The sequence below is a fragment of the Dipteris shenzhenensis genome, chromosome 29 (assembly GCF_047967505.1).
Source record: "Dipteris shenzhenensis isolate YYH24624 ecotype China chromosome 29, Dip_SZ_1.0, whole genome shotgun sequence".
In the NCBI taxonomy this organism is placed as follows: Eukaryota; Viridiplantae; Streptophyta; class Polypodiopsida; order Gleicheniales; family Dipteridaceae; genus Dipteris; species Dipteris shenzhenensis.
This window is the reverse complement of record NC_141624.1, coordinates 40,756,567-41,044,924: the sequence shown is the minus strand read 5'-3', so window position 1 is coordinate 41,044,924 and position 288,358 is coordinate 40,756,567. Positions and strand designations below refer to the sequence as shown.

General features: G+C 43.2%; 6 protein-coding genes across 9 annotated transcripts; 3 read left to right on the top strand and 3 right to left on the bottom strand.

The window, feature by feature from the left end:
• The first annotated feature begins 13,475 nt into the window (after window positions 1-13,475).
• On the top strand, window positions 13,476-14,028 carry LOC147882855 (uncharacterized). Its single transcript, XM_087400519.1, has 2 exons — window positions 13,476-13,827; window positions 13,973-14,028. Exons 1-2 carry the CDS (start codon window positions 13,476-13,478, stop codon window positions 14,026-14,028), a joined length of 408 nt encoding a protein of 135 aa, XP_087256645.1.
• A 1,796-nt stretch (window positions 14,029-15,824) lies between these two features.
• LOC147882854 (Peptidase C78, ubiquitin fold modifier-specific peptidase 1/ 2) lies at window positions 15,825-79,788 on the bottom strand. Its single transcript, XM_087400623.1, has 7 exons — window positions 79,580-79,788; window positions 79,412-79,502; window positions 71,702-71,797; window positions 28,530-29,575; window positions 28,242-28,356; window positions 16,464-16,559; window positions 15,825-16,328 (listed from the first exon to the last, which is right to left on the bottom strand). The coding sequence occupies exons 1-7, from the start codon at window positions 79,642-79,644 to the stop codon at window positions 16,245-16,247; spliced, it is 1,593 nt and encodes a 530-aa protein (XP_087256749.1). The 5' UTR covers window positions 79,645-79,788; the 3' UTR covers window positions 15,825-16,244.
• Window positions 79,789-108,679: 28,891 nt separating this feature from the next.
• LOC147882853 (lipid transporter) lies at window positions 108,680-151,742 on the top strand. 4 transcript variants are annotated; one of them, XM_087400397.1, is made up of 15 exons: window positions 108,680-108,707; window positions 108,857-108,921; window positions 109,047-109,126; window positions 110,415-110,506; window positions 110,814-110,974; window positions 114,663-114,814; window positions 130,011-130,159; window positions 130,288-130,448; window positions 130,618-130,701; window positions 130,829-130,900; window positions 136,165-136,302; window positions 149,316-149,471; window positions 150,236-150,288; window positions 150,582-150,766; window positions 151,204-151,738. In XM_087400397.1, the coding sequence occupies exons 2-15, from the start codon at window positions 108,861-108,863 to the stop codon at window positions 151,295-151,297; spliced, it is 1,638 nt and encodes a 545-aa protein (XP_087256523.1). In that variant the 5' UTR covers window positions 108,680-108,707; window positions 108,857-108,860; the 3' UTR covers window positions 151,298-151,738. The 4 variants fall into 4 exon arrangements, with proteins under 4 accessions (XP_087256523.1, XP_087256524.1, XP_087256525.1 ...); XM_087400400.1 differs by lacking the exon at window positions 108,680-108,707 and having other exon boundaries at window positions 108,815-108,921; window positions 109,055-109,126; window positions 151,204-151,737; XM_087400398.1 differs by lacking the exons at window positions 108,680-108,707; window positions 130,011-130,159 and having other exon boundaries at window positions 108,753-108,921; window positions 130,349-130,448.
• A 31,264-nt stretch (window positions 151,743-183,006) lies between these two features.
• LOC147882852 (E3 ubiquitin-protein ligase XB3-like) lies at window positions 183,007-187,829 on the top strand. The gene is made up of 8 exons (XM_087400371.1): window positions 183,007-184,265; window positions 184,377-184,436; window positions 184,520-184,591; window positions 184,707-184,828; window positions 185,007-185,156; window positions 185,278-185,388; window positions 186,210-186,468; window positions 186,804-187,829. Exons 1-8 carry the CDS (start codon window positions 184,086-184,088, stop codon window positions 187,281-187,283), a joined length of 1,434 nt encoding a protein of 477 aa, XP_087256497.1. The 5' UTR covers window positions 183,007-184,085; the 3' UTR covers window positions 187,284-187,829.
• A 4,562-nt stretch (window positions 187,830-192,391) lies between these two features.
• On the bottom strand, window positions 192,392-235,314 carry LOC147882851 (uncharacterized). The gene is made up of 9 exons (XM_087400403.1): window positions 234,334-235,314; window positions 217,256-217,385; window positions 207,675-208,126; window positions 207,396-207,476; window positions 207,179-207,277; window positions 202,354-202,515; window positions 202,139-202,225; window positions 193,679-193,750; window positions 192,392-193,320 (listed from the first exon to the last, which is right to left on the bottom strand). The coding sequence occupies exons 1-9, from the start codon at window positions 235,174-235,176 to the stop codon at window positions 193,018-193,020; spliced, it is 2,229 nt and encodes a 742-aa protein (XP_087256529.1). The 5' UTR covers window positions 235,177-235,314; the 3' UTR covers window positions 192,392-193,017.
• Window positions 235,315-256,415: 21,101 nt separating this feature from the next.
• LOC147882850 (uncharacterized) lies at window positions 256,416-258,074 on the bottom strand. Its single transcript, XM_087400673.1, has 2 exons — window positions 257,903-258,074; window positions 256,416-257,602 (listed from the first exon to the last, which is right to left on the bottom strand). Exons 1-2 carry the CDS (start codon window positions 258,005-258,007, stop codon window positions 256,727-256,729), a joined length of 981 nt encoding a protein of 326 aa, XP_087256799.1. The 5' UTR covers window positions 258,008-258,074; the 3' UTR covers window positions 256,416-256,726.
• Between the last annotated feature and the right edge of the window lie 30,284 nt (window positions 258,075-288,358).

Here is a 288,358-nt window from a genome sequence, read left to right as displayed (position 1 = left end):
ACCGTAGCATTCAATCTAGTCGGGGAGGGAGCCAGAGGGAAGGGGCTCGTCTTATCAAACAGTAGCTCCCAATCTCTAGCCTGGAGACCCTTACCACAGGACTTCTAGAGATTGGGACCCTAGAATTATATCTAGAGATTCTGAACTCTTACCCTCTACTCCTAGAGGTAACACTTGTGGCCTTGCAGCCCCAGAAAGGGGGTTTGATTAGAGTAGTGGGCTCCCAGACACACCTAGTTTGGAGATCCCAATTTGCATCCATAAGGTTGGAGAAGTGGTCCCCATTGGTGTTTGATGCTATTACAAAAAATTTCACACATGATGGACGAGGGGATGGGGCCACAAGGACCGAACCTTTGGCATGCCCATGGTGCGAAGGTGAATTTTGGCTGAGCTTCACATGAGAGAAGCCAATGTGTGGTCTGTCGATAGGAGTTATCAGATTGTCGCTTGAGGCAAAGATTGATCAAGCATACTACTGGCCACTCCATAAGTGTGCGGAGTTTTCTGGGGTGGAAGTCTTCTTCATGATGAAGTGGGCACAGAAGATTGGCATTGAGCCGGTGTCCACCTTAGTATGTCATTGCACAGACATAGACTACTTGCCCTCCAAACCCCGGCAAAGTCACATAAGACAGTCTTTCTAGAACCGGCACCCACTCATAGGAGAGCCTTATTTTCTACATCCCCGTCCTCATGAGTTGGACCATATCAAGTTGGAATGTGCACATGCTCCATGATCGAGCTCGTAGTCAACCGCAGGACCTAATCCTTTGGCAGCAGGAGTTACAGAGGGCAGTGCTAGGGCAGACACTGGACATCCTTTTGATTCAAGAGCATATGTTCTCTGAATCAAACATCAGACGGTGACACCACCTTCTCCCAGGGAGAGGTCCAGAGGTCTGGTCCCCTGCAGTAGGATGGAGCGGAGGGGTCTGCATCTCAATCTCACAAACCGTGGCTCCAAAGGTCTATGATCAGCACAAGCCGAGCAGTTTGGATGGGAGTTAGGATGGGAGAGTCCACGATTGGGATCCTGAACGTGTATGCCCCTGTATGCATACAGCACCATCCGGCCTTTTGGAGGAGGCTTTCAGAGTGTCTTCTGGATGTAGATTCTTGGATTGTTGAGAGGACTTCAACAACCTAGAGTTTGGGGAGGACAAATAGGCAGCACCTCCTCTCAAATGCCAGCAGACAACAAAGTGAAGCACCTAAGAGCAGTTCATTTTTCTAATCAGTGGTGGTGAGCCATATTTCAGTAGGATACCAAGCAACCTCCTCTTCTCTTTCAGACAAAGGAGACATGATGGACTTCTTAAGAGGCTAGACCACTTCTACGTTGGGGAGTGGGCACTACACAGAGGTGGCTCTATCGGGATTTTTGTAGCTACCACGATGTCAGACCATTCTCGAGAAGTACTTCACTTAAATTACCCCTGCAGAGGTCTTCCCTAAAAGGGGGTCCACATTCTAGAGGACCTCCTATAGGATGAGGAGATTCAATAGGTAGTAGTCAGAGATGACACCGTGCGAGGGTTGGGCTTCGAGGGTAGTCGATGCAATCCACAGGATCCGTGAGGAGTTACAGGCTCATGCCCTTAGGTGGAGTAGGACTCTTCAGGAGTGCAAGTAGGCACTGAGTAGAGACTTCGCCTCCATAGCACAACTCAGGGAGCAAGACAACTCATGGACTAAGGTTTGAGAGCGCTCGCCATGAGCTTCTCCTATCACTCTTCTCGAGCTCGGTGGGTATAGCAGGAGGACAGGATGATGAAGTAATTTTTTCAGACCATTGGGCCCCGATCGGCAGGCACGCAGATGCAACATCTCCGAGATCCGCAGGGCATCATGCACACTGACTCGCATGAGATTTTAGACCTAACCACAAGTTTTTATTAGCCAGCTTTTTCAGACAATGAGGATGACTTCAGCTGGTCTTGTGGGCCAGGAGGTAGTTTGGGATCACGTTCCAACAGTAGTCTCGTAAGATCTGTGCAGCAATCTAGAGGAGCTCTAGGAAGCCCTCAAGCCTCTCTCAACCCAAAAGTGTCCTGGCAAGAATGGCTTGACTCCAGCCTTCTTCCGGAACTTCTGGGAGATCATCTCCACCCCTTTCCAACTAGCTTGCTAAGAGATTTTTGACATAGACTCCCTCCCTCAGTCTCTGAGCAGGGAGTGGATTTTTTTCATCCCAAAAGGAGGAGACAGGTCAGATATTCGACAGTGGAGACCGATCACTTTCCTTGATACTGCATACAAGATCCTCGCCAAGGTATTGAGTTTGCGGTTATGGCCCCATCTTGCTGACATCATTCACAACACATAGACCGGGTTCATCGAGGAGCGTAGCATCCTGGACAACAACTTCACGTTCTGGGAGGTAGTGGATTGGTCCAATGAGGACTCATAGCCATTGGTTGTCCTCCTCTTGGATTTTGACAAGGCCTATGACAGGGTGCAGTGGTCCTTCCTCGAGAGTACTATGAGGATATTGGGTTGCTCAGACAGATGGGTTAGAGGAGTTTCTATGCTCTATGCGGGGAGTTCTAGCCAGATGCTTATTAAAGGACACACGGGTGAGGCCTTTCCTCTCTCTTGCTTGGTCCACCAGGGCTGCCCCCTCGCTCCCTTCCTCTTCTTGTTTGTGACGAAGGCTTTGGGCTACTACTTGAGATCACAGCTAGCGGGCAATAGGGTTGAGGCTCCCATTCAAGAAGGATGAGGAGCAGTTGGACTTTGAGTTTGCAGATGACACGGCCTTGTATGTAGAGGGCACCACAATGAGTTTGGAGAGAGTTAGGGGAGCCCTGGCTATCTACTGTGAGGCCTCAGGTGTGCAAATCAACTAGAAAAAGTCCATAGGTTTCTTCACAAGCTCTGAGGAGACACATGAGAAATGTGAGTGGGAGAGCAAATTTGGCTTCAGATGGATACCGCGGGGCCAGACGGCGACATAACTTGGATGTTAGGTTGGGTATCGACATTACAACAGAGCAACAGATCACCCCAGTCCTTGAGAGTGTTCGGCGTAAGCTTCTCTACTGGAGCTTGGCCAAACTCTCCCTAGGAGGTCGTGCTTTAGTGCCAAACCAGGTCCTTGCCAGGGCTTGGTATATCACCTCCTGCTGGTGTTTTCATAGAGGGTGCATTAGGTAGCTCCGACGGTTGGTTTGGAGCTTCCTTTGGGCATGTTCAGATAGCACGAAGAACTCTCTTGGCAGACGGTGATCAAGCCCAGGCACTGGGAGGCTTAGGTATCATCCATCCAAAGATGCAGAGCAGAGCCCTTTTGAGCAAGTTGGTTGTTCGCAGCTTACCCCAGGTGCAGAGCCTTGGAAGCTCCTCTTACAGTAGTGAGAGCTTCTCAGGAACACCCCACGCATTGGGGGGCAGTGGTAGTTTTCACGCAGATGGATCTTCTCAAAGGCCCCCCCTACATGGAAAGGTTCCCCCTTGATGAGGAGCCTCCATAGGGTCTGACAGAGATTAGCAAGAGGCCTCAACCCTGATGCGGAGAGGAGTCTGAGCATCAACCCCTTGTTTGGCACCCAGAGATCCAAGATCGGGAGGGACGTATGCTAGGACATCGGACTCACGTTGGTTGGGCATAGTGGGACAGTAGACCGGCTGGGTCCTTTGGTAGATGGAGTAGATTACTCATGGAGGCAGAGGTGAGCCTTGTCACCATAGCACATCTGCAAGGGGTAGGGCAGCAGATGAGAGAGATTGACCTAGCTATCCCTGAGTCCTGGTGGGAGGGACTTCGCGTGTGGATGGATAGCAGATGGTCAGACCTACTCCATGTAGGACCTAGAGGCCTACTCCAGGCACTCACTGAGAGAGACCCATACATGGATGGGAGTCGTGATGGCATACATCAGTAGATGATCAGATTGGTGGGATGTATGTGGAATGAGTGGCACATTGATCCTCCTAGTACCTCAAAATAGGATCCCCCCAGATGGTGCCTCTGTTTTTGGGAGGATAGGCCCTTGAGGGAAGTCTAGTGGGATCCAAGAGAATGGTTCTCGCCCTCTAACGACGGCCTTGCCGAGCAAGTGGATGACATGCCCTTCTTTTCCTAAACCACACGAATTGGCAAGAGGCTTTAGATGGACTCTTCGATTTGGACCCCTTCGAGGGAGAGGCATTGGGTGGCCCAGAGAGTGCTCCAGGAGGTCTGTTCTAGGTTTTGAATGTGGTTATGGTCCAGTTTGTGGCCAAGGAAGATCTCCTACTTCTTCTGGCTGGCTGCCCACAGAGGCTTGCCCATCAGCCTTTGGTTGGAGCCGATGCGGCTGGAGGGGCAATGTCATTGTTGCTCTACTAGTTTTCTAGAGATGATCCCTCATCACACTGCCTCTGGAGTTGTCATAGCACAATGAGGATTTGGATGGGAGCCTTCAAGATTATGATCTGTATGCAAAGCCTTCAAAAGAATACACATGGGGACTGGTGGCCTCGTTGACTGAGGGAGGACACGCGTTCTAGATTGATGAGGTCTCCCCAGCTTACCGGATATAGGGTCAGAGCATTCAGAGGATAGAGCTCCATGAGGAAGTCCCTCCTGATAGCCTCATTCCTCATTTTTCTCTTGAGGACAACGTATGGGAAGTAGTAGCCAGTATCACGGCATGGAACATTTGGGTTGCTCGTTGCAGTCTGGTGATGGTGGGTGAGCATCCAATTTCACCCTCAACTACCTTGGTCGCCATCTAGCAGGATATCATCTACACTACATAAGTTTTTTACATATTCACTTCACAAGGGATTTGTTGGTTGTATAGTCCCCCCACCTGGCTTTTAGCCGTAGTACCAGAGATCCCCTAGGCAATGAGCTAGGTTTCTCTTAAACAAGCCGATTTTTTCTTCTTTCAACCTTTTTCTAGTTTTTCCATACTCGGCACCTTCAGGGCTGCTGTCTTGTATGAAGTCTTTCAAGCATTAATAGAAGGTTTCTTTCTTTGCAAAAAAAAATAAGCGAAAGAAACAAAAGACCATGGCTGGTTTGATGCTGCCTGATGTGATCAATGAACAACCCAGGGTGAGGAAACTGAGTTATTCTAAGCTTGGGGTAAGGTTCGAGATCAAACAGCCCTTATTTTATTTGATCCTAGTGCAAAGGCCAACGTTATTTCTCCAAAGATAGCAACGAGATTGGACATTCGAGCGGAGGAGATGGGACCAAGCTGTGAAGCCAGTATGGCCAACCCGGAGTTCACCACTCCTACCACACCTATCATAGGAAATTTGCGCTTGAATATTCAATCTTTCATCGACAGCAAAGACTTTTATATCATGCACCTTGCAAGTTGTGGCGTTTTGTTGGGTATGCCATGGATGCATTGTTGGGATGCGGTGAGAGAAGCCAAGAAGAGAAAAATTACAATTTCACATAAGGGGAAGACTCATGTAATTGATGCAAAATTAAAAGGGGAGTCTAACCCAGTTGTAATGGCTTTTGCCATTAAATCTGTAATGAAAAGCCATATTTCTACGTACATGGTTTTTGTTAGAGAGATACCCCCTATAAATGAAGAGGATATTGTTTCCCGTTTGGAAAAGCAAAGGGTTGTTTTTCAAACTAAATTTTCAAATTGCTTTTCTAATGAGTTGCCTAGTGAGCTTCCACCAAAAAGGCTGGAGGACCATGGGATTGACATCATACCTAGTAGTAGTCCATCCAATAAACCACCTTACAGAGTTAGTGCGGCGTAATAGGAGGAGATCATGAGTCAGGTAAATGAAGTTTTGGAGAAGGGGATGATTCAGCCTAGTTCATCGCCTTATTGCTCTCCAGTTTTGTTGGTGCAAAAGAAGGACAGTTCTTGGCGTATGTGTATTGATTACCGCGCCTTGAATAAGATCACCATTAAGAATCGTTTCCCTACCCAGGATAGATGATATTCTGGATAGGTTGAAGGGGGGAGCTGTTTTCAGCCGCGTTGATTTGAAGAGTGGGTACCATCAAGTTCACATACGTCTAGAAGATGTGCATATGACAGCATTCAAGACTTATTTTGGGTTGTTTGGTTATGCCTTTCGGACTCACTTATGCCCGTGTCACCTTCAATTGCATGATGAATGGGATCTTTCAAGACCACAAAGCCTTCGTGTGGGTACATTCTTTGATGACATGATTCTGTTTTCAAAAGATGAGGAGGAGCATCTCGTGCTTGTGTCTACTGAGCTCAAGAAGCAGAGGTTATTCATCATAAACCCCAAAAAAGCTGAGTTTTTCATGGCTAAGATTCATTTTTTGGGGCATATTGTTTCCAAGGATGGGGTTCGTATGGATCCATCTAAAGTGGAAGCAATTTGAAGTTGGCGAAAACCAAAGAATTTGCACAAGGTTCGTAGCTTCTTGGGTTTGTGTTCCTACTACCGTTGTTTTATCTGTCACTTTGTAGAAATTGCAGCCCCTATGCATGCACTTTCCACGAAGGAAATGTTGAGATATCGAGCTCCACTCGCGATATGCCAGGGTGACCGTTGTGCATTTATGTCACCGACTTGTTACCTACAGATGCGGTTTGTACACCACCCACGAATAATAGCTAGATGACAGCTATCCTTATCTACTCTAGTTCGTGGCTCAGTTAGTATGCCACCTTAGTTAGTTGAGTTTGGTTTTGAGACCCACATATAGGGTTCTTCTATTTCTTTGTACTAGAGTTCTTTTGGCTTTCACAACTAAGAAGAGGAAAACTGTTTTCAACCTCCACCTTTGTGTGTATTCCCCCATTGTGTATGTGAGGAAGCCGCAAGTGAGACTCCTTCCCTCTCTCCCACTCTCTTCACATGGTATCAGAGCCTTGTTCATGGTAAGGAGCTCAAGAAAGCAAACCAAGTTCGTGGTGTCCTAGTAAGAGGACCAGTGTTGCTTTCCTATTTCGAGTTTGGGAGCAAATCTCTGTAGGTAGCACAGCCAGAAGTGCAAGAGTGCACTGTCTCAGATTGAGACACCCTTTGCGGTGTAGCGAGAGCGCAGTATATGCTGCGAAAATGGGCGAAGCCCTCGGTGACTTTATTTTTCTGATTCGAGGCCATTTCGGGGCCCGTTTTGAAGGCGAAAGTTCTTCACAGGCACTCAGAAAAAGGCCCTGTTTTTGCTGTGCGACCACTACTCGGCTAGTCGGTGAAAAGTTACCGCAGAAATTGCATCGTATGCCTGTGTACAGAGATATTGGGAGTTGCTAAATCATGCTTGTTGCCTGTTGATGCAAAATCGTCACTAGGAAGTGACTGTGTGGTCGAATACCACTTTTGTCAGTTTTGCAGATCTGCCCGTGTGAGGCAAAAGCTATGTTTTTTTGCAGTGATAGAATATTTTGCAGTGTTCTGTAATGGCATCTGATTCTCTTTCACAGATTGTCACAGAAAAGCTTGACAAGAACAACTTCCAGGCATGGAAGTTTAAAATGACAAATTTCCTTATGGGAAAAGGCTATTGGGAGTTCATTACAGGAAATGAAGAAGAACCTGTTCTTCCTAATGTTCCCAATCAACAGGAAATGCAGGCATTTAAAGGATGGCATGAGAGAGCTAGAAAAGTTATGTACTGGCTTTCTATCAGTATTTCGGACTCTATGATTGTGCATATTTAGGATGCAAGTACGCCAAAGGAGGAATGGGATACTTTGGCAAAAATGTACAGCACAAATACGCAAGCCAGGAAAATGCAGCTCAAACAAGAGTTGCACAATGTGCAGAGAGAAAATTTGAGCATAAATGACTACCACATGAAGGCGAAGAAAATTGCAGATGCACTTGCTTCCACCATTGGGTCGCCAGTGGAAGATGATGATCTAGTTTCTGTGACCTTGAATAGTCTAGGAAAGGATTATGCATAGTTCTGGACATCCATTGCCGTCCGTGAAAAATTTCCTGATTTTGAAGAGTTGTTTGCTCTTCTAATTTCTAAAGAGCAGAGAAATGGGGGTGCATCTTCTTCAAGCAGAACTTCAAAAGAAACTGTTTGCTACTCAAATGCTGGAAGAGGTAGAGGCAGAGGTAGAGGAGGCCGATCTGCAGGCCGTGGTAGAAATCAGAATATGCAGCAAACTCAAGAAAACCAGTCCTATGCAGGAAGACGTGGTAACTCTAGAGGCAGGGGGAGCCAAAGAGGCCATGGTGGATGGCAGAGAGGCCAAAATGCAAACAGCAATGTTGAATGCTACTACTGTGGTAAAATGGGACATATGGCTAAAGACTGCTACAAAAAGCAGAATGACATTATGAATGGAAAATTGCAGCAAGGCAATTATGCATCTTCTAGTAGACAGGGGGATGACAGAAATAAGCATCTATTTATGGTGCAACACATGACCAATTCTGTGACAAGTGCAGAAGATCGAAATGATGTGTGGTATGTTGACTCAGGTGCGTCAAACCACATGACAAGTCATGCAGAGTGGATGCAAGATGCAAGGAAAATGGAAAAACCAAGATTTGTGGACACAGGTGATGATACTACACATCCTATTGTGCAGATTGGTAAAACTCCTTTGTCTATGCAGGATGGGAAAAAGAAATACCTGTCTGATGTATTTCATGTCCCGAAAATCACCAAGAATCTGGTTTCTGTTGGTCAAATGGTTGAGCAGGGCTTGCAGGTCAGATTTAATCCTCATGGATGCTTTGTTGAGGATAGGAAAAATAACGGTCGCTTGATAGCAAAAGGAAAGAAGAAGGGCTGGATGTTTACATTGGATGTGGACATGCCTGAATTGAGTGTAGCAATGTTTGCACATGGGACCGGTGTTGTTGCAGATATTGATATCTGGCATAAACGCATTGGTCATGTTAATACACAGTGACTTAAATCAATGCAAGCCCAAAATATTGTTGCAGGATTGCCTAAATTCAAGGTTGCAGAAATGCATAAGGTTTGTGAAGCCTATCAATTTGGAAAACAGGCAAGGAAACCATTTCCTAAGCATGTTCAAGAGAGTAAAAAGCCATTGGAATGAATCCACTCTTATGTGTGGACTACTAAAGCTGCATCTATTGGAGGCTGTCACTATTTTGTCACATTTATTGATGACTTCAGTAGAAAACTTTGGGTGTATTTTATGAAAAAGAAAAGTGAAGTGTTTGGGCACTTCAAAGCTTTTAAAGCTATGGTTGAAAAAGAAACAGGCCTGCAAATAAAATGCCTAAGGTCAGATGGAGGGGGAGAGTACCTCTCAAATGAGTTTGCAAGGTTCTTGCAGGAGCATGGCATAAAGCAACAATATTCATGCAGTCATACCCCACAACAAAATGGAATTGCAGAAAGGAAAAACAGGCATATTGGAGAAGTATCTCGGGCCATGCTAAATGAAAAAGATCTACCAGATTATTATTGGGCTGAAGCAGTTGCTACAGCAGTTTACATAATGAACAGAACTCCCACTGCAGCAATACATGGCATGACGCCAGAGGAGATGTACACTGGTAGGAAACCAGACATTTCTCATTTGAAAATTTTTGGGTGCATTGCCTATGTCCATGTGCCAGATGAGTTGAGGTCCAAGTTGGATCCAAAAGCTGAGAAGTGCGTCTTTATTGGTTATTCTCTGTAGCAAAAAGGGTATAGATGCTATAACCCTTCTACTCGTAAGTTTACAATGAGCAGAGATGTTTTTGATGAGATGAGCAGCTGGTATAAACCAGTAAATGTGATGATTGATGTAGATGCACAAAATGGTAATGTTGCACAGAATTCACAGCAGCAATCACAAAATATCAGTGGACCTCCAGTGTCCTCTAGTAGTGGTGCACATACTTCGCCATGGACAGGCAGATTGAGATCAGGGGAATCTCCTCAAAGCAATGTAGATGGTGGTACGCAGGTATCACGAAAAGAAAAAGAGAAGGTAGATCAGCCCATGTTTGATGTGAATGCAGGTCACTCTTATGTGGATGGTGAATCCAGTGGCTCAGAACAGAGCATTGATGATGAGTTGGGTATTCCTTCTGTTGTTACACCTGGAGTAAGGAAGACCAGGGATGTTTTGAGAGCACCTGCAAGTGAGCCTATTTTGCGCAGGTCTACCAGGGTTAGGTATCCTGTGGATAGGCTGAAATATGATGGATTTACAGCCATTCACTATGCCTATATGGTCAAAGTGATACAAGAACTAGAACCCACTTCTTTTGAGCAAGCCATGGAAATGAAAAATGGGAGAAAGCCATGGATGAAGAAATGGATGCCTTGGAAGCAAATGCTACATGGGAATTGGTGCCTTTGCCTAAAGACAAGAATGCAATTGGCTGTAAGTCAGTTTATAAGATCAAGCACAATGCAGATGGATCTGTGAATAGATACAAGGCAAGATTAGTTGTCAAGGGGTATGCACAGACATATGGCATTGATTATGAAGAAACTTTCAGTCCGGTTGCAAGGATGGCAACTGTAAGAGCAGCCATTGCTATGGCTGCATCAAAGGGATGGTCTTTACATCAGATGGATGTAAAGAATGCCTTCTTGCATGGTGATTTGCAAGAAGAGGTCTTTATGGAGCAGCCACCAGGTTATGTTCATGCTCTTCATCCTGAGTTTGTTTGCAGGTTGAAGAAAGCCTTGTATGGCTTGAAGCAAGCACCTAGAGCATGGTCTGACAAGATAGGACAGTATCTTGTCACTATTGGCTTTCAGATTTCCAAGGCAGATTTCTCACTCTGTGAGAAAAACAGAGAAAGGGATTATGCTACTTGTCATTTATGTTGATGATTTGATCATCACAGGTGATAGTGATGAAGATATCCTTCATGTGAAAATGCTATTGAGGCAGAAGTTTGAGATGAAGGATTTGGGAGAGCTGCGTTATTTCTTGGGCATTGAGGTGATTCGATCACCAAGTGGGATACAGCTCTTGTAGAGGCAGTATGGATTGGACATGCTGTCCAAATATGGGATGACAGGCTATAAGCCTATTTCAGTTCCTTTGGAGCAAAATGTGAAGTTGAGCAAGGATGCAGGTGAGCTTCTGGAAGACCCTACTATGTACAGATGCATAGTAGGAAGTTTGATTTATATGACTATTACCAGGCCAGATTTAAGCTATGTTGTTGGATTGGTAAGTCAGTTTATGCAGGCTCCAAGGAAACCGCATTTGGATGCGGCTAGACGCATACTCAGGTGTGTGAAGTCCACATTGCAGTATGGACTATTTTATGAGGCTGGGGTTCAGATACAGTTGCATGGATACACTGATGCTGATTGGGCTGGTAGTATTTCTGATAGACGATCTACCAGTGGATATGTGTTCTCTTTTGGGAGTGCTGCAATCACTTGGAGCAGCAAGAAACAGCCTACAGTTGCCTTGTCGAGCACAGAGGCTGAGTACAGGGGTGCAGCAATGGCTGCATGTGAGGTAGCTTGGTTGCATAAGCTACTCTATGATATGCATCAGTCTATAGATGGGCCAGTTGTCATTTATTGTGACAACATGAGCAGTATACACTTGGCAAATAACCCAGTCTATCATGCTAGAACAAAGCACATTGAGGTGCATCATCACTATGTGCAGGAGAAGGTTTTACTAGGTCTTATTGATCTAGCTTATGTCAGCATAGAGGATCAGGTAGCTAACATATTCACGAAGGCATTGGGCGCAGAGAAGCTGTGCAAGTTCAGAGACTTGCTTGGTGTGCAAGAATTGAGATTGAGCTCGAGGGGGAGTGTTGAGATATCGAGCTCCACTCGCGATATGCCAGGGTGACCATTGTGCATTTATGTTACCGACTTGTTAGCTACAGATGCGGTTGGTACACCGCCCACGAATAATAGTTGGATGACAGCTATCCTTATCTACTCTAGTTCGTGGCTCAATTAGTATGCCACCTTAGTTAGTTGAGTTTGGTTTTGAGACCCACATATAGGGTTCTTCTATTTCTTTGTACTAGAGTTCTTTTGGCTTTCACAACTAAGAAGAGGAAAACTATTTTCAGCCTCCACCTTTGTATGTATTCCCCCATTGTGTATGTGAGAAAGCCGCAAGTGAGACTCCTTCCCTCTCTCCCACTCTCTTCACAGGAAATACCTTTCCAGTGGACACAACTAGAGAATGACACTTTTGAGGAGCTGAAGCACAAGCTTACAATAGATCCAATGCTTATTTTGCTTGACTTGAGGAAGTCTTTTCAGGTGCATGCTGATGCTTGTGGTAAAAATGGTATTGGAGCTGTCCTCACACAAGATGAGCATCCTGTAGCTTATGAGAATCACATTTTACAGCCAGCTGAGTTACATTTACAGATTTATGAGAAGGAGGAGATGGCTATACTTCACGCTTTATCCACTTGGAAACATTATCTATAGGGAGCTGATTTTACAGTACAGTCGGGTCATCAGTCTTTACGCTACTTTCCGACGCAATCTAAGCTATCCGAGAAGCACATCAGGTGGGCAAACTTCTTGTCAATGTTTCATTTTCAGATTGTACATGTTGAAGGCAAGAAGAATGTGGTTGCAGATGCTTTATCCAAGAAGCCACAAGTTTCAGCTCTGACAATTGCTTATCATAATGAGCTGGATGTAAAGAAGGATTACTATATGCGAAAGATGAGCAATTTGCTGAAATATATGACCAGCTTAATAATGGACAGAGGCACGAGCATTATGTGGTTAAGGATGGGTTTATGATGATGCATGGCAGGCTATGTGTAACTAAGCAGCTAAGGCAGAAAGTTGAGAGTGAGGGTCATGATCCACCGTATGCAGGACATCGAGGTATTGATGCTATGGTTAAGGCGGTGGAGCATTTCTTTTATTGGCCTACGCTGCATCGCGATGTTGAGGAGTATGTTTGCACATGCATAACCTGTCAGAAGGTGAAGTATGATCACAGGAAGACTCCTAGACTGTTATGTCTTTTGCCCATACCCAATGGACCATGGGAGAGCATAGCCATGGATTGTATTTTTTATTTGCCGAGGACACCTACAGGTAATGATGGAATATGGACGATCATTGATCGCTTCAGCAAGCAGGCCCACTTCATTCCTGTACGAAAGAAGATTGGGGCAGATCATTTGATGAAGTTATTTATGCAGAATATCTTCAAGTACAATGGTATGCCAAAGTCCATTATGAGTGATAGAGACCCATGCATGACCAGCTTGTTTTGGCGGGGGCTTTTTGAGAATATGGGCACTACTCTCCTATTTGCTTCTTCTTTTCATCCACAGAACAATGGGCAATTTGAGGAGGCTAATTCCACATCTCTAGATTTACTGAAATGCTATGTTTTGAAGCACCAGTCATAGTGGGAGAAGTTTTTACCATTAGTGGAGTATGCATACAATAACACGGTACATTTTTCCACAGGTAAAGCTCCATTTGAGATATTGAAAGGCTAACGTAAGATTCCACCCATTTTGTAGACGAAAGATAAATTTTTTAGGCTAATAAGTATGTGGAGAGCTTGGCCATAGTTTATCAGAAAGTGAAACAAGCATTGTAGAAGTCACAGGAGAAGCAAAAAATGGCAGCAGATAAGCATAGGCGTGATGTCATCAAGGAAGGTGATTATATCTTGCTGCGTTTTCAGAAAGCAAGGCTGAAAAGTACACGAGGTCGTACTCGGCTATTCCCTAAGTTGAGTATGAGGTATTATGGGCCTTTCAAGGTAACTCAGCAGATTAATGATGTAGCATTTCGCTTACAGTTACTTGACCATTGGAAGATTCACAATGCTTTCCATGTGAGTCTCCTTAAGCCTTTTCAAGGTGATGTGCCTACAGATCTACCTCCAGAGATCCAGCTAGAGGTGGAAGACATGGATGAGATCCTGGTACCCAAGCAGATTGTAGCACATAGGGAAAGGAGGATAAGAGGTAAAGTTGCAGGACGCTACTTAGTGAAATTTTGTAACTATTCATCATTGCATGCGAAGTGGATGGACGAGGACGAGTTAGCAAATACTCCTCAAGTGTTACAGCTTTACCTTGAGGCTTTCTACTTTGTGTGGCACTCATTCAGGTTCAGCAGAGCGCCAGGTCTCTGTAGCATTACTTGATGCACAAGGGGGGAGTTAGTCCTTTCATTCCTTTTGTACAGACCCACTCATGTATCTAGAGGACACTTGGTGTTGCATTTTGTTTTACCCAAGGTACTGGTTGGTGACAGTATCTTCGCCATTACGTCCTCTATGATTGATGTGGTAGCCACTTCGTTTTGACGCATATTTTGTGCAATGTATTTTGTATTTGTTACCATGGCTCTACAAATACATATTCATTGTTGGTTGACCTATTGGCAGCATTCGCATGTGACTAGCCACCTTGAATCTCTAGGGCACGAGGATCCGACCATGGGACAAGACTTGGAAAATTAAAACTCCCTAGTAGCCCCTTGGAAATTGTGAATGTGCGCCCAGTTATTACTAGGCAATTAATTCCTAGGACCAAAGTGCGCAACAAGGGGCCAAAAGAGTGGTGCAATTAAAAATTGATAATTTTAGCACAGGACTCTAAAAAGAACAAAGCGTCCTTTTTTTTTAGACCAAAGGCCAAAATCAATTCCAAGGGAGCCAGATCATCAGTTGCAAGCTGCCAGAGCCTACCAGTTGCTGCTAAAGCCAAATAGCCATCTGCCAAGATCTTCCAAAGCCTACTAAGGAAAATCACCATCAACCAAGGCCAGTTCCAATGCATCCAGAGCCTACCAGAAGAAATCGCACCTGATCCAAAAGCCTGTTGCAGATTGCGATTTCTGCCAAGGTATCTTCTTCATATCGCGATTTAATCTCTAGGTCTTCCCAACTGTTCGACGAGGCTGCAACTTGTTCCAAGGTTGTTCTAGGTGATTGCGACTTGTCTAGGCTGCTATTGGAGGTTGCGATTTGCTTTCCAAGCTGTCCAGACTCTACAAGAAACTTGTGTTTTGATTCTGGGGAGCTTCTGGGTGTTGCTGCTTATTTTGGTGACTTCCCAAGCATGGGTGCTCTCTTCTAAGCTGCTTTTGGGACTATGCCAAAGAAGAAGAATCTTTTCTCTGCAAGATCTAGGGTTTTCCATCCCCGATGACCTATCTTCTATGGATACTGGGTAGAAGAAGGCTTGCTTTTTACTTGCTTTTTGTGTACCCTGATTGGTTGCTTGCTAGTTATTGCGTTTGGGTTTCTTTCCTCACGAAGAAAGGTTGATTTATGCTGTTGGACAATGACCAGAGAGGCTATAGATTGAGGCAACCTATTTGGAAGTGCTTTGTTGATTAATTGTACCTTGTTCAATCGTGTCTGACTGGTTGGTCACTTGGTTGTGCAATTGCAGGTGTGGCAGACAGTGGATGCTTTTGTGGTCTCTATTGCATGCTTTGGTTGGCTGAAGACACAGAATTATCTAGTAACTAGATGCCATTTCACCATTTAGAGTTGAGCAAGGAATTACAGGGTGGGTTGGACGAGGAGTCTGCAGGCGTTGGTTTTCCTGTGGTGCAGCTTCCCAGAGACCCTTGCAATCAGCCGCTTGGCTAAATGAATGTTGAATAAATACCGCAAGGGGCACCAACGTTTGGGGCCAATCGGTGTCCTTGTACCTGAGTAGGAGCACTCTAGCTCCCTTTTGATTTAATCTTTTCAGGCAAAGGACCCTCTCATTCAAAATGCAACATTATATTAAACTAGTAATAACCCATGGGAAACACTTCTCCTTACTTGCACAAGCAATGATGTAGCAACAGCCATGTTCTTATGTGATGGGCTCGTTTGGTTTCAAGTCTTATAGTGCACCCCATAGCCTTGGCTAATGTTAGTTTTGCAGATTTAAACTGATCATCTGTTTTTTGGTGTGATTCTATTTACGTAATATATGTCTACATGTTCAACTGGTGCAAAACTAGAAGAATGTACTTTCAACAAGACAGAAGCAAGACAACAGCCATAGTGACCAGCTAAATTCAAATGATCACAATTGCAAGGAGTCAGCACATGTACATTGATTCAGCCTGAGCAGTGAAGACTTGCAACCTCAGCATGCAAGTATTAGCTCGTCTGGCACAGTGACATATTTTGCAGCAATTTCAAGTAGTATCTGTGTCATATCTCTGCATATGTGGTATACAATTGCTCACAAAAAGGCGCGCCACACGGACAGGCACAAGCGCAATCAATAGAAAAACTGTGCGCTGGTCAAGGCTTTTAGCTGCTCCTGCTCCTCTCCTTGTGCTATTCCTGGTTCAATATAGCAAACCTGCATATGTGGTATACAATTGCTCCCAAAAAGGCCCTACACACGGACAGGCACAAGTGCAATCAATAGGAAAACTGTGTGCTGGTCAAGGCTTTTAGTTGCTCCCGCTCCTCTCCTTGTGCTATTCCTGGTTCAATATAGCAAACCTGTTTAACCACATTCAAATATCAGCCTCTCTATACCGGATCAGAAAGAACGAATCTAGGGAAATGAAACAGTACATCATCAACAAGTTAACCGACTGTTATCGATCATAAATTTTTATAATAATAAAAAAGAACCTGGTATGATCGCTTCTTCAATGTATGCACACCGCGCTTTATTAATCTCTGCCACTTCCCCTTTTCTCTCAAGGCTCGTGCAAGCTCTTCAGTTTTCTGACAACAAGAGCAGTAATGTCAAGATACATGCTGCAGGCATGGGTCGGAAATAGGTCTCCATATGTTGCCTACAGTTAAGCAAAAATTTAAGAGGAATGCCTACACATGAGATAGCAGGCTGTGTGTCCTTCCATAATTTCTAGAACATGTTTTCTTTTTCGGTCTCCCTTTTGGACAGCTTTTGACTTGTCTTCATATTGTTCTTGCACTTGTCGACGATGTCTGTCCCCGTGGGAGACTATGTCTCATCTGTTTTGGCATTGCCCTGAATCTTATGATTTCTTTTTACTTCTACAGCAAAGGCTTCAAGCCGGGTTTCCTAGTGCTTGTTTTGACAAGCGTTTCTGGCTGTTTAATTTTCATCCACAAAGACAAGGATATGATCTTTTTTTAATTGGGTTTGTTATTGGGCACGGACTCTATGGAAGGATCGCAACCATCGAGTCTTTGGTGAACCATCTTTGGCTATATATCAGTTCTTCCAGGCATCTTTACAGCAATCGTGTTAAATTACACGACGCAGCGGAACCAAAACTGAACAAAGTATAGAGAGTACACAACAAACTGGAGAGGAGCAAAATTTTCCTTCAATACTGATGTAGTACAGATGATTGCTCCGTCCACCCATGCGCTCCCACAGTGGAGCTTAGATGGCGATCTAGACAGATACTAGGTGAAGAGCTACTAGCTGGAAGATCTGATCTGATCTAAACTGATCTGATACAATGGACTGGGGAGGTCGCCTCTTTATAGCTATCAGGCGGCAGTCGGATCAACGTAGTCGGTGGAACCGACCAATCAACCTAGTCGGTGGAGCCGACCACTCAACCTGGTCGATGGAACCGACTAGTCGTCCATGGAATATTCAGGGAATATTTCCTATACCGTCGCCTCGTGGGCTCCTGCCCCCGAACCACCACCAGGGGAGCCGCTGGCCCCCCTAGGACCCCTCAGTTGGAGGCCAGCTGGCCCCTAGGCCCCAGCAAGAATAAGGGACTCCCACACAATCACCTTTCTACCATCAACGGTCTCATTGATAGACCTCATCTGACATGCAAGTCAGGATCCATCTAGTGTCCCGAGCTCACACATGGCTTCTCCTCATATGGGGGCCTTACAACTTGAGCACCTTGGACCACTGGTGGTTACCAGGACGGTGGGGCATTGAGCATATCTAACAAATCACTTTATGATTGTCTACATGTGTGGGATTTAGATTACCATGTCATCTTGTATATAATGACACCTTCTAGTGCTTGTAACTGGATGTCCCTCTTTTAGGACTGCTTTTTGTGATATAGTGACAAATGGATATCACCCAAAACAAGTGTGCATGTGCGTGTGCGTGTGAACCAGCATGCACCTACATATACTAATCTAATGTGTTCCCATGCTTCAGACATTGGCTTGTCATGGCTGAAAATGAATCAGGGAACAAGCTCCTTACTCTACGCACTGACAGGGGGGGAGATCTCTAATTTTTTGGCAGCTCGGGGTATTATTCATTAATATATAGTGCCTTATACTCCACAGCAGAACGGGCTGGCAGAGAGGAAAAATCGGTGAGACATGGAAATGGGCAGGTGCATGCTCAAAGGAAAGTCTGTGCCAAATTAGTTTTGGTTGGATGCTGTCATGTGCTCCAACTATGTGCTCAATCAAGCACCACAAAGGCATTGAAGACTATCACACCTTGCGAGGCATGGCACGGTCGCAAACCTGAAATTTCTCATATGTGGGTGTTCGAGTCATTGGCTTATGCTCATGTGCCATCTCAGGTGAGCACAAGCTTGAAGACAAAGCTGCGAAATGCATATTCATTGGTTATAGCATAGAGAGCAAAGGATACAGGTTGTATCAGCCCAGCACAGGCGAGGTCATTGTCAGTAAGGATGTTGTATTCGCTGAAAATGTGCCTTTACCTTGGCTGGAATGTAAAGAACAGCCTACTGTTGATTCCTCAGATGTCTTTGATACATTGTTGCCTCTCTTTCAATCGCCCACAGATCCAAAGCAGCTAGTGCAGAGTGTTGTGCCATACACTTCTACCAGCGCACATCCTCCTCCAATAGTTTCTGCTCAGCCTGTTATGCCTTTAGTTGATAGTCATGCTATTGGGCAGGCATTTGCACAGAAAGTGATGTCATTAAACAGCAAAAATCAGTCCCGAGATGGCTTTTGGACACACTCAGGGACAGCAAACAAGCTGATCCTTTGCCAGCCCACACTAGAGGTGCACATAAACAAATGCATGGCAACTATTTGGCTGTAGCTTTGGTTGCTACTGCTTGCAATGAGGAGCCTTTATGTCAAAAGGATGCCTTTGACAGCAAGGAATGGATGGATGCCATTAAGGCTGAGCTTGAATCCATTCATGCCAACAACACTTGGGAGTTGTGTGACTTGCAAGCAAGCATGCCAAGGTGAAAAAGGGATATGCACAACAGCACGGCATTGACTTTGAGGAGACCTTTGCTCCCAGTTCACGCATTGCTACTATCAGGGGTGTTCTTGCTATGGCATCTCATCAGCATTGGGAGGTTCATCAGCTGGACATCAAGACTACCTTCCTTCATGGTGAGACAACTTAGCAGATCTTTTCACGAAATCTTTACCGCGGCCCAAGTTTGAGGCGTTTCAACATGCTTTACACTTGGCTCCTTTTGTTACGTGAGGGATCACTCTGTACATATCATAGGTTGCTATATCCCTCTAGGACCAATATGTGCAAATGGTGTAGTTTCCAGGTATTCCTGATATATTTCCAGGATACTTCAGCCATACCATGGAGGGGGGTTTGTTAGCACTTAGCCCTGGTATGAGCCTTGTAGGTCAGGTCAACTCTATGAGTTGACTTCTTTGGTCGACCATATGGTTGACTTGGGGGCCATATAGAACACCCTTTGTATTTTCCTCTTATCCATTTGAGCAATACTACGTTTTGCTCCAGCTTGTTGTTTGCTTCCTGCACCGTTCCATTGCTTCCTGCACCAAACAATTTCTACGTAGTCGACATAGAAGACACGAGAAGAAGCTACCCCGCCATACTAGGGCGACCTTGGCTGAGAAAGATGATGCAGTCAGCTACTGAAAAACTAGACATATGAGGAGTTCAACCTACTGCTACAGAACCAGAAGAGGAAGACATAGGAAGTGACATTGCCTCATCCTCGGTATCTGGGACAATGGAGGATTTAGACGGGAGGGAGGAGGCCTTTGAGGAAGAAATATACATGATGGAGGTATCCCCTACACCGCAACCTGTAGTGAAGGTAACGGACACTCCCCAATAGCTTGAATCCATGCTTTCTCCTGATCTTACTTCCAGTGAAAAGAATGGGTTCCTAGAGACGTTCAAAGATTTCCCTAACCTCTTTGCAACTAGCTACCACCATCTTCGCCATGTGACTACCCTAGAACATAAAATAGAGCTGATCCTAGGCATGTAGCTCAGAAGTGATCCAGGCCCTTCGAGCCAGAGCCCTTCTTGAGGAGACACTCCAGCGTCGCTCAGAGTTTTCCTATCACGCCTCTCTCTCCTTCTGGGCTCGGAAGGGTGACCGGATGTGCAGGGAGTTCTTCAGGACACATGGCCAGAGAGCTGCAGGTGATCAGCTTCGGAGTCTCAGGACAGCGGCGGGACACATCGTCACGGATCCGGGAGAGGTCTTGGGATTGGCCACTGACTTCTACAGGACCCTTTTTCAGCAGGAGCCGCTTGCTCCCCTCGCACTCGTCGTGCCCGTGAGGAGGTGTGGAGACACACTCCTTCCTTGGTCCAGCCTAGCATGCAGGCGACGCTGTTGGCACCGTTTACCACGGATGAGATGCTGGAGGCCTTGATGGCCATCGATGGACAGAAGTGCCCAGGTGAGGATGGGCTATCCCGGGCATTCTTCACCTCCTTCTGGGACTAGATCCATCAGCCCCTCTTAGCAGCTCTTCAGAGGATTTTCAGCAGCGGTTATATGCCAGAGAGCCTCTCCTCGGGACTGATTTGCCTCATCCCGAAGGGAGGAGATAGACAGGAGATCCGTCAGTGGCGCCCGATCACTCTCCTTACCACTCCCTACAAAATCCTAGCCAAGATGATCAGCGCCAGAGTTCGGCCTCTACTTCCAGACCTCATTCACGACACTCAGACAGGCTTTGTTCAGGATCGCAGTATCCTGAATAATGTCTTCACCTTTTCAGAGGCGGCGGAGTGGGCTCAGCACAGCAGATCACACCTTGCCATCCTACTTCTCGACTTTGAGAAGGCCTACGATCGGGTGGACTGGTCCTTTCTGGAGGGGACTCTGGAGCGGCTAGGTTTCCCAGCAGGTTGGATTCAGGGTATTTCAACTTTGTACAGGACAGCCTCTAGCAGAGTCATCATTGGAGGCAGGATGGGTGAGCGTTTTAGCTTGGAGAGATCAGTGCGTCAGGGCTGCCCCCTTGCCCCTTACCTGTTTCTCTTCTTCGCCGAGGCTATGACTCACTACCTCCGGGCGAGGTCTACAAGGATCAGGGGTGTTCGCCTTCCCCTCCGGGAGGACACGGAGCTCTTGGACTCGGAGTACGCGGATGACACAGCCCTGTATGTCCAGGACGGTGAGTTGATGTTGGAGAGGGTGAGGATGGCCCTGGAGGTATTCTGTTCGGCTGCTGGTGCGAAAATCAACTGGAACAAATCAGTTGGTTTCCTCACAGACCCTGGGGCGCGTTCTCAGTGGGGGAGGTTTTTGGGTTTCAACTGGATCCCGCGGGGACAGACAGCTAGATACTTTGGTTTTCAGGTCGGCCTGGACATCACGCCAGCTCAGCAGTTTCTCCCGGTGCTAGATTCCATCCGACGGAAGCTGGCTTTCTGGAGCACTGCTAAGCTTTCCCTTGCAGGTCGTGCCTTGGTAGTCAACCAAGTCCTCCTTGCCACGGCTTGGTATGTGGCTTCCTGTTGGTGTTTCTCGAGATCCAGTGTGGCACAGCTTAGGAGGCTGGTTCGGAACTTCCTTTGGTCCGGGGAGGATGGCCTCAGAGATACCAGAGCCAAGGTTGCTTGGCAGACAGTTATTCTTCCGCAGGCTGAGGGAGGCCTGGGAGTCATCGATCCAGAGCTGCAGAGTCAGGCCTTGTTAGGCAAGTTAGTCATCCGCGGTTTGACCCCGGGGGGGCAGACGTGGAAGATGCTACTTCAGCAGGGGGTCGGTTCTTGTGTCCCGTGACGAGGTGGAGAGTGGCTCCCGTCCCTCAGGTGGATCTTCACTTCCGCCCCGCTTACTCAGCCCCGTTCCCCACTCGTTCGTAGCCTCCTCATGGTTTGGAGGCGGCTCCGCCTCAGTCTCATTCAGTCCCCTCCCCGCTGTCAGGAGGAGATTGATCGCCAGCCGCTTATCTGGAACGATCAGGTCAGAGATGCCGAGGGCCTTCAGTTGGGGGAGAGATCACATATCAGGTGGGATGGTTGGATGAGGGGGCCAGCCCGGTCCCTTCGAGTTTGGAGGGACACGTACAGATATTTGGAGACCGCTGATCTCGCAGACGCAGCTGGAGGTGCTCGTGGAGCCCAGGCGAGACGCACGGAGATCGACGGCGCGATCCCAGCTGATTGGTTGGTTCCACCGGAGCCTCAGATCCTCATGCCCGGTGACGACCGTTGGCTGGGACAGTTCACCCCCCGTGGCATCCCACTGGTGGTCGCAGGACGTATGGTCGACTCCTCTATCTCTTTCTTCGCGGTTATGGGGGATGGACGACTCAGGAGAGAGGATGCACTCATCGACCCCCTACTCCCATGGCAGAGGGTTCGGATCGTAGGCCTTTTGGGGAAGGTCTGGCGTACCGACCCTAGCATTGAGCAGGATCAGCTGCAACTTTGGCGACTCTAGCTCTGGGAGGGGCGGGCCTTGTCAGAGCTTGAGTGAGACCCAGGAGAGTGGAGCTGGCCAGAGGTTGTGACAGGGCAGGGGCCGACCTCCTTCTTCGCCTACAGCACGACTTTGGGCAGGCGAGTTCTTGGGAGGATGCAGAGCCGCCCCCCCACCCAGCGGCCCAACTGGTATGCACAGGGTATTTCCAGATTCTTTTTGCAGGCCTTCTGGAAGGCCTTGTGGGAGAGCTGGCGGCCGCGGAAGATCTCCTACTTCCTGTGGCTTCTCGCCCACAAAGGTCTTCCGGTGGGGAGCTGGTTGAGACAGATAGGCCAGGACGGACGCTGTCAGATTTGCCATGAGGTTGAGGAGTCACCAAAGCACTGCCTGTGGAGCTGCGCTCGCGCCCAGGAAGTGTGGAGGTGGACTTTCGGGATTCTCACTCGCGCAGCACCAGAGCTAGGCTTGATCACGTGGGGCGCGTTCTGTTGGTGCAGCACCGCACCTGGTCTACATCACTTATTCGAGGCATGCCAGCAGGACCCCACTTTCCTTATCACGCAGGGTACATGGGGGCTGCTCGAGGGTATCCTGCAGCACCTAGCAGAGGCGGATACAGGAGTTCAGGAGAGGCAGCCCGTCTGGGAGATTATCAGCAGCATAGTAGGGTGGCACATTTGGACCTCGCGTTGCGCGCAGATCCTCGGTGGCACCTCCTTATCGACTGCCCAGGTCATGACTGATATTTGGTGCGAGATTATTCATACCCTCAGAGGCCAGTGGGACCAGATTCAGGGAGATTCCCGGTCCGGTCAAGAGAAGCGGAGACGCTTCCTTCGGACTTGGAACACTCAGGGCCTCTTCTTCGAGCAGACCTCGCAGGGCCTTCGGTGGTGCTACTCACCACCCCGATGGCTGTTCATTCACACTCGCCTTATCCCGACGTGAGAGTGATTTATTGTGTTACCTTTTAGGGCTGTGTCCGATTTGTGAACGCAGCCCGTCAGCTACAAGCTGACCTTTTGTATCTTGTTCTCGAAGTAATATAATTAGCACTGTTTTTTTGGCAAATGTAGCTCAGAAGTACCGGAGATTGGGACCAATTCAAAATCAATGCACTGCGTACAGAGGTGCAAAAATTGGTTGAAGCAGCGTTCATTGTTCCTGTCCACAGTACTGAATGGGTTTCACCAGTGGTTGTCACTTCCAAGAAGAAGAACAAGTAGCAGATTTGCATCGACTACAAGAAGCTCAATGCTGCCACAAAAAGAGATGATCGTCCTCTGCCTTTTCAAGACATCATTTTAGAGAAGGTGAGCAATCATGAGATGTACACTTTCTGTGATGGCTACTCTAGATTCTATCATATCAAAATTGCCGAGGAGGACGTGTATAAAACCACATTTGCTATCCCATAGGGGACTTTTGCTTTCAAGGTAATACCATTCAGTCTCACCAATGCTCTCGTCACATTCCAACGGTTCATGCAGATGGTGTTTACCCCTTATTTGGGGATTTTCTTAGAGGTGTTCTTAGATGTTTTTGCATATTCTCCACGCGAAATGAGCATGTCATGAAGGTCCACATGGCTTTTCAAAGGATTCATAAAGCAAATGGCAGCCTCAACCCTGAGAAATCCACTATTGGATTCTTAAGCTTCCCCCACCGACTACAAAGCGTCAGGTGAGCTCCTTTGTGAATTTGGCAGGAAACTATCGACGCTTTGACATGACCCATGAGTATGTTGTTGAAAGATGGTGTTGTTTTCTCTTGGAGGGAGAATTGTGATTAAGGGTTTGTGCAAATCAAGGATGCTCTTGCTTCTGAACCCATCCTACACAATCCTGATTGGTCCAAGACCTTCTACATCAACCCTGGGTTTGGAGAACACACTTTGGCAAGAATTCTTCTCTTATGAGGGGAGGACCGGTTCATGTATCCCATTCGGTTTGCTTCACAACAAATGCTTGAAACGGAGCAGCGCTATTCAAAGGCAGACAAGCATGCTCTATCTTTGGTGTTTTGCATTGAAAAGTTTAAGCACTATGTGGCAGGTAGACTTTTGTCATCGTTTCAAGCAATGGCCTTGCAAAGAAGGTTTTGTAGTAGCCAAATCCCCTAGCCCGGTTGGCTAAGTAATTGGCAATCCTTCAAGAATATGACTTTTCTTTCAAGATTATTAAAGGCGGTTGTTCAAATTTAAAGAGTACCTTGATTGATTTGGAGGAGTGTCATAATGTAAAACTCGTAGCAGCCATAGAAGTAAATGATCCATGGTATGCAGGCATCTTGTCACGGGGACGTGATGGCGAAGTGAATAAACTAACCATCATTGAATTTGGCCTAGGGGTGCCAGGCTAGGGGCATTAATTAATGTCCAAAGGGTACCTATGATTGAATGTGCAAAGGGTACCTATGATTGAATGTGCAACAAGTGCAACTCCTAGTACTATTAGCTTGGTCCTATTCTCTAGGGTCATTGGTTTTGTTCACTAGGGTCATGCTTTGAAATTGACCCACTAGAGGTCCTATATACTAGGGTCATTGGTTCTAAACACTAGCGTCATGACTTTAAAAGTGACCCCCTAGGGGCATTAAATTCCCACGTCCAATTTGCCATGTGTCCTAAGTGTGTGTATGTGTGGGCTCTTTGCTTGACTTGTGGCACCTGTCCCATCTCGAAGCACCTAGAAGGTCTTGGAGCCCTTCCCTATCCTACCCTGCTATTATGGGTCTTCTCCCCTACCAAAGGAGTCTTTTGAAGAAGATGGTGGATTTTTGCAGCTCTCTCTTGGCTGGCTGAAGACGTTTTTGAAGCTTTCTCCGCAACAGATCTTCTCCCCTTGGTGTTTCTTGCTGCTAGCATGCTGCCTGGGCCTAGGCGTCCCCTTTCTAGGCCTTTTCTGAAGCTTTTCTCGACATTCTTCGAGACAAACTGCCTCTTTTTCACTGTCTGAAGCCATATTCTTGGACGCCTCTCTCTTGGCTCTTGTCTGGTGCTAGGCGCACTGAGTTCTGAGGTTCCTGTGAGCTGGAATCTTCAGTTTGGTCGACAAATTCATAGCAGATTTGCTGCCGATTGCTGAACGCCCTCTCTTGTGACCTTTTATGGTGTTGGAAGGCGGTCAAGGACAGCTCCCTCCTGCCAGAGTCTGCTATCTGCTGTTTGACCATCTTCTGAGGCTGTTTCGAGCTGAAACACGCTCCATTTGTTGGCCGAATCATGAGTCATGATCATGAAATTTGTGGATCATGAATCATGATCATCTATGGCGTCTGGACATTGGATACTTTCAAGTTTCAAGTTTCAAGTTTCAAGTTTCAACTTGTGTGCTAAGTTTAAACTTTAAAGTACTTCAAACTTCTAAATTTCAGATTCTTGTAATGCCAAACTTGTTAGTCATGACTCATGATACATGTTGATTTCAGATTATTGAAGCATCATTCAAGAATTTAGAATCATAGAGGCATGAATGATGCATTGATGCTTGAAGGCTGAAGCTTCAAGTATAGATAATTGTAATTTGTATTATGTATGATTTGCACTCTGTTGATGATTATATTATGTATTAAAAATAAATTTTTATACATAAATTGTATCATATTGCCGTTTCTTCCGTTTCCGTTTCGACGGGGCCCGGAAACTCCGTTTCTTCCGTTTCCGTTCCGGCTGGTAACTATGGTAGGCGCTATACCCTCTTTGATGGGTGTTGTACCACCAAGACATGGATGGAGTATTAAGGAGATCTATTGATGCAGATGAAGTGTGTAAAGTGCGGAAGCAATACCATAATGGGTTTTGTGGTGGACACTATGCGACAGCCTATACCGCCAAAAAGATTTTACATGCCGGGTATTATTGGCTGACACTATGTGAGCCTTGCCAGTTTTTTGGTAGGAAGGATTTGCAGCCTGGGTAACACCACCCTGTGATGTGCATCCATCCATTTCAAAAGTGGGAGATAAACTTTGTGGAGCCTCCGCCTATGACAGCCCACAAGAAGAAGTGTCTTTTGGTGGCCACGCAGTATGTCACCAAGTCAGCTGAAGCCGTAGCTCTCACCACAGTGCTGGGTTTCGGTTTCTAAGTTTCCAGTTCCAGTTCTCAACCTGCTCCAAATAGCAGATAGCACATCTTTCTTCCTTTCTTTCTCTACAACAAATGGTAAGGTAGCCTCTGATTTCATCTTCGAGTGCATAGACACAAGGTTTGGAACACCCATGGAGATAGTGTCAGATCATCATAATGAAGCTCTGGAGTTACTCATGGATCGTATGGGTATCAATCACCGCACTTCTATCATCTATTATCCAGCATCCATGGGTCAAGTGGAGCGGACCAATGGCCTCCTGTGCAAGTCCATGGGCAAGATGGCAGCCGGACATCATAGTCAGTGGGACCAGAAGATTAATGAAGTGGTTACAACATCACTCACAAGACATCCACTGGACATAACCCTTTTGAATTAGTATATGGTACCAAGGCAGTTTTACCACTAGAGATAGAGATCCCTGCCTTGAGAGCAGAAGATGATTGAAGATGAACAGGTAGAAGCCAAGTTGATACACCTGGAAAAATTAGATGAAACCCGACGGCATGCATTGCACTATGCAGAGATTCAAAAGAATCAACAAAAGGCCCGCATGGATGCTAAGATCTGCAAGGAATGGGAGCGGCATTTTGTGGAAGGTGATATAGTGATGTGCTTTGATAGCAGATTGGACCACCAAATGGATAAAAAGTTTCTTCCGAGGTGGTCAGGACCATACAAGGTCATCAAAGAACACAGAAATGGATCAGTGGAAGTCCATGCATGAGTTTGCAGGAACCGCATGGAAAGAAGGTGTTCAGTAAGTGACATCTCAAGCCATTCTTTGTGCCTGATGGTCCCAGGCATGGGAATGCTACGCATTCCATGCCGGGGGGGGAACTATTATAGGCAAAAAGACCAAGGAAAATGGTATAAATAAATGTGTGTGTGTGTGTGTGGCACTAGTAGAATAAAATATAGTGTGCTAAGGGCTCAAGATTGAGGTGGCAGGGCAAGTACGTGTGCCACCCTTCCATGTAAGAGGACCCATAGGGGTGTGTTGTACGTAGTCCATGGCAAAAATAATATATTATGATGAGGTGGCACGGTTACCCGGTCCCATGCGGGCATTTAGTGAGATATGGCCCAAGGTCCATGGGAGAAATAGTTATAAAATAGGTGGAGGTGAATAAGAATCTTGGACCACCCCCTCCACTTAGGATAGACCCATGTGAGGTAGTTAGATAGTCCAAGGGATAGTAGTAAAATAAAGGGGACAAGGAGGATGAGGTGGTAAGCATCCATGTGCCAACCCTCCACTTGTCCTCCTAGGTGTTTGTGCATATTATAAAATAGAAAGGAGCCATGGAGTCTCGTAGACATTGGGATATGGGGATTTTCAAGGAACATTTGCAGAGTTCAAGAAAAGGATGGGATTTTTGAACAGGGAAGGTGCGGCAGTCTAGAGGAAAGCTGTAGTGCTCAAGGAAGGTGTCTTTTGCTCTAGTACCTAAGCTTCTGCCGGCAATAATGGGAACTTCGTCGTGTAACCCGAATAGCTTAAATGTCCCCTTCAGATCGTATCTAAAATCCCCATGAACTAATATATCATGAAGCCCATATTATCTGCCAAATCTCAGTCAAAGTAGCCCCTTACTCCTGTAAGACTGGACATGAATACCTGATCATATACAATGTACGCAAGACAAAATTCAAGATGTTGTAGCTTGACACAAATTTGGTGTGTAGAAAGATAGGATTCAAATAAGATAAAAACAATTTAGTTTCGTTTGACTTACAATTGATGGATCTAAAACAAGAAGGAAAACTTCCTCTCTTGCTGCAGTATGCTTCCTTCGCCGCTGCATTCCTACTATTGTTCGTGAATGACCTTGATGCTGAAAATAAAGTGGCCTGCAATATCAACATCCAAAAGCACTTAACATGCACCCTCTGCCTAATTCCTTCGACATAAAAAAGGCAAAAGAATATGCATAACATGGAGAAGCTAGCCGTTTGCTGCTGCAGCAATATCTATGTGCAGCATATCTATGCTTTTCATGATCCAAACCACAGATGTCACTTACGTGCACTCACTTGTGGCAATGTGACCTTGGAACCTGTCCATGCAAGCCCTCAAAGAAGAATCTTTGATGCCTCCTGTAAAGTAATTCCATACCCAGCTTACAAGGGACTCGTGATTGACATCTTCATCACCAGCCACTTCCTTTCCTTTGAAATGGTCATGGGGGATAGAAAATGTCTCTACCTTCTCATAATCATCAGGATTTTTTGTCCCAGAATATAGACAAGCAGAGCAGAGATCATAGTTTGTCTCTTTTCTGCTTTTGAATCGTGGTCCTATAATAGGATACTCACCACACAGATCACATTCTACATCATAATGGATCTCTGTATTTTTTAGCACTTCATATGTTTCTTTTCTTCGGGCCTGGATACTTTTTGAAGAGCACCCCAGCAACCATCTGTCGATTGAGGTTTGACCATCTTTCTGGAAGTTGCCCGCACTACTGAAGTCTACCATGCAAGCACGAAGCCCAAAGGATCGAAACAATGCAGCACACTCTGTTGTCCCAATCCACTCCTTAGAGCCATGAATTGCACAGTTATAAAATTCAGCTCCAGGCTCATCAAAGCCATTTGCCCAAGCAGATTCCAACCAGCGCTGAAGAGAAGGAATGTCAGGAACAAAACCCGCACCTCCGTATAGAGCTTCTTTTGCTCCCCAATTCTGTCTAAGTAAGTGGGAACTCAACATCTGAATATTACGCCAACCACACCCCCAACCAATATCTTCAGATGCAGAGCTTTCGAAATGGTCAATGTGACCTGAAATGACTGTACAAGAGAACCTATGATTCTCTGAGTTCAAACAATCCCTTAAAAGGTACATCAATCCCTTATCCACAAACTTAAAAGTCCCTTTCCTTTGAGTTGCCATTATGGACTCTGCATCCAATCTCTCAGTCAGACCTGTGTTAGTCCATGATGTACCCTTTTCACTTAGGGATGCCTGTACTTTTTGTTTTTTACAGTTTTCCCTTTCCATGTCCTCAGCTTTACACTCTGTACCATCCCTTTCATAGCCTTTTGAGTAGTTCTCTGCTTGTAGCTGAGTTCACAGATACAAACGGTATCAAACCATGAGAGCAAACATGAGATAAAACAATAGAGATTTGCTGAGTACAATTTCTCTCCCTTGTTTAACTCCATCCACCCGTCCTCTCTCTCTCTCTCTCTCTCTCTCTCTCTCACATGAAAGTACCTTCGCATTTATGGCAGACATTTCATGACACTCCATCTTCTCTCTCTCTCTCTCCTCTCTCTCTCCTCTCTCTCTCTCTCTCTCCCCCTCCAAAGACAGTGACATTGCTCCATAAAGTGTGGGCCCTACCCCAGTGGAGACTGCCGAGGCTGGCACTAGAGTCATCTAGACGACTAGCAGATAGCAAGGTCGGCAAAGAATGGTATGCACGTGCATCCACATGGTTTGCCAGGCATGGTAATCACATGGACCGGCTTACCCCCTTTCAACACATGCACCACCCGAGTGGATCCCATGAGATGAGATTAACCGTATCAAACGGTTAGATCTCCTCCAGCTCCATACGTCTCCAACTTGGGGGGGGGGGGGACCAGGAGTTCCCCACAAAGATCCAGTTTTATCATGACCACTTCTTGAGAGTATCGGAGGATGGACTCATAATTAGACCCCAATACCTCGAGGATAGAGGAGTCGCACATGCATTGAGGATGGCCATGGGACAGATGCGGGTCTCGTCGCACTGAGGATCGAGGCAGAGGCATAACTAGAGAGCATTGAATCTATAGGCTATGCACGCTGGGGGAGGTCGAAACAGAGGAACATTTCTTATGTGTCTCTCCAGTCTACTATGAGATCTATGGACGATAGCTTTGGTCCACTTTCATGGTTCACCCAGTTCCAGGACCAGGTCTACATTGGGCTCTATTTGATTGAGATGCGACACAAAGAGACAATATTGCAATAGATCACGGAGCAGTAGGAGGGGACCACATCACAGGAGGCCAAGGTACACCCAGCACAGCGACATGTCACAGACTTTTATGCAGTTGAGTGTGCTCTAGGACATAGCAGGGTGGAGCAAGAAGAGCTAGCTGACATGAGGGCAGAGGGATCAGAAGGAAGAGACAACGTGATGCTTCTGAGCAAGGGAGGTAGGGACTAACACGACATGAAGAGTGATCACAGCACACACGATCGAGGTCCGGTCCATCTCAGCCCTCCTTAGAGGAGACCACTAGAGACAAGGTGTCATTCTTTTTTTTGCAAAAAAGAGACTTCTATTAAGAAAGAAAGAAACTCGCTAGAGCAAGCTCTGAGCGGAAATACAACATCATGAAATCATGAGGATAAATAAAACCCCCTTAAAGTGAGGTGGAAAACAACCAAGGCTGAGGCTGAAAGTGCCACCTCAACCCTGTAGGAGTCTCAGAGAAAAAAGGAGAATCCTTCCATTCCCTGAAGAAAGAAGCCCTCCTAGCTGAGGCTGCACGGGAGTCTCCCTGTATACTCATCCATACGGCCATCAAAGTATGTACGGTGTCTGTCCAGATACTAGCCAAAGTGTGCGAGTAATGAACCTGAGATCCCTCCATAGCCTCTGTGCATCTAGCTCTCCAAATATGCCAGGATGCTATGCTCGCTAAAATCTTCCAAGAAGTATCCACAGAGGCATGTACATCTGTAAAAGGAAGGTGTGGTACCACATCCAACGAACAGGACTCAATCTGATGACGTTGAATCAAAATGGCCCAAGAGGAGTCAAGTCTCTCATTAAAACCCTAAGGCCCTGTAAGAGAAAGCCAAGCCACTGAGCCCCATGTCATAAAGAATGGGGAGTGGGCAAAGTGACTGAAAATCCTGGCTACCCCCATCCAAATCATCCTCGCCTGTCTGCAATCCCATAAACAATGCTGAATAGTCTCCGAAGCAGAGAGGCAACGAGAGCAAGTAGGGTCGGCTCCAAACTTGGATCTCCAAAGCTTCACTGCAATCCCACCATGGATAGAAAGCCAAAAGAAGAGAGTGATCTTTCTATTCCTGTGGGATTTCCAGAGTCTCCTCCAGAAGCACCTCTGCAGATCCGCAGTGATATCAAATGTCTCCCAATGAGGAACTCTGGAAGGTCTCCAACCTCTACTACTGAGCTGAAATCTCCTGGCATTACTGACTGTGTAATGAAAGAAGGGGATGCTCTTCTCTCGATGCCCTGCGTCAATCCACTCCCACTCTCCAGGATCCCACTGCAAGTACCTAATGGGAACTCCCCCGTAGAGCCAAAGCCTCCAAGACCCGATGGAGAGTAGCCAGGGGTCTGGGTCGAGGAACCACTCTGAATCTGGTCCCTGCACCAAAAGACCTACAACCCTGATAGGCTAAAAAGCAGACTCAAGCAAGATGTCCTCTACGGATCTGAGCAATCTGCCACCATCCTGCACAGTAAAAACTAAAGCATCCTCCTGTGCATCTCCAAAGGCCAAAACCTGAAGCAAAACACCGCCTCTCGTAAAAGTACCTGCCCAAGTGGAGCAAGTGAGTGGCATATCATCTGTGTCTACCCACTCCTCTAGAAGGGCTGCCTCAATCTGCAAGATCCTCCCTGCACTCCCTCTGAGATGTCCTGTCAACTTAGACTTGGTCTCCTCTGGAAGCCTCCGGAAAGCTTTCCAAGATCCCTAAGATGATGCAAGTCCCCTCTCCCACCTGGACCACTGCATGTAGAGTGAGGCACCAAGTGATCTGCCATGATCATCTAAAATACTGTCATTCCACATGATGGATTGCCTATCAATCTCTTCACGAGAGGAAGGAGGAATCCTCCAAAGAGTGCTCTTGAAACTGGCCCACGCTTTCAGAACGGCAACCATGAGAGGGGACGAAGGTGATCTGAGGTGTGCTGTGGTGAAGATCCACATCTTACTGCTCATCTAATCTCCTCCTGAAGAAGGTGTGCACCTCTGAATGTTGCTAATAAGAAAAGCCTTCCACGGTTCCTGCCCTGGCATAAGTCCCCGCACCACCATCTTGCATAGTAAAGCTCTGCACTGTAAATATGGATCAATAATATTGAGACCGCTTCCTGTGTAGGTAAGGCTGCATTTAGTTTCTCTGTCCAATCAGAACACTGTGGTTCTACTACTTTGGTGAGGATAATACATAATATTTTGTTGGTGGATTTGGCCTGTCCATTCCCTTAGGGTTAGTAGGGTGTGCTTTTTCTATGGATTACTATAAAGCTAGACAAGAGTTATTGGATAACCTCATTGACAAAATGCGTGGCTCTATCCGACATAATTTCAATGCGGCAACCAAATTGGGTGATCACATTCTCGTATAAGAATCTTGCTGTGCTTCTGGCATCTGCCTTTTGAATACTTTAGCTTCAGCCCACTTGGTAAAGTAATCAGTGGCCACAATGATGAAGCGTGCTTGTGTTCCCTTTGCTACTGGATGGATGGGACCCACATAATCAATCCCCCATTTTTCAAATGGTTTTTGTGCAATTACTGTTGTTAGGGGGTTAAAGTCCTTGTGTTGTGGTTTAGTTGTCCGTTGGCATACATCACAGCTTTTAACATGAATAGGCATTTGCTCAAAGTGTTAGTCACCAGTAGCCTACAAGGAGGACTTTTCTTGCTGTCGCTTCCCCTTGGAAGTGTCATCCTGCAATGCCTTCATGGACTTCACTAAGGATTGGCATGATCTTACGAGGCATTATACATCTTCTTAAAACCTGGTCCTTGCCTATCTTGTACATTTGTCCTACAATGAGTTGATATTGTACAACTTTTAAAATTAGTTTTTTGGCATCCACTTCTTTCATTTCAGAGGGTGGTCTTCCTGCCATTAAGTACCCAATGATATCTGCACACCAATCTAGAACAACATCTATCTGAAATAGTGTGGCATCTAGTAGGTCATCTCTATTCCAGTAGCTTCTTCTCCCGACTTAACACGAGACATGTGATTGGCAATGTAGTGTTGGGCACCTTTGCGGACCACTATTTTGAAGTTGAATTCTTGCAGCAAGAGGAGCCATTTGGTTATTCTTCTTGTTGCACATGGTCAGTTCACAAGATAAAGCAATGCTTGATGGTCGGTGTAGAAGACAAAATCATTTGTCAATAGATAGTGTCAAAATTTCTTAACACTATACACCATTGTGAGGGCTTCTCTTTCTATGGTGGTATAGTTGATCTCCACATCATTGAGTTGTTGATTGGCAAAGTAGAATGATAGTGATACGAACTTTCTACTTACTACAGCAGATCACGGGAGTAGCACCACAGAATATCCTCCCAGCCAAATCCTTGCTAGAGCGTGAGAGCTCTCAGAGAAATCGAAATCAAAATTTTCACATCAATGTCCATTCTCTTTTTCTCACTAACTCCAACAAGCCCCATCTCCCTAGATGGATCTAGATGCCACATGTCATCATCATATGGTCTATCCTAATGCACCTTTTCACCCCTCTCTTGGGATACTTTAATTTCCTTTGTCCCTAGGCACATTGCTTGCATTAGGCCCTTAGCCTTAGATCCACCTAGTCTGGTGCTATCAACCCTCACCTAGGACCTTGACATTCATTCCCTCCCGATTATTTACATGAAGCGCAAATAAATATATTACAAACGTAGATCCTTAAGGGAAATGTCGACTGATTCTTCCGAGGTCATGCTACCTCGGCTAGAGCGTAACAATCCTTCCCTCTTCAGACATCAGCGTCCTCGATGATAAAGTCTGGAAACACTCTCTGCAGCTGGTATACGAATTCCCAGGTAGCTTCTGATAGAGGCTGACCATGCCATGCAACCAACACCGTGGGTATCTTCCGATTGCGCACTTGCATTGTTCCTCGGTCCAGGATTCTTGTTGGTTTGCGCCTTGCATTATCCTCTATCTCCTGAAACAAAACTACAACTTCGATTAGTGAGTCACCAATATGCAAAAATTTCTTTAAACAAGAAACATGAAACACTGGGTGCACCTTGCAACCCTGTGGCAATTCTAATTTATAGGCTACCTTGCCTATTTTCTTTAGAATTAACCACGGCCCACAGTATCGGAGTGATAACTAAGCACACTCTCCTGAAGTTAACGACTTCGAGTGCGAAGGAACTCTGAGAAAAAAAATTTCTCCTTCCTTAAATTCTCTTATAGACCGGTTTTCATCCGCATAAGCCTTGGCTGTATCCATAGCCTGGCGGATATTAGCTCTCGCAAGTGCTAGCATCTCCCGCATCTGAACCACAAAGTTTGCGGCACTAGGCACTCTCTGAGGTACTCCAACTATAGTTGCATTTGGTGGTCTATAACCATAGATCAATTCAAACGGACTAAACTCCGTAGAGGAATGTTTTCTATCATTGTAGGCAAACTCTAACAATGGCAACCACTTGTCCCACATATGTTGCCTCAATGACACATATGCCCTCAGCATATCCTCTAAAATCTAGTTGACTCTCTCCGTCTGACCATCGGTTTCAGGATGATCCCCACTACTCATTCCCAACTCAGTCCTTAGTGTCTCAAATACCGCTGTCCAAAAATGACCGGTAAATCTGACATCTCTGTCTGACACTATGGATCTAGGCAATCCATGCAAACGAAATATATGTCTAATAAACAAATCTACCACTTGCGGGGCACTAACAGACTCTCTAGTCGGAATAAAGTGACACTATGGATTTGGCCTGTCCATTCCCTTGGGGGTAGTAGGGTGTGCTATTTCTATGGATTACTATAAAGCTAGACAAGAGTTATTGGATAACCTCATTGACAAAATGCGTGTCTCTATCCGACATAATTTCAATGCGGCAACCAAATCGGGTGATCACATTCTCGTATAAGAATCTTGCTGTGCTTCTGGCATCTGCCTTTTGAATACTTTAGCTTCAGCCCACTTGGTAAAGTAATCAGTGGCCACAATGATGTAGCGTGCTTGTGTTCCCTTTGCTACTGGATGGATGGGACCCACATAATCAATCCCCCATTTTTCAAATGGTTTTTAAGCAATGACTGTTGTTAGGGGGTTAAAGTCCTTGTGTTGTGGTTTAGTTGTCTGTTAGCATACATCACAGCTTTTAACATATTCATAGGCATTTGCCCAAAGTGTTAGTCACCAGTAGCCTACAAGGAGGACTTTTCTTGCTGTCGCTTCTCCTTGGAAGTGTCATCCTGCAATGCCTTCATGGACTTCACTAAGGATTGGCATGATCTTACGAGGCATTATACATCTTCTTAAAACCTGGTCCTTGCCTATCTTGTACATTTGTCCTACAATGAGTTGATATGGTACAACTTTTAAAATTAGTTTTTTGGCATCCACTTCTTTCATTTCAGGGGCTGGTCTTCCTGCCATTAAGTACCCAATGATATCTGCACACCAATCTAGAACAACATCTATCTGAAATAGTGTGGCATCTAGTAGGTCATCTCTATTCCAGTGGCTTCTTCTCCCGACTTAACACGAGACATGTGATTGGCAATGTAGTGTTGGGCACCTTTGTGGACCACTATTTTGAAGTTGAATTCTTGCAGCAAGAGGAGCCATTTGGTTATTGTTCTTGTTGCACATGGTCGGTTTACAAGATAAAGCAATGCTTGATGGTCGGTGTAGAAGACAAAATCATTTGTCAATAGATAGTGTCAAAATTTCTTAACACTATACACCATTATGAGGGCTTCTCTTTCTACGGTGGTATACTTAATCTCCGCATCATTGAGTTGTTGATTGGCAAAGTAGAATGATAGTGATACGAACTTCCTACTTACTACAGCAGATCACGGGAGTAGCACCACAGAATATCCTCCCATCCAAATCCTTGCTAGAGCGTGAGAGCTCTCAAAGAAATCGAAATCAAAATTTTCACATCAATGTCCATTCTCTTTCTCTCACTAACTCCAACAAGCCCCATCTCCCTAGATGGATCTAGATGCCACATGTCATCATCATAGGGTCTTTCCTAATGCACCTTTTCACCCCTCTCTTGGGATACTTTAATTTCCTTTGTCCCTAGGCACATTGCTTGCATTAGGCCCTAAGCCTTAGATCCACCTAGTTTGGTGCTATCAGCCCTCACCTAGGACCTTGACATTAATTCCCTCCCGATCATTTACATGAAGCGCAAATAAATATATTACAAACGTAGATCCTTAAGGGAAATGTCGACTGATTCTTCCGAGGTCATGCTACCTCGGCTAGAGCGAAACAATCCTTCCCTCTTCAGACATCAGCGTCCTCGATGATAAAGTCTGGGAACACTCTCCGCAGTTGGTATACAGATTCCCAGGTAGCTTCTGATAGAGGCTGACCATGCCATGCAACCAACACCGTGGGTATCTTCCGATTGCGCACTTGCATTGTTCCTCGGTCCAAGATTCTTGTTGGTTTGCGCCTTGCATTATCCTCTATCTCCTGAAACAAAACCACACCTTCGATTAGTGAGTCACCAGTATGCAAAAATTTCTTTAAACGAGAAACATGAAACACTGGGTGCACCTTGCAACCCTGTGGCAATTCTAATTTATAAGCTACCTTGCCTATTCTCTTTAGAATTAACCACGGCCCACAGTATCGAGGTGATAACTTAGCACACTCTCCTGAAGTTAACGACTTCAAGTGCGAAGTAACTCTGAGAAAAAAAATTTCTCCTTCCTTAAATTCTCTTATAGACCGGTTTTCATCCACATACACCTTGGCTGTATCCATAGCCTGGCGGATATTAGCTCTCGCAAGTGCTAGCATCTCCCGCATCTGAACCACAAAGTTCGCGGCACTAGGCACTCTCTGAGGTACTCCAACTATAGTTGGATTTGGTGGCCTATAACCATAGATCAATTCAAACGGACTAAACTCCGTAGAGGAATGTTTTCTATCATTGTAGGCAAACTCTAACAATGGCAACCACTTGTCCCACGTATGTTGCCTGAATGACACATATGCCCTCAGCATATCCTCTAAAATCTAGTTGACTCTCTCCGTCTGACCATCCGTTTCAGGATGATCCCCACTACTCATTCCCAACTCAGTCCTTAGTGTCTTAAATACCGCTGTCCAAAAATGACCGGTAAATTTGACATCTCTGTCTGACACTATGGATCTAGGCAATCCATGCAGACGAAATATATGTCTAATAAACAAATCCGCCACTTGCGGGGCACTAACAGACTCTCTAGTCGGAATAAAGTGAGCCATCTTGGTTAGACAATCAACCACCACAAGGAACATATCCACCTTGTGTCGTAGGCAGCCCCACAATAAAGTCCATGAAAATGCTCTCCCACTTACTTAGTGGTATCTCCAAGGGCTGTAAAAGTCCGGGTGGCTTCACCCGCTCGGCCTTGCTCACCTGACACGAAAAACACCGTGTCACATATTCATGAATATGCTTTTTCATCTTTGGCCAAAAGAAATCTCACTTCACGAGAACATATGTCTTCTCGACTCCTGGATGTTCCACACATGGGCTATCATGGCACTTTTGAATGACTCTCTGCCTGATATCATTCTGACTAGGTACTACAACCTTGCCATTTCTTTTCAGCATACCATCCCTTATGGTATATCTTGCATATGTTTGGCCTTTTCTGGATGCCAGGTCATCCTTTTCTTTTTCCCCGGGTCTAAACACATGAGCTTTAGGCCATAAGCTCTGGACAAACTCGTCCACCTTTTGAGTTTCTCTAATCTCAGTCATTAGAGCACTCTCTAATACCATAAAACTCATATTGTGCATAATGCAAGACAACGCATCAGCAACCTTATTATCCTTCTCTCTTCGGTACTGAATCGTCAAATTAAACTCCTGCATGAGCTCTGCCACCTAGCTTGGCAGCCCCTCAAGTCAGGCTGTTTACAAAAATGTTTCAGAGTATCATGATCAACATCCACATAAAACTCTGATCCATACAAATAATGTCGCCATGTTTTCAAAGCATGGACAACAGCATACAACTCTAATTCATGAGTTGGCCAATTTGTGAGAGGGAGAAAGCTTCTTGCTTTCAAAGGCTACTGGCCTTCCCTCTTGAAGGAGAACTGGTCCTACCGCAATGCCACTTGCATCGGTTTTCAAGAACAACGGTTTCTAGGGATCAACTATTTTTAACACCGGTCCTGTGACCACAGCTTGTTTTATGGTGTTAAAACTTTCTTGTTGATTCTGTGTCCATATAAAAGGTACTTTATCTGAGGTCAGATCAGTCAATGGCGATACTATTTCGGAATATCCTTTGATATGCCTTCTATAAAATTCGACAAATCCCAAGAATGATCGCAATGCGGTCAGACTCTGAGGGATTGGCCAAGTTAGTATCGCAGCCACTTTCTTTGGATCCATTTCTACCCCCTCTGAAGTAATTATGAATCCTAAATATTCAAGTCTAACCATACACAGTATAGTTTTCTTTTTATTTACATAAAGACTGGCTTTCCTCAAAGTACTGAACACTATTCTTAAGTGTTCGCGATGCTCAGTAATACTTTTACTGAATACCAGAATATCGTCAATAAAATGTACTACAAACTTTCCGATATACGGACGTAGTAAATCGTTCATAAGCATGACGAATGTAGCTGGAGCATTGGTAAGTCCAAAGGGCATTACCAAAAACTCATAATGACCAAACCTGCTTCTGAAAGCGGTTTTATGCACATCCTCGGCTCTAATCCGGATCTGATGGTAGCCACACTTAAGATCTATCTTGCTGAAAATCACGGCTCCATGTAATGCATCTAGCAAATCATCAATCCGAGCCATCGGATACCTGTGCTTAACAGTGATATTATTCAATGCTCTGTAATCTATACAGAGGCGAAACATATCATTCTTTTTCTTCTTTAATATCACTGGCGAAGCAAAGGGTGAGAAACTTGGTTGAATCTGCCCCAACTTGAGGTATTCTTCCAGTTGTCTACGCACCTCCGCCTCTTCAATAAAACTCATTCTATAGAGGTCTATTTACAGGTTCTGCCCTCGGGATCAGTTCAATCTTATGCTGAACATTCCGCTCTGGAGGTAACCCATAAGGTAGCTCATCCCTAAAACAGTCAGAGAACTCCTCTGCTATAAGATTAGCCAGCTTGGCCATCTCACCACTTTGCACGACATCAGTGCTAGCCGAAGAATCATCAACCAGCTCTACCGATGCTGTACAAAGGAATAAAAACTCTTCTTGAGCTTTTCAGATTTTCATCACGGAAACCAACGGTCCCTGAGGTATATCTTTCTCACCTCGTAAGACATATAGTATATCATTCATCTTGAATTGATATACGTGTTTTTTCCAATCAATGGCCGGATTCTTCCTAGAATGCCACGCCATACCCAGGGCTATATCTGCATGAGCAAGCTTAGTCATTTCAAAATCAAGCTTCTCAGCATAGTCCTGAATACGAAGCTCCAACTGGGTAACCCTTTGGTCCCATACTTCAATTGAACTTCCATTTGCCATCGTGACTGTATACGCATAGTCAGATGGGCTAGTCTTTCACTTCAGCCTCTTTCCGAGCTTGGAGTTAATTACATTGTGAGTTGACGCCGAGTCAAACAACACAATGACATCATGATTGGCCACTTGCCCTTTCATCTTAATTAACTCCGTATCATTAAAGCATGTATACCCTATTGCTGCGGGCTTAAATAGGATGTTATCACGTGCACTCGTTACTAGCTTAGCAACAGACACATATAACAAACAAGGTACTGACCTCTGAGAAGATCCCGCTAGCTGAATCTGCATCTGTTCCGCTCTAGGACTTCCCTCCATTTTCACGTCGCATTCTGAGACTACCATCTCAGCCATTTGACGATCCTTATTTCGTGGACAATCCTTCCACTGATGAGGCTCAAGGCAACCAAAACACAAGCCTTCTCTCCTCGCTTTTTCTCTTTGCTCTGGGTTTAAGGGAGACTTTGACCAAGCCCGGGCTGCCATTAGTGTTACTTTCCTCTTCACTCCAATGGTGGAACTTGATTTAGGAGTTTCAGCTGGTTTCGCCTGCTTGGCTTGACCACTCGGCTGAGAACCACTCCCTTTACTAATCCACTTCTTCTTAAACCTAGATTTCTTCTGGTACCCATACTGGGTTCCGACCTACGCAAACCCACTTGGCCTGCTACCCTTGGCATCTTCATAGTTTAGGGCTATGGCTATTGCATCATCCAACGTGTTCGCATACTTAGCCCGAACTTCCATTTTAATCCGATCATACAATCCAAATATGAAATCTTTCACTTGGATTGATTGAGGTAGGGGTTCATCAACCTTCATTACGCTCTCTCGAAATTTATCAGTGTATTCTGCCACTGACAAATTTCTCTAATGAAGGTTTCTATATTGATCCCAAGCTCGGGATGCTTCATCAGGAGGTAAAAAGTGTTTTCTAAATTCTCTTTTAAACCCCTCCCAGGTAGTGGATGCTATACCATCTTTCTGTTTCTTAATCCACCACCTATCCGCTGCCTCACTAAACATGTGGGTGGCCTCGCGGATTTTCTTGATATCATTTCTGATTTCACAAATGGCCAACGCCTCGTCCCATTTGTGTAACCAGGTCTCAATGACATCAGAACTACGATCATTCATCCGACCAGAATACTTTTCCGGCCTATAATTGGCAATATTAGGTACTTTAGCCTTCCTAGGCTCGACCGTATGGACACTAGACTCCGGTTCCATTGGAGCCTTTCCTTTCCCATCTCGAGAAGGTCTGGCAGACATACTGTGTATCACTCTTCTAAGTTCAGACTGCCCTGCATTTTTGCCTGTAACTGTTGCGTTGATAACTGCTGCAAGGCATTCTCAAGTAATGCAATCCTGCCAGATAAGGTGTGAACTACTGGGCGCAACACCTACTAGGTCGGCCGGACTTCTGACTCTACAGGGTCCATCCTAGAAGCTCTTTCTTCTGGTTCCATTCAGGTCAACGGATGGTTTTTTTTTTTTTATAAACACCACTAGAAACTGTAATTACAAACTGACAAAATTCTGACACAATTTCCTATACTAGGGAATACCTGCAATCCCGACAACTACACTGACCAGGCATAATCCAAAATTCAACTTTTCCCTGTGCTAGGGAAGTTCTTGCAATCCATTCTGACTCAAGCACAGAGGCATATACACAAGCATAATCTGACCCTGCTTTGAACAACAAGCCTACACACGGGCTGGCTATCCCTTCATGCAAGCTGAATACTCCACACAAGCTAAGTTCAGAAAAAAAAAAACAAATGACGAAAATAGGAGCAAATAATGTCGAAAGCCCTTTGGTCTGTTCGCTCCTGCCACCCAATTTGATACTGTGCCAGATCACGACGCCAGATATCAACACTCGCAATATCTGCTAATTTGTCACGGTCCCCTGTGTATACGATCTTCCTGCTACTGTTGAACCAGTAGATGGTCGTAGATCACGGGCAGCAACACCAGAAAATTTTATCGCGCAACTCTGATGGTGATCTCGTCAGCTGCATGCAGGTACATTCGAATCGCTATACAGTTACGTCCTTCGAATTATCTGCCTGCTGTCAACGATCTTTTACCTCGACTGCATCACGCTGTCCCGATCGTCAGCGAGATGGTCACAATACAGTGTTCTAGCAGGTATTTTACGTAGACCCGTCACACTCTGATCGATCGATCGTCACACCGCTCGACTCACACTGGCTTGCTCGTAGTCTTCAATCAACCGTCACCGAAATCTGCTGATGAAGAAGAACTGCTTCCCAAGCTCGCCTATCACGAATCTCTATGTCCAGTCACGCTGCAAAAATTCGCCCCTTGCACGTAAGCAGCACAGAGAATTCCTTTTTCTCTGATGCACCATCTCGTGACGACGGACTAGCTCTCGCTTCCACGACCTGCTCGCTACCGTATCTGATTCGGACTCCTCTTCAATTCAGCAAAACAATATTCTGTTCGTAGTTTCTTCACAACCCACGAACCCGTAGTCAACCACTGCACTTCACGTTTCGTTAGATCACACAGATCCCCTCTCTTACCTAGCCTTAGCTATGATATCAAATGATACGAACTTCCTACTTACTACAGCAGATCACGGGAGTAGCACCACAGAATATCCTCCCAGCCAAATCCTTGCTAGAGCGTGACAGCTCTCAGAGACATCGAAATCAAAATTTCACACGAATGTCCATTCTCTTTCTCTCACTAACTCCAACAAGCCCCATCTCCCTAGATGGATCTAGATGCCACATGTCATCATCATAGGGTCTTTCCTAATGCACCTTTTCACCCCTCTCTTGGGATACTTTAATTTCCTTTGCCCCTAGGCACATTGGTTGCATTAGGCCCTTAGCCTTAGATCCACCTAGTCTGGTGCTATCAGCCCTCACCTGGGACCTTGACATTAATTCCCTCCCGATCATTTACATGAAGCGCAAATAAATATATTACAAACGTAGATCCTTAAGGGAAATGTCCATTGATTCTTCCGAGGTCTGCTACCTCGGCTAGAGCATAACAGATAGTCTTTCTTATGTTCACCACGTTGGCAAAGCACACTCCCAATTGCATACTTGGATCCATCAATATTTATGAACATGAAAAGCAATATCCCAATTGGGAGATATAAGGATGGGTGTTGTGATGAGGTGCCACTTTAAAAGCTCAAAGGCTTAGTCGCAATCTTCTGTCGATAAGAATTGCACTAATAATTTGTAAAGTGGTTTGGCCATCATGGCATACCACAAGATAAATCTTCTATAATAGCTGGCATGTCCCATAAAGACCTGTACGCCTTTGGAATTTGTAGGAGGAGGCAATTCCATGATGATTTTGATGAGGGTCTCCCAAGCCACCCTGGCTAAGGTATCTGCTGTGCCATCAAGCCCACTCCAAAGAAAATTTTTGATCGGTCTCCTGAGCTGAGTGATGGAGTCCCTAGAATAGCACCAACAAGAACAAACAAACTAGGCCGTGGCCAAGAGGACATGGTTGACCACCACAACTCTAGAGGCAAGATCCAGCTTGGCTAAGCTCCAAAAAAGGAGCTTCCTCCTGATGCTCTCCAACACGGGAGCAAACTGCTGCATGGAAGAAATATCCAAGCCGACCTGGCAGCCCAAATACCTGACAGGCACACCCCTCTGAACCCAAGTGAATCCTAGACCCCAAACTAGAGTGTCCTCATCACTGATGGGGAGGTTCTAGCGTTGTTGATTACATCATGGGATCCCCTGCCTTTACATCTCGCATCACTGATTTTACTGTAGCACCTCTTCCTCTAGGGGCTGATCATACCTACCTATTCTTTAGCATTTCCACTCCCTGTTGCACAACACCTTCCACCCCACTGAGTTGTTACACCACCTATCATGATATATGCTTCGACCGCGACCACTCACCTATTTACTCTGGCCATCAATATATACTTCTCGCTTATATTGACTCCATACCCCTATTAGAGGATCGTGCTTCCTTGATCACCTGCTCACTATACAAGGTTGCCTTTCACGCTTTCCCTCATACCACTCGCTCCACCCGCCCACCACCTCCTGGGACCGTAGTTTGTAATAGTTGGTACAATGATGAGTGTAAGGCTTTACGCCGCCAGCACAGATTCGAAACCAAAAACAGTCTTCCGAGCAAACCAGAGACGCCACGCGAGTATCGTCGACTGGTACGTAGAAAGAAACAAGATTTCGTTCGCCAGAACAAAGAGGAACTACATAACATTTTGTTTAGTAACAACTCTAAGGACTTTTGGCGGAGATTTCTAGGAGGGACGGTCTCCCTCACCACTCACTGACACTCAAGTCTAGTGTAATTATGCACACACTATATGACATCCCAAATCAGCCAGTCCCTAACCTCTCACTATGCCACGCCCCACATCCTGCACCCTCTTCACTAAGGGGTGAGTGAAGGAAACCATATTGAAACTTCATAATGGCCAAGCGAAGGATCATGAGGTACTATACACTGAATTCATTGCATATGGGATTAACCTCCTAGCCCCGATCTTAGCAAAGCTCTTTGATGAAGCTATTTGTTTGGGGTTTCCACGCACATAGACTATTAACACTATTTCACCCATCCACAAAGCAAGGGATCCCATGAGCCGGGAGAATTATAGGACCATTATGATTGGACATGTCATGTCCAAGATTTATGCATCAGTGCTTGATTCCGAGGTCAGCAGATTTGCGGAGTGTCAAGGACTTGGAGCAACAGGACATGCTGGATTCTAGCGTGATCATGGAACCATGGATCACATTCTCACGCTCAAGTGTATCATCGAGGAGATGAGGGCACAGAAGCAGAGGGTTTACTATTGCTTTGTGGATTTCTGCAAGGCATTTGACAAGGTTCCGAGAGCCCACCTCATACAGCGCCTACAGGATTTGGGTTATGACCGGGAGATCATTTGGGCTGTCATGGCTCTTTACGAGAGTGTCTCAAGCAAAGTCCGGGCAATATCTGGGTGGACAGACGAGATCATGAGCACTATTGGAGCCAAGCAAGGGTGCCCTTTAGCACCTACCCTATTTGGCCTCTACATAGACAAGCTCGAGACAGTGATGCAGACATAGGGAGGGATTGGTTGCTCTCTTACTGGGACGCTGGTCTGGATATTGCTTTATGCAAATGACATGGCTCCTTTGTCTTCCTCAGTAGAGGGGCTCCAGAGACACCTTGACGCACTACAGTCCTTTTGTGAGTCTCATAATTATTCTTTTTCAAGAAAATTACTTCATTAAGTATGAATGAAAACTGCGAGAGCAAGCTCAAATGCTATGCATGAGAAAAAAAAATAACAGCTCAAAAGGAGCTAATAAAAAACCAAGGCAGAGGCTGAAAATGCCATTACCAGAGACTCAAAGAAGAAAGGAGATTCTCTCCTAACTCTGAAAAAAGTAACTCTCCTGGCAATGGCTACTCTGGAGGATCCCTGCATGCTCGCCGAGATGGCCATCAAAGTGTGTATTGTGTCGGTCCAAATACTGGCCATAGCCTGAGAGGGGTGAACCTGGGTACCCTCCATCGCCTCTGTACACCTGGCTCTCCAAATATGCCAAGCTGCAATACTAGCCAAAATCTCTCATGATGTGTCTACTGAGGCATGAGCAGCTCTAAAAGAAGTGAAGGGAACATCCAAGAGGAAACAAGACTCCACTGAGAGTCACCGTACAATGAAAGCTAGATCTGGATCATGTCCCTCGAAGAACACCTGAGGGCCACTAAGAGATGACCATGCTACTGAACCCCAGGTCATATAGAAAGGTGCTGTATGAAAGATGCTGAAAATCCTACCAACACCTTTTCAGATCGTCCTCGCCTGTCTGCACTCCCAAAGGCAATGTTGTACTGACTCAACTGCTATGTGGCAACGAGGACAAGTAGGGTCAGCCCCGAACCTAGATCTCCACAGGCTCATGCAATCCCTCCATGAATAGAAATCCAAAAGAAAGGAGTGATCTTTCTATTCCTGAGGGATTTCTAGAGCCTACGCCAAAAGTTTTTCTGCACAACTGCAGAATCTGAAAACTATCCCAATAAGGGGATATGGAGGGCCTCCAACCTCTACTGCTGAGCTGAAATCTCCGGGCATTTATGACTGTATAACGAAAGAAGGGGATGCTCTTCTCTCGGTGCCCCTCATCAATCCATTCCCACTCCCCTGGGTCCCACTGCAGGAACCTAATAGGAGAACCGCCGTATAACCAGAGTCTCCAAGACCCCAGCGCAAGGAGAAGAGGATTGGGGTCAAGATACCATTGTGAGTCCGTGCCCCACTCCATGAAACTTGCAATCCTGACAGGCTGAAAGGCAACCTCCAAAAGAATATCATCAGAAGCTCTGGTAAGTCTGCCTCCCGACTGAACATCAAAGACTATGTGCATCCCGCAGGGCAATAACCTGTAAAGGAATGCCCGTCCCTGATAATGCTCCCCACCTCTTTGATCGGCATGTCATCTATGTCTATCCACTCTGCTGGAACGGCTGCCTATCCTGACTGCACTCCCTCTGAGGTGGCAACTGCTAAGAGTCTCTGATCCTCTGGAAGTCTCCTAAAGGCCTGCCAGGCGCCTACTGTAGAAGCAGGTCCCTAGACCACTACATATAGTGTTATACTCCAAGTGGCCTGCCATGGTCATCCAATATCGAGTCATTCCACATGACTGGCTACCTGTGAATTTCTTCACGAGAGGAGGGTGGAACTCTGCGAAGAGTGTTTCTGAAGCTGCCCCAAGCTTTCAAAATAGCAGCCCTGAGAGGGGAAGGGGGAGATTTGAGATGGGCTGAAGTAAAGATCCATCTGATGCTGTCCATCCAATCTCCCCCATGAGATGGAGTACAAGATTGAATGCTGCGTGAGAACAAGCATCAATCCACATACTACGAACTTGCAGAGCAAGGCCATACACTGCAATGTTTGGGTCAATAATATTGATACCTCCTCCTATGGGGAGAATGAGGGTCTCCCAAGCCACCCTGGATACAACATCTGAGGTGCCATCTAAACCGCTCCATAGGAAGTTCCTGATAGATCACATGAACTGAGCAATACAACCTCTAGACCTGCACCAACAAGAGCAAACGAACCAGGCAGTGGCCAATAATACCTGGTTCACAACCACAACTCTGGATGCAAGGTCAAGTCTGGCAAAACTCCAAAAGATGAGTTTCCTCCTGATACTCTCCAACACGGGAGCAAACTGTTATGTTGGAGAGATGCCCACCTCAACCTGGCATCCCAGATCTTTGACGGAAACCCCTCTGAATCCAAGTGAGCCCTAAGTCATTCCCCCACTCTAGAGTGTCCTCATCACTGATCCAAAAGCCATTGGATTTGTTCCAACTAATGTGTGCACCTGCCGCAATGCAAAACAAATCCAACGCTGTCCTAAATGAGGTCAGTGTCTGTGGAGTGGCATCCAAAAAAACAGCCGTATCATCTGCCAACTCACTGTCTAAGAGCTCATCCTCCTACCTCAATGGAAGCCTAAGCCCTACAATATCAGCTTGAGCTCTAATATAATAGCTCATAGCTTCAGCCACAAATAAGAACAAAAAGGGGCCTAGAGGGCATCCCTGGCGGACTGATCTGGTAATCTCAAACCTGTCCCCCCTGACTCCACCAATAAGAACCTGGCTGTGGGCTGATCTGTAGAGGACTGACACCCCTCTGATCCATGCACCTAAGAAACCAAAGCGAGTAAGTGTGCCCTCAAAAAGCCCCAGTCTACCCTGTCATAAGCTTTCTCGAAGTTCAGGAGTAGAATGGCCAGCCTGTGGCCATTATGCATGGCCCAATCAAAAGCCTCCCAAAATGAGAAGATGTTGTCAAAGATGCTCCTGCCATGCACAAAGCCCGTTTGTGTATCATGGATAAGATCTGGCAAAAAGGGCTGCAGACGAAGGTTGATAGCTTTTGCTAAGATTTTATACAAAGTACCTAGCAAAGTAATCGGTCTCCATTGAGACACTAAATTCCTACAACCCCCTTTTAGAATCAAATGAATGAGGCTCTCCATAAGTGAGCCTGGCATCTCACCCGAGTCCCAAACACCCTGCAGGGCTGAAGTAATGTGATCCCCAATCTGATCCCAAAAAGTAATAAAAAATAACAGGGTAAGTCCATCTAAACCAGGACACTTGCCCTTGTGAAGGGCAGAGAGAGCAATCCTGAACTCTATGTTGGTGAAGGGCGCATCAACTGAGACAATCATATCCCCAGTCACAAACCCAAGTAAGTGCTGCCAAATAACCACTCTAGCATCATCTGTGGCCTGAGTGCCAAGATCTGCTGTAAGAAGGGAGGCATAGAAATCGGTGGCAACCTGCAAGATGGCATCCGGATGTGTCTGAAGAACTCCGCATCAGTCAACAAGCTGTGAGATGCTCTCCTTACTACGTCTGAGGCCATCAGTAGAGAAGAACTACTTGTTGACCCTACCTCCTGTCTAAGTCCAAAATGACTCTCTAGCATGAAAGGTATACTCTGCTCTCTGATCTAAAAGTGACTACTGCTGGGCCCTTGCTGCAGCAAGGCACTCCTGAATCCAAGCATCTGTAGGCCTCTTCTGCTCCTCCCTTTGGAGGGCAACCAATTGCTGTGACGGATACCTATCTCACGCCTGAGGATCTCACCCCTCCTGATACGAGCAACTGAAAGATAAAAGTCGCTAATATCAGAGAGGGTTGCAGCTAAGTCTAACGGAGAAAGCTGCCCATCATGCATATGAGATACCCAAGTCCTCAAGATTGTCTCTCTAAGGCCATCCTCTGTATAAAAGGCATCTAGAATCCTAACACTGGCAAAGCGGCCCCTCACATGAGGATCTGAAACCATCAGAATCACTGGAAAATAATCTGAAGTGGACACCCCAGCTACAATGCTAACTGTACCACCTTTGTCAAGAGCCCAATCATCCACATAATATATGTCAATCCATGCATAGATAGGCATCTGCAATCTCTTATTCGACCAAGAAAACTGGAGAGAATGTGACTGAATGTGAAAAGCATCATCGTGCCAAGCATCCCTACCACTGTACTGAAAAAGGAAGGCATCCCAAGCTGCTCTCTCTAGGGAGTGGATACCACCTTCCCTACCAGCCCTTTTGTCTGAGGGCATTTCAACCATGTTGAAATCGCCCCTATAATCCAAGCCTCTGCAATATGTGACCAAGAGAGCAGTTCCTTCCATAGGACACAATCCCCTCTAGAATTGGGTGCATAAAGGTTTAAAAGACCAACCTTATGCCCACCAATCAAAAGTATAATCCACCCCTTTTGTCTGAGGGCATTTCAACCATGCTGAAATCGCCCCTATAATCCAAGCTTCTGCAATATGTGACCAAGAGAGAAGTTCCTTCCATAGAACACGATCCCCTCTAGAATTGGGTGCATAAGGTTTAAAAGACCAACCTTATGCCCACCAATCAAAAGTATAATCCACTGAGCTATAGAAGGGACTATGATCCCGTGTCCAATCACCAAGGGGAGTATAGAAGAAGAAACAGAGATGCAAGTACCTCCCTTGGTGCCCAAGGCGAGTGACCAAAAAGTATGGCCTGAGAGAAGCTTACCCGACTTGGCACAAACCCTGACATCCAATTTGAGTTCCTGAATCATAAGAATATCAATGGGTACCCCAATAACACCTGGATGAAGTTAGTTATGAATCAGCTGCCTACGGCGGTGGTGAGGTACACCCCCGAGGCCCTGAATGTTCCAACTGACAATCCTCATCTACGAGAGAAAGAGGCCGGATGGAAGATCCTACCCGACCTAGTGGCGGAGAAAGCCCTCTCGTGAGAAAAGTTCCTCCTATCAAGAGAAAGGAAGTCAAGTGGGGATAGTACACCCACACCTGCTGAAGGGGAAACTCTGTCCACAGATGTCTAAAAGATGTGCTCCCCGAGTGGAGAGGGTACAAACTCCTCCTCTGCCTCAAACACAGCCAAGTCTGCCAAAACTGAAAATGAATTCCTACGAGGTACCTCTGGCGCAAGAGTGCGAAGGAGCCCTGCAGATAGAGGAGCAAAACCAATAACCCCCTTACCTCTGTCAGGTGTAGACAGAAGTGCACGAGAAGGAGGGTGGTGCTACATGACCTCAAACACGACTTTGGCATTATACTCAAGTAAGGCACAGGTCTCTGCCATAAGGATCTCCCTAGGTGAGCGCTCCTGCACATGAACACCTGAAGGGGCAAGGTCAGCCTCATCTTCACATGAAACCAAGAAAGGAATGTCTCCTGCCTGAAGAGATAGGTCCGCGGCGCCATTGGTGGTAACCTGATGTGAAACGAGCTCATCAACTCTGACAAGCACCCAACGGGGGACGACAGAAACAGGATGTGCAAACTGTCCTATCCGTGCTGAAGAAGTACCAGGACGAGAGGCTGATGGTCCTGGCTGCACTGAAGAAGTACCAGGACGAGGCTGACGGTCCTGGCTGTGAAGTTGAAGGTCTAACAGCACGGGAAGGTTAACCTGGATAAACCAAGGTTATGGTCTTCAATACATCTCGAGCCATCATGCACCAGAAGCAGTTCACATTTGATGGGTCACCTGTTGAGATAGTTTCATCATACACGTATCTTGGGGTTGTCTTCTCCGGACCTATCTTCACTGTGAGACCCGCGATGCAGGCACGCTTGAGCAAAGGATACGCTTCATTGCCCAGACTAGAGAGGCATTGCTTCCGCTCGCACTTTCAAGATCCACGGATCAAGGGGCTGCTTTTGGACTCCTTGGTCCGCCTAGAGGGGATGTATGGCAGCCCTTGCTTGGAGCCAGACTTGTCAAAGATAGAGTGGGCTCGTGTGGAGCGGCTATAGGTTCTCATGTTATCACAGATGATTTGCGGTAAGCCATCCGTTCCTCACCAGATCACTTAGGCTGAGTTTGGGTCATCCCCGTTATAGCTAGATGCTGCATTTCAAGTCATCATGTATTTGTACCGAGTCAGGGAGTATGGGGATTACACTTCTGGGTGCAACAGGCTACCATGGCTAGCATTGTCCTCCTCTATGGCACTTTCACCAGGAGGTGACCAAAGATGCTAGTATGCACGCACAGAGAGATGGTTTGAGCAACTGGAGCTCCACATGGACAGAGTCCCTCCCTTCCAGTACAGCATGGACGCTCCGTTTTCTCCCCTCTTGTCACACGAGGTCAACCAGGTAATCCGTGAGGATCTCTTAGCTTAGCTTCAAAAGAGATCACTGCTTACATTTCACAGAGGAGGGTTTCATTGACCCACCAGGATACATGCAGATCCACTTACCCCACTCAATGAGGATCTCTATTGAGGAATCTTCACATAGACTTCGTAACGAGAGCGGCAGAGCAAAGCGCTTACTCAGGGAGAGGCGCATATGCACATTATGAGGAGGTTGAGACAGAGGAGCACTTCATCTTCAGGTGTTCTGTTTACTATGAGATCCGAGGGCGTTTCTACTACCTCTTCAAAGATAGCTACGGGGTTTTGTCCCGATTCCTCTCCTATCCAAACTAGAGATGCTTGGCAAGCTTCATTCATAAGGTACTCAAGCACCGCGAGAGGATAATTCGATCACGGAGACATGAGCAGACTTCTTCCTTGGCAAATCCCTCTAAGAGCTCTATCACGGAGTTCTTTCAGCCAGATCACATGGACCCCCACGAGACGAGGCCTCGACATGGTCGTGACCCAAAGCCAATGACTCAACAACTCAGACAAAGGGTTGACACGCTAATTACACTTGGGGATATTCCCTCCCTGTTTAGAGTCAGGGAGCCCAACCAACAAGGGTTACTGTAGCCCTTGTTAGACGCTGAGCTATGACCAGGATACATCACAGGGCTGCACCCGTGAGTGGCTGATAGCACTCTATCGCAGATTTCATGCCTCCATTGCCTCATCCACCCTGATATCCTGATGATGATGATGATGAGGATGAGGATGATCATGATGAGATTGATATGTAGGTGACCACCAAAATGACTATGTTGTACTTAGTACTTAGTACTACCATTCTGCATTGGTGTGGATGCTCGTTTAGTAGCTCCACCCTCACAGCTCGTTTGTACCAAGATTTTCACAGTCTCATAGACCCATCGGTCTTCCAAAGACTTTAATAAACAAAAAACAAGCAGTAAACATTTGCAACATGCCTATATGTGGATGTGTGGAGGATATTTGGGGAAAACAAGTCTTGTAATCTACTTTTCAACACTCTAGTGAGGCCGACCGCCATGTATGCGGCACCTTTTTGGAGGTGTGATATTTCAACAGCAGAATGGAAGAGATTCGAGCGGCTACAAGTGATTATGGGCTCTAGAATGATTCGGAGTAAGCCCTCAATCCCCCATCAAATAGTACAGGCAGAGTTTGCCATGTCCCCTCTTTACGTTGATGCCATTTTTCAGACACTGACTTTCCTCCACAGAGTTTGGGACCTACCTCGCGAGAGACTTCCGAGGCTGGCACTAGAGTCCTCCATACGACTATTTGAGAGTGGGGCAGGTACAGCATGGTTTGCACGCATCACCGCATGGTTTGCCAGTCACGGCATTCAGATGGACCAACTTCCCCCGTTTCAGTATAGCATGGATGCATCGCCCGAGTCGATCCCACGAGATGAGATTAACCGCATCATATGGTTCGATCTCCTCCAGCTCCACACATCTCGCACTTGGGGAGGGGACTAGGAGTTCCCCACCAAGACCTAGCTCTACTATGACCACTTTCTGAGAGTATTGGAAGATGGGCTCATCATCAAACCTCAGTATCTCGAGGACAGGGGAGCCTCACACGCACTAAGGATTGCCATCCGACAGATGCGAGTCTCATCCCACCAGCTGAGGATCGAGACAGGGAGAGCTGCACGCATACCCAGAGAGCAGCAGACTTGCAAGTTGTGCACGATGGAGGCAGTCGAGACAGAGGAACACTTTCTATGTGTCTGCCCAGCCTACTACTATGAGATCTGAGGGCACTACCACTGCCCCTTTTTCAAAAGGGGTACGGCTTTGGCCCACTCTCACGACTGATCCACTTCCAGGACCAGGTCTGTATTGGGCTCTACCTGATGGAGATGCGACGACACAGGGAGATACTACTACGACATATCAGAGAGCAAGAGGATGGGACCACCACACCACAGGGTACCGAGGTAGACAGAGCGTAGAGACAGGTCACGGATTTCTATGCATTTGACTCAGCCCCACGGCACACTGGGATAGAGGAGGAGCTAGCCGATATAAGAGATATATGGATCAATGGAGGGAGCCAACACAGCACTGCCAGACGAGGGACACAGAGACCATACATGGCGCGACAGGCAACCAGAGCACACACGATCGAGGTTCGACCTATTTCAGCTCTCCTTAGGGGAGATCAACCGAGGCGAGGCATCACCCTTGACATAGCCCATCGGATCCAGAGATCGAGGAGACCAAGCCCTCCACCACCACGGGAGACATCCCGACAGATGCAGACACGTGAGCTCTTTGCATCTCATCAGAGAGCCATCATGGAGCCTGGACATGTGGAGCCGGATCATGCACTTGGGACTCTAGCTCTGAGTACTTGATATCTTCATGACACTCTCATGCTTTTTTGCTCCTTTTTTGCTAGTATAGCATTTTAGCACTCAGCAAGGGTCTTAGTGAGCCCTTTGCCTCGGCCCACAGTGGTCTGTATGAGTTACTTGATTTTGTACTTTGTCCCATAGGCCCGCGAGGCCTCCTACGGACGTTAATCTCTCTCTCTCTCTCTCTCTCTCTCTCTCTCTCTCTCTCTCTCTCTCTCTGGATGTACATATGAGATGGTTTGTAGACGCCGCAGGATCTTGTTACATAGGAGACGTACTCGCCGCTTCATCTCCAGACGATCCAGGATGATGGCAGCTTTTCGGAGGAGACTTACTCATGGAGATCTCGCCCCACCAGCCGCTCACCTCACCTTTGCTCAGATTTGTACTCTCATAGCAGGAGGCAGAGTCGATGGACAGGATTTCCAGTATTATTTTGGTTCTCAGACTCCGTGACACCTGGACTTGTATCTTTGCATTGGCATATTGTACTCATCCCCCCATTTTGCACCCAGGGGCGGTTTTCTTGCATCTAGTTTACTTTGTATTTAGGCTCAGATTTGACATTATGTACTTTCACTTGCATTGTTTTGCGTAGCACTTAGAGGATATTCGACGATGCCTCTTCTTTGTGGCACGTTGATTTTGTGCTATCTTGTATGCAGAGTTCTTGATGTCCCATGGGCCCATTTTGGCCTTTAGTGGACAATAATACACTTTCTTTCTTTCTTTCTCTCTCTCTCTCTCTCTCTCTCTCTCTCTCGCTCTCTCTCTCTCTCTCTCTCTCTCTCTCGCTCTCGCTCTCTCTCTCTCTCTCTCTCGCGGTGTGTCCTCCATGCCTAGCCCCACTACATGTCATATGTTCACTGCATAGAATGTACGAGCTGCCCTTCTCCGGCTTCATAACCGGAGATCACCAGATCATGAGGGACTATGCACTGAGCATTTTACACATGGGCAAGAGATCTTGATCCCGATTCTAGCACAACTATTCAACCATGCCATATGCCATGGCTTCCCATCTACTTGGAGCACCACCACCATAGTACCAATACACAAGGTAGGGGATCCCATGGACACTGGGAACTACTGCACTCTTATGATTGGCCACACTTTGGCTAAGATATATGGGTCGGTACTAGCGAGGGAGGTCAGCAAGCACACAGAGAGTCACCGGCAGCATGCACTTGGGCAGGCGGTCTTTCGGAGACAGCACTCCACCCTGGATCACATTTTCACCCTGAGGGCCATTATTGATGAGGCGAAGTCACAAGGCATCAGAAAGTCTACACTTGTTTCGTAGACTTTCGTAAGGCATTTGATATTGTCCCATGCTCTCCTGATCAAGAGCTTACACGAGTTGCAGCTCCCAAAGATCATGATTTGGGGGATCATGAGTCTATATGAGTCCGTCAGAGGGAGGATACGTGCCCCAAGAGGCCTGTCAGACAAGGTTGAGAGCACTATCAGAGTAAAACAAGGCTGCCCACCTATCACCTATCCTTTTCGGGCTCTATATTGATGAGATCACTTCTTTTGTCGATCACCTGGGTGGAGAGGGCTCCTTCTGGCTGACCTGATGGTGCAGATATGTATGCCGATGACATAAACGTCATATCTTCCTCAGCAGAGGGACTGCAGAAACATCTAGAGGCTCTGGAGATGTTCTGCAAAGAGAGAGACAGAGATTTGACTGTTAACCTTGGGAAAACCAAGGTTATGATCTTCAACATCTCGCGAGCAGTGTCCCGTCAACATAGCTTCACATACCATGATGAGCCTGTGGAGATAGTGCAATCTTACACATATTTGGGGTAGTGTTCAATGGGCCAGGTTTCACAATAATCCATGCAGGTACGCCACGACTCTCACGAGGACGGGGCGCTCTGGCCCGACTAGAGAGGCGATGCTTCCAAGCACACTTCCAAGACCCTCCAACGAAGGGTTGGCTTTTTGACAAGCTGGTGAGACCGACTGCCATGTGTGCAACACCCTTCTGGGGGAGTGATATTTCAGCGACAGAGTGGAGGAGATTTGAGAGGCTACAAGTGACTATGGGATCCAGGATGATTCGGAGTAAACCCCCAGTCCCCCACCAGATTATACAGACAAAGTTCGCCATGACCCCTCTCCAGGTTGATGCCATCTTTCAGACAGTAACGTTCCTCCATAGAGTTTGGACCTTATCCCAGTGGAGATTACCGAGGCTAGCATTAGAGTCCTCCAGGCGACTAGCAAAGAGCGGTGTTGATACGGCATGGTATGCACGAATATCCACGTGGTTTGGTAGTCACGCCATTCAGATGAACAGACTTCCCCCTTTCCAATATAGTCTGGATGCACCAAACTCGTTTTCTCGTATCATTTGGTATCAAAGCACAGATTTGGGATCTTGTCGAGTTTGGAAGGCTAACAATGAATTAAGGATTTCCAACGATTTCCAGACAGGATCAGAGAAAAAGACTACGGGTAGTTCATTGTTTTGATTGGAGAATAACAGAGACGTACCAGATACACGTATCATTTGGTATCGCGAGAGGTCTAGGATTAGCTGCGCAATCTTGTGGGAGATGCTGTCGCAGGATTTGGAACTCTGGCTTTTGATATCTATGTTACGTGGAGGTCCTTCAACGTTATCGATGTTGGGTGCGAGCGATCAAGTTGTTTCTGCTGTGGTTCAGCTACACGCCCGTTGGAGACCCATTTTGCACATGGGCGTATGACGACGGACAATACGGAGCCCAAGGTCTACATAGACCGTAATTTGGCAGTTCGTCAGTCTGGGTAACAATTCTGAAGTGAGCGAGAACTACTACCACCGAGATTAATATTTGACGAGAGCTACTGTTGTGGTCACAGAACTCGCTGTTGTGATATTTCGAGCATTGAGTGTTCACGGACATCATCGCCATTCAAAGAACCAAGGAAAACGGTGTTAACCTCCAAGCTCGAATAATTAATTCGTAGGATATCAGGGTGGCACACGTGCTGGTCACGGTTTGGTGCTCCTTGACATCGCGTGAGGAATTTGACAACCGTTGGGACGCTGGTATTGATAGGGGACACGTCATTTAAGGTCTTTGGACCTTGAAAAAAAAGAGAGAGAGAGAGAGAGAGAGAGCCACATCATCCATTCAGGACAAGTTATAAATGCAGATTTGGAGTGGCTTACAAGGACTGGTTGATCTCTTCATGCAGCAGAAATATAACCAGGGAGCTCTCTATGCCTTCTAAGCTTTGTTGGAGTATTTGCTTGTTTATTTGCCTCCGTGTTTGAGTCAATTTGGATTGCAGGAGTTTTCCCTAGTATAGGAAAAAATGGTTTTGGTTACAGTGTGATATATGTTTTGTTAGCTGTAAATTTGGAAGTTGGACTTTCGAATTGTAATTACAGTTTCAAGCGGTGTTTTATTTATTTATTTTTTTTTTAAAACACCCATTGACCTAAATGGAAGTAGAAGAAGAAGCTTCTAGGATGGATCCCGTAGAGTCGGGAGTCCGGCCGACCCCGCAGGTGTCGCGCCCAGCAGGTCATACACTATCTGGCAGAATTGCAATATTAAAGGATGCCTTACAACAGATTTTAGCACAGCAATTACAAGCAAATGTAGGGCAATCTGAGCTCAAGAAAATGGTGCATAGTATGTTTGCCATACCATCTCGTGAGAAGAAAGGTAAATCTCCGATGGAACCGGAGTCTAGTGTTCATACGGTCGAGCCTAGGAGGGCTAAGGTGCCTAATATTGCCAACTATAGGCCAAAAAAGTATTCTGGTCGGATGTCTGACCGTAGTTCCGATATCATTGAGACCTAGTTCCACAAATGGGACGAGGCCTTTGCCATTTGTGAAATCAAGAATGATATGAAGAAAATCTGCGAGGCCACCCATATGTTTAATGAGGCAACGGATAGGTGGTGGATAAAACATAAGAAAGATGGAGTAGCATCCACTACGTGGGAGGGGTTTAAAAAGGAATTTAGAAAACACTTCTTACCTCCTGACGAAGCATCCCGAGCTTGGGATCAGTATTGAAACCTTCGTCAGAGAAATTTATCAGTGGCAGAATACATTGATAAGTTCAGAGAAAGTGTAATGAAGGTTGATGAACCTCTACCTCAGTCAATCCAAGTCAAAGATTTTATCTTTGGATTGAATGATCAGATAAAGATGGAAGTCCGGGCTAAGTATGCAAACACGCTAGATGAAGCAATTGCCATAGCCCTGAACTATGACGATGCAAAAGGGAACAGACCAAGTGGGTTTGTACAGGTTGAGACTCAGTATGGGTACCCGAAGAAAACTGGGTTTAAGAAGAAGTGCATTAGCAAAGGGAGTGCCTCACAACCTAGTGGTCAAGCCAAGCAGGTGAAACCTGTTGAGACTCCTAAATCAAGTACCACCATTGGAATGAAGAGAAAAGTAACACCAATGGCAGCCCGGGCCTGGTCGAAGTCTTCTTTGAGCCCAGAGCAAAGGCAAAAAGCGAGGGGAGAAGGCTTGTGTTTTGGATGCCTTCAGCCTCATCAGTGAAAAGATTATCCACGAAACAAAGATCGCCGGATGGCTGAGATGGTGGTCTCAGAATGCGACGTGGAAATGGAGGGAAGTCCCAAAGCAGAACAGATGCAGATTAGCTAGTGGGATCTTCTCAAAGGTCAGTACCTGTTTTGTTATGTGTGTCTGTTGCTAAGTTAGTAACTAGTGCACTTGATAATATCCTGTCAAAGCCCGCAGTATACAACCTTTAATGATACGGAGTTAATTAAGATGAAAGGACAAGTAGCTAATCATGATGTCATTGTGTTGTTTGACTCAGCATCAACACACAATGTAATTAACTCCAAGCTTGTAAAGAGGCTGAAACTAAAGACTAGCCCATCTGACTATGCATATACAGTCAGGATGGCAGATGGAAGTTCAACTGAAGTATGGGACCAAAGGGTTACCTAGTTGGAGCTTCGAATTCAGGACTATGCTGAGAAGCTTGATTTTGAAATGACTAAGCTTGCTCATGCAGACATAGCCCTAGGTAAGGCTTGGCATTCTAGGAAGAATCCAGCCATAGATTGAAAAAAGCACATTTATGAATTCAAGATGAATGATGTGTTGTATGTCTTACGAGGTGAAAAAGATATACCTCAAGGACCGTTGGTTTCCGTAATGGCAATTCGAAAAGCTCAAGAAGAGTTTTTGTTTCTTTGTACAACATTGGTAGAGCCGATTGATGATTCTTCGGCTAGCACTGATGTTGCTCAAAATGGAGAGATGGCCAAGCTGGCTAATCAAATAGCAGAGGAGTTCTCTAATTGTTTTAGGGATGAACTACCTTATGGGTTACCTCCAGAGCGGAATGTTCAGCATAAGATTGAACTAATCCCGGGGGCAGAACCTGTAAATAGACCTCCCTATAGGGTGAGTTTTACTGAAGAGGCGGAGGTGCGAAGACAACTGGAAGAATACCTCAAGTTGGGACATATTCAACCAAGTTTCTCACCTTTTGCTTCGCCAGTGATATTAAAGAAGAAGAAAGACGATACTTTTCGCCTCTGTATAGATTACAGAGCATTGAATAATATCACTATTAAGCACAGGTATCCGATGGCTCGGATCGATGATTTGCTAGATGCATTACATAGGGCCGTAATTTTCAGTAAGATAGATCTTAAATGTGGCTACCATCAGATCTGTATTAGAGCCGAGGATGTGCATAAAACCGCTTTTAGAAGCAGGTTTGGACATTATGAGTTTTTGGTAATGCCCTTTTGACTTACCAATGCTCCAGCTACATTCGTCATGCTTATGAAAGATTTACTACGTCCGTATATCGAAAAGTTTGTAGTACACTTTATTGATGATATTCTGGTATTCAGTAAAAGTATTACTGAGCACATCATGAACACTTAAGAATAGTGTTCAGTACTTTGAGGAAAGCCAGTCTTTATGTAAATAAAAAGAAAACTATACTGTGTATGGTAAGACTTGAATATTTAAGATGAGGGAAGGATAATAAAGTTGTTGATGCGTTGTCACGCATTATGCATAATTTGAGTGTTATGGTACCCCGATATTGCTCCTGCGAGCCCTCCTTCCCTCGCCATAGCCTACCTCCCTACTCCCCTCGCCCGCCTCGCCTGCGGCCTCGCCTCGCCCGCCCTCGCCTCGCCTTGCGCCCTCCCCTCGCCTCGCCTCGCGCCCTCCCCTCACCTCGCCTGCGCCCTCGCTTCGGCCGCCTCACCCGCCTCGCCCGCCCTCGCCTCGCCTCGCCTGCCTCACCTCGCCCGCCTCACCGCCTCGCCTCGCCCGCCTCGCCCGCCTCACCTCGCCCTCACCTCGCCAGCCTCGCCACCGCCCCTTCCTTCACCTCGCCACGCCCTCGCCTCGGCCCTCCACTCTTTCCACGCCCTTGCCTCCGCACTCGCCTTCGCCCCTCACCCCCGCCTTCGCCTCGCCCTCGCATTCGCCTTCGCCCCCGCCTTCGCCCACGCCTCTCTTCGCCTTCGCCCTCGCCCTCGCCACGCTCTCGCCTCGCTCGCCGATTCCTCATCGACACCCAGGCTCCACCCTCGTCTAACTCCTTCCCCTTTTTGGTGGCAGCCTCTTCCTCATCGGAGTTCTCGCAGTTTGTCTTGGCGGTATGGCGGCTCCCTGCCCGAAACCGGAGGCCCAGCCGGACCCCCCCTCTCCAAAAGCCTACCGCGTGATCTTGACAGAGCAACAATCGTCCCAGGTACAACAGGTTGCCAATGACTTTGCCCACACTTCAGTCTATGGCAAAGTCATTGGACACTCCCCCTCCAGACCAGCCATTAGGGATTGGCTTTAATCCACGCTTATGCTAGAGGATAGCCACATCGAGGAGGTGGCCCTTATGGGAAGGGGCATCTTCTGGCTTAAACTCTCCACTGCGAAAGCTGCGAGCAACCTGATTGCTGGTTCCCCCACATCGGTGGATGGAAAGATCATCATGATAGTCCCTTGGTACCGAGGATTCAGCGCAGCGGACTTTGATGCTCGTTTCCGCATACCTCGCCATCCAGTGACGCTAGTATTTCCAGGCCTTGCTGCTGAGTTGCGGCCGATAGTCAGGGACCTGGGTTCCCACTTTGGCTGGGTGATGCACGACACTTTTGTCGACGCGGTCGCTGCGGCAGGAGCTCCCAGAGTCCGTGTGGCCGTGGCAGATCCTGCGTCCCTCCCTGCAGTGATTGAGATTGTGACAGATGCTGGCAGCATTACTCAGAGCATGGTAGTCACAGGTCAGCCTGGCCAGTGCCTGAGGTGTCATGGCTTTGGGCACTTGGCTGCTGCTTGTCCGCGCTTCTCCAGCCCCGCAACCCCCTCCCCCTCCCTCCAGGCAGCCACGTCAGGAAGAGCAGAGGTAGCCGGAGTCCGGTCCAGAGGTGGCTGGCGGCTGGACCGAGGTCAGAAGGAAAAGAGGAAAGAATAAGAAGCCTTCTGACAAAGGCAAGGAGGCAAAGGTTACCCAGCCGGCAACAGCGCCTCAGAGACCTGACAGGCAGCCGCCCCAGGGTCTAGGGAGAGCTTCTTCTTCGGCTGTAGCCCGCCCTCCGCAGCCTCAAGTCCCCCTCTCTCCCGATCCCCAGCTCCCCCCCACCCAGCCCCAACCCCTACCCCAACCACAGTCTCCTTCTTCCGACCCGCAGCATCAACCCCCGCCTCTTCCTCTTCAGCCCCCGCCTCTTCCTCTTCAGCCCCAGTCCCAGCCCCAGTCCCATCCCTCCTCCCCCGCCTCTCTCAGCTCTTCCGCAGTGTCAGCTTCACCGGTGGTTTCTCAGCCGCGTGAAGCCCCCACTCTCCCACCTCCGCCCCCCCCGCTAGTTGCTTCCGTGGAGTCGGTGTCGCCTACTCCACAGCCTCCTTCCCCTCCCTCACCCCAGGCAGGACACCCCGAGACTGCACCACCCCTGGAGCAGCCTTCCTTGTCAGCTAGCCCGGCCCCCTCAGTTGCACATTCTGGCGGGCCTCAGCTCCAGGAGAGAGAGCTTCCTCGCGACTTCTACAGATCCGGTCCCTGGGATTACTCGGACGTGGCCGACCTCGGGACCTTCCCAGCTTGCCTCGACATCAGTATCTTCCTGCTCCGTAAAGGGGCGGATGGGAAGATCGCAGCCTTGGCCCCGAGGGATGGCCCCAGCTTTGCCTTCACTTTTCTCAGCAACGGCACCGAGATTTGGACAGACGACTCGGTCTGGGAGGCTCTCAGAGAGCAGACGCACGCTCAGATCTGCTCCTGGATAGGCCCGATGGGTGGACAGCTTCTCAAGACTCAGTGGTCCGAGGGTGACGTGCGCCTGCGGTGGCGATGCGCCGCCAAGCGTTTCAGACTGATTGTGATCCTCAGGCCCCCCTCTATCGTGGCCCCTCCCCCAGGATGTCAGAGCATGGACACCACAGAAACTTCGCGCCTTTTACGGGATGACTACTTCAGAGATCTCGAGTTGGCTCGAGAAAGCGTTTGTCCATGGCACCAAAGGCCTCACGCCTTTATTAAAAGTTTTGAAGAACGGGCAGGATGACCCCGCCTCCCCCTCCAAACCCTCACAGAAGCGTCAGCGACTTTATTCCGAACTACCAGCCTCTTCCTCGACCTCGGCCGCGAGCAGACAGTTGTTCGCAGCCTACCAGTCCTCATCATAAGCTTACACCTTGTCTCCTGGAACGTGAACGGGTTTCATTCTTCTGGCACCCGTGGTCCTAGGAAGCTCATCTTGAGACAGGAACTTCAACCAGCAGTGATTGGTCGATTGGATATACTCCTGCTCCAGGAGCATAAGCTTTCAGTGGCCCATACCCGTAGCTGCGGGAAGATCCTCCCTGGACGCTCGCACACTTATTGGGAGCCCTCGATCGATGCACAGGGGAGGAGTGGCGGTGTTTGCACTTCCGTTTGGAGTCAGTTGCCCAAGTAGTTTTTGGCCATGGTACGTTGATCCCAGGCCGTGCACTTTCCGCCGATGGCACGGGAGCTTGGACTTCTCATGGGGCTTCTGCAGGGAAGGGGGCAGACTTCTGAAGAGATTGGACAAATTTTTTATCAGTGATTGGGCCATCAGCAGAGGTGGTCAGGTGGGTGTAGTGCCAGGGACGACGCTCTCCGACCACGCGCCAGTGCTCTTATCACTAGACTCGGCAGCTCAGTCCCTTCCTCCCCGTTCGTGCAGGATTCCTAACTCCATCTTCTCTAGGGAGGAGATGCGCAGTAGTATCAGTAGCCTTTGGGACAGAGATTGGGACGGGTGCGTGGATCTGGTAGAGTCGGTGGCGCAGGCTCTACAAGAGTCTAGCCAGATTTGCCACCTCGCAGCCCTTCAGGTTCGCCAGGAGTGGTGGGGCAGAGAGAGAGCTCTTCGTAGGGACCTCGCCTCCATTCAGTGGCTCCAGCAGGCAGCTCCGGGTTCGGAGGAGCTTCGGATCCAGGCCCTTTGAGCCAGAGCCCTTCTTGAGGAGACTCTCCAACGTCGCTCAGAGTTTTCTTATCATGCCTCTCTCTCCTACTGGGCTCGGAAGGGCGACCGGATGAGCAAAGAGTTCTTCAGGACGCATGGCCAGAGGGCAGCAGGTGACCAGCTCCGGAGTCTTAGGACAGCGGAGGGGCACATCATTACGGACCAGGAAGAGGTCTTGGGGCTGGCTTCAGCAGGAGCAGCTTGCCCCCCGCACTAGACGTTCCCGCGAGGAGGTGTGGAGGCACACTCCGACCCTTGTTCAGCCCAGCATGCAGGCGACGCTGATGGCACCTTTCACCACTGTCGAGATGCAGGAGGCCTTGATGGCCATCGACGGGCAGAAATGCCCTGGGGAGGATGGGCTTTCTAGACCTTTCTTCACATCTTTCTGGGATCAGATCCATCAGCCCCTCCTAGCAGCCCTCCAGAGGATTTTCAGCAGTGGTCATATGCCAGAGAGCCTCTCTTCGGGATTGATTTGCCTCATCCGGAAGGGAGGAGATCGACAGGAGGGATGGTCTCAGAGTTACCAGAGCCAGGGTAGCCTGGCAGACAATCATTCTTCCGCACGCTGAGGGTGGCTTGGGGGTCATTGATCCGGAGCTTCTGAGTCAGGCCCTGCTGGGCAAGTTAGTTATCCGCGGTTTGACCCCGGGGGGGCAAACGTGGAAGATGTTACTTCAGCAAGGGATCAGTTCTTGCGTCCCGCGCCGAGGTGGAGAGTGGCTACCGTCCCTCCGATGGATCTTCACCTCTGCACCGCTTACTCACCCCCACTCCCCGCTCATTCGTAGCCTTCTCACAGTTTGGAGGCGACTCCGTCTCAGTCTCCTCCAGTCCCCTCCTAGCAGTCAGGAGGAGATCGACCGCCAGCCGCTCATCTAGAACGATCAGGTCAGAGATACCTTGGGCCTTCAGCTGGGGGAGAGGTCTCATATCTCGTGGGACGGCTGGATGGGGGGGCCAGCCCGATCCCTTCGAGTTTGGAGGGACACTTACAGACATTTGGAGACCGTTGCTCTAGCAGCCGCAGCCGGAGGTGTCCGTGGAGCTCAGGCGAGACGCACAGAGATAGATGGAGCGATTCCTGCCGGTTGGTTGGTTCCACCCGAGACTCAGATCCTCATGCCTGGTGATGCCCGTTGGCTTGGACAGTTCACCCCCCGTGGCATCCCACTGGTGGTGGCAGGCCGGCTGGACGACACCTCTGTATCCTTCTTCGCGGTTTTGGGGGATGGCCGACTCAGGAGAGAGGGTGTGCTCATCGACCCCCTTCTCTCGTGGCAGAGGGTTCGTGTCGTAGGTCTCGTGGGAAAGGTTTGGCGGATCGATCCTAGTATAAAGCAGGATCAACTGCAGTTATGGCGCCTCTGGCTTTGGGAGGGGCGGGCCCTATCAAAGCTTGATTGGGACCCAGGTGAGTGGAGATGGCCAGAGGTTGTGGCAGGCCAGGGGCCGACCCCTTTCTTCGCTTACAGCATGAAACTGGGCAGGAGAGTTCTCGGGAGGATGCAGAGTCGACCGCCCACCCAGCGGCCCAGTTGGTATTCTCAAGGTATTTCCAGGCTATTTTTGCAGGCCTTGTGGGAGAGATGGCGGCCGCGGAAGATTTCCTACTTCCTTTGGCTACTCGCCCACAAGGGTCTTCCAGTGGGGAGTTGGTTGCGGCAGATTGGTCAGGATGGACTTTGTCAGATTTGTCATGAGGACGAGGGGTCACCAAAGCACTGCCTGTGGAGCTGCACTCGCGCCCAGGACATGTGGAGGTGGGCCTTCGGGATCCTTACTCGCGCTGCTCTGGAGTTAGGTTTGATCACCTGGGGCGCGTTCTGCTAGTGCAGCACCACACCTGGCTATCATCAATTGTTCGAGGCAAGTCCGCAGGACCCTATGTTCCTTATCACACAGGGGACTTGGGGGCCGCTTGAGGGCATCCTGCAGCACTTGGCAGAGGCAGACACAGGTTCTCAGGTGAGGCAGCCAGTCTGGGAGATTATTAGCAGCATCGTCGGATGGCACATTTGGACTTCGCGCTGCGCGCAGATCATCGGTGGTACCTCTCTTTCAACTGCCCAGGTCATGGCCGACATCTGGTGCGAGATTATCCACACGCTCAGAGGCCAGTGGGACCAGATCCAAGGGGATTCCCGGGCTGGCCGGGAGAAGCGGAGACACTTCCTCCGAGATTGGGATACGCAGGGCCTCTTCTTCGAGCATACTTCTCAGGGCCTTCAGTGGCGCTACTCACCGCCTCTCTGGCTGTTTATCCACACCTGCCTGATCCCTCCGTGAGAGAGAGCTTTTTGTTTCCACTTAGGGCTGCGTCCGATTTGTGAATGCAGCCCCGTCAGCTGCAAAACTGACTTTTATGTATCTTTTTTTCGAAGTAATATAATCAGCATTGTTTTTTCGGAAAAAAAAAATGCATAATTTGAGTTTCACGGTATTAGAGAAACTCAAAAGGTGGACGAGTTCGTCTAGAGCCTTTGGCCTAAGGCTCATGTGTTCAAACCCGGGAGAAAGGATGACCTGGCATCCAGAAAAGGCCAAACTTATGCAAGATATGCCATAAGGGATGGTATGCTGAAAAGAAATGGCAAGATAGTAGTACCTAATCAGAATGATCTCAGGCAGAGAGTCATTCAACAATGCCATGATAGCCCATGTGCAGGACATCCAGAAGTCGAGAAGACATATGATCTCGTGAGACGAGATTTCTTTTGGCCAAAGATGAAAAAGCATATTCATTTGCTTTCCACCTCACTCTGAGGGGGCTTTTTATTTATCCTCATGATTTCATGATGTATTCCGCTTTGAGCTTGCTCTCGCGGGTTTTTTCTCTTACTTAATAGAAGTCTCTTTCTTGGAAAAAAAAAAAAAAAGCATATTCATGAATATGTGACACGTTGTTTTTCATGTCAAGTAAGTAAGATAGAACGGGTGAAGCCACCCGGACTTTTACAGCCCTTGGAGATACCACTAGGTAGGTGGGAGAGCATTTCCATGGACTTTATTGTACGTCTGCCTACGACACAAGGTGGATATAATTCTATCCTTGTGGTGGTTGATCGTCTTACCAAGATGGCTCACTTCATTCCAACTAGAGAGTCTGTTAGTGCCCCGCAAGTGGCGGATTTGTTTATTAGACATATATTTCGTTTGCATGGATTACCCAAATCTATAGTGTCACACAGAGATGTCAAATTTACCGGTCATTTTTGGATTGCGGTATTTAAAACACTAAGGATTGAGTTGGGAATGAGTAGTGGGGATCATCCAGAAACCGATGGTCAAACGGAAAGAATCAACCAAATTTTAGAGGATATGCTTAGAGCATATGTGTCATTGAGGCAACATACATGGGACAAGTGATTGCCATTGTTAGAATTTGCCTACAATGATAGAAAACATTCCTCTACAGAGTTCAGTCCTTTTGAGCTGAACTATGGTTATAGACCAACGAATCCAACTATAGTTGGAATACCTCATAAAGTGCCTAGTGCCACGAACTTTGTGGTTCAGATGCGGGAGATGCTAGCACTTGCGAGAGCTAACATCCGCCAAGCTATGGATAGAGCTAAGGCGTATGCCGATGAAAACCGATCCGCTAGAGAATTTAAGGAAGGAGAAAAAGTTTTTCTCAAAGTTCCTTCGCACTCTTTGACTGCAGGAGAGTGTGTTAAATTATCACCTCCATATTGTGGGCCATGGTTAATTCTAAAAAGAATAGGCAAGGTAGCCTATAAATTAGAATTGCCACAGGGTTGTAAGGTGCACCCAGTGTTTCATGTTTCTCATTTAAAGAAATTTTTGCATACCGGTGACTCACTAATCGAGGGTGTTGTTTTATTTCAGGAGATAGAGGATAATGCAAGACGCAAACCAACAGGAATCCTGGACCGAGGAACAATGCAAGTACGCAATCGGAAGATACCCACGGTGTTGGTTGCATGGCATGGTCTACCTCTATCAAAAGATACCTGGGAATCCGTATACCAGTTATGGAGAGTGTTCCCAGACGTTATCATCGAGGATGCTGATGCCTGAAGAGGGAAGGAATGTTACGCTCAAGTCGAGGCAACATGATCTCGGAAGGGTCAGTCGACATATTCCTTTAAAGAATCAATGTTTGTATTATATTTGTTTGGGCTTCATGTAAATGATCAAAAAGGAATCAAGGTCAAGGTCCTTGGTGAGGGTGATATGGCACTAGACTAGGCGGATCTAAGGCTAAGGGTCCTAAATGCATGAAATGTGCCAAGGGGCAAATGGTTTTAATGATATCCCAAGAGAGGGGTAAATGATGCATTAAGGAGGGACCCTAGAATGAAGACATGTGGCATACTAGATCCATCTAGGGAATTTTGGGGCTTGGTGGAAATTTAGTAAGCAAGAGCTTCAACGTAAGAATTTTCAGATGAGAGAACTTACTACCACTGAGATCAGCTGGGAGGTGATTCTACGTGCCTGCACCCGTGATTCGACGTAAAGTCTAGGAGAAAACTCGTTTTCTTGTATCAAGCTAACCAAGTTAACTTCGGACATAACACCTAAAGGGACCTAGGGGGAGAAATGTGATGTTCTAGCCAAGAGGCCAGATAACCTTGGAAGAACCAATTGACGAAAGTATATAGAGAAGTCATAGCACATGATTTGTTGTAAGCCTATGTTGGTTTTATGGGTCAGTATGGATTTTGCATGTGAAGTCCTATGTTGGTCTTATGGGTCGGTATTTTCGAGATTAAATAATTACAACAATGGTCAAAGCTTATTTATTAAGGTTATGGACTTGGATGGAAGAAGACTAGACATTTGCAAGGTTGGTACATGCATTAACTATGCTAGGGACTATGGTTGTGGCCTATTCATATTGAACCAGGGTAATAATGAAAGAAACCATCTGTTGATCAAATGACGTGAAGGGTCAAGTGTGATAGTGCAGTGGAAACTCAACAGAAAAGAGAGAGCAAACCACACCACACAAACTGAAGGAGAGACTGCAAGGGATCTCAGGGAAAAGCCCTCTGATCTACTGGGCAAAACCTCCAATGATGTGATGATACAACATTGAGAGGGGGGGGCTATATCCCCTAGTTGATTGATATGACTAGCTGACCACCTGCCCTTAAAGGCCGACCTACCTGCTCCATGGGGCCAACCCCCTCCTACCATATGAGGGGCTGATAAGCAGCCATATAAGGGGCTGCAAAGCAGCCTAGGTGGCCGACCAGCAAGTCAGCCCACCTCTGCCAGCCACCCCACTCTGGGGCCTGGTAACCCAACCAGCAGGTCTGCTACCCCAAAGGGTGGCCACACAGGCCCCCCTATTCTGGCCTAACCAGGGCACCTCTAAAGGGGCTGCCACGCGGCACATTAACAGGATGCGGAGTCCAGAACGAGGCAGGTCAGATCTGCCTCAAATCCACCTAGGTACGCAGGCCCTCTAGTGTACTGGACCAGCCAAGATCTATGCCAACCAGGCCTGGCCTGATCTGCCCTGGACAGCAGCCCTCCTAGCCCATGCGTATGACCCTGATACGCCCTGCAAGCAAGCAGAATCTGCTTCTTTCTGCTCATTAGTCCTCTCACATTTCCTCTGGGAACACAGCCGCCAATAGTGACCTTTCTGGCACCAACGATTACAAGTACGTGAAGCATTTAGGGCTTCTCTTTTTGCATCTGTCAGCTTACTCCTTCCCTTCTGCTCAGCTGCCAAAGCCTCCGAGCGACTGTCCTGGGAAGGACTCAGAAATCCCTCCTCCTAGTCGAGGACCATGGGTACCAATTCCTCCCAGATCAATGTATTCATCCTTCCACTACTTATCAAGGACGAATAAAACACAGAGTACTGGGAGACAAGTGGGACAGCAATGTTATGGCCATGTCCTCAGATGATCTCTGCATCCCTGCATGGAAAATCTCTTGCTGAAGCTCCTATAACACGTATTGAGGTGCTCCCACATCGATGAAGACTTTGTGGGATCCAACAACCTCATCTGAACTTCCAAAGAGACCCTCTTCATGGGAGAGGTTCTCTTGTACAAGGATGCTAAACGCTCCCAGATACTTTTGGCCACCATCGCAGTTTAATTACATGATTAATTACTTGAGGAGTACAATTTAGAAAAATGAAAGACCCTGCCCTCACATTGACTCAGTCCCAAAGCTGAGACATGGTCTATGCCTCCTCCTGCAAGATCCCTAGACTTTTTGCAAGGGGATCAGGCTTGACAACCCCCACCAATATGAAGTCCGCTAAATCATATGACTGCAAGACGGACTCCATCATAACTCGCCACACACCGTAATTGAGTCCATCCAATTAACGGTCCAGTAATACGGGAATTTTCACCTTACTCTCCGCCATCTCAGCCAAGGTACCCATGTCGAAGTGAAGAGAGAGTTAAACTGAGAAGAGATGGTGGATGGGAAAGATAGTAGAGAAGGGGATTGACGGAGAAAGGCAGGAGAGGGCTGGAGAAGATAATGAAGAGGCTTGTGGCCTAGGTACCTTCACAACTTTGCTGTCCCGTCCCTCGAAAACACCTCCTTTCGAATCTGAAAACACCCTTCAAAGACTACGCACCTTCCTAGACACCTGAACAGTCCACACCTCCCCACACTCCACAACAAAGCACCTCCCAACAGCATCCCTAATACTCCACGCAGTTTGCTGGCCAGTGGCTCCAGGCTCCCTCCACGTCTCGGGTCCCTAGCCAACCTTAGGCTCTAATACGCATGTGCGAGTGCAGCGGGAACTGACCAAAAGGAGAGAGCAAACCATACCACACAAACTGAACTAGAAAATAAGGAGAGAGACTGCAAGGGATCTCAGGGAAAAGCCCTTTGATCTGACGGGCAAAACCTCCAATGATGATATATATAGAGAGAGAGGAATCCGGGAACATGCCCAAACTCATCCTCTAAAAATGCAAAACATAATGCAGTTTCAATCTCACGATAGTCATTCATATAATTGAGAGCCATAAACTCCACGCATAGCAGGGACTAGCTACAATGACATCCCCACTGATGTCATCAGCGCCCAACAGTAGGCGTAGACCATAGTATAAACACACGCTCTCACATATACAAATCGCACACCCACACATACTTGAGCATCCATGTATACAAAAGTCTTCATACTGAGTTTCTGTCAACACTCCAGATGTGAAGGGCAAACTCAGCCATGACAAAGGCTAGCACTAAAGGAGAAGGCTAATTGAAAAATTGTCCACATTCTCTTCATTCAAGCTACAACTGCTTGTGAAGACTATATGATTTCATTTCAGTCTCTCCCAAACGAGCATCCTAGCAATGCTTAAACCATCTAGCTGATAGAGCAATGCAGCAAGCCGCAACATGACAAAAACTTCACGAGGTGAAATTTGCATGTATGCTAATACGGCAGAAGCATATATCTAGATGCATCCAGGAACATGCCTAAACTCATCCTCTAAAAATACAGCACATAGTGCAGTTTCAATCTCACGATAGTCACTCATAAGATTGAAAACCATAAACTCCACGCATAGCAGGGACTAGCTACTATGACATCCCCACTGATGTCATCAGCGCCCAACAGTGAGGGGGAGGCCTATAAATAGCCTTTCCCCTCCCTTAGTTGGCTGACATGATGAGCCAACCACCTACCCTAAAAGGGCCGACCTACCTGCTCCATGGGGTCAACCCCCTCCTGCCATATGACGGGCTAACAAGCAGCCATATAAGGGGCTGCCAAGCAGCCTAGGTGACCTACCTGCTCCATGGGGCCGACCCCCTTCTACCATATGAGGGGCTGACAAGCAGCCATATAAGGGGCTGCCAAGCAGCCTAGGTGGCCGCCCGTCGGCCCATCTCTGCCAGCCACCCCATTGCTGGGGCCTGGTAACCCGACCAGCAGGTCCGGGTCTGCTGCCCCAAAGGGTGGCCACACAGGCCCCCCTATGCTAGCCTAACCAGGGCGCCTTTGAAGGGGCAGCCACGTGGCACATAAACAGGCTGCAAGAGCCCTGAAGTGCCCCAAACAATGCAGGTCAGATCCACCTAGGTATGCAGGCCTTCCAGGGCACCGGAACAGCCAGGGCCTATGCCAACCTGGCCTAGGTATGCACCCATCCCTATCCTATATTATCCTCACTAGGGGCGGGAACACCCACAAACAAGGGCCTCACTCTCTACCCTACCCATCAGGAGATGCTCAACTCTAACATGAAGATGGCTAAAGAAGCAACAAACAACTGTTTTGTGTGAAGCTCCCATGGTGGTAGGTGGCAAAAAAGGCATGGCAAATGGGATCCAAGGTCAAGAGTTTGTTTGGTTCTCTCAAGCTAAGAGAGCGATTCGTTGGTGAGGATTCCTTCAAGTATGTGAGTTGGTTGTTGTGTTGCTTTTGAAGAATTACGAAAAGGTAGCTTGAGCTAGAGAGGTAGCTGCTACCGTACAAAATCCATGCAACTTGAAGCAATAACATGGAAACAAATACCAACTACACATTTCTCTAGTTCTTCCCTCATCTTAGTTGGCTTATTCAATCTGCTCTCATTATTATCTCCAATAGGAAACAAAGATTACCAACTTTCTATCAAACTAACCTCAATTCACCAATCCTATAGCTATCTTATCGAGTTATTCCATAAATAAACCATGAATGATGAAGCAAAATAACCTACCTCATGCATCACACAATGACTAGCCCAATCTTCCAAGGGAACCTCGTTAGAACATTCTGTGCATGTGACAGTAGAGTGGTTCCATGTCTCAACCTCCTTCGGAACAAAAAGATGTTGTTAGTTTGAGGTTACAAAAATGTACTAGACTAAAATTTTCACACAATAGAGTCGATTTTATTTATAAGGATAGCATGCTAAATCCTAGCTATTGAATTTAATTTTTCACCTTTGAACAAGTAGCATCTTTGCACATAAAACGTTAGAGCCAGGAAAACAACAGCTTCTTAAAGAGGTGAAAGGCTGAAAGATGTAACTTCATAAGTTACAACATATCCGAGCAAATTAAATTAAAAATGAGGACGAGAATGCTGGACAACATGCATGCACATCCACAACGGCGCACATGCGTGTTCAAAACACCTTAAAGACTACCCCATGTATGAATTCTTTTTCTTAATGAAAAGACTTCTAATAAGTAGGAAAAAAGCCCCAAGAGCAAAAACTCATGGCAAGAGTACATCATGTATAGCATGAAAAACAAAACACCCTCAGTGGGTCATACAATCTGCTCATCAAGAAGAGCCAACAAAGCTCCAAGGTTGAGGCTGAAAACGCCACCTCAAACCTATCAAGGGCTCCGAGATCTGCACTCCTTGAGGAAAATAGTCCTCTTGGAAGAGGCTGTCCAGAAAGACCACTACATGCTCAACCAAATGGCCATCAAAGTGTAGGATCGTTAGATGATAGAGAGAGATCAAGGTGCAAAAGAGTTGATAGAGTCTGCCATCACATCAAAACTAGGATAATGGGAAAAGAAGAAGTACGAGGTACAAGTACCTAGACCTAGGACTAAGTGTCCTAGGTGTCACATAGGACTAAGTGTCCTACAAGCCTATATTTATGCCTACAAGGCACATACCATGGCCTATAGGGCATCACTAGAACCACCAGGAGATGGCCTACAAACCCCCCTCCATGGGATGGGCTGAAGTATTCTGGAAACGTCTCAAAATACCTGGTATTTTCTGGTCATGGTGGCACATGTTCATCCAAAAGGATATAGCCACCTATGAATGTACAAGGGATGTCAGATCATGTAACAAAGGGAACCAAGTGTAAAGCATGTCAAAAGACTTCAAACTTGGGACGAGGAAGTGCCTTTGTAAACATATCTGCTATGTTGTCCTCTGTGGGAAGATAGGACAACTCTATGTCTCCTGCTGACAACCGCTCCGGAACATAATGATAGTAAACTTCAATATGCTTGGTACGCGCATGAAACACTGGGTTACGCGCAATGGCCAAAGCACTCTGGCTGTCAATGTAGACAATAGTGGAGGATGTCTGGCGAATACCAAGATCTGTAAGTAACTGTCGAAGCCAACACACTCTACTGTAGCGGTGAAAGCTGCCCTGTACTCAACCTCACAGCTAGATGTGGCAACTGTTGGTTGCTTCTTGCTGAGCCAAGAGATACATGAATTGCCAAGCAAAAAACAATTGCCAGTATGTGACACTCTGGTGTCGGAACATCCTGCCCAGTCACTATCCGTGTAAGCATGCATGGTAAGTGAACCCTGATCACCATAGAAGAGGGCTAAATCCTGAGTGCCTCTGAGATATCTGAAGACTCTCTTCACTGCCTGCCAATGCTGTGAACTAGGCATGTGCATGAATCTGCTGAGCTGAGATACTGCATACTGCAAGTCAGGTCTGGTGTGACATAAATAAATAAGGCATCCAACAGCCTGCTGATAAAGAGTGATATCACATGGTGGGCTCCCATCATGAGCTGAGAATTTGAAGCCAGGGTCTACTGGAGTAAAGATTGGCTTGCAATCTTCGAACTGAAAACGATCAAGGAGCTGTCCAATATACTTGGACTGTGACATCATGATACCCCCCTCAACATGAGCAAACTGAATGCCCATATAATAATGGAGCTGTCCCATGTCTGACATGTCAAAAATCTGTTGCAAATCAGCCTTGAAAGCTGCAATTTGCTGAGTATCTGGGCCCGTGATGAGCATATCATCCACGTATAAAATCAACACTAAAAAATCAGATCCACTCCCACGGACATAAAGAGTGGGTTCTGTGGGACTATTCTGAAAACCAAGGGATAGTAAGTGTGCATGAATTTTGGCATACCATGCCCTGGGTGCCTGCTTCAAACCATAAAGGGCTTTTCGAAGCCGGCATACCTTATTTTCAGAATTAACAACCTCAAAGCCAGGAGGTTGTGTGACATATACTTCTTCCTGCAGATCCCCATGAAGAAAAGCAGTCTTGATGTCAAGTTAGTGCACTTGCCAATGATGATGGGCTGCAATAGCAATGACACATCTAATCGTAGTAATCCTGGATGTGGGAGCAAATGTCTCCTCAAAGTCAATGCCTTGTTGTTGGGCATACCCTTTTGCAACAAGAGGGGCTTTGTATCGATCTATGCTGCCATCAAATTTCCTTTTTAATTTGTAGACCCACCAGGTACCAATGGCATGCTTGCCGAGAGGGAGATCTACTAATTCCCATGTGTCATTTTTTGCAATGGATTGTAACTCAGCTCTCATTGCATCCATCCACTCTTTGCTGTCAAAAGCATCTTTATGGCACAAGGGCTCTTCATTGCAAGCTGTAGCAAGAAGTGCAAATTCAAGAAAGTGACCATGCGTCTATCTATTTCCTGATCTTGTCCAGGCAGCAAAAGGCTGATCTTGTTTGCTGTCCCTCAATGTATCAAGAAGCCATCTGGGAACTTGCCTTTGCTATCTATTGACAGCTCTTTCTTCAATGACTCCATCATGAATAGTGGGATCATTTTGTGCTGGAAGAGAAACCTGCAAATCAGCATGGAGTAGTGGCTGATTATTGCTTGGTGGAGGGCCTGCAGGAGGCTCATGTTGCTGGTCAAAGTCCTCTTCTAAGGATGGCAGAGGTAACCAAGATTCAAAGGCATCAAACATGTCAACATCTGGCTTAGCTTTGCAGTCCACAAGAGGAGAGGCTGAATGTTCAGCAAAGATTACATCTCTACTGACGATAATCTTCCCAGTATTTGGTTGATATAACCGATACCCTCTGCTCTCCTGGCTGTAACCAATAAATATGCATTTGATTGCCTTATCATCAAACTTATGTCTCAGCTGAGATGGCACATGAGCATATGCAAGAGACCCAAAAACTCTCATGTGTGAAAGTGAAGACTTCCTGCCTTTCCATGCTTCATAAGGTGTAACAGTCTTCAATGCCCGTGTAGGTGATCTATTCAGCACATAGTTGGCACACATCACTGCATCAAGCAAAAATTTATTGGGCAAGACTTGGCCTTAAGCATGCATCTGGCCATCTCCATTGTGGACCTGTTTTTCCTTTCAGAAACAGGATTCTGCTGAGTGTAAGGAGTAGTGCATGAGTGAATAATGCCCCGTGAAGACAAAAATGCATTAAACTCTTTAGACATATACTCTCCACCCCTATCTGTGTTGAGGGTGACAAGCTTGCATCGTGATTCATTCTCAACCATATTCAGCCACCTCTGAAAGCATAAGAAAACTTCAGATTTGGCTTTTAAAGGATATACCCAGCAATATCTTGTGAAATCATCAATGAGAGTCATAAAATATTTGTACCCCCCAATGGCATTTGTCCTCATTGGGCCACAAACATCACTGTGTACTAGCTGCAATTTCCTTTGTGAGAGTTTTGGACAATTCTTTTCAAAAGGAAACCGATGCATCTTACCCAAAAGACGACCCTCACACACATGTTTGGAAACTGTGTGAGTTTGAGGTACATCATTTGGCATCTGCTGTGAATGTAGCTTTGCAAGAGCTCTATAATTGAGATGACCCATTCTCTCATGCCAAAGATGAGTTTCAGCAAGCTGTGAATCTGAAATTGCAAATGCTTCAATAGAAAGTGCAGTTGAGTGATGATCAAGGTGATAAAGCCTCTTTTGTATCACTGCAAAAAAGCTAGCTATCCAAAAATGACAGCAAATATCTGCAAATTTCCGACCCAAATCAAAAGGGCAAATGCAGATCTGACCCAAATGTGACTAAGCAATGTTCACTGCAAAAACAGAAAATCTAGCAAAAGCCCCAAATTTAATGAGGGCAAATAGGCCAAAAAGAGGGCAAATGCAGAAAGCCCCAAATTTTGCTGAAATTTTTGCAAATGTGACCCAATGTATGCAAATCTGACTCAATGTCTTGCAGAAAAGACTCAATGTCTGAAAATCTGACTCAATGTCCTCAAGGAATAGGCTTTCCAAACTGTTGAAATAGTTTGATAACACCGCCTCTATAAGGCCCTCTTTTGCATACAAACAAGAATGAGGCTAAGAAACCATAGGAAAGTGATCCGAGGTGGAAACCCCTGGAGAAATGCAACTAGAGCCACCTCTATCTAATGCCCAACCATCAACATAAAATATGTCAATCCACAATAAAGTGGCACTGACGTCTTCTATTCAACCACTAGATCAGTAACCCGTTGTGCCCTCCTGGCCGCTACCCGACGTCTGACGAGCGCCACTGTAACCTCGGTCAACTGTACCCCAGGTGTCAGTAAGTGTGATCTGTATGCCTGTCCTTTGTCAGGTGTGCTGCGTCTCAGTCTCAGGTCTCTGCCTCTCCTGCTAACCGTGTCTGGGGCAGCAACCTGCTTTGCTTGGAAGAACTCTGTGATGGGCCACGCACAATCCCATGCTCCCGTCTCCTCAACCTGATGAGACGATCTTTATGCTAAACTACCGCGTGAACAAAAGTTGCCAGGCATCTCTGATCTAGGTATAGGAGTCTGGAGAGGCCCTCGAATCCGTCTCTGAAAAGGCCCTCGAATCCGTCCACAGTAGACAGGGCAACGGCAGAAAAAGTGCTCCTCTAACTCCACCTCATGGCGCTCACACAATGTGCAGATACAACTCTCCCTGGGTATCCCCTCTGCTCGCCCGCTCTCATTACACACACACACACACACAGAGATCTTGATGGAATAAGACAGCCTAGACAAAAAGCTAGAGAGATTGTTCAAGAGTACACAGATCGCTTTTGGACAACTCTTTTAAAGGTACAATTTCTCAATCTAGGAGTAGAGATGAGTATGCTCGTAAGTACTTTAATGGGTTGTTTAGAAGTATATAGGGTGAGTTGAGTGCATCAATGTAAAAGAACTCAAGGATCTCATTCCTTAGCTTTGAGGATTGAGAAAAAAAAAATTGGCACGAGGGGGGAAGATAGACCAAGTTTTGGATGAAGAGAGACAAATTCGAATAACATGGACACGGGTTATCTTCAGATCAAGGTTTAGGACAAAATCCTAACCAAGGAGGTCCTAAATCAAACCACCACAATACCTCAACTCCATTCCAAAAGACATCGATTATCAAACAATCCAAAAGTATAAGAAGGAAGTGTGGTTTGTGCATACAATGTGATGGAACCATAACTCCGCCAAGATAACCAGCAGCGGATGAGGGGACAGCTAAGGTCCAGATTGTGACGGAAGGTCAAGAAGAAGAGGATTCCCTTGAGAATTTGATCTTCAAATCTCAAGACATATTTGACACAAGACACCCTTGTTCTTGTTCCCTAATGGCTCATGCAACATTCTCTCTCTGAACCTCATGTCAGCATTATGTACAGTTCTATATCCTAATTGTGGAAGAAACCAACATGAGCTTTTCAAGATTCTTCACTTAAGGTACTTACACATGTGGGCAGCAAGCTGCGAGTTCATATCAAGGGGTACCACGACCACATAAAATTCCTAATTGGATAAATCGCAAACATGAATGTGCTCTCAGGGCAGCCGTGGCACTATTAGATGCAGTCCTCTTGCAACTACCGGCAAAGTACTATGCATTACGATCTATGTTCGGGAGAAGGATAAGAAGAAAAAGGAAAATAATATTCCTGCCAATAAGAGACAGTTCCTAAATGAGTTCAATTAGAGTTTCTTGCAAGACTTGCTTAAATCGTTGACACTGTGATACCAAAAGATCTCACCACAGACTTGGTACTCGTAGTTCATCACTGAATAGACCTCCCAATCCAGTGAGCAAACCACAACTAGATGAGACGTTGATAATCTATGATATGATATAGGTGTAGTCTTCATACCATTTCTAAGTCCACTTCATGCACCAGCTTGCAAATCCTGTCATTGAAAGTGGCTGGCTAAACACCACATCAAGTGGCAGCAAAGACCAATTAAAGAGCCATCAGTGTATAAAAGATGGCATAGTCTTTATGAAGGTGCCCTAGCCATATTAAAGATGGCATAACCAATGATAGAAACATAACACCTGGCAAGTGGTATGACCATACTGAAGATGGCATGCATGGTGTGATCAACCATAATAAGTGATATCACCTTGCTCAAGATGAATAACCGGCCTGTATGATCATGGGCATAGGTCTCTGGATAAAAAGAAGACGTAAATGGTATCTGCCAAAAGTTGATATTGAACTTGTTGTCTCGATCATAAACAATAGTCTTCGGAGTATCGTGATGAACAAAGATCAGCTTCAGAATCTTTTTGCAAGGAAGAAAGTGCACTTGCTTGCTAAATCTATCAAGGATTGTCTAGATCATATATGACCTTCAGGTGACTCTGGGAACCCTGTAACAAAATCCATAGCAAGTGTTCCCATGGTGCCTCTAGAATAAGTAAGGGCTGTAGTAACCCTTGCGATTTTGAATGGTTAACCTTTTCACAAATAGGAAACATCTTTGTGAATTTGAGGCCAATAAAAGTACCTCTTCAGCTGTCCTAATGGCAGAGGCATACCTTGATGCCTTGAAAAATGAAAATTATGACATTAGTCATCTTTTCTCTGTTAGTTAGGGACAGAGGGGCTTCTATGTGGGTGTGCCCACCCAGAGTGAGTAGTATTTGTGTCCTTTCTCAGTACATTTCTGCAGGTTAGGTGAAGGTCTAGCCCAGGCACAATGCCAGGGTTAGAGGCTGAACAGTTGGGCCTCATTGTGGCTGGGTTTACGGCTGATTTAGGCCTGGTAAGAGCCCACAGTTGGGGCCAACTACCAGGCTGGTTTGGGGACAGGAATGAGGGTCGGGTTAACCCAACCAGACCACGTCAGGTCAGCTAACCAGACTCTGAGAGAGAGACAGACAGACAGAAGAGAGAGAGAGAGAGAGAGAGAGAGTCAACAACAAAAGCAACAACAGATATCAAAGCAATAGATAGACTTAAGATCATATTGACATCAAAAAACGATTAACAAAAGCAAAGAAACTATTTGATGCTATGAAAGCATAAATAGCCCTTCTTGCTACGAGACTTCTCCTTTTTTTTGTAAACCGCAATTGCAAGTCCTTGAACAACCAATTTTCTACCAGTAACTAGCAAAACAAATATTTGGTCGCTTTTTAAACTATTTATTCTTACAATGTCAAGTGATTGAGATCCCACGTCTCGTCTCCTTGAAAATAAACATAGTAAATATCTCTCTGCCATAACCTTCCAAAACATAGTAAATATCTCTCTGCCATAACAAATCTAGCGATCATATTCCTTGAAGGTGCTTATGTCGTTGTGCAAATAGACAAAAATTTTGGTTCACCGGTTTAATAGTTCGACTTATTCAATAAAATGAGCTCCATTTCGTCCACACCCTTTGCATCGACAAACGCCTAGAAAATAGCGTTCAAAGCCCAGTCAATTGAGGGATATAAGCCAAAACCTGCGATGATGAATGAGATGTAGAGGCTATTTCGCAGGCAAGGGCATAATCCTTCGCACATTGGGCTTCGTCCAAATGAGTATTGACGTGTCTGCACCGAATCATATCATTCAAGTCAACTTATTCGATTTGTGATGCAATTTCCAATCGTGAAGGACAAACACTGACCTCTCAAGAGTTCCCACAGGAAGTCTAAGTTCACAGATGGGGCATTCGCAAAAGTCTTCAGCCATATCTCGAGCGACTTGGCAATCTATCAAAGAATTTGAACTTTCCTTACACACAAAGAGGACCGTTGCCACAATGTATCCATAAAACAAGGTGGATTTTATTCAATGGGCCTGTGTATGAGTAGGTAGAGACCCCCTCCCCTGGGTCTCAAGGTGGGATCTTAAAATGTGAAGAAATAAAATTTCAATTTGCATAACCCTTTGACTGCTTGCCTTTGCTCTATGCCCAATTTACTCAAGAAACTCAATTCAATTTATTAAAGCTCTATGTAGATTTGTTGTATCTTTTTGAATCCCATGTCTCTGCTCTATATACTCAACAAACACAATTTATTTTATTAGGGGATCTCTTTGTGGATCTATTGTATATTTTTGCATTGATGTGGAGGCTATTAAAATTTGTTTTGTATCATTGTGCTCTTTTGGACATCCCCTCGATGAGTATTTAGATATGTACATGTACATATGAACATATATGTACATGTACATATCCCCTCGATGAGTATTTAGATATGTACATGTACATATGAACATATATGTGCATATACGCACATATATACATATGCATGTAACAATGGTCCCCCCCCAACACACACACACACACACATATATATATATGCACACACACACACATACATGCATGCATGTGTGTGTGTGTGTGTGTGTGTGTGTGTGTGCCCTCTCTCTCCTCCCCCCTCTCTCTATCATCTCACTCTTTCTCCTCTAGTCTCTCGCTTGTCTCTCTCTCTCTATATTTCTTATTCTATATATTTATTTAGTTTTATATATATATATATATATATATATATAATAAGAAATATACACAGAGAGAGAGTAATAAATAATACAATATAATTTACTATATATGATATATAAAATATTATATATTATAGTATATTATATATTTTATATAAGAGTATATATATTATATAATATATATAAGAGTATAAATATTAAATAATATAATATGATATTATAATATATATTAAAAACTCTCTCTCTCTCTCTCTCTCTCTCTCTCTCTCTCTCTCCCCTATATATATTTGTATATATATATATATATATAATATATTATATTATATATTATCTATAATATATTATATATTATATATTTACATCATATTATATATTATATATAATATTATGTATGTATATACAACATACACACACACATGCACACCCACGTATACATATACATATACATATATATATAATATACCAACTTGTCGAACAAGGCTGTGCTCTGCATCTCCGGATCAATGATACCAAAGCCTCCCAATGCCTACGACATGATCACCGTCTGCCAATCGACTCAGGCTCTAGTATTCCTTGTGCCATCCGATCCTTTCCAAAGGAAGTTTCAAACAAACCGTCAGACCTGCCGAATGCACCCTCTGTGAAAACACCAGAAGGAGGCGATATACCAAGTTGTGGCAAGAAGGATTTGGTTTGCCACTAAGGCACGGCCCGCTAGGGAGAGTTTGGTCGAGCTTCAATAGAGAAGCTTGCGCTAAACACTCTCAAGGACCGAGGCGATCTACTGCTCTATTGTAATATCAATACCCACCTGGCATCCGAGGTATCTTATTGTCTGGCCCCGCAATATCCAATGGAAGCCAAAGTCGCTCCTCCACTCTCGAATCTTATGTGTCTCCTCAGAGCATGTGAAGAAGCCTATGGATTTTGTCCAGTTGATCCGCACACCCAAGGCCTCACAGTAGCTAGCCAGGGCTCCCTTGACTCTCTCCAAGCTTGCTACGGTGCCCTCTACGTACAAGGCCGTGTCATCTCCAAACTTAGAGTCTAGCAGCTCCTTCTGTTGTCTGATTGGGATCTTCAACCCTATGAGGCCCGCCACCTACGATCTCAAGTAGTAGCCCAAAGCCTCCGCCACAAACAAGAAGAAGAAGGGAGCGAGGGGACAACCCTAGCGGACCGAGTGAGAGAGAGGAAAGGCCTCGCCTATGTGTCCACCGATAAGCATCTGACTAGAGCTCCCCGCATAAAGCGTAGAAACTCCTCTGATCCATGTCTAAAAAACCCAATCTCCGCATAGTACCCTCCAAGAAAGACCACTCCACCCTATCATAAGCCTTCTCAAAATCCAAGAGAAGGATGGCCAACGGCTGTGACTCCTCCCTGGACCAATCCACTGCCTCCCAGAACGTGAAGATGTTGTCTAGGATGGTGTGCTCCTGAACGAACCCAGTCTATGTGTCATGGATGATGTCAGTAAGATGGGGCCATAACCGCAAACTCAAGACCTTGGTGAGGATCTTGTATGCAATATCAAGCACAGTGATCGGTCTGCACTACCAGATGTCTTACCTATCTCCCCCTTTCAAGAGCCCGTGTCAAAAATCTTGTGCAGGCTAGGCGGAAAGGGGTGGAGATGATCTCCTAGAAGTTTCGAAAGAAGGCCAAAGTCAAGCCATCCTCGCCAGGACACTTTTGGGTCAAGAGATCCTTGAGGGCTCTTGCAGATTCCTGCACAAATCCAACGAGACTATCGTCAGAACATGGTCCCAAACTAACTCAAGGGTCAAAAGACAAGCTAGAGTCATCCTCTCCATCTGAAAGAGCGGTTGTAGAAACCTCTAGTCAGGTGTGAAATCTCCTGTGGATCAGTGTGCATGATGCCTTGTGGATCCCCTAGACGTTGCAAGTGTGTGCCTGTCGATCGGGGCCCAGTAGTCTAAAAGAACTGCTTTGTCATCTTGTCCCCCTGCAGTACCCTCCGAGCCCTGGAGGAGTGATAGGATAACTCAGCCTGTCGAATCTCCATGTCCTTAAGCTAAAATCTGCCACTAAGCCATTGGGATCCTAGGTCCTTCTCCTTGAGCCTCTCTATGGAGGCAAGGTCTTTCTGCAGTGCCCGCTCGCACTCCTGAAGAGCCCTCCTCCATCTAAGGGCATGAGCTTGCAACACCTCACTGCTCTTTTGGATCACATCAGCCACCCACAAAGCCCAGCCCTCACAAGGTGCCATCTCTGACTACTGCCAAATCTCTACCATGACCTGTTGAATCTCCCCATCTTGCAAGAGGTCCTCTAGAACGCGGACCTCCTTTTAGGGAAGACCTCCGTGGGGCTGCTCTAAGTAGAGTACTGCTAGAGAGTGGTATGACATCGTGGTGCCTACCAAAATCTCAGTAGAGCCGCCTCTGTGTAGTGCCCAGTCCGTAACGTAGAATTGGTCTAGCCTCTCAAGCAATCCATCATGTCTCCTTTGTCCGAAAGAGGAGAGGAGGCTACCAGATATCCTACTGAACTCTAGCTCTTGCCACGGGTCTCTGCCCACTGATCATGAAGATGAATTGCTCCCAAGTGCTCCGTGTAGTGGGCATCTCAGAGAAAGAGGCACCACCTTGCTTATCCTCCCCAAACTCCAAGTTGTTGAAGTCTCCTCCAATGATCCAGGAGTCTACATCCGAAAGATACTTTGTCAACCTCCTCCAAAAGGCCGGACGCTAATGTATGCACGTTGAGGCAAATACGTTTAGGATCCCAATCATGGACTCTCCCATTCTAACTCCCATCCAAACTGCCCGTTCCTAACCATAAACCTTTGGAGCCACTGTCTGTGAGACCGAGATGCAGACCCCTCGCTCCGTCCTACTGTAGGGGGCCACACCTTTAGACCTCTCCTCGGGAGGAGGTGGTGTCGTTGTCTAATGTGTGATGTTGAGAACATATGCTTCTGAATCAAAAAGATTTCCATTGCCCGCCCTCCCACTGCCCTCTGCAGCTCTTGCCAAAGGATCATGTATTGTGGTTGACTATGAGCACGGTCATGGAGCCCGTGCACGTTCCAACTCACTATGGTCCAACTCATGAGGACGGGGTAACAAAATATGAAGAGGGGAGAGGAGAAGAGTGGAGATGAGGAGAGAGGGCACAGCTAGAGAGCACACCACAAATGACTAACTGTACACTACATTTAGTTGAAAAAATAGAATATATACAAACCGATCTAGGGTTAGGGTTAGGGGATCTAACCCTTTCCTTTATAGCACTCTATTGGGTTAGTGCTATGCACATATGATCACATGATGATGCTATGCACACGTGATCACATGATGTTGAGCGTGAACTATCAACACCTTCCCTCAAGATCAACATCATGAAGTAGGGCTTCCCTCAAGATGATGATTCTGGGGAATCGAAGAAGGACTGAGCATTACATTCCATCACATCCCTTTAATGGGAATGTCCTTCCTCTGCGTCAAACCAAGAGCTAGTCGATGTTTCTCGACGAATAGCTCTTTACCGAGTGGTTTGGTAAAGATGTTTGCAACATTCTCTTTGCTATCACAATGCTGTAGTGTGATGTCACCAAGTAACACTCTTTCTCTGATGAAGTGCTCGAAGAAGGACTGAGCATTACATTCCATCACACCCCTTTAATGGGAATGTCCTTCCTCTGCGTCAAACCAAGAGCTAGTCGGTGTTTCTCGAATAGCTCTTTACCGAGTGGTTTGGTAAAGATGTTTGCAACATTCTCTTTGCTATCACAATGCTGTAGTGTGATGTCACCAAGTAACACTCTTTCTCTGATGAAGTGCTCTCTGACATCAATGTGCTTTGTCCTGAAGTGATATACTAGATTCTTGGCCAATGCTTGAGCCAATTGATTATCACGGTATATTGTTGTTGGCTTTGACTTATCAAAGTAATCTGTTTTTGACAATAGTCTTCTGAGCCATATAGCCTCACATGCACTTGTAGTGAGTGCTCTATATTCTGCTTCAGTCAAAGACAAAGAAACAGTTGGTTGTTTGTTTGACAACCATGATATAGCACCTTGACCAAAGAAAAATGCATATCCTTGTGTCGATCTCCTAGTCTTATGATCTTCGACATAGTCACTGTCATAGTATCCATGCAAGTGTGGATGACTTCCTCTGTATTCTATCCCAAACTCTCTTGTACCTCTGATGTATCCTAAGACTCTTTTGGCTACATTCCAATGAGACTGTTTTAGATTTGCCACCATAAACTATGCTAGTGAGCTTACCGCATAACAAATATCTGGTCGTGTGATTGTCAGATATATAAGAGATCCGATGAGCGTAGTATCTGTCATTCACTATAGGCTTTTCTGAATCTTTAGTAAGCTTCAAACTCTGTTTCGTGGGAGTGGCTGCAATCTTGCAATCTGCCATATGAAACTTCTTCAGGAGACTGTCAACGTACTTGAGTTGACTCATGAATGTGCTATCTGAATCTCTCCAGAACTCAATTCCAAGACAATGGTACATAAGTCCAAGATCTTTCATGTCGAACTCTGCAGATAAGTCTTGTTTCAATTTTTTGATGAAGCTATCCTTGCTTCCAGTCATAATCAGATCATCTACATACAAAAGTGCAATAGTAATGTCTTCCTCTTGAATTTTGTGGTAGAGATTATGATCTGCATTGGATTTCATGTATCCCAGATTAGCAAAATACTTGTCAATTCTGCTATACCAACTTCTAGGTGCTTGCTTTAAGCCATAGAGACTTTTCTTGAGATGGCAAAGCTTATTCTCCTTTCCTGGTTCAACATAACCTGCTGGTTCTTGCATGTAGACTTCCTCGTCTAGATAACCATGGAAAAATGCATTCTTGACATCGAGTTGATACATATTCCATTTGCACAGTGTCGCTAGTAATATCAAGAACCATATGGAATCCATCTTTGCTACTGGAGCATAAGTTTCATCATAGTCCTGACCATATTGTTGTGCAAATCCTTTTGCAACTAGTCTGGCTTTGTATCTTTGAATACTGCCATCTAGATTGTACTTCACTTTGTATACCCATTTGTTTGCTATGGCTTTCTTTCCTAGTGGAAGGTTGCATAATTCCCAAGTATTATTCTTATACAAAGCATCCATTTCTTCATTCATAGCAGTTTGCCATTCTGGCTTGTCTACTGCATCTTCGAAGTACACTGGCTCTTCTGTAGCCATAATGGTTGTCATAAGAGCATAATTGGTGGTTTTAACCTGAATTGCTTTACCTTTCTGAGCATATGTCAATCTGGCTAAAGGTCTGCTTTCCCTAGTAGACCATCTGAGCTGTTGTGGCTCTGCTTAGGGTGTTGCTGGCAATTCTTGCTCTTCCTTATCAACCTGTTATGTAGATGACTGTGAAGTTGATGCTTCCATCTCCTGTGTAGGTGAGGTTTTCCATTATGATTCCTCATCAAAGATTACATCTCTGGAGATAATGACCTTGCGGTTGATGGGATCATACAATTTGTATGCTTTGCTTTCTTCATGGTAGCCAGCCATGATGCATTTGCATGACTTCGCATCCAATTTCCTGCGAGATGATCATCATGTATGTGGGCATATGCTATGCAACCAAATATGCAGAGATGCCCGATGCGTGGCTTGTGTCCAGTGAATGCTTCATAAGGAGTCATACCCTGTATCGGTTCGGTAGGAAGCCGATTAAGCAAATAGTTGGCAGTGGCTATTGCTTCTACCTAATATTGATTCGGAAGATGCTTTTCACAAAGCATTGCTCTAGCATTGTCTGCTAAAGTCCCATTCTTCCTTTCACTCTTGCATTCTACTGAGGAGTATCTGCACGTGAATTATCTTCGTATGCCATGATTTTTGCAAAAGTTCATGAATGCTAAAGACATGTATTCACCTCCTCTATCTGATCTCATGACCTTGATCTTTCTACCTGTCTGGTTTTCTACCATGGCTTTGAATTCTTAAAATCTGGAAAACACTTCAGATTTCTCTTTCAGAAAGTAGACCCAACAATATCTGTTGTAGTCATCGATGAAAGTCAAGTAGTAAAGGGAACCATTGATGCTGCGGGTCTGGGCATAACCCCATACATATGTATGTATCAAATCAAGAATACCTCATGCACGAGAGGTACTTCTACCAAAGTTGGTTCGTTGTTGTTTGCCGAAGCAGCATGCTTCGCAAACTTTTCCAAGAAACTGTAGCTTGGAAATCCCAATTGCCATATTCTGATTCTTGAGATCTAATAAGTACTTGAAGTTGACATGACCATATCTCTTGCGCCATTTTGCAGATAGTGGCAACTATTGCGGTTGAGCTGACATGGCATGCTTATTTGGTACTGTAGCTAGCATTCTGTATAAGTGTCCTTCCTTGATACCTTTTGCTACTAGTAGCTGACATCTTTTGGATTTGTCTCTGATAGTGCATTCATCACCGTCGAAGATCACTCAATAATTGTGTTCTGTCATTTGACCTACTGACAAGAGGTTCTTGTTGAGCTTCGCAACATAGAGCACATCTTTCACCAATCCTTTCATACCAGTGAAATTGTTCATAGGGATAACAGCTATCCCTTGAACCGGATTCAGTGTATTGTCTGCTGTGTAGATGATATTTTTCTTACCTTCTAATGGCTTCATTTCTATGAACCATTCCTGATGATTTGTCATGTGAGATGATGCACCGCTATCGATATACCAAGGATCCTGTTCCACTTGGTCGACTTGATAGCTGAAATCCTCTTTGGGATTGAAATCAACGTCTAGGTACACTGTATCAATTTGATGCATTTTCTCGCTTGCAAGAAACATATTCCCATGTTCATTTGCAAAATGACTGTGACTAGAATGTCCACCACGATGATTTCCTCTGCCTCAAAAATTCCCTCGATTACTATTGGATTGACCGCCTTGATCGTACTGCTTCTTGCGGCAATCGCTTTCATAGTGTCCACACTTGTGACAGTAGTTGCACTGAATGTTTGACACATTGGTGGATGCATTCCCTCGTCCTTGAAATCTTCCTCTGTTGGAATGATTTCCTCTTTGCTGATTCTGATGCTGCTGAGGATGATGCTGATGCTGATGTTGATGCTGACTTTGATTTTGTTGCTAATGATGACCACTTCTCTGGTATGATCTACCTCTGCCTCTGCTTCTGTCTGAAGCTATGAATGCATGATCATTAGAATGACCTTTACGTGCTTGAATTGTCTGAATCCTGAGTTCTTCACCAAGTAGAACTGACTGAAGTTCTTCCAGTGTCAGAATTTGCCGTTGGATGGCAATACTCTAGACTAGATTCTCATATCAATACTCTAGACTAGATTCTCATATCCCTCTCCTAGTCCATTCAGGATTACTTGAACCATTTTTGCAGGGTCCATAGTCTCTCCTACTGTTGCAAGTTGATTGTTGTAGTCTTTTATGCAGAGTACATAAGCATGACCAGTTTTGCTGCTGTTGCAGAAACTCTGATTCATCTGGTTTCTTAGTGTGAGAATCCTAGATGTGTTCTTGGACTCTAGAGAGCTGCGAACATATCCCATGCTTCTTTTGATGTCTTGACTGTGTTGAGCTGTCTTAGCATGACAAAACTAGAGGAGGGATTTTGGCAAGCTTACACATGCCAATCCACATTGTTGTTCAAAACTCGCTCATGTCCTCTAGTAACTTGTGCATGTGTTGCCCTTTCATGAAGATAGGTTGAGAGAGGTTTTTTAATGTCACCCCCTATTAAGTAAAAAGTTGTAAGAAGGATCATAAGGGAATTTTCATAGAGAAGTCTACTCTACATGTGGGTTTCTTCAAAATCCATCTCATTATGTTCTCACCATTCCCAAAGATTCACGTAAAGATTCATGTATAAAATAGGCATTGCTATAATACTTTCATATTTCTAAGTGAAACTATGTTTTCTTCCAATCCATTTTTGCCATATTTTTGCATAGTTGGAAGCTTTTTTTTTCCTTCGCTCGGACACTAGGAAGATTTCACTCGAAAAATGCTCGTCCCCTAGCATTCCCTACATGGTAGTTACTACATGTGGATGTTCATGTTATTCCATGCAATGGTACACTCATGATCTCACAAACACTAAGCACATGGCATCTTGCATCAATAGTTGATGTATAGATGAATCTTAAGTAGACAATCATAACTTGCAATTGCACCCCTCTTAGTGGACTTATCACATGATGCCATCTTCTCCAATTTCAATCTGGTAGCCCCTCTGGTCTTGTTAGCTTATCAATATGGTCAACAATGAGCTTGGAAACATGAGTACCTTGAAAAAGCTTCAGCGTAGCATCACACTTTAACGCATTAGGAGGCAAGGCTATGAGTCCTAGAGCTAGAGCTAAAGCTAGAGGTAGCCTTGTTGTGAGTGCTTCATTTGGCTTTTGTGAAGACGTGCGATTGAGATTCAAACCTCCTAGCAAGTGCACTTGTGCTTCACGTGTTGTGAGTGCAATAATACTCTCCAAGTGTGACCTTAAGTGTCCTTGACATTTCTAATGGATTTTGTGAGGCACATCCAAGTACTTGGAGCTCAACACTCCTTGCATCCATTACCAATGTCTTGGTGGAGATATTCTTTCAGTGCATTGGTGCACTCTCCTTGGATCTTACACATGTTCTTTCCATTATGTAGTCTGACACACAATGAGTGTACAAGTGGAGCTTCTTCAACCCCCAAAAGGTCGTGGATAGTGTGTGTGCTCCAGGACTCTCCATCATACTTCACTCCAATGCACAACCACCACTCCAATATCTCACTACTCACCTCAAAAAAGTACTCTAAGGGGTTCAAGCCTCCTCATGATGCTTCCCCCTTTCCAATGAAATCTAGAAGAGGCCAGGATTAGTTTCCATGCGTCATTATGCATGTAGGATAACATTAATTTTTCCAACAAGTTTAATATCAGGTATGGCAACTCGATTGTCATAACGCACTCCTTTGGTAATTTGGGTTCTCAAATACACAATTGAATCTAAAGCTTGATTAGTTATTTGCAATGTGCCAAAGTGTTGGTTTCAAATAGTGTGCTCCTATAGCAATCTCAATTGCGTGTTGGTTTTTTGAAGCTTATCTTTTATTGTTTTTATGTTTTGATTTGGTACATGCATGTAATACAAAAGTGCAATAGCTCACTTCTTTGCTGTTTGGGTATACATACGTGCATAACATTGAAGTTTGTCACCCCCACATATGGATAGAATTGCCATACTTTGGAGTCTCTTTGTCAATTAAGGTTATAAGAATTTATGAAGATGAACTCTTCATACTCAACCCACAAGAACTAGTCAAAGAAGCAATCACCCAAGTTGGCCAACTTCGAGATGAGTGGAGCATGGGATGAAATATGGCCACAAACCCAAGAATCCCATTGGTACCAAGCCTTGATGACGGCATCAAATAGATTGCTGCAGAGTGGATTATGGCAAAAGTGGCCAGAGTATTGATACATTACAAAATCAATAGCTATAAAAGGAATACTATTTGAGAATTGTTGATCAATGGCATCTTGAAAAATCCTACTACAACAATAGGTTCAAGGACATTTGCACCATCAATTTAGGCAATTCTCCTTCATTTCTTTGGCCTTTATGAGATATCAAATGCAATTTTTAAGGCCTTGAGTTACCTACCTATGACATTTAAGTCAAAATGTAACATAATGGTAGTGGGCAACCACTTCTAACCATGGAGGGACTTGAAGGGTGCCTTCATCCAATTGTTCTAGTTTGGAACTAGCAAATGAAAATCTCATGATGGAGTCTAACAAAATTGGGCAAAGACCTAATGGAAATGTTTATGAATTCTCCATAAGGATGGAGACACTGATAAGGCAACTCCTTGCACAACTCATCAAGATGGCAATAAGGCCATCATTGTTGATCAAGCAGTGATCTCAAATGACGTGTAAATAACCAAACCAACAAATACATATAATGGGTTGTCATAAAAAGTAGTTGCAATAGAGAAAATTTCAATGGTTAGATTGAGGAAAAATCATACAGAGAGGTTTATCAAAGAAGACAGTGAAAGTTAAATGCTAACACAATGGGAGAGTGTGAAGAAGAACTTAGCACAAAAGGTCATTCCAAGGGTGATAAAGGAACTAGGCATTAGAGGACTTGCCATTGGTAGTATTATGCTTTTTGAAGGTGAACACATAATGGTCTCATAGGTGATGCTTTCAAGTATACTTAGTAGTAGCCATTGTACCACTTGAAATGCAATTTTGACAATACATAAGCTTCTTTGCTATGTACTTTGAATTGGTAATCTCATAGGTGATGCTTTCGAGTACACTTAGTAGCGTATTTTTGTAGCCATTGTACCACTTGAAATGCAATTTTGACAATAGTTGAGATTCTTTTGCTATTACTTTGAATTGGTAATCTTATAGTATTAATTTTGTGGTGGTTGCTCCCAAGTCACTATTAAGTCAACTCGTAGTGGAGATTACAAGGCATACTTTACTTACGTGTTGGTTTTCCTCATAATTCAATGCATCCTTAATTGATGTAGCTCCATTTTGGAGCCTTGAATTTGGGTTCTTGCAAGCTTCTCTAAAAGTGTGCAAGTGTTGAAGGCTCACAGGATTTTTGGAACTATCTAAGGCTTGGGAGTTTCTAGAATTGGAAGTATCAAAGACTAGCAAGGCTTTTCGTAGAATGTTACCAATCTATAGTGTTGGAGACTTGCAAACTTTTACTACCAAGTCTGAGAATTGTGAGAGTATCTTAGACTCACAACCTCCTTGTCAATTTTTCCATAAGGATGAGATCTTGTGGATTTTTTTGCATGGTTTTAAAGGTTACTAAAGAGCTTGCTTGAGGAAGGAGTTTGAAAGTAAGATGGGCATAGGATATTAATGTTTGTGGAGAGTCTTGCAAAAGCCAGGGAAACCTATAGGGGATCAAGACAAAGGAATTTGGGAAGAAGCTAGAGTTTTGTGGGTTCACAAGCATGGGGGAGCAAGGAAGTGGAGGTGAGAGCTTCCTCTATGCTTGTGTAACAAATATGATTGCAAAAAGCTTAAGCTTTAACAAGGGAGGAAGGCAACAAGAGAATCTCATAGCTCACAGGGAGTCTAATGAGGGCTTTAAGAGTTTGAAGGATTGTGAGGACGAAATGAGAAACATAGAAGTTTTTTGTCTTAGAGAGTGGCTAGTCCCTATGTTAGTTAAGGGCAAGCATGGAAAATGGAAGTGAGGACATCTAGCTCAAGAAACTTGCAATCTTTTCATGCAAGTTTGTCTTGCAAATGTTCTAACTTGAGATACTCATAGAGTTTTTTTTGAGTTTGATCGATGTGTGGCGTGCAAGTCTCTGTTTTGCAAGTTTCACTTCCAAGTATTTCATAGAAAGTTGTCATGGAGACTTGCAAGTATTTTAGATAAAGTTGTCATGGAGACTTGCAAGACTTTGTGTCCCAAATGTTCTTGCACCAAGTTTGCAACTAAGAACAAGGAAGGTTCCTTGAAGTCTATAAAATGAGTCATCATGATACACCTGCAAGAATTCTTTGAGTTTCCCTTGTAGTGTCTTTTATAAGAATGCACAATTGGAATATTATGCTTGTTATCCAAAGATGGTGCCTCTATGGTTAGATTAATATATGATGATAGTTGCATAAATCTCTTGTGAATGTCCTAATGAGAACATATTTGTGTTGGAATTTTTCAAATTCCAACCTAGGAGACCCGTCTAATGCAGAATGACCTAAATCGTATAATTGAGATTTGGTGAGTGCATGTGTAATAACTAGGATTCAAATTGGTCTCTTTTTGTTTTGTATTTCTTCAATGTGTAGGTGTTCTACATCTACAACTTGTATTAGTGTATGACTACTTATATATGTTTTCTTGTGTTAGTATGTTACATCTACTACTTATATTAGTGTATGACTACCTAGTTCAATCAATTCAATGACTATATTTTTGTATAACTACCTAGCTCAATGACAATATACAACTACTATTGAAGGGTTATGTTTTAGAATTCTACCTTGCTAGAACTACCTAATGCATACTATGGTGTTTTGTTTATGATTACCTATATCAGTGTATTGTATGACTACCTAGCTTAATTAATTCACAGACTAACTACCAATGTATATTATTGTGTTTTTGGTTAGATTGTAACCTTTTCGATGGCAATTTCACTTTATAGTTTTCCATTTTTCAAAAGCACCTTTGAAAGTTGGAGAGAACTTTGATTGAACATTGCTGAGATATTTTATCGATTAATTCTATATGCACTTTTCTTGAGTGGGTTAAAGATCCCTCCATTGGAGTATTTTGGAGCTTTGGTAGTTGATCCCCCTAGAATTCCCTCAAAGAATCTCTGTATAGGTTTTTTTCATCTCAAGTTGTTATGGTTGGGCATTTGGGTAGCCCATCTCCATCCTTGAACCTTTACGTAAAGAAAATTGCCTTACAGAGGAGGATGTGAGCACATAGGCAAATTGGCTTTAGAGGACCAAAAGATGTGTGGAGGAACCTAGAATATGTAAGGAACTTGCCCTTTCAAGAAAGCTTGTGTCATAAGTATGATGTATGGTCCTTCCATTTTATTATACATAGGATGCAAAGTTAGATGCAAAACATGCCAACTACTTCTGCATTGTCCATTGAATTATCCACTCCTTCCTTGTGTTTTCATGAGCCCTTGGATCCGGCATCGTCAACGATGTCCTCATCTTTGCTTTCCATCCAAGGGGCAAGGATTATAGCAAGTCCCCCTATCCATGATGACATACAAGAATTGAAGGCATGATATGTGCATTATATAAAAGTATATCTTTCTCCAAGTTGCCCATAACAATTGCCTTTGTTTGTGATGACATACAACAATTGAAGGCATGATATGTGCATCATATAAAAGTATATCTTTCTCCAAGTTGTCCAACCCTTGTTCAAGATCTTGAATTTGGTGATCCTTTGGCTTCTCATTGCTTGTTCTTGAATTGTTATTATAATGATAGATTGATTGTGACAAGGTATGTCTACAAAGTTGGTGTGGTAATGTCTTTGTCATGAGCTACTAACACTGCCCTTCCATCTCTTAATGGGGTAGACCATCCTTCCACGTTTGTATCATCCAAAAAAGCTCATAAAGTGTAGGAGAAGACCATATCTTGGAACCATGACATGCAAATGGATGCCACTGCATAAACAAACTTGCCACAATGTCAAAACCATCATGTACGAGTGCACCGCACACTGATTTCCCAAGTCAACCTCATTTACCCTTGCTTCCATCCCAAATTTGTGAAAATGGGTTCAACAACCTGGCAAAATGTTAGAGAAGATCATATTGGCTAGTTACGGTGAGGATAGCCACAATCCTCTAAAAGGGTAGCCATAATCTACCAAATTACCCTTGCTTGGGATATGGACTCTCTTTATGTGGTCTAAAAGCATGGCAGCCTATGCCACCGTTTTTTACCAATATTCTTGTGGTGCTTGATGGTAACAATTCATGCTCCAAGGCATATTTTTTGGATTCTACTCAAATTCAAAGCTTTATCCCTTCTTGCTTTGGGATTGCAAAACCTTATTTACACATTTTGTAGGGTATTAAACTACCAAGTCCATAATCTCTTAGCATATGACCCCTCTTCTTTGAGTTAAAGCTCTTGGGCTTAGGTCCTAGTTTCATTCCTTTGCCCAAGCCTTGCTCTAATAGAGGCTTCAATGTAGAGTTCCATTCCCTTGGTAATTGCACAATGCTCATCGGTTAACACATCTTGTGGGAGTTTAATGAGTTGCCATGAGTTTTCCATTTGACTATAGAAGTTAGTTTGTGTTAGATTTGATTCTAGTGTATGATTTGGGTATGTTGCAGTCGTATACCCTAGTCTAAAAGTTTCTTCAGCAAACTATCCATATGTTTTGCCTAGTAGTGGTATATTGTTGCCTCATTGAATTGGAAAACATACTTAGTCATCAAGTTACCTTGTATACACTCCAAAATTTTTACATGGGATGCCGCATAGCCTCATACTAGTGTTGTCTTGTATTGTGCCTCAATTTGAGTAGTAGAAGATAAGAAGTATTTTGATCTCAAAGGCATTTGTAGTTTCTTTCTATTATGTGCTGGGGGATTCTTTATTTTTACATGGGATGCTTCATAGATTGCCTCATAGTCTTCAAAGACTTGCTCTTGTATTGTGCCTTCATTTGAGTAGTAGAAAATAAGAGGTATTTTGATCTCAATGGCATTTTTAGTTTCTTTCTATTGATGTGATGGGGGAATCTTTATGGGATATTAGTGCTATCATGATCTTTCCTTGCTCCAAGGAGTCTTGTTTAGCACCTGACTCTAGTGCAAGCTTCTATTTTTGGAACATGGATTAGCTGACCAAGCTATTTTAGGAAGCTGACTATGTAGTGACCAATCTTAGGGCCTTTGCACCTTTTGTATTTTTGAGATTTCCCTCAAAAGTGTAAACATGTGAGAGGAAATAAAATATTGTGCACCATTTAAATCTCCATTGAACTTTCTTGGAATGTTGTGTTATGATTTGGACCTGCGATACTGCTCACAAGCTCACAAGAACTGACATGCTTGCATACTAACCTTTCTTAGGGTGCAATACCAATCCCTTATACCATCCTCAATCCATAAACTTTATTTGAATAAATTTGGATATTATGTATTGGCATACTTGACAATCCTCTTTGCACATTGTAATAAATTTCAAAATAGCTCAATTGTGATACTTGATTAGGATTAGTTTCTTTAACTAAATTTTAATTTGCAAACCTTAAATACTAGCCAAGTGTATTTCTTTAAGTTTTGGCAATCTCCTCACAAACCTCTATGATTTGAGTATTTACCTCCAACACCTTTTTTTAATATCTACCCCCATTAAAAAAAGACATAAGAAAAGCAATTCAATCACTTTTTAATATTATCACTCAAAGAATTAATGTTGACACAAAGGCAAGAAAAATAGAGGTAGTTTTTTGGGGCAAGTAGTATAAATTCATGGTCAAGATTCTTTCCAACCAAAGATGTGAAGGTTTTCAAAAAAGGGGAAAAAAAGTAGTTCCTTGATGTTGTGATTGCAACCTTTAGTCAATGTGTGGCTAGCAATGTGTTGTAAATGCAAGACACCAGAGTGATACAATACTTAAAGGTACTAACAAGTTGCTTGCAAAATTATATGGATGTTGTATTAACTAGTTCTTGTTATTTTAAATAGATGAGAAGGGAATTGTATTACTCATTGGACTAGAACATGTTATATATGTGATAATTGAGAGACAGTATGAGAGTATAGATGTATTTATTAAGATAACCTAAGATTTGAATTTCATGTAACAGCTAGATATTTATCTAGAAGAGCAATTGTTATGATTAAGCAATAGAAATAAATGATATATATCTGCAAGATATATTGACTCTCATTAATTGTAATTTATCATAAGTTATCATAAATTGTTTATTGTTGCAACGAATGTAATGATGCCCATGCATTGTAATTTCTTATATAGATGAGATGATGAACATTTTTGAAAAAATATTAGTTTGTATTTCCAAGTATTTTCTCTTTCACTCCTCTTGCCTATTATATTCCTTTTTTGGGCCATTTTTATTGTTGTTTGCCTATTCCTTTGGGGTAAAATTTACACAACATACCCCACAATACATTGTATTTTTCAAAAAAAGAAAGTTTCTATTAATGCTTGAAAACCACCATACAACTCAGCTACCAAAAGGAGCTAACAAGTGTAAGTACAAGAGAAAGAACTGGCTGTTAAAAAATAAACAGCCTATTTCCTAGAGAACCCAACACACTGCCTAGGGAATGTCTAGAACAGGGGCTAACAACTAGGGTGGGGGTTTATACATCCAATGGATATCCCCAATGGAAAGGGTGTAGAAGACACCTATAGGCCAAGCCTTGCAAAATCACTCCCGTCTTTCAGTAGTGGCTCTTGATCCTAGAGTATTGCACTCCCAAATGGCATGGAAGTAAAGATAATGTCTTGCCAGATGGCAACAAGGATAGCAGATGGAGTAATCTACTAACCTTCCACCTAGCACTTGCACGATCCATATGTTTGAGGTGCTGATGCTGGATACCATCATCCAAATATTGTCCTCTGGTGAAGGCATCGAGCATACATAGGAAGGTGATGATGCATCATCGATCTCCATTTAGAAGGCCTGTTGGCCATGAACTTTGCATGCTATAGAGGCTGGTTAATCAAGAAGGTATGCCCTCCCTTCATGAACCATATGACCATCCCCCAAGCATTGTTGCCAATCAAAACAAAAATGGCAAAAATCCCAAAAACAGTCTTTGGCCTAAGCCAAAACAACAAAATGAGAAATGAAAATATAGTACAATTTGTGTGTAAAAATAAAATATTTAGTACATAATACAATTACGAATATAGTGCTTAAAGTGAAAAATTATGCTACTTAGCATCTGCCATTAAGTCATGACTCATGCAGCATGCATGATGCTTCAACATTTATGATTCTATGATCTATCATTCATGAAAGATGCACCGTGTAGATAAGATTAACAACTTTGACCAATACCTTCACCACATGCCACCAAGATTCATCCATGCTCATGCATGCAAATTTGATAAACTTTGCATGGCCTTTGTCATCCTAATCTTGAGACACAACCATGTGTAGCAAGCCCTAGCACACTCGCATGAGCCTATCCACCACTATGAACATGTAAGCAAACTTGTGATTGAAGGTTTCAATAGCTAGAGGTCACTATAGGCCCAATAGATGCTGAGGATTTTGGGTCTCTTCATGACAAACTTCATGATACTACAGGCCGTGGAGAAAATGGCACCAATCCAAGCTATCTTTCCTTGGTCCTCAATCAACAGTTTGTCTATCTACTTCTTCGAGTGGGGGCAAGTGAAGGATATATGTAGACTATTCTTTGGGGGTGAGTTGTGTATAGGTCATAGAGATGTTGTATAGGGAGGAAGTATGATAGATACAGCAATAGTGATACTTTTAAGGGTACTATGCAAAGCCCCTAGGGATAAAAGCTACCACCTTTGGGGATAGTGATAGAACTTTAGGCCATGTTAATAGCTGGCTACATTTTTATATGTAGGTCTCTTTTTATATCCTCGTAATACATATTGCAAGGACGTTGCCCCCTATTCATGGAGAGAAAAACATTTTCTTACTATGAAAAAGGTATAGTCTCTCTCCCTCCAACCAAAATTTCTTTGCTTTTTGTGATCTTGTCACATTGCCTCAGTGTATGCACTATTGTATAGTCAAATTCTTGCAAAAGGAGTATCCATTGTGCCAATCCCCAGTTGGTTGCGCCTTGTTCACCAAGTACACCAGTGCCTACTAATGTACATGAAAGATGATCTTGTTGCCTAGTATGGAACTTGCCTAGAGAATACATCATTCCAAGACCTTCTCTCTTCATAATTGAATAATTCCTTTTCGCACTAGTGAGTGTTCAACTTGCATAATACACTGGCTGATACCATCTCTTAACATCATTTTTGCATCAAGACTGCACCATGAGGTGGAAGCTATATCAAATGGATGTTGAAAATGTAGTTTTGAATGGTACACTCCATGAAGTTTATATGCATCAATTCGAGGAGTATACACACTAATACCCAATGCATGTGTGCAAATTGAAGAAAGCCTTGTATGGGGGCTGAAGCAAGCTCGAAGAGCTTGGTGTGAGAGAATAAGTAAAACCTTGTTGAATGTGCACTTCAAGAAATCCATGGCTGATAGCTCACTATATGTGAAGCAAGAGCATTCCAACATGCTGATTGTGATCATATACATGGATGATTTGATCATCACGGGGAGTCTTGATGTAGAAATTATAGCAAAAATAGGAAGAGATTGTTAAGGGATTTGACATGAAGGATCTTGGATAGCTAAGGTACTTTGCCTTGGACGTGCTTGAGGAGTATATGATGATGGCATACAAGCCAATTGATACCCCCTTGGATCAAAATTTGAAAATTATGGATGATGGAAACTATTAGCAAGATGTGACCATGTTTTGAAAGATGGTTGGAAGCTCAATATATCTAACCAATCACAAGACCGTACTTGAATTGAGCTTGAACTATGCTATAGGAGTGGTGAGTTACTTTATGCAAAAGCCCTTCAAGAGCCATCTAGATGCAGTGAGAAGGAGACTAAGATGTGTCAAGGCCACACTCAATTTTGTGATGCTCTATGCTAAAGGAGGAGACATATGCTTGCATGGCTATACATGGGTTGGTAGTGTTATGGATAGGAGATCTACCAATGGATATGCTTTTTCTTAGGAGTGGTATGGTAAGTTGGAATAATAAGAAGTAACCTACCATGGCTTTATCGAGTATAGAACCTGAATATCATGAAGCATCCATTGCATCCTATGAGGAGACATGGCTGAGATTATTGCTTAGTGAGTTGGGAATATGTATTGATAATAGTGTTGTGATATTTTGTGACAATGTGAATAGCATAATGCTAGCTAAGAATCTATGTACCATGCCCATACTAAGCATATAGAAGTCCACTATCAACTTTATTTGAGAGAAAGTGATTCATGAGGAGATAGACTTGGTCTTTGTGAAGACCAATGAACATATGGCTAATATCTTTACCGAGGCATCAGGCAAAGATAAGTCTTGTCTTTTTAGAGATGCTTTGGGTCTATGTGATGTACAAGCTCGTGCAGAGCTTGAGGGGGAGAATTGTTAATGTCTCAATGTTGCATTTATGTTTGGATATAGAGGAGCATAGATGAGATGACTTGGCATCTTAAAAGTATGGATGTAAACAAACTTAATGATAATCTTCTTGTATAGTGAATGTAGAGAAGAAGGATAATAGAGGTGTAATGAGCTATATGTCTCCCATAATGAAAGAGTATTGTTCATGAGCATCTTCTCCTTGCATGTGTGTGTACCTTCCCCCTTTCCATAGTGCATCCTCATATATCCATTGTAAGTCAATCTATCCACGGGGTGTCTCACCCTTTTCGATCTTTTTAAGGGTTGTGCACTTGCCATTTGCTTTCTAGCATGTGGTGGCCCATACTTTGAGGCATGCTTTGTCTCTTAAGCTTTAAGAAACTGTAAACCACTCCCTCCATCACTATTTTCATCCTGAACACTCTCTTCAACTTCAATGTTTTGCTTCCCTTTATCCAGATGCTTGCTCCCCTATAATCTACCACTCCATGGGCTCACACTATTAACACTTTCCTCATCTTGTAATGGCCTTAGCTGACATCACTTTACTTGAGGGTCCAGCTTGCTATAATTCTATATTTTTACCCCTTGGCATATACTCATCCGCAACAATAATTGGTGTGGGCTGATATTCATGCTTCATGCTCACTAAACTTTACATCCCAACTCTCATATACTTGTCTAGTGATGGGATCATAGCATTTATTTCCCTTTCTCTTAGATGGGTATCCAAAAAACACACATTTTCTAGCCCTTGGCTTTATCTTCTTCCTTACCTCATTTGGCACTTGCACATAGCAAATGCAGCCAAACACCTTCAAATATTCCAAGATTGGCTTATACCCATAAAGGTTCTCAAATGGTGTCATCCCATGTATGGCATCTGTGGGTATTCTATTTGTGATATGCATGGCTGTATGCACCGCTTCAACCCAATAAATCAATGGCATATTCATTTCATCCATCATGACTCTAGCCATGTCATCAATCACCCTATTATTCCTTTCTGCTACAATATGGAATTTTGTTGGGGAGTATATCTACAAGTGACCCATGTCTTAATGTCATGATGTTGAAAATCATCGAATACATAGGACATGTATTCTCCACCATTGTTCATATGAAAGCACTTTATGTAACACCCAAGCTCCTTCTCTATCATTCTCATAAATTGGCAAAACATTTGAAAGGCATCACTTGAAGAGAGAGGACACATGTGGAAGCATAGATGCAAACCTTAAAGAGGCTTGGATAAAGTATGGATGCATACTCTTATGTGATGGATGGTCGAGTGTACGCAAGAGGAGCATCTACAACATTTTGGTGTCTTCTTGCAAGGGACCATGTTCTTGAGAGCCATAGATGGCTTTGTCATACGTACAGTGATTACAAGATTGTACATTTGGAGCCACATGTGTGCAACCATCTTGGAGATAGGTGCGGAGAATGTGGTGCAAGTAGTGACAAATAATGGCATAGCGATTGTGTGGCTGTGGGTGAGATGTTGGAAGATGAGTTCCCAAAGATTGTCTGCACACCATGTGCTTAGAGAGTCGGATCCACTCCCCACATATCCATATATTCCCATGCAAATGCATCCTTATATTCTTGCAAGAACTTCACCAATTCCTGTCTGAATGTTCCAGTAGCAAATATGCTTACCTTAACCAATTTTGATTCTGCCTGTACTCCTAGATTGAACTCTTCTAAGTCATCTTCTTTCACCTTTGATGTTCTTCACATTTGATCCTCATACACCAATTCAACTTTTAAGATTAACTACTCTCCATATTTTTGGTATAGTGCGGTCTCCCCCTCATCTGGTTCGAGATCTGGTATGATCGGTTGGTCCTCCTCTACTTCAAATCCCCCATTAGGTGCCGGATCTTCCATCATAACTATGCACACTTCTGTGATAGGTGATTCCATGTCTATCTTGAACACTAGAACCACCGATGGATTGGCATCTAGGAATGGCTACTCCTCATCATCATCTAGCTCTATTCCCATACCCCTTAAGCCATTACCGATCGTTGTCTCTTATGTCAGGTGGTGTTGGAATCATCTGCATTTTTAGCTTCCCTTTTCCATTTTGTACTGTGATCATCAAAGATCCCCAATCCTATTTTACCTCAGCTACCTTGAAGCACGGCCTTCCCAGCAACATGGGGTAACAAACGTCCTCTTCCTCCATCTATGGGATTACAAAATTAATATAGAAAACCATACTTTGCATGCATATCAATTGATTTCATATTATTCCTATTGACTGAATTCTCCTTTGGTCCGCCATGCGAACCTAAAATGGGACAGATTCCAAGCCAAAAAGTCCCAACCGCTAGAACATGTATTGTGGTAGAATGTTGACCCCAGATCCCCCATCTAACAATACACCCATCAAATTCTAACCTTGGTATTGAACTTTTATTGCTAGGACCATATAATCCACATCCTCGCGTTCTTCCCAGCATATTATTGGTGCCTCCCTCTCTAATCGACTTGGTAGTATAAATTCCTGAGGTTGGAACTCTGGGTGGGGCCACATTAAAACTCCACTATAGGCTTTATCTTTGTCTCCTTCTCTAGCTTTGCAATAGGTGCAGGAGAAGAGGCTCAAGGTTCCCCTTCTAGTGTGATTTTCCACTTGTGGCTCTTCTGCTTACATTTTATCAATTTGTCTTAATGCCGTGATTTGGACCTCCTCCAAAACCAACTTATCCTCCATTATGATGCCTACACCAGGCCTATATTATGAAAACTTATCTTTCACTAATCCATTCCCTTACAAGGCCTTTTTGAGACACTAATTCTCCCCTAATGTCCAAAACAACATCCACCAGAAGGAAGACTTTGAAGGAAACAAAGAAGATCAACCTGTATGTTGTAACACAATCCAAGGGTTCAATGAGGGAACCAATAGAAGAAGCGTAAGGGTATTATTCTTGGAGATTTTCCACTCTACACATATTGGAAATGTGATGTATGAAAACCATCGCACAAGTACATTCCTATGGATCATCCACCCATGCTTTCTTTTGGTGAGCCTATCTATAATGATTGAAAATTATTTGGCCATTTTTTAAATATAATATAAGTTAGACTTGCTGATGCAAGACCATAATGCGAGACATGTGAGATGATAGATTTTGAGTACATTAAAATCTATAAAATAAAGTGATGGAACATAAGAATGATATAATTATTAGATTCTCATCATAAGATATTTATTGTATATAATAAATTAGACTTTCAAAAGAGTAAAACCGATTTAATAAATTTAGAGAGGTGAGTTGTCCATTGAGTGAAGTAAAAAATAAGACCGTAAATGTGAGAGACACATGAGATGATAGATTTTGAATCGGTTTAAATCTATGAAATAAAGTGATTGAAGACAATAATAATATAATTAGACTCCCTTCTTTCGTCCATCCTAGTCCTTCTATAAGCACATTCTTTGTTTATCACTCTTAATTTATCATCTCTCCAGCCACTATGGATGTCCTTGGCATCGTCGGAGACGTGGAGTCTAGAATCGACAGTCTCAAACAATGGGTTGCTCACCAAGGAGAGACGCAAGAATTCGACAACACTCACACAGATGGAGAGAGAGGAATTCGATGCACAGAGGGAGACAGAGAGGGAGGAGACTCAGAAGATAGCAGAGAGCGAAAGACTTTTACAATGTATTATAAAAGCACGACAAGATCTCTTGGACTTCTTAAGCAACCTACGTTATCGAAGCACTCGGTATGGCCGATTTGATCGGGATGCTGAAAGAACAATAAAGGCCTCCCAAAGAGGTTATAAAGAAACAATATGTGGCTGTTTGAATTTCTTCCTTCATTGTAATTATGTTGACGATACGGAAGTGCAGTCTGTGGAAGATTGGATTGTTGAGAAGATAAGAGATACTAATGATGAGATCTTCTGGTGTGATCTCGGCCTCTGTGGCCTGTCCAGTGCCTTGTTAATTCAAGAGGTCAAGAAATTAAAAGACTTTATGAATGGGCTATCTCAAAAAATACTAGCAATAATGGACAATAAATAGAAATAGGATATGCCAAATTTCACAGTATGGAACAAAAAGTAGGGAAGGAAATACTTGAACAAAAGGTGTATGTAGAGACAAAGCAAAAGTGGGTCTAGTAACTCCCAAAAACACAAGACATCATAAGCACTATTGAAGATCTAGTCAAAGCAAAATGAGCGAGCAAAAAGAGTAGGAGTAAAAAGGCCTCAACATTAGGATTGTGTGGGTGGAGGAGAGTGAGAATGAGGACACTGAAAAGGTCCCACGCATGTCTTCCAAAAGACCATGGATATATCTGCAGCAAAATGGCAAGATGCATTCACAGTGGGGAGAAAAAGAGAAAAACCAAGGTAAATAATACTTACAATTTAGGGTGCACAATCCTATTTCGAAGTACTAAATCATAAACATCATCTCAAGGGGCATTCTATATGGAAAAACAAAGATCTTACAGGGAACCAATATGTTCAAAAACTCAAGGAGCTTGAGCTCATGAGAAGTGCAAAAGGATAAGGACAAAATGCATACATGAAAGATGGGAAAGATTTCATTACAAAAAGAGCAGTAGGGGAGAGAAGCATAAATAGGAAGTCAAGACCCTCAAAATCACATCATGGAATATGAGAGGATGGACTTTGGCTTCACTCCATTCACATTTTGTATCTACTCTTATCAACTAATGAAGTAGTTTGACTGCTGCTTGGAATTTCTTAATGAAGCATTTGTAGAAGTTAGTAAAACATGAATGAGCACACTCTCTTAACATTGTTTGTCTCTTCAATCTTTTGTATGGCATCAATCTTAGATATCCCAGTCATGATGCCCGTGCCAAAGATTGTGCCATTGAGAACACACAAAATACACACTTGTGTGATTGAGGAAAATTCATGTCCTCCTACTTTTTGTTAGGCTTTCCAAGTGTACTTAATACATATTTGTACTCCCTGAGAGTACTTTGGCTTGCCTGAGGAATTTAAGTTCCTTGTGGACCAACTTTGGTGCTTCACGTGATCCACGTTGGTTTCTCTCATTACCTGACCTTCGATGATTCATACACGATGCTTACTTGGTTGATTTGGTTTGTTGGTTGTTTATTGACTTCTACTTTTCCTTGGTGAAGCCTTTTGGAAAATCCATGTGCAGTTGTTTAGCTTCCGTTAGCATTTTAGTTGCCACCTACTTTGCATCAATTGATGTGATGGGCCCAATGTGAGGGCAAGTAGCTTTCTATCAATGTTTGAGGTGTAGGCCTCTTTCACATCTAGACATTTGTCCTTGCAATTCTTCTAGATTATGCTCTTAACCATGGGTATCTACACGTCCTTTCCATTTTGGGTGATTGTGAGGGTCTCTCCTCCCCTATCAAGAAGAACCTTGGCACCCTTCAACCATGGTCATCCCAAATGCATGAAGTACTTGGCTTTGGTTTCCATCTTGACCATAATGAATGTGATTGTGAAGTAGGATCCACTAACCTGAATGCAAACATCCTTGAGCATGGGTATCATTGACATAAAAAATTTGAATGGCATAGCTTCAAGTTTTTCAACCTTAGCCATTCAGAATTTTGTTTGTAGAGGAGATTGGGGATTCTCTCCCTAATGTCCCATTAACTTTTTGAATTTCATCCGTACTTTTGCTTCTCTTGCTGCCTCGGCACCTAGTGGTGGGCGCGATGGTAGACTAGCTCCAAATCTATTCATTTCAGCTTGTTCTGCAAGGTTTGGTCTTTGCCCTTCTAATTTTGTGAGGATCTGCTTTCTTGCTCTTGCTCAAACTTGCCAAATTAACTATATTTGGGGTTCTTTGAGTCTCTTAGTCAATCCCTTCTCGCTCTCTTCATTCAACATCAGTCATGGCAAATTATTAGGCTTGCTCACTTCCTTCGCTTAGGGATTCATCTTCTTTGGCTATCATCCTTCTTGTCTATGCTTTTACTTTAGAGATCCACTCTTCTCTTTGTTGTTGGTATCTCAATTGGCATCCTATGCTTGTGTTTATCAGCTCTAACATTCATTGCGAGTTGTTCCACTTGCACCTGGTTTCTAAATTCTCTAGCATAAACCACTTTGCATTCCCAAGCAAAATTGCCAAATGCTAAAGCCTAATCATGGTAGAATGCTAGTGCTTTAGTTTGTCCCATCACCCTTCATTTTATTTTGGGTGTGTGGAGGGATGCTATTTTTAGATGACCAATGGGGTGTTTGCTCTTCGTTGAGCGACACAAATCATTGTGCAATGAATACATAGCATAGGGGCAAGGGGGAATACACAACTCAAAATGTGAATGATGAACACAGAGAGAGAGAGAGAGAGAGAGAGAGAGAGAGAGAGAGAGAGAGAGAGAGAGTAAGTACCCATTTTGCCTTGGTAGCCAAAACAACCCTAACTCCTAGAACTCTAAGACTTTATATGCATGACGCCTTCTATCATTTGCGATGGATACAACCCACCACATTTATGATCATTCGCTATTACCAATCAGAGGCATAGGTGCCATTAGATCGTATTGGTTGCTATGGTGACATTTGACATCCTAGTTTGATACCCACCAAAGGCTTCTACTAACAGATTGCTTGCTTTGTCATGTAGCATTGCCCCGCTTTGTCATGTAGTGTCGTTTAAGGAAGATATGGGCATTTGATGCAAAATATTGAGAGGGGGTATGAGCTGCTTCCCAATTCACCCTAGCCTTTGTCCACATTAGCTCTTCAAAGTGGGGAGCTCGCTTTGGTCTTCAATTGAAGCATTTACTTTCTACTTGGTTGAATTCTTGAAACATCAGCTCTAAGTTGAACAAGGCTTTGTAGCTCTTTAGAAGGATATTATTGCGACTTATCTATAATAAATTGAATACTTCGTAAAAAGGAACAAAATAAAGGTAAGGTGTTGAAATTTGAAATAAAAAAGTGTACATAATCGGATGGAGGGAGAAGATACAATTATGGCAATACCCATATACTCACAAAAGTTTGCTACTTTCTACAAATTTTGGGTGTCTCATTATGGATATTCAAATTGATAGTCAAATGATTATTGAAAATCAAGTTTTTGGTCATTGGATGATTGTTTGTAAATGCATCCTTCTAGTGATGCATGTAATGAGTCAAGGATTATTGAATTCTTTGATATTCATATTCTTAACTTTTGTGTACTCTTTCCAAGGTGCAATTGATGTTGAGAAATTAGGATGTTAGGATAACAAATTTTGAATGCACATATAATGTACTATTGAATAAATTTACAACAAAGTCTTGTTTTACTATATAAACAAAATTATAGTGCAGCATGACTTTTTGTAGCATTTTAAAAACGAGAATTCCTTATAAGTAATCCATGTCCTTTAAGACAACCAATTACTTGAAAACCTCTCTTTTTTTATACAAAATGTGGTCATGCTCACTTGTGAAAAAATGCATTCTCACTTTTTGATAGTGCCATGGCTTTTATTATAGTTATCATATTCTAAATCATCTTTCTCAAAGTTGTCCCTATTCTTCATATAACTTGGGAAGTTTTGTTGTGGATACATAATTTTTTAAATTAATTTTTGATGAAATGGTTTAAGCATTGTTCATAGGTTCAAAATTAGCATTATGAGTTTGAGCATGCCTATTAAGTTGGCTTGAATATTTATATATATTAACCATTTTTGGACTCTTGTAAAATTCAAATTCTTTACATGGATTGTGGAAAGTCAAAATAGAAAATGTAACTGCATAATATAATGTAATTGCTAATTTTGGAGAAGATACTAAACAAAAGTTATTGTTTCATAGGCTTAGTTGAAAACATCATGGATGATGGAATGACATTATGTTTATAGCCAGGCCAACACAATATAGTGATTAATGTAAACATTGTATCACGAAGACGATGCACATACTTAAATCAAATAAAATATAATCACGATAATTTGAATGCATGAAAACATGTTATCACAAAGGTAGTGCTTAAATAAATGCTAATGTAGAAGTGTACTTAACTAGATGCACAAAGTTGCAATGCAATCTTTTATTGGGTATTTGTCAAGCAGGCATGGATAACTATGGGATCTTGTAAGAAGGAAGATTTTGATGAGCATGACATCTAAAATCTAGCACTTGTAGTAGACTCAGCATCAACCTCAGTTGTTTTCCGCCTCTGTACGAGGAGTTTTTCTCGTGCATTGCATGATGTATTTCCGGTTTCAGCTTGCTCTCACGGGTTTTGTTCATAAGTAATGGAAGTCTCTTTGTTGAAAAAATAAAAATAAAAACTTTCGTTTACTTTTCAACTTAACAAATCAAGTGCAATGTTGAGAGTTTTCTTTGACTTATGAACTTAACAAATCTAATGAAATGTTAGGAATTTTATGAAAAAATAGAGAGAGAAAATGTAGAAAGAAAGAAAGAAAGAAAGAAAGAAAGTTTATTAAAGTCTTCGGAAGACCGATGGGTCTATGAGACTGTGAAAATCCGGATACAACGAGCTGTGGTAGTGGAGCTACTAAACGAGCGTCCATACCAATGCAAAATGCAAAATGCAAAATGCAAAAAATGCAGAATGGTAGTACTAAGTCCTAAGTACAACATAGTCATGTCGATGGTCGACTATATATCAATCTCAGCATCATCATCAATATCATCATCATCCCCAGCAATAGCAAGATATCAGGATGGATGAGGCAGTGGAGGCATGAAGTCGGCAATAGAGTGCTGTCGGCCACTCAGAGGTGCGGTCCTAGCATGTCTCCTGGTCGTAGCTCTGCGTCTAACCAGGGCTACTGTGACCCCCGTCGATCGGGCTCCAACTCTAAACAAGGAAGGGATGTCTCCAAGTGTGATATGTGTGTCGATCCTTTGTCTGAGCTGTCGGGTCACGGGCTTCGGGTCACGATCATGCCGAGGCCTCATCTCGTTGGGGTCCATGTGATCTAGTTGAAAGAACTCCGTGATAGAGCTCTGAGAGGGATCAACCGAGGAAGAAGTCTGCTCCTGTCTCCGTGCTCGAAGTATCCTCTCGCGGTGTCTAAGTGCCTCATAAATGAAACCTGCCAAACACCGCTGGTCTAGGTAGGAGAGGAAATGGGCTAAAATCCCATAACTATCTCTGAAGAGGCAGTGGAAATATCCTCGGATCTCATAGTACACAGGACACCTGAAAATGAAATGCTCCTCTGTCTCAACCTCCTGTATGTCACATAGTGTGCATATGCACCGCTCCCTGGGTAGTCGCTCTGCTCTACTGCTCTTGATGCGAAGTCTGTGTGAAGAGACCCGGAACTGCCCAAGAGAGATCCTCATTAAGTGGGGTAGGTGAATCTGTGTGTATCCTGGTGGGTCAATGAAACCCTCTGCTGTGATATGTAAGAAGTGATCTCTATAGAAGCTAAGCTTCACTGGGAGTTCACTCGGTTCCAACCAGGTCCGAAAAGTGTGTAGCTGGAGTAGATCCTCACGGATAACCTGGTTGACCTCGTGTGATAAGTGGGGAGAGAACGGAGCATCCATGCTATACTGGAAGGGAGGTAGTCTATCCATGTGGAGCCCCAGTCGCTCAAACCATCTCTCTGTACGTGCATACCAGCACCTCTGATCTCCTCCTGCTGCAATCATCTACTATAACTACAATTAACATCTACTAGAAGTACAATGAATCAGTGATGTGCAATTATATTGCAAAAGTTCCAATCGCGTGAACTCTGGTGCATGAAAATCCAGATCCATGTCTCAAAGCGGGACGCAGGAGGGCTCCATCCTGCTTCGTACTTTTCTTCAGCTCATGAGTAAGAGCATCATACATTTCAGGAACTGCAATATATACAGTTTGCGCGCTTTGCATCCATTCCAACATCAGGGAACATAATTCGTGAATTTGTGATGACTCGACCTTCCGTATGGTTTTGCTTAGTTTCGCAGGTTGCAACTCGGGCATTTTCATTTGTATTGAACCTTCTCATAGCTCGGCATCTCTCAGAAGAAGACTATGGGGTATGCTCAGGCGACCATTGGATATTGGATTTTAATTTTAAACAAATAAAGAAGGAAGTGTATACTGGAAAATGGATCCTTGAGAATAACCAGGACAGTCTGTCTTATACTGAGTATATACGATGGTAGAGTGACCAATGATTTTCTAGTGTAATTGATTTCGAAGGGCATATACTGCAAAATATCTTTGGAGTATCTCGCAACGGTGTACAACGTTTTGGCAGTTCCTATTGCTTGTTTTCCCCATTGAGTTTGCTTTCTTCATCTCACAGTGTACTCGTAAGTTTAGCTATGGTAGGGATGGGAGATCTCCATCGTTGAATAAGCGTTGGTACATTCTATTCGGCAAAGAGATACCTGTGTTTGTTGAAGGGCAATGGTTGAGTGCTTTGGATCGCCTTGAATACACCTGACGAAGAGGAGCAGGGTTGTATGTTGTCCCCTCCAGCTAATAAACTTTTCAGTAGTGCATGATTGCAATTTCAGAAGGCAGGAAATGAGAGAAAATAGCCTTAGCTAACCAAGAGATACTATGCTGATCTCTATCCTTAAGCTATGTGCAATACCCACAAAGGTTACACTAACACATCGACACGCATGGTATGGGCTCGTGAGCCACAGCATAATCTTCATCTTAGGCATAAACTCTCAAAAACTTTTTCCTTGGATAACCAAAACACATTTATACTCAGTCTTGTATTCAATGAATCATGATCTACCGAGAGGAAATAACTCCGGAAGCAAGGATAGCTTCATCAAGAAATTGAAACAAGACTTATCTGCAGAGGTCGACATGAAAGATCTTGGACTTATGCACTATTGTCTTGGAATTGAGTTCTAGAGAGATTCAAAAAGCATATGAGTCAGCTCAAGTATGTTGACAGTCTCCTAAAGAAGTTTCATATGGTAGATTGCAAGATTGTAGCCACTCCCATGGAACAAAGATTGAAACTTACTAAAGATTCGAAAAAGCCTACAGTCAATGACAAACAGTTCTTTGATACTTTGATGATCAGTCTTAACCTTGAATTCCATAAAGTGTTTCCCCAACTCAACAGCATGAGCTATAGTTATCAATGCCTTCTCATAAGTGTTGTATTTCAACTCAGCCAAAATGTTCTGATATGACTTAGGAATACCGTTAACTGCGGTGAGACAAGTTAGTCTTCATGTCAAGCTATTCATTTTCTCTTTCTTTAATTTCCTTTGTAACGCTCCCTGTTCATGCGTGTGTGCGCCCTCATTTCTAGTTGTATTGCATTAATGCATGGGGATTCCATTCATGCAGGTGTTTGCAATACAGTTCCATCTCTTGACAACAACGATTCTGTTTCTGAGCCGAGAAGGATTTCGACGAGCTTGTTTGCGAACTGAATTTAAGTATGTTTTATCATATCTGGTTGTTTTTTGTACAAGTTTTGCTGAAGACTTAAATATCATCACGATTTGCAGTATACTTTCCAGTCAACTATTTGACATTACTTTCAGTTGCATTTCATATCATTTTCTTTTAAAAAGGATGTGTGTGCAACGAGTACTAGTACACCATGTAAAGGGCGCGTCATATGCATAACATGAGTATCTTTTGAAAAAGCGTACGTGCAAATCGAGTACATTCATGGCTATTCTGCTTTGATTAGACGAAAAGAGCACTGTTATCTTTCATAACGCTTTGTCACATAAACAGGTATGGAGTCTCAAGGTCAGCAAATGAGAACCAGCTTATGGCACTAGCATGGCTAACTGTTCCACTCGGGGTTTTCCTTTCAGTTGTGACATGCACAATTGTTCTAAAGCGGCAGGGCCTTAGTATTTCAAGAGATTCTGCAAATGCGGTTTTAGTCCTAGGTATGGCATCCTATTCAACGACTTGTGGCAGAATTTGATGTACTGTTTCTGTTGTCCATGTGAAGCTTATGAGTGGTGGTTCCATTTTTGTTCTAGCTGTCTGGAAACTCAGCCAATACTTGAGAGAAATGGGGAAGAGCAATCACATCACCATATTCACGTTGTTACGATAAAATTGTGAAACAATTTTTAGAGGCTGTAATATACACAAATGAAGCCTGAAAGTGCTCTCTAGGCACTTTTTCATGGGTGCAGCAAGGCTCATTGTGCATGGCTGTTGTTCAATTGTAGTGGTTTCGAGAGGTCACTTGACTTATGAAATGATGGTCAGGGGTTAAATTGTGGCAATCATAGTGCATCAATTGCTATGTGAGGTTTTGAGAGGTCATTCGACTTGTGAAAGGATGGTCGCTGATCTTATGTATGATCACATCGGATGCACGAATCATATGGATTTTACTTGTTTGGTAATTTGAATTTCATGTATATGTATCACAAATTTGATTTTGCTATTTTATGATTCATTCTTTGAAATCTTGAAGTGTTTTTTTTCTTGCTCCCAAATTTCAATTTATGTTTATCATAGAAATGGAACTACTTCTGACACTGTTTCCCCCCCCCGCCCCCCCCGCCCCCTTTCTTTGACATGAGACTGCACGCAAGAGCTAGTCACCTAGTGCATGGGAGTAAATGGTGCCTTCAAGCAACCCATAATCTCTGGGGAGTCCACTAAGGAACTTTTCCTCAAATGTCTTCTCGAGCTGCCTCCACCTGGGTTGTGGAGGTGTCTACCTGAAATAGCTGGCTGTAGAAGGAGAGATCTTGCCTATTGTGAAATGGCGTGCTACTGATCATGATGGCATAGTCTGAAAGAACTTATCCTATCTCGCTGCTGCATCTGGGCCAGAAATAGTACTCTACACATTTGGCCTATTTGGAAAGCTCGTACTGATCGCCACTCGCGAGGAGTAAGGCTGTAGTTCCCTGAGCCTCTCAATAGGAGCAAGGTGGCTCCAAAGTGATTGCTCATTCCTTGTAATGAAGGCCAAAATTGGGCCAAATTAGTGAGGTTAAGGCTAATTTGACTAGGAATTATTTAGGCCTAGAGATGGATATGTGAAGGGGATGTCCACGTCCATTCAACTGTATTTTGGTGTTGCCTCTACACTCCTGAATCTACACTCTAGCGATCTTCTGCTTCGTCTTGAGCTATCAAGTACTCCACACATCATTCTAGTAATTGCCACAAGACCCCTTATCTGGAACAGGTCAGGCATTTTGGTTGGGCGGATGCTGGTATACATGAGTCTCCAGATGGTTCCGATTGTAAGGCATGTCTATTGACCCTCTCCCGCTATATGAATACTCACTAGATGCCACTTTCCTACATCTAACACGGCAGGAGATCCATCTGATTATCCAGGATGACCTATGCCCGTGCAACCGCATGGGAGCAAGATGGCCCCCTACAGAGAGGGGATCACCATTGGCCAGCTGAAGACCTCATCTCATAGATTCCAGATTGAGGCAGGCATTGCAGCCACATGATTCCACAGAGATCTAAGGTTTTGTAGGTGGAGACTAGAAACATGTCTTGATGCAATGCGCGAGGTATTATGAGATCCGAGGGAGATATCACTGCCTTTTCACCCATGGATAATGATATGAGCCGAGTCATTGACTATTGAACCGTAAGTGTGCTGCACTCATTGTACACGACGTCACTTGACTCAGTATTAGACCCATGAGGCTTAGCTCCAGACAACAGGAGATGATTAAGACTTCTTCTTCACAGGAGAAGAGATCATCTGTCATGATAGGGTACAACTCTCGGGTACAGGTACCATTCATCATGGGAAAATGTGAGATCAAGATTTTGTTTAATGTTCTTCTTGTTTTAAAACTCTATAAAAATCTTATTTCTGTTCATGCAACCTCTAGGAATGTAATGAAGGTGGAGTTTGATCATCAAGGTGTATGCATCCACATAAGAACAGGAAAGTGGTTGCACGAGGTATACAAAAAATGGTCTCTACAAGGTGATGGTACTGACAGCTTAGGCAACACCGACTCCAACAAGTTGTGGCACAAGCGATATGGGCATCTGCGCGTGGATGCTTTGTGTGAGGTACAGAAAAATAGACTGGTAGAATGCCTACTTGCCATCCATAGTTCACTAGAGATATGTGCTTCTTGCTTGATGGGCAAACAAGCAAGAAAACAGGTTCTATGAAAGCCAGCTGCGTCAATTAGTTGATCCACTGAGATGATAAGGAAAATGAGGTGGAGCCATTGCACTTTGGGGAACTACTCAGCAAGATTGGATAGTGGTACATGGGGACTTTCGAGGAATTTGGTACATCAAATGACAACCCTAATTGAATTCAAATTCTGCCCCTTAGTGATTGTGTTACACCAAGGACTAGGACTTAAGAGTAGTGGAGACAACGGTAGGAATACGACAGGAAAAGCTAACTTTTTGTCCCTCTCAAAGAATGTGTCCCGTGGTGGCAAACCATGCATTCTTAAAATATGCATCATAAATGTTTGAGCAACTCGGGAAGCTATATGTAATTTTGTAAGTTGTGAAATGAGCATACTTGGTAAGCCTAACTACATATCTTCCAGAGTGCAGTAGGCAACGAAGAGATAGAATCTATACTAATACTTGTCCACCTTTTAGAGGGGATAGCAAGTGGCTTAAGCTGCCCCTGCTTCTTAATATGTTCATTAACTTGACATTGGATATGCGATTGGACATAAGAGTAGATATTCTATTTCATCCTTGCGCATCTAAAATTGTCTTTGATCCTTTCATAGTTTTCATGATACCCATAGGGCTAGCAGTAGGAGAGGAGTGAAGCTCGTAAGGTACCTTGGATAAATGCTGTGACTTGGGAGACAAAACCATCCTACCATCATGCAATAGTATACCCCTTCCTCCTATAATGTAAATGGTTCAAGGAATAGGGATCTGCTAGGTCGTTTCAAATTTTGGATAGTTGCTCATCTTCTAGATACTCACATTTGAGATCAGCCAACCATTTGTGTTCTACTGGCATCATAAGATATAAGTCCTATATGTCTGCTGAAGAGTCTGCAGGTCTGTGACTCCACACACGGCCATAGCATCAACGTGGCACATCCACAGTCGTGACAAAGCATCAGCTGCCACATTCTCACTGCCCTTCAAATATCAATAGAGAAATCAAATGCTTGCACTTTTGATAACCACCTCCTCTGTTTGTCACTGAATTGTTTTGAGACATGAAAAATTGCAAACTATGATAGTCACTCTTAATAATAAAATTTGAACCATACAAATAGCTTCTCCATTTCGAGCATGAATTATGGCAAACATTTCTTTATCATGGAGTGGTTGACTGCTAGCATCCACTATTAGCTTAAATGGCATATAAAAATCTGGTCCTACCAAAATAGGAGCTGAAGTAAGGGTGCTCTTTATCTTCTCAAGCCTCTCCTCTTGAGCCATTACCCATTGAATATGCCTCCTGCTTTGTGACGTCAGTTAATGGACTTAAAAACAACGCACAAGCCTTCTGTTGCTCAGGTTTTCAATCTTAATTTAAATTTGAAGTGGCTTGATCGCTTTCAGCATATTCTAAGCTTTCTACATTTATTCTTGTTGTTTCTTTTGGTGGCATTGATTATTGTTGTTTCATTGCAGGATTATCTTGTATCCTAGAACTTCTCAGTGAACCATTCTATATCCTTGCACAGAACATGATGTTGTTGCAGTTGCGAGTGAGGATTGAAGCTGTGGCAATTTTTATTCGTTGTATGGTCACCTATATGCTTGTCATCAAGAATATTGGGAAGGTTGGTCCTAGCATTGTCATCTCTTTGTTTTACAACTGAGCTTGCTTATTCTGAATGTGTTCTCACAAGGCCTGGGGCCACAGCTAATTCAAAAGCTACTCAGCATTCTAGTCTACACTTAACAATGTTAGGAAACTAGAACTTCACGATACTTACAGTGATATGTGCACATAATCTAGTATGATAGCCTACAGTTGGGGGGGCATCCTCTATATCAGTTGCTATTTCCTTTATCTGTGTCTTTCTTTCTCTCTCTCTTCTCATGCTTCCGCATGTGCACCACTCTCAGATGGTATCATTCGCCATCGGTGATGAGGGACCAAGAGAGGGCTGAGCTGATGCATTGTTGAGGGTATTGCCACGTAGAAGACACCTTGAGGGAGCTGATCATGTGCTGCTGCTGTCGCGCTCAGTAAAGGAAGTGTGGAAAACAAGTGTGGGACAGAGGCTAAAAAGGTTGCATCAGAGTAGTAATAATGCGCCAAACAGTTCTATGATGCAGCCTCAAACAATATTGACTTCTGGCTTGTGGAAAAGAAAGAGTGTAACCTCGATCATTATCAACATCTGCCACTGTGGAAATTCCCAATCGATGCTCTCTCTCTCTCACTCTCACACACACACACGCGTGCCCGCATTATCGATACATATATACATTGATATACAATACATACATATGTACATATAGACATATATAGATAGATAAACAATACATACGTACATACATACATTCATACACAAGTATGCATGCAAATCACGAACTTACACATATGTATGCTTGTGTACACGTGTATATGTATGTATGTTGTATGCATACATAATAGACACACACACACACACACACACACACAATACATATACATATACATATATGTATGTATAGGCATAGACATATGTAAACATAAATGTGAAGGTATATATATGTATGTATAATATAGATGTTGTTATTTATATTTATAGATGTGTTTATTTTGTGTGTGTGTGTGTGCATGCGCATATGTAAGAATGTGTGCATGTATGTATGCGTTATTTTCTCTAGAAAAAAGGTATGTGTGTGCATGTCTATGTGTACTTATAAATACATAAATACATAAATATATAGAGTAAAATCTGGCTGCCAATCCATACAATGATATAGCACTCATGAGCTGAGAAAGATCCCTCTCAGTGTTCTTGGGAGTGAAGAAAGAGTCGTTAGCATAAGCTTGTGCAATCATTTGCCTCCCTCCATGCATCTCTAGCCCATGCAAGCTACTGAGCAACGAGATGATCAATGTAGAAAAGCAACAGATGAGTAGCTATTGCATACAACAAGGCACTGAGAAGGCATGCTTGACGTATTGAATGACAAGAGTCCAGTCATTGGTTAGATCTTGAAAGAGAGTAGTGCGATGCAGCCTTGCTATCCTGATACAGCCAATAAATGATGCAGTGCAACTTTTTCCCCAATCCGAGTAAATGCATAGTCTGCGAGATGATCCCATTGTACAATATAAAAAGCTTTTGCATATCGAAATACACTTTACACATGTGTGCGCACACACACACAACACACACACTCAAGTGTGTGTGTGGCCATTGCATGTTCACCTTTGAATAGTGCAGTCCATTATAATGGCTTATGTGCAATTTCATTTGCCGTTATCTCTTGATCTTTCACAAAGATATTGAGAAATTCATATCCAGGGCAATGGAATGCCTTTGGCGCACTAAAATGGATCGTAAGGCAGTTTTCCTACTGAAGTACAACTATGTTTGTTCGCCCAAGATGCATGGGGGTTTAAATATCTTAAATATTTATACTCATGCGTTAGCTTGCAGGGCTATACTTTTGCTTACTATACTAGAGCAGCATCAGCCATGGACTCTTATGCTCTCTTGTATGTTTGCTTCTCTTCGTATTGATGCTTTTGGACAGTGCATTCCAGCTCTGTCAGATATTATCTTTGGGCATCTGCATGGTACTATTCCTGGCTGTCCATTCTCTACCCACCTCCTTCGGGATTGGCAGATTCTATTGGGAGCACTTGCATTGGTCTGGCCGTCCCCCGGATCCTGGAAATACCTTTCCTCTGCAGAGTATTCATTGGAGTAGGGTCTCTGATCCGCCATTGGCTCATCTTCAGCCTAGGAAGGCCTACTTTCTGCATCGACTGGGTATCTCCACAGTGGCTGATGTGGTGGATGACGGGCCTTACTCTTTCTTTTCCACAGGCTAGGACATGTTTCTCTTTGGGCATGCATCACAGGCCTATCTGGCGTATTCTGATTCCATGTTGCTTCCTTTCCAGCGAGTTCCCCGTTTGTTTACAGATCTCTCTCTTTTGGATTGGAGATTTGATCGAGGCATTCCAGGTTATCCTTCTTTCTCCTTTGTGGATCTCGCAATCAAGAAAGCTTATCATCTCCTTCTATCGCAACCATGGATTCAAGAGTGGGGTCACTCTATCTGGCATCTTGACAAACCACTTGCTTGGTGGAAGGTTTGTCTTGGCCGTATTTGGAACAGTAAGCTCCCGCTTAGACATCGGCTTTTCTTATGGCAATGTTTGGTTGGTGCTTTGCCAGTGGGTTCTTTCTTGGCTGCTAGATGCATTACATCTTCGCATTGTCCATCTTGTTTGCATCCGAGGGAGATGGTCCTTCATCTACTCTAGACTTGCCCGGTTGTCTGTGATTTTCTTCCCAGATTGGGTACATATCTCCGTGCCCATTTTACTCGTATTGCTTTTGGCATGCAGTTTTGGTTGTTTGGGAGATATACCACCACCCCTGACTACACTCAATTTTTCAATTGGTGTCGGTATTGGGCTTTATGGGCACTATATCATGCACGTAATTCTCGACTCTATGGACATTCTGATGTGGATGTTTATCAATTTTTCCATTCCTCCCTGCTTTGCTCTCTACAGGATGCACATTGCATGGGAGATCTTTTGGCGATCTAACTAGAAGTGTTTTTTGAGTGTTTTTAGCTCCTTTGTTCTGGTTGTTCTTTACTGGAACAGCTTTTATTGCTTTTAGTTGTCAGTTTTTTCGTATGAGTAGTAGTTCTTCCACACTAGAATAGCTATGAATGTAAATGCTTTTAAATGCAAGATTTCTTTTACCAAAAAAAAAAGTATGTATAAATGGATGCTAAAACTGTGCAGTTATGTATGTCAGGCTACATAGGCTGACCACTAGCAGCATCCTATCACAGATTTGATACCTTGATGATGCTAGCGTTCATTAGAGGCATTGCCCATTGATATTATTTCATATACGCTCCATCTCCCAATGGGCCTGGTCCCTCAGAAAGCATAGATAGGACCCCGGTACACAGGTGGAGAGATAACTAACTGTTTGCTCACTAGTGATCTTCCATAGCCTCTTGTAGACTGACATGATCTGTTGTGTGCATCCTTTCAAAGAGACATCGTGGTATATCTCCACACCTGCTCATCTTGGGAAATCATCGACATGCTCTCCTTTTTGCCCTTAGGTACTCAATTTTTGTGATGCACTCCCCTTTAATCCACTGCATTCCCATCATTGGTGATTTTACATTATCTTTGTACTCAAGTGCTGACACGAGTCCCCAAGATCTAACACTATCACTAACCTGGAATCTCGTCCTCAATCCAACTAGAATCATCGCGCAGGTGCTTCAATCCTCCAGACCACCCCCAAGTACGTGGGCTACAGCTCAACTCATCCATAATCTAACCCAAGCGTCCCATACTACCTGTGCCCCTCTAGGGGACCCTCCATACACCACCTATGATCCGCCATGCATATGGCCAGAGTCCCGACCTGGGTCCAAGCCCCATCCATCGGTTGAGGAGCGCTCAATTGCTCACAATAGCAGTGGCCCTCTCTCTAACCCACTATAGATAGCATGGCGCTATGAATAGCTCCCCCCATATAAAGTGAGGACTATATATGAAGCAATCTCTATATATAGCAACCTTGGCTAAAAATAGCCATCTGGCCCTATGCTATCCCATAATCCACGTTCACCTACTATCCAACCCTAGGTACACCGTGCACATGACATACTCCCCTGCCTCTAAGAACTCACTCTTGAGTTCACCAAAGAGCCCAAAAACTATTTGTGAAGGTTAGTCAATGCCAACAACTATACTCTGACTATCAGTTTGAGTGCGGTATACTTTCCATGAGACTCAAATCAAAGAGAATCTAAGGCCAAAGCCACAATCTTTGATAACCAACTCAAGGAAAGTGAATCTCTCAACCTGAACATGGTTACATATCTTTGAGTATTCTTCTCGAGAAATCTGTAACTCTTGAATCTATAGAGTTAGTTCCTTTGACATATCCGTACACAAGCATGGTAAAATCCATACCTGAAGGTAAATGATTCTATCAACCATTTCTATTGATTTTTGACCTGGTATTCGCGGAAAAATAGTCATCATGCTGAATACCCTTGAACTCAAAATCTGAGGCGGTTTCAAGGAATCGTTATTCGAACAACCCCATCAATTGATCCCCTCGAGGTCAATTTCTGTGGTATATTGATGATGCCTAAGTATTGTTACATATTAAACCGGACTTAACAAAGACAATTGAATTTCCTTCTCTCGAATCCTAGAAAAAAGATTCTTGTTTGATTCTATTTTGAGTTGATCCCGATGTGATTGTGAGTTCTGATTTTTCTTTGGACATATGAAAGTTCTTATTGATTAGACTAGGATGACTGTTATTTGGATACCTTCTTGAGTTATATCCAAAGGCGGGGTCATTTTGATTCTCACTTTGTTAGTCCGAGATCATAATTAGTCTGGATTCAGGAGTTGTTAGGGATAGTATCTACTTGTTTTCTTCTTTGACCTATTGGTTGCGGTAATGTAACACAAGGGGGGATATAATCACATTAAGGCCAGGATTGAGAACGGATTTGCCACCCTGACTCAATCTGGGATAGTGTAAGTAAAGAGGGATTGGCTACCCTGATTCACTCATATTGTCCACCGAGTCTTTTATTTGTAGTATACCTTGGTGGTATGGGACGCTAAGGTATGCTACATCTAAGATTCTCTGATGCGGTGGTATAATCCAAAGTGAAGCCATACCCAAGGACCTCTAGGGTGAAGTACAAGTACGATGAATTGAATTGGGAGCAGCTTGATTAGATTTTTTGCAAGGACTGACGAAGATTCTTTAGCCCGAGAAGCCATGTTTCTTTTGGTCCACCCGTGGAGCTCCATAGTAGACTCAATCTCAGGGAGGGTTACCACATCTTTAAAAAAAATTCAAGATATATTCCACAAAAGTACATAATATATAATTTGACAAAACCATCAAAAGAGAGTTTGATTGAGTATGCTTGTGCTTTCTAAGTTAGGAATGTAATTTTGCCTCTTTGTAGGAAGTGATACATAAGTGTAAAGGGTCCATTTAGCTTTTTATGTTTTAAATGAGAGAGAGAGAGAGAGAGAGAGAGAGAGAGAGAGAAATTCCAGTTTTTGGAAGATTTTGTTTCTTGACTTGCTTGTTTATTTTTGCTTAGCCACCTTCTTCCCTTCTTCTTTATTTCTTGTTTTCTTTCTCTTTTGTTTATTTGACGCTTTTTAGTAAGCATTGGGTTTGCCCAAGAGACTCCATGGGTCTTTAGAAACGCAATATAGCTACTTATGCTTGGGCATTGATGACGAGATAAGTGTTGCTTTGCTTGCTAAGTATGTCTTCCTTTTGTTTTTCAGAAAAGTTTTTGTTTACCTCTTTCCCCCCTCCCCCCCCTCCCCCCTTCTCTTTCATTTTTTCTTTTATTTTCTGTGGAGATTTTTGGTCTTTAGAACAACAAAAAATCTAAATTTGTATGATTGGACTTATTCTAGTCTTACAAAGGTATATATATATATATCAAATTATAAATTCCACGTAGTTACAATTCAAAACCAAACTCGGTGAATTTAATAACTAGAAAGAAAGAAAGAAAGAAAGTTTATTAAAGTCTTCGGAAGACCGATGGGTCTATGAGACTGTGAAAATCCTGATACAACAAGCTGTGGTAGTGGAGCTACTAAACGAGCGTCCATACCAATGCAAAATGCGAAAATGCAGAATGGGAGTACTAAGTCCTAAGTACAACATAGTCATGTCGATGGTCGACTATATATCAATCTCAGCATCGTCATCAATATCATCATCATCATCGGTAGCAGTAAGATATCAGGATGGATGAGGCAGTGGAGGCATGGAGTCGGCAATAGAGTGCTGTCGGCCACTTAGAGGTGCGGTCCTGACACGTCTCCTAGTCGTAGCTCTGCGTTTGACAAGGGCTACTGTGACCCCCGTCGGTCGACTCTAAACAAGGAGGGGATGTCCCCAAGTGTGATCTGTGTGTTGACCCTCTGTCTGAGCTGTCGGGTCACGGGCTCTGGGTCACGGTCATGTCGAGGCCTCGTCTTGTGGGGGTCCATGTGATCTAGCTGAAAGAACTCCGTGATAGAGCTTTGAGAGGGATTAGCCGAGAAAGAAGTTTGCTCTTGTCTTCGTGCTTGGAGTATCCTCTCACGGTGTCTAAGTGCCTCATGAATGAAACCTGTCAAACACCGTTGGTCTGGGTAGGAGAGGAAACAGGCCAAAATCCCATAACTATCCCTAAAGAGGTAGTGGAAACGCACTCGGATCTCATAGTACACAGGACACGTGAAAATGAAATGCTCCTTTGTCTCAACCTCCTGCATGTCACACAGTGTGCATATGCGCCTCTCCCTGGATAGTCGCTTTGCTCTGCGGCTCTCGATGCGAAGTCTGTGTGAAGAGACCCGAAACTGCCCAAGAGAGATCCTCAGCGAGCGGGGTAGGTGAATCTGCATGTATCCTGGTGGGTCAATGAAACCCTCCGCTGTGATATGTAAGAAGTGATCTCTGTAGAAGCTAAGCTTCACTGGGAGTTCACTCGGTCCCAACCAGGTCCGAAATGTGTGTGGCTGTAGTAGATCCTCACGGATAACCTGGTTGACCTCGTGTGATAAGAGGGGAGAAAACGGAGCATCCATGCTGTACTGGAAGGAAGATAGTCTATCCATGTGGAGCCTCAATCGCTCAAACCATCTCTCTGTATGAGCATACCAGCACCTCTGGTCTCCTCTTGTTACAAGTGTCATAGAAGAGGATAGAGCTATCCATGGTAGCCTGCTACGCCCTGAGGTATAATCCCCATATTCCCTAACTCGGTACAGATACGTGATGACCTGAAATGCAGCATCTAGTTGTAAAGGGGGTGACCCAAACTCAGCCTGAATGATCTGGTGAGGAACGGATGACTTACCACGAATCATCCGTGAGAACCTGTAGCCACTCCACACGGGCCCACTCTATATCCGACAAGTCTGGCCCCCAACAAGGGCTGCCGTACATCCCTGCTGGGCGAACCAAGGAGTAAAAAAGCAACCCCTTGGTGCGTGGATCCTGAAAGTGCGAGCGGAAGCAGTGCCTCTCTAGTCTGGCCAATGAAGCATACCCTCTACTCAAGCGTGCTTGCATCGCGGGTCTCATATAGAAGCTGGGTCCGAAGAAGATAACCCCAAGTTAAGTGTATGATGGAACTATCTCAACAGATGACCCCTCAAATGTGAACTGCTCCTGATGCATGATGGCTTGAGATGTATTGAAGATCATGACCTTGGTTTTACCCAGGTTGACCTTCAAATCATGAGACTCACAAAAGGACTGTAGTGCGTCTAGGAAGACAAGAGCCACGTCATTTGCGTAGAGCAAAATGTGGATCAGCGTGCCCGCAAGAGAGCAACCTACACCCCCCTGTGTCTGCATCACTGTCTCAAGCTCGTCAATGTAGAGGCTAAACAAGGTAGGCGACAAAGGACACCCTTGTTTGACCCCGATGGTGCTCATGATCTTGTCTGTCCACCCGGATCTTGCCCGAACTCTGCGTGAAACTCTCTCGTAAAGTGCCATGACAGCCCAAATGATCTTCTAGTCATAACCCAAGTCCTGTAGGCGCCGTATGAGGCGGGCTCTCGGAACAGTGTCAAATGCCTTGCGAAAATCCACAAAGCAACAATAAACCCTCTGCTTCTGTGGCCTCGCCTCCTCGATGACACTTTTGAGCGTGAGAATGTGGTCCATGGTTCCATGATCACATCGGAATTCGGCTTGTCTTGCTGCTCTAAGTCCTTGACACTCTGCAAGTCTGCTAACCTCGGAGTCAAGTACTGATGCATAAATCTTGGACATGACATGTCCAATCATAATGGTCCTGTAGTTCTCCGGGCTCATGGGATCCCTGCCTTATGGATGGGTGAGATAGTATTAATGGTCCAAGTGTGTGGAAATCCCAAACAAATAGCCTCATTAAAAAGCTTTGCTAAGATCGGGGCTGGGAGGTTAATCCCATATGCAATGAACTCAGTGCATAGCCCCTCATGATCCTTCGCTCAGTCATCATGAAGTTTCATTACGGCATCCTTTACCCCTCCTCTAGTGAAGAGGGTGCAGGATGTGAGACGAGGCATGTGTGAGAGGTTAGGGACTGGCTGATTTGGGATGTCATAAAGTGTGTGTGCATAATCAAACCAGATATTATCCATAATAGAGGTGGCTGCTCCTGCGAATGCTCCCACCCCCCCCCTTCCCGTCTTTTCCCTCGCGCTGCGCGGCCCCCTCCCCCCTTCCCCTCCTCCCTCTCTGTTGCCTCTTTGCTCGCAGCCGCCGCGCCTCCCTCCGTCCCCCTCTCCTCCTTCTCCGCCCGCCATCCGCCCCCCCTCTCCTTCCTTCTCCGCCCCTCCATCCTTCCTCGCCTCCCCCCCCTCGCGTTGCGCTACCACCCCCTGCTCCCTTTCCTCCCCCTTCCCCACCTTTGTGCCACACTGCCACCCCCCGGTCCCCTCCCTCCTCTCCTCCTTGCTTCCCCGCCCTCCCTCGCGCCGCGCTGCCACACCCTCTCCTCTCCTCCCTCCCCTTCCCCGTCCTGCGCCGCGCTGCCCCCCCCCCTCCCTCCTCCTTTCCTCCCCTCCCTCGCCAGTCTCTCCCCACTCTACCGCCTCTCCTCCCCCCGCTTCCTTGTACATCTCCATCCCTCCCTCTTTCCTCCCCCGCCTCCGTCCCATTCCTCCCTCCCTCGCCTCTGCCACTTCCTTTCCCCCGCCTTTTGGAGCTTTCGCAGTTTGTCGATGCGGTATGGCGGCCGTAAGTCCGGAACCGGTGGCCCAGACGGACCCCCCCCCCCCCCCTCCTTCAGCCTACCGCATAACACTTTCAGAGCATCAGGTGTCCTTGGTGAAGCAGGCCGCCACTGACTTTTCCCAGATGTCCGTTTATGGGAGAGTCATTGGCTACGCCCCTTCACGAGCAGACATCAGGGAGGACTGGTTGCAGTCCACCCTTTACCTTGAGGATAGGCACATTGAGGAGGTCGTACTCATGGGACGTGGTATCTTCTGGCTCAAGCTCTCCTCAGCACAGGCTGCGAGCGATATGGTCAGACGGTCCCCTACCTTTGTGGGTGGGAAGATCATGCTTATGGTCCCATGGTATAGGGGTTTCAGTGTAGCGGACTTTGATGCCCGCTTCCGCATTCCCCGCCATCCAATTACCCTCATCTTCCCAGGCCTCGCAACAGAGCTTCGCCTGATCATCAAGGACTTGGGGGCGCACTTTGGTTGGCTCATGCAGGACACCTTCGTTGATGCGGCGGCAGCCCAAGGGGTGCCACGTGTCAAAGTGGCAGTCCTAGATCCGCAGAGTATCCCCTCAGAGTTCGAGATTGAGACGGACACAGGTGTGGTGACGCAGCGCATTATGGTCACTGGTCGCACAGATCAGTGTCTGAGATGCCACGGCTTCGGGCACCAGGCGCGCTCTTGCCCTCGCTTCACGAGGACAGAACCTCAGATGGCCCCCATCCAGGCAACTCAGGATCCCCCCCGCCAGGCATCGACCCCCCCTCCCGAAGGGGAAGGCTGGACTGAGGTCAAAAGGAAACGGAAAGGAAACAAAACAGTAACAAAAAAGCCCCCCCCTCTCCAGCAAGAGACCCCTGTGGTCACCAGTCAGCAGCAGCCCGGTAAGGGGAAGGAGAAAGGGAAGGAGAAGGTCAGCCAGCCTCCCCCTCATCCTTCACCGCACCCCCCCCTCCTTCCCCTTCCTCCTCGGTTCCCCTACCTCCCCCCCCTACGGGACCCCCCCCGGCACCTTTGGTTTCAGCCCCCCCCTCTCCCTCGAGCATGATCCCGCGAGACCCCCCCCCATCCGCCTGCGCCACGTGCGGCCCCGAAGCCAGCACAGACCTCCTCCGCGCCTATCCCCCTTGGCCCGGTGGAGGGGAGAGACCCTTTCCCGCAGACGGCCAGCACCACTCCAACTCTTTCAACAGCCAGCACCCTTCTTTCTGGTTCTGACTCCTCATCTTCGTCCCCCCACGCAAGGGCAGCTCCTAGAGCTCTACCTTTGGAGTTTTACCGAGCAGGACCTTGGGATTACTTGGATGCAGCTGGTATTGGCTCCTTCCCTGCATGCCTAGACATCAGTATCTTCTTCCTCCGAAAGGGGGCGAAGGGTAAGGTCTCCGTCCTTGCCCCCCATGATGGTCCTAGCTATTCCTTCACTATCACCAGTGACGGGAATGAGCAATGGACGAATGAAAATGTTTGGGAGACGATTCGTGATCAGTCCCAGGAGCAGGTACAGGACTGGATCGGTAGCAGAGTAGCGGAGCTTCTTCAGCAGCAGTGGAAGGAGGGTGACGTTCGTCTGAGATGGCGCCACAGCGCCAAACGATTCCGCCTTTTGAGCTTCTTCTGCTACCCAGATCCTAGCGGACATCTGGAGCACGATCATTCACACGCTCAAGGGTCAGTGGGATCAGATTCAGGGGGAGTCCCGGGCAGGGAAGGAGAAGCGACGGCGCTTCCTTCGCGACTGGGACCATCAAGAGCGGTTCTTCCAGCACTCTGCTCAGAGTCTTCAGTGGCATTACTCCCCTCCACCGTGGTTGTTTGTCCACACTCAGATGATTATGCCCTGAGAGGCTTGTAATTATTTTGTTACCACGGGCTGTATCCGTTTTGTGATTACAGCCTGCTGGCCTTTAGGCCTTCTTGTACTCTCGTTTTCACGCGTACTCTGATGTTGAGAGCCTTACTGGCTCTCTGCTGCCGCTCCATGAGGGTAGCCGAAACAGTTACCCTTGCGGGTTCCCGTTTGGCCACGTCAACCCATCTGGAAGTCTCCTTAATAGCAGATTGCATGCTCGCAATTCGTGCCTCGATCACCGGGGTACTCCCTGGGACAGTGTGTATGGCTGTGACCTCCTGTCGGAGCTGCATGATATCATGTTTGAGTTCCTGAATAAGACCCGCCTGCTCCCGAATGGCCCTAGCCTGCTCCTGTATGATGCGGCTCTGCTCCTGGTTGAAGCGGACCCGCTCCTGTGCGAAGCGAGTCAACTCCATCTCACGCTCATGGAAACTATGTATCTCCATGAGCAAGGTCTCACAGGCCTCTGGTGTAATGTCCATGCTGAAAATGTGGTGACTGTGGCATGAAAGTGTGGGACTGAGTCCGGAAACTGGACGGTGACTGGGTGAACTGGATGAGGAACGGAGATGACAGTGGAATGGATGAGGCAATCCCAACAGGGTGTGGGAGCGTGAGTTGACTGAGAGGGAGAGGAGAGAGTGAAGCGTAATGCGGAACAGTGTATGACACCTCTGAAGTAGGGGTCATGAGTGGTGCGAGAGCTGTAACAGGAGAGGAGGGGAAGGGAAGAACAACCGGCGCCATGGGCATGAGTATGTCACTGATAGTAGTTGTAGAGGGAGTTGAGACTGGAATTGGAGCTGAGCCTGAAGCGGGGGCTGAATTCGAAGTAGAGATAGAGATAGAGGGAGCTGAGGTTGGAGCTGAAACCGAAACTGAAACTGTAGCGGGAGCTGAGAATGAGGTAGAGATAGAGGCTGAAGAAGCTGAGGCGGTCCTGCCTTTGCCTTGCTGTCTACCCCGAGTCCACTTTGGTTGTAACGTGTGTTCACATCCTCCAATTTCAGTTGTGTCGTTTGCTTTTTTTTTTTTTTTTGGTCGTCTTTCTTGGCTTTGTCCCCCATTTCTCCTGGACCTTTTTTTGTTTTTTTTTGTGTGCAAGTCTTAGCGTCCGATCGGGAGTGGGAGCACCGGCTCCCCCCCATAATGGAAGGCATGTCTAGTGCAAGGTGGTGATGAGGCGGGGTGGAAGAGGTGGAGAGGCAGCCAGGAGGTGGAGAAGGAGAGGCTCAGATGGCGAGGAGTTTAAAAATAAAAATAAAAATAAATTAAATATTTTTTTATTAAAAAAAAAGGGGAGGTGGTGAGAGGCTGAAGCAGAAGCGGGAGGAGCAGAGAGGGGGGTGGCTAGGTAGGCTAAGCGTAGAGAGGGGGTTGCTAGCCTTCGTCATGGCTGAGTTTGCCCTTCACCTCCGGAGTGCCGACAGAAACTCAGTACAAAGACTTTGTATAAATGGATGCTCAAGTATGTGTGGGTGTGTGGATTTGTATGTGTGAGAGCATACTTTTATACTATGGTCTACACCACTGTTGGGCGCTGATGACGTCAGTGGGGATGTCATAGTAGCTAGTCCCTGCTATGCGTGATGGAGTTTATGGTTTTCAATCTTATGAGTGACTCTCGTGAGATTGAAACTGCACTATGTTGTGTTTTTAGAGGATGAGTTTGGGAATGTTCCTGGATTCATCTAGGTATAAGCGTAGGGAGGGGGGTAGGGGATGTAGGGCATATGCGTAGGATGAGCGTAGGGGTTGGGCTGAGCGTAGGGCATAGGTGTAGGGGGCGTAGGGGTAGGCGTAGGATGAGCGTAGGGGGCGTAGGGGTAGGCTGAGCGGAGTAGGCTAAGCGTAGGCTGAGCGGGGTAGGCTGAGCGAAGGGGTAGGCTGAGCGGGGTGCGTAGAGTGTAGGCTGAGCGGGGTATGAGCGTAGGCCGAGCGTGGGAAGGGTGTCTTTCAAAATTGAGGAACTCTCGTGAACCACAAGTGGTTCAAAAATCCAATGGAGCCAAAAATTAATGAGTGTCTTTCAAAATTGAGGATTGCAACCTCTTCATCCCGTCTCAATAACTTGGAAGCGGTATAAAGACTCTAAAACAATCTGCCTACATTTAGAACAATAGGAGCCTTCATCAATGCATTTCTGGTACTGAGGGGTTTCATAGTAGTGAAGAGCTGCCTAGAGGTCATCCATCAAGGAATCCATCTCGCATAGCAGGTCATGAGGCCTACGAGGAATAATCTTCGAGGTAGCCTCGTCCTCCACCTCAATAAAGCAATAGTCCAAGGGTGGAGTTTGATTGCTTTGATGGCTTTTGATAGGAACAGCAAACCAGGTGTGAAGAGCAACGAATGAGGAAAGTTAACGAAGAGGGTGAAGGGGAAATTGGGGTAAACAAAGCAAGGGTGGGAGTCTTTTAAAGGTGAGAATCCCAAAAGCCTAATGCTTTGAACAAAAAAACAGCTTTTAGGAAAAGCTCATCCACACTTTTCCAAAAGCATGCTGCCCAAAAACAGCATTGCTTTTTTATTCTTAGTCGAATCAAAAAAATACTGAAGCGTTGTGCAATGATCTAAAAGGCAGCGGCCCCCTAAACGCTAGGCTCACATCGCCCATCTCCTACGCAGGAGTCCACATAGGCCCAGGCATGTCCATGCTGTTGCGCTAATGCATCGAACAAGAATGGTGCTCCTTGCACATCAGATAGAGACGATCAAAACAGGGTGTTTGGATGAGATTTGCACCGTGCAGTTATTGTTGGAAAGGGTTGCTTTTCGTACCCAATCCTTCCGTTTAGCCCAAACAAGGAAAGATGTGGGTAGATCGTCAGAAAAGCATTGCAGCCAATCAGAGCAAATTACTCCTTCATCCCAATTCGTAAGCCCAATCCAGTCCTGGATAATCACACCCGGCTTTTCCAATCCTATACGGCCTAATCCTCCCCTTTTATCATCCCCATCACAAGAGCTTACCAAGTGCTCATGTAATTGTATCATCCATCAACCTCACCGAATCTCCTACGTTAGGTACCTTCCTCAAACAACTAGCTGATCAATGATTTCGATTTCATATAAAAATATTCAAGCATCAAATTCCTTCTCTAAAGGCGAACCACAGAGGAATCCCAACCAGTCAAAGAAATCCAACGATTTCACTAGTTACCAATGCAACTGCCAACCCCATATGCTCGTCTTGAATAGAAGAGAATCTGGAAAATCCTACGCAGATATGAGAATCGTACGTGAAAATCTCCTGCGCTACTTCACCTCTCTACTTGTCGTGAGAGGGCGGCTCTGATACCAAATGACACGACCCCTCAAGATCTAGCCCTATCACTTGGAATCACGTCCTCAATCCAACCAGAATCATCACACAGGTGCCTCAATCCTCCTGACCACCCCCAAGCACGTGGGCTACTACTCGCCAGATTCTTGGCCTGGGTCCAAGTCCCATCCGTCAGTTGAGGAGCACTCAACTGACCTCACAATAGCACTGGCCCTCCCTCTATATAGAAGGAAACCTGCTATAGATAGCATGACACTATGAATAGCTCCCCCCATATAAAGCGAGCAGTATATATGAAGTAGTCTCTATATATAGCAATCTCGGCTAAAAATAACCATCCGGCCCTATGCTATCCCGTAACCCATGTTCACCTGCTATCCAACCCTAGGTAAACTGTGCATATGACAAGTGCCCGCAGATTGCAGATCTTGTACTTATTGTCATCATTTATTACGCTTTAGAATTTCTTTTGGCACCTCGTGAGCACTTGTGGGATAGCTGTGTATGTCAATCGAGAACTTGTCTTGTGGGTATTCTTGACTCATCGGGCATTACTCGTATTTTAGGGAGGCATTATGCTACCCAAATGAGGTTAGAGATGGGCGGCAAATGACTATGCCTATTATTAGTGGGGAGTAGATCAAGATAACTTTGGGAAGTGTGTGGTGAGTGTATTTTTATAACCAAATCCATCAGCAATCTAGGCCATGTACCTCAATTAGTTACGAGGCTCATTGTCATGTTATGGGGTTTGGTGGGAATCAGGATGTCTCTAGAGTTGTATATTTTCAATCTCAGCCATATTTTTATTTTTTGGATCCTTTTTTTGGACATGATGTAGGGTTTGAATTTTAGTATAAGTTGATTCAACACCTTTCTAACTCATTATTGTGTCAACTCCAGCCTGGAGGAATGCTTTTTGCATATGCTCAACTGTCGTATGGTTCATGCTTACTGCTGGGATATTGGGCTTATTTTCTATTCTTTTCAAAGCTTAAACATGAGCTTAAGCAGAAAAGGTTACGGGTGACTACGTTCCTTTTTCCATTCCGGTAATGTTTTCTTTACCACAAATATATTAAATTTATGTGAGGTCCTTTTACAATAGATACCTGCATAAAGAAATAAATGGCCATAAAATGATCATTGATCATAGCGATTGTTGATTTCTGTGATGTAGGGGCATGTGGAAACATATTGACAAACAATTGTTGTACTTGTCTATGATGTTTACCTTCCAGTCATTTCAAAAGCTGATTCTCCAAGAAGGGGAGAAATTGGTACTGCTGATTTTTGATACAACTTACAATCAAGGAGTTTATGGCTTTGTTGACAATTTAGGTGAGGTTTACCTTGATGAGTTTGTATTGATTGAGCTATTGTGGCAGTCTCTACGGAATATTTTTTTAAAACCTAGCTTTTTCAAGAATCACAAATTGCATGGTCTGTTTACATTTCGAATGCGTCTAAAAGTGGCAGGCTGTCGATTTGGTTTTCCGAATAATTGCAGGTAGTTTGGTGGTGAGATCATTTTTGCAACCATTTGAAGAGAGTTCATTTACAATCTTTGCAAAGACTTGTAGCTTTGAAAATCGTAAGCGCTTTGTTATCAGGAAATGACATGTAGTTTTCATTTCTACATTGTAAGAATGTTTTCATTTCTACATTGTAAGCATAGGGTTGGTTTTCCTTGCTTAGTAATTGTTCTCTTCTGATCACAGGGTTGACACCTCATAAGATCTTAAGGCTCCAACAGATTTTGTTTCTTGCCTTGAAGCTTGTTTTTTTGTTTGGTAAGCTCAATTCTAGCTGTTTAACAGTCATTTGATGATCTTTTGAGATAAAGAGTTGTTTGTTTGAGCTTGGAATGCACAACATTGGAAAATGAAGGAAAGAAAGGAAAAGGCCAGACAGATATACTAAGGTATCAAAGTAGATTTTTTTTTTTGGGGGCAAAAAGAAGAGTTGATGTTTATATTAGAATCATAAGATCTGTACAATAATTTCCCTGTAGTGCAAAAAATTCTCCTCAAAGGAGGGTTAACTTCCAAGCAACAAAAAGTCCCACTGAAAAGTGAAAAACCAAAACACTTCAGTCCACTTGCTCTTCTCTACTAGCAGAGAAAACAGGGAAAGAACAGATCTGCCACTTCTGTTGGAGGCTGATGAACTTGTATTGGGAGTCCATCCTCCCTTGGGGTTTTGCCATCTGCAATGGAGAAAACTGCCTCTTTGAGTTCTTGAAGGGAAAAGTCATTTTCCAACTTCATCCTGTCCAGATTGTATGCTTGACTTGCTAGCATCTCTTCTTGGCTTCAACTACTTGTTCATTAGCTGTGTCCATAGTACTAAGCATATCTTGAAAATGACCAAAGATGATCTCCATGTTCTCTTCATCTAATATTGCATAAGAACCATCTTCCTATTGTAGAAATGGGATTTCTTCTTGAGTTCTCTTTTTTCTAAGAAGCTTAAAACTCCCTTTAGTTGGCTTGTCTATGTTACCTGCCCGCCATTCCCTGAAGTAGACCTTAACATTCTGGATGCTGATCTGTTCCTGTACCCTGATCTCCTTTCGTTTAGTAAGCAACTGCTGCTGGGCATTTGTGTCTTGTACCCTTGCTTTTTGTTCAAGCTCTTCTAGCTCCTCTTTCAGTCTGTCCATTCTCCTAGCTCTAATTGCAGCTCTGTTTTTCCTAGCTGCTTTTAGAATTGAGGACTTCAAAACTCATTTTGCCACCCCTGAGAGCAAGAATCTGTGGAGGAGAAAGCTATTTCAGTTTTCCATGATTTGCTTCTGAACAGTCTGAAGCCTAAAAAGAGAAGGATCAGCTTTAAACCATGAGCTACCCTTCTTCCCGGTTCCCATGTCAAACCAAGCAAAGACAGGTTTATGATGTGATAATGTTAGAGAAGAGAAAATCCTTTGCTTGGCTTCTAGGGCCTGATCTAGGAGGGATTGAGAAACATAAATTCTATCAAGCCTTGCCTCCCTTCTGAGCTCTCCTATCTGCCTGTTGCACCAGGTAAAAAGGCCAGTAGATCCTATGTCAACAAGTTGCAGGTTTTCCTTGAGGTCTTCCCAAATTTGAAGCTTAGGACCTCTCAGGACAGATCCTTTCTGCAACCATCTATCATGAGACCACTCAACCATATTGAAATCCCCTAAAACAACACAATCACTGCCAATATCAACAAAAGATTCCCAAGTGGCTCTTCTGGCCACAGAACCAATAGGGACATATACTGAAGCCACTGTGAGAGTCACCCTTCTCATTTTGCACTTAACGGAGATCCATCTGTGGCTTTAGTCTTGCTGAAAATTGGACACACATTCTTTGAAGTGAGCAAGGATACCTACCCTCTTCATGAGAGGAATAAAACCATACCCTTCTATTATCAATACTTTTCAGTCTATTCTCCAAAACTTCATTTGTAACCTTCACTTCTTGTAGAGCAAGTAAAGTAGGGAAAAGAGAGTTTCCTCTCAGCCAATTAGCTAGCTCCTGACTTCTCAGAGGTGTTGGAGATATCATAGCCAAAGAGTGTGGTGATAAGATGTGTTAGTGTGAAGTACTAATTGATCTAGTACTAGTCTATGTGAGTGAGTCTTGTGTGAGTGCCACGTGTCATCATGGGACTTATCCCATATGCACTAGGTACTAGTGTGTGAGTGAGTAGCCTATATAAGGCTTGTACTTCACTTGTCTTGTTACACTTGATGAATGAATGAGAGCCTTTGGCATGTCTTCATTTGAGCATCATTTCCTCACACCCTAACCTTCTCTCTCTCTCTCTCCCTTCACCATGTTTCTAACAAGAGGGCCATAAGTCCACACATATTCAATGTGAGGAAAGAAAAAGGAATACGTACCATTTTTATTCTTCCCCTTTTTAGCCTTGGGGGCAGGTCTTTTAGGAGGGACTCCTTGGCCTTTAACCTTGGAAATTCTTATTTTGTTTTGCACTATAGCTTGAGGTTTTGCTTGAACCATAGTCTTCCTTTCATTCTGTTTACCCAAAGCTAGTTCCTCCTTTGAGTTATTTAAATCAGTGTCACTCATACTTGCATCTTGCTGATCGACATCATCCTCAAATTCCTTAGATCATCTAGGTTTGACCTCATCCTCTTCCTTGGCCTCCTGAATCCACTGTTCAGTTTTCTGCTCTATCAGGGCCTCATATGCATTGTTTATTACCAAAGGAAAGGTGATTGTTTCATTGAAAACCTGATTCTTGAGGTCCTTGACTGCTTCTATACCTTTAAGTGGGACATTACTGTCTCTTTTACCCTTAACACCTTCTTGTACTTGAGGCTTTGCTTTTCCTCGGTAGACCATTTGGGTTTGGAGGGTTGCTTGGGAGGTTGCTGGGGAGTTTCCTAGGAGGATAAACCACAAAGGAAACAAGAATTTGGTAGATTCTTGTAAACTAGAGGTTGTTCCATAAAAATGCTCCCATTTCTGTTGACAATCACGAGGGTGTCAGGGAGCTCCTCAGCCACATCAAGCTTGACACAAACTTGGGGGTGCCCTCTAGGGTTGATAAACTGTTCTTTGTCAACATCAATCACTTGACCCAAGCTCCTACAGAGGTTGGGAGTTTGATTGACTAAAGAAAAGGGGAGATCAAGGAGCTCCATCCACACTGGTAGGAAAGTAGATCTAGGTCTATCTGGGTTGAACTCTTGGGACCAGAACTGTAAATATAAGGGTTGGTGTCTAATGGTCCAAAGACCATGGTGGAGAGCTTCTAGGCCATATCCTCTGTTTCAAATAGAAAAAAATAGAATCCCTTTCGAAGAGATCTCACACTAGTAACAACAAAGCCCTTTCTAATCTAGTTATTTCTAAGCCAATTTTCAAGAAAGACAACTGGGGGCCTTGGGCCAAGAAGAAAATCTATCAGGGCGTGGGAGGATAGCCATTTAATAGATTGATCTAATCTATCTTCATCCAAGAAGGCAGCTGCTTTACCTTTAAAATATGAGCTCTCCTCATCTTCAGACTGAGGACTCTCCTACTGAGATGGGCATGAGTTTGCTGGTGCATTAAAGGTCCCTGAGATGCTTGTGTCTGCTGCACTGGTACTTCTCTTGCCCTCATCACCTCTACTGTCGGCAAGGTCTGATGTGCCTCCATTTGACCCATCCCCTCGTCGGGATTGAGAGGAAGAGTCTTTGCTGGTGGTCTGCTGCACCTCCTTTTCTTTCTGGCTTTGAAAGCCTTCCTTCCGTAGGGAGCGTGGAGAGGTCAAAGCTGCCCTTTTTTTAGGTCTGTCTCCATCTTCTGGGGCTCCTGAGAATTTAATATCACCTCCGACTTGCATTCTTTGATTGACGGAGGAGAGCAAGTTTCTTGCAATAGCGAAGTCGACTTTCTTGTTTCGTTCACCGCTGGGAGGGCTAGCAAAACTACGTGCGAAGGGAGGAGTGAACAGCCCTCCCTTAAATTATTGCATGACTACCCTGTTAGAGGGCCTTGGAGTCTTTTGCGTTGGTCCACCGATAGAAGCTGGCAATTGGGTAGGGCTACTACGTTTTTCTCGTAGTTTTTCTCCTCTGTTGCAGTCATTGTTTAGGTTGAGTAGAGGAGGGAAATGGACGGCAGTGTCAAGCTCCTTTGTCAAGTCAAATCGTTGTCTCCAAAGCTCTTTCTCATGATGAGTTGAGGACGTCTTGTAGTTCAGTGAGCCAGTAGCAAATCCGGACCTAGAGGCCTACTTCAGGCACTCATTGAGAGAGACCCAAAGATGGATGGGAGTCTGGATGGGATTCATGGGCATATGATTAGAGTGGTGGGCCGATTGGGGAAGCAGTGGCACATTGATCCTCCTAGCATCCAGATGGTGCCTCTGGCTTTGGGAGGGAAGGCCCTTGAGGGAGGTCCAGTGGGATCTGGGAGAGTAGTTTTGGCCCTTCAAGATCAGCCTTGTCGAGCAGGTGAACGAGGTGCCCTTCTTTTCCTACACCATAGATGGTGGACTCTTTGATTTGGACCCCTTCGAGGGAGAGGCATTGGGTGGCCCAGAGAGTGCCCCAGGACGCGTTTATGGTCCAGTTTGCGGCCGAGGAAGATCTCCTACTTCTAGCTGGCCGTCCACGGAGGCTTGCCCATTGGCCCGTGGTTAGTGGAGTAGATGCGGATGGAGGGGCAGTGTCACTGTTGCTCTGCTGGATTTCTAGAGACGATCCCTCATTGTCTCTGGAGCTATCGTAGCGCAGCAAGGATTTGGATGGGAGCCCTCAGGATTATGACCCATGTGCAGAGCCTTCAGAGGAACTACAGTTGGGGGATGGTGGCTTGGTTGACCGAGGGGGGTCACACGTTCCAGATTGATGAGGTCTCTCTAGCTTACCGGATACAGTGACAGAGCATTCAGAGGATAGAGCTCCATAAGGTGGTCCCTCTTGATAGCCCGCATCCTCATCCCCCTCCGGAGGATAGCGTTTGGGAGGTAGTAGCCAGTATCACGGCATGGAACATTTGGGTTGCTCGTTGTAATCTGGTGATGGGCGAGCATCTGGTTCTACCCTTGGCTACCTTGGTCGCCATCTGGAAGGATATCATCTACACCTTGCACTCCACTTGGGAGTGTGGGAGAGCGATTGTCACGAGGCGCTCACGTTTCTGCAAGGCTTGGCTCGCAGGAGTATTCTACATTTTTACTTCGCGAGGGATTCGCTGACTGTATAGTCCCCCCTCCTGGTTGTTAGCCCCTGTACCAGAGATTCCCTAGGCAGTTAATTGGGTTTCTTTGGAATAGGCTGGTTTTTCTTCTTTCAGCCTTGATCTGGTTTTTTCCATACTCAGCACCTTTGGGGCTGCTGTTTTTTCAAGCATTAATGGAAGGTTCCTTTCTTTGCCAAGAAAAAAAAAAGGGGCATTTGACAATGTGATACTGCAATGCCTTTCTATTTAGCATTGTGCATTGTTATGTCTCTTGGAATGGTTAGATGAACAGTGTTAAATTGCAAATGATGGGTTTTTCTAAGTTGTGGTTGCTAGCATTGAGTAGTTTCAGCTAATGGAGTTCAGAATACTGTCGGTTGTTCCAGGTTTACTTTTCTTAACTTTTGGTCCAAGCTATTCATATGTGCTTTTACGAATCCTATATGGAAGAAAATGGAGTGATGGAGAAGCATCCGTAGCATTGGCTTACTACTGCTTTTACGTCATGATGTTGGCTCTTAATGGTATGTTGTAGTTTGAGATATATAGGATATCAGTTTGCATGTTTTTGTTTTGTGTATTAATCTTTTTTGTTTGAAAATAAAAATTTGTGTTCTAATGGTGAAAAAGAGATTTACAAGCAAGAGGAACTACTCCAATGGAGAAAGGCTCACCCCATAAAACTTGCAGTGTCATGACAAGAGAAATCAATAATCCGTGATTAGTAGACATTAAAACATTATTATATATTATACGCCAATGGTGTAACATGTATATGTATTTATGATGGACACTGACCGATTTGTTATGGCAGTGGATCATCTCAGTAGATAGGACTCGTTGAGCTGGAGCCAATGCTTCAGATGGCATCAAATTTGGACATGTGACACTTATTCTATTAATAAATATGTGCACACACGTGTCTAGGTTCTAGGGGCAATAGGAAGGGAAGGGTGCATTAAGGTGCATTGAATGGTAGATGCATGGGTCATAGGCTAAGGGTAGGTGTAAATGGGAAGATGGAACTTGAGTGATCTCAAGAGACATTAATGAAAGGGTATCACCCGTTCATTGTGAATCTCACGTAGCATTCTCTCTAACCACATTGCATTCATCCGTCCTCTCTCTCCCACCTTGCATGTAGGTCGAAATAGAAACAAGTACTCTCACGAGGGCGCTCTTCCCCATTGGAGGGCCAATTGGTATTCAAATTCTGCATGCATTGCACACATTTGCATTCTCGAGAAGTCTGTTTCTTTCACATGCAGTATAGCAAGTGACTTAGAATTTTGACTATGTCTGCTGATGTTACATGTAGAAATACAAAACAAAATTGTGTTCAGAGGAGGTGGGATAGCTCCACCTGCTATAATGTTTTGAAAACATAGCTTTCCATGAGGCATTGAAAGAGAAACATGACTGTTTTGCAGCCCATTTCTCCGCATCCCGATGCATTACCTAGGGTAACCCGAGAGCAGGTGCACAACCAGTGTGGTAGGCTATATAACCAATGGATTCTTTGATCCACGAGACTAGAAATACATGTAGGTTGGGTCTTGCAAGAATGCTTACAATGCTTAATCCTCTTTACCTTGCTCCCACATTGTACGCAAGGTGTAGATAAGGTCTAGGCATATGTCGACGAGAGTGGCAACATGATGAACCTACTGGCCCCCCATCACAACATTGCATTGTGTTGGGTAGATGTTCCAAGCCTTGATGCTAGCAATGGTCTCCTAGAGGCTGTTCTTCAGAGAGAGAATGGAGCACTGTGTGAAGAGTGGAGTGGTCTCATGAACCTCTTAGCTTATAAGTATCTCCCCGTCACCAGGTAGGCAATCATGCCCTCTGCTAACCAAGCTACCATCCCCCACATGGATGCATGATGGATGTGATGCACCCTCTCACTGTCCCACTATGCTCAGGTGATGTGTGCATCTTGTGCCCTAGCAGGAAACGCTTCGGATCTCGGACCTCTAGATGCCAAATAAGCGATTGACACTCGATCTCCTCTTTTCACTGTGTGCTGGCATTGATAGGACCTATCAAAATATGCCTCCAAAGGATCATCAAACAATGCATCTTTGGATAGCCCTTTCCTAGTGAGGGGGGCTTTCGTGAAGATCCATCTATGCGAAGCTGTCAGTGCCCTCCCTATTGCAAAAGGAGTTTCCATGAGGCCTCATGCAATAAAGCTTGCTCACAAAGGATGAACTCTGCATCTTTGGGTCGATGTATCCCTAGTCCTCCCTTGGCATGAGGTAGGTTTAATATCTGTCAAACCGCTTTAGTCCTAATAACATGTGCAGTTTGATCTTTCCTAAAGAAAATTATGCACCACTTGCCTAAGCTAACCCATACATTGTTTGTGAAAGCACCTACAAAATGCGATGTATGAGGCCATACCTGGTTGATCCTTGTGAAACCACTCTAGTCTTATTGTCTCATGTGCAATCTAATATTGCTCAAAGAGAGTTGTGCACCATCCGCCTAAGTTGATCCATATATTATTTTTGAAAGAACCGGCAAGATGTGATGTACGAGGCCATACCTGGTTGATCTTGTGAAACCGCTCTAGTCTTAGTGCCTCATGTACCATCTAATCTTGCCCAAAGAAAGTTTCGTACCATCTGCGTAAGCTAATCCATATGTTGTCTGTGAAAGCATCGGCAAGATGTGATGTACGAGGCCATACCTAGTTGAGCTCGAATGTTCTAGCCACAAGAGAGAGTTTGGTGGAGCTCCAGTTTAAAAGCTTATGGTGCAAACTCTCTAAGGCAAGGGCTACCTATTGCTTTGCGGAGATGTCAATCCTAATTTCCTCTATCAATCTAACAAAACGAAGAGTCTTTCCACAATTGAGAGAGCCCTTTGTATGTGTGAAAAAACCAATTGCCTTGATTTAGTTGATCTCAACGCCAGAAGCTAGCCAAGCAATAGCATAGTCACGTTTCACAAGAATTGCCCAAGTTTCAAAGGCTTGGAGTTTTGTTGGACTATAGAAAAGAGTATCCGATATGACCCTTATAATCATAGGCATAGAAAACACAAAAATATGCGGTAAAGTAGTCCAAATTTGGTAGATTATGAGCAATGTGATCTGAACACTTGGACATTTTTTCCCAGTTAGGAGATTTTTTCCCTAAGGTTAGTATTAGGGTTAGCTTCCTTTGTAGGGGATATATTCCTCATTATGGTCATTCTTTGTTGCATTCTTTATATGTCTCCATGTTTTGGCGTTCTCCTATCTCACCCCCTACTCTACTAGCTCAAGCTAGTATTGCCTTAGGGAGGTCCTCCAACAAAGCATCTTTTTTTCAAAGGAAAACATTTGACAAGAGTTGGCCTGATACGCAATGAGGTAAGGGTGGGAGTGGCTTCTAGTGTTGATACAATCATTCTTTTCAGATCATCTGTCTGGGTTCAGAAGAAAATAGTTGGAGCCACGATAGTTTGTGGGCTCCCCGATCTCTTTTGTCTAATGGGAATCTTGCGCTATTGCTTTGTTTGTCACAACACATAGCCAGTCTTGTCTTGTGAGTTCCCATCACCTGTTTCGCCCTCGTGACTGTGCATTGCCGCCTTAGTGTTGTGCAAGGCCTTTTGTCCTTGTGACCCTTGAGCCGTGACTACCTATTTCGTCCTCATCACTTGTTATTTCGGGGATTTTGGCATTGAAATTGAGGTGCAATTAGTTCATTCATTTATTTGGGATACTTTGCATTTCTTTTGCAAATTTGAGGCCCATTTATAGTTTTGAGTTTGTAGTAGGAGTTGTCTCAAATTCTTTGCAAGTTTTTTGGCAATGGCTCAAAATGATAGCTTGTTTGGTGGATCTTTGTCATATGAGGAAAGCTTGATGGCACCAATTACTCTTTGTGGAGTTTCATGTAAAGAATGCAAGAGGTATGAAAGGTCTATGGAGTCTATTGAATAGAGATGAACGGTGACCCACGGATGCTGAACCTAGTGCAACAACCACACCTGGTAGAATATAGGTTGCAGTGGTGGCTGCATCGGCACCTGTAGTAATTGCAACTGCTCTAACCAATCAAAGGAGATGGAAGCATGTGATACTAAGGTGTATTATATACCACACATCAGGTTTTGTAGGACCAGTTTGTGTGCATGGCATGCATTACCCGCTATGTATCAGGCAAAGAAAGAGGCAAAGGTTTCATTTCTCAAGAAGGAACTTGAGAATTTGAATATGCATGAGGGTGATAGTATGCCAGAGCATCCAACTAAGGCCCTTGATCTTAGAGATCAGCTCTTGAATTTTGATGAGATTATCTCTGAAAATGATTTGATCTCTGGGACATCACAGTCATTGCCGGAGTCCTAGTTGGGTTTGTTGTTGGAGGAGAAACAAGGAAGAATAAATCTTCCTCTCCCCATAGCAATAATCAAGCAATTGCTGTCCGTAATAGGAGTCAAGGAATCTAAGATTGCTTCAAGATAGCCATCTAACAAGGTAAAGGATGATGCAAGCAAATCAAAAAAGAAGGGAAGGTGTCATTATTGTAAAAGGCTAGGTCATTATATCAAAGAATGCAGGAAAAGATTGGAAAAAGAGGAGGAGGAGGAGGCTGTTAATTTGTAATGCTTCAAACACTGATAGGGATAATATGTCAACAAATTATGTGGCTGAAGAGGTCCTTTTTGGTTTGCAATTATGATCCCGATCTTGAGGTCAGTTCACTCAATGTGAGTTACAATTCAGATGCAGTCTAATATTGTGACAATGGTGAAACCGGGCACATACGTCCAAGAAATATGTTGATTTGCAACCTGCTCCTATTGTCAAAAGAATATCCTGTGTCGACAATTCTTCATATCCTATGAAGGGAGTTGGGAAGATTATTTTGTAATCGGTAGATGGAACCGATTTGTGTCTTCCCAATCCCCTTGTGTTCCAGGGGAACAAAGAAAAATTTGCTTTTGGTTTTCTCTTTTGGCAGAAGAGGATATGTTGTCACATTTGAGGATGATCAGTGCATTTAAAAGATGCAGACAAAGACTATCAGATAGTCACTACAGGTGCGTTACAGCATGGCATATATCAGTTGGATACACATGACAACAACATGCAAAGTGCTTGTGTGGAAACAGTTTCTTTTGCAATGAAATATGCAAAATTGGGCATGCTAGATTTGGTCATGTGAACAATGGCAGTTTGCAGCTATTACACTAGGGTTGGATAGCAGGTGAACGTGGGTTATGGGATAGCATAGGGCTGGATGGCTATTTTTAGCCGAGGTTGCTATATATTGAGATCGCTTCATATATAGTGCTTGCTTTATATGGAGGGAGCTATTCATAGTGTCATGCTATCTATAGCGGGTTTCCCTCTATATAGAGGGAGGGCTAGTGCTATTGTGGCAGTTTAGTTGAGCACTCCTCATCTGATTCATTGGCTGATTGATGCTGCGCGCTCATGATTGGGAGAGTTGTGGAAGAAATAGATGTCCATAGGCTGTGTGCTTTCTCTCGTTTGCTACGAGCTAGGATTTGGAAATCAAGATTCTATGAGAAGGGTAGGTGATGAGAAGTTCGCTTCTACCTTTGTACTTTTTTTGCTAATTGTTGATGCGACTGGTTATGAGGGGAAGCGTGAGCGTTGGCTGGTTAGGAAAAGAGATCGCTTTAGATTCTCGAGGATGAGATACCTACCCTAGAGAATTAGATTTTCTACAGTTGAGAAGTTGGAGGAAAGAGAGGGTGTTCATAAGCTCAGAGAGTGGCTTGTCTAGTAGATTCTAGCATCAGGAACAAGGGCGATGAGATTGGGGGTAGACGCTTGGCGTTGGAAGGAGTGTGTGGCTGAATTTAGCGAGTTTTGGTGGATTTTGGCTGGCTGGAGAAAAGTGGGATAGGATCAGCTAAAAGCAAGACTGTTTTTTGGTCAAAAAGTAGGTTGCCTTTTTGTTTTTCTCTAGCAAGGAAAGCACTTGCTCTAACTCAAGCACCCACCTTGAATTCGCCTAGCTTTTGATGGTCCTTCCTAGCTATTTATATACCCAGGATTCCTCTCTCTCTCTCTCTCACTTCATCACTTCAGCACATGAAGGTGAATTTCCCACCCTCTTTTCGTCTGCGATCAGCCTACCAAATTCCGCCATCTTTCTTGCTGTCGTCTACCCGCCTTCTTAGTTATTTCCACATAGCACCAGATTTCCTCTTGCTTACACGAGGCACACAAGTTTGGACACAGCTACTTTTTTCTCCTCAGCTTCTCTCCTTTGCGAGTTGTTTCCTAGCCATGGAAGGACATCAAAGTAGCCCAACACCTTCGCTTGATTACTGTTTTATCGAGATGGAGGACGAGGCTACATCTAGGATCATTCCTTGTAGACCTCATGATCTGCTTTGAGAGATGGATTCCTTGATGGGTGAACTTTGGGCAGCTCTTCACTACTACAAAACCCCTCAATACCAAAAGTATATTGAAGAAGGCTTGTGTTGTTCTAAATGTGGACAGCATGTTTTAGAGTCTTTGTATCACTTCTGAGTTATTGAGAAGTGATGAAGACTCTGAGATTCTTAGTTTTGACCGACACCCAATTATTTTGGCTCGATTGGATTCTTGAAACACTATTGGTTCATAAGTTCCTCATGAATTGTGTCCTGAATTGTTTGTTATTAAATTGACTAGGTTTTGGTTAATTTGGTTTTGATTTTTAACTAATTGGCATTTATAATTTGATGGTTTTGTCAAATTATACTTTTCTTGCATATATCTTGAAGTTTTTTAGATATATGGTACATTGATGATGCCTAAGTCTTTGTTACATATTAAATTGGACTTAACAAATGCAATTGGATTTCCCTTAGTCAAAATTTGGTGAATAGATTCGTGTTTGGTTTCGATTTGAGTTTGACTCGATGTGATTGTGAGTTCTGATTTTTCTTTGGATATATGAAGGTTCTTGTTGATTAGCCTCGGATGAGTCTTATTTGCATACCTTCTTGAGTCTTGTCCAATGGGAAGATCATTCCGATTCTCAATCCCGAGGTCATGGATAGACAGGATTCAAGAGTTGTTAGGGATAGTACCTACGTGTTTTCTTCTTTGACCTATTGGTTCGGGTATTGTGAAACAAGGGGTGATATAATCACATTAAGATAAGGATTGAGAACGGATTTGCCATCCTGACTCAGGTCTGAGTTAAAGAGGGATTGGCTACCCTGATTCACTCATATTGTCCATCGAGTCTTTTATTTTTAGTATACGAGGGTGGTATGGGACACTAAGGTATGTTTCATCTAAGATTCTCTGATGTGGTGGTATAATCCAACGTGAAGCAATACCCAAGGACCTCTAGGGTGAAGTACAAGGAGGATGAATTGAATTGGGGCCAACCTGATTAGACTTTTTGCAAGGACTGACTAAGATTCTTTACCCTGAGAGAAGCCATGTATCTCGGGTTCAATCCTGGAGCTCCATATTCTAGACTCAATCTTAGGGGGATTACTACATCTTTTATGAGGATGGTTTGTCAGTGCCTTGTTTGGAACTTGGTGTTCCTAGATTAGAGATCCTATGTACTGGATGATCCTGTGATAGGAGCAGTTTATTGTGCACAAGTTTATACAGGATATCCACTAGTGGATCTTGTTTTGAGACATCTTGGATTGTATATTTCCGTAGTCTCTAGATCACATAGGATGTTATTCCTATGATAGTTGACTATATGCATGTCTAGAACAATACCATTGATTGGATATAGCCAACTGAATTTTTACTGATTATCCTCATGTAGGGGCATTCCGAGAATGGATTAGGGGACCATATCTTTGGTCAGGATATTGCCCATTGATTGTTACAAGAAGATTCTTCCATCGTGAGTAATGAACTGATGGTTTACAGGGTTTTCCTGATTGTTCTCTCTACGTGTTTGAGTTTGGACACGGATTTTTTTTGAGGGAATGCTTCTTTTGAATCAAGATACTTGGAAAGATGTATACCTAATAGTTATGCAATGGAAAGTTTGTCATGTATTTCAACCCAGGAATTTGAATTACACGGGTATTCAGTTCGTGAATTTTCTTTAGGAATACCAAGTAATTCAGGAATTAGGGTGGAGAGAATTTGCAACTCAACAATTGGCCTTGAGGGGTTGCTCAACAATTGGCCTCGAGGGGTTGTTAGAACAATGATTCCCTCATATCAACCTAATATTTTGAGTTCAAGGGTATTCAACGTGATGACTATTTTTTCGCAAATACCAGGTTAGAACTCAATAGATAAGGTTGATAGAATCATTTACCTTCAGGTACAGATTTTACCATGCTTGTGTACGGATATGTCAAAAGGAACTAACTCTGTAGCTTCAAGAGTTGATTTCTTGAGAAGAATACTCCACGATATGTAACCTTCTTTAGATTGAGAGATTTACTTTCCTTGGGTTAGTTATCAAATGTGGCTTGGCCTTAGATTCTCTTTGATTTGAGTCTCATGGACAATATACTATATTCAAATTGCTAGTTAGAGTTCAGTTTGTTGGCATTGACTAACCTTCACAGAGACTTTTTGGGCTTTCTAGTGAACTCAGGAGTGAGTTCTTAGAGGAGGGGAGTATCTCATGTGCATGGTATACCTAGGGTTGGATAGTAGGTGAACGTGGGTTATGGAATAGCATAGGGCTGGATGGCTATTTTCAGTTGAGGTTGCTATATATAGAGATTGCTTCATATATAGTGCTCGCTTTATATGGAGGGAGCTATTCATAGCGTCATGTTATCTATAGTGGGTTTCCTTCTATATAGAGGGAGGGCCAATGCTATTGTGGCAGTTCAGTTGAGCGCTCCTCAACTGATGGATGGGCTTGGACCTTGGTAATTAAAGATTGTGGCTTGGCCTTAGAGTCTCTTTGATTTGAGTCTCATGGACAGTATGCTACACTCAAATTGATAGTCAGAGTTCAGTTTGTTGGCATTGACTAACCTTCACAGAGAGTTTTCGGGCTTTCTGGTGAACTGAGGATTGAGTTCTTAGAGGAGGGGAGTACCTCATGTGCATGGTATACCTAGGGTTGGAGAGCAGGTGAACGTGGGTTTTGGGATAGCATAGGGATGGATGGCTATTTTTAGCCGAGGTTGCTATATAAAGAGATTGCTTCATATATAGTGCTTACTTTATATGGAGGGAGCTATTCATAGCGTCATTTTATCAATAGCAAGTTTCCTTCTATATAGAGGGAGGGCCAATGCTATTGTGGCAGTTCAGTTGAGCGCTCAACTGATGGATGGGCTTGGACCTTGGTCAGGATTATGGCCATCTACATGGCAGATCATAGGTGGTGTATCGAAGGTCCTCTGGATGGGGCTCAGGTGGTATTGGACGCCTAGGTTAGATACGGGCCTATGGATGAGTCGACTTGTAGCCCACGTGCTCGGGGGTGGATCAAGGCACCTATGCAATGATTCTGGATGTGTTTCCAAGTCAGTGGTAGGGTTAGATCTTGCGGGGTCGTGTCAATATGGTATTGAATATGCCTACAATGGAGACCCCTCCAAAACATGTCTGTGAAAGCTACATTTTGAAAAAGATGCATAAGAATGCCTTTCCAAGGGATGGATTAGTTAGAGCTGACAAAAGATTGCAGCTCATGCACGGTGATGTGTGTTGTCCCATGATGGCACCATCCTTGGGAGAAATCTGTATTTTGGATCTTTATTGATGATTTTTTCAGATTTACATTGGTCTATCCCCTGAAGGAGAAAATCATATTTATGTGTTTTCAGTATTTTGTTGCAAAGTGTGGAAAGGAACCAAGTTGCAAAGTGCAAACCCCTTCGTACAGGTCAGAGGGGGGAAATTTTCAAGGCATACTTGGATGAAAAGGCATTAAGTAGCAATGTATAGTGTCATACATACCTCAGCAAAAATGGTGTCACTGAGAGGAAAAATAGATTTCTGATGGAGATGGCTAGATGTATGATCAAAGCTAGAAAACTGCCTCATAAATTTTAAATGGAAGCCATCATGTGTGCCACACATATTTTGAATAGATACCCAACCAAAACCTTGACGACTATCACACCTTTTGAGGCTTGGCATGACAAGATTTTTGTTGGCTATACCAGTGAAGTAAGGTTATGATTTCTACAATTCTCACACTCAGGGAATTTTTGTCGGTAGAGATGTAATTTTTGCAGAAAAGTCCGATCAGTCCTTGACTGAGTTTGAAGATAGCTACCAAATAGGTATTTGAAGGATTGCTCCCATTGCCAATTGATAGCAGATTAGAATAGCTAATAGAAAATCAGTATTTGCAGCCTGCTTTGGATGCTCCAAATCAGGGTCACGAACAGCTTCCAGCACATGATGATGTGAAAGAAATTGTCAGAGAAGAGAGTACAATTGTACAAGAAGTTAGATCAGTCCCCTGGTAGCTTATGCAAACTTTGTAGGATAGTAAGCTGTCGTCTTCCTAGAAATGGGGGCAAAGGTAACATCATAAGCCATCCCCTTCTGATGAGAATAGCCTTTGGCAACCAACCTTGCCTTGTACCTAACAATGGTACCATCAGATTTCCTCTTAGGTTTGTACACCCACATGTCAATGGGCAGGTCCACTAAATTGTTTTTATGGATTAAATCCAGCTCAACCTTCATGGGTCTAATCCAATGCTCATTGTCTTGATCAACCTCAAAACTATCAAGTTCTTCTACAACATATCAAGAAAGAAGTACTCCTGGAGTGGAGGATGTTGATATGCAATAATTGCTCTCAGATTTGGTGATGTAGTTGCTGATATGCCACATCAGTTTGCTAGAAGACAGAGATGGAGGTTGCTCGCTGTAGCCAATACTCCCGTAGTAGTCATAGGGTGACATCAGTGTCACCAAAAAACGCGTTTCGGGGACCGAAACGCGAAGAAACGTTTCTAGACGCAACGTTTCTTAGAAACATCTGAAACGGGCAGTTAGGGCGAAACGTCTGGCTGTCAAAAAATCCACCGCGATGGGTTTCTTTCTGAATTTGGCCGCCGTTTTCATTTTTTTCGCTCCTCTCCAGCGCCGCTCCATTGCTTGCCTTGCTCCTAGTGCCTACCATCTACTCTACCCTCTACTCTACCTTCTACTCTACCCTCTACTCTCCTCTACTCTCTACTTTCTACTCTACCTTCTACTCTACCCTCTACTCTCCTCTACTCTCTACTCTCTACTCTACCCTCTACTCTACTCTACTCTACCCTCTACTCTAGTCTCTACGGTCTACCCTCTACTTTCCTCTACGGTCTACCCTCTACCCTCTACTCTACCCTACCCTCCACTCTACTCTACTCTACTCTACTCTACCCTCTACTCTAGAGTCTAGATTCTACCCTCTACGGTCTACCCTCTACAATCTACTCTACTCTACTGGATATCTGAGAGCTCTTTTGAGAGAGAGAGAGAGAGAGAATTTGAAGACAATTATTTATGAAATATATATAACTTCTATAAATGTTTTGAAATAGTACGAAACACTCTCAACGAAACCTGTGTTTCACCCAAATCAAAATACACATTTTTGCCCCGTTTTTTCTAGAATGCATATGCTTCTAAGTTTTGACTCCATAAATATTAGATGGTCTAAAGTTGAAACGAGAATGAAAGGTTGAATTTAAATAAAATTGAAGACTGTGTTTGCGTTTGAAATTCCTTTTTACTTATCCATTTGGTCTGAAAAGACGAAACGAAACGTGTCAAAACGACGAAACGGTTGAAACGTTTCTCATGACTGTGCGCTTGCGTCACTCGTTGCATTTGCAGCTGCATCAGGAAGTAGAACCTCTTGAAGAATATGCTAAGAGACTAAAGGAATGGCTAGTTGACTACGTGGATCTCCAATTATATCTGGTGTGTTGGGCTCCACGGTGACACTGGTATGCCAGCTGCTCGAGCCAAGCACTTGACGTCTCTGCAATTTAGGTCATGGTGAATGTAGCACCAAAGGATGTTTCATAGAAGGAAAGCCCCACAAAAGTGGGTTGCTTGCTAAATAATGTCTTTGCAATGGGCCAACTCATTCCAAGTGCATGCTACTGAACCCTGAGATGCCTATGGATAAGTAATAGCATGTCTTTGTGATATTGCTCTACTAGTCCGGAAGTACTCAACCCACAGCTATGGGGCTGAAATAAATTCAAACCATGTGAGTCAAGCAGTGAGCTGGGGCTGAAATGCTCGAGTCCTGTGCTAGGTGGAAAATGACAGAGTCTGTCTCCGTGAAGTCGTCTGGTACACAGTACAACTGGCTTGAAGTCAAGAACTGAGTAAATAGCCTTGTGAGGATGGGCAAGATGGTCTCTCCTCTTGCTGCTAGCCAACTTGAAGAAGAGCACCCTCCGTGAATCTCCAAGCTGTAGAACATGTCAATCCCACCTTACAAGTTTCCGTATTGCTAACCATGCTGAAATTGCTGAATCACCACCATTGAGGACTTACATTGCATGTCAAACCTTTACCACAAAAGAGCTTTAAAGATGCTTTCTTTTTAAACAAGCAAGCCAGGTACTTCTTTAGTCTGGAGCAGCTCCAGATTTGCTGTGTCAAAGCCTACAAAGCCAGGTTTGCATTGTTTTTAACCTGCTAGAAGCTGGAAAACAAACACATATGGTTTCAAAATTGAGTGATGTTGTGGAGTCTCAATGTAATATGAGAAATACTGCCAACTTCCAAGTAGGGATCCAAGGTCAAGAATTTCCTGGAAACAAGCTCTACAAGCTGAAATCTACAATGATTGATGTCTCTGAGGCTTGATGTAGATGGCTTGGATTTGCTGCAAAACTGTAAGGAAGATGACAATTGCTGATGCAAAACTCCAAAACAGCAACAAACTTTGATGATTTATGTGGCTGTGACCACGAGGAACTTGGATCTTCCCTTTCAGGTTGGTTTCTCTTGGACTGGGAACCATGCTGATGTTGATCTAACTGTATAGAGCAAGGAGTCCTGATGTTCAAAGGCATGCTGCAGCATGTGAAGGCTTCCTGACTGAGAGCCAGTGGCTCTCAGATCTGTAGACTGTGACTCAGCATAGTGGACCATGCATGATTCATGGTGAATATGTTTGGCCTCGTGAAAAGTGCGTAGCTCAATAAACTGGGGATTATAAAAAACAGGAATTACGGTTACTAGATTAGGAACATATGATAATGACAGGGTAGCTGTGGCTTAATATATAGAGTTAATAGTGCCCTGAGTTACATGTTCTATGATCACCTCCTATTCAGATTTCTTGATTTCGTTATTTTTGAAGCATTTTACATGTTGAAGTTGATGCTTATGTCCTGTTGCTTTGCAATAGTGTGTTGATTCTCCACTTGGGGAAATATTTCTGGCTCTTGATCTCCTTGCAAGGTTGGTTTTTGAAACAATATGTCCGGATTGTGAGCACGTGCATATGGATTCATTTCTTTCATCTTTGTCTTGGTCTTCATGCTTATCTATGAATTCAGAGTGGAAAATGAAATGGCCTCGGGCTTTTATTTATTGTAAATTGTAATGCTAATGGCTGAAGTTTATTTGAAGTCTTGCTTGTAGGTACCACAGAGGCATTTTTGCACGCTGTGGTGACAAAAGGCCAACTTGCTCAATCAAATGTATGGCTTATAATATGTTCCTTTGTATACATATGCCTCAGTGTTGCTCTCATTCATGTAGCTGGAGCAATTGGCCTTATCATGGCAAATTCTGTCAGTATCCTTCTATTGAATTGTATGGGCATTATGTTTTACTTTGAGGCTCAGGCACGCAAAGTTACCAAAGATGTTTCTAGAAACACGTTTCAGGGTTTTCAAAGAGAAGCGTTTCAAAAATCTCATGAGTTTCGCCTAGAAACACACATAATTAATATATGTAAATTATAAAATAATCTGAAATAGTAATAGACATGTCAGACTTAAACATTCTAAATATTTAATGTCTACTTCTAGAGTCTAGACATCATACTCTCTCTCTCAGATCTCTCTCAAAGTTAGACAATGGAAACTCAAAATATGTATGAAATGCAGATGGGTGTATATGAATATATACAGCATATTTGGAGCCTGCCCTAGTGCACATGTTTCGAGAAATGACAGCCTGTTTCGCACTTTGGGCAGAAACATTTCTAAAAGTTTATACTGCCTGAAACATGTTTTGTGGTGACTAGGGCTCAGTGTTATGAAGATCAAGATGTGTCAGCATTTTGATGGGGAGTTGTTAAGGGGCTTCTTTCATCAAAGGGGATCCGTGTCTCGGCTTTATATGGGAGTTGTCTTTGCTTTGATTGCAGTGTGCTGTGTTTAGTGCTGTGGCTCAATTTGTTCTGAAGAGATTTAAATCTTTATGCTAAAATACACATTGCACAGGTGCACAGTAAGGATCACAAATAGCAATTCAAAGATGTCTCTTTGGAAATTTGCAGTAAGGACTTGTAATTCGAAGGAAAATATAGTATTAATTCCTTAACTGATCTGAAGATATGCTACTGCGGATTCTGTATTCTATGAATTTCATCATAAACTTTTTCAAGGTAAGCTTTTGGTTCTGTCGTGTGTTTTGAACAACAGCCTCATGTGAAATGTTATATTCCTCGCTTAATTATTTACTAATCTCTTTGTTTACGGATTAAGTTTGTAGACATAGGTACTGCCCCAAAACCTGCTTTGTACAATTTGTTGTAGTTTTGTAAAGCGTTTCATATTTGAATTAGGAGCAACTGAGTGTTTATTGTCTCTGATTGAGGGTTGCTAGAGCAACATCTTATTTCTATTTGATCTCTTCCTAATACCTGCTATGGCTAATGCTGTCGAGTGATATGAACAGGGTTCGAGTATGTTCAGGATTTCAAACTTATCCCCAAACTCAAAGGTGCTGGGTGTGTACTCTCTTTCGTTCTTGGTGACACACATATCAGAAAAGAAGCTTCTGGACAGAGAGAGATTTTGGTCCACAGCTCCTTTGCACATTGGAGTTGGATGCTGTTGTCTCATGGTTTTGTTGTCTTCTCTGTATCCTCCCCTGCAAATTCTATGTTACAAGTGGAAGATTCACAAGTTCTAGTCGTTACAGGAGTCTGATATCAAAGTGAGCCCTGTACCTCTCCCTATAGAAAGGATTGCTGCACTGAGGGAAGATTAAGAAAGGAGTTGGGTTGATAAAGGTTTTGGGGTCTTACAACACTTTACGTGGATCTAGTTTCTCATTTTGGGAAAAAAGGGGTAGAGAAGCAATGTTTCCTTTCATTGCTTTAAGAATCTATGCAACTGCTAGGAAGGTCGAGCTGAGGTGACTTTGTGACTTGATGAGCATAGTGTAAAACAGTGTCAAAATCTTTGCAAAGGTGGAGGCTATGAAAGATTGATGAGGGTTTTAATGATGTTAACTGTTCTGCAAATAGAGAACATTGGTGCTCTTTCTTAACTTTCTTAACTTTCTTAACTTCCAGATATAAGTATGAGCGGTCTTTCTTTGCAGAAATTGCAACTTTACACAGGTCTAAGGATGAAGACAAAAGGTCAACATCAGCACATCTGGATTGAGTTTATTTGAACTTCAGTGTCCCACTATTGGGAAATAGGTGATTCCTCCCCCTTGTTTTACAAGTTACACACATGTATACCATACTTTTTGGCTGACATCAAAATGGTCTGAAAGAGAGACTTCTGCAGCTTAGCAGCAGTTCTTTTTGAGATATGGTGCCTTTCAAGATGGTATGACCCTTCCAGGGACAGACAATAGCTTGACAAAATCTGTGCATACATTTCAGTGAAATGCATTGAAGGAAGTGGACATTCAAATTGTATGTTCCACACACTCATATGTAACCTGCCATATTTTAGCTTTTCCAGTTCAAGTGTAACCTGTATCATGTGTTTCAAAGCTATCTGCACTTGAAAGCATAAAGTAGTTATTCCTGGTGTTCTTATCATGCGTTTGACTATTGGGATAGTATATACAGAATGACTATTTGGCTTTTTTTGTGATTTCGCTGGAAACTTTTTAACAGGATTTAAATGCAATTGAGAACTTTATTGCCTCTAGGTTCAGTCTACAGATGTGTTTTTTTAGCATCAACTTATTATCTCAAAGTACCTTTTGGCTTGTGTGGAACTTGAGAATGCAAGCTGGTGGGATGATTGAATATCTGTGATTGTTGCACTGCACGGAGCTGTAGGTTCTAGGGCTATTGTCTGTAGTGTGGAAACCTGAACGAGTCACAAGTACGTAAAGTTTAACCCTCGTATGATATCACTTGGCTGTGAGAGCATATGATAAATTGCACTCAATAAGGTGCAATCCTATGATAAACATTGGCTGGAAGGGAGCAATCCTTATCCACTGACGTATAAATTCCCTTATCTTCATTTTGAATGGCCATCTTCCAAAATAGAGCAAAAGATGTCCCTCTTTGCTCATTGAGGTCAAGCCCTCCATAGGGAGGCATCAGCAATTGATGCACGAAAAAGATTAGAAAATAGATTCAATTCAAAAACATGACAAGGGTCGTAATGTCCGAAAATCAACTGAAAATGGCAAAGAAGCGTAAAATAGAATAAGCTCTAGTTACATAGTGAGACTAAAAGATATTTTAGACCAATTAACTTCCATGGGACATAAAATAAAGCCAAATGAACTAGTTTCAATTGCATTGAATGGCCTTGAAATATATTATGAGTAATTTGTAACCACTATGATCATAAGAGATGCACCATCTACATTTGAGATAATGACAGGTTTGTCGATTCAAGAGCAAGAGCAAAGAAGTACAAATAAATTTTAATGCACAGTCATTAGCAACCTTTATGAGCAAAAGGAAGAGGTTTCTTAAGAGAAAGATGTATAAATCAACATAATGCAACTAGACATAGCAATAAACCAGCCAAATGCAATTTCTCTCATGGTTGGCAAATGTCCCAAAGAGGACATGAAATTGTAACTATTGTAGTATTCTTAGACAATTGGAAATAAGAATGCAAGAAAGAGCAAAGAGACATAGCATATTATCAATATAACAAGATTGCAAAGGTGGAATTAGGAACATATCATCATCAACAAGATTTTTTTTCCTAGAGAAAAGAACAACTATTATTGCTTGAGGAAAACCAACCAACAAATCAATTACCTCCGTGGCTTTGGGTCGTGGAAAAAAACAAAAGAAAAAACACAAACCATCAACCACCTTGTTTTCATAAAAACCAGCTCGTTGCCTAAGGGGTCTTTGAAATAGGGGTCAAAAACCAGTATGGGATACTACACAACCAACGAAAATGCCTCGCTTTGTGAATATGTAGAAGACACTTGCAAACCAAGCCTTACAGAAACGAGCTTGTCTCTCAATCGTCATCCGAAATCTCGTCGTCCCTCGCTCACATATGGCATTCAAGTTATAGATGATATGATGCCAAATGGCAATGAGGGTGGCTTTCAGGTGGGTGGACCTGTTGGCCTCACAAAATTGCAATGGATGGCCTAGATGTTCCAAGTAGTGATGTTGGATATCGTCTTCTAAATACTGTCCTTAGTTGAAGATACGAGATGTTGGCGAGGAGGAGGGGTTGCATCCTGCACCTCAATCTAGAAGGCCGTTCTACCCTAGATCTTGTAGGCTTGCATGAATGTGTCAATCGAGAAGGCATGACTCTCTGTCAACTAGGTACCATCTCCCAAGTGAAGGCCTGTTTTGCATCCTTTGTGTCCTAGCCATGCTTTAGAGGGCCCCTTGCCATATCCTCTATGCTGTAGGACAACTCCACAAGCGGTGCAGGATCAGGCTCAAGGTTTCTACGCATTGATGGCACCTCCCATCCATTCGCATCTGCCCCAACCATGAGCCAATGGGCAATCCCTCTTGGGGCACCATCCATAAGAAATATGTAATCTTTCGTGGTTGGAGGTTGGTCCACAATCGTGACCAAAATTTGAAAAAGACCTCTTGGGGCACATGGTGCTCGATCCAATGGCACTCTCGCGAAGGGGTCCGGGTGGCCACCTCGAGCTAAAGACGACAACTAATGCATGTTGTGTACGAGAAGGTCACCTTTGTAATCCTCTCTGAGTACCTTACTCTAGAGGGCCAATGCCACTCGATTGGATCCCATTGAACCTCTCGAAGGGAGCGGCCTCCTACAATTAAAGCCATCAACATGAGCAATCTTATCCCAAAGTGAGTGGTGTTGGGTCAATGGTCCTGCCCTTGCTTGGACAACCCATTCCCACTCAAGCATCTCCAAGTCTCCCTTTGTTTTTGGTTGAAGAAGACCCCCCCAGTCCCACCTTGCAATGCATGCGGAAGGCATCGAGGGCTCAATGTATATGTTGGATCCTAGAGAATTGCACATACCAGCATAGGCGAGTTTGAGGCTCTGTGAAGACCAACCCTCCGAGACTTAGGGACGGTGGAGTCTATCTTTAGAATCGGTGTGTCTAACCCCCTTAGGTGAGAGGGCTCTTGGACATGCCTTTATCTCAGGGGGGAGACAACTCCATGCTCCGAAAGAACTATTTGGGCCACTGCTCCACTACACCCAAACAATATCTGTCCATTGTCCCAACTTGTAGCCCTCGTGATCTCGAATCTCCAAGTGCCAGAGAAGGGACTGGCACTCAAACTCCTCACACACGGAGCTGGCTCGAATGAGTCCCCTAGACAGATGTTGCCAAACCCTATTGAGACTCCTCATCAAGATTGAGCCATTCTCAGATCCACCAATGAGACTACTGCCACCACTGGCCTCCTGTGCCACAAGCATTTCTGAGAATCCCTCAAAAGCAAGAGCTTCCAAGGCTCTAATCTGAGGGTGAGACCATGCACTACTAGCTTGCCTAGCAATGCTCTTCTTTAAGTCTCTGGATCAATGATGTCGAGCCCTCCCTCCGCTTAGGGCAATATCACTATTTGTCAAGTGACCTTGGCTCTCATGTTCTTGGTACCATTCGACCTTGCCCACAAGAAATTGCACGTGAGTTTTCCCATGCAACCCGTGTGGAACACTAGCAAACGCTAGCAAGAGGCCAGGTACCACGCCATGGCCAGGAGTGGACCTTAGTGCATGAGGGCTCTCCTCGCTAAGGAGAGTTTGGCCAAGCTCGAATACAATAGCTTGTGTCGCACACACTCTAGCACTAGGGAAATCTGTTGCTCAGCTAAAATTTCCACTTGACATCCTAAGTACCTCACTGTCTTGCCTCGTGGGATCTAGTAGAAGCTAAGAGAGTACCCATAGTCTAGAATCTCTTGAATGTCCTTAGCCGCCATGGGAAGCCGACTGATTCCTCGCCACTGCAGGTGCCTGACAGTATACCTCGAGGGCACCTCGAACTCCCACTAGACTCAGGGTCATGTCGCTTGAATGGGGAGTTGCATCCCTATGAGACCAATTGTTTAGGATCGCATAAAATACTCAAAGCATTTGCCATAAATAGTAAAAGAAAAGAAGCCAGAGGGCAACCTTGGTGCATTGAGCAAAAAATAGCTGGAATATACAAGGCAGAGACCCCGCGAATCCATCGCTCTGAGAACCTATCCTTCGCATGGTGCCCTTAAAAAATTCCACTCCAACTACAAAAGGTTGAGACTCCTCCGGTGCCCAATCCATTGCCTCCCAAAAAGTAAAGAGGTTGTCCAAGATGTTGCGTTCTTGAACAAAACTTGTCTAAGTGTCACAAATAATGTTAGCAAGATGGGGACATAAATGCAGGCTCAAGATCTTGGCTAAATCTTGTAAGTAGTGTCCAGAATGGTGAGGCATTATTGTTGAATATCTTATTGTTCTCCCTATTTTAGGATCCAACAAATCCAAGTCAGACTGAGCGACTGGGGGAGCAATCCAAATTTGAAGATCTAATGGATCGCAGAGGAGCATGGATGCACTCCTAAAAAACCTAAAAAAGGCACATTCAAGCTGGAATGTGTGCCCGAAATCCTAGGCTGCAAGAATGTATGCGGACTCCTCCTCTAATTGGAATAGTTATTGATAGGACATGGTTAGCTCAAGAATCTCTTAAGGGTATGAGAAGATATGGCCGCTCTCATCACGTTGCCACTTGAGTTGGCCCTATTGAGCGTAGGGGTATGTAGGAACGTCTTGATCATCTTGTCCGCATACTAGACCCCATGTGCCCTAAAGAAGTGATAAGACAACTATGCTCTAGAGATCTTTGTGGCCTGGAGGTCAAGGTGCACACTCTCATACTTGTCTACAAGATAGTGACAAGCAAAACCTGCTCTCTCTATAGAAGCCAAGTCCTGTCTTAGTTCTCTCTCTCTCTTCTCAAGAGAATGTTGCCCCTATAGTGCTTGTGAGATTGTAGCTCCTCACTACTCCCAACTAGCCGCAAGCCATCCTAGTGCGGTTAAATATGGCTCTTGTACCAAATCAGTATTATGGCTTGCTGAACCTCCTCCTCATGTAGCAATGCATTGAGGATTTGCATCACTTTTAAGGGAGCTCAAGAAAAGATGCTCCAAGTGGACCGTGATCGAGGAGTGATCTGACATCACTATCACAACTAGGATACTTGTGGCTCTACCTCTGTGCATCAATCAATCCCCCACATAGAATTTGTGCAGTCTCTGTAGCAATCCATGACCCAATCGCTAGTGGAGGAGTAGAGAAGGCTACCTGAGCATCTAGAAACTCTGCCTCCCTCTAGGGGTAACCACAAAGATGAACTGCTCCTAATTGCCTTCTCTGATGAAGGCATTGTAGAGAAGGAGGCTCCACCCTATTTGTCCCCCCCCCCCCCCCCCCTCTCTCTCTCTCTCTCTCTCTCTCCCTCTCTCTCCCTCTCTCTCTCTCTCTCTCTCTCTCTCTCTCTCTCTCTCTCTTCATTATTCTATTTCATGCATTCCAAAATTGAACTTTGAGTGATTTTCCCAAGGCCCCAAACCCTTTTGTGATTCCAAAATTGGAGTCACAAGGCCTCAAACCCTTTTGTGATTCCAAAATTGGAGTCACAAGGCCTCAAACCCTTTTATGATTCCAAGATTGAAGTCCCAATCCCTCAAAATTGAAGTCTAAATGACTTCCAAGGCCCAGAACCTTTTATGATTCCTTGGATGCTAAGGTACTCTTTGTATTTATACTTTTGCATTTAGTACGTGCATTCAATGGTATTTTGAAACTATTTTATTTCATATCATTGTGTTTTTTACTAGATGACTCATTTTGGATTGAGATGTAGGTATGAACATACGTGGTTCTTTCAACTCGTCTCTTTGATAGCAGTTATTGAAATATATCGTAGCTTTTCTAGGATGAAGTGTGAATGAAGGAAGGAATATATGTAGTCGTCCTTACTATCTTGCATAGTAAGAAGGTAACTAGTGTTTTGTGGGGTTTTTGTTTCCATTTCTTGCAATGGATAGACCTAATTCTTAGTATGGAAATGTGATTGTTTGGCATAAGAAGTATGTGATGTCTAGAGATGATCGTCACTACAGGTGGATGATTAAGGTGTGTTCTTGTCATTCTCAGTCCATTTATCATTGTTAAAAAATGGAACGTGTAAATGGTACTATGGTATTGGTAGATCATCCTATTTCTAGTTTAGATTTTATTAGAGATGAATTTTGTGTTTAATTGAAGGTGTTTGTCTTTTGCATGCATACGTAGGTTGCTTAGTTGACATGCACGTTTACTTGTCAATTCAATTTATTGGGCTCTGCATTGCCCATTTGGTTTTTTCACATGTGCCAACACAAGTTGGGGTACACACAATGCATCTTTATGGAGACTATGGCATCAGTGCCCATTTGGTTTTTTACATGTGCCAACACAAGTTGGGGTACACACAATGCATCTTTATGGAGACTATGGCATCGGTTTCTATGGGTTTATTTGATATGGGGTGTCAATGACTGAGAGAATAAAATGGTGATGAATAGACTAGATTGATTAGTGAGGTCAGCCACTAAGAGGAGATATCTTCATCAACGAGGGTGCGGATCTGATTGTCAATGATCTATGTATGATCATTCATGCATTAAACAACTCATAAGGGCCCTAGTTCCACCTAAAAGGGACTAGTATCATGTGGAATTCACAAGCATGACATTTGTCTTAGGAGAATCCTAAGTTGCCACCATGAGGAATGCACTATTATGAGTTGGTTGCTTGAGTGAGTGTCTCAAAAAAAGAGCACGTCAACCTATATCCTTGAAGCACATGGCCCATGAGTAGCCTGAGGATCAAATCAAGGTAAGAGCAGATAGAGCTAGAAGAAGACATAAAGAAAGAATACGGGTAGGGAGACAAGGATTTACTCCTCAAGATAAGAAACCCCATATACAAGAAGCACAAGTACTATCCCATAGAGCTACACATACAAACATCGGTTCAAAGGATGCCAAAGAAGACATCTCATATGTTTTCATTGTCATGAGCCAAGACATATACCATTTTTTCCCCAATACTAAAAGTTCACTTGATTACATTCCTTATGCAAAGAATGTAAGGGACAAGGACATGTAGGGGAGGATTGTCATGAAAGTTTTTACAACCTAGAATAAGGGAACCCTCTACCTCAAAGCAAGTCCACCTAAGTGGCAAGGTATTCTAAACCTCATGCTACCTTTAATGGGAGTTATTACTCGATCCTAGGCATGAACACTAGTTCAGTAAGTAATTGATGAAGATTATGATCAACTCTTAAGTGGAGTATCAAGGACCTTAAATCATTTGTTTAATCGTACTACTGTCATAGTGCCTCGAAATGCTAACATGGTAGTACATTTTTAGAACATAAGGAAGTCTTAAGGGACATATATGAAAGGAAACCAATAGAAGAGCAAACAAGGAACATATATGAAAGAAACCCAATTGAAGAGCAACCGAGGGAGTTTAATGATCATGATGAGGTAATTCCTCGATGCAAGCTCCTAGCAAGGGTGGTTAATCTAGGTCATTTATGGAAAAAATATTGAAAGGTGTTAGATTTAAAGAATAAAGTTGAGGCCTATGATTTGTTGACCAATTTGGGTAATATGAGGCCCAATATCAACTTGTTGCAATTATTAAATAAATCTTAGAGAGTGTTGAGAGAATATTAGCCTCTACTTTAGTGAAATGAAAGGAGTGGAAGCTCCTTTATCCATCAAGGCTAAGATTAAGGCTATACAGAGAGAGGAGTTATGGTGGTTCAAGAGAAAATATTATCACTTATGATACTATGAGGACTATTGGTTTTATGGGGATGGACTATACTCTCATTAGCTAAAAAGATTAAACAAGTGGGCATTATTAGAAAGGTGAGGACAATTGTGGGTGGTCTATCTTTCGTTACATTTTGTTACAATTGGAAATGCATAACACTACCATGGGTAGATGTTGGTCGGTTTCAGCTAGATTTGTTCATGATTGTAGTATGAGAACATTGTAGGCTAGAGATTTAGAGTATGTTACAATCTGATGATCACTCTAACAAATATTTTGATGCATCCGATCACCTATTTAGGCTCATTGATTCACAGATGTGGAAGAAATATCTCACAGGTCAAATCCAAGAATCTTTATATAGATAGCTAAACTACTAGCATATGGCCCACATCAATGATAAGGGTTGGTTTCATCACAATACACCAAAGGGAGTTTTCCTATTGTTAGCATACCTAGAAGGAATGGAAAAACAAAGGTTTATCTAGATGCCTATCATTAAAGTGTTTTTTCACAAAGCACCATAGTTATGACACTTGAGTTAGATGAAAGAATAGCAAGGATCCATAATGCAAGTTCCTTTGAAGGAGATTATTGCAACCCTATGCTTGTCCAAGAAATAAAAACAAGAGGGTAATACCCATTCATTGTATGATATGGGATGCACAAAACCAGCACAATTTGTCAACTATGGCCTTAACTAAAAGGTATATTTGGGACATAGTCAATTAGGTCCTTTTCATATACTAGCTTGGTATTATCCTCTACCATGTAGCACTTAGAAGATTACTAACCTAAGATAATAGACCACTAACTAACTAATCTTGTCCTGCGAGGTTTATCTAACTAATCAGATTGATGCGTCACTGCAATATTGGACTTTACCACATCATCAATCTACAAAGCCACATGGTCAAACTAGGTCATCCATGCTACTAACCATCCCAAACTACCACATTATACACAATCAGCTAGCCAAATCAATAATCTAGAAATTGCCCCATCACATAGAGGACACCTCATCCATGGTTCGTCCCACCCATTAACTAAAAATAAAGGCTAGTTTGGAATAACAATATGGATTCCTACTAATAGGATTACTAATGTAACACTAAGTATGACCTTATATTTGCTAAGGTTTGTGCACTATGTCACTAGCTTGGGCTTTGTGCTCTTAGACGTGGAGATAGAGCCACATGTCTGAATTCTACTGCACCGTGAAGAAAAGTTTTATTTTTACTTAATTTTCATTCTTTCAGCCCCATCAATCTTCATCATATTCTACACCACATACATCACAAATCATAAACAAAACCAATAAATTTATGAAGCGGAACATAACATAATCGTGGGGAGACAAGAAAAAAGTCTCAGGATACCAACGATTGAAGCATCCACTTTAACATCCCTCACTCTTGCAAACTTTGTTTCAACGTCAATCCCCTAACAATCAATATTTCCTTAAAAACATACTCTAACCCAAACCAAATGAACTTGTATCCTAACACAAATCCCTTTTTCATTCATTCTCTATGCTTCCCATGTGGTACCACATGCTTTTATAATGCATTTCCAACAGTATTCCCAATACATATGCTTTGTAATCATATTGCATAGGCACACCCATGTAATCATTTTACAATATACTATAACATGTTGCATAACCATAATTGCATGAATAAGAAATATTTATACATCAATATAACATAGCATTAGATGTACACACATTCCCTTAATAAATTGCTAGAACTGTCAGAACATGTGCCAAACCCCTCATGTGGCATGCAATTGAATGTAATCTGAAAAGGGGAAAATGGCCCATTGAGTGAGAACTTGTGATAAATAGATATATAGGGGACAATGCAAATGTGTAATCAGGTGATCCTTGAATATATGGGCAAATTTGAAGACCCTCCAAATGAATCGCTCCCAAGAGTTTTTGGGAGACTCTAGAGCTATAGTGCAGCTATGGACAGGATTGAGACCCCTCACCCTGTGCTGACACTTGGAAACTTTTCCTCCAACATGGTATTAGAGCCAATGACAATTTTTCTAGACTATGTGAACTTTGGCGATGGTTTCTCATTAGTGGATGTTTGCAAATTTGGGGTCGGCAATTACTCATTAGCAATGGTTGGCTATTTGTTTGTGGTGTGGTGCAGAATTTATTATGACTACTCATCAGTCAAAGTCTTTGCAAATTTGGTGGTGGCAATTACTCACTAGTGGTGGCTGGTTGTTTGTTTATGGCATAGCATCAAAATAGCATAGCATTAGATGGACACGCCTAAATAGCATGGCATTGTACATCAAAATAGCATATCATTAGATGGACACATTCCCCACATATCAATGACCTTAAAATTGCTAAAACTGCTAGAACATGTGCCAATTGCCTCATTTGGCATGCGATTGATTGTAATCTGAAAGGAGAAAATTAGCCCATTGAGTGAGCACTTGTGATAAGTGGATATATAGAGGACAATTGTCCCATATGCAAATCTGTAATTAGACAGTCCTTGAATATATGGGCAAATTTGAAGACCCTCTAGAGGAATCCCTACCAAGATTTTTTCGAAGACTTTGTAGGCTATAGTGTAGCTATGGGGTAGGATTGAGACCCCGTGCCTTGTGCTAACACTTGGAAACTTTTCCTCTAACATGGTATTAGAATGGGTGACAATTTTGATGGACTACGTGAACTTTGGCTTGGCTGTGCAGACTTTATTATGATTGCACATCACTAGAGTTTTTGCAAATTTGGTAGCGGAGCAATTGCTCACTAGCCGTGGGGCTGGTTGTCTATTTGTGGTGTAGCGCATGATTTATTATGACTGCTCATCATTGGAAGTCTTCAATTGTTGGCAACACTTTGGGGCAACTTTGTTGTGATTTTTCATCGGCAATGACGTATGTCATACCTTGTCAGCCTAGCCTTTGGAATACTATGCACGCCCTTTGTGTTGTGCTAGCCCTTTATGTGTAATCAGCTCTACATGGTGCTTGCCCACGGGGTGGTGTTAGAAGATGTGCCAATCCCTCACGTGCCATGCAATTGATTGTAATTTGAAAGGGGAAATGGCCCTTGAGCGCTTGTGACACATGGATATATAGGGGACAATAGTCCCATATGCTAATGTGTAATCAGGTGATCCTTGAATATATGGATAGATTTGAAGACCCTCTAGATTAACCCCTCTAGGTATTTTTTGGGAGACTTTGCTTAGATTGTACTCATGGATTACAATCTAAGCACTTCGGCCTGACATTCAACTCATCATTTTAATTTAATTTCATACCCCAATTTTCATATCTCATCCCATTCAATTCTCCCTATTCATTCCCTGACAATGGCACCAAAACACAACCACAACCCACACTCCACATAAAATCTCTCTCTCTCATGCATGCAAACACACACTCACACACACACACACACAAAATAACTTTGAGTAGTAAATGCACCTCACACACACAGACACTTATTCTTTACACACACACACACACACACACACACGTGTATACTTCTCCAACTATGAATTATTCTTTTATGTACCCCCTGTGACATCTGTTCCTTTTTAATCACCCTACACACCAAGCCCACTAATCTTCCCATATTTTCTCTAATCTCTTCTCAACCCATGCACTCATTTGCTCCTTACTCCACTCTTGACTTAAACTCCACTTGTGGCTTAAATTTGTTTTTAATTATCTAAGAATCCATATGATTGTCTATATTCCTAGGTAAAGCGATAACAAGCTGGGGAAAACATGCATTACCTATCTACCCAAATGTTCTAACTCCTAGTTTGTTTGGATGGTGGCCGGTAAGTGGACCCCGACCTTGAAACTTGGATTTCCTGAGGATTCGACATCTTTTTTTAACATTATGTTTGTCAAACTTAATATTATTAAAAATTCTTAATTTTGATCAAATTTTTTGCAAACTCTAGTTGTTGCATTTTTCAACTAAGATGTCTCAAACATTTTTTTAATATGTTTCCTTTTTTAACTTTTTATCCAATTTATGTAATTAATTGTATGGCTCAATTATTGATGGGACTTTTTAATCTAAACACACAGTCTTTTGTAGCGTAGGTCTATCCTGGCATCTCTACTTGCCGCTCCTATTCCATTTCTTATCTCTTGTTCTTGGCTAAGCTAAGCTCTATGGCTCAGCCAAGGGGTGAGAAAAGATCTATGGTAAAGGAGTAGCCATGCTTTGTTCATTTGCGAGAGCTCATCTACATAATCCTTTGCTAAGACTATCAACAAAGCCACCTCTCCTTCCTTTCCTTTGCATCAGAGCTACCCGTCAGAGCTGAGTTTAAAGTTTGACATCGTAGCTTTGTTAGGTCACTACCATATCTCGAGCCTAAGCCACGGCTCCTATCTACTACCATCTGCATTCAACCACCAACAAGCAGCTAAGTTTGATGTTTGACATTGTAGCTTCCATCTGATAGCCAATAAGTGTAACTTTGCAATAACCCCCCGAGATTGTATGAAACTGATAACTAAACTCTACGTTATATAGCAAACCAGTTGCTTACCTTGACATTGCAGTAAACTCATAGTTGCAACGAGATCTTGCCATTGCAGTGAGTATCTTGAAGCAACTTTATATTTTGCAAAGAGACCCACAACATCTCTCCTTTGTAGCAACCCAAAGAATAACTAGGCGTTGTAGCAGCTTGTGTTACCATTCTCATAGCTCACCGATGTTTGCAACTCACAATAGTTTGACCTCTCTATACTGTTTGATTGAACATGTGCAATGTAGCTTGTTCTTAACCTTTCCAACAGTATTAATAGCTCAGCAGACACATAGACATGCTTTCAAAGTGATGGCTGGAGGGAAGCTCAACTCTTTTTTTCAAGTGGCTACTTTGCCACCATTTCCTCATAGTAGAATGAACACACACATCCAAACCCTCCAATAGCAAGTCAAAGACATCAAACAAGAAAACAAGCAGCTCAAAATGCATATGTAAGAGCTTGAGAAGCACCTGTCTACATTGGAGTATCAAATCACCAAGCAAATTAGCTCTTATTCAATTCGAGAAATGGTACACCATGTGATAGCAAAATAAGAGAGGAGAAGTACAAACTGAGCTTGAATAGTAGTTTTCTTTGAGAGACTTTCAAAGATGGAAGAAACATGAACAAAGAGGAGAGAAAATGATCAATTAACATGGAATGAAGATAGTTTGAAATGAGTTGCTAGATGGAGGCAGAAATGCATTTCCAAGTATGTGAAAAAGTGAAACGTTCTCGAAAAGAGATAAATTGAAAGATGTGTTTGAAAGTTAAATTTTTGGGCCAAGTGGTTCAACTAGAAGGAAAATGTTGACCATAGTTTTAGCTAAGGGATAGTTTGTATGGGACGAAAACGAGGAGACATGTCCAGGCCAAGCCTACCATAAGGAATTCTGTTTCTTTGACTAAAGTGGAATTTTCCTTGGAATTGGGGAGCCTCTATTACATAGAATCCCACGTGGCATAGTCTCCTTGGGGGATTTCATATTCCCTTATCTAGCCCTCTAATATTTAGTATCCCCCTTTTTGAGTCCAAATACTTTCTAATGTAGTAATACATACCAAAATGTAACATCCATTCTTAAATTTGGTATCACTAAGAGCTCTTAAACAAAAGAAAAACTCAACCTAGTTAACTAAATACAAGCAATATCCAAGAGTAGTACAAACTTTCAAAGCTCTTATACCGTAAATTCTAGAATGAAAAATATATCTATTGTTGCAAAAAGTGATACTTGCTTCATTCCATCAAACCATGTATTCCCAAAGTATGGAGGCTTCCATCCAAAGAACATTGTAATCAACTCCAACTTTCCATGCTATGTAAGGAAGAAATAGGGGTGATACACACATGTGATGCTTATGGATGATTGTTTTTTCAATTGCTATATATCTCCATGGGCATACATATCTCTATATTTGCCTATGGACATTGGAATCCCAAGGAAAGACATGTCCCAAGGCTAGTTTTCCAATACCTACACACATATTTCATTTACATAGTCCCATACACAACCTAATACCTAATAAGTTCTCTCAGCCATGGATGATTTGTATCATTGGGATTAATCAAATATAAAAGATCTCAACCTATCTAACAATCTAGATAATATCATAAACTAATTTTTTCAAGGCATCAATACCATATAAAGTATGTAATTAAGAATAGATATCCATTGTCATAAAAAATGATACTTGTATTTAGTCAAATCTTGCATAACCAATGTGCATGGATGCTTCCATCCAAAGAACATTGTTTTATCTCCAATTGTCATATGCAATTGTCTCCTCACCAACTTAATAAGAATGATAATTTGAGATCATGAGCAATCGGATTCAAATGTGATGTAAATTTCAACCTTTTATTACTTCAACACATCAATATTACCATGGGACACACCTCTAAGATCATTCTATGGACATCACATTCTAATGGAATCCATGACATTTGCCAACACCTATATGTATATTTCATCTACAACATCCCACACACAAATAAGCACTCTCACCCATGCACAACCTAGTACATGTCATGCATGATTCACATTGCTAGAACACTCAGCCTAGCTAGCTAAATACAAACAATATCCTAAAGTTGTACAGTATTAAAGCATCAATATGATAAACTATAGAGCAAAAAAATAGATATCCATTGTTGTAGGAAAATGCTACTTGTTATATTGAATCAAAGCATATATAACCAATGTGCATGGTTTCTTTTGTTCAAAGAGCATTGATATCATATCTAGATGCCTTTACCACCACCTTCTTTTATGTAGGAAAGAAATAAAAACCATCATAAGAGATTATAGGTATTTATTTTCAAATGTAATTCAAATTCCCAATCCAAATATCTTCAACACATACCTCACCAAGGGCATGCATATATGTATGTTTATTGTTATCATCATATCCTAGGCAATCCATGCCCCATGATTATTTTTCCAACACCTACATAAGTATTTCATCTATAAAATCCCACACACAACCTACTAATACACACCTCTATACACTTCATGGTGAGATGTATAATATGCTTTCACCTCTTGGATATATATTTTGAGTCTTCTCCAATGTGCTACTAAAACTATTCTCTAGATACAATTCTTTTTTTCCTCCATTGTTTTACTAATTAGCATTCTCACATGCACATATCTCTACTCATTGATACATTTGTGGATATTGTCACCAAATTTTTCTAATGCGCATTGGCATATGAATTTTTCTTGAATCAATCATTGAAAGCAATCTCACAATTTTTTATGCCTAGCATATTTAGGATATGACTAATAAGCTACCCGATTTTGGCCATGACTTCATTGGCCATAGCTAGTGTAGTAGTGCTTGGCATAAGACTCCACTTGTAAGAACTACCTTCCCCATTTCTCCATGTGAATCTCAAAATGTTCTTGTGAGACTATAATAGCAAGATTGGAAAAATAAAAACCACAAAATGGAAAGATAATAAAATAAACAAGAGAGGATAAGATGCTAGAATTCAAACAAAAACTTACAAATTTGAAGCAATGTAATGTTGACCTATAGAATTCACCTCCATTTTATCAGTTGTATAGATACATTGGACTTTCACCTTCAAAGTCTTTCACCTTTTTGCAAACCTAGCAATATGCCATTTCTAAGGTTTCATCCCTCTATTTCTATAGTTTCTTGGAGATTTGAGCTAACATTATAACTCACAACATAAGCCTTAACTGTTTTGCACCCAAAGACCATTTGAATCCTTTGCTTATGAGATATACAAGCTTTGGTATGCAAGAAATTGGGATTCATCCTAGTTGCAAAATAAATTAAATTTGATAAATGAAAAAGAAAGAGTAAGCACTTCATGCCCTTGGTACAACACTACAAGAGCAAATTTTTCTTGCAAGAGAATTTGGGGGCTTGGGAGACATTTGGGGGGAGGTTTGGAATGGATTTGGGTTGTTTTGGAGACTTTTGAAAATTTTATTTTTTTTGGGAGGGAAGAGGATACTTGAGACTTGGGACACACTAGGATGATAGGAGGAGGGATAAGGAGAGTGGGAAGATAGGGTCAAGTGGGGAGGTTTAGTAAATGCCCAGGGAGGGGGTGACAACAAGAGGGGTTCTAGGGGAAGTGGTGGCCTAGCAAGATAGGGCTCTCCACCAACGTGAGAACATGATGATTTTCTCCAAATTTTAAATGCTCAAGCTTTCCTATTGGCTAGTTTCCTAATCTTTAGATTAAGGGGTTGTTTACATTCCTAATCCAAGAGGCTTTGTTTAAAAGATATATAGATGCTTGTGAAGTATTTACATAAATGATGATTCGACCACCCTATGAATCATAGGCAAAAATTGTTACAAAAAGATTGAAGCACCAAAATTTGGTAAACAATCACAAAAAGTGCTTGAGATTCAAAAGATTACAATGACACCAAATGTAGGCAATCTAACCACAAAAATGCTGCGAGTGCAAACATGCCTAGTTAGCAGATATGTCCTAAAAACCTGTGCTACATGCAACCTACTCATCTTTCACACTAAACATATGAGAGAACTTTTCAATTGCACTGGCAACCTAAAACAAGTTTGGTTGCTTTTTCTCAACTTCAAGAGAACATTGCCACATGACTCATCTAGAGAAATCTCCACAATGTCATGTTGAGCTAAAATCAATTTGTTGTCGAGATCTATTTGCTCCTTTGGGCAAGATTCCTTCATTTCACTAAATGTCCAATCAATTTCTGATTCCTTCATTTCACTAAATGTCCAATCAATTTCTTCATTGTATCTTCAAACTCTTTCATCACTATTCCTGGATGCTTTTCCTTCTAGCCACTTGTCTTCTCCTTGGCAAGGCCACCATCCATTGGCATGTTATCCTCCATCCTACACAATGCTTACGAGTGATTGATGTGTGTAGAGTTTCTCTTTATGAAACCTGCATTGTCAGGTCTCTCAATCATTTCTATGAAGCCAAGTTTGCTATAAGAGAAAAACATTATGCTTGCAAAACATAGGTATCAAGCAAAATGTCACTTGGGTCAATATTTCTTTTGCCAAAAGTGGAGATCATCTTGTCATACAATTGCTTATCTTCATTATGAGGCAACCTTGCACACTTCCGTTCATGCTGGCCCATGTTCCAATAGGAGCTTTTGCTTGATGGGATTGCATCTCATAGTTATTAATTACCTTAAATCCAATCCATCCTATTCCAATGATATAGAGATTGGGGTCCAATTTTGTATGATGTCCTTCTCACATGGCTTGGTAACATGTTTTCGATTTCCCTCTTTCTTTCCCTTGTCCATCAGCTCATCAAGCACCTTCTTGGCCCTAATTTACAGAAAAATTTTCTCATGGGATCAGTTCACATTACCATGATTGGGATTGGGCATCGTAGCAATGTTACTTATAGGATTAGAAGGAATCTCATAAATTATGGGATGATTAGTAGGACAAAGCCTGCTTGCAGCCTCAACAGCCCTCTCATGTGCTACAAGAGCAATTTGTGTTGTAGCAACACCAACTATTGTCATAGGTAAGCTAGAAAGAGTGATTAGAGGCACTACAACAGGCATCACAATAAGTTTGCTGGACGAGTAGTTACAAAAGCCACCTTCCAAATGTGCATAAAATTGCATAACCCACCTACCTAGTATCTTTGTTATTTCCAAAACTGTCACGAATAATGTGAAGTAGCACACATCATTCACATAAGTTAAGGCCTCTTACAAAGCAAAGGCCAACCGTAGTAATAACTAGAAAAAAACTTAAGGCCTTAGCAAACACGACTCCATTAGCAAGAATAGTAAAAGTATGCGTTTGTGACTTTGGTGTAGTTCGAGGTATCCACAACTCTTTGGAGATGCAGATTTTTCCTTTGATGATGTAGATGCAACAATTGGTTTTTGCTTCAATGCAAATGTAACAATTGGTTTGCAAATTGTTGGAGTTCTAACTTTCCCAAAAGGGGGTCGACTACAACATGCACCTTGTAGCACATGCTTCCCATAGGCCAAAGTTGGAGGAAGACTTACAAGAGTTGCAAAACCCTCTGATCCTTTAGAGCCAATTGTCCAAGCAACTGATAGCACTTCGGCATAGGTCTGAGGTTAGAGAGGCTAGGCCATAGTAAGAGAGATTATGTCCCCGAGTTTGGGAGGAGGAGACAAACAAGTTGAACTCACTATCTCCCCAAACTTTGTTGAGATCTAGTCCTTTATAAGGAGCCATGGCAAGCTATAAATTCAAAGATAGCAAAATCTCGAAAGCAAGGAGAAGGGTGGAGGAAACACATTAGGCACAAATGCACTATAAAGAAAGAGGTTGATCACACGATGAGATGAAATACCACGACCTTAGCAATGTAGCATGAATGTTGTAGGCAGCTCCAAACGGTGGAAGAGTACTAAGGAAACCCATGGAGCAAGCAAGGAGAAGCACAAAAAGACAGATAGGAGAAAACAGGCATGGACCATGGAGCAAATGAAAGTAGCCACCAAAAAAACAAGTGTATGGGGAGGAGATGAGAGGCGAGGGGAAAGGATGGTTGTAGGCTAGAGGGGGAGGCATGGTGCAGCAGATACTAGAGGACAAAAGGAAGCATGTTGAGAAGAGGAGAGCATGATGGAGGCAATGTTGGTGCCACATGTGTTGGAGTAATTGGTTATGCTAGCTCCCTCATGGGGGGGAGATTGTTGATCAAACATCTTAAAAGGTTTAGCATGGGCATTGTTTTGCCTAGGCAGCTTCCCTAGCTCGGTTGACTCGTGGGTGGCAGCATGGCTCTAATTGGACCATGCAAGATCCGTCTCTTTGTCAAGGCCATCGAGCCTATATGTGTCGCAGGTAGCAGCTGCTCATAGTTCTACGTATAGGAGTCATTTGCAGGTCTTGTAATAGCCAACAAACCCCGTAGGGTTGAGGCTCGTTTTGTCAACAAATAATAGGAGTCGAGTCATTTTCATTGCAGTATTTCGTGTTTTCTATATCACATGTGTTGAAACTCTTTTGATGCTATATGTGAAGAGTTGATCTCCAAATAGTTTGATGCTTTGAGATCCAACAATGTGGTAGGCAAAGGAGTACTAGTCCTTGCATGTTTTGGGGATGGGCTACGAAGTGGAAATGGCACCATTTGGCACCATCACTTTTTGGGGTGCATGATTGTACTTCAGACAACGAATTAGTGACTTCCAATTTGACATGTAGCCCCATCTAAAGTGCAACTAAGGGCGTTATTTTGCATAGCCTCTTAGAGCCTGCTATGCTCTGCCCTTATAACATGCTCATTGTGTGCTCAGTCCTTAGAGGGCTTCCCACGCCACTACTCACATTGTGGAGCTACCATTTTGCTATTGAATCCAGCAATGGGGAGTAGGGCACATGCACATCCTTATGTTTCGGCATGAATTGAAAATGGGAAGCTACACTAGCTAAAATAGCCTTGTTCAGTCAATAAAAAAGTTAGAACGCTTGGATAGTGACACAATTGGAGGAGAAACAATGGCAGGAATGTCTATTGAAGAGTAGAGTTAATGCACATCTTGTGACTAGATCTCCCCTTCTACCTCTCCAAGGCTAGGCTGGCAAAGAGTTTTTCACCATCCCATTGGGCTAGAGTTAATGCTGCTAGTGGTGCTTGGCTAATGCTATTGACCGTGCAGAAGGAAGCCCATTCTCATAGTAGCCAACTATGTTGGCATATGCTTCGCAGTGAGGGCAGCCAAACATCCCACTGTTGTGTGATTGGCAAATGGCAACAAAGCCTTGAAATGACCGTTGAGCGAGAGAGAAAAACCATCAAAACTATCTTCAATGCTAAATTCTAGCAGCCTTGGATTTTTTGGCATTTGCCACTAGATATGCCTTGAATTCTAGCAGCCTTGGATTTTTTGGCATTTGCCACTAGATATGCCTTGAATTCTAGCAGCCTTGGATTTTTGGCCTGTCGCCAATGGGTAGGCCTTAGTATTGTTTGGCCTCCAAAGAGAAAAATCAAGTATTTAGTTTTTTCTTTGCATTCATTAATTGGAGGAGCATGTGAGTCCTCTCTCTCTCTCTCTCTCTCTCTCTCTCTCTTCTCTTCTTCCTTGAAATCCTCCACTTTTTCTCCGCCCCCCTCTCTCTCTCTCTCTCTCTCAGCCTCTCAGCTTGCAATTCGCCCCCTTTTTTGCTCCTTCTCTCTCTCTCTCTCTCTCTCTCTCTCTCTCTCACCTTAGGCACATGCCAAGAAATTTCTCCGATAGGGCACACTTCCGACTGCAAACTACTGAGGTGGCTATCGGATGCATATCTGAAGCAAGTCGGGTGCCTGACGGTTGCAATCCGAGTGCACAGGCAGGCAAGGCCTGGCACTCTGCCTGCCTGTGCACTCAACTGGCAACCAATCAAATGGACTCCAGCCCGCAGTACGAAGCTCCCTCCACCTCCATAAACTGAGGCTTGTCGGAGGTTTCTTTGGGTGGATCATGTGCCCGTAATTCTGATTAACTTCCGGCACCCATGTGCCCATAACTCTGTTTGCATCCGATAAGCAGCATGACTGCCAGACAATATCTCCAGCAGACATGTGCCCAGGTTGCAATTCGCCCCCTTTTCCGCTCACCATCTAGGGCAGGGCACATGAATGAAATCCATCTTCTGCCATCAGATATGCCCTATAGTGGGAATGCGTAGGCGAGCAAAACCGAAAGAGCTTGTTTTGAAGTGTCGCTGCGCATATCATCATTCATGTATGTATAACAAAGCCTCTCGGACAGCAGTCCGAGTCGGGGCTCGTGATCAGACTGCGATTTTAATACCGCTGTCAGCTCAACAGCCGACTGCTTTTGTGTAATCACTGATCGGTGCAGAAAGTGAGCCTGAGAGCTCACGAGCAAGATCAAAAGATTCTGCATCACCGGCAGCATTCAAGACGAAAAGTATCGCAAAAGCACTGCAGCTGCACTGTACAGTGTCGACAGGTGACAATGCACAGCGAAGGCTGCGCAGTTTGCAACGAACTGTGCGGATTTTTATGGAACGCTTCAGCCTTCAAAGTTCAAGTATCCCAAGCTCCAAGTTCCAAGTTCCAACAAGGAGCTTTGTATATAAATTGTATCCTGAAATACCCAGGTTGCCGCTGCGTTGTTTTAACGGGTTCCGGCTGCCTGGCAGTGGCACCATTGCAGGAAGATCTGGCCACCACTTTCAACTTTATTTGTCCTCACTGCCGTAAATTCTATGTCGTGCCTCACTCGTGAGTCGTACTATGTCGCCTGACTTTTGCAGCTTTATCACCGACTTCTTGAAGTTCGAACTTCGATCATTCTGCGGCCTTGGAACTTTGGCACAGGCGTTCATTCATCGTGTAATCCAATGGGTCATCAAACTTCTTCCGTGAAACTTGCACTGCAACGCCAATTCAATTTAACCCACTATTGAATTCTTTGCGGTCACGAACCCTCTACATTGACCAGGATGGTGTGTCATAATGACGGTTGGCACCTCATAAAATAGGAGCACCATCTTTAAGGGGTGCCTAGGGTACCCCAGACTTTCTACAATTGTCATGGTGAAGATGGGAGCCTCTCAGTCCAAGCCTCAAGGTGCACTGGACCGTACAGTCCAACCTCGAGTCGCTACTACTGGCTGTGAGCCGCTTGAGAGAGAGGGGCATGGGGATAGCATCCACCACCTCCCCCACCACCCTGGCGCACCATTGTTCTCCAGCCTATGGGGACACCCTCTTAGCCTTATAAAACCTATAAATTTGAAGGCATCTTGGTTATATTGATAGCCTCTTATCCTTATAAAACCTATAAATTTGAAGGCATCTTGGTTATATTTTTGCTTAAAACCTGGAAAGTTTCAAGAAAATACTTTAAATTTTTAAACTTCAAGGATTTTGTATCTATTAAGGAAAATGTTTTCGTGAACACTTTCATTCATTCAAATCCAATATTTGAAGGGGGAAACATACTGCCCCCTCATAACATGGTTTTCACTTTAGTGCATAGCATAACTATGTATGTGCCTATCTATCTTTTTGGGTGTGGGCACATGCATGTAACGTCCACTAGTTCGGCTTGCACTACAATTTTGGTGATTAGAGCGCAATGGCATTCCATTTATGCATAAGAGCACATTCCCACGTAGGGATGAACCTCCAAGACTAAATAGACTTGAAAAAACGCTTGTTGGGCAAGCACTATTTTCTCCATGTCTGAGAGGGTAGCCTTCCTAACAAATAGGCTAAGTGATAGAGAGTGTCAAGAGAAAGATGGAGAATTAGGGAGTTGAGATGTGCTAGAGATTCCTCCATTCCAAGCTTCTCTATATTCATCGCTAACTTCAACCCATTTGGTGCTTTTAGAGATTCCTTGGATTCCTGAAATATAACAATTTTCGTGGAGAACAAGATGGGGATAGCTCATTTTCGATGCTCTACAATTAAAAATAATGGTTTTTAATACCGTAGCAATGTACTCTAAATTATAGCTCAAGATTGCTACTATATAAGCTACAAAGTTGTAAGGTCCAATATTTGAATCAAATTGGTTGAATCAAAATGCAGGAGCACTCTTTGTGCACGTGTGCCCTTGCACATGCTAGACCTCTTCAAGTTAGAGAATCTCTCTCTCTCTCTCTCTCTCTCTCTCTCTCTCTCTCTCTCTCTCTCTCTCTCTCTCTCTCTCTCTCTCTCTGCGTGTATAAGCCATCCTTCCCCACCAAGTTTTGTAAAACCTGTGTGGGTCTTGGTGGTTAAGGCTCTGGTTTCTGTCGTTGGGTGTTGTGTGTTCGATCCTCCGGGATCGACGTCGGATGAGTCAGAACTGGCTCCTTGGGATTGTTCCTACGACGTTAAAAAACTATCTATCTATCTATCTCTCTCTCTCTCTCTCTTTCTCTCTCTCTCTCTCTCTCTCTCTCTCTCTCTCTCTCTTTCTCTCTCAATACTTGACATGGAGGTCAACCGATATGTAGGGACTCAGAGCAGAGGGGTAGGCAAGATTCTGATGTGATCATGGGACCATGGACCACATACTTACACTCAGGAGTGTCATAGAGGAGGCCAGGGCACAGAGGCCGAGGGTTTATTGCTGCTTTGTGGATTTTTGCAAAGCCTTGATACAATACCACAAGCACGTCAGGAGCTGTGGGCCATGGCCAGGAGATAGTGTGGGATGTTATGGCACTATACGAGAGGGTTTCCAACAAAGTTTGGATAAGGTGTGGATGGACAAATGAGATTATGAGCACCCTTGGGGTTAAACAAGGCTACCCACTTTCAGCGACCTTTTTTGGCCTTCATATAGACGAGCTTGAGTCTTTTATGAGGACCCTAGGAGGGGTTGGTTGCTCTCTCGCCGATTACTTGCTCCAGATTTTATGGTACACTAATGATGTGGTGCTCTTATCTTCGATCGACTAATGGGCTCCAGAGACACCTAGATGCACTATTGGCTTTTTGTGAGTCCCATAAACCAAGGTTATGATCTTCAACACCTCCAGGGCAGCTACACATAGGGAACAATTTACTTTTGATGGACCACCAGTTGAGATTGTCTCACGATACACTTACTTGGGGGTCCTATTCTTTGGACCTATCTTCCAGATGAGACCGGCTATGCAGGCCTGCCGCCTGAGTAGAGCATACGCCTCCCTTGCCCAACTGGAGAGACAGTGCTTCCACTCACATTTTCAGGATCCACAAACTAAGGTTCTCCTTTTCGACTCCTTGGTTCAACCTATGGGCATATATGGTAGCACTTGCTAGGGGCCAAACCTATCCGATATAGAGTGGACTCAAGTGGAGAGATTACAGGTCCTCTTGTTATCAAGAATGATCCATAGTAAGCCATATGTTCCTCATCAGATCATTCAGGCTGAGTTCGGGGCATCTCCACTGTAGCTAGATGTGGCATTCCAGACTATCACTTACCTATACCATGTGTGAGATTATGGCTCTTGCACTATAGGACGCACAGGCTACCTTGGTTGGTGTTGGCATCTTCTATTACATTAGCAGCACAGGGTGACCAGAGATGTTGGTATGCACACACATGCACATGGTTTGAGAGACTGGGTTTCCATATAGACAGCCTGCCACCCTTTCAGCACACCATTGACACTCTGTTTGTCCCGTTTCGAGGCAATGAGTTTCATATAGACAGGTTACCACCCTTTCAGCACACCATTGACACTCTGTTTGTCCTGTTTCAGGGCAATGAGTTCAATTTGATCACCTGAGAGGATCTTTTATAGTTACACACAATCAAGACTTGGTTGGCACAAATAGAGCTTCCTATGAAGCTCAATTTCTATCAGGACCACTGCCTATGCATCTTCGAGGAGGGTTTCATTATCGTACCTAGGTACACTCAGATCCACCTACCACACTCACTTAGGATTGCCATTGGACAGTTCCATGTGTCATCGCATTGACTCTATATTGAGAGCGGATGAGCAAAGGGGATCCCTAGAGAGAGCTATATCTGCACATTATACGAATGACATAAGGTTGAGTCAGAGGAGCACTTTGGCTTCCATTGCTAAGTCTACTACGAGATCCATGGGTGATACCATTGCCTTTCAGAGATGGATTTGAGGGTTTCTCCGGACTCCTCTCATACCCAGACTAGAGGTGCCTTGCCACTTTCATTCACGTGGCAGTCTGACATAGAGATCATCTCATCAGATCATGGAGACACGGGCGAGGGGCCTTGTTTGGTCGATCCCATAGTATGGTCACAGAGTTCTTCTTGCTAGAGTATGATCATAGAGTTCTTCCTGCCACAGTATGATCATAGAGTTCTTCCTGCCAGAGCATGCTACCCCCCCCTCCCAACGATCACAGATAGTAGGAGAGGCAGAGACCCCAAGATCGAGACATGGCACAATCAATAAAGGACAGACACACCGATCACACTAGCTGACATCTCATCTATCTTCAGACCTAGAGTGCAGCCGACAGGGGTTACTGCAGCGCTCGTCAAGCATTGAGTAGCCGCCAGGAGAGCACGGTAGACTACTCCCCCAAACAAGAGACATAGATGTATTACGGGCTTCTTGCCTACACTGCCTAGTCCGACATCGGGTGTACCTTGACATTTCACGTGTGCGCTGCACTATATTGTATTGTATTGGATCAGATTTCATCTATTTGTGAGAGAATAATGGTGACATGCATGATGATAGCATGGACTATGTCTACACAATTTTTTTCCTCTAGCATGGGTTAGGATGCTCGCTTAGTAGCTCCACCCTTTTGCTCATTGTATCAGATTTTCTATCAGTCTCATAGACCCATCCGTCTTTAGTAGACTTTAATAAACTCTCTCTCTCTCTCTTTCACACACACACACACACACACATTTTGATAAGTAAAAATGCACGCACGCACACACACACACACACAAAAACTTTTTCAATTAATTTCTTCATTAGATAAATTTTTCTTTAATTAATTTACTCCTCCTTTAAATACAACTTTAGTATATTGGTACATTTCCTTTAAAATTGAGTTACTGCATTATTTATGAGCACTTTCCTTTGTGAAATCATTATACTTTATACGCTCGAGTGTAGAGGGATGTTCTTGTTCATAAGTAAAGCGATAACAAGCTAGGGGAAACATGCATTACTTGTCTACCCAAATTAAGCTATATTGTTCTAACATATGGTTCATTTGGATGGTGGCAAGTAAGTGGACCCTGACCTTCGCTTTAAGCCTGGACTACCTAATGGATTCGACACTTATTTACTCATTTTTTCTAACCCTGCTAGGGTTTGGTTGTAATAATACATTTGAAATTAAACTTAATTTGAGTTCTTAAAGTATTAATTCTCCATATCTGAATTATTTCTAGTTAATGTTGTTAAGCTATTATATGACTGAATCGATTGTATGGTTCATTATTGATGGAATTATTAAATCTAAACACACACTCTCTCTCTCTCTCTCTCTCTCTCTCTCACACACACACACACACACACACACACACACACACACACACACACAACACACACACACATGCGCACATGTGCACTCCCCTTGCCCATGAGCATTTATGCTCTCTTTTAAGTGTCGAGCAACATTTTCCTTTGAGGACATGATAGACCTTTAGAAAAAGAGGCAAGCTTGGAAAGCCTTTAAAATTCTTGCTAAATTTAATAGCAAAACCAATGAAGGAAAATTTGAACACACTGTAATCTCTAACAATCTTCTTTCTACCTAATCATGTACATGTAAAGATGTTGTCTACCTTTATTGTTTAACACAAGCTTATCTCCTTTCCATATGTTGAGATTATTTATGATTTGAGTTATTGACTATTTGGCTAGTCATTGTATCAAACAACCTTCTATCTTAGAGATGCTTACCTTCAACATTGACACAACTCTTTGCACATTTTAACAAAAATGTATTTTGTCTCACATAGATATGGGTTGATTTAATTTATATTTTTGGTGATTCATATATTAATTGGTGCATTAAGATGCATTGAATCTCTAAGTAAATTTTAATCGAATTTATACCTAGTTGCCATGTGCACATTTAAAGAACTTAGCTACATAGTCAGCAAGGGATTATGTTACATAGCATGTGAGTTAAAAGGCCATAGATCCACACTATAAGAGCTCAATTTGTCAACCTATTGTACATAGTAGGTCCCGTTGAAGTCCTTGGCGGATTCAACAAGGTCACCAAATTCAAATAAGTTGCTCGCAAATCATCGATCAATAACGAAAGCCTATAACAAGCGTCCTATTTCAATGCATGAGAAAATTACCTTCAATCAAATTATATTTCTACTTCTTGACATGCAAACTATCTATTCAAATCCAACTTAAATGGCATCTTCATCAAAGGGATTTGTTTTAACAAACGTGTGCACGATTTTGCAACTCTTGCACCATGTGCCATTGATAATAAGAATGTCAAAGTGCATGACCATATATTAGTTATCATTCCACATGGTAAATTTTAAAAGAATGCCCTAAATCACTCCTCTTTCTCTATTGTATGGGTATAAATGACGTGTGGCTCAAGCTCCCTCCTAAAATGGCTTGTATGTATTTTAATTTTCTTAGAACTTTAACCATTTAATATGAATTATCAATAAGAAAATTTTGGCTTGAGCAATAATAAGTCATTCGTATCTAAAATTTGTAGTGATATAGGTGCTACCCTATGGAGTATTGATAGCATAATATTGACAATTATTTTCATCCTTTTAGTTGTGCATATACAAATATGATCCACATCACTACAAAAGTTGTAAAGAGATGCAAACTCTAAGCAGATGCTTTTTGCTTTCATTCTGTCACTGTGTTGCACTAAAATCTAGGCCTCAAATCCTATACTGATTTAGTTTATGTATTCATAGCAATCTCCCTTTAATGTATCTCAGTAATGTGATCTGTAGGAATATACAGGGCTACGTTTCTAAAACCTACACTAAATAGCTAGTATATGTCAAGTATGTGTGGTATACTACATTGTTCTTTTAAAGTATGATATATTATGTTGTAGAATCCAATGAGAGCAGACAAGTCAAGAGGGCAAGCAGAATGCTCACTAAGGGCACAATAATGCTTGCCACAGAGAGTGTGCTATAATATTCAACATTTAAAAAAGAAGGAGCAACTCAACACTTCCTCAAATACAATGCTATAAAAGGGAACCAAAACCTACTAAGAAGAGGCATGAAACATCTATGATGGAGGACACATCTACATAGGACATCAATCAAGACTTATGACCTACATGAGCTTTCATCACTATCAAGGTATAACTCAAGTTGGGACTATCAACCTTCACTACTCAAGTCCCAACTCAAGTTGGGACTATCAACCTTCACTACTTCATATGATCACTTATGCAAATATTTAATATATGATCTCTTATACAAATCTAATATTTGCCACTCTAATTTATAAGATAAAGGCATAACATTTCTCCATTTGTACCTTTTAGTGTAAGGGGAAAGGGGAATTGAACCAACACGTAAGTGGCGAGGGGGATTCAAACCAAGGTGATATGAGGCAAATAGAAAGGAATGTAGAGGGGCTCTTATCTAAAGATGGTAGCTCTACCTAGGATTGAGATCCAGAATTAGGGATGGAAAAGATGAGGGGAAGCCTCAACATTTCTTTTCTAACATAGAAGCGACACAAAGACAAGCGGGAATAAAAGATAAAGAGAGTTCCATGAAACACATAACTATGGGTTCCTATATGTCTTGAAAAATTAATTGGTATATTATTTGTTTATTGGAATTTGGTCTAATATAGGCACATCTTCCTAATTCATGGCCATATACATCAATTTACCCTTCCTCAATATTGGAATATATGAATTCATGTTGTATTATTAATGGACTCCATTGCTTAATCTAGAATGTTACAAAATAAAAAGTAAAAAAATCTAGAATGTTTACAACCACACAATCAATGATGTAGAGATTTTCTTTACATATATTTTGACATTGCATCCCTTAAGCATAGAGAAATAACATTTGTTTTCATGGTGAGCCTTGGGTAATGGGAAAATGTTATATTATTTATAAGGAGAGGAGAATAGATAACCTTCATCAAGTCAAGTTTCACAAGCTTTTATAAAGATACATTGAACAATAACTCCCTCCTTAAAAATAGCATATTGATACCTCCATATTAAATTGATGGAGGGTTTGTAAACAATCAACTTAGTGAAAGGGTTCTCCATGAGGATCCTGCTTTCATCACACACATCCACAAGTATAAGAATGATATTTTAAAATGGAAATACCTTTAGATATGAGTACACAGGTTTACATCTTTATGTCAAATTTTGGAACTCATGCAAATCTACATATGAAAGAACTAGTCAAGGTAAAAGATTTATAAAATATAAAAGTGAACAAGATATTAAGACAAAAATCTAATCATTAATTTCCTTAGCTCATTCTATAGATATTTTCATGAGATTTAACTCTTTTAAAGTTTACGTTTTCTTCCTAGCTAGAGGGACTTATAGCATAGATCTATCATTGGCGGCATAAAGGGGAGGAAAGTAAATTTTTATATAATTAAACCTTAAGTGATTTGTAAAAAACTAGTTTGTCATTTGGACAAAAGTAGAAACTATAATCACATAAAGGAATTGAAAGTTTGAATGCAAAACAATTGCATTTTGGTTTTCATGAATTTTAGAAAGACATTAGCCAAACCCATAAAATACGGTTTGGAAACGTAATGCCATGGACATACTCATGCAAAGCATACATACTGCAAATGTGATGGGATCCCCATGTTGCAGCGATGACACAAACCTGGCAGTTATGAGCAGTCGATGCTTGCAAGTGGGGTTGGGTTGCCTCACAGAGCCAACCGCTCAAGTGTTTTTTGGAAGGGCTACCAGGAAAGCTAAACTATCTACCTACACTTGTTGTTGAATATCCTTCGAAGATCGGAGGTTTTGGGGACTTTGATAGTACTTGGCAACATGCCCATATCGGTTGCAATTGAAACAACGAGGGCGTCCTTTTTCATCCCGATGAGGCAACCTTCTTGTCGAGGGTGATCTCTAATGTGTCTGTACTTGTTGAACATCCATATCCATATGCATAACTACGTCGGAGATGATCTGCTTCTCTTCCTTCGAGGTTGAAGACGATGGAAACTGACAATAGACGACTTGATGTGTTGAGCAAGTTGTATAGCTTCAAAGAAAGGTTTGGGTCCTTGATCCCATGTGCAATGAGCTATGTCATATGCAAGCGTGGCCAGAGAAAGAATGTATCTACAATTCCCTTGATTATTGTTTGCAATCCAATGCCTTTCTTTCATCTGACCATGAATAGTGATCAATCCACGCCATGGAATCTTCTATCACCGTGGAATGCTTTGGGATGTACTTTGTTGCCTATGCATTGATGTGTGGAAGAGGAAGCGTGGTAGGATGCCAACATCTGCATTAGTGCTTGATTTCTGTGGAGAAGCTATGACATGCGCGTATATATCGGATCCTGCAGGTCTGCCATGTGCTATGCTTAGGTAGTTGAGGCCATGTCTACTTGCAATATGTCTGCCACAGCATTGCGTCATTTTGATTTGTTCTGTTGTCTTCGTCATCCGGCGTCTCCACCAAAATAGATGTGGAATGCTCCGATCATCACTGACCACCGCAGTCGCATGCGTCAGGCTCTTTATCAACACAAGGGCAAGCTATAGCAATGATTTACTTCCCCGTCTAAACCGGACTTACTTAAGTTGCAAAGGAACTTTCCAAAAAGAAATCTCAGCTTCCTCCTTCACCCATTCCCCTCTCATGTTGCCTTGTTTCTATGCAATTCTCCCCATGATACACGATTAGTTTTGCCCACTCCAACAGATGTAGACTTTTACCTTGCTACAAGGGTGGTAGATACTAGGGACTAGTGTGAAACCCGTGGCAAGCCACATTAAAGATATGCCTTCTGCTCCTTTCCTGAATACTCCATCGAAGATGAAGCTTAGCTCTGGATCCAGATCAATGACCTTCATTATCGCGATCCCAAGTTGAATCCAAAGTCAAATCATCTATCGCAATTCCAATCAGAACGTGTGTTGTGAAACACGACAAAGAAATTTACATGTGTTGTAGTAATCTTCTCGACTTCTAACCGTCCTTCAATTTTTATATGTGAATCAACCATAGCATCCGTAGTACTACAATGGATTACCATTTTCCGTGGGCAAGAATTACTAAAATCCAAAATTTAAAATCATTGCTGTAATACAATGGATTCTATTGTTGTACCTTACTTTGTCTGAATTTGAGGCAGACGTTGTATTGTCATTCATGCAAATTGTGCTCCAACTTTTTCGCAGACATTGTATTGTCATTCATGCAGACTGCGATGCAACTTTGTGTGAATTTGACTCAGACGTTGTATTGTCATTCATGAAGAGGGTTTATTCAGGATGCAAGTAAAGGTGAATTTGAAGGAGACACATTGTATTGACGCAAACACAGACTCTGTATTGACGATGGGGGTAAAGCAAAGTTTGAGAGTTGGAGAGATGACGAAAATGAAAAGGCATTAACTACCTCCAACTGAAAAATGCATCCAACAGTCTATATTGAAACCCCCAATTCCTTTGAATCCAACAGCCCACCACTCTCCAACCGTCCTCCCCCAAACCTCTCCTTACGAGAGAAAAGAGATTCCCGAGATACTCTAAGGACTTTGCAAACACAAGAGGTTCACTCAAAGCACAGGTGAGGAAGCGCAGCAAGCAGAACGTTCTCAGCCTCAACTAGAGACTTGAAGGCAGGAAAGCGTGACTCTATCATTTGTTGCTTGACTTTGCTTACGCTCTTGTATTCAATCATGTAATCCTTTGTAGATGCTCTATCATTCTAGATGGTGTATCACAATGGCACTCATTTCCAAAACAAAAAATCGTGGGCAGTGCTGCTAGCACCCTGTGCCTCTTGTGAATCATGTAATCAGTTACAATCGGCGTTTATGGTTAAAACTGTTTACGACAAGCGACAGAAAGGCTGGGTTCACACCACCCGCTCGGACAGGGTGGTGTGAAAAATGGAAAGGACTTGTCCGCCGAGTGTGATGATTCACACCAGTAGTGGACCACTCATATACAACGTGAGTGCATTCATTACAATCGACTCTCATTGGCCCGGTGGTTGAGGAAAAATTTAACGACCATGTGTCGTGGGGTTCAATACCCAATAGCAATCGTTCGCGCGATCTTGTGTTGGAGCTTGGGCGACCTCACTAGGCCAGGCAACTTTTTGCGGTCTACATATCCGGGCCCGCGATTCTTGTTCGTCCACGAGAGATTACGCCCATTTCATTTCTTTGTTGCAAAGGGCCTGGCGGGTAGTGTGAACCCGCCCAAAGTGATGAGTGGAGACACTCACAATATCTATACAAACGTATGCTAAGAGAGTCAAAGGCAGCACGTTCAAAGTCAGAAGTTAGAACGTGAGAAATCCAGAAATTCTAAAACTGTGCTTCTGAGAAATCCCATATACAAAGGGACTTTGGCACTTTGCAGCTCGCAGCTCCTGAATTTGCTCTGTGCTACCGAGTCTCCCGTCCTCCACAAATCGTGCGAATCGCCAACGAATTTCGGGGCTACCTGCTCTGGAATCGCGCCCAAATCCATGCATTTGTCCGGGTACTTGGCTGCGGACTAACGCGTCGTCAAACACACCGCTGGCGAAGACCCAGGTCAAAACCCAAATTCAGCATTTTCAGATTGGCCCGGCCGTACTGAGGCGATGGATCGTGGAGGACCCGGAGTCATGTTTGGGATGCAGCATCAGCATCATCATGCAGCGATGGCGTGTGGGCGCGTTTGAAACGGCGCTGAAAGATTAGGGGGAGCGGGGGAATCTGACACGGGACGCTGTGATGGGGAGGCGGCGACGGGAATAGAGAGGAGGGGGAATATTTACTGGAGCTTGGTGATACGGAGAGCAACGCAGTTAATGGGAGAGAAGGACGAGGGTGCAGGAGGAGGAAGAGGATGAGCAGCAGAGATGAACAACTAGTGTAGAGCTTTGGAGCCGGAGCTGAAGTTCCAGCTTTGGCGATGGCGGAAAAGCTGGAGCTTTTTGTCTGAATCTCGCTGTAGGAGGAGCCCTCGAGCTATGGCGGAGGAGCTGAATCTGTAGCTCTGGCTATGGCGAGAGAGCACAACCTCAACACAATTTCTCTAGCAACCTGATGTTGGAAGCTGAATCTCTGTCTATGGCTGCCGAAGCTTCGAGCTCTGGCGATGGTGGAGGAGCTCACGTTTAGAGCTGAAGCTCAAGATATGGCTGTGGTAGAGGAGCTGAAGCTTCAAGCTTTGGCTATGGCGGAAGCGCTTGTCACCCAATTACGCATCTTTTCGCTTTCTTTTCACGCTTTACACTTTCCCTGTTTCGCCAACAGCCTTCGATAGAGATCGGTGCCAGTTCGCGTCGCGGGATATTTTGCCTTCAGCGTCGAATTTGAGCCCCCGAAATCGGCGATCTCTGTGCGAGAGATTCCCCATGGAAGCCTCGCGGGAGCACGAGGAGTTCTGCCTCTGCGTGGAGCTCGATCAGAAGAGCCTCGATCGCTGCTAGGAGCAAGAGAGCAGCAAAGACGATCGAGCTAGAAGAAGATTGGAGCAGCTGAGCATGGGGAGTGCGATGAGCTGCGGTCGAGATGTGGAGGGGGAGCTTTTCTGCACGATCCGCGAGGGCAATCTGCAGTGCGCGAGAGCTCTTCTCGAGGAGAAACCCAAGCTCGTCCATGCCGCCCTCTCGCGCAATCGTCTCTCGCCCCTGCACTACGCTGCTTCGCACGGCCAGCCCGATGTAAGAACCTCCAATCCTTCGCGAGCAATTCAAGCGATTCTGGCCGAAGTTTTGCCACACGAAATCGATGTTTTCTTGTTCCTGAGTCTGTGAAATCGAGCCATGGCACAGGTGCTTCTGCTGCTGCTGGAGAAGGGCGCGCTGCCGAACGCTGTGAACCATCACAGACAGGTACACTCTCATCACTCGCGAACTTGTGAGCTAATCGCAGGCGACGATGTTGCGTGATGCTCATTTCTGTCTCTCTCGACCAGACGCCTCTGATGTTCGCTTGCAAAAACGGGAGGGGAGCTTGCATCGAGCGGCTTGTGCAATGGGGAGCCGATGTAAGTGCAAAAATTCTCCGGCACAATCGATATAGTTTACGCAGCAAATAGCGTACGCAGGCATTGCATCGCATCGCAGCTTCATCATCTGCATCGCTTGCGTTGTTCTGCGCAGATCCTCGTATTCGATAAGCCCAACGGCAGGACGAGTCTGCACTACGCAGCCAAGAGCGGCCACCTCGATTGCGTTCAGAGAATTTTGGATGCAGCTCAGTCGCCAGCGGTGGCACAAACGTGGTCAGTCATTCTGTTCGATTTGCAATTTCCCAGCTTTTCTTCGTTGCTGCGAGTTCTACTTGAGATTGATCGTGGAGAATTGCGTCTCTCTGGGTTCTGCTTGAGATTGATGAAGAGTTGCATTGCCTTGAGCTCTGCTTGAGATTGATTCGTGAAGAACTGCATTGCTTTCGGTCAGGGGTTTTGCTCGATTCGTGAATGTCCGCGATGAGAGTGGAGCTACTCCTCTGCACCTTGCAGCCCGGTCCAGCCATCCCGCAGTAGTCCGTTTGCTGTTGAATAACGGGGCTCTCGTCTGTGCAACCACCACAAGATCTGCTGGAAGCGGGTGTGCTATCATCCTCTTGCCTCTTTGCCCTTGCATCTTCATCGACTTTCAGACATTGCCAACTTTCTTTATTAGCAGGACAATGATTGTCAGTGCTGGCTTGTCTTTGCCTTAATTTCAGCTGTGGATTCGGAAGCACCCCCTTGCATTTCGCAGCTCGGGGAGGGTCTACGGAATGTGTGAAAGAGCTTTTGGCGTGGGGTGCAGATCGAATGCAGAGGAACTCCCAAGGGTAATGCAAATAAATCTACTGTGAAACTACTTTCAATATCTTAGGAGCTGCATCAGTTTGAGTAGCTCCCACAGGTTTCTGTGGCCCAATAGTACAATCCTGTATGTCAACAACATTTGACAGGCATAGATACAACTTGCAGGCAGGTTTTTGTGGCTTAAACGCTAGCACAATCGTATGATTTCACCTACAAGTTTAAACTATAGCACAATCGTTGATGGCACAACCATTTGACGGTATGAATTGTTCACGGAGTGACAAACCTTGAAGGCATGTCTTTGTAGTTGAACAAATAGCACAGTCCTGAGTTTCAATCACAAGGTCATACGTTTTGTAGGCACACTCCTTTTTACAGGCTTGAATATGAAAGGCTCGCATTGAGGGATAAACCTTTTTGGCTGAATTAATAGTTCAGTCCTGTGTTTGATCAAAAGTTGTAGGCACGCACCATTTCACAGATATCAATATGAAAATGTCACACGAGGGGTATACCTCGGAGGCAGTTCTTTGAGGTTGAACCGATTGCACAATCTGGTGTTTCACCCACAAGGTTGTATGTTTTGAAGGCACACTCCATTTGACAAGCATAAATATGAATCGCTCTGAACAAGGAGGTCTAAATCTTGCAGGCAGAGCTTTGTGAGTTGAATCAATGATACTGATGATGGTGTACATGATAGTAAGCATTTAAATGAACACATACTTTTTTTACTACATTGACACTACTTAATGTGCTACCCCCACGAGGTTTTATGGCAGGTTGCGTGTGTTGACCAATAGCACAGTCCTTTGTTTCACCCAGAAGTCTGTTTTTTTTGTAGGCACACTCCATTCTTCATAGCTATGAAGTACAACAACACAGCATGTGCAGCTCTTCTCAACCCTCTTACTGCCGAGCCCTTGGTCTGGCCATCGCCCTGGAAGTTTATGAGCGACCTTGATCCTGAAGCTAAAGCTTTACTGGAGGCCGCCTTGATCCAGGCTAATGATACCTGGGAAAAGAGGATTTTTTCTAATCATAGTGAGACTGCTGGAGCTAGTTCAATCAAAGAGGTGGGAGGAGTTATAAACGAGGTAGAGGTAAGCATTTTCCCCCTTGCTATGAATGTCTTTTATAGGAAAATATTAGATTGTAGGAATTTTGCACAACATAGTTCAAACATAAGTCCTTGGTTTTTAAAGCTGAATCATGTTAATAATAAAATTATCTGGGTTTAAGAATAAATTTCTGCTTTTGCAAGCCTCTTGTAGGGTTTTATTTATATAATCAACTATATTTTAATTATCAAATTTTTGGTTTTCAAAATCACTATGTGGTGAGCAAAGTGTGATGAATATGATGCCACCACATGCAATATTGCATCTACGAGCTGTTGAAGAGTCCTTAATGGCTTGGTATCTTGTTTTGTGTCCAGAATGATGAGGAGGAGAGTGAGCTGTGCTGTATATGTTTTGAGCGTGCCTGTACAATTGAGGTTCAAGACTGTGGGCATCAGATGTGTGCTGGCTGCACGCTTGCCCTCTGCTGCCACAACAAACCCAACCCAGCCACGCCGAATTCTCCTGCCCCAGCCTGCCCTTTCTGCCGCCGCAATATCGGGCAGCTGAAACGAGCTCCCCCCCGAGAGCTGGAGCAGCAGGTGGAAGGGGAAAGAGATGGGGACAAGGATTTGAGCAAGCTGAATGCTGCAAACAAATCCACAAAGCCTGTGGAAGGAAGCAGTAGCAGTTTTATGGGGCTGGTAGGCAAGGGCTCATTCAGGCTGCTATCTTCTGCCAGGGGCTCTGGCCGGGTGGTAGACATGGATTGCCTCAAAGACTGCTCTTCTGAACAGGTGGTCGAAGTGGACGACCTCAAAGAATGCTCCTTCCAGCAGGATATCTTCATCCCTTGAAACTATTCCCAGCCTTTTTCTATGGTCAAGAGGGTGATCAGCCAGTGAAAAATAATGTTCCTTCGGTCAATTAAAGAACTGGGAATCCATCTACCCTTTTGAAATCCCTAAGGTCCTCTTAATCTGGCATGCAAGAATGCAATCTCACTTGGAAGGCCGTTAGCCCTGGTGTAGCTATGCATCAAAGCCTATGAGGAACACACTGAGATAGATAGCCCATGGTTTCAGTGTAACAAGGCAGCTGCATGTAGCAGTTTGAGCATTTGATTCGCAAGAGCAGCCCGTTTAAGGTTTTCAGGCAGATGGGGTCTTAATGGTGATGTCCCTTGGAAATAAGTCAGTGCCACGTCTTGATAAACCAATGTCTTATAGCTTTCTTAGACTTGGAAGTGGTAGCCATGTAAGGAGTCTGCAATAAGTGGTGAGTTTGAATATATCTTTGGCAAATTTTGTTGGAAGAGGTAGAACTTGAACATGCGCCTCATAGAAAGACAAACTTAAGGTTAACGATGCAAATGTCGTGTATAAGTATAATATTAAAATCTATCCTATCCAGAATGTGAAGTTACCTCCATTGCAAAGTATTTATATTTTGATATTATATTAAAAATATATCCTATCAAGAATGTGAACTTACCTCCATTGCAAAGTATTGATATTTTGATCTCAAAATAAAAGGCTTTAATTGTTAGAATTGCTCGACATGGGTGCATTTGGAAAACATTTATACTCGCATCATAAGGACCCGAGTTTGATCAAGATAAGACAATATTTTACTAGGTGTGGTTTAATCATACTTTTTTGAAATCCACAAGGACTATTTTGGTTGGTTTTTGAGTTCTACTCTTATAAAGGTTCAAGCTTGCAAATATAGCTTGCTTTGTGTCATGTATGTTCCTTATGCCTTTGATTGGCTTTGGATTTAGCTTTCTTTTCTTTATTGGATGATCTTTGTTTTGGAGAAAGGGAGTAATGCTCCCGTGCACATCATGCACCCTTGTTCCTTAATAAAACTTATGTGGTATGTTTGATAATTATAACATCGTTCCATAGAAAACGAAGCTTGATTGTACATGCAACTAGCTTGTTTTCTTGCTTCCATTTTTGTATAATAATTGAATGACATCATTAGTGGGTAGCATTCGTGAGTGAGAGGCAACAAATATTTGGTACTTGTAATCGATGTACTACTTTGATATGTTTTTACACCAATTTTGCCATATGAGCTTTTGAGACATGTGTACCCTATCACAAAGCACTTACAATGAGATTGGAAGACACTACTCTTGACTTGTTTCCCCCCCTACAGACATGAGTTTCCCTTAAAAGTGTTTGGGATGGAAAGAGCACAAGATATAGGCTTCTTCATCACGCTTAAGAAGCTAGCTTCAAAAAATTGAAGATTGTTAATAGCAAAGTCTTGTAGCAAAAGCCAGATAGAAGACACCCTAATCTGAATTAGGGTGGGACGTGGGTTCTCTCCTTAACGATGGAGTAGCTATGCAAGCGCACAAGTTGCCAAAGTTGTGGGCTCAGGGTGCATACTAGACAAACACGCAATTAGACAAAGTTGTGGGCTGGGGGTGCATACTAGACAAACACGCAATTAGCATGGTGACTTGGAGGCCTGGGGGTCAAAGGCAAGTCTCGCATGTCGGTCCATCAGGGTCGTGGTATCTTCTCCGCTCTCTAAGTTTCCATTCATATGGAGGGGAAGAATAAGAATAACACATTGTGTATGATAATACGCTTGGATTTGTTTAATAAAGGGAGGACAATACGACCTTATCATGGAGAAGATTTGATATGTTGTCAAGTGAGTATTTCATTTATAGGCTTACAATTGGTTTTTTCTTTCAATTTTATAAGCATACGTAAAATATTGTAATGACTATAAGATGTCAAGTGTTAATAGACCTAGGTGGGAAGAGAAATCTCAACATCATGTATAATTGTTAATATGCACCTCCTCTTAAGATAGCTAAAATACCACTAGGGTTTCTATGCCCTAAACCTAAAACCTAAATGGTGATGGGAAAGTTGTATATATTCATTATTTTCAACTAATACTAGTGTATAGTCACTCACTTGTGCTCTCTCTCTCTCTCTCTCTCTCTCTCTCTCTCTCTCTCTCTCTCCTGCCTCCTTTATCATGGTATCAGAGATTAGGTTGTAGGTATTTGTTCCAACTTATAGAGCACTTATAGAGCATGCTCTTTCCTTTCTTTTGCTTTAGAAAGCTTCTACAATGAAGATAATTGAGAGAAACTTATAGCCATTGCATCGCATCATCAATGCCTCCGCCTCGGCCATCAATCATGAGCTCCCAAGCCACCACCTCCAACTCCTTATCTCAATCCATGTGAAACTCCTATTCCCTCAAACAACTAGCAAGTAGCTACAGTTAACTGTACAGGCAATGTAGACCAACAGAGTCTGACCTATAGTCAAAAAGAGAGTCCAATTTGATAGCTAGTTAGATTGTGATGTTTGACACTGTAGTGTGATAATTAAACAATTTGATTGTATAATCAATCAAGTGTAGACATCCAATCAATCTCAATTAGCCACACGACTGCTACCATATCATCATATAGTCCATTGTCAGTCCCTACAATATCATCACTACCACATCAACAGTCTACCACATCATCGCTACCATCTCAACAGTCTACCACATCGCCATGTCAATAGCTACCACATCATCAATAGCCATGTCATTTTCTGTGTTAACAATTACCGTGTCATTTACCTCATCATCAACCATGTCTACCATGTCAATAATCACATGCTCGTCTTACCACATCACCAATGCCACATCCTCATCCATGTAATTAGATCATCTACCACAATCATATTTCATCACATCAATATGTCATGCCACATCAACAATGCCTCTTAGGCACACAATGCTCTGCAACCGTACTTAACCCTCACTACCCATGACACCTATGCCACATCTTCACTTTGCTTCACTATTGTAACCCCTGACTAGCACACCCATTGCATGTCATATCAACTTCCATATCATCAAATTTATTTCATTCTTTATGCTTATTTTAAATTTTTATGCTTATCTATGGTAACTTCAGTGGTGGGTGGTGAACCTAGTTTGAGCCATAGTTCAATCTAGAGAACCAAGTCCACAAAATCTAATCATACATACCAAAATGACTATTCATTCATAGATACCTTTTGGTAGAAGTGGCAAGGTGATACTTGTAGAAAACCTTTTTTAAGCTCGAAAACATTTATATTTAGTGATCATATCTAGATCAATATACATCCAACTCAAATCCCGTTTCAACTAGAGTTTCGCACACCAAAAGTACTACATTTTGGAACCATTTTTTAGCAATTATGGCCATATTTGGGCATACTAACGCAATGTTGACAATACGTGGACATCATTATTATGCATCTTGTAATGCCAATTTTTTATCATATCTTAGTCAAAATACAATTCCATCTTCACCAATAGCTTTAGCATGTTGCAAACGTGACATTCTCAAAATAAAATTGAGGGGTTTTTTATCTTTTTAAAAGTTTTCATTCAAAACGTCACTTTTTGACCTATTTGCTTTGTCATTAGGTCATCCACAAATCTTGAGTCATCAACAAAGCTAAGCTAGACAACTCAAACTATGGCACGTGGAGGTATCAAATAAAGACAATACTTGCTCTACATGATAAATGAGAATCTATATATGCTACATTACCCAAACAAATTGATAATCTATCAACACAAATTATTACCCAAGCACAAACTGAATACGATAAAAAGGACAAACATGCCTATCATCTCATAAAGCAAAACGTACAAGATGTTATTCTTGGTCAATTGAATACAACAAAAACATCAAAAGGAGCGTATGATAAATTTGCAACTTTATATAAATCAAAGAATACTTCCAAGATTCTAACACGAAGGAATCAAATTGCTTGGCATATCAATGAATTAGAACATGCCTATGTACTGAGATTCAAAGCCATCAACACATAGCTTGTTGCCACCACTGACACTTGAAGAATAGTCAAAGTTATCCGCAATGGAAGTACTTCGATCCAAAAGCAGACACCAATACTCGTAAATTCAAAAAGTTTAACTTGGAGAAGAATCAAGGACACACGCAATTCAAGCTAGAAAAGGTCAAATTGCCCATAAGGAGACCAACAAGAGAAACACACCAAAGCTAATTGTAGTAAAAACGTTTTTGATATCTCACATTTGCACTTAAACGTCAAATCCACATTACACTTGCTCACCCTACCACATTATTTACTTCTTGTTAAAACAAGGCAATACCGTCACTACATGGGAAGACCACACCCTTTGGTTATACAACAATACACTCCCCAATTACATCTATAGTCTTCATGGAAAGAGTTCGAAGACTCAAAGATTGTTGCTAGCTGTATTTCATTTTGCTCCAAGCCTCAATCCTTTAAGAGATGAAAACAAGGAGGGGGGACGAGAACCTATTAATATGTGCATTACACAAAATGAATGCGTACAAGTCAGCCCATATTCACAATATGCATTGAAAAAGAGCAACTATTTTCATGGTACTTTGTCACCACTCTCTAGTTATTGTTGAGGCAAAGCACATGAAATCGTGCCCAAAAGCAAATCAATAAGACAACCACATCAAAGCACAAGGGCACTTCCGCTTAGGGCTAGGCATTATCCACATAGGGAAGAGCCATGGTGAGGGATGGGGCCGTGACACAATTCCATATCTTGCTCACACACAATCAACTCTCAATCGAAGGCCATGCCAATTAAAAAGTGCAGCTTATGCCCAAACTGATAGATTCAAATCTGATACGACACAATCCTTCAAGTATGTGTGAGTGCACATATACGTGTGGGGAGGTTGACTCCACAATGGTTGCATGAATGACACCAACTGTAACTCGCTATGGACTCAAACAAATGTCACCATGTTAACCCTCTACATCCCTGTAGAACATGCAAAGTGTTCGTCAAAATAAAAACATATCCTTGTTATGTTGACAAATAGTTTTTGCTGCAAAATACTACTGTGAGGCTTACAATGTCATACGAGGAACTGTTTGTTTGTCCAATGTTGCACAAGAGACCTACTTGTCACTTGCATTTGGGTATGAAAGCTTTCAGCCCTTATATTATTACGGCAAGTTAACGTTGCAATTCAAGTGATGAAAAGCCAGTCATCCCAGTACAGCTAATACGAACCAGAGTTGCTGTCCCAATTTCTTATTTCCAGTCCAACAAATCCTTCACTATCTTTGATAGTGAAGGATTTTAAAGAAACATCCTGTTATGTACCACTTCAAGCTCAACAAAGAAGATGGCAAATCTTTCCCACCTCACTAGCTTGTGATAAGAACACCATGCTAACCCTGCTACTGCAATAACAAAGAAATTATGCAAATGATCTTATCCTTTCCGGCAAATGCTTCAACAGAGGTGTGTGGGTGGGGAGAGAGACACTTTTTAGAGTCCACCTAGACCATATTTATCTATGCGACAGATGGGTCTTGAGCCCCCATACACTTTTTAAGGTCACGAACGAGCTACAAATCTTGATTGAGACATTTATAAGGGCCTTGAACATCCTGTGGCAGCACTTCTGTGAAGGGAAATTCTTGCATCATTTCCATTTATACATTTACACAAATAAGTGTAGATTTTACAGTGAATCGCCCTTATCGGAGCAAAAATTTGAAAAATATTATTCACGCCATGACTCTACCATTTGTTCTTCCCTTTCCGCTTTTTCCGGCTAGGCTTCGCACGATTTCCAACCTTTGTTTCAGGTTGACCTGGGACCTCATTCATGTCATTGAACATACCCGATGCCATGGCATTTTCCAGCCATTTGATGAACTCTTCTTCAGTCATGTTCTCATTCAAATGTGCAAAGGAGAAATTGTCTGCAGCATTACCAAAAGGAGCTTTACTTGCCCTTGTCCCTCTAGCTTGGTTTTTTACCATGCCAGCAGTGTTCACATGGAAAGTAGGTTTGTGCGTGTTTGGTGGACACTTCATTCCCTGCTTAGCATTTCAAACAGTTGTCAATAGAATATATTAGATCTTTTCTTTTCAGCACAAAACTTGTTCTAGAAAACCATGAAGTTATAAGGCCTTCTCCTTTCTCCTTACAAAGACCCTTTTAAGGCATCCTAACAGTTCAAAACAACTTGGAAGGAAGCAATATATCTCCAAGAAATGATTAAGACGACAAAATCTGATTCTTCAAGAATAAATCAAAATATAGCTGATGTTTTATTTGGACAAGCATGCAGTTTGCAATAAAATGTGCATCCCTTCTTCTTATCTGGATTGAGAGAGACAAATGTAATTACATAAGATTTCTGCAGTTGATTTCCTAGATTTGTGAAATGCATACCTGACATTGAACCCATTCAGTCACCTCATAGATCTTACTGTCTGCACAAGCATATGCTCGAGGCACATCAACCTGAAAAGGCATGTCAACAAGCATGCTAAAAATTTAGTCTTTCGCAGTTTTTGCTCACTCTACTAAAAACATTCATTTATCCCTTGTCCCTCATCTGTGACATGTATGTCCTGACCATTCGTCCTTTCCAAGCACCCTAGACAGACGTGCAAGCACATATTGAGCTGATAGAATAGAGGTTACTCATTAAAATGAGGTCGCTTCCTAGGACGACCATTGTGACCTTACACCTGCTTAATGTGACCTGAGTAGGGATTTTACAGCATGCACTTAATAGTTTTGTAGGACAAAGAAGATGAAGAAGAGCCTGTAGAACCACAACGGCAATGGCCATTCTCGAAGTGGGTAAAGCAACTTTTGGACGGTAGAGAACCTCCAGCCATTGAGGAGGAACCATCCGAACACCGCCGGTCCAAGAGATTAGAGGAGCAAAGAAGGGCGCAGGAACACTTTGTCAACTATGCTTTGATGACAGAAGTGATCCGTGCTGATGAACCCAAGTGTCTCGAAGAGGCACAAGGCGATGATAGGTGGATGGAGGCTATGCAGTCAGAGTATGGCTCCATAATGAAGAACAACACTTGGGACCTTGTGGATCAACTACCAAAACGCAAGGTAATCAGAACCAAGTGGGTGTACAAGACCAAGTATAAGTCCGACGGCACATTGGATAAGTACAAGGCTCCGCTCATGGCAAAAGGATTTGCACAGGTACATGGTTTTGATTATCAAGATACTTTTGCTCCCACAGCTCAATGATTACCAAAATATCTTCCAGCTTACTCTAGACTTTGATGTGCTGATGACTTAAAGTCAATGTAACGTATGAGGGACTCTGCTAGCCCGAGGCCAATAATGGCAATTGCTCATTGATTGTGTTGCTTGTAGGCTTTGAACTCCGTGGAGGCTGAATGAGGAATCTCCTCATCTCCGGAAACAAACTCCCATAGGCCCTCTCACGTCAAGTCACTAAGTTTAGCATCTTCAGACATTTTAAACTCATAGAACTTAAGCTTTAAGAAAACTTTTGAATTGGTAAAGACATGTGCTCAATTCTTTGGAAAAGAAGAGCAAACTCAGGCATAACGTGCCCTCAGAAAAACACTACACAAGATAAAATCTCTCCATTTGCCAGAATAGTCATATAAACTTAAAATTCAATATTTACACATAAGTTATACCCATTCCCCTGTTCTCTAGAGTTGCATGGGTTGTGTCTCTTCAGAAATGAATCAAGAACTGAATTTGGTTAGATATGGTGCACATTTGCATTCATGCAAGTGCACACATGCGCATTCATGCAAGTGCGCACATGCAAACAAATTACCTTTACAACATCCAGTTTGATCAGTATACGTAGGTGACATAAATAGGATCACTGCTGCTATACACACATACATACATACATAAATCCTCATACATAATTATACATGTGTATGCGCGTGCATGCACACACAAAATTTACATCTATAATGTGCAGTTTAATCGATGTGTGTAGTTGACATGAATAGGAACAGTATGCACACACAAAATTTACATCTATAATGTGCAGTTTAATCGATGGTGTGTGTAGTTGACATGAATAGGAACAATACTGATGTTTCAAGGACTTGCAAGGGACGTGCAGGTTCTAACTGCGCTCCATCTCACACAAAGCCAAAAGCTTCTTCTTTGCAAAGCAATAGATGGATCCAAGAGCATGCTCAAAACCATCCACTGAAAATAAAACAAATAGTGATGTTTCAACCTCATGACAGTCACCCATGTTAAAGTGCGAGGAAGCTTGCTGAAAAATGAGATCAAAGAGAGAGAGAAGGAGAGGAGCGAAGAGACACGTTGAGAAGCCAAAAGAGTAACTTGCATTAAAACTGAAAACTGCATACATACATTGGGCGCCTAATGTTAGGGCCTCATTTATTCATACCACTCTTTGTACCTTAACAATTGGTACACATTTATTGTACTACCCTTCATTTATTTGCTGCCCCCTTGCACATTAGATTGACATCATTATTTTAACTCTCACACTCCCCCTTAATGATCAATCTGTTCTCTTTTACATTCATCATGTTTCTGAATTTTTCCAACTTATCTCGAGACAATGCTTTAGTAAGCATGTCTGCTGCTTGATCTTCAGTAGAGCAATAAACCAGCTCTATCTCCTTTGCTTGCACCTTCTCACGAACACAATGATAATGAATTTCAATATGCTTCGTCCTTGCATGGAATACTGGATTTTTAGCAATCTGAATACAGCTTTGATTGTCACAATAAATCACTGTTGCACCTGCCTGTACTTCATGTATTTCAGCCAATAAGCACCTCAGCCACACTGCTTCACAAACGGCACTTTTTGCTGCAATATACTCAGCTTCAGTAGAGGATAAAGCAACCGTGGGCTGCTTCTTACTCTTCCATGAAATAACTCCAGAGCCAAGTGAGAAACAATATCCCGAGGTAGATCTTCTGTCATCAACACTGCTGGCCCAATCAGAATCACAATAACCAGCCAGCAATAAATCACAAGATGCAACAAATTCGAGACCATAATTATAAGTGCCCTTCATGTATCTCAACAACCGCTTTGCTGCCTTCATGTGGCTTTCCTTTGGATCTGCCATATACTGACTTAGAGCACTCACTGCATATGAAATATCCGGCCTCGTGATAGTAGCATAAATGAGACTGCCAACCAGTTTCCTATAACCTGTGCCATCCACTTTCTTTTCATCTACACGTGAGGTTAGCTTCTCATTCAATTCCATGGGGGTGTGCATTATTTTTGAATCAGTCATTTCAAATCTTTCAAGTACATCTTTCACATACTTGGATTGGGTAAGAAACATACTGTTTTCCTGCCTCCAAACTTCAATACCAAGACAGTAATGAAGCTGTCGCAAATCCTTCATGTCAAATTCAATTGACAAGCTCTTCTTTATGCGCTTAATCAATGAGGTGCTGCTTCCTGTGATTACCAAATCATCCACATAGACAATGATCAATAATAAATCTGCATTTTCATGAAAGACATAAAGGTTGGAGTCATTCTTACTCCTCATGAAGCCATTCTTTGTGAGATCCTTATCAATCCTTGAGTACCATGCCCTGGGAGCTTGTTTCAAGCCATACAACGCCTTCTTAAGCTTACACACAAGCCTCTCCTTGCCTTTAATTTCAAAGCCTTGGGGCTGTTGCACATATACCTCCTCTTCAAGAATGCCATTGAGAAAGGCAGACTTGACATCCATTTGTGCGACAGACCACCCATGATGAGTGGCCACTGCCAAAACCAATCGTATGGTTGTCATTTTTGCAACTGGAGCAAATGTCTCCTCATAATCAATCCCTTCTTTTTGCACATAACCTTTAGCAACCAGCCTTGCCTTGTACTTGTCCAAGGTGCCATCTGCCTTGTACTTGATCTTGAAAACCCACTTAGTACCAATGGCCTGCTTCCCATGAGGTAACTCAACAAGTGTCCAAGTGTTATTCTTCATGATAGAAGAGTATTCTTCTTCCATTACTTCTTTCCATTTGCTGTTTTTGATTGCTTCAGAAAATGAAGTGGGTTCATCATTAGAAAGAACTTTTGCCATCAAAGCAAAGTTCACATGTGACGTACCTTTGTCCTTGATTCTTTGTGATCTTCTCAGCCCATCATTGCTACTTTCAGCCTGCTCCAAAGTATTACTATCTTCAATAGTTTTAATATACCATCTGGGCAATTTCTTCACACTTTGTGGATTGTCTGCATCAACACCATCCATGGGAACCACATTTGGAATATTTGGGACTGTTTCATGCACATCTTGAGGCGGAATGCCTTCATTGATACTTGCTGGCCTGTTTTGAGCTGCCTTGAATCCTTCATCTTTCTTGTCGCCCGTCTCTTCATCAACCTCAAAGAAAATGAGGGGATCTTCATCTTCTTCCACCAAATGAAAATCAGCGCTGTTCTTTGTCTCATCAAACAACACATCACGTGTGATTATAACTTTCTGACTCACAGGGTCATAAAGTTTGTAAGCCTTTGAACATGTTGCATATCCAATAAAGATACACTTAATTGATTTATCATCCAATTTCTGCCTGTTTTGCTTGTGCACATGAGCATATGCCAAGCATCCAAACACACGAAGATGAGACACATTTGGTTTCTTACCATAATAGACTTCCTCAGGAGTCATACCATCAAGCGCTTTTGTTGGAGATCTATTCTGCAAATATATGGCTGTGTGGACAGCCTCTGCCCAAAACTTACGTCCCAATCTTGAATCTTTGAGCATGCATCGTGCTCCTTCCACCCCAGTGCGATTCTTTCTTTCTGCTACTCCATTTTGTTGAGAGCTATAAGCTGTAGTAAGTTGATGAAACATACCACTTTCATTGCATAACAAATCAAACTCATTTGACATGAACTCACCTCCTCTGTCTGTGCGGAGAGTCTTCACTTTCATACTTGTTTCATTTTCCACATAAGATTTCCATTGCTTGAACACATCAAGAGTTTCACCCTTACTTTTGAGAAAATACAGCCAGCACTTGCGTGAATAATCATCAATAAGGGACATAAAATAACGTGATCCACCAAGTGAATTCACTTGAGCCGGTCCCCACAAATCACAGTGTATCAATTCAAGTTTTTGTGTTGCTCTCCATGAGCTTGTTTTTGGAAATGGAGTCCTTGCATGCTTGCCCAAGGCACAAGGCTCACATACACCCGGTATCTCACCAATCTTTGGGATTCCTGTGACCATGCCATTGTCAAATAAATACTTAAGTGCTTTCATATTTAAATGACCATACCTCCTATGCCAAAGCTGAGAGGTTTGCTCCGTTTGAGACATCAATACTTGCTGGTCACTCATAGTAATTAGCTTGTACAACCTGTCATTGCTGCGTATGCCACGAGCAACTTCTTTTCCCTCATTCTTGAGGTCTTTTATGATGAAGTACTCCTTGAAAAACTCAACACTCATGTGCTGATCTGTTATGCAGCCCACAGAAAGCAAATTTCTTGCCAAATTAGGAATCCACAATACATTTTTAAGAGTACCAATCTCACCATTTTTTAGCTTGATAGGTATGTCGCCATATCCGTGAATGTTTTGTGTGGAATCATCACCCAAAAACACTTTGTTACTGCCTTCTTCATCAACATACTGAGAAAACCAATCACCATTGCCGGTCATGTGCGCTGTGGCACCCGAATCGACATACCATTCCCCACGATAGTGGGACTGTTTTGTATGATCAGCCATCAACAAAAACTCATCCTTGCTATTTCTTTCATTATTCTGATTTCCTTCTCCCGCAAAGTTGTTGCTATTTTGCCTTTGCCAATTTGAGAAGCCTCTGCCTCTCCCTCTTGATTGTTGTGCATGCTGTTTTATGCGACATTCACTCTCCACATGACCATCCTTCCCACAATAGTAACACGGGCCTCTTCTTGAAGTGTAGGAGCTGCGTCCTCTTCCACGAAAGTTGCCTCTATATCCTCCTCTTCCTCGAGGGGTAAATTGCCTTCTGTCTTGATAGGAGGAGTTCGAATCTCCCCCTTCTTCATGCCTGCCCTGATTTTGCCTTTCATTGTTTCGATTCCATCCACCTCTTCCACGGCCACGCCATGGTCTTCCTCTCACGGTGAATGCTTCATCTTTGTTCTTGGAACTCTTCGTCCCACTTCCTTGTCTTCTTAACTCTTCTTGTAGCAAGAGAGCACTCAACTCCTCAAAGTTAGGAGTGGTCTCCCTCACCATTAGGGAAGTCACCAAATGTTGCCATGGTGAATTGCTTTCATTCATAGTAAGCCCATTCATGGTTATGCTTACCATATCCACATATGTTACAACCTCATCCACTGAGAGCAATTGGTCAGTGATATCTTTCAAACGAGTCAAATAGGCAGTGATTTGCTCATTTGGTTCCTTCTTAAAAGCATGCAACTTTTGTTTAAGGAACAACAACCTTGTTGTATTTACTGATTCAAATAGAGTTTGAAGAGTTGTCCATGCTTCATCTGGAGCTGTAGCACCACTTATTTGAGGAATGACGCTGTCCTTCACATTCATGTTGATGTAACAAAGAGCTTTTTGAGCTCTTTTATCAAATTTTGTTTGAACTTCAAGTTCTTCTTCATACCTTTTATCCTCAGCCCTCTTTTCTTGAGGTGTCATATTAGGCACCGTTACTGGCTTCATCACATCAGGCCTTTCATCTTTGCCTTCTACAATCTCCCACAAGTCTTTCAACTTTAAGAGATTCTTCATCTTAAACTTCCAAATTGGATAGTTTTTGCCATCGAGCTTCCCACTTTCTGGGAGCACAAAATCAACCTTGCTGTCCGCCATTTTGACTGAATTACAGCAAGCAACAAATTAGAATAATCACCCCAAAATACACTTCAAACACGCAGTGGATACCTTACTGTTTTGGGGTCTTCAAATCCTCAATTTTAGAGGTCTTTGGCTGGTCTTTTGGGCTGCAAATCTTCTTCACTTTCATGCCTTCATGGCACTCAATCTTGGGCTGTTCTTGGCTGGTCTTTTTCTTCATTCATTGACACGTCTTGCAAACACATATGGGCTGCCCTCTCTTCGTGGCTTCACCTACCATAGGGCTGCCCCTTTTCTTATGTACTTGTTTCTCGCTTGATCTTCAATCAAGCCATGCGGGCTGAGGCATCTCTTCCTTGGAGTCAAGGGCTTCATTCTTCGTCACTTGTGTGGCGTTTCTACCCATCAAACTTGGGCACTTTCTCACCATAATATGGCTGATTGCTTTCTCACCTTCTTGGGGCTGATTCGCACTTCGTTCATGGGCTGGAAATTCAATCCAACATGCCCACGCTGTTCCACAAAACTTGTGGCTTCAAAATTCTTCACAAACAGGGCTGATTTCATCACAAAAACAGGGCATATCTTTTCTCCATCATCTCGGGGCTGTTTGCTTCCATTTTGGGGTTCAAAACCAGGGCTGAAACCCTAATTTCGAGATAGTTCAGATCCATTTACTGATTTCTTTCACTTGGGGCCTGATTTTTCATCACTTTTAGGGTTGGAAACTGCGCAGAAACCCTAATTTCGAGATTTTCTTCAAAGTTTTTGAAACTTTTCAGAATTTCTTCTTCAATGTTGGTCGTTTTGCCTCATAGACTGCTGCTGAACAAGGGCGACCTAAAAACGCCTCCATTTTTAAGGTCAAAATGACAAAAAAACCCTAATTTCGAGATTTTTCAGATTTCGCCCAAATTTTTTTTTTCTGACTTTTTCATACTGTTTTTGGTGAATGCTGATGCTGAAGACTTCTCCTACAGGGGGCAGCTACAATGCGATTTCAAAACGCTTGGTTTTAGGGCTCGAAACCCTAATTTTCGTCACTTTTTGGGTGCGAAATTTCTGCACGTGTTCTTTCCTTGCATCGCTTCACTTGGGCTCCTCCTTTCCTTACTTGTAAACTGAATTTTCTGATCAAATAACAGGCTGATCACGCAAAATCTTCATATCTTCGCTTTCTGGAATCCTCTTTCAACTTTCTTCGCGTCAAACCGTGCGCAATCGTGAGGGAATCGCTTCTATCCAACTCTCATGCACTCTTCCTGCTCTGATACCATGTTAAAGTGCGAGGAAGCTTGCTGAAAAATGATATCAAAGAGAGAGAGAAGGAGAGGAGCGAAGAGACACGTTGAGAAGCCAAAAGAGTAACTTGCATTAAAACTGAAAACTGCATACATACATTGGGCGCCTAATGTTAGGGCCTCATTTATTCATACCACTCTTTGTACCTTAACAATTGGTACACATTTATTGTACTACCCTTCATTTATTTGCTGCCCCCTTGCACATTAGATTGACATCATTATTTTAACTCTCACAACCCACATGGTTAAAACCATAAACATGCATAGAAAAAGAAGCATGCTGAAAGAAGATTATGCATGTACCACTGCTACAGCTAAGAAACCTACGAGGACAGAATCTAAAGGCCCACTCCTAGCGGCCTTTACACAAGAGAGGTCACCACATGTATGTGCATGCTCCTTCACTCGAGTCAAGTATCTACATAATGGCTGTGGGCAAGGCCATCCAATGTACAAGAGTCTCCCTGGGCATAATTAGAGTGGCAAACGTATCATGCCATCATCTTCTCATAAATGACCAGTACGTTACACAAAGGTCCTCCTCTTGAGCAGGACACAACTTTCAGTCCTCGAACATGACTAGGGATAACGACTGATCATAATTCAACATAATCACCAAAAGCAACACGAAAAACAATTGATATTTTTAACATGAAATCAAACAAGGCAAGCCTGGAAGTTGCCTGCACAGAGCAGAAAGTCAACCTTTAATGCGAAATAGATAAAATTATGTAACTGTATTTAATTACCTTCTGAAACATGCCGAAAAAGAAAGCATGCCCGGACTGCTCTATCCAGCCATCACCATCTTTAGCTTGATGATAGTCTTGGCACTCCTGTCACATAAACAAACATTAGCCAAAAATAAAAAAAAGATAACCAATTCATCACGTTGACAAGAGAACTTTGATGATTCAATATATCAAAGAAAGAAAACTCCATTAAACATCTATATGTAGCAGACCTGGCACCATCTGGCATGTAATTTGTTCCTGTCAGTGCAGATCCAGAGGTGCATGTTGTTGCACTTTTTGCATGCAATTCTTCTGGAATCTGTGGGTAGCTCATTATCACCTTCATCTTCAGAATGGGTGCACCGGTTTTCCGCAGGTCCATACCTACCATTCTGACATCACATAAAAAACTTGTTGATATTATGCTGTTAAAACCAGCATGATGTCAGACCACTGGTCTACCATGCAGTTCTTCGTTACCACAAGAGTCTCAGAATAAATCTCAAGGAAAACTTAATCCACAAACATTATTGAACATATACCTAGATGAATCCAAGAACATTCCCAACCTCATCCTCTAAAAACACAACATAGTGCAGTTTCAATCTCATGATAGTCACTCATAAGGTTGAAAACCACAAACTCCATCACACATAGTAGGGACTAGCTACTATGACATCCCCACTGACATCATCAGCGCCCAACAATGGGTGTAGACCATAGTATAAAAATATGCTCTCACACATACAAATCCACACACCCACACATACTTGAGCATCCATTTATACAAAGTCTTCGTATTGAGTTTCTGTCAGCACTCCAAAGGTGAAGGGCAGACTCAGCCATGACGAAGGCTAGCACTAAAGGAGAAGGCTAATCAAAAAGTAGTCCAAAATCTCTTCATTCAAGCTACAACTGCTTGTGAAGTCTACACGATTTCATTTTAGTCTCTCCCAAACAACCCTGAACACATCCAGACTTTTATACCAAAAAATTGAGTCTCTCAAGGCTGCTCGTAGCGGCCCCTGTAATTGCATGAGAGAGATGCTTATTTTGCGCTCGCATGAGCCGTACTATCACTAGGTCTCAAGGAGGAAAATCATGCACGTCATTGATCAAGATGGACCAACAAATCTCTAAGTGGGCCAAAACCGCTCTTGAATACACAGTGCTGCCGTCCACGGATCTCATAGTACACAGGGCATCTAGATGCAAAGTGCTCCTCTATGCCTCAATCTCCTGCATATCACATAAAGTATAGATCAGCCTCTCGCATGGAGTGCCCTCTGCCGGTCCTGTCTCAATACATAGCCTATGAAAAAATACTCAGAACTGCCTAGTCGAGATCCTTAATGCATGTGGAAGATGAATCTGAGTATAGCCCAGTGGTTTGGTAAGCCCCTCCTCTAAGATCCATAAGCATTGATCTTTGTAAAAGCTGAGTTTTATCGAAAGCTCATGAGGTGCTAGCCAAGTCATGTATGTGTGAAGCTGAATGGATCCTCTCTAGCATCCTACTTCACCTCATGATAGGTGAGCAGAGTGGATGGAGCCTCAAGACTATACTCAGATACTCAGATGGTGGCAATCTGTCCATATGGAGTCCCAAGCCTGCAAACCATCTACATGTTCGAACATACCAACTCCTCTAATTCCCCTCTATCTCTATTACAATAGATGAAGCAAAGGCCAGCTACCGTAATCCATGTTGTTTCGATGTCATGGTGCCAAAGTCCCTAACTGTATGAAGATATGTTACCACTTGAAATGCTACATCAGCTGTAGAGGAGTAGCCCCAAACATTTCTAGCAGAATTTGATGTGGGACCGATGGCTTGGTACATATCATTTGAGCAAGAAGTAGAAAAGTATATCTATCTACACAGAACCAGCATGTCTTTGATAGATGTGTCTTCCAAAGGGGATTGCCGTAGGACCATGTTGTTAAGGGTCCAAGTATGAGGAAAACCGATGCAAACCGCTTCCTTTAAAAATCTCTGCCAAGATTGGCCTGAGGTACTAAGCCCATATGCAATGGGGTCAATGCATAACCCCTCATGAACTTTGACTCAGAACTAGCATGTCTTTTATAGATGTGTCTTCCAAAAGGGATTGCCGTAGGACCATGTTGTTAATGGGGTCAATGCATAACCCCTCATGAACTTTGACTTCGCTATTGGGTAGCTTGAGAGTTGCGTGTTTGATATCATCAGTGCTGAAGAGTGAGCAGGAGGTAGGGCAAGGTAGCTTTGGGACGTCTAGTGTTGACTGGTTGGGGATCTCATAAAGGGTGCATACATAATTGTGCCAAATAATTGGGTCTGTGAGAGGGGATGTGGACATATGCTCGAGAAATATAAACTAAAAATCCTTGGAGTTATTGCTAAACAAAATTTTAAGTATTCCTTCCTTGTTTTGACCGTTGAGTCCCTCTTCTTCGATAGACTAGACAATGACTCGTTTGGTCTCTGACTCAGTCAAAAAGTGGTGGTTGGTATTGAATCTAAGTTGACAGTGCAAGGTCTTACTCTCATCATCGTACCAGCTCTTGCAGGGAACCAATCCAATGTGTGGTGTGTGGGTGGATTTGGTGGCACGTAGGAATGACTGAAAAGTGGCATCATGGAACGAGCAGGTGAGAAGGGTGGCTCTAGTCATTGAGATGAGAAATCTTGTACTGCTTATTCCGATGCACAAAACTGAGAGTTCTTGCTTTAAAATCAAGAACTACCTCCTTTCTATGGAACCATGGCATACCCAAATAGCGTCATAATGCTTGAGAGGTGAAACATAAAACTTTTCGTGGTCCACATAGTCCTATACATGAATTTCGCGCTTTTCAATCAAAGGTGTGACTTTGACTGGATCCCCTTCAAAAACATGCTCTGCATCCAAAGATAAACCCAATTCTTTTGTCTTAATTCCTAGCCTCAAAGCTAGATCTCTGAGATGAAATTATCGGTAGTTCCTAGATAAAAAAGAATTAAAGCATTATGATCTCTTACTTTACCCCATGCGAGGCAAAGCTCTCTGTTTTCTGATTCTGTGGTTCTGCCCACATATCCGGAACTCCTCCCGCCACAAGCTTCGACGGTTCTCTTAGCGTTTTCTGCTCCCTTGGACCCGCATGCCTTTCGGGGCACTGGGCAGCCATATGCCCTTCTTTCGGGGCACTGGGCAGCCATATGCCCTTCTTTTCCACAATGGAAACACTTACCTTCCTTTCGGAAGGCTTCAATCTGTTCTCGAGTAAACTTTGACTTCCCTTTGAAAGGCTTGAATGGGCCCCCCGGCTTCTAAGGCTGAAATCTCTCTAAACCTTGGGTTGGTGCCACAACCCTCTTGCTAGTATCCACACCCTTCCCTTTTTCTGCCATAGTCTAAAGGAGGTCTTCCCTTAGCAGTTCAACCACGGAAGCTGAATGCATCAAATCTCGTAGCTTTGTCTTCCTTGAATCAATGCTTAAGTTCGTATGTTGGGAAGCAATCCCGCTCGATACTTCAAAGCTTCGTCTTTTCTGAATTTTCTTTGAAGGGCGTGATCTGAAGATAAGCTGTCCAAAACTTTATATTACATGTCTCGATGGTGTCAGAGGCTGCCATGCACACACTTTCCTAGGCTGTATGAACATCATCAAAGAAATTATTGGGCAAAAACTGCTCATAAAACTGCTTCTTAAAGTCTTTCAATGTCTTTGGAGCCTCTTTTGCAACTAGAAGAGCTCCCCACCAAGCATTGGCACTATTTGTCAGGTGAAGACATACACAATCTTTAACTTGGACTTCTCGCGATAGTGCCCTGTTTTGAAGGCTATATCAAACTGACGAATGAACTGCCAAGCATTTTCAGTGGCTCCATACTTTCCATTAAAAGTAGTGAACTTGACCGACTTACCACCTTCCGTGAAGTCTCTGCTTCGTGATTTGGACCTCCTTCTACGCTTATGACCCTCGATACAGAAGAAGATGAGGAAGAGAAAGAAGAAGAAGAAGAAGATGGGCTTGAACTGGGAGATCTCCTTCCATGCTTTCGGCTTTGTCTCTCGTAAGGCTTCGAGCCCCTCTCTCTTTTTCTTGAAGTATGATGCTTTTGGTGTGATGCAGGACTGCGAGAACACTTCCTTGAAGAATGTGAATGCACTTGGTGCTAGTTTGTGAGTGTGTAGCCTATATAAGGCTTGTACTTCACTTGTCTCATTTGATGATGATGATGAATGAATGAAAGCCTTCCATGGTTTCTACATTTGTGTAGCATTTCTTCACTCCCTAGCCTCTCTCTCTCTCTTTCACTCTCATCATGTTTCTAACATCCGAGGTAAGATCTCTTTGTCAAGTGAACATCTTTTCTTTCAAATTGCAGTTGTGCGGGCTCCAATCCTCCTATAACTTAAGTACACTACCACTTGCAATACAATTATGCATCAATGTACTCCTCTTGTTTCTCCTTTTCTCCAAAATACAGCTCTATATGAAGAGAAGGGTGCATAGGAGCTGAAGCTAGACCTCTGTGTGTGTGTGTGCGTGTGTGTGTTCCGATTCCTCCTTTGGAACTCCAGGACCGGCTAGAAGATTGGACTTTGACTCCTCCAGGGTCCTCTTCTCGTCCTTTGAGGCTATCTCAAATTACTGTACCTACATTGTATAAAATCATTTTGCCTCAACCTTGGGTTTCAAAGAGAGGCGATTCTGTTTGGCAAATGCATCGCCCAGCTAAGTGGTGGAGGAAAAGATTACAGCCAGCAACTTTGGGTCTATAAAGTACCGCTTCGGCAACAGGTTTTCTTTTGGCGAGTTCTTTTGGGAGTACAAATTCCTGCATGTCAGCACTCACAGCTAAAGAAGATTCAAGATCAGTTCATGTTCTATTTCAAGAAAAATCCCCTTTTACCCATATGTTAGGCAATCATAAGCTATGCAAACCAGCTATGTCTATATGCATAATCATTGAGAGTTCACTTCCATAAATTAAAAACAATAGCACAACAAAATGATAACAAGCGAAGTTTTCCCTATATCTGGCAATCTGATTTGGTGATCTAAATTTTTCGAGATATACCCGCAGCACTTCTTGTTGAAAACGCTTGAGCGTTGATAACACCTCCTCTCTTTTGAGCTCATCATCATAGCACTGCTTCTTCAAAGGATCCAGTAATATCTGCTCTTCAACAGTTAACGAAAACTCCCTGATCAAAGATAATTTTATAAAATGATCTTACAAAATATGCAGCAGTAAAATGTAAAATCGTCTGAACAGAATAGCAAGATCAAGCTACCTCATATGCATTCTGCAGACGCTTGAAAGCTTCTTCTGCAACTTCATTTCCTAAGTTCTTATCGGGATGAACCAGCATTGCCTGTATTTCCAAAAAGGTGCACAATTCTATAAGAAATCAAGGTTACATGACCAGCACCAATCACCATATAAACTCTCAAATTCATGGCTTTATTGTCCCAGCCTCATTTAAGTATTCAAATCCTTCTGGTTAAAAAGAACAATAACATAACCTTAATCTGAGTAGCAGATTTATTTTAAATGGAAGCAGAAGCTAAACCTTCTTCCTATAGTCGCGCTTCAGAATAGACTGATCTATTTCATCAAATCGGGCTAATCCGAGAACAGCATAATGGTCCTTGCAGCTTAATACTCGCTCAACCTCCTTATCAACAGGATTTGCTTCCCCCTCCATAGATCCACTGGTAGAGGCACCCCCAGATTGAAAGCCATCAGCAGAGCCTGTAGCACGAGAGGCCCCTGATGGATTTCCTCTTCTGTTCTGCGCTCTTTCTTTACCAAAAGATTGGCCATGTGTACCAGTAAAGTCTCGTCCGGCAGTCTCAGAACCATTTGAATGCAGAAAATAGATCATCAAGTTGCTAGATATAAAGGCACAATTCACGCAGAAAAATAAACCCAGCCACCCTCCATTTTTTCTCACGGTGTAGATGGAATACAATAACTCGACCAATATGGCAAGCCTTGCCTGATCTGCAATGAAAAGAACCCCTGAAGAAGAAACACAAACATGGCAGTCAAAACCTTGCACTTTCCTGATACAAGCCACAAATCTATGTCAAAATGCTAAGACAATACTCCAGAAAATACATATAAATATCCTCCTTTGAAATCACAGACATCCTGATGATGGATTTTAAGCGTCAAAAAAGAATTCAGCATATTCATGGTGGAAATAATGAAGAAAAGCCTACGAAATTTCAGGAACTTTCAGTACCTATACACGGGCACAAGAGGGGATAAACACGGAAATTGAAGGAGAATGACGAGGAATTTTTCCATTGCCCTAAGCTTATTCAACAAGTTGATAGCCTCTGTAGGATATTCTTTCTCCACCATGTAATCCCATTACAAGGATGTAATGAAGGCCCCATTTCAAATGATTCTGCATCCACTATGGAAAGAATCCTGTGTGCACATCCAGCATATCACCCAAGTGTTCTTGTATAGACTGCCTTCAAGCTTTCTCAATTCAGTATGTGAAATCACCCATAAACATACTTACCCTCCGCAATTTCTTGACTGTCCACAAAGATGCAATTATGCTTGAATAATGTATTATGATAAGTATATCTCTGCCCTCCAGCATACCTCTCAGCTACAATTCCATATGTTCCCTAAATATCCTGGTCAAATACAAGGCACCTTGAGTGGTGGAATCAATTTTGCTTATGGGCATTTTCTTTTATGCAGGACTGGTATAGAGCTGACCCCTCACCCTACCTCCCAGCCTACCAAGCCCCAAAACTTCCCTTTACATTCCCTTACAGTCCTCTACATAGCTCAACCTTTCCCGTCCCCTCAGTCTACAATGAATGTCCGGTGAAATTTTGAAGCAGTGTGGAGGAATATGGCACTTCCTAGACCAATAAACAGAAGAGCAAGTGCTGAGAAGGAAAACTCAAGGCAAGTGCACTTGGTCTAGAACATGCTTGTACCACATTTGCAAAGCGTTCCAAGGAGGTGACAATTGTTTTATTTTTCCATTTCCTTTTTGCTTTGTATGGGTTGGCACAATGCCTCATACATATTACTGAAGAGACCAAGGTTCAGACCCTCACTTACAGCTCCTCCACAGCCTTCGGAATCCTCCTGTTCAAATCTCAAAGGGCATGGCTACACCTCCCACTTCCCAGAAAGTCATCCATCGAAATTTGTTCACACCTGAACGCACTTAACCACAGATCTCCACATATAGGTCTAGCCATCCAAGGTGATGGATGTCCTCCAATCTATCCAATTTATGGAAATGTCTAGAATTCAAACACTACTACTTCTCTCTAAAAGTGTGGATTGCATCTCCAACGCTTCCCCTCGAGCCACACTTCAGTCCAGGTCCTAGCTCCCAAATTCACAACCACCATGGCTTTCATTGTCAGAGAGTGCAGCAAAATTTGTGAACAGAGAGAGAGAGAGAGAGAGAGAGAGAGAGAGAGAGAGAGAGAGAGAGGCAAACAAAGAGACACAGGATTGCAATTGGACAGAGGCGTAACTGCGCAGGAAATTCAACGAAAAACTCTGCATAATTTGCTGAGAAAACCTACAGGTATAAGATATGATCCAAGGTTTGAACCACGCCTCTGGATAACTGAGATCTGAAGTAGATCTGCACCTCAGAATAGGCTGTATACTGCGCCTACAATGTAGACAATCAAGGCCAAATGACCCTAGTTATAGTAGGGGGAATGGCCTGCAGACAAGCCAACCTGACCCAACTAGGTTTGATTGCTAGTCTACCTAGCCCGACCTAGTCAGGTTGGTTGAACCGACCCATGCAGGGTTCGGGGAGCAATGGAATGTAGATGGAATGCAAGGGAGCAGACGCTAGCTGAGAAAACACAAAGTACTTGCAAATGGATAGTAAGAAAGTACAAGTGGTGGCCAATAGAGGCCCCAAAGCCAACCACAGGTGTTGACCAATGAAGTCAACCTGAGGGTTGACTGATCCTAACTAGCCTACAAGGCCATACTAGGGCTAAGTGCTAACAAACCCCCCTCCATGGTATGGCTTAAGTATCCTAAATACATCTCAGGTATACCCCCATGAAAGAAAGCGGTCAATGTCTAGCTGGTGGACCTCCCAATGCCTGTGGGATGGAAGAGCAATGACGCACCGAATGATCGTGATGTGTGAAGTGGGAGCGAATGTCTCCTCAAAGTCAATGCCAAGTTGCTGGGCATAGCCTTTCATAGAAGCCGAGCTTTGTAACGGTGAACACTACCATCAGCTTTTCGCTTCAATTCGTAGACCCACTTAGCTGCTAGCAAGTCTAACAAGTCCCATGTGCCATTTGCATGAATCGAATCAAGTTCACTCTTCACCTTTCATGGCATCCATCCATTCTCTGCTATCAAATGCATCCTTATGACAAAGAGGTTCCTAGTGGCAATCAAAGCAACATGAAGCAAATTGGCCACCTTGGCTGGCCCTAACTTTGTCTATGATAATAGAGACAAAGGATGATCAAAGGAGTTGGTATGTTTGCTCAGACACACAGATGCTTCGTAGGCCTCGGACTTCATATGGATAGACTGTCATCGTTTCAGTGTAGCCTTGAGGCCCCATCAATTCCACTCAGCTATCACGAGGTGAATCGGGTCATCGGAGAGGACCTCCTACAACTCCACACGTACAAGACCTCGCTCTAGCAACCCCGCAAGCTTTCGGTAAAACTCAGCCTTTGCAAAGATCATTGCCTCCGGTCCCCGGATGCTGATAGAGGCTTTATCAATCTTATAGCTATACTCGGATCCATCCCCCGCATCTCTTGGGACTGTAAAAAACAGCATTTGTAGAAGGCTCTGATGTATTTGATGCCATACTTCCCTTCATGGAGTTTAGATGACACTTTATAGGATCTGGCTCCAAATACTTCTAGCAGCTCACAGCCGCCTCCTATTTCCGATGTTCAGCCTAATTTGCAGCTACATGATGATCATGCTGTTGATCAGGCAATCATAGAGGAACAGGCTGACATTAGACAGCAGAAACGAGTTCCAAGGTGGCTCTTGGATACTCTACAGGACTCGCATCAGCCCACATACATCACTATGTACGAGATGCAACTTCCTGGATGTACCAAGGATCGCGTCTTTTGGAAATGGGAATCAACACATTTTCCTCAAAAAGCAGCCCTCACAAACATGTTTCGTAATTGCATGCATGGGTGGGAGATCTATCACCATGTCCTTGGAATGCATCTTCACCAAACTATTAAAGTTCAGATGCCCCAATCTCAATCTCTCATGCCATAAGTGAGTATCATAAATCACAAATTCAGCAAAGGCATTAGCTTCTATAGCAGTCTACTTTTCAAAGGCATCAAGTTGATACAGCCCGCTATCAAGTGTCCCAGTGAGTACAATACAGTTATCGTACCAGTAACCAGTTATACATGGCACAAAGATGACCGTCAAAAAGTACTCTAAAGCCATTTGTGGAGATGGCTGAAATAGAAATCAGATTCTTCTTGATACATGGAACATTCTAAACTGCATAACCTGTCACTGATGTGACCAGCACCTCACCGGATAAGTTGCATTGTTTGCACAAGTGATAATGCCCCCGTGTGGAGCATCACTCAAGGACTGAAATAGAGAAGGTAATGTGCTTAGAAGCACCACTATCGAAATACCAGGCTGACTTCGAATCTGAACTAGATAAAGCTGAAGCATGCATCTCCAAATTGTAGTGGCAGGTCACAACAAATGCCTACTCATCCTAAGCCAAGTTTGCTGCCTCATGAGGACGATCATGGGCAGCAGAAGTATTTGCAGCTGCAAGACATTGCTGCTGTTTTTTCTTCTCCGAAGCAATGCGCTGAAACATTTAGAGATGTTATGGCCAGACTTCCTGCAATAATTACAGCGCTTCTTTTTCTTCTTCCCATCAGCAAGAGAAGAAGATGACGAGGTATCAAATGCAGGTTTGGGCTTGCTGTAATTTTTCCCCCCTTTGCCTTTGCCACCGACCCCAGTGATCGGTGGCAAAGGCCTAATCTGCATGAATAGAAGCAGCCCTGTTTTGACGACTCTACTCCTCCTACAATAGTAGGGCAACAAGCTGATTGAAGCTATAGTGGTTGGGGTTTCCCATGGCCATTAGCCTCAATGTCTAGCAAATCCTTGGTATGATTCAGGGAGCCCAGCAAGTATCATGAACACCACCTATGAATCTGAGACAATCTCATCAACATTGATGAGGTGTTCTCTAAAATCCTTTAACTTCGTGAGATAAGCATCCATGCTGCCCTCTTCATTCATCTTAACATTATCCAGCTGCTTGCGTAAATAGCAACCCCGGCCTAATTGCGAATCTAATAGAAACTGGCCAAAGTTTCCCATGCATCCTTGGCTGTCTTGCAAGATCGAATGCGAGGTATAACCTCCCTCTTGTTATTCATAGCAATCATTGCATGTGCATGTGCATCTCTCCGATCCCAACGAATCTGATTGGGTGTTGGAGGATTTGCAACAGGCGAGTGGTGGTAGATGAACGAGAAGTGGCAGAAGTGGCTGCGGTGGCAGGAGGTGCTTGTGATGGACCACATGGGATAGTTGGTACCATCAAGCTTGTCTTCATGGGTAAGCATTCCAAGAGACTGATGATGTGCCATTGCAAATGAAAATCCCCAAAAAGAAGAGCGCCCTGCAAATGTCAAGCCTCAAGGCTATCATTGCAAAGAGTTGGCTGTTCAAAGTATCTGACCACTAGCTGCAAATGTCAGCTAAAAAATGACAGCAATCTCTGCAAATTTGAATGCCAAAAGTGGCTGCTCTAACAATGAGCAAAATACACAAGCTGTCCCCAAATCTGCTGCAAGAATCTGTCCAACGTAAATATGTCCAGCACTAGATAGAAAAGCCCCAAATTCTAAAGGACAAATTACCCAAATCAAAGGGCAAATGCCAGAAATTTCCAAATTTGGCTGAATCAAGTAAAAATGTCACTGCAATTGGCAGCAAATATGGCCAAAGACCCAAATTTTGAGAGGGAAAATGTGTTGTCTTCTACTACTGGTGCATCCTTTGGCACGTTTCTAGCCCTAAATCCTTGCCAAAAAGGTCCTACAATATGCCGCAAAATGTTGACTGTGCAACCAAGTGTCACTACCACCTGTGCCTAGCACTGGTGCATGTGACATTTCCCTCTACTGAACTTGCCGCTAGGTGGAGACCTTGCAATGATTTGCCCCTGTGATCCAAAACTGCCCCATCATGGCTTGTGATTGTGGGGACCTGACCACTTGATGCAGACTCCTGCACTGATGACCTACTAGAAGAAACCATCCATCCATATCGTCAGGGAAAACATGAACCTCCGTACCAACCAAGGTAACTGTTGAAGCCAACTTCCTATGGCATAGGCAAAACCCAATCAGCCCATCTCATGCTAATGAGTCATTTAGCTCTTTCTGCGAAGAGATCAAAATTCGAATATTGCACCATTCCATGGGACTTCACTTGTGGCCCAATGTTGACCCTGAATGAAAGGTGAGAAAGATGTACAGTCCAATCTCAGTTGAAAGACAAAGCGGCGGCTGTGCAACTTGCATGCAGGGACATAAGAATTTTTTAGGCAAACGGCCCTTTTCCTTTCTTGAGATTGAGAGATAAGAGATCGGGTGCCAAGTGCCAATCGATCATTGTAGCCAGCCTTCAACCATTACTTGAGAGCATGCGCTACCCATGGCGATGTTGAGGAGCACCTCGGTGATGCCAAGAATTGCACAAGACTCCATGATCTTCCTTCAATGGCGAATGTCAGACCACTCCAAAGGATGTCACCAGGGTCTTGTTCGTAATGCATGATTGACTGGACTGACTGTGCTCTGACTAACTATACGTGTTCCTGACTGACTAACTGCGCCTACATGTTGATGCAAGCCCAACCTATATGCTCCTATTTGCTCATGCAAGAAGCACAGTATTTGCAACAAGATCTTCAAGACTGGATTATCTGAGCGGAAGCGAATGAAATGACTGACAGCAAGGCTATCTTCATGCTCCTAAGGCTGTCAGCTCTAAGCTTTGATACCAATGTAGCATGCAAAGGAATTTGACCGTAGTTAAACACCCTTAGACTGACTGTAATTAAGATCTAGATAGCATTGAGAGAGATAGAGAGATCTCTGACACAAGACATGCAAATTGGTATGCAATGCAATGTGCAATTACTAATATGAATGTGTTGTCTTAATACAATGATGAGCCCCACGAGAAGTTGGGCTATGACTGACTCATGATACAATGCTGCTAACTAGATGCTGATGTAGATTGTAATGAGTGTTGATGAAGAGCTGGTCTGAGGGAGGCCAGCTAGATCTGAGCCGATGCCTTCCTGATGCTTCTCCTGACTGTGAGATGATGAACTAATGCTGCAATGCTAACTGTTGGTACTTCTACGTGGACTGGAAGATGAGGATGAGGGTCAAAAATGCTAATAGGTATGCTGCACTAAACCCTGAACTGAATGGCAGGCCTAGTTGCTAGAACTGACGGCGTACTCAACACTGAATGCATGCTGTAAGGACTGTTGCAAATGGGGTGCTTACATGACTCCTAGCAGGCCTGATTTGTATCTGTCAGATTATTTGGCTGTTCAGACACCAGATGCACCATGTTCCAGCAAAGGTATCATCTTTGGAAGACATCCGAAAGACATGTATGCTAGCATCTAAGTATTGGATCCCTCTATTGTCTCATATGTGAGAACTCTTGATCCATGGAAGGTTGGGAGATTAGAGAAATTTATGGAGCTGTTGGAGTCCAAATACAGTAGCTATAATGAAGATGATTTTCAGTTCTTTACATTTGGTAAGGACAGCATAACCAGAGATGAAATGCAAAGACCGCTCATTGAAGCGCTCTTTGAATTACCATCTAAGGTATATGGCAAAGCAATCAATGGTTCCCATATGGAGAAAAGTGGACAGCAAAGCGCCATGGGTTGTGCAGAACAAAAATCATGCAAACATTATGGAGCTTTGTGATGATGAGCGTGCCACGATGAAGGGCCACCCACATGACCCTCGAGGTGCCACAACACCCAAGGCAAAGGGATATATCACATTTCCTTTTGGCTCTGGTGGCATGCATGATGAAATATAACCCCTTTGCAACAAGGGGCCTTGGTGCCTAACCATCACCTACAATCTTGACTCTTGAGGACAAAATTATTTTTGAGAAGGGATGGATTGTAATGAAGGCCAAGATTGGGCCAAGTTAGTGAGGTTTAGGGCTAATTTGACCTAGGGGATGTTTAGGCCTAGAGAGGGGCAAAAAGGAGATATAGTACAAGGGGAGTATAGAAGTCCATCTCCCCAACCATTGTACTCACTTTTTGATGTAATCTAATCCTCTCTCTCTCTCTCTCTCTCTCTCTCTCTCTCTCCCCCCCCGCCACTTTCTTTTCTCTCTCCCCCTCTACCATTTCCTCACTTCTAATAATATTAGCCAATGTTTTGAAGTCAATATTCAATTTTTTGGAGCCAATGGTCCATGACCATTATTCTATTGTGTAACCTTCTTAAGTTCCATAGCCTTCTTCCTCGAAAACACTCTCTTCTGTAGGCCAATCTATGGGCTATCCATAGGTGCCATCCATTCCTTGGTATGTGCCTTGTAGGCCTAGATATAGGCAATTAGGACATATGGTGCAGTTAGTACACTAGGTACTACTAGGACACCATGTCCTAGGGTTTTGTTATATTGGGTGTACTTTGTACTAGTTCATTCATTGCAGCAATCATTACAGCAATACAGGTTGTCTCTCCATTGCTTCCACCTCCTTTCCTTCCTTGCTTGCCCTAGTTTACAATGGTATCAGAGCAGGCCACAGTCACACCCCTCAACCATTTCCAGCCACCCCGAGCCCTCTAGGTCCTCGTAGACCTAATGCTTCTGGTACATCTGGTAATGCCTCTTGCTCATTTGGTGATGGGTCTACTTCTGGTACAGCTCCTTCTTCCACTACAACTGCCTCTTCCACTACAGTTGCTTTACCTCCTACTCAGGAGCAAATTCGGTGGGCTGGACGTGATGCAAGCACTTTGTGGTTGATTGCCATGGGCAACGCCAACCACTACATTTTTGACCAGCTAGTTGCCCTTTTGTTACAGGAAGAACAAAGCCGTGTGAATAGAAATGCTTCTATGGCAGAACGAAAAATTTCCAGCAAAGATGCTGGTAAAACAGCAATTGCACTGCTGAGATCCCTGAGAGAGGTCTACTCGCAAGGCACTTGTCAGTCTGCATTGCCTTTGAAGGGCTTCAGTGTGGCTCCCCCCCCCCCCCTCCCCCCCGCACATGCCGTTTATGGAGGGGAGGAGGGCTAGGACCCCCACCCAAAATCTGGCCGACCCTGTAGGCCAAAAGCTCCGCCTGAGCTGCTGCCGACCCCGACTGGAGCTGCTTCTGCCTCCTACCTCTTGCCCTAGTGCCGGGCCTATAAATAGGCCCGGGCAGCGCTGTACTGTTCTGCTGCTATTCTGCCATGAAGCCCTGCTCTTTTGCCATGCAGCCTTGCTTGTGCACCAGCCTGTTCTGCGGTTCCAGGTCAGCCTACCTACCCTGGTCTACGAACCCGTTATGCTCCTCATATGGGCGCTCATAGTTGGGTTAGTGATCATTCTTCTAACACAAACAGGTCAGCTGGTACATCCTGAGACTGCCTGCAACAATAGACTGTCTAGAACAACCAGACCACTTGGTTTCTCTCCCATCATTGGACAAAATTATGTCAAACCTCCAGGTGCATACGAAGCCTTGCAGAAACATGGTCATCTGGGTATGCTGGCCTTTATCTATTATTATGAATGAGTTCTTACCGATGTTTTGAAAGACAACTTAAGCTGGACAACATGGCAGCTTGTGAGTGCATCTCTTCAAGTGTTTGAAAAGAGTTTCCTAGATCTATCTGCTGCATTAGAGGTTCAAGCATTAAGACCTCTATTTCTAACATTGGAGGAGCTTTTGTCTTGCCAAAGAAAAGAAGGCGTTACAGGCGAGAGGGGTGGGGGGGGGACTTTACATAATTTTTCAACCACCAGAGTCATCAACAATGTGCACGCACTTTCATAACATCAACTGCATTATCATGAGAGTCCCCAAGAAGCTTACCTCCTATCAACACTATTCCTGCTGTAATCCAAAAACTCCCATACAACCAAAGGATGACACTACTGAAGATGCCAATAATTGCCAGTGCAGGTGTGTAACCCAAGAAAAAGGCTGCTGCTGAAGAAAAAACCTGGAAAGCAAGCACATGCCAAAAGCGTAACAGTGAGATGGAAAACACTAATTACAATGACACCAATTACAATGGAAAGCACATATGTTTTGCACAAGAATTACTGAAATTCTCATAAACAGTAGTCTAGCCAAACAGTAATCACAAGACTTAAATTTCTGTTAGACATGTGCTTTGAAGCACCGCTGTCAACATACCAACCCTCTTTTCCTTCACTGACAGGATACGCTGAACAATGTTCACTGATTAAAAACAACTGCCCAGTCGTCACATTGGTAGAATCATTCTTAGGCTCTTCTTTGTTCCTGGCTTCTCTCTTCCACTTCTAATCCGCCTTCTTCTTTCGGCATTCTTTGGCGGAGTGGCCAAGCTTTTCACAGTAAAAGCACTTCATTTTCTTCTTTCGGTAAGCGTCCTCTGACTTCTTGAACTCCTTTGGCTTGCCTTTTCCAGGCTTGTCTTTGGCCACTAATGCCTTCTCGTCGGTTTGCGTAAAGAGTTTCTCTCGAGCCTCCTCCTGAAGCAAGAGTGGGCCAAGCTCCTCAAAGGTGATTGGCTTAGTCCGTTGACCCGCAGTGACCGTAGTCACAAAACTTTTGAAACTCCGTGGCAACTTGTGGAGTGTGAGCAACGCCAATTGACTCGAGTCCACCTTCTAACCAACCGCTGCGAGCTGGTCCCACACAACTTTCACCTTTGTCAGATGGTCATGCACACTATCACCCTCATTGAAATACATCTTGCTCTTCTGAGAGACTGCAATTACTATGAACCTCCTTCGTAGAAGTCAACAAGCACACTTCTCTGTTTGCTCTCCCTCACTCTCTCTCTTAACAGAGACACTAGGGCCCAGGACAACATGTCAGGCTGGACCCCCCCCAAGGTATTTTATTACTTGAAGAGAATCTGTTACAAAAGTTCAGCGTAGAGCTGTCTGATACCCTCTAATTCAAAACGTGAAAATCCCTTTATTACAAGAGCTTCAAGCTCATTTCAAATTGGCAACATGCCACTTGTCTAAAATCTAGACTAAGTCCTATTACATGCCACTAAGGGCCACTCTGGAGTCTTCAAAGCACTTGGTTACACGAACCGCCTCCTAGATGCTTGTTACGCTCCCGTAGCGCTTAGGAAAAATAACTCTTCCTAGTACCTGCAACAATTAATTAAAGCGCACCACCATGGCACCCATTAATTGTTAGCGCTTTGCATGCAAATAACACACTGTGGACTAATTCTAGTCACGGTGGGCGTCCCCACTGAATACATGTGTACACCTAAACAAATATAAAAATATATATTTATTCTCTTGTTGACCGGAGTCAACACTCTTGATTATAATTAAGGAGCTTTGACCAAGGGTCAAGGCGCTTTAATTATAGCCAAGTCTCTCCAACCGAAGTTGGCACAACTCTCCAACCAAAGTTGGCACATCTTGGTTAACCGTAGTTAACCCTCTTGGTAATAAACCAAGTCTTCCCGACCGAAGTCGGGTTTACTTGACTAGAGTCAAGTATCTTTGACCGTAGTCAATCCTTTGACCATTAAAATAACTCTTTGACCGTAATTAACACATAAAACTCTTTAATTATGATCAAATAAATGGTCAACTGTACTTTGACTTAGGATATTTACATTGTGGTGACATCCCCTCGGCTTCTATTCAATTGACCTCAACTGAAAAGCTTCCTTGTAAACATCCAAATGTTGTGGATGGTCGCATAACATGTCTTCGTCCATCCACTTGGCATCTAATGCCGTATAATTCTTGAATTTTACAAGATACATGTAAAACTCCTTACCCTGAGGGCCTTTGCGCACAGTATGGTACACAATCTGCTCTGGCTGAAGGACCTCCTCCAGCTCATCCACTTCTGGTGGATCCTCTGATTCTGGTTCTGTAGGCTCTGGTCCCTAGAATTTCTTTAGAAGACTCACATGGAATGCATTGTGAATCCTCCAATGCTCTGGCAATTCTAACCTGTATGCAACCTCATTTATTCTTTCCGTAACCCTGAAAGGGCCATAGTATCTGGGAGATAACTTTGCATACACTTTCTGTTTGCCTTTAAACTTGCGGAGCCTAGCTTTTTCAAACTTCAAAAGTACCCAGTCCCCTTCCTTGAGATCTAACTGTCTCCTATGCTTATCTGCTGCTCTTTTATGTTTCTCTTGAGACCTTTCGATTGCTGTCCGTACTTGGCTGTAAGCTGTCTGGAGGTCTCTCACAAACTGATCAGCTGCAAATATTTCATCTTTGGTCCTCAATATAGGTGGCAAAATCACCTTCCCATATATGACCTCAAAAGGGGCTTTCCCTGTAGAGCTATGTACTGTATTATTGTAAGCAAACTCTACCAACGGTAGGTACTTTTCCCAGTCTGAACTTTGGTCACCCACGTAGCATTTCAGCATATCCAAAACTGTAGAATTTGCTACTTCACTTTGACCATCTGTCTGGGGATGGAAGGAAGAAGAAAAATTCAGATTCGTCCCCATGTTATCAAATAAAGCTCTCCCGAATAGACTGGTCATTCTAGGATCTCGATCACTAAAAATGGACTTAGGCATACCATGATGCTTAAAGATCTGTGCCATGAAAAGCTTAGCCATATGATCTGCCTTTATGGTTTTGCGAACCGGAATGAAATGAGCTTGCTTGCTGAATCTATCAATGATAGTCCAAATCCCATCATTCCCCGACTTTAATCTTGGCAAATCAAAAATAAAGTCCATTGTAATACTTTCCCATGGTGCCTGAGGCACGGGAAGAGGGATAAGTAGGCCAGGTGCCTTCCGTCTGTCATACTTGACTTTCTGACACGTAAGGCATTCAGTAACAAACTGATGTATATCAAATAGTGCTTCCATGTATGGATGGCATGAATTACAGCCAATAACTCTTTCTCATAGATTCCTAGATATCTTTCTGCATCCCGAAGTCTCCTGCTTTCATAGGCCACTGCATGACCATTTTAATGCAATGCAGCCCCAACACATTCTCCACAAGCATTGCAATCAACATCAAAAGATTGACAAAGATCCGGGACTACAAGAATAGGCTCTGTAGTCAACTTCTCCTTGAGTGTATTGAATGCTTTCTTCTGTGATATTCCCCATGTGAAGGCTGCATTTTTCTTAGTAAGGTCATGTAATGGAGCTGCGATATCAGCAAAATGTCTGATAAACCTTCTGTAGTAAGAACACAGGCCTAGGAAACTTCGAACTTCATGCACAGTTTTCAGCTCTGGCCATTCCTGAATGGCATGGATCTTTGCTGGATCCATCTGTATCCCATTCTTGGATATTATATGCCCCAGATAATGGATTTCTTCCAAGAAGAATTCACTTTTCTTGCTGTTTGCATAGAGCTGATGATTTCTCAGTTATTGAAACACTATAGCAAGATGTTCCCTGTGCTCTTCTTCTGTCTTTGAAAAGACTAAGATATCATCAAAGAAAGTACCTGTGAAATGCCTGTACTTTCCGAAGATGCGATCCATCATTCTATTGAATGTGGCTGGAGCATTTGTCAACCCAAAAGGCATCACTAAGTATTCATACAACCCGAATGTAGTGCGGAACGCTGTCTTGTGCACATCCTGAGGTTGTATCCTCACTTGGTGATAGCCACTCTTTAAGTCTATCTTGCTGAAAATTGAAGCTCCATTTAACTGATCCAGCACATCATCAATGCGCGAAATAGGGAATCTATTCTTGATGGTCATTTTGTTCAGTGCGCGATAATCGACGCACATACGGAATGAACCATCTTTCTTCTGTACTAGCAGTACAGGGGAACAAAAAGGAGACGAGCTGGGCTGAATCAACCCTTTGGACAGCAAGTCTTGTACCTGAGCCATAATCTCCTCTCTCTCAGTCGCACTGACTCTATAAGGTGGTCTGTTTGGTGGCTCACTACCAGGCATTAACTCTATCTGATGATCTTCTGGTCTCTCTGGGGGTAACTCCCCTAGCAAAGCATCGGAGAAGCAATTTTTAAAGTTTACAAGAAACTGAAACTTATCTTTGTCTGCATCATTCATTTCAACATGCATATCATTCTCTTTTTCTTTTACAAAAACCATGTCCGCCGAAATTGCTGTAACATCAGATACAATGGGAATAGTGTCCCCTTTATTCCTGGCAACTAAACGCTGATTTTTCCCCCTATGCACAAACTCCAGCACTCTTTCAGGAAGAGTCAACTTCACTGCCTTGCGATGAAACCAAGGCATTCCCAAGACTACATCATGATGTTTCAGTGGAGAAATGAAGAAGTCTTCCTGATCCACATAACTCTGAACATGAAGACGGAGCTTCCCTATCAAGGGAGTAACTGGCACAGGATTCCCACAGAACATCTGATCGACATCCAAAGCCCTGCCCAACTCCTCCATCTTTATTCCCAGCCTCAGGGCTAGGTCCTCTGATATGAAATTATCAGTAGCCCCTAGATCAAATAAAATCAGCGCTTGCTGGTCTCTGACTTTGCCCCATGATAGCAGCAATTCTCGTTCTTCAGGGTTTGAAACATGACCCAGTATGTCAGGAATTCCTCCCGCCATTGGCTTTTGCGGTCCTCGTGGCTTCTCTGCCTCTTTTTCCTTCGAAGTTGAAGGCTTTTTTGGGCACTGGGCAGCCACATGCCCCTCTTTGCCGCACTTGAAGCATTTCCCATCTCTACGGAATTCAACTATTTGTTCAGGGGTGAATAGAGATTTGCCTTTATAAGCCTTTGAAAACTGAGTACCCTTGGGGTACTCTTTCTTTTCTGATTTTGAAAAATCAGTTTTCTTTCTATCAGCACGTCCTGCATGCAAGGATAGCACTGTAGATGGATCTTGTAACGGCACAAGACTAGCTACTGAAGCTGAATGCATAAGGTCTTGAATGTTCTTTGTAACCAAAGCATTTACTACTGCCTGAATTCTTGGAGTGAGACCTGCTCTGTACTTTCTCATTTGGGTCCCTTTGGAGATCTTTTTGAAAGGTGCAACCTGCAAATAAGCATCCCAAAACTTTTGGTTGTACACATCCACTGTATCTCCTACATCCATATGCAAACTGTCCCAATCTTGAAGAACATGGTCTCTAAACTGTTTAGGCATAAACTGCTAGTAGAAGGCTTTCTTGAAGTCCTTCCACTTCCTTGGGGCTGACCCATCTGTGGTCTGTGCACTCCACCATGCACTAGCTGTTGCTGTCAAGTGCAAACTGACCATTCTTAACTTGGAGGATTCTGAAAACTTTTCTGTGCCGAATGTAGCATCAAACTCCCTGATGAACTGCAATGCTTTGTTTGTATGACCATACTGTCCATTGTAGGTCATAAACTTGACAGATTTACCTCCCTCTTTGAATTCCTTGGTCTCTCTATGACCATACTTCTTGTGTTTCCTTCTTTTCCTGGATGGTTGATCTGATAAGGAAGAAGAAGATACAGAAGTCGAACTCGAGGTAGACGGTAATGGACTAGGAGATCGGTGATGATGCCTCGATCTCTTCCTGCTATGGGACCGTCCCCTATGAGATCTCTCTCTCTTTGGTTGTACGCAAGAGTGTGCCTCTGGCATTGGCACGTCATATGCTATATTAGGCATAGCTTCTGCTTGAAACAAATGCTGAGCCCTTGGATCTTTTCTGAGATTTTCCATCTCTTGCATACGAGCACGTACCATTTGTTCAAATTCTTGGTGAGCTTGCTGCACACTTCTTTGTCTTGGATGTGCATCCCTATCTTGTGAATCCCACTGGATAGGTGATTGATCCATATTCTGAGATTCACACACCGTGTAGGTAACTGATGCACAACTACCTTTGCTTTTCCGACAGAAAAAAATACCTCAACAAGAGGTGTCTTGCATTCACAACTTGTGCCAGTAATTGGGCTATCAGTTCAAAGCATAAACCCACAAAATTGCTAAAGCATCAACAATTGTATTGCCTTTTTTCTGGCTACTGCAAAAAGCACTCAGAAGCATCTGATTCATCTTCCCAGTGTACAAAGGCATGCATTTTCTTTTTCTGCAAATCTCTGATTTTACTGTGTTTCTGCTGCTTTTCTGACAGTAAAAGTCTGACAGGCAGGTGAAATCTGCTAGCAGAAACGGTCTCTGCAACTGTCCTTTTTTTTTTTGAAAGGACAGTAACCAGATGGAGTAACTGGCTAGTTACTCTAACCAGACTGACTGGTTCTGGTCTGGTTAGTCTGCAACTAGACTAACTGGACTGGTCACAGTCTAGTTACAGTGACCAGACTGGTCTGGTTGGGTCAACTAACTGGACCTCTAACCAGTCCACTAACCAAGGTGAGGTTAGCTTAACCTCAAGTCTGCCACATCAGCCACCTGTCTGCCATGTGTCAGTGCCACATCAGCATCTGATCTGGCTGCCACATGTACTGCCACGTCAGCACCCCTCAGGCCTGCATGCCACGTCAGCAACTTGCCACGTCAATTTGTCTGATTGCCTGTGTGACACGTGTCAGATCTGCTGAGCTGTCTGCCACGTCATCTGCTGCTTGGCTGCCACACCAGTGCCTGTGCAAGCCACCTGTACTCCTACCCTGGCCACGTCAGCAACAGCCAAAGGTTTCAGACCTTGGCAGCGTCACGCCGGCACCCTGCACAAGGAAATGGTCGACGGAGCCTACGAACCTCGTCGCTACTCGTCACGCGAACGCCATGCTACACTACGTCCTGCGTGGGGACCATGTGTGCCCGCGTGACAGCATCAGTAATCCCTCCTAGCCCTCCGCCCTGAGCGTCTGCTCCTCGTCTGCTCCTCGTCTGCATACAATGCCTATCGTATCAGTTATCGCCGGCATATTCTCCTTCCTCACAATTAACAGCAGTGCTCTGTTTCTCTGTGGAAAAGATCAGCAACGAGACCCCCGTAGACTCGTCCTCTTCAACAGCGAAAAGACCAGCTGTACCGTCGTAAAACTACAGCAGTGCCTCTTTCTTTTCCGTTAGTTTTTCAGCAAAGTCACACATCAACTCCTTGGATCATCACTGTCTAAGAAGACAGTATAGCTGTGCTCTGATACCAATGAAATACATCTCGCTCTTCTGAGAGACAGCAATTACTATGAACCTCCTTCGTAGAAGTCAGCAAGCCATAGTTAGGGGAAATGGAAACGGGGAACGGAAACGGAAACATTTTGGAATTTTTGGGAGGGCTGAAACAGGGAAACGCCACGTCAGTAAGGGAGGGGAGTAGATGATGATGGAGGGCTGAAGCAGGCTGCAGGAGAGAAAGGAGAGGAAAGGAGTGAATGGGGCTGAAGGAGGGCTGGAAAACCTTGAGGATGAAGAGAGTATGAGGCTGAAGGAGTGGAAGGAGCCTGGAGACCAAAATCGGGCTGGACCCCCCCGAAGGTATTTTATTACTTGAAGAGAATCTGTTACAAAAGTTCAGCGTAGAGCTGTCTGATACCCTCTAATTCAAAACGTGAAAATCCCTTTATTACAAGAGCTTCAAGCTCATTTCAAATTGGCAACATGCCACTTGTCTAAAATCTAGACTAAGTCCTATTACATGCCACTAAGGGCCACTCTGGAGTCTTCAAAGCACTTGGTTACACGAACCGCCTCCTAGATGCTTGTTAGGCTCCCGTAGCGCTTAGGAAAAATAACTCTTCCTAGTACCTGCAACAATTAATGAAAGCGCACCACCATGGCACCCATTAATTGTTAGCGCTTTGCATGCAAATAACACACTGTGGACTAATTCTAGTCACGGTGGGCGTCCCCACTGAATACATGTGCACACCTAAACAAATATAAAAATATATATTTATTCTCTTGTTGACCGGAGTCAACACTCTTGATTATAATTAAGGAGCTTTGACCAAGGGTCGAGGCGCCTTAATTATAGCCAAGTCTCTCCAACCGAAGTTGGCACAACTCTCCAACCGAAGTTGGCACAACTCTCCAACCAAGTTGGCACATCTTGGTTAACCGTAGTTAACCCTCTTGGTAATAAACCAAGTCTTCCCGACCGAAGTCAGGTTTACTTGACTAGAGTCAAGTATCTTTGACCGTAGTCAATCCTTTGACCATTAAAATAACTCTTTGACCATAATTAACACATATAAAACTCTTTAATTACGATCAAATAAATGGTCAATTGTACTTTGACTTAGGATATTTACATTGTGGTGACACTCATTCATATCAAGATTATAAAGTTGATGCTGAAGAGTAGTGATACGGGCTGTATTATCGGTTTCATACAGCTCCTTCAGTATGGCCCACGCCTCTGAAGACATCTCTGCCAACTGGATAGGAGGAATCACAGCATCTGCTGTCGTGCCAATTAGCATTGCTAAGGCTTGAGCATCCCTCTCCTCCCATGCACTGAGTTCATCCGCATCTCCTTCAAATAGCACATCACCTCTTTTATCCACAATGTCCTTCGGCTTCATCTCGGTCCCAATCACTATCTTCCATAGCTTCCGTGCCACCAGGTGGCTTCGGATCTTGACTTTCCAAATTGGATAGTTCATCCCATCGAGCTTTCCAGCTTCACCAAAATTGGGAATGAATGAAGAAGGAAGATGACCGGAGGAGGAGGAAGGACGAGCAGTGGGTGTGGAGGCTTCTGAACGCAGATCCATCTCGGTGAATAGCAAGCTGAAAAACTGAAGCAAAAAAGATGTACTGACCTCCCGTGCTAGCCTGAGCTGAAAACAGAATCGCCTTTCTGCCAAGGGACTCCTTCCTTCAAAGAGTGCTTTGATGAAGATGAGTTGAGAGCCTATGGCTCTGATACCATGTTAGAAAATAGGAGGGAATGAATCACTCAATCCTCCACCCAAGATCTCTCCAACTCTCACACACTCAACTCAGATAGATGATCATTGATGCAACAAACACTAGATGGAGAGAGAGAGTACATTCATCCACCGGATGGTGGGCAGAAAATGGCTCCAAGGGAGCAGTACAAATCACAGCAGGGTGCTGGAGCAAACTGATGAACTCTCTCTCACAAACTCTCCCAGATCTGAGTGCTGAACGCTGCCTTGGAGAAGGCTTTATGTAGTGCACTGCTCTCACAAACTGTCCCAGATCTGAGTGCTGAACGCTGCCTTGGAGAAGGCTTTATGTAGTGCACTGGATGCAGGGATCAATGGAGAAGTGGGCCTTTTATAGGCACTTCCCAGGCCCCTTTAGATGACCGACCAGCACGGTCCGTACCCTGTTTGGTGGCCGACTTCATGGGCCCCATAAAACTGACCAGGGTTGGCCCTGGTCGGTGGCCCTGGTTGGGCCGACTTGGCCTGCCACAGGCCCCTATATAAGGGTGCCCTGTGCAGCCAGTCTGCACTGCTGCAGGAGCCTCCATGTAAGGCCTAAAGCCCCCTTTTACCTGCTGTTGCAGGCTGCGACCAGCCCGTGTGCTGGTCGCCTATATCTGCCATGCTCTCCTCCCTCTGCTTCTGGCTTGAGTCTCTCTCCCAGCCCTCCTATCTCTCACTGCCCCTTGTCCCCTCGAAACGGGGGCTCACAGGTGGGCACAGTGAGAATCTAACACTCCTTACAGGGTCAGTGCAGCCCAACAAGAGGAAATTATGAACCAGGTCAAGGACCTACTGGAGAAGGGGCTGATTCAGCCCACCTCTTCACCTTACTGCTCACCCGTGCTCTTGGTCCAGAAGAAGGATGGATCCTGGCGGATATAGAGCCCTCAATAAGATTACCATTAAGAACAGATTCCCTATACCTCGGATAGATGACATTTTGGATAGGTTACAGGGGTCTCGAATGTTCAGCCACATTGATCTGAAGAGTGGTTATCACCAAATCAAAATTCAGCCAGAGGATGTTCACAAAACAGCATTTTGTACCACATTTGGTCTGTACGAGTTTCTTGTCATGCCATTTGGGTTAACCAATGCACCTGCCACCTTCAACAAAATTATGGATAGGATTTTTAGAGAGCACAGAGCCTTTGTTGACACTTTCTTCGATGACATCATCGTGTTCTCTCAGGATGAGGCTGAACATAGGAAGCACCTGGCAATTGTTCTCGAGGAGCTACGGAAGCATAAGCTGCTTGTCGATGCCAAGAAAAGTGAAGTCTTCATGCATGAGATCCATTTTCTCGGGCACATTGTTTCCAAGGATGGAATGGACCCTACCAAGGTAGAGGCCATCAGGAATTGGCCACACCTGAAAAACATCCATGAAGTACGCAGCTTTCTGGGCTTGTGCTCGTACTACAGGAGGTTCATTCAGTATTTTGCACAGATTGCATCTCCTTAACATGCCTTACAGAAGAAAGCGGTCACTTTCAGATGGGGTCCCAAAGAAATTGCAGCTTTTGACCTACTGAAGGAGGGACTCTGCTCAGATCCTGTGATTATTTTGCCAGATCTTCGCAAACCCTTCGCTGTCCAAGCACATGCATGTGAGAACAGCGTAGGAGGGGTACTTATGCAAGATGGAAGAGTTGTGGCATACGAGAGTAGAGTGCTCCAGGATGCTGAAATGAATTTTGGCATCTATGAGAAAGAGATGTTGGCTGTCATCCATGCTCTTTCGACCTAGAAGCATTATCTTTTGGGTGCTGATTTTCATGTTCAGACCGATCATCAATCACTACAGTACTTCCTCACTCAGAGAAAGTTGTCTGAGAAGGCATATGAGGTGGGCGAATTTTCTTTCTATGTTTCATTTTCAGATTGTGCATGTGCCTGGGAAGAAGAATGTTGCTGCAGATGCACTCTCATCCAAGCCCACTCCAAATGCAGTGTCTGTTAAGCCACAAGTTTCAGCGGTGACCATTGCATATCATGATGAGCTTGATGCCATGAAGGATCAATATGCCAATGATGCTGATTTTTCACGGATTTATGATCAGTTGGTTGATGGATAGAGGCATGAGCACTAACTCTCAAAGACGGATCTCTGGTGATGCATGGCAGATTGTGTGTCACAAAACAGTTGAGGCCCAAAGTGCTGACAAAGAGTCATGCTCCACCCTATGCAGGACACAAAGGTGCCACCATCAAAGCTGTGGAGCACTATTTCTTTTGGCCATCATTGAGGAAAGATGTCAAGGCATATGTCAAAACATGCATCACCTGCCAAAAGGTGAAATATGACAGGCAGAACCCGGCTGGACTGCTGCAGCCTCTACCTATTCCCAATCGACCTTGGCAAAGCATTGCCATGGATTTTATCTTTGATCTTCCTCGTACACTATCTGGACATGATGGGATATGGACCATTATTTGTAGATTCAGCAAGCATGCCCACTTCAGTCCCGTCAGAAAGAAAATTACAGCAAACCAAATGGCAAGACTCTTTATGTCTCATGTGTTTAAACATCACAGGATGCCTCAATCAATTGTCAGTGATAGAGACCCGCGGATGACAAGTCTTTTCTGGAGAGGTATCTTTGAGAATATGGATACCACGCTGAATTTCTCATCCTCTTTCCATCCTGAATCTGATGGGCAGTCCGAAGAAGCCAATTCCACTGCCCTTGATCTTCTCAAATACTATGTTTCGGATCAGCGATTAAAATGGGAGCAATTTTTGCTACTTGTTGAGTTCGCGTACAACAACACTGTACACTCATCCACGGGGAAAGCCCCCTTTGAAATTGTGGCAGGAGAACGGAAGATACCTCCCATTCTGCATACAAAAGAGAAGATTTTTCAAGCGGACAAATTGGTGGAAAGTTTGGATGTTGCTTACCAGAAGGTCAAAACAGCCCTCCAGAAAAGCCAAGAGAAGCACAAAACAGGCAGCCGATAAGCATCGCCGCGAGTTACTCTTGAAAGAGGGCGATTGGGTGCTGCTGCGTTTTCAAAAAGCACGACTCAGGAAGATGAAAGGCAAGACGAAAGTGTACACAAAGCTGAAGATGCAGTATTATGGTCCTTTTCAGGTTTTTGAACGCATTAATGATGTAGCTTACAGGCTGAAGCTACCTGCCACTTCGACCATACACAATCCCTTTCATGTGAGTTTTATTGAAGCCTTTCTAGGGTGATGTGCCTGCTGACCTGCTGCCTGAGGATCAGCCCAAGGTGGAAGAGTTGGATGAAATCTTGGTTCCGGAACAAATTTTGGCACATATGGAAAGAAAAGTGAAAGGTAGAGTTTCCCGTCGCTACCTGGTGAAGTTCAAGAATTATCCTGCACTGAATGCGAGGTGGATGGAGGAGGGTGACCTGGCAAACTCACCTCAGATTTTGCAGCTCTACCTCCACGTGTTTCAGCTCGCGCCAACTACGGTACAGGCTCCTATAGGTTCAGCAGAGCAGAGATCTGGAGCATTGCCTGGTGCTCAAGAGGAGGGTAGCACCTCCCCTTGATTCAGACTCCTCATATATCTGGAGATCGCTTGGTGGCACCGATTGTTTCACCCGAGACGCTGCTTGCTGACAGTATTTGTGCCGTGAGGTTTCCATGATGGGTGTTCGCGACACTCGACATAGAGAATGCATTGATGTATGGATGGACTCTTAAGCTCTCCTAGCTCATATTATCATTACAGGTTGCATCTTACAGATGATGTATATTCTGGTATGGGCTATTTCTACCTATTTGTACTTTTTCAACAGCAACATAGGTAGTTTGCTGTTTTAAGAGGAGGGTATGTCACGAGGACGTGAAAAGTGTTGTAAAGTATCTTCGTAACTCAACCTACACTTAACCCGAGGTGAACCACGGTTAAGTGTTGTAATGGTTTGGCCGTGAGGGACTAGCTAGAGGAACTACACACTTCCTAAAGTTCCTAAGGACAAAGTCTAGGTGCACCACTAGGTCCTAGGGGCAAGGCAAAGGCTTTAAAAGAGGGATCTAAAAGTTAGGCCCAAGGATAACCAACGTTGTCCTTGTTATGGGGGTTAGGACTTTAATGAAGGGGCAAATGGCAAGGAGGTGCCATTTGTCATGCATGTGTATGCATGCCCTTCCGCCACCTTTCATCTCTCTCCCCTCACTCTCCCAGAGGTGTTGGACGTTTTCAGTGGTTCTAGTGCAGTTTTTGAGCTGTTTGAGCTGTTTCAAGCCTGTTCTCAGCCATTTTAAGTCTATTTTAGTACAGACTGTACGGACGTCTGTACGACATGTTCAGGTGCCCGGGGTTGTCTTTTGCTGTGCTGGTGTTAGAAATGAACCTGCAGATGGTACACACAGCAGAAGACTTGTAGTAATGCCCAGGAGCTCACACAGTGTGCGTGTGGGTGTGTGGAATCACAAACTTCTTTACTTGATGTGCATAAAATAGGTGTGCAGACTCATCAATAGACAATGAACCAGCCAGATAGAGAAACCACCAAAATATATATTTCCATCCAAAACTATGGACACAATACAAAAGAGATAGATCCAGAGTCCCACCAATGGTGTGGTCCTCTGATCTAACCACAAGGTCCTTCTCCAATCTGCTGGCTATCTCTAGACTCAAGCCCGCGTGCTCCACCTCGAGCGTCTGTAGACTTTCCGTCCAGTGTCTTCTTCTCCACCTTACTGCCTGTGAATCAGCCTAGGTGGGCAGCCCCTGCCAAGCTTTATCTGCAGCACACAGGTCCCTGTTCCACTGCTCCAACCTGCTTGTGAATGGCTGCTCCAGAAGATATGATGATCACAACACCTTGCTGCCCTAGAAGACAGCCAAGGTCCCAGCCCTTAGGGAACTCAGTCTGCAGCACTCCTTCAACTCTCCTTTACCTCCAAGATGAGGCCAAAGGGAATGCCTTCAGGCTGCTCCTATCTGCTCCACTTTCTGCTGGAGGTTGGATGAGAAATGAGGCCACAAGCCTCTCCTTTTATAGGCCCCAAGGGCCCCTTGAACTAACCGACCAGCCAGCCCTAAATGGGCCGACTGGCTGGTCTGTTTGGGCCGACCAGTCTGCCCCAAAACAGCCCTTTAAGGGCTCACAAAACTAGAGCCCTTTGGCCCACACTTCTAGGGCTTTTGGCCCTCCACTCAAGGCAGGGGCCCAGCCTATATAAGGCATGCCACTGCCCACTCGCAGCCCCATTTGCTGCTCTACCAAGCCCCATGCACCTGCGCTCCTAACCTGCCATGTCAGCGTCTGTTTACCCTGTTCTCCTGATCTGCCACGTGTGCGCCTCAGCTCTGTACTATTCCGTACTGTTCCTGACGTTATTCGTGGTCTCTTCTCTTGGGTCCCTATTGCTGTCCTCTGCTCCACCTTATGCTCCTGCAGATCAGCCAGGTACCCGTCTCTCTTCTTTTGGGGCACATCCTACCCTAGGTCTCCCTCCCCCACGCTCTCCTCATTTGGGGGCTTACAGATGGGGAGGTGACCTTTCCAACAGCTAGACCTTTGTGCACACGTTTTTGGCTGCGTGGTGGCTTCTGGAGCTGTTTTGGACCAGTACAGGCTGCAGGAGAAACTTTCCCTGTTGCTTTTGGCACCCTCTCTTAGGAGGACTCACGCACAGATCCCGAGGCAATCATTTCGGGGCAGATCTGTAAACCATCTTTTCTCTACAGCTCTTTCTTGTTCACCCTCCACTCTCTCCCTTCATTTCTCTCTTCTCCTCATTGCTAGAAGACACCTGCACCCTGCAGGAAGCCTGGAGAGAGGATAGGTGCGCGGAAGGAGCTCGCCCCTCTGCCACAGACAGCGGGAGTTGGTTCCAGGTTCTATTTTTCCTTTTTCTTTCTTGCTTTGCAGCTTTTTGCAGTGCATGTGTGTTGTGTGCAGTCCTTTTAGGACTCCTACAGATTCTAGCAAGCACCCAAAGGCAAGGGTGATCCTATGGAAGGCCTAAGGACAGTGTGGATGCATGTGATAGCCTTGAGGCTGCCTTGAGCTCAGTTTGCCAGTGGTTTGGATGCCTAAAATGCCTCTAAGTTGTGTCAGATCAGAAGTGAATGCCTCAGTATGCCTTGCCAGTGGGAATTATAGTGGTGCACTTGGATTAGATGCCTTGAAGACAAGTAGAGGATTTGCAGAGAGGAACAGTGCAGGGTTGAACCCTTGTTGTAAAGCATTTCCATTCAGAAGCATTAAATAAATACCGTAAGGGGCGCCAAGGCATTTGGGGCCAGTGGGTGCATTGTGTACTATTTTCATTGAGCAGGGGCATTCTAGCCTCACCTTTGTTGTTGTTGAAGCTTGTTTCTAAGTTGTGCTAAGTGATTGAAGTGACTGAAGCTTGCATTGTGGCCATTTATGAAGTTTATGACTGAGTAGAAGAAGTTCACTGCCCTTTTGTTTATCGAAGGCCAGTTTCAGCCATATTTTGAGTGTTGATTATTTTCATTATCGTATGGCCTTTATGGTAAGACATTGCCAACTTAAGCTGCCCCTTTGGCTTGATTAATAATTAGATTTAGTGTAGCACTTGTGCTCAATCCCTGCAAGAGACAGCCAATAGAGTTTAGTAAAGGCAAGACAATCTTTGCATTGGTTGTCATGAAAGATGTAGAAAAGGTGAAATTAGACTACTTCTGGGAACAGAATCTAAGAATGTGGTGGTCAACTCCCCACCTATGAGCCCACATATGAGGACAAGGGGGTGGGGAGTCAGACCAACAGATGGGAGGGACAAAGAGAGGCTGTCATGTGGGCAGCACACAGGCTGCCTCGTGGGAAAACACAGGCGGCCACATGGCAGCACATCACGGTGATCCTTCTTGGGTTTACTGGAGCCAGCCTGTAGGGCACCAGACCTACCAGCAGACTGCTCGAGGCTGCTGCCGACTGCAGGCAGCCCTTCTGGCCTATGTAAGGCCCTGGCCCCCAATGCTGGCACCTATTGCTGGGTAATCTCCCACCCTATCTGCCCCTGTATAGCCACAATGTGCAGCCCCATAACTGGATAGGACACTGGCAGTCCCACGTGGACTGTGCTCCAGCTCTGCCAGCAGGTGGGCAGAAAAACAGACCTGATCGGCAATGTGGCCAGTCGGCAAATTTGGTGGGTCGGCAATCAGCCTGACTGGGTGGGTGCATACAGCCCTATAAAAGGCCGCATTGTGGGGGTCTTGGGCAGATCATCCAAGGCCCTCCAGTATCCAAATCAGCACCAAGCTGAAGAGCACTGGATGGTGCATAACGCAGCCAGTCAGAGTAGTCCACAGTGTGGAGACAAAGAGAGTTGGAGAGCAGCTGTGAGGCAGTGATCTAGCTGTGTGCACACCAGCAGCCTGTTGGAGAGCAACGAGGGTGCAGAGACCCTAGATAGTGAGCATATTGAGCAACAACAGGTCTACCTTGAGCACCTACTGAAGCCTACAAAGAGGCAGGGGAAGTTCCACTTCCAACATGGCTGGCTAGGCCTAGACTTGAAGTCTTTGGTTTTAGAGGGCAACAAAGCACTTTGTGCGGTCACTATAGAGCACCTCACTGATGTGATTTGGGGGACTTTTTTTGCTCCACTACCTGTCTTCTTCGCCCCTCTTCACTCTCATTCCCTGTTTGCTACTGGCCTAGCAATTCATTGACCCCCAATCTCTACTTCTGCCCTGACCCGTTAACTGGTACCAGAGCCCATCTTCGAACCCTGCCTACCACCTTTCTACCTCGGTTCAGTAGCCATGGATCAGTTGTCACTACAAATCGATGTTGACACCATCAGTCGGTGAACTGTGGGAATCATTTTGCTCCCTTGAATCACTTACAAGAGAATCTCAAATTTCTCCAACAAAGAAAAACCATGTATCTAATCAGTAACTACAAGACATCTATATGGCAAAGGTTTATGTCGTCTATGAAGTAATGCTCCAATACAACTAACGTGAAGAATATCTGAGGATATTTAACACAAGGCTGAACATTAACAAGACAACGTCGCTGCTCAGGTACGTTTTCTCAATTTCTTCAAACCTCACAACAGTACAGCAGTACAAATTGACGAAATCGTTAAGCCTGCTTTCCGGAGGCCAGCACAGACAACCTAAATTAGACATTGTACCGTTAAGCAGCTGGGTTTTTGAGAAAAAGTACCAGGGCCACGAGGAGTTTGAAGAACCCCGCAAGGATGCCAAAGTTCAGTAAAGTGCAACACAGGAGCAGAAACAATGCCGCCGATCCCAAACGAAAGAGAGATTTGAAACCTCGTATGCTGCAATCAAGCCACATTAGACCGAGCGTGAATGCAATTCCGCCAACGATCACCAAACCCGAACGCAACGGCGGCCAGGCACGACGCATGAGCGAGTGGACCTTATTCCACCAATCCATCATTGTTGCAACAAAAGCATCTATGTGTGGCCTCTGTGATTGAACCTTGCGTCTCCATTCCAGCATTGCTGCACTGAAAGCATCTATACGCGGCTTCTGCTGCGTGTAAAACGTAGTCATATGGACCCAACACCATGCGCCAAAGGCATCCACGGCTGTTCTCTCCTTGTCGGGGCATTGCCGGGCCTGCGCATCCATGGGCTGGTGCTCCTCCAATTCAGAGGCGCTACAGGAATCGCCAGGCTTGGCGGGTCGTCTGGGGTCGGGGCGAGCGTGAAGGAGGTCATCAGCGGAAGGGGAGGCGGCATCGGGGGGGGAGGTACGAGCTGAGGAAGAAGGAGCAGGGGGAGCCGCGGCGGCGCCTGCTACTGCTCCACCTCGTGCTGCTGCTGCTTCACCTTTTGCTGAGGCTTTGGAAGAGGCTACTGGGGCAAACTTGGAGGCTAATGAGCCATTTCTGCGGGAGTGACGAGAGGAACTCAACTTGGGTTGATCAGAATTGGGACGGGAGAGGGGGGGGGGGGGATGTGAGGGAGAAGGGGAGGTGGGCGATGGAGATGGAGATGGAGATGGAGATGGAGATGGAGGGGGAGGAGGAAAGCCCATTGAGGAGCTTGAAAGGAAGAAGAGGAGGAAAAAGAAGAGAAGGAGTACCTTTGCTCTTCATTTCCTGAGCATCCACAACTCCATCCCTCCTTTCCTTCCTTCCTTCCTTCCCTCTCTTCTTCTTTAACAACACTCTTCCTCCCTTTTGACCATTTTGTCATAGCACCATTCAATCTCTCTTTCCTAGGTCCCTTTTAACTCCCTTCTTGTCCCCATCCCTCCTTTCCAAATACCCCCCCCCCCCTCTCTATCCACACGAGACTATAATACCTTCCTACTTCGGATTGCTTGCTTGGCATGAATTTCCGTCACGGAAGGAAGTTGGAGAGCCTATCCAGTGCTTCTGCAAGCAAGCCACATTTGGCATGCATATTCACCAAGGTGTTAACAACATTACGATGTTTTCCAATCAATGGAACGACTCCTCCCGTATCACGATGAAGCCCTCTACCTCAGCTTTTGCCAATCGGATCATGTGCGCATAATCTTGACAAAGTCCGTCAGTCATTACGATAGTCATGTGCCCATATTTCGGATAGCATCCGATAAGGAGTGTCCTTGACGGATTGCTATCTTCGACGGGCATGTGCCCACTCTATTTCCCTCCCTCCTCAGGCTAGGACACCACTATTTAGCAAACCTCCAGAGAAGAGAAAGGTTTACCCCAACTTCCTGTAAAAGTTACCCTTGATGAGACCTATGAATATCATTACCATGCCAGAGAGATTTCGATGAATTAATGCTATGTGGCTCTAGTTCTGCAGGCCAAGCTCACACTTAGCCCTGACAACATTATGATCAAAAAAGGCCATTTGGGACCTAACTTTTTTTTATAGTCATTGAGGGTGATATGGAAAACACAAGTGTAAATGTCATTTTACAATGCTACCTACCACATGCCCTCACACGGATGGACCCAAAGTAGGGGCTTAGGGTCCATAGGCTAATTTGCCCCTGATTTCATCGTCTCCCTTCTACTTTTGTGTGGTTGAATTGAGAATGCCAAATCAACCAAAACGGTGCTGGTAAATAACCCCTACCTCATGTCATCAATTTGCATGTGTGATCATGCTCTAAGGGTACATGGGCATGAATATTTATGAGAGAGAGAGAGAGAGAGAGAGAGATTTAGTGAATGAACACATAGGAGCGGTGAGATACAAAAGGTTCCTCATTTTAAGAGAGTAACAAGTGATAGACTCAGTAAGGGGACAGAGACATGGGTACTTGCTTTTATTCTTATATTATCTCATTTGACGTACACCATAGTATGCTATTGGGCCAACAATATTATCTAGATAAGCCATTGTCAGCAATTGGATTTAACTTCTTTTAAGGGTCCAAAATAGTACCGAGATTGAGCATTACATGCCATTTGATTTTACAAGAATGTACACTGAAATACCATTTCCTTTGCAAACATCTTTTGTTAAAATCTATTGTTATGAGCATGTGTCTGAATGTACAATTTATATTTATGCCTATGGGATTTTCATGTAATTGGGCAAGCATCGAAACATCATTTACTAGAATTTCTCTCGTCTTTCATGTCCTAAACAAGCAACAATGCAATATAGACCCATATCGTTCAAGAGACAAGGGATGATTCTAAAGGTAAGTTTCCAATGAAGGAAATCCTACCTCTTTCTTCACACCCTATGTGGTTACTTGATTGAGGAGTGGAAACATTCATACATTGCATCAAGCTCCATTACATGCATGTGCAAACAACCACCTTGAGTTTCCCAAAGGTGTCTTGATGAACAAATACTAATACCAATTGATTGGCAGTGTCTCTCATTCAATTGCTATAACTATTGGAATAATTGATTCTGGCTCTTCTCAAAACTAGTGCAATGAACCTAATGGATGGCCAACTCCAATTATTGGTCAAGAGGGAGCTGTGTTGATGAATTATCTCCCCAAAATTCTCTTTTAAATGCCCATGTAAAGTAGGATTTCACCAAGTGAGCACCAACAGTAGCCAATTCCTTAGATGGGCTTCGTAGGATCGACCTTATCATGAGAATAAGATTATGTAGGCTCCCAAGTGCATGTATCCTATCGTCATTAATTTCATGAAGCACCTTATACTAAAAATTATCTCCAAGGCACCACGTACTAGGATTTCCCCAAGTCAGCACCAATAGTAGCCAATTCCTTAGATGGGCTTTGTAGAGGATCGAAGGTTAGTGACATTGATAGACCTTATCATGAGAAGAAGATTATGTAGGCTCCCAAGTGCATGTACCATATCATCATTAATTTCATGAAGTGCCTTATACTGGGAATCATCTCCTACTCAATGCAACAAATAGTCTTGTAGATTCATGTACCCACCCCTAAACAATATCATTGATATGCCTTTCCTCCATCCTAGTCCAACAGTAGTAGAGGGGGCTATGCATTGTTTGCTAAGCAACCAATCTTTGACTCAAAAGAAGAGCTCCCTTAAGCAAAAGTTTCTATATTGATTTACCCCTCCTAAACATGATCATTGATATGCCTTTCCTCCATCCTAGTCCAAAGGTGGTACAGAGGGCAATGGTTTGTTCTCTATTCCTAAGAAACTAATATGTGGCTAGAGCTTGAATTCATGTGTCGCTATCTTGGGAAGACCTTGCTCCTACAAATGACTTGAACAATGTCTTTATGTTACCAATCGAATTCATTACCTTGACTCCTCTTAGTATGTCACCTATGAAATCAATAGAAATGTTGATTTAGATAGAATTATATTAAAGTTTAAATACAATCTTAGATTCACCTTAATCATGTGGCTCTTAGTGGCCAAAGACTCTATCCCCTAGCTTGTCTCTTCCCGCATCCTTCTTGTCTATGATCATCCATCCTTGCAAAGTTCTCTATGTGGCTCCCTAGGTCAAGTGCAATGTTGCTTACATGTCTCTGACTAGCAGAATAAAACACGTGCATCATTACCTAAATGACATGCTTGAAACATTTTCAAATGGTTGAAATTACTTGAAGGTAATAATAATAAATATGTGTTTTCTTATAATTTGAAAATAAGTAATCAATGGTTGAAATTTTGAAATGACTTGATCGTAATCAATAGGTGTTTTCTTATAACTAGAAAATATATATTGGTCTTTGAGTAGCATACTGCTTTCAAGGTTTCCTTCAATCAATAGCAATCATATCTATAATTTTTTGCATATGTTTCTTTAATATATAAATCACAGAAAACTTAGGGATTAGACAACTTACAATTACCATTAAAGCTACCTTCTTGCTTAGCAAGAGTGCTTTTATGCACTTAGGGCATCTATAACATTTTGCGAGTAGCATAATTGATTTTCCCTGGTTCCTTTTTGGTCCCAAGGAGTAAACAATATGTACATCCTTCTTGACCTGCTACTTCTTAGTAAAGAGATTCCTTTATGTGTGAGCCTTTTCACTCTCTTATCAACACCAATGATGGTTTTAATTATGCACTCTGTATCAAATTCAAATAGAGATCCTAATGATCACTTTGTTTGGATTAGTTTAATCTCATTTGAGTTTGGCCAATTGGCACCATGAATCGATACTCTATTGGATGTTCAATAGAAAGGTCCAATCAGGTATTGAGTGATAACAGATATAATAAGCTTTATGGGTGATTTCACATATAAGAAAAGATTATTCCCCTAGTCTCTCTCTCTCTCTCCCTGTGTGTGTGTGTGTGTGATCCTAATGACCACTTTGTTTGGATTAGTTTAATCTCATTTGAGTTTAGCCAATTGGCACCATGAATCGATACTCTATTGGATGTTCAATAGAAAGGTCCAATCAGGTATTGAGTGATAACAGATATAATAAGCTTTATGGGTGATTTCACATATAAGAAAAGATTATTCTCCTAGTCTCTCTCTCTCTCTCCCTGTGTGTGTGTGTGTCACAGACACACACACATCACAAAGATAAAACATAATTAGTTTGTCACATTGCTAGTTCAATGACATTCATTGCTCATTTATAGTCTTCTAATGCTACTAGTGGCAAAAAATTTCCATACCCATCTTGCATTTAGGAATTTCTATATGTATGAAATGAAAAATATGTAAATGAATTCCACTGGCATGTCCCTATGTCAAGATATTGGCAAACCTTAGTTGAAGATGCTACTTGATGCACCCATTTGTCAACTTCTTAATGACCTTGAATCAGTTGGAGCACTACGTCTATTTACGATTGCCACGTGACAATCTTAGCAACAACATGAAATCAAAATTATTGTTTCAAAGTGGCATACTTTCAAAATTAAAAACATCAGCTTGTAGCTTGTGAAAGCCTGCTAAAAACTAAAGGAGTTTCAACATGATGGAAAAACAAGAAGGTTGTTTAAAAAAGGAAGAGGAAATAGGCTTAGCATGCTAAAGCACCCATCTTATCCTCCTCCCCATTTGACCCATCTCATCCTAAGCCTACCATTTGAGATGGGTAGGCTTTACATGAGAAAGCCTAGTGATCTCATCCTCCTCCCATTTGACCCAACACCATTTATGTTGTAGCCCTCATTAGCAACTCCTCTTCCTTCATGAGAAAAAGTATTTTCTTTATCACAAGTGCACTCCTCTTTCTCACATCGTAGCTGAACTAATTTTATTTGTAATTGATTTACGATAAGTGCATTCATCATTGTTAAATCAATTTCAATTTAGCCAGTGTTTTTCTCCTTCTAGCCATATTTTCTTTGATTTTCTCAAAATTTAATCTAGATTTTACCATTTTCCTTTAATTATTTTCCATTGGATTCTTTGTTCTAGCTATATTTTTTTACTAAGATATTTGAATTACCAAAATCTGTGGTTGGTAGATGGCATAGCTCTTATACGCTTTAAGAATAAGTGTTTACATGGTCTCTTCATCAACAATGTGGATGACGTCTAGAACCATACTTTAAGAATAAGTGTCACATATACCAAGAGTCAAATCTATTCCATGGATCACTTCTTAGAAATTGTCAAACATGGTCTCTTCATCAATAATGTGAAGTTTGTTTAGAAGCATACTCACATAGTCTAGCTTTTGTTCATATTCCTAGAAGCCCTATCCCATCGATTGGATAAGAGAAACAATATAAAAGACTTCCATGAATTCCAATTGATGATTCCTCATTTGTCTCTATTCCACAAAGATGAAGGTCTCTACTAGAAAATCTCAAAAAGGAAAGCCTAATTATAGATGGAATAATTTGACATTCCATTGGTCATGTTAGCCCATCTATTGAAGGAAGATGAGACATACCAATTCATATGAGAGTAAAAGATAACACATCCAATAAAGATGACAAAACATGCATATATCGGTGAGAGTAAAAGGCATAAATGGCTATAGTTTCTTGTATGTGTATTTTTAGTGGATGCATGTTTATACAGATGCGTGTGTTTATGTACATGATAGTAGATGAAGTTTATAACAACTCGTTCTTTGTTCTTTCTAAAGTTCGTAGGTAGTTTGTAGAGTGGGTCGAGCCCAAGAAGACCAAGGAATTTAAAATTTATGTCTAGACATGTTTACATACACATAATAACACAATACATACATAGTGGCAACTTCGTTCTCATAAATGTATGTTGCTATGTAGTTGTTGCATCTCTTGAGAAGGAGAGAGTTAAGTAATTCAAGCTATACATCTATACAATGTATATGCATATATAGGTGATAGTAGAAGATACATATAAAGTAGCAGTAGCTAGTTTTTTCTATAATATGCTTATATGGAGAGCGTTAAGCAATTCAAAATATTTACGTGAGCATGTCTTTTGGAACAATAAGGGACATGGTTGCTACTCAAAGACCATATAGGAGACACCAACCTCTCCCAAAAGGAAGATAAAAAATGAAAAAATAGACTGCGTGGATAAAAATAAGAGCCATTATAGACAATCTATCATGCCTCGCTAGATAGAGGTGTGATTGGAGTGTAAACATAAAATTTGTAGGACGCGCGCGCGCACACACACACACACACTTACTATGCTTTCTCTCCCTTCTCACAATGGTTTTCTTCACACTATCCTCGCTTTTACCATCTTAGTTGTGTAAGCCCTTCCAAGCTCTCTCATTCTTTTTCCTAATCTTACTGGGCTAAGTGTCTTCCAAGCTTAAAGCAAAAAAGTAACTTTATGATTGACGTTCTAGCCTATCCATCATCCAATTTCTAAAGAAGTTTTTTTTTTGGCACAGCAGACCAGATTCCATCTCACTGTTATTTTAGGGCAGCCCAAAAAGCCACCAAAGTCTGCCCTTGGGGGGTGGCTGTGGGGCTTTAAAGAGCCCATCCAAATTGAGGGCACAAGAGCTGCTGCAGTGCGCAGCAAGAGAAGGACCAGTAGAAGGCCTATGGCAGACAGGTCAGCATGTACAACAGTAGTTGGCTCGAGCGTACATCAGCCACTAGTGCTGCGAAGGAGGGCCTGTAAGGCCAACCACCCTCAACCATCCAGAAAAAGTATGAGATCTTCCGTGGTCTCCACTCTATATGTGTGCCCTACTCGAGCAAAACAAAATCACTTATCTGGGTCCCACTGGATGTCTAAGAGAAGTCAACTCTCCCACAACCAAAGGCGTCACTGTGCTCCCGCCAGCTCTGATAGTACAACCATCCAAAAAAAGTATGAGATCTTCTGTGGTCTCCACTCTATATGTGTGCCCTACTCGAGCAAAACAAAATCACTCATCTTCCAAATTTTGAAGAAGTCTTGTTCTTTGCCTTTCATCTACCAACTAGCAACGCTTAAGTGCTTGTCCATGTCCTCCCTTAACCAACTTCTCTCCTCCTATAAATGATATATGTAGCTTTCTTATGCCCACCCTCATTTCTACGCTTCCCTTTACCACCTGGATGTCTTCACTCCCTCTCCTTCTACAGCTCTTTCAGCACATCTGTACAATTCTCCAAAAGCTACTCTGGCAGCCTCATAATTAGCTTCCACTTGGGGCAACATTCCATCACCAACACTGAATCATCATCATCATCATGTGAAGCTCTTCCCTACCATGAATTCTCAGGTTTGGCCATCCTCTCTAACTTTTCATTACCTTCAACGTCTCCACACCCAAAACTTCTCTCATATGTACTTGTTTCCCGGTCCCTCTTCCCTTACAATACTTGCTATGTTTCATCTCATGGCATTCGTGCAAAGCTTCCTCAATACACTAAGGCTTCAATAATCCTATGCAATGTTAGCACATCCTCCAACTCGTCTCTTAAATCTTTATTTTCTCTTTCTTACCTTCCTTTTCTCTAATGTTACCTTCCTTTTCTCTAATGTTACCCTGGTTCCTCCACTACCATTTATGCTCTATCCTTGGTACTTTTTTGTTCTCACTGATAGAAATATTTCATGCTATGTTTAGCTTCCTTCATGCTTCCCAGAAGCTTCACAATCATGTAGCTTCCTTCTTCTCTTTCCATCTTCTTCATAGCCCATTGCCCATTGGAATTACTAAGTTACTCCTTTTCACCTCTTTCCAAGTTCCTCTTGACCCTTACAAGTTACAATCTCTTTGGCTTTGTTTCTTACCTGTCTACAGGATCCTAGCATGCTACATTGGTTTTCTTGCATGCTTTATCCTCTTGCCAACTTCATACATCTCCTCAATCTCCCTTCATGCATTTCAAAGCATTTCACTCCTTGCTTGCTTGTTCAATGTCTTTGAAAAAACCTTTAGTTCTTTTAAATAGATTACCTTCATCTTTAAGTGGTATCTATACTCCCCCTTCCCATAATATAGTTTATAAGACTTTATACTTTTTTAGAAAATGCCTGCAATATGTAATAAAAAAACAAACTCCATCATATTTGAGGTTCTTGTATAGATATTAAACCTAATTAGCTATTAATTCCTTCCAAACTTTTAATACATTCCTCTCCCTAAATCTTGTTTGTTCAAGACTTGCTCTTAATTTGTTTACATTTCAGTTGCTTTGAGCATATAGTTTTGAGTAAATTTTTTTTGTAATCCTAGTTGTTTATGACACCTGTCTTCCCAACTAAGTCAAAAAATGCTCTTACCTATGCCTTTCTTATTGGATGGTGGCAGGTACTCAGACATCCCTCTTCAATTAAAAGTTGGTTATGTTGTGTGCTCTTCAAACTCCTTTTTATTTTTTGAGCATATTTGAACTATTTTGCAAAACTATGTCATTTTGTAAACTTAATATGCTAAATACTTCTCTTTAAATCCTTCCCTTATTGTTAAAACATTTAACTATGCAAAGGAGTCTTCAAAGTTTTGTACGTACATATGTGCTCCCCTACAACGTTGGAAGGTTGCACATAGTACATTTAAGTCATTCAAGTCTCTTAGCATCTTGACTCATTTTGTAAATCACTTTTTTAATACTAGCTTCCACTTCAATTGATTTCCTTTTTCCTTATTTTAGAGATGTTCATGGGATGCTTCTTTGAAAGTAAAATCTTTGAAGAGTCCACTTCCCTCTTCCTCTCATGCTTTACAAGCGGTACTCTCATGCCTCCATAGTACTGGGTTCTTTTGTTTTATTAGAACTCATGATCTTAGAGCCCTAAACTCAAATTCACCACTTCTATCCAATACCCTTTCTTTTAAGGATTGGGCTAACCTACTCAAATTTTTGCAAAATGAAAAAGATTGTGCCATATTAAGACTTCGAAAAGTGGCTTCAAATCTTATAGCCATACACTTAATGACACACATTTGCTCAATGATTACCTTTCACTTAACTCTGGGCTTGCTAATGACATACTTGTTCTTAATGGAGCTTTTTCTTTCCCTATACCTGTTGGCCTTGCTCCATCCAATGATAACATCCACAGCTTTATTAAGCTAGGCAAGGAATCTAGAGTCACTTGGAGCACTACATCTATCTGCTATTGCAAAGGGACAAACTAAGCAACAACATTAAATCAAAATTATTGATTTTAAGTAAGAGGCATTCTAGACCATCGCACATGCCTCACTAGATAGAGGTGTGAATGGAGTGTAAACATAAAATTTGCATGCACGGGCATGCACATGTGCACGTACACATGTATGCACACACATGCATGCACTTGTGTGCATGCATATGCCTGTGGGCGTGCGCGCGCACACACACACTCAGGTAGTTTTAAAAAAGTTTTCAAAGGGGTATAAAGGGAAGAAATGTAATATGCATGTATAAAAGAGGAAAAAGTTGTGTGTGTGTGTGTGCGCGTGCGTGCATGCTTCTCTCTCTCTCTAAATTGATTTCCCCCCACTTTCTCTCTACCTTCAATTTAGGAAAAAGTTGTGTGTGTGTGTGTGTGTGCGCGTGCGTGCATGCTTCTCTTTCTCTCTAAATTGATTTCCCCCCACTTTCTCGCGCGTGCGTCCATGCTTCTCTCTCTCTCTAAATTGATTTCCCCCCCTCTCTTTCTCCTAATTTCCCTCAACCCCTCTCCCTTTCCCAACTTAACCCTTTCCCCCCCTAATCTAACCCCTTATGTCCTTTTGTTCCCCCCTTTTTTCTAAAATTTCACTAGTTTTCTCCTAAGTTTCTCCATTTTTTCATCCCCCCAGTTCTTTTCTAAATTTTCTCCTAAGTTTTAATTGCCCCTATTTATTTCCTTTTTCTCACTTCTTTTGTGATATTTTCTAATATTTTCTAAATTGTTCCTATGTCCCCCCTAAAATTGTCCTTATTTTGTTAGAAACTTTTCCTAAATCTTTTCCTAACTTTCTTCTCTACTTTTCTACAACCCCCCCCCTCCTCTCTCTCTCTCTCTCTCTCTCTCTCTCTCTCTCTCTCTCTCTCTCTCTCTCTCTTTCTCTCTCTAAACCATTTATAATTTCTCCAATTTTCTCCCTTATTGTTTCCTAATTTGTTCTAAATTTCCCATAAATCCCACTTCCCCCCCCTTCCTTTCCTTTTCCCTCTCTCCTAATCCTTATTTTTCATGATTTTTCTCTAATTGTCCCTATTCTTTATCCTATCTAAACCCTTCTAAAAACCTCCTCTCTCCCTAACTAAACCCTCCCGAAACTTAACTATTCTCCTAAACAATCTCTCCTTACCCCAACTAAACCTACCCTCCCCACCCTGACTAAACCAACCCTCGTACCTTGATGCCTCGCCTTTCTCCCCGATTGAGTACTCCCCATCTATTTAGTATGACCTCCTCCCCCTGCTTACCACTACACTTGCATTGTTGGCCTATATTCATAGCTCCCAAAAGCTCTAGTTGCTCGTCTCCACTTGTTCCACGTGCTCTACCTTGACAATGTATGCCTTTATATACTACCCTGTGCTACTGTAGCCCCCATATGGCCTTTCCTTTGTTGATCCCTTCACAGCCTTGACTTTTGTTCCCTACCGTCCCTCAGAGTAGCCTTGCCGTCTATTGACAGTCGCGTTGATCTCCTTCTTGCTTTGCTCCTGTCTGTGTCGAGTCCGCTTTTCTTCAAGTACCTCTATTGTTTTGAACACCCCCTTCTTTACTCTCCATTTTACTCCAATCAATTAATTTCAACCCTTTTATCTAATTCCTTCTTAAATTCTTCATAATCCTACTCTTACTCTTAATCCCCTTACTCCCTTATCTACTTGGTCTCCCCTCGACTTTTTTAACCAACTAAGAATTTTTAAATTTAATCCTTTTCTCCCCTCGACTTTTTTAACCAACTAAGAATTTTTAAATTTAATCCTTTTCTTCCTTACTATCATTCTAAAACCCCATTTCTTTTTGTTAAAAAACCCCCCATTCCTTTTTGTTAAAACCCCCCCCATTCCTTTCATTTCTTATTTATTTATTTGTCCTTATAAGCACAAGCTATTTATTTGGTCGTAATACTCCCTAAAACACTCACCCCTTTTTAAACCCTTCAGCCTATTTAGAAACAGCTCCATTTCCCTCTTCATTAACAATAATTTTCTAGTGGCTTAAAATATTGTTTTACTCTATAGAAATTACTCTTTCCACTATCCTCAATACCTCCCCATATCTATAAACCCCCCTTTTTTCTCCTTTTTTCCATACCTTTTCTTATATTCTTACCTCGATAAATGATCTTAAATTATTTCTTTAATCCTATATGGCTCATTTAATCACTTGTTTACTTATGTCTAATTTATGCACATCTAGCTTTATAAGTTTGTAGTTAAACATTAATTTTATTGCAATCCTGATAACAAGGGTGGGGTGTTTATGATATCTATCTTCCCAAACAAGGTTTAAGTGAGTTCTCACCATGTTTTTCTTGTTGGATGGTGGTTGTTATGCAGACTCCCCTCTTCAATAAAGTGATGCTTACTATGACTTATCAAAGCAAAACTTGTTTGTATAGTCATGTATTCTATAAACCTTTTGAAATTTGTGCACCTCTTCACCTTTTTTATAACGTTTCATAGCAGTTTTCTCTTTTGTATCCATTACCAAAATTGTTTTCATTTCATTATGAAATGGGGTTTTGTCGAGTCTTCTCTCTCTCTCTCTCTCACACACACACACACACACAAAAAAAAAAAAATTTTGATTAGTAAATGTATCTCACACACACACACACACACTTATTGCTTTACACACACACATACACACACATGCATACTTCCCCAACTATGAATTATTCTTTTATGTACACCCTGTGAAATCTCTCCTTTACACTCTTTTTTAACCACCCCATACACTTAGCCTACTAATCATCCCATACCTCCTCTAATCCCTTCTCAACCCATGCACTCATACACTCCCTACTCCACTTGTGACTTAAAATTACTTATAACGTAAACTTTTTTAAATTATCTAAGAATGCATATGGTTGTCTATTTTCCTAGGTAAAGCGATAACAAGTCAGGGAAAACAGGTATTACCTGTCTACCCAAACATAACTATGATGTTCTAACACCTAGTTTATTTGGATGATGGTAGGTAAGTGGACCCCGACCTCAGAACCTGGACTACCTGAGGATTCGACATCTTTTTTCAATATTATGTTTGTCAAACTCAAATATTATTAAAAATTCTTAATTTTCTTCGAAAATTTTGCAAACTCTAGTTGTTGCATTTTTCAACTTAGATGTTTCAAACATTTTTTCCTTACATGTTTTCCTTTTCTTACTTTTTATCCAATTGATGGAATTAATTGTATGGCTCAATTATTGATGGGACTTTTGAATCTAAACACATGCTTTGATTTTCCAACTAGCCTTTGGTCGGGCTAATACCACACAGTTAATTCACATCCATTGGATAATTCTTTAGCATGGATAATCCCTAGTCATTTTGTGATCCGCATTATTTTTTACTAACTTTTATATCTATTTTGCAAAAGTGGTTTATATATTTACTATTAGCATCATTATTCCATTTTGACACTTATCATACAGATCCACTTTTGTTCACTTATTATCAATAGGTGGGGAGTAAGTTCCACATGGTGGGTTTACTCACTACCATGTAGTCTTACCCTTTGCGTTGGGGTGGGTCACACACACACACACACACATGTATACTTCCCCAACTATGAATTATTCTTTTATGTACCCCCCGTGAAATCTCCCCTTTGAACTCTCTTTTTGACCACCCCACACACCAAGCCCACTAATCCTCCCATGGCTCCTCTAATCCCTTCTCAACCCATGCACTCATTCACTCCTTGCTCCACTTGTGACCTTTTTTTAAATAAAAATTATCTAAGAATCCATATGGTTGTCTATAGGAAAAATGATAATAAGCCAGGGAAAATAGGCAAAACTTGTCTACCCAAACGTAACTATGATATTCTAACACCTAGTTTGTTTGAATGGTGGTGGCAAGTAAGTGGACCTCGACCTTAGAACTTGAACTGCCTGAGGATTCAACATATTTTTTCAATATTGTGTTTGTCAAACTCCATATTATTAAAAATTCTTAATTTGGTCAAAATTTTTGCAAACTCTAGTTGTTGCATTTTTCACCCTAGATGTCTCAAACATTTTTACCTTATATGATTTCCTTTTTCTACTTTTTATCAATTGATGGAATTACTTGTATGGCTCAATTATTGGTGGGACTTTTTCATCTAAACACACACACACACACACACACACACACACACAAAGTCATTTATACTTTGACTAGTACAAATATGTTTTGAAATATAAAGAACAATTAGATGACCCTAAATTTTGTGTTTTATTTTGAATTATTTGCTCATTATTTGATATGAGTTTGTGTTAGAAAAGAAACTTACTCTTAGGATGACTATGGGTTCTTAGTTAAATTACCCCTAATTTTCAGATTCTAGGTTTTTTATCATTTGCTGATTTTGACTATACTAGGTCTTTTGTCACCATTTGCTAATTTTGATATTTTGATCATACTGCATATCGATTCTAAGACACGATTTTGGATGGGTGAATTCTTGATCCTACTTCTCTTGATCTAGGGTGAGGGTTAATTTGTTCAAGTTTTCTAGGGTTGAGGGTACTTGCTTATGTACACTTTGACATGTTCTAAACTTAAGATTCTGAGTTATGATGCTACTTATGTCTTAATGGTATAAATTTGTTTTGTAGCAAGATGAAGAATACTTACATGTAGAATGAAGCAGATCTTGGATATGTGTGTTTTGAAAGCTAGATCTAGATTCTCATTTTAGATATGTGTATGCCTTGCTTTTTTAGTTCATTATTTTTTCCACGTGCACAATTGGTTATGGTTGTTTTTGCGATTTCATTTACTTTGAGATTATCTAGTTGGATGTCCTATTTTAGTGTTCTTTGTAGTTGTAGTTGTAATTTGCTATGTTTTCTTCAATCTTGTTTGGTTTGCCGTATATGATTCTTTTCATGTGTGATGTTGCTTTAGTTGTCCATCTTCTTTACTTGATGACTAGGTCGAAAGAACTATTTGCTCACTGTAGTAGTTCTTAGAGTTGTGAATCTTATATTTTATGAGTCTAATTACTCATGGTTTTTCTTTTTAAAAGTTGCCCACTAATGTGATTGCTAGACATACAACTTGCATTGTTTTCCCTTTGATGTACTTGTCCACAAATACTTTTCCATATTATGTTTGTGGGTTTACTGTCTAGGTTTTCTTTAAAAAATGAATGTAGTATTGTCTTTTGGATTGGTGTTTATGAATTGGAATTCTATCTTGGGATAATATAGTGGGAGAGATAGAATTAGGAAAGATGCGAGTTGGGAAAGCTTTTGTTGTGCATGCAAGAAAGTATTCCCCAATTTTCTCATTAACTCTTGTGTGGATGCATTGGACTCCATGCATGCCTTCATTGTATCTCTTAAGTTCTTTGTGATCATCTTATCCATTCTTGTTATGTAGAAGGTACTTGAAACTGATACTTGAGATTTAATTAAGGATTCCACTATGGGTTATCTTAGATTTTAATTGATTATCATCTTCCAAATGTCTCGATATATATTTTGATTGATTATCAGATTTCAAGGTGTCAATATCATTATTTAGGGTAATAATAGTTTACTACAGATAAATTAACATTTCCTTCATCTTTTCTTGTTGTAAGTCATTGTGTGCCTATGAGTTTGTATTTCTCTCATGTTGTCGTTTGAGAAGCTTTTATGACAAGTTACGTGAGTTTGGATGAAAGATATACTTGACTCAATATGATATTTATTGAAAAATGAGCAAATATTATATCCATATGAGTCCATGTTCATGTTTTAATCCACAACTTTGGACTTTACTAACAAAAAAATAGTCAAGAACTTATTTTAGTAATAGAGATAGAATTACTTGTAACTTATATATTTAGTAATGAGCACAAGTGGTAGGTTTTCTACATATTAATTCCTTTATTATTTGCATGTTATTTGGTTTGTTAGAGCAAAGTACTTTGATGTTTGATTTTATGCAATTTTTAGGGACCACATCCACTCTATAAACTCTTGTATTCAATCTTCCTCTTGATTCCTACTATTAAGCTTGCTTCATCTTCTAAGAGAGGAGATAAAATTATTTTAACATCTTGTTTTTTGAGGATGGTGTAAATTGCACCATACCGCTAGGGCATTAGGGGAAAACCCTAACCCTAACCCTAAGGGGTTCAGATGTATATATTCATGTTCATGTTCAATACAACATAGTTATAGGTAGCAATATCGTGTGCACTCTCTCTCTCTCTCTCTCTCTCTCTCTCTCTCTCTCTCTCTCTCTCTCTCTCTCTCTCTCTCTCTCTCTCTCTCACTTCCGCTATCATGGTATTAGAGCACCAGGCGCATCTTGTCAAGGCATCAATCCCTCTGTGCGTGAAGCATCTTTCATTGAGAGAGTTTTCCATTGATAGAGCGCAAGCCCTTCTTAAATCAAGGCAACAAGCCCTCCATTGTGAGGCATCTTTATCTCATCTAGTTCATCTTGTTGAGACACTTCTCATCCTCGATTTGGATCAAAAAGCTCGAGAACCCACTTCCAGGAGCTTGAGATATTATCTCTTGAGAGGTTATGCTACTTATGAGGAGGTTTAAGAGATAGTCTGAAAGGTTTCCTGCTGCAAGAGAAAGGTTAACGTTTCAAAGCTGTTAGAGAGCGGGTTTGGTGTCTATAGAGCCACTTCCAATGAGGGTTCTCAGCAGCTTCATCGACTTGTAGAACAAAGCAGCAGTCTAACATCAACAAAGCAACAAAGGTGGCCAAATGATTAGTGCATGCTAATGATGCCTTCAACCTCCCCAAACACTCGTCACGAACTACTCCAATGCTTCCACAAATGCAACGCCTGAATTCTCTACACCCATGCACTCGCCCATGAGTACACGAAGTGCGATACTCAATGTTTAGAACATGAACGGAATCTAGTAAGATTTTGTGGGAATCTATCAAGATTCTGTCAGTGGCACGTGGTTGATCCTACCCCAAGGTCACCACATCCTGGGGCTTGGCCCAAAGGTTGCCACGTGGTAACCTTATCTTCAATACCATGGTGCCACCCTGGCTAGTGCCTCGTCACCTCATCCACATAGTTTTGCCACATCATAAAGTATATTTTCCTACCACATCACCAGGGTAGCATATCTACCACGGTGTTTCACATCATCTGGACACGGCACTGTCCATGTCAGCTGGCCCCATTGATAGATGATCAGTGGCCAGCTCAGTGCCACATCAACATCAATGACCCCAGTGCCACGTCAACACGCACGTAAGCACACCACGTCATCAACCACCTGAGGCTAGTCCACATCATCACCTACCATGTAGGGAGGTCCAATCAACAGGTCCACATCATCTGTTGCTGACCACCTCATTTGTGCCACATGGCACATAGTCTCTCGGCACCTTCCATGTGCACCTATTGCAACCTAGGCACACAGTGCCACACATGCACACAACATATGAACACACAATGCCACATCATCCTTGGATACCTCATTATTTTGACCACTCCCCTTGATCAAAGTTTGGCCTATTCTTTCGCGCCATAACTTTTGATCTAGGTGGAATTTGGAGGTGATCCAAAAAGAAAAAATGATCACCAGATCATGCTCTATGCATTGAGCACCTCAGATATGGCATATAACTTTTTCACAACCTAGCATAATTGAATCCTCATCATCAAAACCACCTCCTGATCCATTGCAGCTATCTAGCACATAAAATGAATTAAGATAAAATTCTTTTGCTGCATTTGATGCTTTGACGTCGTGTAGTCTAGCTATAGACTAGCATGGCCATGAAGGTGATCCAACTCTAGCAAGCCAAGTCAGCCATTGCCACATTACCCGATTAGTTCCCATCACAATCAGTCCCTTTGGTTCTATCATCAGTGTACACACTCACACACGTGACACCAGTTCAGTTTTCTTGGCATTCAGTAGCTCATCACTCTGTGTGACACTTGGTAGAGTGATCTTCCTCGAATTCAGGATTGTTGCATTCTTCTTGCACACACATATGCCACCCAGTACAAACATGTTCAATACAACATAGTGTATAGGTAGCTATATCTTGTGCACTCCTCTCTCTCTCTCTCTCTCTCTCTCTCTCTCTCTTCACTATGGAACATTGGTGGTTACATATGAGAGGTGAACATTACACATGTACCAATACCTTCATCCCCCCCCTCCTTGTCGGCGCCTTTCATGCCTCTCTATCCTTATCGCCCCCTTTTTAATTTCTCTTTCTCTCTACATATAACCCCTTTTCTTATCTACCCTACTTACCCCTCTTCCTCCTTTCCTTGTTAAGCTTCCTTTCCTTAAATTTTCCTAACATTTCTCTCTTTTTTTCTTTTTTAATTTAACTCTCTCCCTACCTCCCATATGCTTTTCATACAACTTACTCTCCCTTTCCTTTTAACTTACCCCCCCTTCTTTCTATGTCTTTCTTTAAAATCAATTTCTCAAAATTATCTAAGTCTTCCTATTTTATTCATTTTTTACTTTTTAAAGTTAAGTTTTCGTTGTTAAAATTTACACTTAATGATATAAAGTATTAATTTAAGCTCCTCTTTCTTATAAATTCTCCTTTCCTTATGCTCTAATACATTAATTTTTTCCTCCTTACCTAACCATTTATTCACTTTTCCTTCAACTTAGCCCAATTAATTGTACACTTAAAACATAGTATCAAAATTTAGCTTTATAAGTCTATAGCATGAGCAACTATTTTTATTGTAATCTTGATAACAAGTGAGGGGTGTTTATGACACCTGTCTTCCCACCTAAGTTAAAATATGGTTCTTATCATTTTTCTTGTTGGATGGTGGCAGGTATGCAGACTCCCCTCTTTAATAAAAGTGATGCTTGTGACAACTTATCAAATCAAAACTTGTTTGTACAATCATGCATTATATAAATCTTTTGCAATTTGCACTCCTCTTAGTTTTTTGTAATGTTTCATAACACTTTCCTCTTTTGTTTCCATTACCAAAGTTGCTTTCATTTCACTATGAAATGAGGTTTTGTCGAGTCTTCACACACATACACACGTGTGCGCATACACGCACACATAATGAGACAAGGCACAAGAGCAACGATGCTCTCTTGTTTAAATCCTATACTCTTGTAGGCAAGATTTCATTGGTGCATTTTACAAAGTGTATCAGATCGAACAAAGCATTTTTTCAAGCATTGTGGTGCTATTTGGTAGCTTATGGGCATGAAAGTGGGGTCCATCATGTCCACTTAAGATATTAAGAGCATTGGCTTTGAAAGGAAAAACCACAATGATTAATGGGTGCATCAGATCTGGTTTCAAAAGAAATTTTTGGCGGTGTAAGATCTTCTTTTAGGGTTTTTGGGAGGCAAAGTGATATTTTCCACCAAGTTTATTTGGCCATAAGCCCTTACGGGAATACTATGTAAATGCCTACTTGATAAGGAGGCTACCCATTTTTCTTTCTCTTTTGCAATAAAAATTTTGATTTAGCAAAAAAAAAAAAGGTGCATCAAATCTTTCTTTGAACTTATGTTGGGTGGAGCTTCTTTGCCATATTAGGACTATGAGATAATTAGTTGCTTTTTGTGTCTAAGCGCAAAATAGGTTATAGTCAAAATTGAACATGGTTTGCTTTTTGTGCTAGTGGTATTATCAATTGATAAGCCTTAGGATTAAGTTTGGAGTTCCTAAAGCTTTGGTTAACCTACGCTGTATGACTCGAGGTATGTTGAATGTATGACAAGGGTTCGATTCCCCTTTTTGTCGGACCATCTTTCCCCTTTCTAAATAATGGACCCTAAACACTTTCCTCATGTAGTCACCAATGAAAGTAGTCACCAATGACACAGAGAGAGAGAGAGAGAGAGAGAGAGAGAGAGAGAGAGAGAGAGAGATTCAATAGTGCTTATGGCGGACTGTGTACCTCAGCTTTTGGTAAGATGCCCTACTTACAAGACGAGGGGATTTCCAACAGTCTGCATAGTGTTCTTAACAACCACCACATTCTCTAAAGCAGCCAACATACTACACACAAAGGTTTTGGAGACAGTTGTTGTGTGTGCCTAACCTTACATGCAATTGCACATACAAAAGAGAGAAGTACAAATATCCACCATCTACCATTTCACGTAAACTATTCTAGGTGCATGAGCTCCAGCACTTGCTTGCATTCACCATTGTACACTCTTCACTCAAGGGCACCACCTTTATACTTATTGCCATTCAAAGAACACATTGCACCTTACAAACATAATTGCCTAAAATTTATAAATGCTCTCAAACACGTGACCCCAATGTCAACCATGTCATCGATGTTTCTTGCCATTGATGTGAAGTTGCAGTAGACTCGAAAGGAGGCTGTATTGCCACTCTCACTAATCCAATAGAAGGCCAACACCAAAGCATTATCATGCTAGAAGATATGTAAGGTTCACGTATTGTCTAATACTCCTACACTCTAGTACATCCAATTCAACTTGGGCCAATAATTGACATAACTAGATGGTGGAAAACATGGCTGTGACAAACAATTTGGAGAGCCATCTAGATCACCTAGAGTTCTCGTATTCAGTTCCTAGACGTACTGGTCAAAACTTCCAGCTGATCTAAACATAGCAAGACTGGCTTTGTGTGACTGATTGTGTCATACAACCCAGCAGCATTAAAAAAGAAGGCCAATCAAAAGCAGTCCACACTCTCTTAATTCAGCTGCAACCGCTCGTGAAGACTAGTCTCTCCCAAATGGGCATGTAAGCAAAAAAAATGATTAGACACTCTAGCTGATAGGGCAACGCACCACTTAAGATAGAAAGAATTTATCGCAATACCATGCTTTATCACTATGAACCAAGTCCAATGAACCACATGGCCTCGCTTCCTCCTTTATAGGATATACCTTTGTAAGACTAGAATAAGTCCAATCATACAAATTTAGATTTTTTGTTGCTCTCAATTCCTCCTTTTATAGGAAATGGTTCCTTTGTTGTTTGCCATTAATACATCCTTCAAAAACTCCCATATACAAATCTTAGATAACCATGAACCAAATTGTTCTTTTCCATAAATTGAAGGGTTTGGAAATTTTGTTATTGAGCTTAGTTAGTCCCCCTTCTTGGTGTAGGCAAGGAGCTCTTGCTCTAAGGGTCAAGAGGCATGAGTTATATAAAAGTGATGACATGTAGTCACTGAGCAAGATCATTTTGCCGCACACTAGCTAATGCTATAAATAATATGTAATGTGATGCAAGTTGCATACTTGATTTCTATAGTGCTTATAGTGAAGCACTTATGGCTACCTCAGCTTTTGGTAAGTGCCCTGCTTCGAGACAGAGGGAATTTCCAACAATCTGCATAATGTTCTCAACAGCAACCACATTCTCTGAGGCAACAAGCTACAAACATAAAGGTTTTAGACACAGAGTTGCGCGCCTGATCTACATGCAATTGCACATACAAAGAGAGAAGTACAAATATCCACCATCTACCGTTCCTACCATTTCACATAAACAATCCTAGGTGCATGAGCTCCAAGCAGTTGCTTGCATTCACCACTGTCCACTCTTCTCTTCTCATGGGCACCACCTCTATGCTTAATGTTATATAAAGAATGTATTGCACCTTACAAACATAATTGCCCAAAATTTAAAAAATGCCCTCTCAAAATGTGGCCCCAATGTCAACCATGTCAGCGCTGCTGCTTGCCATTGATGTGAAGTTGCAGTAGGGACCCCAGAAGAGGCTGTATTGCCACTCTCAGTAATCCAATCAAAGGTCAACGCCAAGGCATATATCATGCTAAAAGATACGTAAGATTCATGCATTGTCTAATACTCATAATCTGGTACATCAAATTCAACTTGGGCCAATAATTGACATAACTCCATGGTGGAAAACATCGCTATGACAATCAACTTGGGGAGCCCCCCAGATCACCTATGAGTTCTCATATTCAGTTCCCAGCGATACTGGTCTGAACTTCCAGCTGATCTAAACACAGCAGAACTGGTTTTGTCTTACCAGTTGTGTCATACAACAGGGAGGACACTTTTTCTCAAAGGCTCAGTAAGCGCTGCTTTGCACCTTTATTATGCTTTGAAAATCATAACAAACTCCACTCTCTATGATGGTGGTAACGAGAAAAAAGAGACACCCGCTACTTTGATAAATATAGTCTTTGAAAATTAAGATCACCATGAATGCACACACACATACCTGCCATTCCAAACATGGTTTGCCACTTCAGCACACACAGCGCTCCAATATGAACTCAAGGTGGAGAGTACTTAGCCAGAATAATATCAACCTTCAGACAGTTATTGTATGCCCTTATCAACATCTTATGCAGGCAGAGAGAGGCTTTGATTTTCTATTGCTGTCATTTTGGTAAATCCTCGCAACAATACGCTTGCGTCTGACATCTGTAGGCTGTAAACGTGGAAACTCTCTGTCCTAATGCAAGCAGAAGCAAAGTAAAATGCTCAGTTTCCAGCTGCAAAAAATGTGATTTTATACACATTTCTGAAACCTGCATTTTTTTCAACTAATTTTTGCACATGTAAAAAATACAGTGCCGAGTTAATTGAGCTATGACAAACATGTAATCTGCTGTCTATTTCTAAAACCCTACTCTGTCCCTGGGGCCTCACCAAATAACAAGGTCCAAACGCATTCTGCTCCACAAGGTCTACAACACGAGTCTTCCGCTAGGTTTCCACATGTAAAAAGCTACAGAGATCACCATGCCTGCACCATTTGTCCCTTTTGAAAAAGAAACACGCCTGTTGCTTCCTGGGGCGATTCATGGCAAGCTCTTGTAAACGCTTCCACAGCTCTTTCCTCTCTGTACTCCACGTCATCCGATACTCTTTATGCAGCTCATTTTCCACCCACACCTTGAGATGTAAATGATGGAGGTTGCGGTAATCACCATGGTTCAAAATCATACTGATAAAAGGAAGCTTTGCATGTCTGAGGGCTTTCACTGCCACACTCCACAGTGTCCAAAGCTCGTCGTCTCTGAGTTGTGACATCCTCTCCACATGTCGAATAGGCGTGATAACAAAACCAGACCTTGCCTTGGCATCCAATCTACATAAGACGTGCGGCTGATCAGAGAATTCTTCGAGAACGCATTCTCTAGACTCCATCCCAGGATAGAGCAGGGCATCTGCAAAACAAGAAATGCATTCCCCGGGAGCCAGCAACTCAGGCCCCGGTTTCTCCTCTCCAAAGTAGACCTCAATCTTGAAATCTCCGTCACCATCCCTGACTTTCATGTGAAAGTCCTGTAGCTGGCGATGCTCTTCTAGCTCCTCTGCTACTTCTCTGAAGAAACCCACTATTTCCTCTTTTGGAGTTCTTTCAATAAAATTAGAGAAATCTTTAGTAGGAATCTTCGCATACTTAAGTTCGAGCTTCCTTCCACGAATTGGTTCAGTGCAAAGCACTCGCTCGCTGGTTACGATTTGCTCTTTAATAACCCCGGCTCGGGACAGTAGCATCGTGGGCCTCCGGACATAATGGCATGCCCTGAAAGAGAGCAGGATGAGCCTACCTCCAGCGATCGAGAATCCTGAAATCTGCCGACAACAAAACAGACGGAAATCAATACCTACAAATGCCCTGATTTTCTTGAAGTCTGCGCTACAAAAACCTACCGACCAGTGCGGCGAACTATACTGTCCATTCAGCAAATGAATACTTCTACTGAACCCGCAAAACTTTGCCCCTACACGAAACCCCAAAGGAATGCAATGCAAGTCAAAGACAAAAGCATGGCCTCCCCGCGGGCAAGCAACGGCAGCGGTGCACAAAAGCACAAGAACCCGAACTGAAAGCGAGCAGGAATGCTGCAAAGGAAAGGCAAATGAGCAAAATACCATAGGCAAGGAGAGGGAGGGAAGGCGAAGGCGATGAAGGGAAGGGGAGGCGAGGGAGCGACCGAGGGAAAGGGAGAAGCCATTGGAGCTGTGAAGCATCGCCATGATTCTTGAAGAGTTGAAGATGGAAGGCACAAGATCATCTTCCTCAACTCCTCCTCCTGGTTTCTACAAAAACATTTATCATCATCACTCCCACTTTACTGCCTCCATAGCTCTTTCATCTCCTCTCCTCCCCCTGTCCACGTGTCATCCCTCGTCCCTCCCGACCCACACCGCCCCCCCCACCTGAGGCCCGCCAACAACTTCGTGGCACCGGCGCACTTATTACATGAGCTTGCCAGTTACATCGCCATGTCATTCATTACATTGCGCACAGTAGGACCGGACCTGGAGGAGCAGGAGCCTCTAGTTGAAAAGCCAGGAACCGGAATCGACATCAAGTTGTTCCAAAGGGTTCCATCATGGGAGCTGTTGGGGCAACGTTATCGATGTTGTTGGCATTGGGCCTCAGGGAAGTCCTCGGGACAATGGGACCCTCTGGCAACTAGGTTGCGGTAGGCAGCCTTTTTGTCATGCCTCTAACTCCAAATTAGACCTAAATCCTCACTATTATCCAATTGGAGTTTCAATAGCAAGGTCGTGAGCTTTGTCCAACAATTACGCAATCAAGTGATGGCAAGAAAGAAAACATGCAATTATCTCCCTCCTTATATAATAGATTTGCGAGAAGAATGAATAAAAACGTATGCTTTTGGGTCAAATTTGGAAGGAGTGTTTTAGTCCTTTAGATCAATCTTAAATCAAGGGCCTAAATTGTACACATGGCTTAAGGAGAGCTCACACAAGTTTTGCTTTTCTAGAAAGCAAGTTTCAAGCCCTTGGATCTTCATAAAGATCAACGCCTATAATCACAACACCTGGCTTAACGAGGGCTTAGAAAAGGAAAACTTCCTTCTAGGGTGCCTACCGTAAATAGAACTATTGGTTGCAACTTGATTGCCCAATGTATCCTTTGACCTCGATCACAAAGCAATATATCTACAAAACAAAAACACAAATCCCTCTGCTGTAATGATGGGTCTAAAGACTCCTTTGCTGGTCAGTAACCAAATCTTAATTTCAGATTTTTTAATGAACTTCAAAATTTTAAAATATCTTCAATGCTCGAGGTCCAATGTCTAGATCACGCTTACACAGAACGGTATGCAAAGAAAGTGTTGCGTTAGTTTCAGATGATGGATGCCAAACCCCACGTAACAGACCAAAGAGTAATCTCAACTTGTCACTCCCCATATAAATCCTACAATTAAGATTGCACCACACCAAAAGGACATAGGGTCAAGCCCTAACTCTAACCCTAACCCTAACCTTAAGCGATCCTCACATATGTATTCATGCTTATGATCAATACAATCTAGTATAGAGTGCAGCTACCTATCGTGTGTACTCCACTCTCTCTCCTCGATCCTCAAACATGGTATCAAACTAGGCACAGGTAACGATGTATCTTCCACGCAATAGTCATATAGATTCTAGGCAATCAGGCTTGTGATTGACTGAATGACTCCAAGACACGTGTGACACATGGAGCACACACGGCGACGAGTGCTTAGTGCTCTTCAAAAGTGAACAGCAGTGAACTATTGATGTCATGAGTAGCAGACCCTATAGATTGAGCAGGGCAAAGAGAAGCATCCAATAGAGAACAAAAAGCTCAAATACAATGATAGACTACAACTCAATAGCTTCAATCCTCTTGTTCGTCTTCATCAGTCCACAGCATTGTTGCCTCGTTGGCATCTTGCCTCCTATAGCTTCCAACCTTTTCCTTAAGGTTTAGGTTAACCATGCCACGTGGTCGATTGCCATGTGGTACACAAGGTTAGCTGTTATCTCAACCCTAGCTTCACCATTTTACCACATGGAAACCCCTTCCATAGGTACCATGCCATTAGCCTCAACCTTATCCTACCACATCATCAGTGGCCACATGGGTGCCACATTGTCATTGTAGTCCCGTCTTACTAATGCACAATCACCTACCATGTTAGCGGGTACAATCAACAACCACGTCATCAATTGAGTCAATAGAGCCACATCATCAATGCCACGTCAATAATCACCTCAATAGATGCCACATCATCACATTAACCCATCAACATGGCACCTTAGATGCCATAGCACTGGGCCACATCATCATGAGCCACCTAAACACACAGTGCCACATAGTTACACTTTTGTAAGCAGTGTGAACACACATTTCCACATCACCCACAAGCCACCTCGATCATTTTTTTACCCACTCCTTGGAAAATGTATGGCATAAATTTTTAATGGTAATACTTTTAATCCTTAAGGCATTTTGTAGTGGTGCAGAAAGCAAAAATGATTAATAGATCATGCTCTACACGGTGAGCATATTACATTTGAAGTATTCCACACGTTAGAACTATTTAGTACTCATCATAAAAACCACCTCTTGGTCCATTGCAGCCATCCAACACGTAAAATGAATAGTAAAATTCATTTTGTTGCATTTTACGAGCGACATGCAGTAGCTGTAGACTAGCAGAACGGAGACTACACCACTTCAAGTGAGCCATTGCCCATATCAACTTTATTAGTTCCCATCCGTGTTAGGCCCCTTGGTTTTATCATTGATGTACACATTCACACATTTGACGTCAGGTAAATACTCTTGGCAATAGACACTTCATCACATCAAAGATTTGTGACACTTGGCCAAGTTGTCTCTCTATCAGATTCAAGACAGTTGCAAATTTGCACACACATTCTACCCATGTATGACTTTGCATTTGCTAACTCTTTTCGGCTTTGGTTCCACCACACATACATCATCGTTGTATAGCCTCTTGGCTACTCCTGACAAATACTTATCATTTTATTATAGGCTTGATTTTTGGCACATAGTTCTTCCATCACATGACTTAGTTCATAGAATGACACGCTCAAAATAAGCCCCACAATGGCAACTCGAGCATAACCCCCACAATGGTAGCTTTCACACAGTGTTTTCATGGGTAGAAACTCTTGACGATACATGGGTTAGCCTCTAGCAAGAGTAGCAGACTACTTCTAGCATGGAGCTATTCACATCACATAGTTGATGATATACCAATCATGACTCTGAATGAGATCCGTGAGTGGAAAGAGAGACTACTTGGACCTTTCATTACCAAAGAGTATGTACGGATTTATGATGACTCAGACCTCATTGGGCTTGAGAGATCATATAAAGATGTGTCATATTCAGCATTGATTAGACTCTATTTTCTGATCATGAACATTTTACAGTAAGCCCTCAGTCCCTAAGGGCTTTTCTTGTAAATATAAATGTTTATGATCAATATAATCTAGTCTAAAGCTACCTATCTTGTGCACTCCACTCTTTCCCCTTGATCCTTTATTGATCCTCTAGCACTTATGAAGTACCTGCAATTTATTGGCAGTCTTATATATTTGACCATCACTAGGCCAGATCTTCCACTCCCCTAGCAAAGATGACAATAGTGATAGCTGTTTGTTATAGCCAGGGGGCGCTATGCGATTGCAAGATGCGATTGCAAGATAGAAAGACTTGAAGTGTAAATTACTCAAGTCTATTTATGGACTTAAGTAGGCCTGTATGCAGTGGAATGCCAAGATTCATATCTTTTTATAGTAGGAAGGTTTTCACACCTACTACAGATCCATCACTATATATCCTTCATTCTAGAAGGAGTATAGTAGTCATTATCATCTAAGTAGATGATTTGTGTGTACATTATATGCGTGTGTCACCATGTGTGTGTGTGACTATATGTTGATGTGTGTGTGTGTGTGTGTGTGTGTGTGTGTGTGTGTGTGTGTGTGCAAGTGTTATGTGTGTGTTTCCTTGAGTCTATCCTTCCACTTAACCAAACACACCTAACAAAATGTCTGGTTCTTTTCTCTTGGGCATCCAAGTTTCTCTTTGGTACATGAGGCAAGGATGGAGGCTTGATAAGATCTATTAGTACCTCAATGTTGATAACATTGTCATTGGCACCAAGAACTTTTTTAATCTACTTACATGGAAGACTAGATATATATTACTACCTTTGGGTAAGGCCAACTTATGAGTGACACTTTTGATCTTTTTAAGTATTATGAATAGACTACAATACCTTGGTGATATTTTAGGAACTACCCCTGTCTTTACCCTAAAATAAACTTTATCACCTTCCTCGAAGGTAACTTGCTAATGTTTCTTATCTGCACAATGTCTAGCACAATCTTGAGCCCCTCTACTTCCCGAGTCTTACGGGGTAATGAGGGCTTAAGGTTGGAAACCATATAAGCATGGACTGTACCCTGTAGTTGAATGCTTTGAACTATTTTGAGTAAACTCCAATATAGGGAGAACCTCCCCAATCAGTTCGCTTGTTACTTACATAAGCACAAAGCATATCTTCTAGAATCTAATTGACTCATGCGGTCTGTCCATCACTTTTACATGGTTAGCCATATTCATACTAAACTGAGTGTCCAATCGCTTGAACACTGCTCGCCAAAAATGGCTAGTAAACTTTGCATCTCCATCACTTACAATATCAGTCGGCAAGCCATATAAGAGACAAATTTTCTTGATGAAGGCTTGAGCTAACCCTAGAATCTTCACCATAATTTTGGTTAAAATAGCTGACACATTTTAGTCAATCAATCCACAACTACCCATACCAAACCATGGCCCTTATTGTTCTAGGTAATCAAACTATAAACTCCATGGAGACACTTTCCCACTTTTCATCAAGAATCTTTAATGGAATCAAAAGACCACCTATTTTGAGATGTTGATTGGTCAGCCACACTTATGGCACTTTATAACATAATCTTGGACGTCCTTATGCAAACTAGACCAATAAAATTGCCTTAAATTGACTAATGTGTAGGTTTTCATATTCTAGGATGACTTGCGTTGAGACTATTGTGACATAAAGAATTTGGCAGTGTAATTCTAAGTCCTAAGGTATACATACTCTACCCTTTTAGAGTAAGTAACCATCTTTGATGGAAATTTCTTCCATTGCACTTTTTCATCGCTTGTCAAGGACATGTCTTCTTTATGAGACATTGGGTGAGATGTTCCACTTTCTTTGGCTATGCTCATCTCATTTTCGGGGCCAACATCATTAAACTCCTCTAAAGTAGAGGCTAAGGGTGAGGGATCCCTCATTTTTACCACATGCCACACTTGGGAATAATGTGGATCAACTTTGCCTTTACCCCTTATCAATTCCAAGAATTCACTCTTTACTTAAGGAAAACCCAACTCGTGTGCCATGGGTGCATGACTCTTTAGTTGAGTTTACCATGAGTGCATGACTCAGGGAGTCTGCCATCACATTGTGATGACCTTTTCTATATCTAAGTTGTAAGTCAAAATCCTAGAGCATTTTTGCTCAGTAGGCTTAACGACGTCTCAACTCCTTTTGATCAACGACTATCTCAAAATGGGCACCATCTTTAGAGCATGTACAATTGCATACAACTTCTTTCATAAGCTGAATAATTCCACTGAGCATTATCCAAATTTTACTTTCAAATGCTACCGGTCGACCTCCTTGCAAAAGGCCGGCACCAATAGCAACATCGCTGGCATCCGTTTCAACCCCAAATGGTTGATTTGGATCATTACTTTTAATAGAGGAGCAACAACAATTGTACTTTGAGTTCCTCAACACTCCTTTGTTAGGGTTCACCCCATGAGAAGATCTTTCCTTCCTTTTTAATTGATCCGTCATGGGAACAACAATCTTCACATAGTCCTTAGTGTACTTGACATAAAAGCCAGATAATCCTAAAAAAATTTGCAATTCAACTAGGTTTGTCAGAGTAGGCCATTTCAAAAGAGCCTCGGCTTTAGTGGGGTCCATACATACTCCATCAGCAGAGGTGATATCGCCCAAATATGGGATTTCTTTGACACACAATTCACATTTGCTTTCTTTAGCAAACAAGGAATTCTCTCAAAGCAACATAAACACTTGGCGTAAGTGTTGAAGATTCTCCTCTTTAATTTTGCTATAGATGAAAATACCATTTATAAAAATAACTATGAATTTGCCAAGATAAGATCATAAGGCATTATCCATTAGTGTCATAAACCTAGCAGGAGCATTAATCAAACCAAATGGCATGACTTAAAACTTGTAGCGGCATGTCTTTGTGTGAAAAGTGGTTTTGGAAACATCCACTTCATGTATGCGTACCTAGTGCTAACTAGAAGGCAAATCAATTTTTGAAAAGTATCTCACACCCTTGATCAAATAACTCATCAATGAGAGGCAAAGGGGATGATGTTGTTAAGGCCACAATAGTCTATACATAACCGCATAGACCAATCTTTTTTCTCCACCAATAAAATTGGTGAAGCCCAAGGGGGCATAATAACCATATAAAGCCACTTTTTAAGATAGTCTTTAAGATGACGTTCAACCTCTTCAGCCTCTTTTGGGCTATGTTGATATGGTGTTTTACTAGTTGGTTTAGTCCCGGTATAAGATCTATTGCATGTTCCACATCTTGAGAAGGTGGTAAGCCTTCTTGTAGTTTATTATTAAAAAAAACTTCTTTAAAATTATTGTAGTATTTCAAGGAAGCAAATGTTTTCTCTGAATGTATGGGTTTTGAATCCAAAAAAGTCATGAATAATGCAATTTCATTCATTTCATCAAAATTAGATAAATCATGCAAATATTACATCATCAAAGAGTAAACAACATGAAAAAATTCTCTTCTATTTCAGATTTTTTACCATAGTATGTAGTTCAATAGAACATATCATTGGAGATGTTGGCACGTCCTTTTCATTAAGGAGTAAAACAGTCCTACCTTCTACTTCAAACCAGAAAGAGTTGTGAAGATAACTTCGAAATAAGCCTAGGACGTAACCAAAAACAACTCTCTATTGAGGATAACATTTGTACGAGTCATGTGCATAACCTAGAAATCTAAAGTCATCTCATGACCCTATATAATAATGGGTACACCTTAGACCATGGTGTCCCAAACATCCTTGTCATAACCATTTATTAGTGATACCATATGCTAACGATCACTAAGGATTTCCTCATTTTTCATGACTAACTTGTAATTCAAGAAGTTGTGTGGCACGGTCATCTATCATAATTCCCACCTTTCGGCCATGAATAGACCCATGCATACAAACCAAATCATGAGGACCAAAGGTAGGAAGCCACATAGATTAGTAACACAACACTCGTGGGAAGCATCGGGATGAGATACTGTAACCTCACAAAACTTTGTTGAGGTCTCAAGGGGTAACGTTTGGATGGTGTGTACTACCTTCTTAGGCCCTTTCGGTTTCTCCTAAATGGTGTCCATCTTGCCAAGATCCTGTGACTCTAATGGGTGCTCCAGTGCTTCACTGGTGATGAACAATGTTGGCATGCCTACTTTTGGGAGGGCACACCAATTTCCCTAGCACACATAGGGCCAAGGAAGTCGGAATGTTCATCATGCCCACCAGTGAAAATACAACTATAAGAAGCCTATTGAATCCGAGAGCAATATGACAAATATGTCACGCATGTTTTAGTTTTGGAGTAGAGCCATGACAATGCTATCTTATTTCAAAATAGGCAAGCTTGGTGGTGGTGGCATGGGTCTCATCAGACACATTTGCCCAAGAAAAGAATGCGCAAGCCAATGATAAAGATGAACTTGAGCAAGAAGATGCCATTGATCACCATCTCGAAGGCAAAGCTGATGGAAAGCATGTCCATATGCCACATGTTATCACTGGGATGCATCGAGTACGGGGGTCCCACACCCTGCCCCATAGCTATGCAGAGCCTCTCCCACATCCAACAAAAAGCCAGCGGGATAATCAGAGAGGGGTTCACACCTTATTATATCCAAGCATATCTTGATGTCACTATTGCATATGGGATTATTTATTCCTTCATATGTACACATGTCAACTAGTGCGCCAAGGGTCTTCAAGTGCTTCCTTAACCAAGCCACCACGAGGGGTGTTAGGACCACACATGAGTCCTATTATTTCCAACAAAAGATCATCAACCCGAAGGAGATGATGGCTACATCCGGGAAGGCCACACAAATGATAGCCACTACCACTTTCAGAGCCAACACACAGATGATGAAACCTACACCTTGAAGGTAGTGAAGGCAGACATATTGCAGGTGCTAAGTGGGTATTTCATTATGGTGCGACAACGGTATTCTATTGTGGGGATGTAGTTGAGCACTTGTGTGGAGTCTCTTATTTGTAAAGCATTGAAGGCAGACATTTTAGGTCATGGAGCATCATTTTATTGATCACATAAGTGTGCACATGCAGAGGTCATTGGGGGGCTCTATTTGTGGAGTTTATTCGTGCATCATGAGCACCATCTGGAGCAGTATTCTGTGTGGAGAAGAATCAACAAAGCAATGGCCGATTATCAAGATTCTATAACGAGTGCAACAGAAGAGCACTTGTGGCTGTAGACCAGATGCCGCATGCACTTGTAGGTGGTTTTTGAGAGAGGTTGCCCGTGCTTATGTAGTGTTGATGTGGATTGTTGAGATCAAGACCTATTGTAGAGGCAACTTGATATGTGATCTCAGATTGATATGGGTTATTCTTCTCCTTCTGGTCTCAGATCATCCTGCCATTGCATTGAGAGTCTCTCGTATCCTACCATTGCATTGAGAGTCTCTCATGAGTGTGTTTTCCCTGTTTGGGCCTATGGCCCCAAGTTCCAACACGTTGGTGATCACGACAATCCCACAATCAAGGTAAGGCAGGAGAGAGGCAACCATGGAGACCACTCTTGTATCCTGTTTCTGATCAGCAACAATTTAGTACTGCTTCATCATGTGGGGAAACGATGTCAGTCATGTACAAAGTGCTCCGAATGATGTCGTTGGGGACTGCTACCTTACGGAGGAGAAAATGGTTCTTTACGACTAGCAATTTTGTGTTCAAACCAGAACAAGGGATCATAGAGATGATTGTGATGCTGATTGCAGACCTGTGCGGGAGTCCTTATAAGGTGCGGCTGTATGGTGGATGTCATTGTGGATTGTGAAGTCATCATTTGCAGTGCACATAATGTGCAGGTCGAGAGTCTAAGTGTGGGCACTCAAAGTTTGTGGATTAGTGTTGTGGCTATTGTAGTGTGGATTGCGGTTGTGGTAGAGTGCACAGAATTGCAGTTGCGTCATAGATGTGGATTTAGCTTCTTTGCATGCGGAGCCATTTTTAGGCAGGCAGCATAGCAAGATCATTTCAAAATCCAAGTCTTGGTTGAGCCATGTGGCAACCTAATTCAAGCTGTGAGCCACGTGTTATTCTAATCAAACTAACTAAAAATAGCAGTATTGCATGATTGTGCTCTAGTCCTTTTTTAGTTTCCCCCCCTCGGCTCTTCTTTTAGCTGTATTGCATGATTGTTTCCTTTGATCATAGTTCCTCCTTCCGCTTACATTGATGGTTTCCTTGGAGCTCACTGTTTTATCGTAGTTCCAGCTTGTTATTTGATCGTAGTTCTAGCTTGAACTGTCGTTACTGCAATTGCTGGAGTCTCGCTGCTCTTGGTATGTCTTCGTATGTTAATTAAGATGGTGTGTGAGCAGTGTTTCAATCGATCTTTGATGCATCAAAGCATAGCTCAAAAGTCTATCCTCACATACCACGCATGCGCTACAATCAACTGTACAGCCGACTGATTCATAACATCACAAAAAATTCTACAATTTTTTCCATGTATGTCATTATATACCTTGCAAAATTCGTAATCTACAGGAGCCCTTTGCCTCGACTGTTATTAGTTTCTGCTTGAATAAAGCATGCATTTGGTCTGTACATTGAGAGCTTGGCATATCGCAATTTGATGATCGCATATACAACAATCTGCTTTTGATTTGATTTGGTCCTCTCTTAAATCTTACACCCTACACCTTCGGTGCGCTTGGACGATGACCATAGATTGCTTAATGGCAATGTTGAAACTCAATTGCCCACCCGTTTGTCTTAGGAAATAGCAGTGCAATTATCATGCCTAGGCAGCTCCTCCTCTCGCAACCAAAAGTAATGATTGTAGCACTATATTATAGCTATGAAAGACACAAAAGGTCATAGATCATTGTTGTGCTATGCATTTTAGGTTCTACAAGACAAAATATCTTCAACACTATCCCCATGACTAAGGATCTAGTTTTCAAAAGTAATCTAAGCACTCATAGTGATGATCACACCACGAAGGAGTAGAGTGTTGTGGAGATGAAGGAGACGAGCCTAGTAGCCACCATGACCGCAAGGGGAATTGCCCTCAAAGCAGCCCACAGGTTGCCGTAGCTCAATAGCCCCAGCCTCAACTCGACTAGCTTCACCATGGAAAGCGTTAGGAATATTGTTCCTGCACTAGTTCCAATCGCTGTGGCTAGCATGCACAGCTTCAAAAACTTTGGATTCAGAATCGCACTGAACGTATCAGATGGATGCTATTGATGATGACAAGGAGGAGCTTCAAGCCCTGCGCTACGAGATGGTAGCAGTTGAAGGAGATGACCTCGAAAATGAGAAGCATTTTCTACAGTAATGGACCACATTGTAAATGTTCATGCACAGATAAGATTTAAGCCCAAATCGTAACCCTTTTGTGCTGTAGGAGTAAGAAAATCAAGGGAGGGGAGAAAGCTATAGCTGCAGATTTGGGGGGGAGCATCATAACAGGAATCCATGGAAATCCTTTAGGAGTTCTTTCTAGACAAGTAGGGACCCCTCTTCACAAAATACGAGGTAAATGTCCTTTGTATCAGCCACATGCCTTGCCTATAGGCGTGGATACCAGGGAAATGTCCTTTGTATTAGCCACATGGCTTGCTTGTAGACGTGGATGGGAGGGTCACTTCAAAAAGCTTTTGAACAAAGCAAGCCAATTAAGGGAGCAAATGGGAAAACTTGTATAAAAGACAGCTTTGATCACCATTAATGTTAAAAAGTCTAGCAATTAGTCTTACATGAAATACATGTATAGAACTTGGTGAGATAGTTTGTTTCATTCAGTCTACTTAATGTGTTCGTACTGCATGTATGCCAACCGTCCGTATAAAGGATTTATTGGAGACACATGCATCGAATTGCTAAGCATATCTAAGGTCTTCCTTTTCATCGTAATGATCTTCATCTATTTCTTAGCAATTTTGAATTCCATAACATTTCTACGTATTTACATTCTCTTTACATTGCAAGTATTGCGAGTAATTGGTGATCATTGTTCCACACAAGCATGTTCATTAAATAGGTACCTTTACTACCCACTTTCTGTCTACTTCATAAAACAAACATAATCATGCTTTCACATGATCATATGGTTATATACATTGCAAACTTTATATCCACATCAATGTATGGTTGTATGCAAGATTTGAGCAATGCTACATAATTATATATATCAATAAAATGAATATTTTTCATGCATTTTCAAGTGTGTTCTGTTTGTTATATACTTTCATGATATATCTTTACACTTGCAATGTAGAGTGAAGACGTTACTTATCATCAATTGAAACAACTTGTCATCTGCTCAACTATCACGTGGATTGTGAGTGATTGTTATGAGCAATCATATATGAGCACATCTAAAGACCAGGTACTTATCTAATATAGTTGGTATCATTCATAGAAATTAGGCGAACATTTAAAGAAAAACGAGCATGTGCTTATCAGATTAGTATTCAAAATAAGAAAATATGATTACATCCCAGTATTCCATCATGACCATTCATCAATACACATTTGGAAGAATGGCAAACCATATGCTCCAAATTTGTAACAAAAATGAAATATTGCACGTACTATGGTAGGGTAGAATTTGCCACGAATTCGTTCTCGAAGTTATGAGTGATACCATCTATACTAGATTCTGAGGTCGTTCCATAAGACCTATCAAATACTTTTCTCAGTGTATATATTGAGAACAAGAATGATATTTCTCAAGGAAACAGAACAAGAATGATTTGTGAGGCTTGCATAAAGTCTCCTTTTAGAAAGGTGTACTCAGTTCCATATGATCATACGAAATATGCTAATTGCAGACATATTTCAAATGCAAATGTTGTCAGTGCTTGATGTATCCACTTCCAAATTTCAACATTGATACTTCTCAGGTTCACAAACATCAAACTACTACACAACACCATCAAACATCCACTCACCATTTACTTCCTCTACACAATAGCTACCTGCTCGGATCTAATTTTGTCATTAGCTTGGGATATAGTCAAGTGCTACGTTCAACATAGATTTTCACCTATGAGAGTCCATAGTTGAGAGCAAATGAGGTAATCATGCTTATCAGCTGGCTATACTATAGCAACATTGGATCAAGGCGAGTATTTATCATGGATGGAGGTTTACAATAGTCCTGAAATTTGTAGCTAGAGTCTCAACATGAACTAGCTGCTAATTTATTAAATCTGTTGAGCCATCAAATTAGAGGGAGGGATGGACAAGGAAGCCCCTAGTAATCCCCACCTATGACATCGTATGGTGTGGGATCTGTACTAGGAAGGCAAGGCTCGTGCTCTATTGCATGCATTGTGCATGATGGGGGATCCATGATACATCCTAGTCTTGTTATCCCAAGGCCATTCCCCAACTAATGTATTGGCCAAGGCCATCTCTTATCTTACTTACACTATTGAATCCGTCCAACTAGGGACAATTAGCAATACAAGGAACCACTCCTACCATCTCGAGGCAATTTAGGCTCAAAATCTCTGATTACCCCCACCTATACTGGGACCTCAACCCTGACCACTATGAATCAATCCTATGAATCAGGTCTTAGTGGAGAAACTACCTAGTAATTGGGAAGAATTGGATCATGCTCTTAGTGGAAATTCTCATTCTCAATCCGGTAATACAATGAGTCAGTCCAAGTATATAAGTCATTTTGTTATGCAGGACGACGAATATATCCCCATCTACCAAATGGCTTTTGTCTCTCAAAATGCAAGAGTTATGAACACCTTGACAAAGGAGACCACCAATTCGATCCCATACATGTTAAGGTCCTCATAAGACTAATGAGTGTCCATACAATGGAGTAGTTAATCCACTTATCTCATGCTTTAAATATCAGGGAAGTCATTCTTTGAAAGACTGTCCTTCTAGGGACACCCCATCCATGCTAGCCATGGCCCCTTCAAACACACAAGCACCATTGTGCATTGGGTCTGGAGTTGACCACCTCTATAAGGATTGCGCAATGCAGAGGCTAGCAGCACCAACTACTACACCTAAGAATGTAACTCTCAATCTTCTTAGCATTGAGAGAGAGACCAAGTGTCCTCCATACCCTTAAATGTAATTACAAGGGCCTAGGCTAAGGCACTTAGCAAGGAACTTCATAAAAGCAGGACAAAATAGATAAGGCTAGTACATCCCAGCCTAGAGAGGTACACAACAAGGGTGCAGTTAAGGTGGGAAAAGGTTCTCACATTTGGTAATGAGAGGGATAGCCTCCTTTGAGAGATTCAGTGGGATCTTGGTGAATGGTTTTGGCTCATTTTGGGCACTTAGACAAGGAGGAAGAGGTGCCCTTTTTCTCATACACAACTCACATAAGCCAACATCTTCAACTACATGCGAGAGCCTACACCCATCATTAGGTTGAGTGGCAGGTTCCCCTAGAGGTTATCTCCCACTCCTAGTCACGTCTTTGGACCATCCATAGGCCATGCAAGATCTCCTATTTCTTTTGGATGGTGGTACATGGAGGCTTGCCCATAGTCCCCTATCTAGAGTAGATTTAGTAAGATGGTAGTTTTGCCACTATTAAATAGATAGAGCGTTGGGGCCAATCCCACATTTTCTATGAGGCTAAGGGATCTAGAGGGAGCCCTCAAGATTGTGGCCAGCACAAAAGGATTCAATGAGACTTCACTTGCGGGATGGCTATGTGGTGACAAAGGGGGGGTTTTCCTTCTCCATCGATCTAGCCTAAAGATCTAGGGCCAACAAGTTTTAGCCTTCTTGCTCATGTTCTTCACCTTCCATTACTGCCAAATTGGCTAGCTCTAAACTCATATTGTCAAATGTGTGATATCGTGTCAGTTGGTGCATGTCTCGTAAGCCAATTTTGATCTGGGTGGTGGGACGGTTGCCTTTTTTAGATAAGTAGAGAGGGAAAGAAAATGTGAAGTGGGTTTACCATGGTGCAAGCATAGAAAGGGAAAGGCAGAGAGAGAGATAGCCCAAGAGAGAGAGATGGATGTTTGCTCAAATGATTCCTTCTGTTACAGGAAGCCAAGGTGCTAGATTACAACTATGCTCTCGTTGCATTCCACAAACATGAGTAGCCTTGGTTGTAAAACCCATGGACTATAGCACCTCGGCCTCTCTATTCTTTTACACTAAGATATCTACCCAACATTCGTAGTGGGTACTACCCACCACATTTACAAGACTTGTCCTACTCATGTCGGATGAGTAGTTTCCCTTAACTCCATATCAAGATAGATCCCCTTTGAGATGACATCCTTTGTATGATTCATTTAACATGTAGATCAGTTGAAGTTATGGCACTTGCTATGGCAATCACTTGAAGGTAGGTTGACATTATGGCACTTGCTTTGGTGACTACACCCGAATATTGCCTCTAACCTCTTTCATCATCCTATGCCACTTTATTTTTTGCCTAGCACCACGGTCCTTGACTAGCCTCAGGCTTGGCCAAGATGCCTCTTACTGGCCAAGATATGAGCTACTCAACTACTAGATTTTGATTTGCTTCTTCCTCCTCTTGGTCCTTCAATCATTAGCTTACTACACTTCACTAAGGAGATCTATTTGACTTTCACTTGGAGGCTTTAATATCATCATTCATCCTTTGATCAATGATTTGTTCTTTGTCCTTCATTAAACCACTGACTCATTGATTTTGGGGTTAGATATTTTTCCCATTGCTATTTTTAGCAGCATCGTTGTGGCTTTCATTCGTAGCATGTTTTGCCTTTGATCCCAAAGGGTTTGGTTGTCTATCCCTTGGCTTTGTTAGCAACAACCATCCCTTGGGTCCTCAGAGAGGGTCTTTGGAGCAAGGACCAAGTCCATCTTGTTTGTTTGCACTTGCCAAGTGATCAAGGCTTGCATTGGGCATGCATACCTAACATGCGGGTTTTGATGCCTCATGTTCCTTGGTGGCCCTCTTTGTTATGTTGTGGATAGTCTCGTCTCATTTTGGGTCCTAGCTATGGACTTAATATGTGCCTCGATTACCTATCCTACTACCCTATTAGTCATGCTGGCCTATTGGGGATTGTAGGATGGTGAATGAAGGCAAACTGTGCATCCCATTACTTGGCCCATTGTCTCAATTGCTTCGCTTATGAAGCTATGATTTTATCTTGGTGGTCTCTCTTGGTATTTTGTCACTCACCATGGGGCCCATTAGGTTTGCAAAAGGAAGCACCGAGGCCAGCAAAAGATTTACTGTTGGGCCTCCTTTGAGAAGGCGGGAGCATTAGGGGAATTTTGGACTCAAAAGGCCCTCATAAGGAGTGGATTTAGAACTAATAATGCATATAGAGGGTCCCATCACCCCCATATGAGGTTAAAAAGGTACATCTCCCTAGGCTTTGGTGGTCCACCTTCCTCTCCCACTTGGATGCCCCCCCACTTTGTAAAAATCTACCCGTCTTTACACCCCAACATGGTCCCCATTCCCAAAAAGTATCTCGCAGGTACCACTCTCCCCAAAAATTTGAAGATCGCAGAGTAGCAAAAGGATGAGGCGATTGAAGTGGACCACTGCAACCACTTCGGGGTTGAGAATAGAGCCATAGGTATCATTGAATGACTGGAGGTGAAAGCAAAATCCCTCTTGAGTCATTTCCTTGGGGAAGTTGTATTTTGGGAAGTTGTAGAGAATATAAGGATCCTATTGTTGGAGTTCTCGGCAGTGGACCCAGGTCCATCATCTTTCCATTGGCATGTAGAGGGGATGGATCCACCACTCGAGGTGTGCGCTACGATAGTAGCGCCGAAATTGCTCCTTTTTCAAAAATGGGATGCACCAACAGGGTTGAAGGCCAACATCTGAGTCGATGAGGGGAACAGATGCATCGAGGGCTAAGTGGTAATTGCCACATGCGCTAGTGATATGCCTACCATACAGACTCACCTAGACCACCATCCTGGTTGTCAGGTGTGTATCGACACTGCGACATTCACTCTAATGGAACTCTCTTGGGGTAAGTAACGTGGATTCTTGTGTGGCTATCACTAGAGTGGAAACAGGTTCTTGTGGTATTGTGACCCTTGATGTGGTAGGTGGGTTAACACTGTAGGTGCTCTATTGAGTAAAGTGTTATTTGATGGCGTGAGCATGGGCTTGGAGGAAGGTTCTTGTGTAACTACCCCGCTTTTAGGAGTCGGTTCTTGTGTTGCTTCCTCAGGGACCTTGGTAGATTCTCCTTGAGTTGTACTATACGTGGAATCATGACACTCCTTGGGCTTGCAGAATTGTTCATTGTGCTGGGCTCGAGGGTAGGTTCTTGTGGGACTGCATCAAAAGTTGGCACATGTTCTTGTGTTACTACCTTCTAAACCCCAACGAGTTGAGACCACGTATTCAATGTCATCGAAAGTTTCTAGACCCAAATGTCTCCTTTGCCTTGGTAGTAGCCCTGGGCTTTCAAGAGCTTTGTCGCAACCCAACGCCCGTTGCATGTGGAGTGTTGAAATTGGCGCTTGGAGTCGAGATGTTTGACGGCATCAAGCTTTGCTCTTGGATGGGATTGCTCGTGTTGGTGTAGGCCAAGAAGGGATTGGAGACCCTTCCCCTACTTTGGTCTTCCAAGGCCGTTGACTTCTATTGAAGTGGCATTGTGCACAGAGAAGGACTTCATGTACCTGTTGTTCACAGCATTTCTAGGTGGGACACCTGGCACTGGGTGTGGGAAGTAGGGGTGGAAGAGTAGCTTGCGGCATGGCCTTGCTGTCACTGAGATTAGAGCTTCGCGCTACCTTTGCCTGGACTTCCTTCTGAGAGTTAGAGCTAGGGGCACTGGAGGCTACTGGGGTGTTGGAATTGCCTTCATTTAAAATTTCCTTGCCTTTTACGAGTGGTGGTACTGTGGGGGATGTGGAATGAACTTCACAAAGCAAAATTACTGCAGTTCTCCCCCCGTTCATGAGAGTTGTTGTTCTAGCTCTCTAGTCAATTTAGTAATTCACGACATAGCACCAAGTCCTTCCCAATATCATATGTTCGTCGATCACCTCTGTGAGGAGAATATAAAAACAAATCTCTATCTCCTGACGAACAACCATTAGTTTCAAGTCCACATACCCCAATGTACTTAAGAGTTGACCGTTGATTGCCCAAACTAAAGCCACAGTGAGGGTTAAGGGTACCTGCAGCGTTTCCCATACTTCACAAGAGATGATGTTATGGCTCACTCTCAGATCCACGAGCGCCTGGATGCATAAGCTCGGGCCCTGCAATTGGACATTCAACCTAGTTGGATCTACCATTAGTTCATCAATCAGTCCTGGATGTTTGAGTGTTGCCTTAACAATGCCAATTGCTTTTGTTGATTGATTTTGGCATTACGTGCCTTGGCTTCTTTGATGGCTTGGCATTTCATCCAGGCTACCTCGACCTTGAGCTCCTTTTCCCTATGGATGTCCTGGAGGGTCTGCAAGGTGAAGGGGCCGTAGTATCTTTTCAATTTGCTACTGTTAAGGTAGCCATCCATCTCCACTCCATCCAAGGTAGCTATTTGACATGCACCTTGCAGAGTAATCTCCACTACACAGTAGGGACCCATGCCCCTATATTTAAGTTTACATTTTGGTGTTGCAGATGCTATAGAGGAGTGCAAGATCTCCTTCCTTGAGGTCCTTGTTTTTGAGGTTGCGATCTAACCATTTTTTACGCCGTGCCTTTTGCACTCTGAGGCATTAGGCTGCACACAGTCTCATTTCATCTATCCACCCCAAAGGCTAGGCTAAAGGAGGTGCAATTCATGGCCACTTTGTAAGGCATTCGATAGGCCCACAATGCCGTGATGAGCTTGTGCTCCCAGTCGATACGAATATCTTTAACAATGCATGTTATAATCTTGCAACATGTTTTGTTTGAGCTCTCAGCCAGCCATTTGCCTTGGGGTAGTATGTCATCGAGTTCCTATTTATGATCATGAATTTGCTAGTCAGGATTGCTATAGTTTCATGGGGGAAATGAGTTCCTTGATTGCTAACTAATTCTAAGGGGCACCCAAACCATGTGATGACTTGTTCATATAAAAACTTAGCTGTGGACCATGCATCGGCTTTTCTTGTGGCTCACCCCTCCACCCATTTGGTGAAATAATCTATGGCTAGGATAATTTATCTAGCCCTTGTTCCTTTAGCTGCTAGCCTTATTGGTCAATGAAATCTATGCCCCATTTCTCAAAAGACTAATCAGTTAATACTCCCGTTAGGGGCATCATGTCCGTGTTATGTGGGATTTGCACTCTTAGGTAGGGATCACATCACGTGATAAACTCGACTACATCTCCGAAGAGAGGTGGCCACCAGAGGCCTACCTATACTTTACATGCCATAACATCAGTGGCAAACTGACCACCTGCTATCTCAGAATGGGCTTCTTTGAGCACGTCGATATATTTGTGTTCGCACATGCACTTGTGCATGATGCCATCCTTGCCCATGCGGTATAGTTGGCCTGCAATTAGCTGATATGGCACTACAAATAGCTAATATGGTGTTGCATCCTTAATGAGTTTGTGGGCTCTGTCCCTCTTGAGGGCTTTGTCTAGAGGTAACTCGTTTGCCAGGTAGTAGCCTATTTCGGCTACCCATTTCAGAATTATGTCAATGAGAAATAAGGGAGCATCCTCGAATCCTGTTGAAGCTTCCCCATTAGGAATCCTTGAGAGATGATCAGCTAGAACATGGGTATTTCCTTAACACACTGTGACTATGAAGTCAAACTCCAAAAGGATTAGCATCCACCTTATGATCTGTCCCATCATGCAGGGCTTGTTGACCAAATACAATAATGCTTGATGATCAACAAAAAAGACGAACTTGTTGGATAATAAATAATGCCTGAACTTCTTAACTGCATAGACCATGGCCATGCCTTCCCTCTCTATTGTCATGTAATTAACCTCAACATCGTTTAATTGTTGGCTAGCAACATACACCGGGTAGTACAAGTTGTACCCTGGTTGGGCTAACACGGATGGCAAAGTTTGAGACATCTATGTGGACATGGAATATTAGATTCCAGTTTGGGCCCTACAATACTAGTGCTATAGCCAAAGCTAGCTTGAGAGTTTCAAATGATTTTTGACATTCCTCGGTCCACTCAAAGGCTACTGACAGCTTGTACAGTGGCCAAGCTATGTCTACGTACATAGCTCATATTTGTGGGGGGAGGTAACTCTAGAATGAGCTTGATCTTGTTTTAATCCATGGAGATGCCATTCTTGGACACTATGTGACTGAGAATCACATCATATTTGACCCATAATTGACACATGCGGGGAGTTAGGGATATCTGGTACAACCTGCACCTCTCAAGGACTAGTTTCACGTATCTCAAGTTATCATCTCATGTTGCGTTCACACACACATCATCCAAGAAGACTTCTACAAAGTCCCTTAAGTCCTCCTTGAAGATGGTGATCATCAACTGCCAAAATGTGGCAGGCGCATTGGTAGGTCCAAATATCATTACTTTGTCCACATACACACCCCACTCAATTGCAAAGGCAATTTTATGTTGATCCTCTAGGGCAATGGGTACTTGATTGTATCCCGAGACTCTAGGAAGCTGTAAGCTTCCTTCTAGGCTACTCTTTCTAGAACATGTTCCGTGAAAGGCAAGGGATAGTGGTCATGCCTTGTAGTTGCATTGACCTTTTTCAAGTCTACACAAACTCAAATCTTTCCATTCTTCTTCAAGACTATCAGAATGGGTCACACCCCCAGTCTGTATGCTCTATCTCATAGATGAATCCTGCATCTATGAGTTTTTGGATCTCCTCCCTCACTATGAGTGCAAATCTGGGATTCATTGGATAGGGATGTTGGCACACTAGCTTGACATCATCTAGCATGGACATCGTGTCCTGCATGACTTCAGTGGGCACACCCTTCATGTCTGTGTACTTCTAGGCCATGCAGCCCTTGTACTCTTGAAGGAGGGCAATTAAAGCACGCTCCTCCTTGGGGAAGAGGTCATTTGCTATGGGCATGGGGACTGTTGTGGGTGGAACCATCGGGGTAAGAACCCTAATGGGCAATCCTTTAGAAAATGTGGCCCTTGGCATTTAAACCATGACATGAGAGGGTTTGCTAAGCCCTTACACGATCTCACTTGCCCTATGTGGACCTTGGCAAGTATAGCATTGGATCGGGGGCCTCATGCCACGAAGTTCATGTCTCTTGCCCTCGCGGCCACAGGCATGGTCTGGAACACTAGGACATGTTGATCCTCATGTAAGAGGTAGTGACTTATGATGCCACTTCCCTCCTCATAAGGGTAATATTCGAGGTGTCCGTGATCATGTTCCCTCTCCTCCCAATAATTAGGTAGTTCTTCCACCAAAACTTGGTTGACTAGAGTTATACAAGATAGAGACAGTTGGGGGCCTAGTATAGGTGGTGATAAGGGAGCGTGTTGTGCCCTAGATTGGCTAGAGGGGTGCCTTGTGCATTCATCGGGTTGGGTGGGGCCATCAGGGCTAATGGGGGTCTTGTTTGATAGATCGATTGGGGAATGACCTTCATAAATTGGCATTGGGAGGTGTTGTGGTTTCCCCATCTATAGCAGTATGCACAGTAGAGGACTGGCCTTGCCGTGAGGCAGGGGCACTCATTGGAGGGGTGATTGCCATTGCATACCCTGCACCAAACATTTTCCCTCCTGGGAAATAAGTTGGGGTTACTCGGAGATTCCTTGGAGGCTCTTGACTTCCACTACTAGCCCAGCTGATTCAGTAGGTTGGAGGCCAACTCGCTCATATCCAAACCCTTAGGTTCATTGTTCTCCATCTTGGTAGGCTTCGTACTGGAAGACCTTACCGATTGTGATACCTCGGATAGAGTTGTAGTTTTGTCCTGGACAACCTTATCCATCATATTATCACTTATATGGATGGCTATTTTACTACAGAGTTCAAAGGAAGTGGGATTCATAACCACCACTAAGTGGCCATGTAGCTTTAGGTCTACCAATCAGACGTGGCAACAATTATTTGTCACTCATCCTCTCATGTGGTTCACAGTGAGAATCGAGGTGTTTGATCCTAGCGATGTAATCATGGAGGGATTCCTTGTCATTATATTTCACCTCATATAATTAATTAATCGGGCTCCACTTATGACCATTGGGGGCAAACCCTACAATCAAAGCTTTCTGTAACACCTCCCAGTTGACTTTCTCTTCTGGGCTGAGGGCCCATACTATTGGCATGCCTTGCCATCCAGCAAACTGAGGCCAAAAGCATTAACCATTTCTAGATCTCTAGGAGCACCAAATGCTTCACATATTCGCTCGAATCGCTCCACATGGGAGACTGGATCTCCTTTCCCAAGAAATTTAGTTATCAATTTGGAAATGGCTATGGGTTGACTCCTAGAGGGATTGGTGATCCCTGCTAGAAAGCTTGTGGGGGTGGCGCCATTGTGGGCCTAATGGGTTGTAGAGGCAGCCTCAAATCGTGCCCTGATAGTGGCTTCCATTGGGTTGCCAGAACCCATGTTGGGGCTAGGAATCTTGCCCCTGTACATTGATGCTACAAAGTTACGAGAGCAGCATGTTGGTTTCCAGAAGGAAGCGGGTCACTAGGCATCTGCATGGATGTTCCTTGCATCGGTTTGTAAGGTGGAACTTGCGAGGGTACATAACCGGCGAATGTCGGGAGAGCTTGGAAGGTCGAAAGTTCATAAGATTTTCCCCCTTGGAAGTCTCATACGTTTCCTCGCCAAGGTTTTGCCCTAGTCAGGTTGCCCTGTGAAGGCTGTGGGTCCTGAGTCCACAAAGAAAGCCTTAGTCTCTACGTGCGGCTCAGGGGTTGGTTGTTGTTGGCCTCCCTTTTCTACGGACATATTGGCAAAAGTGTTCTCCATATTTGCTAAATCTGTTTGGCCTAGTTGTCCAAACATGCTAGATATCGTCCCTCTTAACTTGAAGGCTTACGGAAGGAGTAGGAGAATGAGGTGGAACTAGGCTAGAGTAGGGGGCTTCAGAAGCCCTCGGGCCCTCGGGGTCTTGCATTTCCTTGTTCAAGCTCTCCATCTCATTAGATCTAGAGGGGTCCTCCTTGTCGAGGCCCTAACATTGAGTGAGAGCTAGGAATGGAGCTCTCAGTTGGAGCCAATCCCAAACTAAGGCCAAAAGTGGCCTCAGCATAATTTGAAACACTGTCCTTGGGGTTGGGTTCCTTCGACAAAGTTCTTCCAGACCTCAAGTGCATGTATAAAATATCTCCGCAGAGGTACACTCGCCTCAAATTTAATTCTGTATTTTGACAGTGGATCTGTCTCTAGAGCTATCCCCATAGTCAGAGGGTTAGTTGTAAGGTGACAATTGTAGGGATAGAATTATAGTAGTAGCGAACGAGCATAGGGATAAAAGTATGGCAACAGGCATAGGGATAGAATTATAGCAATGAGCATAGGGATAGAAGTATGGAAATGGGCATAGGGATAGCTTGTTGACACGTGTCGATGGGTTGGGGGTGAGGATGGTATGCCCATGGTTGTGGGGATAGGATTAAGGCAACGGGCAGTGGGATGTTCAAGTTGGAGGGATGTATGGCATCATAGGGTTAACAATTTGGCGACATATTACGGGGATGGACCTAAGGCAACAGGTCAATGCCAGTCAATAGACCAACGAGATAGCAGATTTTGACATGTATTAAATAAGGTAGTGGGTTAGTTAGCGAGGACAGGTGTCAGGTCGTGGGGTTAAGCCTAAGGCGATGGGTCAATGCATGTTTGACTGGAGGGATAAAGCTAAGGCGATGACCGTGGGGATAGGAGCTAAAGCGATGACGTATGGGGATTGGAATGTGCAGTGTCCCCGAGTGGTTTTTTATGATTCTTGACAATTTTAGAGTTTCTGTTCAAGTTTTTTTGTGATGGGGGGATGCCAAACTACCTAATCTACCTACCTAATGCAAAAAGCAACAAAAAGGAACAACATTTGGATGACAAAAGGGGTGTTTTGCAAAAGGTGACAGATTCTCCTTCCAAACCAACTTCAAAATTCACACAAAGCATCATTTTTGGTGTTTTTGTTGGAGTTTTCTATCACACACACCTTAGTAATCCTCTAAACTATCTTCCTATCAATTCTAACCACTGAAAAACATAAAAACAAGCTTCACATGATCCAAAATGCTTTCCAACAAGAAAATGACAGCTTCATCTTTTTTGCATCACAACTCTCCCTTCTTTACTCATTCCCCTCCTACAACTCCACTATCAAAGGTCCAAGTTAAACTTGAAACAATGAGCAATGATGAGAGAAGGCAAGTGCAATGCAAAAGCATACATTGAACTCCTCGGTAGCGACACCAAAGATGTGTGGTAGTCTCAATGGTGACTCACGTGTCATGGGGATCTTGAAGGAATTCCAATGGAGCCTCCACTCCAAGCTACTCCTTGTGAGAGCAATGCAAAACACGAGCCATCCGCAAGTGTCACTCAAGCGGCTCTCGGATTGTTGCAATGTGTTTCCACGAGAGAAAGAGGGAAGGGGGAGAAGCGACAAGAGAGGGAGAAGGGGAGATGGGAGAATAGAGGGAGAGGGAGAGGGAGAGGGAGAGGGAGAGGGGAAGGGAAGAATGAAGGGGGATGGAGTGGTAAACACAAAGGCACTACAAGGGAAACAAGAGAACACCTAAAGACACTCTTGGGAGAATAGAGGGAGAGGGAGAGGGGAAGGAAAGAATAAAGGGGGATGGAGTGGCAAACACAAAGGCACTACAAGGGAAACAAGAGAACACCCAAAGGCACTACAAGGGAAACAAGAGAACATCCAAAGACACTCTTGGAAGAGAAGAGCGAGCTTGTATTCCAAACTTGTGCATACAACAATGAAGACCAAAGTCAACCATTTGGCCTTTTATACAAGCCACCATTTGAAGGGAGGGCCAACCCTTTTCCTTATACCACTCTCTCGTCTCTCTTTTGTTACAACCACTTGGGCCCATATGACACCAAGGCATTCTCTCAACCTCCTCTTGTCTTCAAATGGCTCTTATGTTATCCATATACGGGATCCAAATGGCTCTTGTGTTATCCTGGATGATTTGGATGATCCTGGCACCTACCTCTGTCTTAAGCCATTTGAGGCTCAAAACCCATAGGACTAGATCGATGTTGAGCCATTTGCGGCTCAAAACCCATAGGGCCAGATCGATGTTGAGCCATTCATGACTCAAAACCCAAAGGGCAAGATTCGTCATCGTGCTCCATGGCTGTGGCTGTTAACATTACCAAAATTAGTTAGAAGATTAAGGAAGATAAGCTCAAAGAATAGAAGCATCTATATTGAGAGCATTTCAGTGAAAATATCTTAGGAAAGCACAAACTTGCAGAGCCTAGAATGACCATTACTTCGCTTGATTCTGAGAGCTTGGTCTCCAAACCAAACCAAAAACTGGAAGGAGCCTGAGAGGGACCATGCACAGTCTTGGTAAGCAAACATATTGCTAATGCTCAACTCCATCCATACTACTGTGAAGAGGCTCTTCATATAGTATAAGGATGCATTTGCATGGAGCTACACTAACCTATGAGGTGTAACACCTAAAATTTTCCAGCACCAGATTTGATTAACACCAGAAGCCAAGCCTATTTGTCAACAAAGGTACCACATGAATTTGAATTATGCCAAGTAGGTAAAAGTTGAGCTTTCCTTATTAATCTGAGCAGGCTTCATGTATGCAATCAATTGGAGCAATTGGCATTTTCTAATTGTGGTGGTGCCTAAGAAGAATGGGAAGGTCCGAGTATGTGTTGACAATCAGAAGCTCAATGCTTCCTTTCACTAATGACATCCTGGACCAAGTAGCAAGACATGAGATGTACTCATTCATGGATGTGTACAACGGGTATAATGAAATCTCAAGGGCACCCAAGACCAATAAAATACTACATTTATTTACTAAATGGTGCATATGCTTGCAAAGTTATGCCATTTGGTCTATGGAATGCATCATCCATGTTCTAGAGATTTATGGCTGAGATTTTAGTAGTTATAAAATAGGAGTCTACATAGGGTATTAACGAATTTATTTCCTTTGTCTTAATGATTTTAATGATTTGGTCTATGGAATGCATCATCCATGTTCTAGAGATTCATGGCTGAGATTTTAGAAGTTATAAAATAGGAGTCTACATAGGGTATTAACAAATTTATTTCCTTTGTCTTAATGATTTTAATGATGGGTATGTGCATGAGTAATGATTGAGGTTCAAAAGGTAAGTCCCTAAATTGGCTTTAAATTTTTTTTGGTTTCCCTTGCTTTGGTTTCTTTGTTTTTCGTGTGATTTTTGCATGCTGTCTAGCCTTTAACATAGGTGTTCAAGATGGTAGATTAGAAGGACTCTAAGGTCTTAACAGTTGATGCCAGAGACCTTAAAGTGGCCTCAACGACTTCATGTCTGTTGCCGCTGCTTCTTCATTTAGACATACGCTTTCTTGGTGGGTTTACCAAGTACCTGCGAACCCAGACATCCTCAAATTGTCTGGGAGCTTCGCCCTTGTCTAGAATTGCTTATTGGCTTTGGAACCTCTTGTTCAAGTTTATGCTTTGTTGTTCGTGGTTCCTCCTTTCTATCTTCGGTGGTGCAAAGTGGGCAATGAGCAAAAGTTTGCTCATCACCCACTTTGTACTCTATATTTTGCTTTATTTCTACTTATATATATATATATATATATATATATATATATATATACTTCAAATGATGGTATTTCGCTCAGTGATTCTTGAGTACAAACAAGAAACCTTTTCTAATTGACTATAGCAATTAAGCCATGATAAAACATGAGCAACAAACATATTTTATATTCAAACACTTACTGAAGATGAGATATGTTGTCATAATGAAATATACATTGTATCCAGTGAATCCTGATGACAATACACTCATCAGGAACTTCTACATAAAAATAAAACCAAAAAAATACATTGGACAAGGTACACTAGATAATGCAAAGAATGGGGTATACCCAGTAATATTTCATTGTAAAGTCAAAATACATGACCAGACAAAATAACAAACGGATGTACACTAGACAAAACATTGTTAAGTGTTAAGTTTGTTATACTTAATTGTGACATGGATAACAGCTTTGGACCAAGATAGTCACGTTGCAGCCAGCATGTGCAGTCTGGATGCAATAGAATATGCAGCATAGCCTATGATGGAGCAACCAGCTCCTCCTAGGGTCCTCATAAAAGACTCAAGCTCGTCTATATAAAGGCCAAACAAGGTCGGTGAAAGTGGGCAGCCTTGTTTGAAACATATAGTGCTCATGATCTCATATGTCCATCCACCCCTGTTCGGACTCTGTCGGAAACCCTTTCGTAAAGTGCCATAACAGTCCAAACTATCTCCTGGCCATAGCATAGCTCCTGCAACCATCTAATGAGATTGTTGTTGGTACTGTGTGTTCTAAACCTTCCTTCCCAGCATAACATATATTGTTCTAGATGGCAGTAGGTTAATATCTCTCCTTCAATTAAAGATGACAAATTTCGCAAAGTTCAATGATTATACAGGGGTATTTATATCAATAGCATTATTTGATTGATATTTAGATTGGTACATGATAGTTTTTGTGTTGTAGTAATTTTATGTAGTCATGAAAGATTTTAAAAGTCTTTATTTTCCATTGTTTGTGGCACGTAGATAGAATGACAAGAGATAATGCTTTAATTTATTGCTCATACATGTCTTGCACTCATCGATCCAACATCCATCAAGCTTAGATCACGAGTCAAATTGTGACTACCATCCAGGGTAGCAAATTATGGAAGACTTTAGCCAAGAGACAACAGACCTGTTGAAAATTTCAAAGGTAAAAGAAAGGCAAAAAGGGGATATTTCCAATTGTGCATATAATGGAAAATTAAGGCATGGGGATCTAGAGTGCTGTAAGAAAGCATGCAATGCATAGTCAAAAGCAAGTAGAGCCACAACATCCATCCTTGAACCACCCTAGAATACTTATGGCTATGCACCTCCTTTAGATGTGAGCACTTCTTGCAAACAATTAGTTTCTTCAATGTGTGATGAGTGCTTATTCATGGCAAATGTTTTCTTTTCTAAATTTGTGCAATGTGGATATTCCATAAGCATGTTCCATGCCATTCTGATGATGTGGATAAGAAAATCTACATTGGCGAGAAGTCATTGCATATGGTTGAGCTAAGTGTATTTGTGTAATGCTTGATAGATTGTTGAAAACGTGCTAATATATTTTGGGAAACTTGAAAGCATTCTATTGCCACAATTATAGGACACAGATGCCTAATTGGAGTGCATTCTTGTTTTGCATGCTTGATATAAAGTGAAGCCAAATACTAAGTTGCTATATGGATTCCTTAGTTGCTCTAATTTTGTTTAAACCATGTTGCAAACATACATGGTTGGACTAAATAAAAACGTGCGATCCTTACCTATGGTGTTTGAAGTACATAAATTTGAATGTTGTGTAGAGAAATTAGATACTTGGATCATTGTATAAGTTTTTCTTATGCTTATGTAAAACTAGAATGTTGTTGATAGGGTATCTTTTTGTTTTGCATTCTTTGTTGCCTGTAAAAGTTATTCATTCATTGCCGTGCAAGTTTTGCTTATGTAAACAAGAATGGTGTTGAGAGGGTATCTTTTTGTTGTGCATTCTTGTCGTGTATACAGCTTCATAAAAGTTTGGAAGATGGGGGATCTAAAGTTGATATGTTTTGGGATTTCATAAAGCTTAGTTAGGGGCCACAGTTTGGTCCACATTTCAAGTCATATAAATCAACTTAAAAGAATGCAATGTTTCTTAAACATGCCTTTTCTAGGATGGTAGGAGGCTTCCTACTATTTTTACTAGAGGTACAGAGGTTCTTCTTGAGTCTATAGCGTCAAACTGTCCTTTAGGCCATCTTTCTTATTCATGAATTACGCTCTTATTTACAACTATGTCAAGAAGGTGAATGGTCACATCCTTATTTATAGTGCTTTTGATGTTATCCTAAGTAATATAGATGTTCTTGGGAGCTAGTGTTGGCAAGTGGACCTAATATGAGAATGGATGTTGCAAGTGATAGCCACATATTTACCAAAAGGTCCATGACTTATACACCTACACAAGTTGTATCTATGGTCCCCTCTTGGACTCATATATTGCCATCCCCATCGTCCCTCAACAACCACCCCCCCTCACCTCTTCCCTTCCATTTTAGTCAAAGGTGGCACTTCTAAGCCTTGACATGTGCATGTTATGGGGCCACACTATGTATAGATAAATATAAATATAAATAAAGAAATACAAGAATAAATAAATAAATATATATATATACATAGAGAGAGAGAGAGAGCACTACTTTTCTCAAAAGTGAATTCTAGAGAATAAGGCACTCAATTGGGTTTGGGACAAAAAGTTGGGTGATACTAGTATTCAATTTGTTTTGGAAAAATCTATGTTGATTGCCAAAAACAACCAAATTTTGACCATCTGAAGGTACATGCATCAATATAAGCATGCTTTGAAGTTGTGGCTAATTTTTGTTGCTCGAGAATTGCCCTGCTTTGTTAAGGTAGGCTAGTGTCATGAACAAAATGGAAACATGACAGAGAGAAAATGATGTTGGCATCGAAGAACATCACTAAATGCACGAATCTTCATTGGCCCTTCACATACCATGTACACTAGGCGGCTAGAATCGTAAACAATAGAGAATGTGAAGAGCATGAAGCCAAGACGGCTTGAAGAAGATGAAGAGAAGGGAGGTGGAGGCACCTACCAACATACTAACATGTAGAACATATAAAAACTAAACTAACATAATTCTTAAAGGGAAACTAACTAAGAACCAACTAAACTTACTTAGCACTCTAACTACAATTAGCATCCACTAATGAAGTTAACTTGAGCAAGAAGACAAAGATAGAGGGCATCGGCCTTGATTACCCAACCTTCAACACAAGGGTGGGTACACACAGCCTGGTGTTTGCCCTTGCGAGAGACTCAATGGGTGACACCAAGCCAAACACGAGATGAAAAAAAAGAGATGAACTTTTTAAAATACGCAGGGGGAGATTGGTAGGCACGATTGTTAAAACCCTTTGTCAACATCATGAAGTTTGGAATGGGTGGAGGTCTTGGCTACCCAAGCTTATGGGTGCTCCTCGAATTGGACCACAAATCACCGAGCACCAAGTGGCGGCCACTTCAGGCAGTGCCCTACTACACTTGGGCGCTTGTGTGTAAATAACCTAAATCCCATAGACATCTATTGGGTGTCGAATTGGCGGATGCCAATGAAGCCAATGGGAATTTGCACTCATGATACCATGTTTTCACAAGCATCCGGATACTACTCCAAAAAAAGAGCTGGCAAGTGAGTCACATCCAGGTGAACATGTCGTCCAAGACAGTGTTTGTCCAGTAACCTATAGACAAGATTCGAACATGGGTCCCCCCCGACACTTCAAGCACTAGACTAGATCCACTTGATGAAAGCTATGTGTGGCATTTGTGGACTAATGCAAAGACTCATCCACCTCTATGAATCGGCGGATGGACGAACACCCATTTAGATGTTAGAAAGCCATAAATGATCACCATGTGTCATCAAATGGTAGCTAAACTTTTCCAAAGGAGATTCTACAAAAACAATAGAAGACCAATATGTCATCTCCATGGTGACATACGCATTTGGGGACTTCTATGTTAAAAGGGCTCATGTGCCGAGAGAGAGAGAGAGAGAGAGAGAGAGAGAGAGAGAGAGAGAGAGTCTTGGATAGATTGGGCACATGCCCGTCAGAGATAGCATTTTGCCAGTCATGCGGCTTATCTGATGCTTATGGTGGGCACACATGGCTACCAGAGGGTGGCCGAACCGTAGTGAAGTTATGGGCACATGGAATCCGACAGGAGGCAAGCAGTTCAATGTAGTGCAAGATGGAGTGAGCAAAAGCTATGTGATGGGATAAACGGATGACGTGTTGGCCGTAGGAGAGACGATGCCCGATGATGACATGAGCCTGAGCGAGCCGAGAAAAGAGACCAAGAAGCAATGTGAGAGCAAGAGGGAAAGGGGAGAGAGAGAGAGAGGGGAGAGAGAGAGAAGAGGGTTAGGTGAGGATGGGACCCATGAGCTGGGGGGCGGTCCGTCCTCTCA

Excerpts from the sequence above, each read along its gene's own strand:
- LOC147882855 (XM_087400519.1), top strand. The coding sequence starts at position 13,476 with ATGGCAGCAGATAAGCATAGGCGTGATGTCATCAAGGAAGGTGATTAT. Across the intron at positions 13,828-13,972 it reads TAGGGAAAGGAGGATAAGAG|GTTCAGCAGAGCGCCAGGTC; the intron begins GTAAAGTTGCAG and ends GCACTCATTCAG.
- LOC147882854 (XM_087400623.1), bottom strand. The coding sequence starts at position 79,644 with ATGGCTGAAGACTTTTGCGAATGCCCCATCTGTGAACTTAGACTTCCT. Across the intron at positions 28,357-28,529 it reads ATTGCCACAAGTGAGTGCAC|GCCACTTTATTTTCAGCATC; the intron begins GTAAGTGACATC and ends TTGATATTGCAG. Across the intron at positions 16,329-16,463 it reads TGAAGAAGCGATCATACCAG|GTTTGCTATATTGAACCAGG; the intron begins GTTCTTTTTTAT and ends GTGGTTAAACAG.
- LOC147882850 (XM_087400673.1), bottom strand. The coding sequence starts at position 258,007 with ATGGCGATGCTTCACAGCTCCAATGGCTTCTCCCTTTCCCTCGGTCGC. Across the intron at positions 257,603-257,902 it reads CCTCCCTCTCCTTGCCTATG|ATTTCAGGATTCTCGATCGC; the intron begins GTATTTTGCTCA and ends TGTTGTCGGCAG.
- LOC147882853 (XM_087400397.1), top strand. The coding sequence starts at position 108,861 with ATGTCTCAAAGCGGGACGCAGGAGGGCTCCATCCTGCTTCGTACTTTT. Across the intron at positions 114,815-130,010 it reads TCATCAAGAATATTGGGAAG|CCTGGAGGAATGCTTTTTGC; the intron begins GTTGGTCCTAGC and ends TGTCAACTCCAG. Across the intron at positions 136,303-149,315 it reads CATGATGTTGGCTCTTAATG|GTACCACAGAGGCATTTTTG; the intron begins GTATGTTGTAGT and ends TCTTGCTTGTAG.
- LOC147882851 (XM_087400403.1), bottom strand. The coding sequence starts at position 235,176 with ATGGGCTTTCCTCCTCCCCCTCCATCTCCATCTCCATCTCCATCTCCA. Across the intron at positions 207,477-207,674 it reads AGCGCGACTATAGGAAGAAG|GCAATGCTGGTTCATCCCGA; the intron begins GTTTAGCTTCTG and ends TTGGAAATACAG. Across the intron at positions 193,321-193,678 it reads CTGAATGGGTTCAATGTCAG|GGAATGAAGTGTCCACCAAA; the intron begins GTATGCATTTCA and ends AATGCTAAGCAG.
- LOC147882852 (XM_087400371.1), top strand. The coding sequence starts at position 184,086 with ATGGGGAGTGCGATGAGCTGCGGTCGAGATGTGGAGGGGGAGCTTTTC. Across the intron at positions 184,266-184,376 it reads CTTCGCACGGCCAGCCCGAT|GTGCTTCTGCTGCTGCTGGA; the intron begins GTAAGAACCTCC and ends GCCATGGCACAG. Across the intron at positions 185,157-185,277 it reads ACAAGATCTGCTGGAAGCGG|CTGTGGATTCGGAAGCACCC; the intron begins GTGTGCTATCAT and ends CCTTAATTTCAG.